This window comes from Pleurodeles waltl, chromosome 10 (assembly GCF_031143425.1).
Source record: "Pleurodeles waltl isolate 20211129_DDA chromosome 10, aPleWal1.hap1.20221129, whole genome shotgun sequence".
NCBI lineage: Eukaryota > Metazoa > Chordata > Amphibia > Caudata > Salamandridae > Pleurodeles > Pleurodeles waltl.
This window is the reverse complement of record NC_090449.1, coordinates 238,339,821-238,628,178: the sequence shown is the minus strand read 5'-3', so window position 1 is coordinate 238,628,178 and position 288,358 is coordinate 238,339,821. Positions and strand designations below refer to the sequence as shown.

Here is a 288,358-nt window from a genome sequence, read left to right as displayed (position 1 = left end):
ATTGAGAACATGGTTGTTGTTCAATAATAAAATTAATCCTCAAAAATACAACTTGCCTAATAATTCTGCACTCCCTGTATATGCAGATGAATGTATAAGTGTGAATGGATGTATGTGTTAGTCAGTGGAAGGGTAAATGCAAGCATACATGTATTGTGGAATATTGGATAGACTAATCAATGTACTGATTTGTGTGCTCATGGGGGAACTTAGGCATGGTTTGAGAAGACTCTGGATAGATTGGTAACAGGTAGCTGTGAGAAACTGGATGAATGGATGGGTGATGACTGATAAATACATGTGGAGATGCATGTGTGCCTGTGGTTGTATGCATCAATGAACCGGTATGGATAGATAATGGTGCATATGTAGACTTTTATAGATAACAGTATGTTAGAACTGCAGTTGTAGTCGAGAGTTGTCATTGAAGGATGAGTGTTAAGATATGTTTGAGGCAAGGAGAACAGAAGGCACAAAGTCATATGGCAATCTAGATGCAATTTGTAACCAAGAGGTTAACAGTAATGAGTTGTTGCATTAAAAGTATGATTTTGACTCCCTGTTGGCGCTCCTCTTTAAGTACCAAACTGCTACAAGGCAGTGCTTCCAAAGCTTGCATAGAAGTCATGTAGGATGAGAGGCAACATTACATTTATATGTGACCTGAAAAGCTTGGTCAACCGTTTGATGCTAAATTCATACAGCATTATGGTTGAAAAACAAACCTGTAGTATTCCATCGGGGTGCTTTCACTTTATCTCATTATGGGGTTCGTTTGCAGTGGCTTTCTTATTTTTTTTCTGAAATGACATATATTTAGTTAGGTTGTGGTAATTTGCTAGGTTATCAAGATCTAGGGTCAGTTTTCAGGTCACGCTTGTTGTCAAAGACCCGGTTGGACTTTGGGTCAGTCTTTCTTACCATTGGTTTCCTTTCTTGTCACTCATTTGCTTCTTAGTCAGTGGATTTTCATTCCTTTTAATGTGTGTCCTTCCGTCCCTGGAGCATAACTTATTTACCATTCTTTTGAATGGAAGACTTGTATCCTTCGACTGCTTACGTTCAGAGAACAGCTTTTTTTTCTTTTTATTCCAGCACTTTATAGGAGTGCATATGTTTGCTTCCTTGTATGCTATCACTCCTCAAATTTCCAGCCCTTGTACTTTGCATATTGCTCTTTCCCAGTGGTGGCTGGTGACATTTGAAAGTGGTGGGGCTTAAAAGTTGGGTATAACATATGTGCAGCAAGCAACGCGAGAAAGCTTAATGGGCAAACGTGGGGGTCCAGGGTGGGTCCTCCTCCTGAGTAGAATTGAAACAAACTTAGCAGAGGGAGCATTTTAAAGCAAAATAATTTAGTGACTACACAGGGTTTATAAAGAGGGGAATGTATAGTCTTAAAATATTAAACACATTAAATACTGCCACATATCTTTCTGCATTAATATATTCAACAGTTACTGTAATGTGCAAAGTGTACAACACAAATACTTCAGCCCTTTGAAGTGTGTGCTTGCTCAGTGTCTTGCATGGCTTGCAGCATCAACTTTGGAAGAAAATGCTCTAACCTGGCTTCAGGAAGCACCTACAGCTGCTGGCTGCAAACAGCTATGTGGAACAAATTGGAGAGAGTTCTTTAAATAGGATTTAAAAATGGAGTGCTCTTTAAAAGGGAACATAAAAAAAAGTCTGTGATTCCCATTGTGTGCCACCCAACAAGTGTTTTGGTTTTTCTCTGAGATGTAATTGCATCTAGTTATATAACACAACAATTGACGCACACCTAAAACCTGTCAGTACGATTGGCTTTGTCAGTGGTTGTTAGCTGTTTAAGATAAATGAGTAACAACAATGATTTGTCATAAATAATTAAAATTGGAAATGTTTCAATCCTAAGATTGTGAGTCTGTGAATTAAATAGGCTTGCCACCTGTGGAGGACATTTTGGCCTTCAGCTACGTGCATCTTGTTAGATGTGTATGCCTTTTTTCTCTGCATACCTTGTTATCTGCACATCTTCAACTGCCTCTTTTTCCTCCTCCGCACGTTTGTTTCACTCTTCCCCAACGGTGCTTCATTGCATCTCCTTACTTCACCACTTCCAAACAAACATACACTGCACTCACTCACATTTAAGCAGTTTGTTTCCTTTTGCTTTTGCCTCGTAAATCTTTTGACATCTTTGTACCCCCTTCACACACATTTCCACATCATTTGAATTGCAGCTGGAAGACATGACAATAGTTCTGTGTGCTCTGCAGAGAGGCCAACCCACTGAGAGGCACTTTGTTTTGGCTTCAGCCTCCGCATCAGAGCTCTCAGTCAAAGTCCCTATTAAACACCTGGCACAGCTCAAAATCTGCACTATGCATGAGTAATAAGACATGCAAGAAAAATACAGAAACACAACATGATAAAATAGCTAACACTCTTGGGGAATGCCAGGTTAAGTAAAACATGTGAAATAAGAAAGGAACTAAATTGCTGACATCCAGTGCCTTAACGTTTTTTACGTTCATTGTTCGTAAAGCAATTCATGTTTTTGGCATTAATGTTAAGGACAAGAAGGTAGAGGCCGTTTTATCGCCAAACAGTAGATAACTGTTTTTACTATAGACACATATTTCTTCCTTTGCCCTTGACTCAGAAATTTGGATCAACTTTGTAAGGGAACAAAATGCTGCTTGTTTGTTTTAAACAAGTACAGCAGTTCTACTTCTAATGGAGCCAGCAACCACTGAAGAGGAGATGAGTGTGACCTGGGGTCTCAGCACAATATACGTAATACATGATTAGCATTATAACACTTACCATTACTGAGGACACGCCACCAAGTTGCACATGCTTGCATCCACTTGTACATGTGACGAATGGGAAAGGATGGGATCTATGCCAATGAATGACACACGCCTGCCCTCGTGCCGTGATGGAGATGCTGAAGCCCAAAACCGTGACAGTAATAGTGTCACTGGCCTAGAGTAGATACCACCATAGATTAAAATGGCAATGAAGGGCTTTACAACGGTAAGCCCTGCGTCGAACAGCACATTGTCTACTGCTTCAGAACTAGGTGAGGCAGACAGCCCAGGTTTAAATACATCGATTTAGATATATAATTGTATTTCTAAATACATTTATTTAATTAATATTTGTGCAAGAATGTATAGATGTATAGGAGTTTCAGTGGGGCGCAGCCCCTGAGTCCTAATGGTGAAACTGCCCCACTGTTGACTTCTCCTTCCTTACTTGCTCCAGCATCCATGTCTGCCCTCTTTTCCCACCTTTGTCTCCTTTGCTACCTACCCTGTACTCGCTCTGGTGTTATTGTTTTTATTTTTGTTTTTTAAAAAATGCATATATACTGTTTTGCAGGGACTGGCAGCTCCAGTTTAATACCAGACATTCCTTTTGTTTTCTTCAGGTCAATCCACAGAAGACACAAGCTGTCTGGTTGCAAAAGACATTGTGGGCTTACCAAGAACATACAGGGGCTTGCAGTATATGCCAATTGCTTATCATTGGTTGGTTTAACTGGCACTCTAATTTGCCTGCTTATTATTTGTGACCTAGCTTGTAAATCTAGGATTTGTCTCTGCCATGGAGCATAACCTTTTTACCATTTCTTTGATTGACTAGCTTCTATGCTTTCCCCTGCTTGCTTTTAGGGAACTACTTTTTTATTTTTGTGTAAGTACTCATTAAGAGTGCATGTGTTTTCAGCTGTCTCCCTACAGCTTATTTTTTTTCTTTCTTCCAGTTGCACTCACACCCATGTGCTTGTCTCCCACCAGCCGCACTCGTGTTGCACATCTCAGATCGGTAACTTATTATTATTTTTTTTTAATTACCACCTTACTTAATTGGTGCGCACATGCATGTTGATTGCGTGCGTGTGCCTCCACAATTATTTGTGGCTCCGTCATCTTGCGCTTTTTTTTTTTTTCCTTTTAATAGTCATGCTGCATATCAGCTGCAGTGGTGTTCTGGATGGCTAAAAAAAGATTGCCTAATCAATAGGTGAGATCTATTAGCTTTGCAAATGATTGTTCTTTAGTGTGCCTTTGTGCATATTCTTTAACGTATGTCTTGGAAGAGTAACTTAAAAGTTGTTTTAATGTTTTCTCCTCCACAGAATCACTCTGCCTGTCATTGCCTATAAACAGGTGCATTTTTGTGAAGTCGGGTATAGTATATGCTACTTGTATCGAATCAAACTCGATACCTAACATGACTTGCTACAGATTGACCAGGCACTCAGAGGAGTACAGTCCAGTAAGATCAATGGGAGAATGTGTCCCTGGTAATGTAGATCCAGAAGCGGAGAAGAAAGCACTGATTCCAAGTTGGTGTTGATCAAAGTCTTTAATCCTTAAGACAGCGTTTGTCATAGGTGAGTTTTCATGTTTGCAGAAGAACAGCCAACACGTGTTTCGTCACACAAGTGACTTTATCAAGGCTGGGCCAGTCCTGGCCAAGGAAAGTACGACCGTAGTTGGTATGTAGGTAGGTTGAAAGAGTGTACTGGATCAGGCAAGTTGAGTATATGTTCATCCAGTAGTCGAAGAAGAAGGCAAGGAAGCCCTGATAAGCCTCCAAACGAGTACCTGAACATGACTTGTTGAACTGAGAATGGTACAGCCTTGTCCACGATGTCTCTTAAAAATACTCCTAGTCACGTCCACAGGAGTCTTACGTTATGACCAACGGCAAACATGAATTAAACATTTGAATTGTTATATACTAGAAATGACACTTTCATTTAGACCCCCAGCTAGCCAAAAGTGCCTCGCTCTGTTTCAGTCTGTGAAGCTGCAGGTTAGCTGGTGAACGAAAACCACGCATTAATGTAAGAGACCACAACTACAGATAATCAGTATAGCACCCCAAGTGGCATTGCCACCTGGCTGCAGTCTTTTTTGAATTAATAATTCTTCAGCCTATAAACCAGCCAATGGTCATCTATTATAAGCAAGTCTTATGTATGGTGGGTGCAATTATTAATTAGTGTAGTGCTCTCCACTTGCCAGGCAGCTGGTCAAAAGTGTGGCTGTCTTGGGGAATACATGAAACAGCCATGAATGAAATTATTATGGCTAACTTTCATTTGCAGTTATAAGGCAATATTGCCTTAGCTAATCCTCAGGGCTAAATAGTGTATGTGTAGAGATACGTGAGAAGAAACAATATTGTCAGAGAGGGGTGTGACCAGGAAAAAGTGGGAGCAAGAAGAGTTGCAGGCTGGGTGGGGTGCAGACAGAGAAATACAGGCAAGAAGTGGTAAAGAAGGGAGGCGTGTGGGTAAGAAAAGTTGGATAAGTGCGGATGATGGGTGCTGTCCTGCGGAGGGGAGGACAGTGAGTTGCAGCTGCCAAAAAAAAAAAATGGACTGGAAGAGTAGCAGTAGTTGAGAACACACCGGATGCTGTTTAGATGGGGTGAGGAGTGAAAGGAAATATCTGAACAGCCAAAGGCAGGGAATTGGGGGTGGGCTGGTTCGCAAAGCGGACCAGTTGGAGCCCACCTGCAACGCCTCCCTTGGGCAGACGGGAGAGACAGCCCATGAAAATGGTGCGCCCGAATTGGTAGGTGACCTCTGAAGCTGCCACTCGGGCACACCAGGTATGGGTAAAAGGTGGGCTATGGAAGCCCCCCGCACAAACTTCAGCAGTACCTTGAATGTTGAGTGTCGCCATCGTCCTCGTGGGACACCATTGTTGTTCGCCTAGGCCTGGAAGACTGCCGCTACCAGTCGGAGACTTCAGGCGAGTGATCGCGTTGTCACACCAGCTGCAGTCGGATCGGCTGCGGGACATCGCCAAAAGAGGAAGAAGAGGACGAAGAATAAGGATTGCTGGGTGTGCCTGTGGCTAACTAAGACCAAAGAGTGCCGCATGCAGAAAGGTGAGTGGCCCGAAGTGACCCAGGGAGTGACTCTTTGGAAGTAGCCTGCGCACTGGAGCGCAGTTGTGTCCCGTCGCGAAGGAATCTGCAGGTGGCGCTGGACCATTCGTAGGAATGAGACAATATTGGCTGATTGAACTGTGCAGCAGCAGCCAAAGCCCGCCCTCCTGCGGGAGGAGCAATTTACACTGAGAGGCGAGGGTTCTATTTGGGTCTGTCGGAAATCATTTCCTCCTTTAAACTATGCTAATCTCTACCAGCGGCGCGTAGTCAAATTAAAAGAACGAGTAATGAGCAGTCACCTGTGGCATAAGGTTCACGGTCTCAGACCTGAACACTGAAGGTCAAGGATTCTTGTCCTGGCATGTCTCGTCATTTGGCAGGATTGGAGTGGCTAACCAGCAGTAATTTTAATTAAGGTAATCTTAGCAAGGACTGCTCCACAGTGGACAAACTGCTTCTAAAACCACCTCGGGCATAAAGGTCAAACTTTCAGCCTTGCACTGAACGTGTCTTGGGTTAATGACCTACTTTAATAGAAACACACTGAACGTTTTGGGTCTCATGGCACCACAGCTTCCATTGGGGACACTCACTGGGGAAAGGGCCGAAACTCATGGAAGGGAATAAGTGCCGGAGCACAGGCAGGGAGAGGATTGACTCAGATCAGGACATGGCAGCCACATCAATGCCAGAGGAAGCACGAGGAATAATGCGCCGGGGTTGGATGCTGACCTGGAGGACCTTTTGGATAAGGCGTGAGTTTACTGGTGCAATAGAAGAGGGCGCAGGGGAGCAATCAGTTCCGGGGGGCAACCGTGGATGGGGCAGCACAGGCTGGATTTAAAGTCAGCAGCAACAGACCGGGCCCAGTGCCCAAGGGTCCGGGAAAAAAGGGTGCTTGTGGCCAGAACTGCAGCATCCACCAGGGCTAAAAAGAGTCTATGGCAACACACAAAAAAGGACAACGCCATGGCGCCAATGCAGTACAGTAGAGCCCCTAAAGGCACGAAGGCAAGGGGCGATTGTAGCGCAGCCACACCCAGAGGTGGAGCTTGGTCAGACAACACAGAGCAGGAGTGAGGAGGAATGTGATGAGGGGCCTGGAGCCAACACGGCAGCCCCACCAAGATCCACAGCGGTCAAGCAACGACTGGCGCAGTGTAATGGGCTGAGTGCGCAAAGCAAGAGTACACACCCAGGTACCATCAAAAACTTTGGGGCCCAAGTTGGGATAGTAAATGTGATACAGCAGGACATGACGATTGGGGCAGGCCCTCCCAGCGCAGCAACATCAAGGGCCACGCTGGTACGGCGCATGGGCACATCACCCATCAATGCACCCGTTAGGAGCTGCCCCTTGGTGGCTGCGGGCAGGAGCAGGCCATCAGGCACACTGGGTTATCCAGCTTTCTCCTGGCCTACAGCAACGGCAGGGCGAGAGACAATAGCTCAAGGGGGACGACACCTAGAAGGAAAATGGGGGTCAGCCAAGGACGCCGGCGAGAAGGCATGGCAAGTAGGCACTAGCCGGTAAGAAGCACCCCCATGGAAGGGGCCCCACGATAGATGTCAGGGGTACAGCAGAAGGTGGGACAGACCCCACACAAGCATGGGCAGGCAGTGGGATACAAAAGGGTGGGATGGGCAAGTTGGCGAGTGAGTACATTAGACCATTGCCCAGCAGCCCCCACTGATAATGGCAAGAAAGACAGGCCTGGCCAGCATGATCCCACTACCAGTTAAAGAGCGAATTTGGTGCAAGGAATGAATTGACATTTTTTTCCTTGCTGGAGGTACGGCATGCAGACCTAGATTTGACAGCACAGGATAAAAAAGGGGACAGGTGCAGGACGAGGGTTGGAAGATCCATAGAAAACTTGCTTAAGGCCTTTTGAACATGAGCCAGTATATTTGTGGAGAAAATCCCAGAGAGTGCAGTGGCTTTGTTCATAAATAAACAGCGGGTGAACACTGCCCAGCAAAAATACCAGAGTGATTCCTGCCTGTGGTACATCAAGGGCATTGGGGAGAAAATGCAGATTTGGCCAGTCATTGAGTGGGACCAACAAGGTGTAGAAGGGTTCACTGATCTTATGGTGGTGGCCAGAGAAGGGGTGGAAGACCGGAAGCATTATTTTTGCCAAGCTTCGGGAACAAGTAGACCAGAAGGCTTTCAACGTCACACCAAGAGTAAGGTGCAGGCTGAGGGCAGACAAGCACACATAAGGCACCCACTTGTTAGAAATACCACAAGGATGACTGCAAGTAAGCTCAGTCTTGCAAAATCAATCCAGAGGAGAAGGACCACAGTAAGAGGAAGTAGAGAACAAGGGGAAGAGAAGGGACCCCAAAAGGCGAACAACCCTCATCCAACATCCATTCAGGTGGTTTGGCTAATAAATATGTTGTGTTCATATCATAAAGATGAAGACAAGTGCATATTAAGTGACGGTTTCAGTTACGTCTTTCCTATCCCCTATGAAGGCCCCCGGGATTTCCGGCTGCAAAAATTTGAAGTCTATGTTTGATAATTCAACTGTAGAGAGGCAAAAGATAGCAAAAGAGCTCACGCTGGGCAGAGTGGCAGGTCCCTATTACCAACCCCAAATGGCAACATTCATAGTGTCACCACTAGGGGTGGTCCCCAAAAAGGAGGAGGGCAAATTTAGGCTAATACATCACTTACCATACCCACCAGGCACGTCAGTAAATGAAGTCCTGGGACAGGACAGCTGCTCGGTGTCTTATGCCACAGTGAATGACGCACTAGATAGCATCAGGGCATCCTTGTTAGCTAAAACTGACATAGTATCTGCCTTCTGCTTATTACTGGTACTCCCAGACAGCTACCACCTGCTGGGGTTTCAAATGGACAGAACATTCTACTACAACAAATATATGCCAATGGGTTGCACTATCTCCTGTGCTTACTTTGAGACATTTAGTACATGCTTGGATTGGGCAGTGAGTAAGAAATGCAGAAAAGGCTGGGTCACCCATTACCTAGACAACTTCTTTTTTATCAGAGCACAAGGCTCAGCAGATTGCCAGGAGCTCCTAAAATGTTTTCAGGACCTGGTGGGGCACCTAGGGGTGCCTCTGGCAAGGGAAAAAACAGGGGGCCCAACAACACACCTTGCTAGGGATGGAACTAGACACTGTGGATGGGGTTTTCAGATTGACACAAACCAAGGTACAGGAGCTGAGCGAAGCAATAGAAGTGCTGTCCCTGAAGAATAAAGCAAAGCTGGATGAGGTACAACAACTCATTGGGTGGCTCAACTTTGGAGGTTAGCTTGGTTGTGAAGCAGTCTCCTGGAGAAGCATCACAGAGTGAGGATTGTGTGAGGAGGTAAGGAGCACCTTAAGCAGTGGCTCACCTTCCACATCGACTTCAACGGAACTGTCATTTGGCGCAACCCATGGGTACCAGCTGAGCAATTCGAGCTATTTACTGATGCAGCCGGGGGAGGAAGGCTTCGGCCGATTTTGGGCATGCCATGGACCCCAGCCCGCTGGCCAGCAACGTGGGTAGAGCAGGGCTACACAACTAATATGGCCCTTTTAAAGCTGTTTCCATTATAGTGGCCTTCTCCATACGAGGGAACAGACTAAACAACAAACAGATTATGCTCTGGTTGGACAACTATGGGGTGGTGCAGGTGGTGAACGGGGGCACAGCATTTTTCCCAGTGGTAGTATGCCTTCTACGTCACCTGGTAGGGTGTCAACTTTAGAGCAACATAGCAGTGAGGGCAAGGCACATACTGGGATGTGAGAAAGCTGTGGCTGACGCACTGTCTCGTTTTCAGTGGCGACGTTTCAAGGAACTGACACCACATGTGGACCCCGTCGGGACCCCGATACCCCAATCACTGTGGAAGCTGGTAAATCCGTCCAGACCGAATTGGTGGACAATGCCCTAACCAGCAAAACAGCGGAGCGTTATTGTAAGTATTGAGGGACCTTTCAAAAGGTTACTGGTGCAGCTTTGGGGAGAGGGTGTGTGGGGGGGGGGGCAAGTAATCTCTGAGACAGACATACAGAATTTAATTGAGTGGGCATTTAAGAGTGGCAGAATCCACACGTGGACCCAGACGCCTCTCTCTGACGTAGCATATTACACAGATTTGTCAACAGCGATAGACCCCACCAAATCATTTTACTGCAGGGTGTCCATGAAGGGTTGGGGTAGATTAAAGCCGAGACAGGAGGACCAGTGCAGGCACCTAGATTTTGAGGTACTGAAAAGAGTGATGGTGGCATTAGCAACAATTTGTGCCTGTAGCCACAAACTGATCTTGTTCAAGGTGGCCTTTACAATGGCATTTTTTGGTGCCTACCACATAAGCAAGATTGTTGCCCCTCCAAAGCTGAGCCTAGGATCAGGTGCCTACAGGGGAGCGATCTGTACCTGGACAGCACACACATGATAATCCATTTGCAATGGTCCAAGACAGACCAAATTGGTAAGGGGACATACTCCACATTGGATTGCATAGCAGAGACAGCGTGCTGCAGGCAGGCATATGCGGTGGCAGGGCTGCCCAGTGGGTCCCCCTTTCCGCCACAAGGAAGTGCCCTTTCTCGGCCGGTTCCAGTTTATAGCAATCTTAAAGATGGCCTTGGCCAAGGCGGGGCTTTCTCCAGACAGGTGTGGATTTCACTTGTTTGGTACGGGCGCCGCCACAACAGCAGCTATGGGAGTGCCTGGGGCTGATCACATAAAAAGGATAGGGAGATGGTTCTCAGCTGCCTATGAACGCTACATAAGGCCCACAAGCCCTTAAAAAGTTATTGTTTTTCCAAACAGGCTCATCCAACGGCAAGGGCAGGGTCTGGTTCGTTGTACACTCCTAGGTCATGTGGGCACACCAATGGGGTGCGGCACGGAAGGACTATGGTGGAATCTGATTCAAGAACATGGATGTGACCTGGCTAGGTAGGCCAAGGATGAAATGCTCCCAGGTTATCCCTGATGTGGAACGGGCTCTGCAACATGGAGGAAGGCCGGACGCGGTGGTGGTTCATGTGGAAGGCAATGACCTGGTGTACCATGGTCAGAAGGATCTCTCAGCAGCCTTGATAACGGAATTGACAGCAATTTCGTACCTGCTGCACCCGGCAGATATTTTGTGGTTAGAAATAACAGCAAGGTGGCGCTGGAGGGCCTTGCGATCAGGGGGCCTTGGAAAGGTCCAGACTGAAATTGAACATATCCATGTTAAAAAGTTTGCAGGGCGAATTCATGGTGTCTGGTGAGGCATGGTTTCATTAATCTCAAAACACCAGGCTACTACGGGCCGGATGGGATGCACTTGTTTGCTGTGGGTATAGATATGTTTCTGTTAAACGTTGTAGGAGCCCTGGAACTATATGGTTTTAATTAGCCCAAACAGGGGGAGCTGCTCCCAGTCGGGAAACCATTCTCTGTTTGCTCTGAAGCATAAAAGCCTAAATGATGCCTGCCCCAACCGGGGAACTTACTGGGCAAACATGTTGGTTTTGGGGCGGGCCGGTTCGCAAAGCAGACCAGTTGGGGCCCGTTTGCAACACCACACTTGGGCAGACGCGAGCCGTAGATGGGTGAAAAAGCCTGCGAAAATGGTGCACCCGGATTGGCGCATGACTTTTGAATTGGCCAATTCGGGCACACCAGGTATGGGTAAAAGTGGGGTCCATAGAAGCCCCCCACACAAATCGCAGCAGTACCTGGAGCGTTTAAACACCTAGAAAGCAGGGCATCGCAGCTACTGGACTATCGGATGAGACTGGCGGAGATAAATCTCGGTTTGCTCTTAAGCACAAAAGCCTAAATGATGCCTATCCCAACCTGGTCCTTGGGATGCCTTACAGCAGGGACAGGGGGGTGAAGGTAAGGTCCTTGGGATGCCTCACGGCAGGGACAGGAGGGAGCAGGCAAAGGGGCCACAAAGGTTCAGCAACGGGCAGCCACAGCACTTGCAGCCCGGGAGGTCGGAGGTACCACACTCTGGTAGCAAGGTGGGGGAGCCAAGTAGCCGCCAAACGCTGTGTAGCACACCACAGACAGAGTAGCACAAGTGGTTCTTGATGGTAAAAGGGTTGGATGGGGCATTTGACGACCATTAGATGTGATATTGATGTACCATGTATTGCCTGTTTAATGTGTGCAATAAACTGGTCAATTTAATCCCAGCAGTGGCTCACTGTTGCTTTGTGGACAAAGGTACAGGAAACTTGCTGGGTAAACATGTTCGTCGCTCGTTGGGCAGGAGTCCTTGCACAAATGGGAGGGGTTAACGCAGTTGAGAGGCTCTGTGAGAAGTCAGGCAGCAGAAATGCAGGCAACTAGACCTGTGAGCAGGTGCACTGGGCACGCTACTGTCAGTTCCTTTCTCTCCATGCCTTCTGACTCTGACCCGGTGCTTTTCGAATTCTGTCAAGTTGACAGATTTTCTTCCCTTGTATGACAACAGTGTGCGGGCATCACCATCTAAAACAACATGGTTTAAACCATGTGGAAACTGTCACTGACCGATGTCGGTGACTGACACCCATGACGTATACCTGTGTTGCCTTGGATCCAAGCATGACTCATGAATGCAGTGCGAAAATTAACAAAAAGGCTTTCAGAGATTGAGAAGACAAACTTGCGATCACTGAATCTGTAAAAAGTCATAAAAGCAGCCCTGGTCAAAGATGATGACGTGGTTGCACTCCTACTTCTAAGGCTGTTCTGGTACAGGTCATCATTGAAGTCACTGGGGTCAGATAGGTCCAAATGGTTGAAGACAATGGTCTCCGTCCTCTAACCTTTCTGAGTTGCGTGATGCCCCCGACCACTTCTAGGATGCGGAGTTGTTGCCCCACATCAGAACCAATTTTGATGCTGGCCCCTATGTACCCTGGCCACCGATGATATCTCAAGCTGGCCTTCAACATCTCCGGTCCTCCCCCATGTCCATCTGAAATGCCTTTGGGCCCCAAGGGTTCGAGCGGGCCTCTAGCAAGATTATAACAGGTTTGTAAGGAAATGCCTCCTTGGCATGGTTGCCCCCTGACTTTTTGCCTTTGCTGATGCTATGTTTACAATTGAAAGTGTGCTGAGGCCTGCTAACCAGGCCCCAGCACCAGTGTTCTTTCCCTAACCTGTACTTTTGTATCCACAATTGGCAGACCCTGGCATCCAGATAAGTCCCTTGTAACTGGTACTTCTAGTACCAAGGGCCCTGATGCCAAGGAAGGTCTCTAAGGGCTGCAGCATGTCTTATGCCACCCTGGAGACCTCTCACTCAGCACAGACACACTGCTTGCCAGCTTGTGTGTGCTAGTGAGGACAAAACGAGTAAGTCGACATGGCACTCCCCTCAGGGTGCCATGCCAGCCTCTCACTGCCTATGCAGTATAGGTAAGACACCCCTCTAGCAGGCCTTACAGCCCTAAGGCAGGGTGCACTATACCATAGGTGAGGGTACCAGTGCATGAGCATGGTACCCCTGCAGTGTCTAAACAAAACCTTAGACATTGTAAGTGCAGGGTAGCCATAAGAGTATATGGTCTGGGAGTCTGTCAAACACGAACTCCACAGCACCATAATGGCTACACTGAAAACTGGGAAGTTTGGTATCAAACTTCTCAGCACAATAAATGCACACTGATGCCAGTGTACATTTTATTGTAAAATACACCACAGAGGGCACCTTAGAGGTGCCCCCTGAAACTTAACCGACTGTCTGTGTAGGCTGACTAGTTCCAGCAGCCTGCCACACCAGAGACATGTTGCTGGCCCCATGGGGAGAGTGCCTTTGTCACTCTGAGGCCAGTAACAAAGCCTGCACTGGGTGGAGATGCTAACACCTCCCCCAGGCAGGAGCTGTGACACCTGGCGGTGAGCCTCAAAGGCTCACCTCTTTGTCACAGCCCAGCAGGGCACTCCAGCTTAGTGGAGTTGCCCGCCCCCTCCGGCCACGGCCCCCACTTTTGGCGGCAAGGCTGGAGGGAACAAAGAAAGCAACAAGGAGGAGTCACTGGCCAGTCAGGACAGCCCCTAAGGTGTCCTGAGCTGAGGTGACTCTAACTTTTAGAAATCCTCCATCTTGCAGATGGAGGATTCCCCCAATAGGGTTAGGATTGTGACCCCCTCCCCTTGGGAGGAGGCACAAAGAGGGTGTACCCACCCTCAGGGCTAGTAGCCATTGGCTACTAACCCCCCAGACCTAAACACGCCCTTAAATTTAGTATTTAAGGGCTACCCTGAACCCTAGAAAATCAGATTCCTGCAACTACAAGAAGAAGGACTGCCTAGCTGACAACCCCTGCAGAGGAAGACCAGAAGACGACAACTGCCTTGGCTCCAGAAACTCACCGGCCTGTCTCCTGCCTTCCAAAGATCCTGCTCCAGCGACGCCTTCCAAAGGGACCAGCGACCTCGACATCCTCTGAGGACTGCCCCTGCTTCGAAAAGACAAGAAACTCCTGAGGACAGCGGACCTGCTCCAAGAAAGGCTGCAACTTTGTTTCCAGCAGCTTTGAAAGAACCCTGCAAGCTCCCCGCAAGAAGCGTGAGACTTGCAACACTGCACCCGGCGACCCCGACTCGGCTGGTGGCGATCCAACACCTCAGGAGGGACCCCAGGACTACTCTAAGACTGTGAGTACAAAAACCTGTCCCCCCTGAGCCCCCACAGTGCCGCTTGCAGAGGGAATCCCGAGGCTTCCCCTGACCGCGACTCTTTGAATCCTAAGTCCCGACACCTGGGAGAGACCCTGCACCCGCAGCCCCCAGGACCGGAAGGACCGGACTTTCACTGGAGGAGTGACCCCCAGGAGTCCCTCTCCCTTGACCAAGTGGAGGTTTCCCCGAGGAACCCCCCCCTTGCCTGCCTGCAGCGCTGAAGAGATCCCTAGATCTCCCATTGACTTCCATTACAAACCCGACGCTTGTTTCTGCACTGCACCCGGCCGCCCCCGCGCTGCTGAGGGTGAAATTTCTGTGTGGGCTTGTGTCCCCCCCGGTGCCCTACAAAACCCCCCTGGTCTACCCTCCGAAGACGCGGGTACTTACCTGCAAGCAGACCAGAACCGGGGCACCCCCTTCTCTCCATTCTAGCCTATGTGTTTTGGGCACCACTTTGAACTCTGCACCTGACCGGCCCTGAGCTGCTGGTGTGGTGACTTTGGGGTTGCTCTGAACCCCCAACGGTGGGCTACCTTGGACCAAGAACTGAACCCTGTAAGTGTCTTACTTACCTGGTAAAACTAACCAAAACTTACCTCCCCTAGGAACTGTGAAAATTGCACTGTGTCCACTTTTGAAACAGCTATTTGTCAATAACTTGAAAAGTATACATGCAATTTTTATGATTTAAAGTTCCTAAAGTACTTACCTGCAATACCTTTCAAATGAGATATTACATGTAGAATTTGAACCTGTGGTTCTTAAAATAAACTAAGAAAAGATATTTTTCTATACAAAAACCTATTGGCTGGATTTGTCTCTGAGTGTGTGTACCTCATTTATTGTCTATGTGTATGTACAACAAATGCTTAACACTACTCCTTGGATAAGCCTACTGCTCGACCACACTACCACAAAATAGAGCATTAGTATTATCTCTTTTTGCCACTATCTTACCTCTAAGGGGAACCCTTGGACTCTGTGCATACTATTCCTCACTTTGAAATAGTGCATACAGAGCCAACTTCCTACATTGGTGGATCAGCGGTGGGGTACAAGACTTTGCATTTGCTGGACTACTCAGCCAATACCTGATCACACGACAAATTCCAAAATTGTCATTAGAAATTCATTTTTGCAATTTGAAAGTTTTCTAAATTCTTAAAAGTCCTGCTAGGGCCTTGTGTGTTAAGTCCCTGTTTAGCATTGTCTTTTTAGAGTTTAAAAGTTTGTTAAAAGTTTGAATTAGATTCTAGAAACAGTTTTAGATTCTTAAAAAAGTATTCCAACTCTTAGCAGAATAATGTCTGATACAGAGATGCAGGTGGTGGAACTCGACACCACACCTTACCTCCATCTTAAGATGAGGGAGCTAAGGTCTCTCTGTAATATCAAAAAAATAACCATTGGCTCCAGACCTACCAAAATTCAGCTCCAGGAGCTGTTGGCAGAGTTTGAAAAAGCCAACCCCTCTGATGATGACCTCACAGAGGAAGAAATTAGTGACTTGGAGGCCAATGTCCCTCCTCCAGTCCTAAATAGGGAGAACAGGACCCCTCAAGTCCTGTCTCCAACTGTATTAGTCAGAAATAGTGAGTCCCTCACAGGAGGGTCCCACATTTCTGAAATCACTGAGGATGCTCTCAGTGAAGATGACCTCCTGTTAGCCAGGATGGCCAAAAGATTGGCTTTAGAGAGACAGCTCCTAGCCATAGAAAGGGAAAGACAAGAGATGGGCCTAGGACCCATCAATGGTGGCAGCAATATAAATAGGGTCAGAGATTCTCCTGACATGTTAAAAATCCCCAAAGGGATTGTGACAAAATATGAAGATGGTGATGACATCACCAAATGGTTCACAGCTTTTGAGAGGGCTTGTGTAACCAGAAAAGGGAACAGGTCTCACTGGGGTGCTCTCCTTTGGGAAATGTTCACTGGAAAGTGTAGGGATAGACTCCTCACACTCTCTGGAAAAGATGCAGAATCTTATGACCTCATGAAGGGTACCCTGATTGAGGGCTTTGGATTCTCCACTGAGGAGTACAGGATTAGGTTCAGGGGGGCTCAAAAATCCTCGAGCCAGACCTGGGTTGACTTTGTTGACTACTCAGTGAAAACACTAGATGGTTGGATTCAAGGCAGTGGTGTAAGTAATTATGATGGGCTGTACAATTTATTTGTGAAAGAACACTTGTTAAGTAATTGTTTCAATGATAAACTGCATCAGCATCTGGTAGACCTAGGACCAATTTCTCCCCAAGAATTGGGAAAGAAGGCGGACCATTGGGTCAAGACAAGGGTGTCCAAGACTTCGACAGGGGGTGACCAAAAGAAAGGGGTCACAAAGACTCCCCAGGGGAAGGGTGATGAGACAACCAAAACTAAAAATAGTAAAGAGTCTTCTACAGGCCCCCAAAAACCTGCACAGGAGGGTGGGCCCAGAGCCTCCTCACAAAACAATGGGTACAAGGGTAAAAACTTTGATCCCAAAAAGGCCTGGTGTCATAGCTGTAAACAGCATGGACACCAAACTGGAGACAAGGCCTGTCCCAAGAAAGGTTCCACTCCAAACTCCCATCCAGGTAACACTGGTATGGCTAGTCTCCAAGTGGGATCAACAGTGTGCCCAGAGCAAATCAGGGTCCACACTGAAGCTACTCTAGTTTCTGAGGGTGGGGTGGATTTAGCCACACTAGCTGTCTGGCCGCCTAACATGCAAAAATACAGACAGCAACTCTTAATTAATGGGACTAGAATAGAGGGCCTGAGGGATACAGGTGCCAGTGTCACCATGGTGACAGAGAAACTGGTTTCCCCTGGCCAATACCTGACTGGAAAAACTTACACAGTCACCAACGCTGACAATCAGAGAAAAGTACATCCCATGGCAATGGTTACTTTAGAATGGGGAGGGGTCAATGGCCTGAAACAGGTGGTGGTCTCCTCAAATATCCCAGTGGACTGTCTGCTTGGAAATGACCTGGAGTCCTCAGCATGGGCTGAGGTAGAACTAAAAACCCATGCAGCAATGCTGGGTATCCCTGAACTGGTGTGTGTGAAAACAAGAGCACAGTGCAAGGCACAGGGTGAACAAGTAGAGCTGGAGTCTGGAAGAATGGCCCAGCCTACCAAGAGAACAGGAAAGTCAGTTGGGAAACCAACTACAACACAGCAAAAGAAAGGGAACCTCTCTTCTCAGGAAGAAGTTCTGCCCTCTGAGGGAACTGAGCCTTTGGAGCTTGAACCTTATCAGGTTGAGCTCTTAGGCCCAGGGGGACCCTCAAGGGAGGAGCTGTGTAAGGGACAAGAAACCTGTCCCTCTCTTGAAGGCCTTAGGCAGCAAGCTGCTGAAGAGTCCAAAGGCAAGAAAAATGGAACACATAGGGTCTATTGGGAAGATGGGCTCCTGTACACTGAGGCCAGAGACCCCAAACCTGGTGCCACTAGGAGAGTGGTAGTGCCTCAGCTGTTCAGGAAGTTCATCCTAACATTGGCCCATGACATTCCCCTTGCTGGACATTTGGGACAAACCAAGACGTGGGAGAGGTTAGTCAACCACTTCTACTGGCCCAATATGTCCAACATGGTTAAGGAGTTTTGCCTCTCCTGCCCCACCTGTCAAGCCAGTGGTAAGACAGGTGGGCATCCAAAGGCCCCCCTCATTCCACTTCCAGTGGTGGGGGTTCCCTTTGAAAGAGTGGGTGTGGACATAGTTGGTCCACTAGAACCTCCCACAGCCTCAGGAAATATGTATATCCTGGTAGTAGTGGATCATGCTACCAGGTATCCTGAAGCTATTCCCCTTAGGTCGACTACTGCCCCTGCCGTAGCCAAGGCCCTCATTGGTATCTTTACCAGAGTGGGTTTCCCTAAGGAGGTGGTGTCTGACAGAGGTACCAACTTCATGTCAGCATACCTAAAACACATGTGGAATGAGTGTGGAGTGACTTATAAATTCACTACACCATACCATCCACAAACTAATGGCTTGGTTGAGAGATTCAACAAGACATTAAAAGGCATGATCATGGGGCTCCCAGAAAAACTCAAAAGGAGATGGGATGTCCTCTTGCCATGTCTGCTTTTCGCTTACAGAGAGGTGCCACAGAAGGGAGTAGGATTCTCACCCTTTGAACTTCTGTTTGGACATCCTGTAAGGGGACCACTTGCCCTTGTTAAAGAAGGCTGGGAGAGACCTCTCCATGAGCCTAAACAGGACATAGTGGACTATGTACTTGGCCTTCGCTCTAGGATGGCAGAGTACATGGAAAAGGCAACCAAAAACCTTGAGGCCAGCCAACAGCTCCAGAAGTTTTGGTATGACCAAAAGGCTGCACTGGTTGAGTTCCAACCAGGGCAGAAAGTCTGGGTTCTGGAGCCTGTGGCTCCCAGGGCACTCCAGGACAAATGGAGTGGCCCTTACCCAGTGCTAGAAAGGAAGAGTCAGGTCACCTACCTGGTGGACCTGGGCACAAGCAGGAGCCCCAAGAGGGTGATCCATGTGAACCGCCTTAAGCTCTTCCATGACAGGGCTGATGTGAATCTGTTGATGGTAACAGATGAGGATCAGGAGGCAGAGAGTGAACCTCTCCCTGATCTTCTGTCATCAGACCCAAAAGATGGCACAGTAGATGGAGTGATCTACTCAGACACCCTCTCTGGCCAACAGCAAGCTGATTGTAGGAGAGTCCTACAACAGTTTCCTGAACTCTTCTCCTTAACCCCTGGTCAGACACACCTGTGTACCCATGATGTGGACACAGGAGACAGCATGCCTGTCAAAAACAAAATCTTTAGACAGTCTGACCATGTTAAGGAAAGCATCAAGGTGGAAGTCCACAAGATGCTGGAATTGGGAGTAATTGAGCGCTCTGACAGCCCCTGGGCTAGCCCAGTGGTCTTAGTCCCCAAACCTCACACCAAAGATGGAAAGAAAGAGATGAGGTTTTGTGTGGACTACAGAGGGCTCAATTCTGTCACCAAGACAGATGCTCATCCAATTCCAAGAGCTGATGAGCTCATAGATAAATTAGGTGCTGCCAAATTCTTAAGTACCTTTGACTTGACAGCAGGGTACTGGCAAATAAAAATGGCACCTGGAGCAAAAGAGAAAACAGCATTCTCCACACCTGATGGGCATTATCAGTTTACTGTTATGCCCTTTGGTTTAAAGAATGCCCCTGCCACCTTCCAAAGGTTGGTGAATCAAGTCCTTGCTGGCTTGGAGTCCTTTAGCACAGCTTATCTTGATGATATTGCTGTCTTTAGCTCCACCTGGCAGGATCACCTGGTCCACCTGAAAAAGGTTTTGAAGGCTCTGCAATCTGCAGGCCTCTCTATCAAGGCATCCAAATGCCAGATAGGGCAGGGAACTGTGGTTTACTTGGGCCACCTTGTAGGTGGAGGCCAAGTTCAGCCACTCCAACCCAAGATCCAGACTATTCTGGACTGGGTAGCTCCAAAAACCCAGACTCAAGTCAGGGCATTCCTTGGCTTGACTGGGTATTACAGGAGGTTTGTGAAGGGATATGGATCCATTGTGACAGCCCTCACTGAACTCACCTCCAAGAAAATGCCCAAGAAAGTGAACTGGACTGTGGAATGCCAACAGGCCTTTGACACCCTGAAACAAGCAATGTGCTCAGCACCAGTTCTAAAAGCTCCAGATTATTCTAAGCAGTTCATTGTGCAGACTGATGCCTCTGAACATGGGATAGGGGCAGTTTTGTCCCAAACAAATGATGATGGCCTTGACCAGCCTGTTGCTTTCATTAGCAGGAGGTTACTCCCCAGGGAGCAGCGTTGGAGTGCCATTGAGAGGGAGGCCTTTGCTGTGGTTTGGTCCCTGAAGAAGCTGAGACCATACCTATTTGGGACTCACTTCCTCGTTCAAACTGACCACAGACCTCTCAAATGGCTGATGCAAATGAAAGGTGAAAATCCTAAACTGTTGAGGTGGTCCATCTCCCTACAGGGAATGGACTTTATAGTGGAACACAGACCTGGGACTGCCCATGCCAATGCAGATGGCCTTTCCAGGTTCTTCCACTTAGAAAATGAAGACTCTCTGGGGAAAGGTTAGTCTCATCCTCTTTCGTTTGGGGGGGGGGGTTGTGTAAGGAAATGCCTCCTTGGCATGGTTGCCCCCTGACTTTTTGCCTTTGCTGATGCTATGTTTACAATTGAAAGTGTGCTGAGGCCTGCTAACCAGGCCCCAGCACCAGTGTTCTTTCCCTAACCTGTACTTTTGTATCCACAATTGGCAGACCCTGGCATCCAGATAAGTCCCTTGTAACTGGTACTTCTAGTACCAAGGGCCCTGATGCCAAGGAAGGTCTCTAAGGGCTGCAGCATGTCTTATGCCACCCTGGAGACCTCTCACTCAGCACAGACACACTGCTTGCCAGCTTGTGTGTGCTAGTGAGGACAAAACGAGTAAGTCGACATGGCATTCCCCTCAGGGTGCCATGCCAGCCTCTCACTGCCTATGCAGTATAGGTAAGACACCCCTCTAGCAGGCCTTACAGCCCTAAGGCAGGGTGCACTATACCATAGGTGAGGGTACCAGTGCATGAGCATGGTACCCCTGCAGTGTCTAAACAAAACCTTAGACATTGTAAGTGCAGGGTAGCCATAAGAGTATATGGTCTGGGAGTCTGTCAAACACGAACTCCACAGCACCATAATGGCTACACTGAAAACTGGGAAGTTTGGTATCAAACTTCTCAGCACAATAAATGCACACTGATGCCAGTGTACATTTTATTGTAAAATACACCACAGAGGGCACCTTAGAGGTGCCCCCTGAAACTTAACCGACTGTCTGTGTAGGCTGACTAGTTCCAGCAGCTTGCCACACCAGAGACATGTTGCTGGCCCCATGGGGAGAGTGCCTTTGTCACTCTGAGGCCAGTAACAAAGCCTGCACTGGGTGGAGATGCTAACACCTCCCCCAGGCAGGAGCTGTGACACCTGGCGGTGAGCCTCAAAGGCTCACCCCTTTGTCACAGCCCAGCAGGGCACTCCAGCTTAGTGGAGTTGCCCGCCCCCTCCGGCCACGGCCCCCACTTTTGGCGGCAAGGCTGGAGGGAACAAAGAAAGCAACAAGGAGGAGTCACTGGCCAGTCAGGACAGCCCCTAAGGTGTCCTGAGCTGAGGTGACTCTAACTTTTAGAAATCCTCCATCTTGCAGATGGAGGATTCCCCCAATAGGGTTAGGATTGTGACCCCCTCCCCTTGGGAGGAGGCACAAAGAGGGTGTACCCACCCTCAGGGCTAGTAGCCATTGGCTACTAACCCCCCAGACCTAAACACGCCCTTAAATTTAGTATTTAAGGGCTACCCTGAACCCTAGAAAATCAGATTCCTGCAACTACAAGAAGAAGGACTGCCTAGCTGACAACCCCTGCAGAGGAAGACCAGAAGACGACAACTGCCTTGGCTCCAGAAACTCACCGGCCTGTCTCCTGCCTTCCAAAGATCCTGCTCCAGCGACGCCTTCCAAAGGGACCAGCGACCTCGACATCCTCTGAGGACTGCCCCTGCTTCGAAAAGACAAGAAACTCCCGAGGACAGCGGACCTGCTCCAAGAAAGGCTGCAACTTTGTTTCCAGCAGCTTTGAAAGAACCCTGCAAGCTCCCCGCAAGAAGCGTGAGACTTGCAACACTGCACCCGGCGACCCCGACTCGGCTGGTGGCGATCCAACACCTCAGGAGGGACCCCAGGACTACTCTAAGACTGTGAGTACAAAAACCTGTCCCCCCTGAGCCCCCACAGCGCCGCTTGCAGAGGGAATCCCGAGGCTTCCCCTGACCGCGACTCTTTGAATCCTAAGTCCCGACACCTGGGAGAGACCCTGCACCCGCAGCCCCCAGGACCGGAAGGACCGGACTTTCACTGGAGGAGTGACCCCCAGGAGTCCCTCTCCCTTGACCAAGTGGAGGTTTCCCCGAGGAACCCCCCCCTTGCCTGCCTGCAGCGCTGAAGAGATCCCTAGATCTCCCATTGACTTCCATTACAAACCCGACGCTTGTTTCTGCACTGCACCCGGCCGCCCCCGCGCTGCTGAGGGTGAAATTTCTGTGTGGGCTTGTGTCCCCCCCGGTGCCCTACAAAACCCCCCTGGTCTACCCTCCGAAGACGCGGGTACTTACCTGCAAGCAGACCGGAACCGGGGCACCCCCTTCTCTCCATTCTAGCCTATGTGTTTTGGGCACCACTTTGAACTCTGCACCTGACCGGCCCTGAGCTGCTGGTGTGGTGACTTTGGGGTTGCTCTGAACCCCCAACGGTGGGCTACCTTGGACCAAGAACTGAACCCTGTAAGTGTCTTACTTACCTGGTAAAACTAACCAAAACTTACCTCCCCTAGGAACTGTGAAAATTGCACTAAGTGTCCACTTTTGAAACAGCTATTTGTCAATAACTTGAAAAGTATACATGCAATTTTTATGATTTAAAGTTCCTAAAGTACTTACCTGCAATACCTTTCAAATGAGATATTACATGTAGAATTTGAACCTGTGGTTCTTAAAATAAACTAAGAAAATATATTTTTCTATACAAAAACCTATTGGCTGGATTTGTCTCTGAGTGTGTGTACCTCATTTATTGTCTATGTGTATGTACAACAAATGCTTAACACTACTCCTTGGATAAGCCTACTGCTCGACCACACTACCACAAAATAGAGCATTAGTATTATCTCTTTTTGCCACTATCTTACCTCTAAGGGGAACCCTTGGACTCTGTGCATACTATTCCTCACTTTGAAATAGTGCATACAGAGCCAACTTCCTACAAGGTTGGTTTCTCCCCGATGTAGGTTGACCTTGATTCGAGGCCAGCCGCCCCTTGACTTCCTCCATTTTCCCATAGGAGTTTTGAACACGACTACAGCCTGAACAGCTGGATGGAAATACACCAAATTTGGCAGAAAGCTCTTGGTCCAGAAAGTGTGCTTTATGTGATTTGGTGTAGATCCGTTAAGTAGTTTATGAGATATTAGTTTAAAAAGTGTTGATAACTAGGGACGCAGATCCTCTGCGGATCCCACTGTCCATGTACTGATATCTGATTGGCTGCCAACACTTCAACAAGGACGTGTTGGCAGCCATTTTGGAACTCGGCTTCAGTGAACTGCCACCTCCCAGGGGGCCACCAATTCAACAGGGCTAAGTTTCTATTATATGCAGAGGGTCTGCGCAGCCGCCCTCGGGACCAACCTCTCCCCAGGGCAATTCATTCCAATTAAAGAGGGGGGGGGAGTGTGCCCCCCACCACAGCCCTGTGGCCTGCCACCTCCCTGGGGCTGAAATGAAATAATGAAGGGGGTCCTTTGCGGAACCCCAGCCCTGGAACCACCACCTACTCAGGGCTAAATTAAAGGTTTGAGGGGGCCTCATGGAGCAATACATGGCCCTAGGGACTGCTACCCCACAGAGCTAAGTCCCGGGGTGCCAACTCCCTGGTCAGAGCAAACACTCCGCTTTCAGCGGGGGTGAGAGCTGTCAAAGTGCCTTACCCACTGGAAGCATAGGTTTTATCTCTTTCCCTGCACGCACACATGTGGGCAGGAAACGAGATGAAACAATTGACCTTGCACAAAGAGAGCTGCCTTTCCAGCAGCTCCCTGTGTGCAACAGTAATGCCGGCTGCCGAAGGAGGCGGGGAGACAGATGAGACCACAGCGGCATTCAGGCTCCCATCTGTGGCCCCCAACGCTGCTGAGGGGCACCCAGGAGACATGGACTAATGGACTAGCCTCAAGGGATGTGGTCCCCAGGGTGAAATCGGCCCACGGAGGGGGCTGCGTGCCCTTTTCCTCTACTGAATGAAGGCCAGGCCCCAGGTATGGGGTTCCAAGGGGCCGAGATCAGCCCGGTGGGGAGGGTTGCGGCCCTCTTCTCCTATGCCCTCCTCCCCTATTAACTTTGTTTACTGCCTAAGTGATTACATATCAAAAAACAATCTGAAAACCTTTGTGGCGGTGATTGCATTGCTGATCAATTGGAACTCAAACTATGTGAGACTCTGAGTGGGTTCTTTCTGGTCCTCTCCTGGTAAGAGCAGAATCCATGGTTATTCCTTTAAATTGCTACGAGTATGCAAATGTGCAAATCACCTGTAAGCTCCGCCCACCTAGTCCCACCCCATCCACCTTAGAAGAATGTAAAGGGCTTCCTGCATTTTGCCAGGATGGTGGACAGCTTACCAACGGGCCCCCCAGTGCGTTTTCCACCGATTTGGGTGGTGCTTCCTTGATGCCGAGGAATATGAGGACATCTCCACAAAACAAAGAAGCACTTACCTCATATAGATAAAAGGAAGGACCCTGGTTTGGTGGAGATTCACACCTTTGTAGTCTTGTTGGCCTCTATAGAAGGATTCATGTTATCACAGAATTCCAGAAAGATGCACAAGGAACAGTCATGTTGCCAAAACGCACATAAGGTCACTGGTGACGTTTCCTTGTGCTCCATTACACAGCTGTAGTGTAGAAAACCTACTGGACATTTCCCCAAAGAGGCAGAAAGAATTCCACTTAGGTAGATATTTTGTGCAAAGCTGTGGAATCTTGTTGGATAATAGAGCAGGTGAGGTTCCTTTCTGGCCGAGTCACTCACACAGCTATTGATACACCCACACAGACACTCACACACCCACTCACAGACGCAGTCAGACATTCATGCACCCATTCACAGACCCACTTAGAGACTTATGTACTCACTCAGACCCACTCAGACACTCATGTGCCCACTCACAGACCAACTTAGACACTCATGCAACCACTCACAGACCCTCTCAGACATTCATGCACCCACTCGCATAACCACTCAGGCTCATGCACCCCCTCATGGACCCACTCTGAGACTCACACACTCACAGACCCACTTAGAAACTCATGCACTCACTCACAGATGCACTCATAGACTTACGCACCCACTCACAGACCTACTCAGACACCCACCTACTCACAGACCTACTCAGACGTTCATGCCCCACTCAGAGACCCAATTAGACACACACACCCACTCACAGACCCACTCAGATACTCATGCATGCAATCATAAACACACTCAATCATGTACCTATCCAGAGACCCACTCAGACAGTCCAGCATTCTCTCACAGACCTACTCAAAGAGTAATGCATCCACTCACAACTACTCCGACTCATGCACCCCCTCACATACCCATTCACCCACTGACAAACCCACTGAGGTACTTATGCACACACTCACAGCCCCACTCAGAGACTTATGCATGTGGGGTTGGGTGATTATAGGGGACCAGCCGAAGGCCATGAGGCAAACCACCGCCATGCATGGCCAAAGGCTGTGCTTGGCATGGGGTTGGGTGGTCATAGGGGTTTGGCAGCAGGGCCCGGCCAGGCCTTGCAGCCAACCATCGCTGTACACGGCAGAAGGCTGTATGCAGCAGTGGTTGAATTAATGTATAGTAATTAAAATGACTTTACGTTAAAAAAAACCCCATAAATTTACAGAAAAAACAAAGGTTACAGGGATGTTATAGTTAGGAAATAGAATTTAAAAAAACAAACATATAGATTCACTTAAAAAACCAAAGGTTACAGGGACGTTATAGTTAGGATCTGAATTTACTTGCACAGATTTAGAAATTTAGCAGTTATAGTTAGCTCAAGTAACTATAACTCATGCCCTAAGGTAACACTAACTCGCGCCCTCGCCATGCCTTGCTAATTACCCCACATATTACATCACTCATGATATCTTTGATATCCTCATTAATATCAATGTAACATTTGCAGTAAAAAAACTGTGCATAGCGACCCCCCTCCTGGGCTTATATATGCCCCAAGGAATGCCACCTCCCCTGCGCTTTGTTTCAATTGTATTTACGTAGGGGGGCCGCTTCACCCCCAGACACCTGGGACCACCACCTTCTTGGGGTAAAATAACTAAATTATATGAGGCGTGGTCCTACGGACCTCCCCCCACAGCCCCGGGGACCGCCACCTCCCCAGGGCAAAGTTTAAGGTTTGGGGTGCCCAATAATGGCCCTGGAGACTGCCACCCCACAGGACTGGCTCCTGCTATATCTCGGGGTGACCACCCCCGGGACATAGCTGTTTGCTCTGACTTGGGGGGGAGCTTTGACAGCTCCTGCCAAGGCAGAGCAAATACTCTAGTTCCAGTAAGCAAGAGCTGTCAAACAGCTCCTGCTTGCTGGGAGAGTAGGCTTCCTCCGTTTCCCTGCCCACTGAGATGCGGGCAGGAAAACAGGAAACAATTACTCTCTCAGACAGGGAGCTGCATGTTTAGCAGCTCCCGGTCTGTGACAGCATTGCCGGCTCCTGCAGGAGGTGGGAAGCCTGCTAGGACTGTGGGGGCCCTGAACCCCCCCCACCCCCCTCCCCACAGTCACATTGCACACTGGGTGTTCTTTGGGAGACACAGATGGCCGGCCCCCAGGGGATGGGGTTTCCAGGGCTGAAATCAGCCCAGGGAGGGCGGCCATGTGGCCCCCTCCCAAAAAAAACATATTTAGGCCAGGCACTGGGGAATAGGGTACCCAGGGCTGAAATCAGCCAGGGGAGGAGTAGCATGCAGCCTCCAATGTAAATAGCCCCGGGGAAGTAGTGGTCCTCTGGGCCCAGGGATCCGCAACGGGGAACTGGTAGTGCTCATATCCCAGCCAAGCAAACCAGAGATTTGAAGACCTAAACACAAAACCACATACCCACCTAATTAGTGTACAAAAGCAACCCCTGCTCAATCAATGGCATGAAAGGCGGCATTGCTTTCTGTGGGCAGGAGTAAATGCCATGGGGAGATGCAGAGCGGGGTTCGCCTGCCAGCCCCCACAGTATTTCGTTGCTCAAGTGGGTGTAATTTCTGATATTTATATGTTTCCCTCGTCTTCATTACTTGATTTTGCTCGCCAGAAAGTGTCACTCATAATTACTTTGAAATGATGAAAATGTCACACATTGTGATCTTAAATCTTGGCAGCTATGGAGTTGTGAGGACTGTTTGGCGTGATATATGCATGAACATGTAGTTAATTACAATGCTTAAAGGTGGACGAACGTTTGTGCACATAGAAGTTATTTAGGACTGCAAATGATGAATGCACGGTATCGTCTTAGTAAATACAAAGTACAAATTGTTTTTAGCGTTAAATTTGGGCTTTTCAAGTTACCTCATGGCTAGTGAAGAGGGATATACTGTGTAAACCTCTCAGATAGTTTTCGATTGTTAAGCTCTGGTGGTCGAGACAGTGCGCAGAGAAGGAACTGACACAGCTTCCCCGTTAAACGCTTCTCTAAACTGCGCTCTTTCTAAAATGAATTTCCATGCATTACCCCATTCAGGATTATTGATCTGTCAGGCCTGTGGAACACAGTTTGGCCTAAATGCATTACTCCTTGTTATTGTGAGGCTTAACCTGCCGCTAATAAACAGAGTAACTCGATTTCCTTTTCCGGTTGGGCCTCCTGTTCCGGAGATGTGCCAAAAAAACGCTAATGATCTTTTTGACTCGTGACCTAAATTTGAAGTCATCCTAGGAACTGAACATCTGTTAATCTTATAATTTTCCTTTACCTGCAGGCTTTCATGGTGATTTGTGACGTATTTATGTTTATCGTAAAATAAGTGCCAGAATGCCCTTATGAAGTAAAAAGCAGATTGTGCAGCTGTGTGGTACATTTGAAATTCAATTACTCATAGCATCCGCTGACTTTGTTTCACTGAAAAGTGAAAACACAAATTTATCTCTGCAGCTCCAGCTGTGTGCTACAGGCAGAATTGTATGCAATAGTCTATAGAGTCAACTCTTGTTCATGATTAGATGGCTTTCTTGGCAATCTCAGTTACCTGCTTTATTAGGTCAAAGCCTACCCAACAGGGTTGCAAAGTCTTCTTGGTGACATTCAGAGAGCTTCCCTGGGAATACATTCCACCAATTGATTACCATTTGCTTTGTGTTTTTGTAACTCACAGTTGCTTGCTTTCAGTTTTCTGGCTTTATTTGTTTTAGGCCGCTGAGTATGTGTTTGTTCCTCCCATTGAGCATAGCCTGTTTATTGTATTCTTCCTCCAGTGCTCACTTTCTGTAAACAGGCCAATAAATGTTGTTCTTATTTTGACAAATCTGCTGTGCATTCAAAGACAGAGGTCAAATATTGGACTCTTTCATCCAAGGGAGCCTGGTGTTGTTTTCTTTCTCTGACTTCAAAGTGAAAAGATTTATGTGACAATCATGCTGTATACTGGGGATGTGAAGGAGGAAGGCTTTCTTTGTTATTTATTTATAGCACACAAAAAATGTAAATGTCTGTAAATGAATTGTGCAAATATTTAAGAGTATATCAGAATAAGGATAGCACTATTGAAGCACATATTTTGTAATTCTGAAGAGTGGTGAAAGCAAATATTTTAATACGATCAAAACAAATCAATAGACTAGGTGATGCCATTTCCACACTTTATTGTTTGTGCGCTATATAATTGTATCAGTAAAACTGTCTGTCTTTGCAAATATAGTGGTCATTTCAATTCAAAATGTGTTGTCTGTAATGGCAGTATGCTACCACACCCTCTACCCCATGACACACTACTCCCATCTATGCTGCACTACTCCGCTCTATACCACTCCACCCTACTCTACACCACTCTGCTCTATGGCACTCTACTCCACTGTGCGCAACTGCACTCAATGCCAGACCACTCTGACACCCTACTCCACTCTACAAAACTCTACTCAACGCCACTCCACTCTGCATCACTCTATGCCACTTCACTGTAGCCACTCTACTTCACTCTACGACTCTCCACTCTACAACACGACACTCTACTCTACAACACGACACTCCACTCTATGGCACTCTGCTCTACTACTCTCTACTCCACTCTATGCCACTCCATCCTATGACACTACGCTACTCCATTCTACAGCACTCTATGCCTCTCTGTGCCACTCTACTCTGCGCCACTTTATTGCACTCTACGGTACTACACGCCATTCCACATTACAGCACTACATTCTTCTCCACTCTACGGCACTTTACTGCACTCTACACTACGCTATTGTACGCCACTTCACTGCATGTCCCTTAACTCTACATCACTCCACTCTGACACTCTACGACTCTTTACTCCATCCTATGCAACTCTCCCACTCCACTCTATTCCACCACACAAAACTCTATGGTCCTCGCCTGTATGCCACTTTACGCCACTCCAGTCTGCGAGACTCCACTCTATGCCACTCTACTCCGCACTATGCTACTCTATGCTTAGCTATTCCACTCTACTCCATGACCCTCCACTCCACAATCTGACACTCTATGATACTTTAGGCCACTCTTCTCTATGCCATGCCACTCTACGCCACACCACTCTGACACCCTACTCTACAACACTTTACTCCACTCTATGCCAATCTACTCTAGGCCAATCCACACTGTGCCACTCTACTCCGCTCTATACCATTGCACTCTACTTCAAAGGACTCTACTCCACGCTATGCCACTCCACTCTACTCCACTGTACAACACTATAGGCTTCTCAAATCTACATCCCTCCACTTTCTACTCCCCTCTACTCTGCAACACACTCTAATTCACTCTTTGCCACAATACTATATGTCCACTCTATGTCTCTCCAATCGATGTCACTCTACATCACTCCACTCTACACCACTCCACTCCACTACATTCTACCCCACTCCACAACACTCTATGCTGCTCAAGTCCATTCCACTCTCCTCAATGCCACTAATGTTTAGCCACGCTGAACAGCAACCACTCTGGTGTACAACATGCTTAAACCACATGGGCAAAGAACATAGTTCTTACATAGGCAAGACCTATTGGTTTTGCCAATGGTTGTTTATTGGTGGATTTCTACCCGGTCCTTGTGTTGTCCTACCCATGGGGTATAGCTCTTTTACAATGGCTTTTGTGTGGCTGAAATGGCTCCTTCCACTTCTGACATCACAGACCTACTTTTCCTTAAGCTTTTTTCTTGTGGCATTTCACTTTGCACTTATCTTCTTTTACTATTTCTGAGTCTTGGTTTCTACTTTCCCCTCCTCCTTTTTTGTTGTTCTTGAAGAATCACATTTTTATTCTTTCAGCTTCTTTCAAGGTGAGAGGGTAGCGAGGAGCAGTGCCACTTCATATCAACAGTTAGCTGGCTATGAGCCATTCTGGTTAGTCACTGAAACAGCAAGGAACAGCAGGAAATGTGGCCTAACAGAACTGATGTCCATGGAAATGGGGAGCAAGGCTTGAAATGTGGCCGTGGCTCATTATCATCTGGCTTGACAGTGCAGCTGTCCCCAGGCAATTGTGTGAGAATCAACAGGAGAAGGGGCTTTGGCTCTACCCACATGTTGGGGACCAGGGGTACATGTTTTGATTGGGCAGAAGTTGTGCACTTCTACAAAAAAACAAAGTACTTGTCCTCCCATAACTATGATCATCTTGTTTATTTCTCCAGCTATCTGAGCATAAACTTTCGGGGGCACATAAACTTTTCCCACCGCTACCTCATCCCTCTATGCAGTGTCCCAGCATTCACTGGGACTCCAGCACAGGCTGCCCAGAAATCCTGGTGCTGCTTTCATGCTAAACCTAGCATGAAAGCAGCATCAGGATTGGTCTGTGGCTTAGACTGCCGCTCAGACACAACCCTGGGGTTTGTGCGGTTTCTCCAGGTTGGAGAAATCTAAGTGCGCATGTGTTTGGCCAGCCTGAGATCGCCGGCCAAACATACATGTGCACTTAGGTACACACTCTCCTTCTCCCACCTCTGGTGGCACAGCCCTGCCACTCCCTTTGCATGATGCAGGCTGAGCCAGCAGCTGAAGATCAAACAATAATGAAATATTGTTTTATCTTTCAGCTCCTGGCTTAGCCAGGGGAGGCAGTGCTCCTTCTCCATGGCGAAGGGGCCACCTCTGGGCATTACGTTCTTAAGCTTTTGGTTTCTTTTGAGGCAAGAGGGTCAGTGGGGTATGGATGGTACTTCATTTGAACAGCCTATGAGCCATCCCAGTATGTCACTGAAACAGCACAAAGCTCCAGGACACATGGTTTAGTGGATAGATCGGCTGTCCTTGCACTTGGCAAGCAGGGTTCAAATCCTATCTGTTGGACTTTTGGCCTTACGCAGGGTCATCCCCAGTCTTTTTGCCTCCTTCCTCCTGGTTTTTCTGACCTCTTGCTGTTGGCTCTAGGACTCTGAGCACTTTATCACTGCTGACCAGTGCTAAAGTGCAAGTTATCTCCCATCTAAAGTTGGTATGATTGGCTTATACCTAATTGGCATATTTAATTTACCTATAAGTCCCTTGTACAGTGGTATCTCTATACCCAGGGCCTGTAAATTAAATACTACTAGTGGGCCTGCAGCACTGCTTGCGCCACCCACTGAAGTAGACTTTCAAAACCTGTCTCAGGCCTGCTAGCGCAGGGCCTGTGTGCGCAGTTTTCTGCCACAGGGACCTGGCATCTAAACTTACTTGCCAGGCCCAGAACTCCCCTCTTACTACATGTAAGTCACCCCTAAGGTACGCCCTAGCTAGCCCTATGTGCCATGTATGTAGACAGGCAGGACATGTGCCATATTGCATGGCCTGTCCTAGTAGTGACAAACAGCCTAACTTGGTGTCTCACTGCTGTGAGTGCTGCCTTCCCATAGGATTGCATTAGAAATGCACTGCCTTATGTGTAAAGGGTATTGTCTGATTTATGAGGGGTAGTGTAGGCGTGTTTGTTATGGTTGTGATGGTGATAATAAATACTGCTTACTGGTGTGGGTGTATTTTTTATTACTATCACAGAAATGGCACTTCTAGAAAGTGCGCATTTATCTGTGCTTATGACTGGTGTTTTGCAGCTTGACTCCTATCCACGTCTGGGCAGAATGACAGCTGGGGCTTTGTGCATACTTTTCAGACAGCCTGTACACAGGGAGGGTGGAGGTGTCACAGAGGTGCATCTGCATACTGAATAGTCTTCCTGGGCTGAGGGAAGGGAGAGGCGGGGCACACCTGCATTTGTAAAGACTGTGCCCTGGCCTCACACAATAGGGTTGTTAACCCCCCACTGATGTTTGGAGCCTGTGCTGAAAGGAGAGAGGGGGCACTCCCAGAACCAGTTGTAACTGTCTGGAACCTCCTCTCCCTACCATTGTAAAACACTGTAAGAACTGACTATAAGTACAGGGGAATTTTCCACACAATTTGGAGACTCTTGGAATCATCTTGGAACTGGGCACCAAAGGATGAAAGGACTCACCAGGAACCGCCATGGACTGCTGCTGCTGTGCTGACCTGACCTGTGGACTGCCTGGTCACTGTGAAGGACTTGCCACTTGCTACCTTTCCCTTGTGCTGGCCTGTAGCTGGGCCCTCCACCTGAGGACCTTGTCTTAAGATTCTGCTCCCCAGGGGCAGGGTGCTGTGGCCCCTGACCCCTGCATCCATTTCTTCACGAGGGGTGCTTTTCTGTGGTTGCGGCTGCCATAGCGCTGATTGCAGCGCGCTTATGGAGCCTTGGGAGCTTGTAGGCTCCTCGCTGCATTGTGCCCCTTTAAATAAGATCACCGCAGCGGCCCGGGAAGCTGGAAGAACACTCGCGCACCGCATCGGGTGCAGGCGAGTGTCTGCTCGGGCCCCAGGAGGGGTCCGATCTTCTTGTGGCTTCACGGCAGGACCAGGGGAAGGCGCGGGGAGTGCCCCCTTCCCCCTGGCCTCTGCGTTAGGAGCAGGGCGCTCCTTTTCTGCTGTTAGGTAAAACGGGCATTATCGTGCCCTCCCCCCCCCTTGGTGGAAGGGCCAGTGGAGGCCCGGGGGGGCCCCCAGAGATCGCGGGTCACCGGGAGGGGCCTGTCATTAAACCGGAGGGGGTGCGTGGTGCCCCCCTCCTGCCCTAAGTTGTTTTTGCTGGCTTTGGCCCCCCTCGTGAGGGCCGGTAGAGGCCCTGGGGGCCCCCCAGTAATCACGGTCCCCAGAGGGGCCTGTCTATAAAAGAGAGGAGGTGCATGTCGCCCTCCTCTGACCCCAGAGTATAAGGGAGGCCCCCGTTTTGCACATAGGAGCGCCGGGGGCCCCATTGTTCGCCTTCTAGGCACTGGAGGTGCCTTCATCCAACCAGGTACTGTTTAAAGGACCAATATAGTTGCAATCCAAAGTTTTTTCTTCAGACTTTTGTTTGATTCATATATTACCTACCTGCGTTTGATGTTTTTACACATGTATGCAAATGTTCCTTTTATGGACATGCTTGCTAATATGTTTTTCTAACTTGCCATATGTTTTCTAATGTTCCTACTATGGGCATTTTATGATATTCTTATGACAAGTGCTGTTATGTAATAACGTGTTTTCCTGACTACTGCTTATGTTGCAGAATACTGAGTAACCTGTGTGTTATGTGTGACTACTGCTAGGTTGCAGAGTAACTAATGTGTAACGTTCTGACAACTGCTTAGGTAGCAGGATAGTACTGATATGTGATGTTTGGTCTAATAATTATGTTGTGTACAATACAGTATATTTTCATATAATCTGGTGTTGTGTTTCCTTTGTGGTGGGGATATTGTGTAACGTGTGTGTGTGTTGTGCAAGCGCTTTACACATTGCCTCCGGGTTAAGCCTGACTGCTTGTGCCAAGCTACCAAGGGGGTGAGCAGGGGTTATCTTGGACGTGTAACTCCCTTGCCCTGACTAGAGTGGGTAAGTTCTGCCTGGCTGAGGTGCATATCCTAGCCAACCAGAAACCCCATTTCTAACACTATCCTCAATGTAACAGTATGTAGTTCTGAAAAAGCAAACCATCCAACCAGATATGTAACTTAACCTTGCCTGCCTAAGACTGAGTGCGTTTCAGGCCAAATAACGTTTATTCCTGGTAAAACAGAGAAAACTAAGTCCAAGTTAGTGTCATAAAGTTTGACCCACTGCAAGCCAAGGTGCAGATTATTTTGTGGTGAAGGAGCAAACATGCAACTGGTGTGTATACATTCCTTTTTCTTATTTGTATATCTGTGTAACAGGAAACATTTCAAATGGCTAAACACATGAAACATTTGGAATTAATTTCAAAATCAAAGTTGAGTACTCACCCCTGAGAGAATTTTTATTTCCTTAGAAAGCAGCTCCATACCGCTATGTCACAGCTGAGTGTGCATGTAGGTTCGCTGTGTACAATGCACACTTTGATATCTATGTTGATTTTCTTTCCTATTCAAGCATTAGTGCACTCACAACATGCAAGTCGCTGCCTCCACTGAACCGCCTCCCAAGGGGATGCCTGTACTTACAGAAAATGATTAGTGCATCTGTACTCTATAGCGTCAACCTAATGTTTGCTAAATAGATGGGTTGGCGGGACATGGGATACCTAAAATTCAGACGGCAGTGCAGTTCAGATAATTTTTCCTTACGGTAGCAGATCACAATTATAGAATTAGCAAAACAAAATATATATCTTCGGTCCCATGTCTGCTTAGGACTGGCGTTAGGCAAGACCTTTTGATTTTGCTAACATTACATATGTAATATTCTTAATTGGTGGGGCTTTCTGACAGTCTTCACTTATTTTTCTGTTAGTGTGGCTCATATTTTTCTTCTGTCCACTCCAGCATTGGTCGGCTCAGTTAAGTCACTGACTAACGTCTCCTTGAAAGTGATGGCATTCTTCCCCATTACCCCTGTATTGTGAGATCAGTCGCATTGACAGATAAAGGAATCCTTCCTTAGTTTCTACCACAGGGCACTATGCATTTGTGCTCTGCTGAGTTGTCGCGTATCACGCTGCATATTCATAAACATAATTCCTGGCGTTTGGTGCAGAGTAGCATCGGAAGCTTGCTCTTGCCAGTCGGGCATTGGCAAAGCCAATGGTGTCACTCACTCACTCTTGACACTTTAGGCTGAGCTTCTGCAGGTATCATTATGGGTGCTGCCAGGATTCCATGGGAAAGAAAAGAAGCATCTGGGACTAGAATTGGAGGGGCATGCATCAGCTCAGAAAATAAAATGTGGTTATAGAATGTATAGAATGTGAATGTTGATGAAGGTCCTGGGCTGGTGACTAGCGAAGGGGTAGAAGGACATCGGTTGGAACAGAGAGAGATGCGAGGAGTGGAGCGGGCATGTATTTGGTTTTCCTGTCACGGTGTAGGTACTCCTCAGACTCGGTGTGATGCAAACAAGGTCCACCTCCTGACACCACCAAGTCACCGATAAAAAACCACAGTGCATTGGAGTAATCAAGCGAGGGAAGGAAGGGGAAGGATCAGCAGGGACGGGATAACTGCAAAGAAAAATACACAGTGTTAATTATCACATTGTCTGTCTATTCTCATTAGGTCTCACTAAAACCAAAACGACCTGGCCTGCCCATAACTCATAAGGGCAGAACTAGTCCAAAGCCTGACTACGTTCCATCAGAATCACCAATGGATGCCCCAAGCCAACTACGGCCACTAATAATCACTTAAGGGTCTCACCGCCCCTCCTCCTAAACAATACTACAGTACGTATAAAGAAACAAACATGAGGAGAAAGAATAAGGTGAAGAAAATCTATTTTGCACTTCTTCCTATGATTCAGTTAACCCACTGAGCCTTTTGTTAATGTCACGTATATTTGAAGAAGTAACTCGTTCATCTCTCAGTGAATGTTGACAAGAATCATTTGTCCCGGCTGTTTGGAATCCTGCAAACAGTAAATCTCATTCTGAATTGCCGCCAACAAAAAGCCAAAAGATTATGTCTCATAAGATCGCCGTTCCTTTATTATGGTACCTCAAAAAGTAAAGTGCTCCAATATATAACAGTCACTCACAACCTGGCCGTAAGGAATGCAGAAATAAAGAAAGGCGATAGCCTCCGGCAAGTAGCACAGCTTGCCGCTTACCACCTCCTTAGTACTTGGATCTAGAACGGAGGAGCAGCTAGGAATTCCTTCTGCCGGTAAAAGGTCAGATTCCAGGAGGGGGCCCTGATGAATCTCATTCCTCTTTTCCGGCCGCCGATGATTTCCCCCCTGGGGAACGCCGTCCGCTCCGACTTCGTTGAGGCTCCGACCTGCCTCATTAGCACAGAATAACGCACACCCTTTCCAGGGTGCGCTGACTTTTACGCGATCTCTACCGCGCTGGGCTTCATGGGAGGTGTAGTCCTTAATGACTACAATCTCCCGATCGGCCCTGTAGGCGCCGGCTAGCACCTGACAGTACGCCCACCTCCAAAGCGCCTCCTAGGGCCAGGTTTAGTGGGATGACAAGCATGAAACCGTTGCACCGCCCTAGGGGCATGGACATTGCCTTCCGGCTCCCATGAATCCTCCTCGGCCTCATACCCCTTCCACGAAACCAAGTACCATAACTTACCCCCCCGTAGTTTGGAATCCAACACCTTGCGCACCTCATACTCCAGCTGCCCGTCTCTAACCACCGGAGGCACCGCCCGCCGGGTCGCTGACAGAGCTGGCTTCAAAAGGCTGCAATGAAACACCGGATGGATTCTTAAGGAAGCAGGTAAGTTGAGACGGTAAGCCACAGGGTTTATCTTGCGTACCACCTCATAAGGACCAATGTAACGAGGATGAAAGATGCTACGCATCTTAAAGCGTATATACTTGGTGGAAAGCCACACTCGATCCCCTGGCTGATACACCGGCCCCTCACGCCGATGTACATCACCCCATTTCTTATACTGTTCCTTGGCTTTATCCAAATTAAGTCGTATTTTTTTTTGCATGGATTGTAGGTTCTTAACCATAGCATGGACAGTAGGTTGATCCGTGACATCCCGAGGTATGATTATGGGCAACATCTCCGCGTGGAACCCTGTGTTAGCACGAAAAGGAGACTCCCTTATCGAGCTATGCCAAGCATTGTTGTACGATAGTTCGGCCAGCCATAGCAATGACACCCACGATTCCTGGGCGTCCTTTGCATAGCACCTCAGATATTTCTTCAGGGTTTGGTTGAGGCGCTCCGTCTGGCCATCGGTTTGTGGGTGGAAACTGGTGGATAGGGCGGATTCAATGCGCAGAACCTTGCACCACATGCGCCAAAACCTAGCAACGAACTGGGGGCCTCTGTCTGAAATAATGGTTCTTGGTAAACCATGTAACCGCACCACTTGAGACAGAATTAGATGGGCGGTCTGACTTGCTGTAGGTAGGTTTCTACAAGGGAGAAAGTGACCCATCTTGGTAAGACTATCGATTACCACCATGATAGCATTGTACCCCTGATCCATTGGCAATCCTACCACAAAATCCACGCTGATGGTTTGCCATGGTTTTTCCGGAGTGGGCAAAGGCATCAGCTTGCCCTGGCTCTTCGCGTTTTCTCCCTTGGATCGAGCACATATCTCACACCGAGCTACCCATGTCGCAACGTCCTTAGCCCAACCTTTCCACCTGAAATGTCGTTGAACTATTTGCGCAGTCTTGGTGTACCCCGGATGACCAGCTGTTACCGCATCATGACACCAATTGAAGGCTTGCATTCGAAGTTCAGGTGTTGGTAAATACAAACGATTACCTTGCAACGGTATTCCATGCTTAAGAGTACGGTCCTGACTTACTTCGGCCCACTCCTTCCACTGAGCAGCAGACTTATGCTTAGAGACCTTTTCTAGGAAGTGAGAGATATGAAGGGCACAAAGCACTTTTTCCGGTTGGATGATTGCTTCATCAGGTCTTGAAGTGATGTTCCTCGCGTCCCTTTGTCTAGACAGTGAATCTGCCTTGCGATTGTCGACTCCAGGACGGAAGGTTACTACAAACTCATATTCTGAAAAGAACAGCATCCATCTCATTTGCCGCTGGGTAAACTGTCTAGCCTCCTTCATATACTGCAGGTTTCGGTGATCAGTATATACCGTGACCGGGTGTTGGGCCCCCCAGAGATAGTGTCTCCATTCCTGAAATGCCTTCTTGATGGCTAGTAGTTCTTTTTCTGCCACCGTATAGTTGAGTTCCGCCGCAGATAGCTTCTTAGATAAAAACGCAACCGGATGAAGCTGTCCCGAGGTCTTGTTTCTTTGGGATAACACAGCCCCAATGGCTATATCCGAGGCATCTGCTTCGACTATAAAAGGTACTTCTGGCTGTGGATGCTGAAGTATAGGCGCTGAGCAGAAGGCCTGTTTTAAGAAGCAGAAGGCCTCCTCTGCCTCCTCTGACCAAACAAAAGACACACCCTTTCTTAGCAACCTTGTTATAGGTGACACAATGTGGGAAAAATGACAGATGAATCTTCTATAGTAATTGGAAAACCCCAGGAAGCATTGCACGTCTCTCACACTAGTGGGCACTGGCCACGCTTGAACCGCCTGTATTTTTCTTGTCGACATGCAGAACCCTTCCGGGCTTAAATCCACCCCCAAGAACTCAACCTTCTGTACATGGAACTCGCATTTGCTCAGTTTGCAATAAAGATGGTGCTGTTGCAATGCTTGGAGTACTAGGGAAACATTTTCCATGTGCTGCTCTAGGGAGGTAGAATACACCAATATGTCATCTATATAAACGATCACAAAGTGGTCTACGTATTCTTTGAGAACATCGTTCAGAAAGTACTGGAAAGCCGCCGGGGCGTTACACAACCCGAACGGCATTACCAAGTATTCAAACAGGCCATAACGGGTCTTGAACGCCGTCTTCCATTCATCCCCTTCACGGATTCTGACCAGATGGTAAGCCCCCTTCAGATCCAACCTTGTATAGATAGTTGCCTCTTTCACCTGTTCCAATAACACAGGAATGAGGGGAAGAGGGTATCTATTCCTTATCGTGTTCTTGTTCAGCATTCGATAATCGATGCAGGTTCTCAACTCTTTATTCGCTTTAGCTATGAAAAAGAGTGGAGAAGCTGCCGGAGAACAAGATGGTCTAATGAACCCGATTTCCAGGAAGCGGTCCAGATATCTTCGCAAATGTTTGGTTTCTGGGTCTGATAGAGCATATACCCTACAAGAAGGAAGGAGTGCTCCCGGAATCAGATCGATCTTGCAATCGTATATACGATGGGGTGGCAATGTCTCCGCCTGACCTTCGTCGAACAAATCCTTGAACTTGGCGTAAACAGAGGGCAATATCACCGCTTTCTCCACCACTGTGGCCAACTGTAACCCTTGAGCCAACGCTAACGCGGGGGGGTTATCATATAAGGAACAGACTTTCTCACTCCTCAAGGACTGAAAACTAACCGTCTTGGTTTGCCAATCGATAACAGGATTGCTTTTTCTTAGCCAGGGCATTCCCAAAATTATTTCATACTGAGGAGCCTCTATTATATCTAGCCTGATTATTTCTCTGCGTGCCGGGGATACTCCACTGAAAACTAACCCCACATCCTCAGTTTGTTCAGTAAGGGGTCCAGACTTCAGTGGTGTACCGTCAACTGCCAACACTATTTCGGGGTTCTTTCTTGGAATTCTCAGAAGTCCCAGTCTCTTAACCACCCCTTCATCTATGAAATTTCCCGTGGCTCCTGAGTCTATCATTGCCCACACAGGATGGATTCGATCTTGGGACACCAGCTCTACAGATAACAAAAGGTGTGACGCCTTTTCTTCTTGTGGCAAGAGGGTTAAAGAAGTCAACCGGAACCCCGATAGGGGTTCTATAAAGGGCAAATCCTCTTTCTCTGATATCTTCCCTGACGTCACCGCGGCCTTTTGAGTGGGGGAGTAGGAGAACTTTTTTCTTGGTTTTTGGGGACACTCTCTCACATAATGACCCTTCCTGCCGCAATACATGCACAACCCCTGTACCCTCCTACTCTCTTTTTCGGCCCTTGACAGAGGTGCCCTAACGGCTCCCACTTCCATAGGTTCCCCGCATAAATCATGGGAATTAGGAACTGGTCGCCCCTCCCTTTCTGGAATGACTGGCCGCCTATCACCCGCTCTACGCTCTCCCCTTCTCTCTGCTAGCCGATGATTCAATCTCAAGGTAAGATTCACAAGTTCAGTACACGTGGAAGGCTGTGGATCTATTTGGGCTAGGATATCCTTCATGTCGTCTCTTAATCCTTGATAATAGAGAGACATTCTCTTCTCCTCTGGCCACTCTGATTCCGCCACCAGTCTATTGAAGGTCGTAAGATAAGTAACCAGGTCAGACCTCCCCTGTCTCAGTTCCAGCAATTCTCTATCAGCACTAAAGGTGGTTGTTCTGTGATCAAACACCTTCTCAAAGGCCGACCGAAAGGCATTCCAATCCGATAATAATGGGTCATCGTTTCTAACTAACGGCACTGCCCAGTTAGCTGCATCTCCCGAGAGATAAGAAATAGCGAACATTACCCTGGAAAGGTTAGAGGGAAAAGACGCCGGTCTACATGAGAATTGAAGAGACAACTGCGTTAAAAAAGCCTGAACTTTCCTGGGGTCCCCTGAAAACCGTTCCGGACTGGCCAAAGGGATTGGAGGGGAGACGTTCACGGTTACCTGCGGTGTAGATGCTGAGGCATCGAAGGGATTCCTAGTAAGCCTTTCTACCTTGTCCTTTAGGGCCGCTGCCTCCACCCTAGAATTTGCCAACTCTTGCTGCACTACCACTAACGCCTGTAATACATCATCCATAGATGCCATCTTTGCATTACACCGAGCAGGAGGAGTATTATTCGTGGGTGCGTTATTCTGTCACGGTGTAGGTACTCCTCAGACTCGGTGTGATGCAAACAAGGTCCACCTCCTGACACCACCAAGTCACCGATAAAAAACCACAGTGCATTGGAGTAATCAAGCGAGGGAAGGAAGGGGAAGGATCAGCAGGGACGGGATAACTGCAAAGAAAAATACACAGTGTTAATTATCACATTGTCTGTCTATTCTCATTAGGTCTCACTAAAACCAAAACGACCTGGCCTGCCCATAACTCATAAGGGCAGAACTAGTCCAAAGCCTGACTACGTTCCATCAGAATCACCAATGGATGCCCCAAGCCAACTACGGCCACTAATAATCACTTAAGGGTCTCACCGCCCCTCCTCCTAAACAATACTACAGTACGTATAAAGAAACAAACATGAGGAGAAAGAATAAGGTGAAGAAAATCTATTTTGCACTTCTTCCTATGATTCAGTTAACCCACTGAGCCTTTTGTTAATGTCACGTATATTTGAAGAAGTAACTCGTTCATCTCTCAGTGAATGTTGACAAGAATCATTTGTCCCGGCTGTTTGGAATCCTGCAAACAGTAAATCTCATTCTGAATTGCCGCCAACAAAAAGCCAAAAGATTATGTCTCATAAGATCGCCGTTCCTTTATTATGGTACCTCAAAAAGTAAAGTGCTCCAATATATAACAGTCACTCACAACCTGGCCGTAAGGAATGCAGAAATAAAGAAAGGCGATAGCCTCCGGCAAGTAGCACAGCTTGCCGCTTACCACCTCCTTAGTACTTGGATCTAGAACGGAGGAGCAGCTAGGAATTCCTTCTGCCGGTAAAAGGTCAGATTCCAGGAGGGGGCCCTGATGAATCTCATTCCTCTTTTCCGGCCGCCGATGATTTCCCCCCTGGGGAACGCCGTCCGCTCCGACTTCGTTGAGGCTCCGACCTGCCTCATTAGCACAGAATAACGCACACCCTTTCCAGGGTGCGCTGACTTTTACGCGATCTCTACCGCGCTGGGCTTCATGGGAGGTGTAGTCCTTAATGACTACAATCTCCCGATCGGCCCTGTAGGCGCCGGCTAGCACCTGACATTTCCTGTGTATTTGCAGATGCTGGGGTTGAATAAAGAATAATCTTATTCAAGAAATTGTGGACTATTCATTGCAACATAAACGTTCATGCATCTCGCAGGCTGCACTACCTAGCAGCCAGTTCTTGGATTGCAAAATCCTGGAGTAGACCAATGACTAGTTTGTCACCTCTCTGTACCCACCTTCAGGCTTTTAAAAACGGATGCTTGCTGGTAAATGTATTATTGTTCCAAGCTCTTAACTATAAGTGCTAAACAGATGGGATCCTCGCCTGGTGTTTCCTTTCTAGAAGATCAAAAGCAATCAAAAAATATATGTGTGATGTTATGTTATCAAGCTTGTGAAGCACATGGTTACTCCCCTCTGAGTGTCCCCACGCTAGAATTGCCTATCTCGTTGTGCTCCTACTCACTCTAAGCTCTAAAAAGATTGTCTTAAAAGCCATGTTTTCATTTTTTTGCAAAAAAGTAAGTTCTGAATGTTCTTACCTGAGATTGACAGACAGGGAATCCCACAGTTTAGCGGCCAAAAAGTTGAAGGTGCGACTCGTATTCGTGCTCTCTCTACTCTGTGAGAGCCGAGCCTGAAGATTTAAGACATCTGTTGGGCTGGTAAGGTTTGAGCAGACCGTGAAGATAACAAGGTCATTTTTGAATCAGGATCTTTTGACAGAAGCATAGGGCCTTGAATGAGACTGTTTTCTTAATAGGGAGCCAATGTAGTTTTGTCAAGGTAGTCCCTGTAGGCGAGTATGTGGGAATGTTCAGCAGCAATTGAACTGCTGCATTGTGGACCCTTTGGAGCCTTCGTATGCTGCCTTGAGTGGAGCCTAGATAAAGCATGTCACTGTAATCCAGCCTAGGTACCAATAGAGCTTGGACTACCGTTTTCCTGACCGCATCCGAAAGAAAGGCAAAAATCTTGCGAAGCGTTTTTAAAATGCTGACACAGACCCCTGCGAAGTTGTCAATCTGTCTATCAACAGAAGGTGTCTTTTCAAACCAGATGCCGATATTTTTCACTTTCTGTTCAGGGGTGGGAGTTGGCCCAGGGCGTCTGGCCACCAGGAAGACAACCAAATAGATGGTTGTTTTTCTATGACCAGAACCTCCGTTTTTTCGGTGTTAAGTTTAAGACAACTATGATCCATCCACTCGGATAACCAGAGCAGACAGGATCTAAAATTGGAAGTTGAGAGTCCCTCCTCTTGTGTTAGGATAATGATCAACTGGGTATCATCCGCTTATGATACAATTTTAACGCCAAAGTGTTCAATAACGTCGGCAAGAGGACGCATGTAAAGATTGAAAAAAGTCGTGCTTAAGGCAGAGGCCTATGGGTCCCCCTGATGCAAGGGTAGAATCTCTGAGGAGCAAGGTTGTTGGGTCACCTGAAAGGTCCGATCCTGCCGAAGACATGCTAGCCACTTCAAGGCCAGACCCCCGATCCACAGTCCAGAGGCGTTCCAGAAGGAAGCTGTGGGATACGGTATCAAAGGCCGCACTCAAATCAAGCATGATCAAAGCAGCCATCTTCCCCTCATCCCTAATGCATCTTATAGACTCAGATGCGAGTAGCAGAGCAGATTCTGTACTATATTGCGGACGAAACCCCGATTAGGCCTCATGCAAGAGCTGTTTGTTTTCAACAAAATGCTTCAGCTGTAGATCGACATGCTTTTCTGCAATTGTATCAAAGGAGAGAAAAAGGGAGATCGGTCTGAAATTTTCCGGTTCACTAGGATCTAATGTGGGCTTTTTCAGCAGAGCTTGGATAGTGCCATGTTTCCATTTAACGGGAAACTGACCAGAACTAAAGGACTGATTCATTAGTTCACACTAAACAGGTAAAATGGCCTCCTTGCCATGATCCAGTATGCCCTTTGGGTCTGGGTCCAGGGGTGACCCAGATTTTACTTTAGGCCAGAGGGTGCAAAGGTCATCCAGAGATAGATTATTTATACAGTATAAGCCATCTATGGACTTAGATGGCAAGGTCCAAATGGCCGTACTATGAGTCTCCTTCACAGCCTTCGAGACAGATGCATAGATCTTTGAGATTTTATCTGAGAAAAAAATGTGCAATTGAATCGCACTTGTCAATTGAGGGACTAATAGACTGGGAGACCTGCTCTAGGGAAGATAGGGATTTCACTATCTTGAATAGCTCTCTTGAGGAATTCTTAGTTCGTTCGATCTTTTGCGAGTAGAATAGGCTATGAGTGCACACCTTATGTGATATTCTTTTAAGGCCTTGAGGTAAATTGTTTTGTCAGAGATGTTGTAGTTCCTACGCCATATCCATTCCAGGCATTTACAAGACTTTTTTCATTGGCTACAATTCCGCATTGAACCATCCTGCTGATGGTTTGAAGCATCCGGCCTTGCAGTTCTTCAGGGGCGCAATGTTATCAAGTGACTCAGTAATTCATGTCTCTACTTGTGCACTGGCAAGTTTCACACAATTCTTAAGAGCTCAGAGCTGCTGTAAAGGTCGCTGGAGTGACCTTGGACCATTTCCTGTTGTTATCTGTCTAGTTTATTGAGGTGTAGGGGCTAGCATGCCTAAAGGCACTCGAAAAGGCAAGACGAAATTATCTGACCAAACACGGGGCATGTGGGGAGCCACACCTTTACTGGTGAAATTATCAAAAATGTAATCTAAAGTATGAACCTGCTGATGTGTAGATCCGTTGACCATTTGAGTAAATTGAAGGATGATCGGATCTTCTATGAGAGACATTGCGATCGGCAAGTGGTAACTTCAAGATGTAAATTGAGATCACCCAAAATCAGGAAGCTAGTATATTGGAGTGCATACTCAGGAAGAGTGTCAGTCATTTCCTTTCTGAACCTCTTTAAAGCTCAATCCTTCCACTCAACACTATATTCATCCTCTATGCTGATTTCCTCAGCTCTCTACTCAGCCACACGGACCTTTCCAATCACAAATTTGTCAATGACACACAGCTTTAGCTAAACGTTTCCTCCCTGCAACATCTCATCCTTAACTATGATTCTTGCTGATATTGAGACCTAGATAGCTAATCAGCAACTCAAGCTGAACCCTTGCAAAACAGAATTTCTTCTTGTCTCATCACATATGGATCCATTCCAGGTCCGTCCTGGATGATTCTCTGAAAACTCTGAGACCGCAAATGCTCACTCATTGACTGCCTAAATTCCCAAGGTGTTACTCTACATAAAACATCTTTAGCAATATTTCATGCACCGCAACAAGCCACCCTGCTGATCTGTGCTGCGTGAAAGGGAGAATGCAGGAAAGCACCGTATTTAACATTATACTGTGCATTCCTGCTCTCTGCCTACGCTTGCACACAAACTACTGCTTAGTTCCGACGAAAGCACCCATCCGCGATAGTGCAAGGGTGTCTGCATTGTAGGCACCCTTAGAAAGAGGAAACAATGACAAAAAACAATATTTCTCCATGTTGCGCCTCTGGTGGGGAGGCAGACAATTATGACACATTCTTAGCTCTATCAGTATTGGTAAATCTGGGAATGTTGGAATGTATGGCTGGGTGCATGGGAACATCCACTCTCCACCCATGAAACGCCTCTCTACCACAGAGTAACGCACAGCAATGTTTTGCGCTGTCTTGCGTTTCTCTAGATTTGTCAAACCACGCAGGGCCACTCAAGGTGGCCTTGCGTGGCTTGATAAATCTCATTTAAGGTTTGAGTCACCCATTTGTCCCCGTGTGTGGCACAAGGGTGATGCAAAACCTTGATAAATATGCGCCCTAACGTGCAGACCAACATATACACACAGGCAAGAGCACCCAACATCAGCTTGGACTCCTGGGAGATATCAACCCCTACATCCCGGAATCCATATTCAAACAGGTAGTTCAAACCCACTTCTTTCTGGACTTGATTATGGGGGGGTGTCTTCATGTTATGCAGGATTCCGAAGACTCACATTGCCCTATTAAAAGTTGCCCTCCACTCTACAACTTAACCAGTCTCAGGAATCAAGCTTTTTGACAACTTCACTTTACAATGGCTACCCATTGAAGCAAGAAGCACCTTCAAGTTTAGCTTTATTGTACACAAAGCCCTTCCGATGGCACATCCAAGAACCTAGAAAAAAAAAACCAATATCATCTGGAGCTTACCAATAACCCTGAAGAATAAATTTAAAAAAAAAAAACTGAAACTGTATTCCCAGTCCTTCAAAGGAAATGCTGTGAAGATCTAGAATTCCATCCCACCCGAGATCCCAGCCAACGACTCATTTAAGAAATATCTGAAAGAACTCATACCATGGCGACACTGGCCATGGGGAATGACCAAACTCCTTGGCCCAGAGTTACTAAGAGCTTACATTGCCTTTGCATCATACAAAGTGATGCAAGGCAACGCAAGCCATTATGTCAGATTTACTAAGCTACACAAAGGCATCTTGTGAGGCTCTGCGTGGCTTAGTAAATCTAGGGTACCATAAGGCAACACATATCGCTGCCTTGCATTGCTCTGCATTGGGATGGCGTTCCATGGTTGGTGCGTGGCTGTTCCCCCTCACCGACCCATGGTTTTTTGGTGCCTCCCAGATTTACTAAATCTAGTAGTCTTGGGAATGTGTCAAAATGGTACGTCATCCCAACAGGAGCATAGCGAGGAGAAATTTCTTAATTTCTCCTTGTTATTTCCTCTTTCTAAATGCACTGCATTCTTCAGCACACATTGAAAGAGAAACATGCCTCTGAGGATTGTATTTGTGTGGGAGTGTCTCTTTCTGTACAAAAACAATTTTGCCTGAAACACTGGCACCCATACACCATGGTGCAAGGATGCCTTCTTCAGCATTAGGTAGCACTCAGTGCATCAACGCAGTGAGAGAGCAGATTTACGTCATATGTTTGCAAATATGGTGCATTCCTGCTGTCTACATATTACACAGTAGAGCAAGCAAGGTGAAATTTTAGTAAATCTAGGCCCCTGTGTTAAACTTCTACCAGATTACTTAACCTTTTAAGTGTCCTCCATCAAAATGACATTTGTAAATACTCTTGACCAACCTTCTTGTCTTCTCATTGTTCGTGTGTTTTCAGATCTTTGGTCGTGTACGTTACTATGTGCCTGCCTTTGTACAACGGAATCCTATTTGACCATGTAATGTGCTCTGACAGACTACTGGTAAGGAACGCATTTCATGAATTTGCTATTAAATAAATACAAGTATATTGGTTACGAGCAGCCATTTGTGTATTGAATCCAGTAGCCGGCCACTCTAAGGGATGGACATACAGTGGAGCAAAGGCGAGATGATTAAGGACGCGATTTTCAATTAAAAAAATATATATAAAAAGCAATAGAAAAAAGAACTGAAAACTAATGCACTCATGTGTAAGACTGTACCAGACGCAGATTGTTAATTGCAAAAGTAAAGGTTATTCGGCTCCATCGGGCAGCATTGCTTGGTCGCCTGCGTGTACTTTATTTGCTAGAATTCTTATCAGTCTTGATTACGTGAGAAAAGGGCAGTTGGTTTGTCGATAAGGTAGCGGACATTTTAGCGGTGAGAAGAAAACGTTCTTTCCCTCCTTCTCGTGCTTGCGAGCGTCAGCCCGGGAACTCTCCTCAAGCCACCATGAGGGCATCGCTGCTTTTCTTCCTCGTTTCTGCAGGGTTTTCTCTTTTTTTGGCCGAAGCAGAAATTGGCCCAAAAACATCAAAAGACAAGAAAAATAAAGCACCCAAAATCAAAGAGGAAGACAATGTCCTCGTGCTCACCAACGAGAACTTTGGAAGGGCCTTGAAAGAATACAAGTATCTGCTGGTGAAGTTCTGTAAGTATTTTTGATTTCTACCACACAGCGTTAGCGACAATGCCCTGTTATTTACTAAGAACTTCGAGCCATATGTATGAACACATTTTCCCATAGACATAGAATGGGTAAAAACCTTTGATACATCTAGCCCTAAGTCATTCATTTATGGTGATTTAGGACCATATGTACGAACACATTTTCCCATAGACACAGAATATGTAAAACCCTTTGCTACATCTGGCCCTTAATGCCTTGCTGACAAGCAGCCTTGTGCCCACTTTAGTGCGCTATATTACTTAACAGCTTGTGAGAGAGTTCACTATTTTATATTCAAGCAATGGGTTAAAATATATATGTTCGTGTGATATTTGGATGATATAGTTTCTCGGATGGATTTTGAAAGGGATTTAAATGGTGAGGGAGGGAATGGAGAGATAATTAACAGGGGGATTCAATGCTGCCAATTCTGCGAAAGGAACTGCTAGCAAATTATTCACAGATTACGACGAAGTCATCGGGAGGTTGTGAGAGTAAGTGCCAGCGAGTGGTGGCCATCGACAGTGGGCCTGCCCTTGAAGCGGAAGTGAAGGAGGGCTACACGTGCAAGAGAAAAATAACGGTTACCCATTTGACTTTCTCCTTACCCCGATTGAAGGGTGCACCCGTGACACTTTAGGTATTCTTGTAAAGCTTAAACGTTACATCTATTTTATTGGAATCAATCAACTCAAAGTGACGTGGTTTTGAAAGTTGTGGGTTTATTTTTGCTCCCGCTCCTTTGGAGAAACCGTATGTGTGTTTGGGTGTGCGCGTGCACACACGAGGGTGAGTGGATATCTGGTGAGGGGCAGTGTGGTGCCTCGTTCGTGCCTACGAGGTCTGGTTTAACACACGACAGCAGGACCCTTGAGGTTCCCATAGTAGTGCTGGTTTGTCTAACTATCCTGGACAAACGCCATGTGAGGACCGCCCCCAGAATGTTTAAGCACTTTTATAGCACTTTAAAGAGAGGATTTATTAAATGTTTCAGTGCAGAGTCATTTATTTGGGCTCTGTGTATAACTTTCAAGACTATGCACATGGTTTTCGAGTTCACAACAGCAAATATAACCTTCCCAGTAGTCAAGAGCTGACCCTCACTGTGCAAGCATGCTTCTGGGTTTTAAGTGCGTATGAGTGTGGGTGTTTGTGTGCGTTAGTATGAGAATGAATATTTGTGCGCGAGTGTGAGTGAGCATGTGCGTCTGACGTGGTGAATGAGGGTGTTTGTGTGTGTGTATAAAGTATTGTCTGGGCCACTAGGGAATTATGTGGCATGGGAGGACTAAATTATGCGACAAGGTTGACTCAATTATGCTTCAAGAAAAGACAATTATGCGGTGTAATGCGACACATTTTACGATAGCACTACTTCAGTATTCTATTATTTCTACACTTATTAACACTGTCTGGGTATAGTTACCACATCATTAGTGCCAACCTTTGTGAAGGGCCTTCCTCTGCACAGAAAATGACCTTGCCACGTTTTTAGTAACTTTTCATCCTTTTTATCTGAAAATCTGACGAATATACTTCAAATTATGGATTATGTGGCGCATGCGGCAAGCCATAATTATGCGAAACTTACCTCAGCCGCAAAATTTGATAGTTTCATTGTCCCGGAGCATATTTTACCCTTAGTCCTCTTGCAATCATTATAAAATGAGATAACCTAATGTAGATCTTAGGCACAATAACCGAAACACAGTAAGAACAAAGAGATTGAAGGGCGCATATGAAGTTAAGACTACGGGCAGCGCCGTGTTCACCCACCGATGGCCTGGCTCATGACGTGGCTCGGCTGTTTGACCCCTGTTCCCGCTCTAAAGTGATGTGGCTGAGACAGGGGCTCCCGAGTGGCTCACAAGCACTGCTAATCATTAAGAAGGAACAGATGGTAGAGGCTGAGCCACGTGAACACGTGTTGGCACCATTCCTTGGTCTGAAAACATGGCTCAGCCATACGAACAGGAAAGATGTGAGTTGAATGCATTGATGAATGTACTTGGCAAATAGATAAGCTTAGGCAAAGCCAGTAGGTCTGTGGTTCATGTGCTCACACAGGCAGTCTGAGCATATTAGAGTCAGACACGTGGGAAGGTGTCAGCAAAAAAGAACAGCGAAGACTATAATTTAACCCCTTCGCTGCCAGGCCTTTTCCCCCTCCTGTGCCAAGCCTTTTTTTGGCTATTTGGGGCAGTTCGCGCTTAGGCCCTCATAACTTTTTGTCCACATAAGCTAGCCAAGCCAAATTTGCGTCCTTTTTTTCCCAACATCCTAGGGATTCTAGAGGTACCCAGACTTTGTGGGTTCCCTTGAAGGAGGCCAAGAAATTAGCCAAAATACAGTGAAAATTTAGTTTTTTTAAAAAAAATCGGAAAAAGTGGCTGCAGAAGAAGGCTTGTGTTTTTTCCCCTGAAAATGGCATCAACAAAGGGTTTGTGGTGCTAAAATCACCAGCTTCCCAGCTTTTAGGAACAGGCAGACATGAATCAGAAAACCCGATTTTTCAACATAAATTTGGCATTTTACTGGGACATACCCCATTTTTACTATAATTTGTGCGTTCAGCCTCCTTCCAGTCAGTGACATAAATGGGTGCGAAACCAATGCTGGATCCCAGACACCTAAACATTTCTGAAAAGTAGACAAAATTCTGATTTCAGCAAGGGGTCATTTGTGTAGATCCTACAAGGGTTTCCTACAGAAAATAACAACTGAAAAAGAAAAATATTGAAATTGAGGTGAAAAAAAAAAACTTTTCTCTACGTTTTACTCTGTTACTTTTTCCTGCAATGTCAGATTTTCGAAAGCAATATACCGTTACGTCTGCTGGACTCCTCTGGTTGCGGGGATATATAGGGCTTGTAGGTTCATCAAGAACCCTAGGTACCCAGAGCCAATAAATGAGCTGCACCCTGCAGTGCGTTTTCACTCTATACCGGGTATACAGCAATTCATTTGCTGAAATATAAAGAGTCAAAAATAGCTATCAAGAAAACCTTTGTATTTCCAAAGAGGGCACAAGATAAGGTGTTGAGGAGCAGTGGTTATTTGCACATCTCTGAATTCCGGGGTGACCATACCAGCATGTGAATTACAGGGCATTTCTCAAATAGATGTCTTTTTTACACACTCTCTTATATTTGGAAGGGAAAAATGTAGAGAAAGACAAGGGGCAATAACACTTGTTTTGCTAATCTATGTTCCCCCAAGTCTCCCGATAAAAATGATACCTCACTTGTGTGGGTAGGCCTAGCGCCCGCGACAGGAAATGCCCCAAAACGCAACATGGACACATCACATTTTTGGAAAGAAAACAGGTGTTTTTTGCGAAGTGCCTACCTGTAGATTTTGGCCTCTAGCTCAGCCGGCACCTAGGGAAACCTACAAAACCTGTGCATTTTTGAAAACTAGAGACCTAGGGGAATCCAAGATGGGGTGACTTGTGGGGCTCTGACCAGGTTCTGTTACCCAGAATCCTTTGCAAACCTAAAAATTTGGCTAAAAAAACACGTTTTCCTCACATTTTGGTGACAGAAAGTTCTGGAAACAGAGAGGAGCCACAAATTTCCTTCCACCCTGCGTTCCCCCAAGTCTCCCGATAAAAATGATACCTCACTTGTGTGGGTAGGCCTAGCGCCCGCGACAGGAAATGCCCAAAACGCAACGTGGACACATCACATTTTTTGAAAGAAAACAGAGGTGTTTTTTGCAACGTGCCTACCTGTAGATTTTTGCCTCTAGCTCAGCCGGCACCTAGGGAAACCTACCAAACCTGTGCATTTTTGAAAACTAGAAACCCAGGGGAATCCAAGATGGTGTGACTTGTGAGGCTCTGACCAGGTTCTGTTACCCAGAATCCTTTGCAAACCTCAAAATTTGGCTAAAAAAACACGTTTTCCTCACCTTTCGGTGACAGAAAGTTCTGGAATCTGAGAGGAGCCACAAATTTCCTTCCACCCAGCGTTCCCCCAAGTCTCCCGATAAAAATGATACCTCACTTGTGTGGGTAGGCCTAGCGCCCGCGTCAGGAAATGGCCCAAAACACAACGTGGACACATCACATTTTTTCATAGAAAACAGTGCCTACCTGTTGATTTTGGCCTCTAGCTCAGCCGGCCACAGGGTGGGCAGAAATGGCCTAAAATAAATTTGGCCCACCCAAACCCCCCCGGGAGTGACCCTGGCCTATGGGGTCGCTCCCACTGTGTGACAATGGCGCCCAAAAAAAAAATCCCCGGTGCTAGTGGTTTTTGCCCCCTTGGGGGCAGATTGGCATAGCAAAAATCGGCCGATCTGCCCCCAAAGGGGGTAGAAATGGCCTAAATACAATTTCCCCCTCCAGGGGAGCGACCCCTGTCCAAGGGGTCGCTCCCCATCTGTAAAACAAAAAAAAACAAAAAATCCTTGGTGCCTAGTGGTTTCTGCCCCCCTTGGGGGCAGATCATCCTAATCAAAATAGGCTGATCTACCCCCCCAGGGGGGCAGAAATGGCCTAAAATAATTCCCCCCCCAGGGAGCGACCCTTGCCTAAGGGGCCGCTCCCCTTGCGTGAAATTCACGTAAAAAAAACAAACTCCCTGGTGTCTAGTGGTTTCTGTCCCCCTTGGGGGCAGATTGGTCTCATAAAAATAGGCCGATCTGGCCTAAATATAATTTGCCCCCTAGGGGAGTGACCCTTGCCTAAGGGGTCACTCCCCACAGCTAAATCAAAAACATAAATGAAAACAAAAGAAAAAAATATATATCCCTGGGGCCCCTCTGGGGGCCCCCCTTTCTGCCCCCCCTAACAATAGGCCGATCTGCCCCCAGGGGGGGCAGAAAAGGCCATCCCAAAAAATGCCCTCCCTGGGAGCGACCCTTGCCCAAGGGGTCGCTCCCTCATGTCCAGTAACCACTACGTCCTCGGCACAGAACCGGTTAAAGTAGTTTTACTGAAGCGCTCTAGTGGAGGCGGGTGGATACAGTAAACCATCCAAGAGCATTAGTTGTGAGATGAATACTCTTGGTTGAGGCAAGACGTGATTGACAGTCTCAAGCTGAAAGATGGTGGTTGAAGAAAGGCAACATTTGAAAGGGGCAAACCTAAAGCACACTCTGTGTATTTTGTTAGCAATAGGCCTATATGAAAGTTGTGATGTGAAAAATGTTAGAAATTGGGTTGTTAGTTGACTGGGGTATGAGCCCTGGTCAAGTAGCAACCACAATCCAAGTCAGGTTAAGGTACAGGCAAACCCTAGTTAATCTTTGCTCACCGCCTGGTAACTTGGCTCAGGGCAGTCAGGCTTAACTTAAAGGCAGTGTGTAAAGTATTTGTGCAACACTTCAAACAGTACAACAGGGACAACACCACACAAAAAGATTCCATACAATGTTAGAAAAATAGATCAAAAATAGAACAAGATTTAAAAAATAAAACAACCAAAGTTACAAAAATCCAATCAGTAGAACTGGAGATATCGAATTTCAAAGTTTTAGGTAAAAATAGCGACAAGAAGCACAAAGCGCTATTGGGGATATCTGGTTGTGTCGGACCAGTACAAAGTAAAAAGTTCAGGCTGACCATGTTAGAGCGTGATCTGGCTACAGGGACCCAGTTAGGCCCACTGATCCTAAGTACCTTTAATCCTAAACTATGGAGTGTTGAGTGGGTCTGTGTTGAAGATGCATTGCGCAGCTGAGGCGATGTGTCGGTTTCAAGATGCAGCGAGGCTGTGATGGAAGGTCCTGTTCCTTCACCATCAAGGATCCTGTTAAGGTGGCTTGTGATACAAAGGCCGGTGTCAAGAATGTGTTGCGCAGTCGAGCCGATGCATCAGTTCCGATGAATGGTGAAACTGCAATGCGCAGTTTCGTCGTCATGGTCAAGGCTGCTATTGATGTGAAAAGCGACAAACAGTGGCGGTTCTAAGGCGATGCGTCGAATCTAAGATGCAGGATGCGGGATGCGGTGGCTATGCAAGTCTTTTGCGACAGGTCCAATCCATGCAGCCGCAGCAATGTGTCTGTTCTGCTTGAGAATGGGTCACTCAGCTGAAGAGGTTCATCAGTTCTGCTAGGAGATGCATTGCTCAGCAGAGAGGCTGCGTCGGTTCCATTGGTAAGCACCTTAGGCCCACTTCCAAGGGCCCAGGACTAACAGCACCACTTGGCAAGGTAGACTCACAGATGGCAGAGTCCAGGTGCAGAAGCAGGGTGGTCGGAAGTCTTTTATGCCCCTGAGACTTTAGATCAGGATGCTAGCCAACTAGCCGTTGGAGCCACTCTGGGTTCTGGGTTCAAGTGATGCAGGTCCAGTCCTTCTGACTCAGACAGAGGGCAGCAGGTAGCAGGTCAGCACAACAAAGCAGGAGTTTAGCAGAGTGCAGTCCAGCAGAGTGGCTATCCTTCAGTAGCACAAAAGTCCTTCTTCCTGGCAGAGTATGAACAGGTCTAGAAGAATACTGAAGTGGTGGTGCCCGAGGTCCAGTTCTTATACCCATTGGTGCCTTTGAAGTTGGGGAAACTTCAAAGACAGACTTTTGAATTGAATAGACACCCTGTCCTTCCTACCCTGGCTCCAGATTCACTACAGGGGTGTATGCAACCCTTTGTGTGGGGATAGGACACAGACTATTTAGGTGTAAGTGAGGCTGGGTCCAGCTCCTTCCTCCTATCCTGTCAGGATGGCCCATCAAGTCACACCTTATCTCCCATTGAGTGTGGCTGTCTAGGGAAATACACACAGCCCAGCTGTTACCCACCCCAGGCATGTCATCTGAGTCAGGCAGCAGGTACCTAAAGGGTAAAGTAAGAAAATGACAACTTTCTAAAAGTGGGATTTTCAGAATTGCAATTTAAAATCTGACTTCACCATAAGTTGCAATTTTAAATTATGATAACAGAGACACCTAGCTTGGGAAGTCTTTTTCTTCCCAATTGGGAATAACATTTATAAAATGTAATAATGCAACTCCAATGTCATCCTATGGGAGAGATAGGCCTTGTAGTGGTGAAATATGAATTTAAGAGTTTTTCACTACCAGGACAAGTAATAATTAAAAATACATGTCCTGCTTTTTAAATACATTGCATCCTGCCCTCTGGGCTGTCCAAGGTCTAGCCTAGAGTGACATATACGTTAAAAAGGAAGGTTTGGGCCCGAAAAAAGGGTCTCTGTGCCAGGTCAAAATGGCAGCTCAAAACTGCACACTCAGACTCAGCAATGGAAGGACCAAGGCATGGTTAAAGAGCTACTTAAGTGGGTGGCACAATCAGTGCTGCATTCCCACAAGTATCATTTAATTTACAGGCTCTAGCACAAGTAGATCACTTTACTAGGGACTTATTAGTAAATTAAATATGTCAATCGAAATTAAGCCAATACTATCATGTTTAGAGCAGAGAGCACTTTAGCACTGGTCAGCTGTGGTAAAGTGCACAGAATAGTAAGGCCAACAAAAACAAATTCAGCAAAAATAGGAGGAGAAAGGCAAATAGTTTGATGACCCTGCAGAAAGGGCCAAGTCTTTCAAAAACCTAGATCTAAATAAAAGCATCTACGTTTTAGGTCTTGTTATGCACAGCTTTATCCTGGCTGAAGACTTTTTGCTTTTCACTCTTTCATCACTTGTCTTTATCATGGTTTTTGTTAGAAATGGGGTTTCTGCTTGGCTAGGGTAAGCACCTCAGCCAGGCAGAACCCACCCACTCTAGTCAGGGCAAGGGAGTTACAAGTCCAAGATAAGCCCTACTCACCCCCTTGGTAGCTTGGCACGAGCAGTCAGGCCTATCCCAGAGGCAATGTGTAAAGCATTTGTACAACACACACAACACACGTGACGCACTATTCCCACCACAAAGGAAACACAACACACAGTTATATGAAAAGAAACTGTATTGTACACAACACATTTATTAGACCAAACATCCCATATCAGTAGTATCATGCTACCTTAGCAGTTGTCAGAACGCTACACACTAGTTACTCTGCAAACTAGCAGTAGTCACATATAACACACAGGTTACTCAGTATTATGCAACATAAGCAGTAGTCAGGAAACACATTATTACACCAAAGCACTTGTCATAAGAATATGATAAATGCACATATTAGGAACATTAGAAAACGTATGGCAAGCTATAAAAACATATTAGCATGGTATGCCCATATTAGGAACATTTGCATACATATATGAAGGCATCATAAACAGGAAGGCAATATATGCATAAACAAAGTCTGTAGAAAGAACCTATGATATATTGTCCCTTTAAAAGTACCTGGTTTGATGACGAAGGCACCTGCAGTGCCTGGAGAACAAAAACATGGGGCTCCCTGTGCTCCTCTGCGCCAAACGGGGGCCTCCGATAAACTCTGAGGCAGAGGAGGGCGGCATGCATCCCCTCTGTATTACTGATGGGCCCCTCTGGGGGCCTGCGATCGCTGGGGGCCCCCGGGCCTCAACTGACCCTCACCAGGGGGGGGGGGGGGCAAAGTCTTCAAAGGAGTTTTGGGGGAGGGGGGGTGCCATGCACCCCCGCCGATTTGTAACAGGCCCCTCTAGTGCGGGGGGAACAACAGAAATGGCACTGGCCCACAGGGGGCCAAACAAGGGACCTGCGGCACAGGGGAGCCTCTGGCTAGGCTGCCTCCCTGCCCGCAGTCCGACAAAGAGCCCTTCTGGGCTTGGCAGGGCAAGGAGAGGCTTCCTCCTCTCCAGCCTGCCTCCAGCGGTGTCCAGGCCCGAATCAGGGCCTTCTGGTTCCACGGGGGCGCTCCACGGAGCGAACCTCACCCCAGGGGCACCAATAGGAGCACGCTTGCTCCGGTCTCCAACCAAAAGGATTTCCTTCATGCCCCAGGGGAGCACTTTGAAGCGCACTTCACTCGTGCTTCGGTCCTACAGCCTCCCTGGGCTGCGGCGGTGAACACTGGCACAGCGATTCGCTTTTTCCAAAAGCGCCTAGGGCATCAGACTAAGCCCAGGTCGCAGCGGTGAATCTCCTATGGCACAAGAGCGCTCGCCATGCGCTCAAAGTAATCCTAATTAAGCGCCCTCCAGGCGCTATATAATCAGATGAAGCACTCCTCATGCTTTATGCAAGTTCAGGGGTCAGGGGCCACAGCACCCTGCTCCTAGGAGACAGAGTTTCAGAAAAAGGCCAAAATGTTTCTGGGCCCAGCAACAGGCCGGCACAAAGAGGATGCAGCAAGTGGCAAGTCCTTTACAGTGACCAAGCAGGTCACAGGTCAGCACAGCAGCAGCAGCAGTCCATGGCGGTCCCTGGTGAGTCCAACATTTCTATGCCCAGTTCCAAGATGTTTCAAAGTCTCCCAATTGTGGGGAATATTCCCCTGTACTTATACTCAGTCTTTACAGTGTTTTACAATGATGGGGAGAGGAGGTTCCAACAAGTTACAACTGGTTCTGGGAGTGCCCCCTCTCTCTCCTCCAGCACAGGCTCCAAACATCAGTGGGGAGTAAACAACCCTATTGTGTGAGGCCAGGGCACAGCCTATACACATGTAGGTGTGCCCCACCTCTCCCTTCTCTCAGCCCAGGAAGACTATTCAGTATGCAGATGCACCTCTGTGACACCTCCACCCTCCCTGTGTACAGGCCGTCTGAAAGGTATGCACAAAGCCCCAACTATCACTCTGCCCAGACGTGGATTGGAGTCAAGCTGCAAAACACCAGTCATAAGCACAGAAAAATGCGCACTTTCTAGAAGTGTAATTTCTGTCTTAGTAATAAAAAATACACCTACACCAGTAAGCAGCATTTATTATCACCATCACAACCATACCAAACACCCCTACGCTACCCCTCATAAATCAGACAATACCCCTTACATATAAGGCAGGCCATTTCTAATGCAATCCTATGAGAAGGCAGCACTCACAGCCGTGAGACTCCAAGGTAGGCTGTTTGTCACTACTAGGACAGGCCATGCAACCTGGCACATGTCCTGCCTTCTACATACATGGCACCATGCCCACAGGGCTAGCTAGGGCGTACCTTAGGGGGTGACCTACATGTAGTAAAAGGGGAGTTCTGGGCCTGGCAAGTAAATTTAGATGCCAGGTCCCTGTGGCAGAAAACAGCGCACACAGGCCCTGTGCTAGCAGGCCTGAGTCACGTTTAAAAGTCTACTTCAGTGGGTGGCGCAAACAGCGCTGCAGGCCCACTAGTAGTATTTAATTTACAGACCCTGGGTATAGAGCTACCACTGTACAAGGGAATTACAGGTAAATTCAATATGCCAATTAGGTATGAGCCAATCATACCAACTTTAGATGGGAGAGCACCTGCACTTTAGCACTGGTCAGCAGTGATAAAGTGCTCAGAGTCCTAGAGCCAACAGCAACAGGTCAGAAAAAATAGGAGGCAAAAAGACTGGGGATGACACTGCATAAGGAAAAAGTCCAACGGTTTTCCATTGTATAGATGGGGAGTTTATCAAGGGCCAGGCATTTTGTAGATAATTACACTATCCCATTTGCACTCCTACTGGTTTGGTGATGGGTTCAAGTATTACTTTTGGTATCTTGCAGAAGTGTGAGAAATTGGATTGTTGGTTGACTGGGGTGTGAGCCACGGTCAAGCTGCAACCACAAAACTTGTTAGGGTAAGACACAAGCAAATCCCAAATTAACCTGTGCTCATCCTTTGGTAGCTTGGCATAGAACAGTCAGGCATGACTTGAAGGCAATGTGTAAAGTATTTCTGCAACACTTCAAGCAGTAAGACAGTTAGAAAAATATAACTTAATTTGATAAATACAACACGGCCCAAACAACAAAAATTCAATGCGTAGAACTTGAATTATGAGTTTTTAAAGAATGAACTGGAAAACATTTTTTAAAGCCAAAAGCACCAACCAGGCATATCTGGTAGTGCCAGACAGGGACAAAGCCAAAAGTTCAAGCTGACCGGTATGGAGCACAGGCTGGCTACAAGGACCCAGCTAGGCCAGCTGAGCCAAAGTACCTTAAATTCTGGTTGCGGAGTGATGTGTGAATCTGAAACTAAGATGCATCAGTTTTGAGATGTGGCGAGGTTGTGGTGCATGATCCTGATGCGTCAACGGGGCTTGCAATGTGAAGGCCAGCGTTGTGGATACATGGTGCAGTTGAGGTGAGGCACCGGTTCAGATCCATGCAGTAGCAACAACATGGAGGTTTGGCGTCATCGTCAAGGACGCCGTTGATGAGAGATGCTAGAACCTTGTGCTGGGGTAAGCGTTGTGCAGTGGTGGTTCCGAAGGTGATGTGAGTCTGTTGCAATGGTTCCAACCAATGCAGTAGAGAATGTGTAGGTTCTGCTTCACGCAACCGTGGCGATGAATTGGTTCTGCCCCTGCAGAAGCAGATGTGTTAGTTCCGCTGAACATCTTAGGCCCACTTCTAAGGGTCCAGACTGTGGTGTCACCACGTAGCAGGGCAGACTCACAGATGACAGTTCTGGTGCAGAAGCAGGGTAGTTGGAAGTCCCAGTCCTTCCTGCCTTGGCTCCAGACTCACTACAGGGGATTATGCAACCCTTTGTGTGGACACAGCCTAATTAGGTGTAAGTAAGGCTGCGCCCATCTCCTCCCTCCCATCCGGCCACGGATGGCCCATCAAGGCCTATCAGGTCACACCTATGCTCCCATTGTGTGTGGCTGCATAGTAGGAATACACAAAGCCCAGCTGTCACCTCACCCCAGACATGTGAGCAGAGATAGACATCAGGCATCAATTGGCTAAAGAAAATGCCAACTTTCTAAAAGTGGCATTTTCAGAATTGCAATTTAAAATCTGACTTCACCATAAGTTAAGATTTTAAATTGTGATTCCAGAGATACCAAATTTGGGAAATATATTGCTTCCCAATTGGAAGTTATACTCATAAATGGTTATAAGTCAACTTCAATGTTATCTTATGGGAGAAATAGACTTTGCAGTAGTGAAAAACAAATTAAAGGGTTTTTCACTACCAGGACACATAAAATGTAAAAGTACACGACCAACCTTTTAAATACACTGCACCCTGCCCTTGGGGCAGCCTAGGGCCTAACTTAGGAATGGCTTATATGTATTGAAAAGGAAGGTTTGGGCCTGGCAAAGGTTTGTTTGGCCAGGTCAACATGGTAGTTTAAAACTGCACCCACAGACTCTGCAATGACAGGCCTGAGACATGTTTAAATGGCTACTTAAGTGTGTGGCACAATTAGTGCTGCTGGCCCACTAGTAGCATTTAATTTACCACCCCTGAGCACAAGTACTGCACATTACTAGGGAGATATAAGTAGATTAAATATTCCAGTTGGGGATAAGCCAATGTTGCCACATTTTACGAAAAGAGCACAAGCACCTCAGCACTGGTTGGCAGTTGTAGTGTGCAGAATCTCAAGGCAAAAAAATGAAATCAGCAAAAACAGGAAACCACACCAAGGATGCCAGGTCTAACATGAAGCAACATGACATTTAGGGGGTCATTCTAAGTCTGGCGGGCGGCGGAGGCCGCCCGCCAGACTTCCCCCACCAAAATACCGCTCCGCGGTCGAAAGACCGCTGAGGGTATTTTGGGATTTGCCCTGGGCTGGCGGGCGACCGCCAAAAGGCCGCCCGCCAGCCCAGGGCAAATCATCCTTCCCACGAGGATGGCGGCTCAGAATTGAGCCGGCGGAGTGGGAAGGTGCGACGGGTGCAGTGGCACCCGTCGCGTATTTCAGTGTCTGCAAAGCAGACACTGAAATACAAAGTGGGCCCTCTTACGGGGGCCCCTGCAGTGCTCATGCCATTGGCATGGGCACTGCAGGGGCCCCCAGGGGCCCCGCGGCACCCCCTACCGCCATCCTGTTCCTGGCGGGAGACCCGCCAGGAACAGGATGGCAGTAGGGGGTGTCAGAATCCCCATGGCGGCGGAGCGCGCTCCGCCGCCATGGAGGATTCTAATGGGCAGCGGAAAACCGGCGGGAGACCGCCGGTTTTCCGCATCTGACCGCGGCCGAACCGCCGCGGTCAGAATGCCCTGCGGGGCACCGCCGGCCTGTCGGCGGTGCTCCCGCCGCAGAATGACCCCCTTAGTTTGTATTTCAATGTCAGTGCCTGTTCCTTGATGTATTTACTTTACTGACATAATTACACTTTTATTGCTGTTTTTATGATTCTTTGTGTAGGATGTGCATCTTGTATGTCTTTACAACAGGCTAAGGCTATTTACTAATCACTCTTTCACATCTTTTTAGGTCTTACCTGAGACAGAGCATGTTCGAAAACATTTTGTTAGCTTAACAGGGGTTTAGAGACTGAATTGATTGACACTGGTTGGCTTCATTGTCACTCTTAGTTGCTGGTTTCCATTTGGTTTTTGGGCGCTGGATTTACTTTTTCTTAATACATTTCTCCATTGCTTGGAATATGGACCAAACACTGCTTACTTTATTTCCGAGTGTTCTAAAAACCGTCTGCTCTTTTTGCCCTAGCCTACTTTTTTCCTGTACTTGTGGCATTCTTTAGGAGTCTGTATGTTTGTAGCTCTTCTTTCTTTTCTTGGTCGTGTTCTATGCTTTTGCTTTCACTCACTCCACTTCCTCATTGTCTGCTATTCTGAATTAGAAAAACTTCACTTTGCCAGTAAGCCGCTTTTCTCCAGACATTCGTTTTTAGAGCTGTACATGAACTACATCTTAGAAATGGAAAGTAGGTTACATGTGGCAACATTCACTAAGAGCGCATATGTTTGTAGCTTGTGTTCATCTTGGTTTCGTTCCATGCTTTGTCTTTCATCCACTCCCCTTGTTTGTTGTTTGCTTTCCAGTACTTTAACTCTTTAAACACTTAACTCTCTAATAATCTGCATTGCTCTGTTCTCTGATCCGCTTAAACCATTAAAAAAATGTAACTTAGGTTACATGTTACATCAGTTACTAAGACTGCGCATGTTTGTAGCTTGTCTTCACATTGATTCTATTCCTTGCTTTTGCTTTCACCCACTCCCATATCATGCAACAGGCCACACCAAACCATACCACACCACACCACACCACACCAAAGCCATGCCATGCATTGCCATACCATACCATACCATACCATACCATACCATACCATACCATACCATACCATACCATACCATACCATATATACTTATATATAACACTTCAATTATCTTTGTAAGACAATGACTTATTGTTTTAGAAAAAATAGTTAAGACTTAGAAAAGGCATAAAAAATGGCTCATTTTTAGCTGTCTGTTCGCGTAAAATCTCCTGTGGCCCATACAAAAAACACACCCATTACTTACAGTTGGTTTGCTTTATTGTCATTATTAGATCTCAACAGAGATAGCACAGGAACTGCAGCTTACAAAAAAATGTATTCGCCTAAAGGGGGCTTAGAGCCTGACCATTGCTTACCATTGGTTTGCTTCACTTTCATTCTTATTTGCTGGGTCCTGTTTGGCCAGGGCATGCCGGTTTCATCTTCCTCTTTGTGTACTTCTACCTCACCTAAGAGCATGGCCCAAGTACTGCTTCCTTCTGCTGCTCAAGCTTTCTCGCCTAGGCTATTTTTTATTCCAATTACTGCACTGCGCTCATTAGGAGTGCATGTGTTTGCAGGCCATCTCCCCATGTCCTGCCTTGTTGCTTGTTCCATCCCCTTTACCCCACCTGCATTGTTGCTTTGTCATTGTTTATTGCCCCATCCCCGTCCTGCCTTCTCCAGTGTAGCTTGACCCGTTACCTACCACCATCTCCCTTATTATTTCCTCCCCAGCCCCTAACCCTCCCCATACTTTTGCTTGCTCAGTCCCCTTCTTTGTTGTTGCCCCGTTGTCAGTGCGTGCCCTGCCCCCTTTCCCCTCCCCGCCTTTGCTTGTCCTATGCCCTGAACCGCACCGCTGTTGTTGCTTGCCCCTTGTCCTAGCCCCCCTCCTCCCAGAAAAATAAAACATTGGCAAAGCCAATACTTCTTGCCTATGCAAAATCAATTGGCTTTGTCTATGTTTTTTCAAGCCATACTGTAATGCAGCATGGCTAGTATGCAGCATGGTTGAAAGTGAAAAAAAGCACTATGATGTGGCTAGTTTTGGCCATGTCATAGCATTTTTTTTACTTTAACCCATGATGTTGAGCAGCCACGCTGCTGTACAACATAGTTTAAAAAAATTAACAAATCCAATACATTTTGCATAGGCGATATCTATCGACTTTGCCGTTGCTTGTTTGATTATAAAGTAAAGAGGTTTATGCGTATAGGATTTATTTCAGATGCAGAGAAAATAGTGGCCCTTTGTCAAAAGAGGTTACTATGCAATAGTTTGCTGTACAGGACTTTTAAGTCACTACTTCCGACACAAACGTCAAACACTTTTCTTTAAGTGTATGTAAGAATTCTGTCAATGCTGTCTCTTCAGCAAAGGGAATCTATGCCCATCTTCCAAATTGTTATAGCCTAGCTGGTGGCTTCTTTATGGTACTTTTTTTCTAGGGCAGCTGAGAACAACACAGCCAGTGTATCCTACTATTTTTAGACACAGCCCTAACAAAAAGCCAGAGCTATTGGCTTTGCTATTACATATTTAAAACAAGAATTGGAAAAGCCAATAGGTCTCGCCTATGCTAGAGCTACTGGCTTTTTAATGTGTTTTAGACATGTTGTACACAGGAAACACCCGGAACAACGACTCCAAAACCACAAAGTTGTGGAAAGCGAAAGTGAAACAACGGTTTCGTTTTCCACCACTTCCTGGTTTTAGGGCCTTAACCACACATGTGTGAACCACGTACATGCGTGGTTAAGGCACAGAACAAGGGAGTCGACACGGTGATGGAGGAGGTAAGTTGGGCTGGGACTGGGGCTGTTTTTTTGGGGGTGGGGGCTTGGGGTGATTAGGGTTTAGGGGGAGGGGGGTCAGGGTTTAGGTTTCAGGGGTGGGTTGGGGTGCTTTAGGTTTTAGGGGCAGGGGTGGGGACTCAGGGTATTTTTAGTTTTTGGGGGTGGGGTGGAGGGCTCGGGTGATTACGGCTTAGGGGGGAGGGGGTCAGGGTTTAGATTTTAGGGGTGGGTTGGGGTGCTTTAGGTTTTAGGAGCGGGGTGGGTACTCGGGGTATTTTTAGTTTTTGGGGGTGGGGTGAGGGGCTCGGGGTGATTAGGGTTTAAGGGTGGGGGAGGGGGGTCAGGGTTTAGGTTTTAGGGGTGGGTTGGGGTTGGTGTGCTTTAGGTTTTAGGGGAGGGGGTTGGGGTAGTGGTAATTTTGGGGGAGGGGGGTCACGGTAATTTTTAGGGGTGGGGGGATAGGGGAGACGCATGCTTGAACCCTGCATGCTGATCACTAATGTCTTTACCAGGAATGCCTTTACAACGAAAAATCGTTGTAAGGGCATTCGTGGTAAAGGCATTAGTGATACCAACGAGGTTGTTGTTCCGAACTAGTTGTTGAGCCATGGGTGCTTGAAGCACTCGTGGTTTCAACATATAATCGTTGTACACTAGTGAAGCTGCAGTTCATCATGGCTAAATGTCAATCGTGTGGTGTAGGGTGGGGTCGGGTAGATTGGAGTGGGGTAGATAGGGGTAGAGTGAAATGGGGTAGATTGGGTTAGAGTGGAGAAGGGATAGAGTGGGGTAGAATGGAGTGGGGTAGATTGGAGTGACGGAGTTGATTAGATTGGTGTGGTAGATTGGAGTGGAGTAGATTGAATTGAGGTAGATTGAGGTGAGGTGGGTAGATTTGGATGGGGTAGATTGGGTTGGAGTAGATTGGAGTGGATTAGAGTGGGGTAGATTTGAGTGGAGTAGATAGGAGTAGCGTAAATTTGGGTAGAGTGGAATGGGATATATTGGGGTAAATTAGAGTGGAGTGCGGTAGGTTGGCCAAGAGTGAACCTGGGTGGATTGGGTAGATTGGAGGTGAGTTGGGGAGACTGGAGTGAAGTGGGGTACATTGGATTGGAGTGGTGGAGTGGGGGAGATTGAAGTGGAGTGGGGTAGATTGGAGTGGGGTGGATTAGGTGAATTATAGTAGGGTAGCTGGAAATAGAATGGTGGTAGATTGGGGTAGTTGGAATGGGCTAGATTAGGGTACATTGGAGTGGAGTGGGGTAGTTGGGGGTTTGGGTTAGATTTGAGTGGTGTGAGATAGACTGGGATGAGGTGGGGTAGATTCGAGTGGGGTTGAGTAGGGTAGAGTGGGGTAGACTGAGTTAGAGTGGAGCAGCTTAGAGTGGAGTAGTTTCAAGTAGATTGGGGCAGATCAAGGTGGGGTAGATCGTGGTAGATCAGAGTGGGATAAATTTTGGTACAACAGAGTGGGGCATATTGTAGTATGTGGGGTAGAGTGGAGTGGGGTAAATTGGATGGAGTGGGGTGAATTGGACTGGGTAGATTGGAGTTGAATAGATTGGAATGGGGTAGATTGGGGTAGAGTGGAATGGGATATAATGGGTAGATTTGAGAGGAGTGGGGTAAATTGAAGTGCAGTGGGGTAGAATTGGTTAGATTGGAGTGGAGTAAGGTAGAACAGGATAGAGTGGAGTTTGATATACTGGGATATATTTAAGTTGAGTGGGGTAGTATGAGGAAGAGTGTGTAGTGGATTGAAGTGGAATGGGGTAGATTGGAATGGGGTAGATTGGAGGGAGTGTGGTAGATTGGAGTGGAGAGGAGTCGATTGGAGTGTACTGGAGTAGATGAGGGTGGACTGGGGTAGACTGAAGTGAGGTAGATTGGCGTTGAGTAGATTGGAGTGGGATAGATAGGCATGGGGTAGTCTGGAGTGAGGTAGATTAATGTTGAGTAGGGTAGTTTGGAGCAGAGTAGATTGATGTGGAGTTGATAGAATGGTGTGAGGTAGATTGGGATGGGGTTAGGGTAGATTGGATTGGTAGGTTGGAGTGGGGTAGATTGGGAAATAGTGGGGTAAATTGGAATGGAGTAGATTAGAGTGGGGTAGATTGGAATGGGGCGAATTGAGATGGAGTATATTGGCGTAGGGTAGTTTGGGGTGGAGTGGAGTGGGGTGGAGTAGACTAGAGTGGGGTGGGTTGGGGTGGAATGGGTTAGATTGGGCTGGAGTGGAGGTAGATTTGAGTGGCAGGTGGTAGATTGGAGTGAAACTGGGTGCATTAGATTGGGTAGAGTGGAATGAAGTGGTACATTGAGGTAGAGTGGAGTGGGGTAGATTGGGTGGATTGGAGTGGGATAGATTGGGGTAGAGTGGCATGGCATAGGTTGGAGTGGAGTGGGTTGGAGTGGAGTGGAATAGATTGGAGTGGAGTCAAGACTGGAGTGGAATGGGATTGATTGGGGAAAAGTGAAGTAGAATAGAATGAAATGGGGTTGAGTGGAGTGGTGTAGATTGGGTGGATAAGAGTAAGGTAGAATGGAATAGATCGGGGTAGATTAGAGTGGAGTGGGGTAGATTGCAATAGGGTAGGTTGTAGTACAGTGCAGTACAGTGGAGTAGATTGGAATGCAGTAGATGGGTAGATTTCACTGGGGTAAATTTGAGTGAGTTAGATTGGGGTCGAGTGAGATGGGGTAGATTGAAGTGGGGTGGATTGGGTGGAATGGGTTAGATGGGAGTTAAGTGGGGTTGACGAGTGGAATGTGGTTTATTGGAGAGGAGTAGATTGAAGTGAAGTGGAGTATCATAGATTTGGGTCGAATGGAGTGTGGTAGAGTGGGATGGGGTAGATTGGAGTGAAGTGGGAAGATTGGGTGTATTGGAGTTTGGTGGATTGGTGTGGAGTGGGATAGATTGTGGCAGATCAGAGTGGGGTAGATCGTGGTAGATTGGAGTGGGATAGGGTTTGGTACATCGGAGTGGGGCATATTGAGGTTAGTGGGGCAGAGTGGAGTGGGGTAAATTGGACTGGGGTAGATTGGAGTGGAGTAGATTGGAGTGGGGTAGATCGGGGTAGAGTGGAGTGGGACATAATGGGGTAGATTTGAGAGGAGTGGAGCAGATAGGACTAGAGTAAATGGGGTAGGTTGGAGTGGGATGGAGTTGGGTAGATTGGAGTGGGTTGGCTGTGGGTACAATGGAGAGGGGTAGATTAGAGTACATTAGAGTTGGGTAGATTGGAGTGGAGTGGGGTAGACTGCGGTAGATTGGAGCAGAGTGGGGTTGATTTGAGTGGAGTGCAGTAGATTGGGGTGGAGCACGGTAGATTGGAGTGGGTTGGGGTTGATTGGGATAGATTGAGTGGAGTAGGGTAGAGAGGAGTGTAGTGGGCTAGGTTTGAGTGGAATGAGGTGGATTGGGGTAGATTGGAGTGAAGTTGGGTAGATTGGAGTGGACTAGGGAAGATTGGATCGTAGTGGAGTGGCCTGGGGTAGAATGGAGTGGGAAAGATTGGAGTGGAGTGGGGTAGTTTGGAGTAGAGTGGGATAAGTAGTTTGGAGTGGGGGAGCATAGAGTGAAGCGGTGGGCTGTGTTGTGGAGTTAGTGGTATAGAGTGCAGTGTTATGGCATAGAGTGTTATCGAGTGTTATCGAGTGGGGGAGTAGAGTGGAGTGATGTGGCATGTCAGAGAGTGGAGTGGATTGTATTAGAATAGAGTGGCGAGGCACAGAGTGCGTGGAGTGGCATAGTGTGGAGTATGCATGGTGTAGTAGTGCACTGCCATTACAGACAGCACTTTTTCAATTGAAATGACCATTACATGGACACTAAAGTACGGTTTTATTGCACACAAACGATAATGTGTGAAAATATCATCATGTAGTGTGTTGACATATTTTGATAGAAGTTAAATATTTGTTTCCACCACAGTTCAGAATTAGAAAAAAATGTGCTTCATTTGTGCTCATTCTGATATATTCTGAAACATCAGCACAGTATATTTGTTTTTGTTGTGCGCAAGGAAAAAACATTCCAGACCCTTTCCTTTCATATGGGTACTCAGCAGGATTGAAACATACATTATCTCATTTTGAAGTCAGAGAAAGAAAAGTAAGCACCGAGCTCCCTTGGAAGAAAGAGCTTGACTTTTGATGTTTCCTTGAATGCACAGCAAATGTGACAGGAAAAGAATAAGACTGAATGGCCTGTTTGTAGAAAGTGATTTTGTGGAAGAACACAGTAAATAAAGTTAATGCAATGGGGGGGCTGCTGGGGGTGGAGGGTGGGGGTAACTCTAGCTTGACAGCCAGCTAAGTGAAAGTAAAGCCAACAAATAGAAAGGCAATAATGTGAGTTACAACCCACACAGCTAATGGTCAGCAAAGGACAGAATGCATTCCCACAGAAGCTTTCAGAATGCCCACAAGAAGTTGTAACCAAACCAGACAGATGCGACATAAAAGGTGCTCTTTCTAATGTTTCTTTCAAAGTACTGTATCACAGCCCACAGCTATGTTTCATTTTTATGGCATTGACAGTGCCCCTTCATGCTCTTTGCATCACCATTATTTTGTTGCCCCTGATACGCATAAAGGAGAAGGGCTGTGTAGATACTTGTTCCTCCTAGTAGCAGGATGATTGTCTAATAAATTTCCTGGACATCCCTTAGTTGTTAATATTCATGTCGCACATATGCGATTACCCTGGTAGATGGTGCAGTGTGTCCGTAGTGTGCACTAGATGGCACCAGAAGATTATAAAGTAGAAGGTGCCCACTGTCCCTGAGAACTTTTTTTTTTACCAATGAGAGATACAGGTAATCTCTTATTAAAAGTATTGCACTCTGGCGAGAAACACAGGTCCTGTTTCTAAATAAACAGGCACTGGCAATGCCAATAGTAGTGGCTTATACCAACTTTGGTGTGCATAAGCACTATATAATTCATCATTCATGCACTCTGTCACTCATTCTTCCACTCATATATATTCATTTATCCACCATCCACCCATTGATTCATTTTTGCATTCACCCACTTACCTATTCACAATGAAGCAGACACACAAACTCAACAATCATATCATTGACAAACGTTGCAGGCATATGCTTGCAATACAAAAATAAAATTAAACATACCAGCGGATGGCTGTCTAGCACCTACATTGTGCATAGTGTATCATTGTTTCATAGTTCCAACACAGGTGTCATGTTTAGAAGCAATTTGTTGGCCATTCTGGAGCAATATAACAAAGCAACACTATGCCCAATATCATTCCAGTACGGCTGCTTAATACACTTTGACCTGGGTGGCTATCTGTGAATGCAAAAGTGTATAGTATATTACTGTTGGACAAAGTAGTAAACGTGATAGCCCCATTGGACTGGTAAAGCAATGATACACTATGAACAATACTATTCCAAGATGGCCGTGCAGTTCAGAAATAATGGTATCATGGGCTGCGGCACACTGCAGATGAAATGAGCCACAAGTGAGTGTCTTGGCTGGACTATCAAGTGAGTGGAAGGGCGGTGTTAGAAAACATACATAAGGAGAAGGAAAGACAATTAATGGGGACCTATAAGGAAAAAGTGAAAAACTCAAGCACTGGTCAGCACTCATTTTCTGTGAAATGTTCCCTTGTGATACTCACAGGGCAGTAGAGCCAACGGCAGCAATGGCCTACCCCATTGCCCCATGCCCAGTGCTGCCATGGAGGAAGGATACCGTGAATGACACTCGAACAGACGGAAGAGGGTTGACCTTAAGACCATTTATGTACGTAGTTTTTTGTTGTTTTACTAAAAGGACCCGGCAGACAAACACACCTGAGGGTCTAGCAACAGGTTCTAGAAATGATTATCACAAATCAAATCCTCTACCCACAGGTTTGTCAAGGGAACTAACCAATACCAAACTCACTGCTTACTGCAGTAACCTTAGTGATTCAATGTAACAAAATGACAGTTGACAGGCATCAGTACAGTGTAATATTATTTCACCCTTAAAGGCATAGGGGCGTAACTTATGATTTTCATAATAAATATGTCAGCGTACTGCATTTGATGTTTTTTTTTTTTTAGTAGAAACAGGTTAGAACTATAAAATCTGACTTTACATTCTCTTAATGAGCCGAACTCTGGCTTAAGAGCTTAATATATTAAGCATGAACTTTCTTACAGGATAACGATCAAGAATAGAGTGCTAAAATTAGAAATACTAGAAAAAAGTACTACATTTGAGTTGGCAAAACAGTATACAACCCCTCCGAAGAGGACCTAACACGAAGTCTCTTAGTGCAAATGTCCGACTGACAGAGTTTGATCAGAAAGGGAACTGACGTCTGACTCCTTGCCTATTATAGTAATCTATGAGTACCCAAGTAACACTATACTAGTCTATGGGCTTTGACAACGTGTAATGATAATGAAAAAGACTACAGAGCATCAATGGTGATGAACCTCACTCCGTTTTTTTAAAGGGAATGCTTTCTTTGTCATTACATACATATCTTTCTTTTTATTTTTTCTATCTCTCTTTCCTTGTTGTTTTCACTTCCTTTTCTTTAATTTTATCTTTTTCTTTTTTCTATATCTTTATTTTTCTTTTATTTCATTGAGGTCGGAGACACAAGGTAGAATTATTCCTTGACTCTGAGGATCCCGTGCTATTTTTCAGAAATTCAGACACATGCTAACTATCCTGGAAGCATTCAGCAAATTCTCTGGGCTAATTGTAAAATGGTCAAAATCATTTGCTCCCTGTGGGAACACTGCGCAGTCGGCGCAATGACTCATTGATGGAACTGGAATAGGTGTGCCAGCCTTGGGTATTGAATTATTGCAGGATCAGGTATACCCATAATAGAGGGAACTCTGTAATTCTGAAAGTGAACCAGGAGATGGACAATGTGGCCCAATCGACTTTTTTTCTGGAAGAACTTCCACTTCCAATGATGGGCCGTGCAGCACTGATAAAAATACTGATGTTGCTTAGATTTCTCCACATCTTTCAAGGAGTGATGTATGTGCACCCTAGGATAACATGTCAGAGAGTGGAGAGGATGGAGAATGATTTTCTGTGAATGGGGTTGAACACACTCAAGTTCCCTTATGATGGACTTGTGCTACCAGACTTTGAGCACTAGTACCTGGCGTCACAACTCCAGCAGGTACTCCAGTGACTGGGACAGATGGCTATCTGGGAGGGTTTGAGACTAGTGGGCTGTGACACAAAGAACACACCTTATTGACCATTTTTGTCCCCGTGTAGGACTGGACTCGCGGGTTCCACATCTGGGCTCCTTGATGTCTCAGATCTGAAACTAGGTAACTAGAAAGATTATGAAACAAAGTCCTCTGTTAGCTTATTTTGACATCTGTGACTACTCGACTTTCCATAACAAAACAGGAGGCTGAATGAACGGGAGGGCTAGTGAAGGTTGCAGCACTCTGGGAGACGTATACCCCAGCAGCACCATCATAACCTTCAACAATGCCAGTAAAGTATGCTATAGTGAATGGGCAAATCTAATTTTGTGCTAAACTGACAAAAACCACACAAAACACTTATGAGGTCTTCCCTGGCAGACCACCTGGCTTGCTGACGCTGGCTACCATCTTTGGGTTGACCCAAGGGGGCAGGTCAGTGTCAGCTCTGCACATGGCCTTCGTAAGGCAAAAAGCACTAGTATCTGTGCCCGAAAGACCTTTTATTCCACTGGGCGTTTCCAGGCGTGCTGGAACCCTTGCCAATAGACCTGATTGAGGGGGCAGACTGCCAATTTTTAAAGCCAAAAATGGCTCCCACCTGAAATTCCCTCTGTTTCAACAGAAGTCAATCGGGCAAATACATTCTCCTGATTATTTTTTTTAAATCTCCCACTTTCCACTTCTATAATGCTGGCATGTGGGCCCTTGGAAGACAGTCTTGAAGAAACAGGTCCTGGGGCCTCAGTCACTTTTCCCAGCTCCAGGAGGTCAACTGAAGCAGGCACAGGCAGCCTTCAAGCAGAGAGAAAGAGAGGGAGGAGTAGTAAGGTAGAGAGAAAGTGATCAGAGAGGGAGGAGAGGAGAGAAAGAGAGAGGGAGAATGGATGGATGAAAAGAGAACAGTAGCACTAGGAGACAAAGGGAGTGGGGATAATTTGAGCATTTTTGCCATCCCTGATTTTGGTGGCCCTGTACAGCCCTGGTCTTTGTGCATTCGAGGGAGAGGTCCAAAGGTACTATGTTTTCTAACTCAGATTGTGCTGTGAAAGAAAATTGACATATGAGAAGTGTGGTGTTTGAGAAATTGTTATAGCAGTTTCCCATTACCGCTACTTTCACCAGCACGCTGATATGAAGAAAATTGACTGCAAGACTTTGTTATGAACAGAGAATGGGCCTGTAAAACATAATCCCGACTACATCTACACCAATAACCAGTGCCACAAGCCTAAGCCTAACTACTACTTTTAGCCTCATTTCAACCCTTTACTGCTTGGATGCGGTTGATGAGTCATTCACGCCCTCCACCCTGTTAGCGCGTCAGAGCCTTAATAAGTAAACTTACAAGGAGACGCGTTTAGGTCGACAAACGTTTGGACCACGTTTATGGACTTCCCACCACGAGATATATTTTTGGCATCACCAATCAATAGATCCATAAACAATCAATAATGACAATTACCCAACCAACAGATCAGCAAACAGCTTCAGTCTTCGTCCTCAGGACACCAGTTTGTCAGCATCAGCAGAGATAGGACGGGGCAAAGTCTCAAGATAACATAGCTCAGAAAACAGATGTCTTCCCTCAAATGGAGGCAAAGTAAGTATCAGACAAGAATGGGATAGAGGATGGTTTTAAGTAGCAGGACAATCTAACTATATATGGCACCTAGCAAAAGTCCCCTAGCTAAGGTCTCTTAGGAAAAAATACTGGCAAAATGGCAAGGGTGAGAGTCCCCGTTAAAGTGGAAAAATAAGTGTCTCTCGTTTTCTTCGGGTTACGTTGTTAAATCAAAACTGTCCAGCTATTCCCTAATTTTTCATTGGGTAAAGTTTGGTGCATTGTTATCTTTGTCCAATAGTTTGGTAAGCACCTTGATAGAATTTTTTCCCGTTCACAGTTCCCATGTCGCGGATTGGTCCATGTTATTGACGTCTTCAACAGTTGGAATGTCAGGTAGAAAATGTTACACTCCGAGATCCAGTCAGTGTCTTCATTGTCTTCTCCTAGTATGGTTAACCTTGCACCTGTTACGAATTACACTGTTGCAGCTAACAAGAACATCGCCTTGAGCAAGTCGTTTCTCATGAGAAAGAATTTACTACGGCTACACACATATAGCTCCTGGAAAAGTACAGCTTTGTGTCCTTCAGAAAAGCAGCACATTACACGTTAGAAACACAATTCAATATGAGGCCAGGCAGCTAGGCCCAAACCCTCGCTAAGCTAAGGCCCTCTAAGTTAATAAAGCAAAACTCTTAACATATAACTCTAAGTATGCTATACTAATACAGTTCAAAACAATATTGCAAAATTAAACTCAGAATTAATAAGCTTTCATTAGTTTTCATATACATTGGTAGCCACTCCCCGTGGGCACATTTCAAACGTGTGCATTATTTTCTAAGTTAACACTTTTCTATGCAGCTTCATCACACAATATATTTCAAGCTTTTTCGTATTAATGTTGCTTTTAAAAGTCACGCTCCAACAACCCTCCTGCATTGGCGAAGAGAACATGAATGTTTCTTCGATTCACCAAGCAGAGAAAAGCCTTCTGCTGCTCGCACCAGAATATTTTTTTTTAAATGAACAAGCTATATGGAAGAACGTCCCTCTCCTCCTGAGAATTTTTATTTTTTACTCTGTGTGGTGATCAGCATGCAAAGAGCACTGATGTCACACGGAGTGACAGTGAAAGTTGTCATGATATTAGGCACTGTATACTTTTAATATGGTGCTCAGGGAGAATATGCCAGCCCCGACCAGTGATCAAGATGAAAGGCACTGTTGGTACCTCTCCATAGTGGATCTCTGCTTGTGGGTAGCCGCAGGCTACCCACTAGCCTCCACGGATGGCTTTTGGGATGGAAGAATCGCCCCAAGACATGGACAAGTGCTGCCTTTTCTAAAAATATAAATACAGTCTTTCTTCCCCAGTGGGGAGGGTAATTGAGGCGGTTTATCTTCAATCTGTCCTTCCAGAGGGGCAGAAAGCTTATTAGAATCAGGGATCCAAAAAGAATGAGGAGGTGGGCCACCATGGCACTGGGCCTGCCCCCACCCCTAGAGGCCCAAATGTTTTCTTTCCCCCGTGAGGCAATTTGGGAGACCTTACACCTTCTTTGCCTTCTGTCTCCCTGTCCCCCACCCCCCCAGAAGAGCCTCGCATTCCACCACAATCTCAGGAAGGACAGTTGCTCACCAGGTGTGTGTTTAACACCTGGACTCATAGAGTTTTTTTGTCTTTAGCCCTTATGTTTTTCCTCTGAGAAGAACTTGAGTTTGAGTTACCAAAAGCCCTGAAGGAAAAGACATTGTTTACTCGCTGACACCAGATCATTCTCCAACAGGTACATTAACGGTTCAATTACAATAATTGTTTTACTTATGGTCAGGGCCACTGGAATTATGTGTCAGGTGATGGCCAAATTATGCAGCAGGGTTGACTAAATTATGCTGCAAGAAGAGGCAAAAAATATTGCATAATGCAGCACATTTTCTGATGGTATTACCTCATTATTTTGTCATTTTCACACGTTAACACTATCTAGGCCAAGGTTGCACCTCATTAGTACTAGCTTGACACCCATATACAGAATAAGCAACAGAATGGTGACAAGCCAAACTTTGCAAATGGCCTTCCACTGTGCAGGAAAACGTGTTACTACGATTTTAGTAAAGTTTAAGTGTTTGAGCTAGAAACATTTTTTTTTTTAAAATCTTCAATTTATGTAGCAGATGATGGATTATGTGGCAAATGCGACAGATCCATAATTATATGAAAAACACAGCCGCAGCACAATCGCATAATACCAGTGGCTTTGCTTTTTCAGGATACTAAGGATGCCTGATGGAATAAAGTTAAAAGAAATGGGAAATGGATGCTCAAAGAAGTATAGTTATGAAGCAGATTCCAGAAGAAAGAAAACATATGAAAAGAAGGAATATTAAAAGAAGAGAGAAGGAAAAAAGAAGAAGTCTAATGATAGAAAAGAAATAATAGAATCAGGGAATCCCTGATTTAGTAAAGCAAGAACAACAAAAAGATAATAGTTATTTTTTTTAATTATTTTGCCTTCACTACTACTTACATGGTTATTTTATGATGGACGCCTGATGGTGTAGATACGAATGGTTTGGGGGGAACTACTGAAAGGCAAATCAGCTAATGTGAGAAGAAGAAAGTCTGTTTGTGGGAGAGTTGTTTCTAATGCTGTTGAGAAAACATTTGAAGAGGCTTTTGCGTTTATCAAAAATAAACTCTATTAACTTTGTTCTGGTATATCTTCCTGCTGTTGCATTAATTCACATTATAACAGGTGGTGTCAGAAGTGTTATCAACTGTCTTACCAAAAATGGATGCCTACTGGCTTGCCAAAACTGGAGACCCTAGTCCAACAGGTTGTAAAGGGACAGGAAAATCTGAGTGGGCATTGAAAGGATACATTTGTACATCCCAACAGGTGACTCTCTACATCAAACTTTGCAGGTGAATTCAAAGCAGTTTAATCAAGTTAGCTTTGCAGGTAAATTAGTTGATGTACTATCAAAACAAAGAGGTAATCCAAATGTGCCTTTGGCTATCCCGGAGAGGTTCCCCTGATTTTTCCACAAGCTTTGAAAGGATTGCACAGAATTCTGGGTGAGGGAATGACCAGTGGGGACAATATTTAGCAACCTTAAGGCAGCATACTAAGCTGCAAATCTTAGGGGAGACTTTCGATATAGCAATATTATCAAAACATATTATAGACATTAGGGGTTGACTCCAAAATTTACTGTCTTCATTTTTTAGAAGAGAGAGGAGTTGTCAGAGAAACCCCAAGAGCCTCAAATTATAGATTCTTAAACCTTTTAGAACAACGACCCATTTTTTTTAATGTCAACCTTTTACTTTTACAACCCACCTACCTTTAATGGACATGAGGCTGAGGAATTCTTCATGTAACTAAAGCATTGTGTGGTAGTGAATTGTCATTTATGCACAGCACATTTTTCATTGAAATGACCAGTACATTTGCACAGACATACAGTTTTAATGATAGAACTATAGCAAGTCAGAGAAAGAAAAGTAAACACCAATCGCCCTGTTAAAACAATCATCAGAACATTTTCAGAATGCATAGCCTGACATTTATTCTCTGTTTCTGAAGTACTAGCGTACATAGCAAGATAAACAGAATTTAAAGGTATCTTTATTTATTGCTCAAACTTTCACGACTGGCCAAAATTCGGTTTGTGACCTACCAGTGGGCCACGGCCCACAGTTTGGGAAATGCTGCCCCAGGTAATAAATGACTCAAGCCTGAGGTTTCAGCTAAAGAAGAATCCCCAAGAGTAAGTCTACTTGGAAAAGTTTCTGGATTTATTTTCACCCTAGTATCCAAAAGTGGGTCTGACAACACATTGATCTAACCCTAACCTCTGCCATAGAAATCGCTTGTGCATTTTCAAGAGTACAAGATTGCAAGGGACTTCTAGGGGAGATATTTCACTGTAAAAAGATTATGCCATTACCCAAAGTAGGAAAAAAAACCTCTACCTCGGAAGCCAAAGACTGGTATTGCAAAGTCATTGAAAAACCATGGCCTTCAGTGTAATGTGAATGGGGTTGTATTACACATTTTATGGGGGGACACTTTGAGAGAGACAAAACATAGAACACAGTATTTTCGGTTATTAGATCTGGTATTTTCTCTCAATTTAAACAATATTGCAAGCAGTGTCAATATATATATGTATATGTGTTATATATTGGTCCTTGTAACCTATGCTACGAGACAACCAGTTGTCTCCCTAAAACAAATCACTACCGTTGTAGTATCTGCTAGAACTAGCATGCCAAAAGAGATACTAACAGATCAAGAAACCTCTTTTGTATCAAGACTAATGCCTCAAATTTGTGAGCATCAGAGTCTCAAAAAGTTATCCAGTTCTGCTTTTCATGTGTAAAATAATGAGTTTGTTGAGTGCCAAAACTTTACTTTAAAATGTACCCCAAAATACTTAGGCTCAAAGCTAGGAATTCAGACAAAATATTACTCATTGCGGTCTTTGCTATTAGGTGTCAAAAACTACTGTTTTTCACCTTTTGAACTTTTAATTGATAGAAAACTTCACATTTTATTAGAGATGACATTAGAAGTGTGGGAAGAGCAACCGAGCAGAGGGAAGCCCCTAGTGGAAATTGTCACCTATTTATTGTCCCCTTTAGTTAAACTAAGGGCAGTGGTTAAGGAGAGCTTGAGAAAGCCCAACATAGACTACGGGCAAGGTACCAGCCTTAAAGAATTCTATTCTGGAGATTGTGTCCTGCTGTTACTTCCAACTAGAGAGAGTGACATGCTTGCCAAATGGCTAATTTTGGAAGGGTCCTTACAGAGTACTTGAAAAGATTGGCAATGTCACTTATCGGTAAAAACTCATAAAAGAAGAAAGAATTTCAAATATTTCATACCTACGTTTTTAAAAATTGGACGGTCCTTTACGCAGCCAGTTGGTACAATTATTCAACATAATCATTAGTGAAACAGAATAGTTGGAAATGAATTCTTGCCTAAAAATGTTTAAAAGGAAATAATAAAAAAACGTTAAACCTTATCCAGGGCTCTCTCTCTAATAGGTTCTGGAAGAAGTCATTTAGCACAAAGTTCCATAAAGACTTAACCTGGGAAAATAGTCAACCACAGGCCATGTAGAATACCAGAAGGGTTAAGGGAGGAAATAAAAAGTATATTAGACCTGGGTGTAATAGAGCCCTCTGATAACAGATGGAACTCCCTTGATTGTATTAGTATCCTAACCAGATGGTTCCCATCGTAGTTTTCAGAAACATTAACCAGATTTTAAATATTTTGGATAGCCACTGCTTCATATGAACAAGATGCTGGAACAGCTAGGAAATGATAATTGTGTAACTACTTTAGATCACAGTAAAGGATAGTGGCAGATTACCTTAAATCATCAAGAAAAAGAGAACAACACGTTTCCATCCCTGAGGAATAATGCCAGTTTATGGTTCTTCCTTTTGGGCTACATGGAGCCCTGGATACATTTGAAAGGTTGATTGATTCCTTATTACAGCCTCATCCTAAAAGTGCTGTGTTCATTCTTGATATTATCATGCAGGTTAGCATATTATCTGGAATCAGCATTTAAAAGACTTACATATATTCTTGTCCATGCTTAAAGAAGCTGGACTACATATTAACTTAAAAAAGTATATTAGTAGAAAATTGGAGTGGGTATCTAGGATACATACTACAACAAGGTCTAATCAAACCCCAAAACAAAAAAGACAGCTATAAAAGAAATTCCTTCCCCAGAATATAAGGGTGAAAAAAATAAAAAAGAAATGCAGTAGGGTACTGGACAATCTTCGCATGAGTTCACAACCCCCCGGCACCAGAAATTGTTTGTGCCTCTGAGGGTAGGCAGAATAGAAGGTTTGCCAGCCCATATGTCCACATTTCCACCGCACCGACCCCCACAGACCACGCCCGCAACCTCGGCTTCATCTTGGACCCTCTTCTCACCATGACCAAGCAAGTCAACGCCGTGTCTTCCGCCTGCTTCCTCACCCTCCGCATGCTCCACAAGATCTTCCGCTGGATCCCCGCCGACACTAGAAAAACCGTGACCCACGCCCTCGTCACGAGCCGCCTGGACTACGGCAACACCCTCTACGCCGGGACCACAGCCAAACTCCAAAATCGCCTGCAACGCATTCAAAACGCATCGGCACGCCTCATCCTCGACGTACCCCGCAACAGCCACATCTCCGCACACCTGAGACACCTGCATTGGCTCCCAGTCAGCAAAAGGATCACCTTTCGACTTCTCACCCACTCACACAAAGCCCTCCACAACAAGGGACCGGAATACCTCAACCGACGCCTCAGCTTCTACGTCCCCACCCGCCTCCTCCGTTCCTCTGGTCTCGCACTCGCTGCCGTCCCTCGCATCCGCCGCTCCACGGTGGGTGAGAGATCTTTTTCCTTCCTGCCGGCCAAGACCTGGAACTCCCTCCCCACCAGCCTCAGGACCACTCCGCTTTCCGGAGACTCCTAAAAACCTGGCTATTCGAGCAGCAGTAACCCCCCCCTTTCCCCTAGCGCCTTGAGACTCGCACGGGTGAGTAGCGCGCTTTATAAATGTTAATGATTTGATTTGATTTGATTCCTCTGGCCTGCCTCAGGGAAGGGATGCATTGTTCAGGCTCTGGGTCCACTGGCAACCAGGGAACCCTACCAACCCCGGGCATTTCTGAAACTCCGAGACCCAGGGGGAATCCAGGGTGGTATGGCTTATGTGGGTCCATTTATTACCTAGAATGCCCAGGCTATGACAAAGTATGGGTCAAAAGGTATATTTGTGTTATATTTGTGTGAGAAAACGTGAATGACTTCCAGCCAAATGCCAAATTCTTACTAACCTTAATTCTCACACACCTAACTGTTAAAGCACTGCCTCCCATATGTGGAAGCACCTAATGCATTTAACAGTAGCAGACCAAATATGTAACCATGTGAAGGCGTCAATAAATCCACATTTACTTCACACGTTCAAGTTTTGACTGGTTACTGTTTTAGGCAATAGGCCTAGCCACACAAGTGGGTTAGTGTTTATCTAGGGAAAAGTGTGGTAAAGCTAAGGGTTAGGAATTTGGAGGATCCCCACATATTCTGTAGCTTTACCTCACAGAAATGTAAGGAAAATCTATTATTTTAACCAAAGTTTGATATTTTCAGGGGATGCTATGTAAGAAATAGCATGACCACACAAGTCAGACCCCCCTGTGCTCCTGATGTGTGTCTAGTTTTCAGGAATGTCTGGGTTTGTTAGTTTCCACTGTTTGGCAACCGAGTCTGGGCCCATATACCTCACCTGCTCATGTCTTGATAATGGTTCATCTTGTAAGGTAAATTCTAGCGGTTCCCTTGTTGGGTTTTGGGGCCTTTTCTGTTGCGGTTGATAGGCACAGCCACACAGGCCAAGTAGCGTTTTCATTTGGCGAAGTCTCGAAATACAGAGTAGTTGAACGTTTGTCATTATCAATTGCATTTCTCTCCTTCTCTGGCTTTCAAATATAACCAAGCGGGGAAGAAAGAAAATATTTTACAAAATGCCCTCGATATCACATGAGAGTATGTTTAACTCCAAATTTAGGGTAAGAATTAAGAAAAATGGTGCTGCACCCAGCGCAGCGCCACTTTTCTTGCGCCTGCTAGTGCCCAACTACTGCTACCATGTGTGAGCCGTATTTAAAATAAGGAGCACCATGGCGCAGGATACGGGGCAATAACATCAACATTTTTTACGCTATTGATGTACTGTTCAGGGTTAGTGCCAAAATTGTGGTGCAAACCCTGAACAGCACATGGGAGCCCATTGTAACCAATGGTGTGCCCCCTTTTACTGCCTGCTCCGAGCAGGCATTAAAAGTAGCCACAAAAAAACTACACAGTGGAATCTCTAAGATTCCGCTGTGCCATTTGTGTGGTCCCCCTAACTAGGGAACACCCTCTTTGCATACATTATGCATGGTGCATGCATAATGTGGCGCAAAGAGTTACAAAGTTGCGCAATGCATGCATGTGGCGTTAGTGCTTCTTAAATCTGGGCCTTAGATTTGCACATGTAACCACTATTCTTAAACTACTTTATGCCCATTTTTCATTTATTAGATTTTATCACATGAATTCATGCTTTGTTAGTGCACATGCTGCAGCTCAGTTTTTGGCTGTTTGTATTGTGTGTTTTTGGGCAACCACCTAACACTATATTTCCTTGCAACCAGAACAGTCTGATGGTTGTAATTTGACATTACATTTGTTAATCAGCCCTCTAGGCAAAACTTCACTGATGAAAAGATCACCTATTTTTATTTTTTCCTACTTATTTTCACTTTTTTCTTTTACAACAATTAATTTCTTTGGAAAAACCACCAGCAATGTACACAAATGAGCCCTTACTATATTCAGAATTGGGTGGGTTTGACACCTGTTTTCACCACAAACCACAAGTAGGCAGAAACCAAAACAAATAGGAAAAAATGACCACTACTTAGAAAATTGCAAAAGCTGCGGAAAAAATATTTTCCTGAAAGCTGGGAGAGGGTGATCTTTTTACAACAAACCATTTGGTAATAGCATTTGTTGAAAAAAGAAATTTTTTGAACATCACTTTTTCCCAATTGTTTCCATAAAGCCCACAGGATTTTACTTTATTGTGGCTAATTTTCAGCTGCCCCAAGGGCAATCCACAAACCCTGGGAAGCTTTAGAATCCCTTAAATGTGGGAAAAGGAGTATGCAAATTTAGCCTGGATACCTTCAGTGGAAAGAAAGGTTATGAAGCCTTAAGTGCGGACTGACCTGGGGCTCCGGAATGAGGGATATAAGCCTCTGTACTTGAGGGTTAAACAAGACATTACATTACCCCTAGTCACAGACATAGGCGGTCATTCCGACCCTGGCGGTCATGGACCGCCAGGGCCGGGGACCGCGGGAGCACCGCCAACAGGCTGGCGGTGCTCCCAAGGGAATTCTGACCGCGGCGGTACAGCCGCGGTCAGAAACGGAAAACCGGCGGTATACCGCCGGTTTTCCGCTGCCCTGGGGATTCCGACCCCCATACTGCCATCCTGTTCCTGGCGGCTTTGGCCGCCAGGAACAGGATGGCGGTATGGGGTGTCGTGGGGCCCCTGGGGGTCCCTGCAGTGCCCATGCCAATGGCATGGGCACTGCAGGGGCCCCCATAACAGGGCCCCACTGAGAATTTCAGTGTCTGCATAGCAGACACTGAAATTCGCGACGGGTGCAACTGCACCCGTCGCACCCTTTCCACTCCGCCGGCTCCATTCGGAGCCGGCATCCTCGTGGAAAGGGGTTTCCCGCTGGGCGGGCGGGCGGCCTTCTGGCGGTCGCCCGCCCGCCCAGCGGGAAACGCAGAATAACCGCGGCGGTCTTCTGACCGCGCAGCGGTATTCTGGCGGCTCCCGCCGGCACCGCGGTTACCGCGGCCGGCGGGAGTCAGAATGACCCCCATAGTCCTAACATTAACCCCAACTCTAAATACACACTAATGACATCATTACGTTGTTTAGCACTTTCTTCATTGATACTCAGATATTATTTCCTCATTATAGCTAAGAACAAAAAATGTGTCCAGTTACATGTTTAGCAATAAATGCTCACTAAAGCGTATCGCCAATTTTGGTTATGATAGTAACCATCAAATGGTTAAAGTCTCCAATAGCAAGCACTATGTGAAAAAACACATTAGCAGCTTTTTATAATGCAATTAAAGATTCATAGGAGGACGACAGAACCACATGGAACAAGTCTTGAATAGATTATGTCCTACATAAAGAAGCAACAGTAAAATAGTCCTACAGTAATATAACATAGTGGTAGCGGTTTGCAAAGTAACAAAGTGAAAACAGAAAAGGGGCCTTAACTGTGACTTATTTCTTGTAATCCACAGTGCTGAATTAATTTGCAGGATATCTAGCTTCCCTAACCAGATTCAATCAATATAAAGTTAAGTGGATGGTTAACGCAGCATTTCATCTTTCTTTCTGTCAGTGAGGTATTCACAGACCTCAATCAATCAATCAATCAAGCAAACAGTTATAAAGTGCTGCTGTTCACCCCTGAGAGTATCCTGGCGCTGAGGATTCACTGGTCTCAGACGAAAAGCCGGGTCTTGAGTCCCCTTCTGAATTCTGCCAGGGAGGGCAATGTTTGTAGGTGGATGGATAAGGCGTTCTAGGCCTTGGCAATGAGGTAGGAAAAGGAACGACCTGTGGTGTGGCTTTGGTGAATGTGAGGGGTGTGTGCGAGGGCCAAGGAGGCGGAGTGCCAATATCTGGCCGGTTGGTGGAAGTTCAGGCGGTGGTTGATGTATGTTGGTTCCTGGTCGTGTAAGGCCTTTTATGCGTGTGCCAGTATTTTGAACTGGCATCTCTTCTGGACGGGGAGCCAATGGAGGTTCCTGAGGTGGGGTGATGCAGGTTAATTTGGGGAGGCTGAGGATTAGACAGGCTGCTGTGTTCTGTCTGAAGTCTCTTGAGGAGTTAGATGGTAATGCCTGTGTAGAGCGCGTTTCCAAAGTCTAGCTGTCTGGTGACAAGGGCCCCGGTGACTGTCTTTCTGATGTTGACTGGGATCCATCTGAAGATTTTTAGAAGCATGTACAGGGTGTGGAAACTGGAGGAGGTGACTGCGTTGATTTGGTGCTTCATGTTGACTTTTCTGTCAAGGATGATGCAGAAGTTGCAAGCATGGGCTGTTGGTTTGGGTGTGGGTCCGAGCTCGTGGGGCCGCCATTGTTGTCCCATGGGGAGGTGCTCTTCCTGAAGATCCGCATTTCCACCTTGTCCGTATTGAGTTTCAGAAAGTTAGTCCTCATCCAGTCAGAAACACTGGTCATGGTGTTGTGGAAATTTGTTCTAGAGGCAGAGGTGTTTTCGGTGAGAGAGAAAATTAGTTGGGTGTCATCTGCATAGGATATGATATTGAGTTTGTGGGTCCTGATGATGTTGGCAAGGGGTGTCATGGAGGTGTTGAACAGGGTGGGACGATCCTTGGGGTACGCCATAGATGATGCTCCTGGGTTCCAAGGTGAAGGGTGGTAGGAGGAATCTCTCTGCTCGTTCGGTGAGGAAGGATGCAATCCAGTTGAGACCATTCCCCCTGACGTTGATGCAGTTGAGTCTGTTGATGAGGGTGTGGTGGGATACCGCATTGAATGCCGCTGAGAGGTTGAGGATGATCAGGGCCACTGTTCCCCCCTGTCATGGAGGGGGTCTGATGTAGTCAGTGCTGGCTATTAGGGTAGTCTTTGTGGCTTGAAAGCCAGATTGGGAGTCGTCAAGCAGGTTGTTTTTTTCTAGGAGTTCAGTGAGCTGGTGGTTGATGGCCTTCTGAAGTACTTTGGCTGGAATGGAAGCAGCAAGATGGGGAGGTAATTTTTGAGTTTGCTGGGATCGGCAGAGGGTTTCTGCAGGAGGGGTCTGACCTTGGCGTGTTTTCATCTGTAGGGAAAAGTCACTGCGGTGATGGGGGCATAGAGGATGTTGGTGAGTTCTGCTCTGATTTCTTTACTTCCAAGGTTGGAGAAATTGTGGGGGCAGGGGTGCCTGCGTGCTCCAGAGTAAATAGAGGACATGATGTCTGGGGTGATCAGGGTGTGGTGAGGGGGTTTCATGTAGAGATTAAGTGGCTTGTGTCCATAGGTGGGCGAATGTTGATGAGGTTGAGGTCGTTGGGTTGGGCGTCAAAGTTGTTGTAGATTGTGGCTATTTTGCTGTGAAAGTATTCTGACAGGGTGTCACAGAGTTCTCAGGAAAGGCGAATCTTGTTCTCGGTGGCTGACGGGCAGGAGAACTCTCTAATGATTTTGAAGAGTTCCTTAGTGTGGATTGCGCTTGTTTCGATGCGGACTGTGATGGCGTCTCATTTTGTGTCCTTGATGTGTTATTGGTTCATGTTGAGGGATGATTTGAAGGCGATTCGGTCGGTGGGGTCTTTGGTGGTGCAGCATTATTTTCCCAGTTGTTTGCACTTCATGGTTCTGACATCTGCTGTGCACCAGCTAGCTTGTCTTTATAATCTGCAGGTTTTGGCTGGCTTCATGGAGGGACTCTGTCGGTGCATTTGGTGATTCAGTCAGAGAAATTCTGGACAGCCTGGACCAGGTTAGGTGCAGCCTAGGACTGGCTGGTGTTGCGGGCCTCCGTCCACTCTGTCACAGTCACTTTGTTCCAGCTGTGGTGGGAGGAGGGGACTTGGTGGCGGTGCACGGGAAACGTGATGGTGAATGAGACAATGTTGTGGAGACTGGGTCCAGTGTGTGTCCTGCACTGTGTGTGAGGTTGGTGACCAGTTAGGTGAGGCTGATGATGCTCAAGCTTTCGAGGACGTTGATGCAGTTGGCATTATTGAGGTCATCAAGGTGGAAGTTGAGCTTGTCGAGTAGGATGTAGTGCCTGGAGTCGATAGCTAGATTTGGAGATGGCGTTGCAGAAAACAGGCTACGGTACGGGGGGAGGGGTCTGTAGGCGAGGGTGCCTCTGATGGTTGTCTGGATGTCATTTGGAGTTTGAAGGTGAGGTGTTCCATGAATTATGTGGTGTCTTTGTGGTGGTGCATCTGATGGCTTCCTTGTGGATGATGGCGAGGCCTCCTCCATGTTTGTTGGCGAGGTCTCAGTGTATCATCTTGTAGCCGTCGGGCATTGCAGTGGTGATGTGGGGACTTGAGGTGGGGTTGATCCAGGTCTCGGTGATGGAGATCACTTCGAGGGTGAGGGTGGTGATTGTGTTGTTGGACTCCTTTAACCTAGGTGGGGCACCCTTATTTTAGCAATAGGCTCGTAACCTGTACCTTTTACATTGAGACATATTTTATTGTTTTCATATTTTTGAGCACAGCTAGTGTTTAGCTTGTTGTTTTTATATTTCAATCAATTGCTTCTTTCCAAAAAGACTTAGGGGGTCATTACGACCCTGGCGGCCGGCGGTATGTTGGCGGTAACACCGCCAACAGGCTGGCGGTGTTCCGCCAGCAATTATGACCGTGGCGGAATTGCCACGGCCATACCGCCGGCCCCTCCATTATACCGCCAGGATTCCGCCTGGCGGTCATAATCCCCAGGGCAGCGGTGCTTGGATTATGATTCCCCGACCGCCGGCCTGTCCGTGGCGGTACACACTGCCATTGAAAGGCCGGCGGTAAGGGGACTTGGGTTGCCCCTGGGGGCCCCTGCACTGCCCATGCACTTGGCATGGGCAGTGCAGGGGCCCCCAGGCATAGCCCCGTCGCGCATTTCACTTCCCGAATTTCGGGCAGTAAAATGCGTGACGGGTGCTACTGCACCCGCTGCACATCAGCATTGCCGCCGGCTCTATTACGAGCCGGCTGCAATGTTGATGTGACATTTCCGCTGGGCCAGCGGACGGTAACACTGTTACTGTCCGCTGGCCCAGCGGAAATGTCATAATAGGGAGACATGAATACCGCCGGCAATGGCGGTATTCTGTCTCCCGCGGCCTCGGTGGTCTTTTGAAAAGACCGCCGAAGGTCGTAATGACCCCCATAGTTGTTTGCGCTGCACATTTTATCAGCCATTTGTACGCAATGCGCTTTGTAAACTGTTCAAGGCTGTAATGTTCGGTACATGATATTCTAATTTGTATTTCCACTCCAGGAACTCAGGAGTCAGCCCCCATTTTCTAGACATATCAGTACATCAGGCCTGTCCTTAGAACTCTGTATGAGTTATTATATAAACAACACATAGGCCTACGGGAGGATGGGCAGAGGGCATTCCAGTCATGGCCGTCCTGGGACGCACATCATTCCACAGAGGGCTTTGCTGATCCGGGCGCTGACTCTCAGCTTCCCAAGAGGATTTTCATCCAGACTACAGGCAGACCCTTGATATCACATTCAGGTACGGGGCTGAGGTTACTTCCTTAGACCGCGACAGACGAAGGGTTACCACCGCTATGCTCTCAGACCTAGACATAGGGTGTAGGAAGGAATCTCCATGCTCTCTAGAATCATACAAAATGGTTGGGTTGTTTATCTACTTTACACTGATTGGAATGATGATTACCATACTATCTTTCACCTGCCTTATTATTTCAGTTCATGCTTTTTATACTAGGATGCAATTGCTTCAATAAAAACATTGAAATCCAGTTTGTATTTCTCGTCCTGTCTTGGCATGTGTGAGTCTCTGAGTAACTAAGCGAAAGGAGTATGATCTGTTGCCAAGACTTCCATAAGGAGTCAGAGTGTCAGGTTTACATTGCCATAGATCACCTTCCTTTTCTAGGGTTGGGCGAGGCACTACAGGCTAGCCATGAGTGAGGCTGATAGCTTCCAAATGGTGTGGAGTTGACTCAGTTTCCCACACATGGTGATGCTGCCACCCTAAACATGCAGTCTTATTACTGTAATAGAAACTGCACGACAGTAGTATCCCAGACCTTTGTGGTGTGTTTGCAGAGGGACTGGGCTTTGAGCACAATGCACTGGAGCAGTTCCGGGGTGCTCTTGGTCTCTTGGGTGAGTGTGACCAGGGCTCGTGTGTGGACGGACAATGGCAGGTGAAGGGTCCTTCTGTATATTGGGAAGATGTGATGCAGCAATCATTGTTGTGATGTCTGGTTCCAGGGTTCAGAGCCTGGCAGAGTAGTGTGCGTGGGTGGGTAGTTGGAGGGCCACGCTTCCTGGTGCTGAGTGCGATCCAGGCGTGACTGTGCTTGCCTCTGGTGTGCCTTCCCTCTGCTGTGGCTTCCATTGAGTAGGTCCTGGGGGAGGGAGGGGCACTAGGCAACTGGAAGCGGGAGACGGGAGGATAGAAAAATGGCAGTAAGGACCTGGCAAGGCAGTGGGAATGATCAGCAATGAACAAGCTAGAGAGGTATAAAAGGCTAAACTGGTCACACAAAATCAGGCAAAGCACACAGGACTAACTGGTCAAAAAGGGGCAAGCTGGAAAAAAAGACTAACAGGGCGCAGAGGACTAATTCACACACCTGTTTAGCTAATCTTTGTAGACTCCTACTTCATGCAAGCATCAACTAGTGAAGCCTCACAATGTGTGAAAGTAGATACTGTGAATGTAGAACACTGCCAGCTAAATGTTATACTGTCACACATTGCATCTTAGTTTCTTTCTTTATAAGTGACTTGATAAACCTACTCAAAAGAATCATTGTACTACATACCAAAAGCAATTTAAGAATGGCCTTTCTAATTTTCTTACAATGTGCTTTGTAGTGAAAATGTAACTTTAACACATTTTAAATATTAGTACATTTCCCACCAAAAAAAATCCTCAAACCATGGCAGACATATCTGCAGTCTCAGGAAAACAAACGAACACCAAACAGCTGCAAAACATTCTAAACAGCACTAAAATCAATTAATTATTTGAGTAAAATAATGAGTAAAATGTGTAATAAGATCCTATATTGCACGTCTAAAAACTGCTTGTGTATGTGTGTGTGTGTGTGTGTAAAAGCACTGAATGAATAACAAAAGTTGGATAAAAGGAGTTGCTTTCAGACCTTGTCATTTAAAGAAAAAAAAAAACTTTTCAGTTTTCTTGAATGGTGCATAAGAGGCAATTGTCAATTGTTTTGGTGTTATTGCTTTCCTCACAATCATACTTTCTTAGAATGATTGTTTAAGGATTTTTCTTCTTAAAGTTGGTGTTTCCCAGAGGAAGTGGAGTTAACTCTGAAGGGGACCCTGGCATCAATATCAGTATATGTGCAAGTGGTTTCTTCAAACGTTGCTTTATTCAGCTTATTTGAAGATTTATCCATTTATTTACACAAAGTTTTTTTAAAGTGCTCACCAGCCCCCAGGATGTTGGCGTGCAATAAATAGCAAGCATTTGCAATGCAATGGGTCTCGCATTTGCACGGGTTAGAGCTATTAGCGTTGTAAAGTCCTAACCGGACTTTTGTTGCCACATAAAATGAAAATGAAAAGTAAAACAGTTTCACAAAAAAGAGCTAACGGCCACCATGGGCGTGAAGGAGACACACAAAAGGAAACAGAAGTTCCCTCGCAGTCAAACATATTGGCAAAAGTGCAATTATCCATGCAACAGGGTCGATGTCATGGAAAGTGCTCGACTACTGCCCAACGAGATCGCTCTGCATAGGAAATAAAAAGAAGAATTAGTCCAGAAACTATGCGTAAAACATGGAGCCTCGTATGTTTTCAGTAGTTTACCAGTGCTCTCGAGGAGGGCTAAACATCTGAAAAGGCATGACGTATGCATGCCTTACTCTAATGAAACCAAGTGAATTTTAAAAGGCAAGCCCACAAACCAACGAAACTGTTGGGCATGACATGGGCGTGATTAAAAGCCCACAGAGAGATTACAACAGTGGCCAGAGCGCTTGAGTACTCAACCCTAAAAAGTGGATTCCGACACGAAAGGGACTCGGCAACTACATAATCTCAAAGGGTCAGGAGGCACCTGCTAAAAGACCAGGACATTATTGTGAGTGTCTGCAAATTGTAATTTTAACCCGGTAAATGTATCACCTGGGTGTAGAATTACAATCCAGGAATGCATGGGACTCAGAACAATCCCTTCACACAAGAGTCAGAACTTATGCAGTGGTAAAAAAACATTAAAACTACTGCTCGGTCTAACCAGTAGATGGCACAGTTATCCTTAGCATGTAAAGCTATTTATTACACATTTATGCTTCAGACGTTTAATTAAGTTGCTCGAAAACACATATAAGGTACAGTATATTTGTTAAAAGTAGGAATCTCAAAGACCAGTACTTCTGCTCTAGACGTTATTTGCAGTTTTAAATTCTCAGAATAGATGTCTTGTTGTGCCCCGGTAGGCCTGGCCATTGGATTATCCAAAGCTGGGAGAATGGACGGGGTTGGCATACTATGGCCACATGAACAAAATAAGTTGTGACTGAAACGTCGCGATTGCTCTGCGTGGAAATAAAAAGATAAAGTAGTACAGAAACCAGGCTGAAAACATGGGGCCATGTATGTTTTTAGTAGTTGGCCGGTGCACTCAAGGAGGGCTAAACACCGTAAAAGGCATGACGCATGCATGCCTTTCACTTATAAAACCAATTTTAAAAGGCAAGCCCATAAACCAATGAAAGTGTTATCGCATCAGACCTTAAAAAGTAAACTTACAAGGGAGACGCAAATAGGCCAATGAACCTTTTGACTCACTTCAAGGTTTTCCCACCATACATCCCATACATGCACCGATCAATAACCAATAACAATCAATAACATTAGCAATCAATAGAAGTCAGTAATTCCACACACCATGACCTTGCAGTCATGAATAACCACACCTACATGTAAAAGTTAGAGCGTTTATTTCCCTATATTAACACTGCTAATGTAACATAGGTTCATATCAAAATCAATTAATAAACATACAGAAACAATACTGGCTGTCCAAAGTGGCGAAAGAAATGCAATCTAAGTTAAGGCCTACAACTAATAAAGCTAATACATAATGCATAACCCTTAATATGACATATTACTACATTAATCAAACATAAGCGTAACATTTCACATTAATAAGCCATTAATAAGTACACGTTGTGAACATTGGCGGCTACTCAGCTGGGCGCACCTTCTAATGAGTGCATTATTTTTCTCTAAGTGAATAAATTTTCTACGCAAATTCAACACTCAGAATACACAAATGCTCATTAATAAACTCATTAATAAATTCAGCGTTAACAAAAGTGATAAGTGTGACATGGGCATAGTTAAAAGCTCAGAGAGAGATTACAACAGGAACGGAGCACTTGTGCACTCGACCCTAAAAATTAGTAAGTAAACATATTTGTAACAGCGGAGAAAGCAGTTAGCCCGAGGAACAGATCAAACATATACAGATTATTTTTTAAGAGATTATAAAAATTCCAGGATGATAACATGACCAGTGCTTTAAATGGGCCGGTACTGTCCGGCACTGAGTACCGGCACTTTTTTATTTTGAGAGGGAGAGTGCCTGCACCTCGAAAGATAAACGTGATAGGAGAGTACCGGCACTTCTCAGAAACAAGCAGGTACTCTGATACAGAGTACCTGCAGTTCTGTTTTTTTTCCATTTCAACCACTGAACATGATTGAGTTTGCTTAAAGGCGGCAACAATAAGCATGGGAAGCAAAGACTCTAGAGAAGAGGGCTCCTGTGACAGAACAAAGGCTACCTGTTGATCAGTGTTGAGAAGTGGTCAGTCCTCAGTTTAGGGGCTCCGTTACAGATTCAAACATCTCACCTAGCAGGAAAATCTGTTGTCTTCATAGAAAGAGGCGGTGTTCGGACAGTGGGTTTTTCCAGTATTGATTTAAATAGAATGCATGAGGTTATTGTCCGGATCTCTGGGAACATGGAATTCCAAAACTGGGAGTGTTGCCATCTCTAATAGTTCTGGATTTTTTAATTCTGTAATTTCATTTTTTTTTTTTTTAAATTAACTCCAGAGATATCAAAACGGGTGAGATGTGGTTGAACTTTCCTGTACCTCCGGTTAGCCTGGCAGGGGAATGAAAGGTTGTTTTACGGGGTATACCCGCTAGTATGGAGTCGCCAGAATGCTGTCAAGACAGAGCAAATTTGGATACTTAAAGTGTGGTTCTGAAATAGAGTGTTTGATTTAATTGAAGAATAAAATCTATAAATTAATGCACATACTTCCCAGGGAAATGGAAATGCAAAAAGAAAAGTCTGCTTATTCTCCATCTATGAAATATGTAGATTTCAATAGTGTAGCTGCATCACCCCGTTTGCTTGTTGGCAGTGTTTGATTTATAAAAGAATGAAGCCTGGGGGTCTGACTGTACTATAAAAAATCACCACCCACCTACCAAGGCTGCCTAGTACTGCATTCACCTCAGGCTCTTTAATCCACGACCAGACACTGGAACCCCTTTATCTCACTCTTGCCGGTCCCTGCTTTCTCTCTCTGTGTCCGTTTTTTCAGTCTTTCTCATCCTCCTTCTCCCCGTTTGTGTGTTTTCTCTCTCTTTCTCCCCGTCTGATGAGGAAAAATAGGAGCTTTTCCCCAAAAATGAGTGAAAAGGGGCCACAACCAGCAGCCATAGGCTAATATTGATCACTGCTTTTTGGGATTCAAAGTGCATTTCTGGGCTTTGTCCTACCAAATGACCTTGTTGAAAGATTAATCATTAACACTGCTGATCTTGTGGTCTCTTATGGACTGTTGGAAGCCATGTGTACTTTCAAGTATTGCTTTGTTTGCAAGGTTTTGTGATAATATTAAAATACATTTGGCATGTGATAAAAGTAATCTATATTAAGTCCTCCCATGTTTTCTCTTAAGCAGGTTTGACTATAAAGTAAACTAACTAACTTAAGGAGATAAGCAGATTATTAAAAGGTATTTATAGCATTAGATATTGAGTTTTGAAACTAAACTCAAAGAAGCAAATACAGAGGTTTTTTTCCGAGTGGACAATAGGACCAGGTTTTATGGAGGGTAGTTGCAGAATCAGATACAGACACTTACAAGCTTATGAAAAATAGCATTTAAAAAAGAAAAGAAATTCTACATAAATGTCAAGTCATTATGTTCAAGTCATAATTGGCACGAAGAATGTGTGCACATGCATAATGCTGCTCACATGCAAAATACATTTGCACAAACACTTCTCCACTACCTGCTTTTGATCAGGGCATCGGAAGAGTTAGGACTCCAGTAGAGAACAGTGCAAATCCAGACAAATATATGCCTCGCTGCATTGTTGCCTTGTGCACATGCATGCACAGCATGAGTACTAAAAAGAAATTAAATGAAAAAGGGTTTTGTAAAGCGCTCGTATGCCCGTGGGTGTATTGGCACTGCCAATCAAAACGGAAAGAAAACACGATCTGAAGAGGAATGCAAAGTCAGACCTAAAGATTACAAAGCCAAGTCTTGAGCTTTTTCCTGAAAGAAGACAAAGTGGTGTTTTTCTTTAGTTGAAAATGCAGAGAGTTCCAACACATTGCAGTGCCATAAGTGAAACGTCTTCCACCCCAGTGTGCTCTTTTACATTTTGGAATGACTTGTTTGAGGCCTGCAGAAGATCGTAAAGGTCTGGTGGGACATCCTTCTCTAAAATAGTCCAGGCCTAACCCGTGTAAGGCTCTGAAAGCAATACACAAAGCCTTAAACTCTAAGGGGCATATTTAAGAGCACCTTGCGCCACTGGAGAGTCACTTTTTGTGATGCTTCGGTGGTGCTATGCCCTGCACTGTATTTACAAGATGGCGTTATAGGGCCCCTTCACATGCAGCACTTTCTTTGGAAGGGGCCTGCAATGGGTGTTGCTGCGGGCGTGCCACAGCAACACCCATTTCATTTTGACGCTTCCCCAGATTTACGAGTTTTCGTAAACCTGAGGCAGCGCCAAAATCTAACGCCACCCCAGGGTTGGGGTTAGCAGGGCGAAACGAGGAGAAACACTTTTATTTCTCCTCATTTTTTGCTTTTTCTATGTGTGCTGCATTTTGCAGCACACATAGGAAGAACAAATCGCCATTTAAGATTGTTTTTGTGTAGGAAGGTGTCCCTTAAACAATCTCCCCCTCAATGCAGCCATCCTTGCACCATGGCACAAGAGTGGCTGCGTTGGTGCTCAACTGCAAATTTAGCGCAGGGAACAACACATGGGTACGCCGTATTCAATTAAATACGGCGCATCTCTGGGTTGTGAAAATGACTGAGTGCGGCGCTGCCAGTTTTGGAGTGGCATCAAGCTCCGTCATTTTCTATTAAATATGGATCTATCAGTTTAAGCACCGGAAGCCAATGATGTTGGATCAAGGCCTGATTAGCAGATTTGTGCTTGGGGGTCCCCATCGACATGCGAGCTGTCACATGTTTTAAGACCTGTAACTTGTTCAAAAGCCTCTTCTGCATATTAATGCAGAGGGTGTTACTTTAGTCCAACTTAGAGAGAATGAGGACAGTTACCACCAGTTTCCTCAGATCGAAAGGTATGAACAGGAGGACTTTTCTTAAGATTTTAAGAATAAGAAAGGATGAAGAAATCATTGATTTTACTTGTTTGTCAAAAGTCAGTTTTCCATCAAACATTATTCCTAGATTTTTGACTTTAGGAACAGGAACTGGTAGATCTCCTAATTCTGATGGCCACCAATTGGGAGGCCAAAAAGACGTGTGTTTGGCAAGTAAAAGAAACCCCGTTTTACTGGAATTCAATTTTTGGGAAAGTCTTTGCCATCCAATGGCTAATGTGCTGCATACAGTTCTGGTGTGCACAATTTGATTTCTAATCCTAATTTGAGTTGGAAATCAAAACCTATACATTCCTCTCAACATACCCTTGTAAGCAGCGGACTATGTGGAAAAATGTATTAGAAATTAACGGAGTTAAAGCTGGCTGTGAAGTAAAAAATACAAATTACAATAGACAGAATGCAAAGATCTGTTAAGAATAAATGTAAAAAAAGAGTAACATATCACACATTGCTTGGGACTTTTGGCAAATTACCTTGATTTTCATGTGAAAGGAGTAGTCAGTTTTCGAAATGGAGATACTTCATTCTTGGAGGCAATCATATGTGATTCAGAGTAGTGAGGGAGATGGTAAAGATTGCCTTTCAAGTGCATTTGCACGTATCAAAATGTTAATAGTCACATATTTACACTCATCAGGAACAAAATGGGCTGCTTGTGAGCAGCATTGCTCAACACAATGAGAGCCCCAAGGGGCTTGCAACTAGGGGTGTGCAAAATGTGTATAATTTGGATTCCTGTATTTATACAAAACTTTGACAAATTTATGCAAAATGACATGTAATTGCATGAAATGCAAATTCTTTACTTAGCAGTATATTTTAGCATGAAATGTTACGTGTAAAGTACACTATCATCCATGAGGGTATCCTGGTGCTGAGTAGGTACAGCTCGAGTCCTTGCCTCAATGTTTGATACAAAAATATATATTTGCACAAAAAAGGGCAAAATACAAAAATACTGTGAACAACAGCTATTTGTAAACTGTTGATCTTGTGTGTATGTGGATTTTTTTTACTTTGAATGGCACAATTGTAATATTTTTAGTGCAAATATCATGTCATTACGGAAAGTGTTGTAATTGTGTAATTTTGGGACTTTTACATAACAAAATACTTCAATTATACTGGAGTAACTTAACTTTTGACCAGGCCAACTTGGAACCTCCTCCAATAATGTCTGTGGCCAAAGCATATTTTGTCTGAAAAGTATCCACTGTGCTACAGCCTGTTTTCCTAGTGGAGCACGGACTTTGTATACAATTCATGTGCTACATCTGCTGGTCTGCTGCCACTCAGGAAACTTTAGAAAGAGCTAGCAAAAAAGTGGAATCCCAGAGGAGAGAGGACCTGATTTTTAAAAATAGTCCAAGAAAAGAAATAAGACAACACAACACAGGTTTATAACAATGTATAACACTGCCCAATCTATAACAAGAGCTATTTTAACCAAACCACTGGCAGCTCCCTAGGATTGTGGTATGGAGTGATGTAAGAAACATTAGGGAAGATCATTGGCAAGGAAAAGGCAATGGGTTTCATAGAAGTATGAAGTGCAAGGCCTGCAGATATGGGAAAAATCTGAAAAAAGTAGTGATTAATGGAAAGGTTATGCATAGAATTTGTGGCTTTTTCAATGGTAAGAGCAATCATGTAATTTATATTCTGAGATTTACATGCCCAAAATTATACGTAGGAATCATGACGCCCTAAGTAGATAATAGAATTTTGCAGCACTTGCGTGCAATTAAGAAGAAATATAATACATATCCCGTAGCAAGGCATATAAATGAAGTACATGGATGTAACTTGGAAGATCTTAATACTCCATTATTGATGGTGTAAAAAAGAATGTGAGAGGAGGAACTAGAGAAAGAAATTTGACAATTATAGACTCTAACTATATCATCATGTTTTCAGCAAAGAACTGGGGGATGAATGCTGGGGAAGAAATGCAAGTCCATATTTAGCTGGTTTAAAGTAATTTAAAGAATGTCCTTTAAGAAATTGTGAGTGGGAGTTCAATGAGGCTAAAAAGCAAATAAGACATGTTTGATAAATAGGATGGTGAGCTATAGTAGAGAGTAAATTATTAAAGAGTAAATCATGTTTTTAACAGAGATTATAAGAAAGGTAATAGTGGAGAAAAAATGTACACTGAGAGTTTTTAATATTTTGTTTGTTTACTTCTTTATTTCCTTGCTGATCTGAAGAAAAAGGGTTTTTTCAGCTGTGTGTGTGTACAGCATAAAAAAAGTCATATTGTCCACTGGGGCTGAACAAAAAAAGATATTAGAATTATCATGAGAGTATGTTTGAGGGATATGGATTTATTTTTGGAATTTTTAGCTTGTGCTCTAAATACAATGATTTTCTGCCCACGTGGGCTATATCAAACAAAACAAGTTTATTCTCTGTAGTAGTGTATAATGACATAGAGTAAGATGTTTAAATGAAACATGGTAATACATTTAATAGAGTGTTGTATTATTGCATGCACAACGTTTAGATCATATAAGCGGCGGCTTGGTGAATTTGTGCAATGGTAAATATCTCTATGAGGATACTGTGTATATGCAAGGTTGCGTTTTAGTTTGACATGGAGTTTTGACTTGCACATCATGATTGGATGTAAAAATTATCCATTAAGAAAGAGTAAAATGACGTATGATAGTACAAGACCAGGAAATTAATTGAAAACAGTGTTGAATCTATGCACGTGGAATACACAGATTATATAAGCAACGGCTTGATTAGTTTTTGTAATATTGAATATTGCAACCAGGATATTATGAATGAGAACAGTTGCGTTCCAGCTCTGAATGGAGTTTAGAATTTGCACATGCTGTAAAAGATGTCACTTAAGGGTTTAAAGGTAGAAGTGAAGATGGCGTCACAAGTAGGTAATTATAGTTAGGGCCATTTTTGCGTGTAAAGTTATTTTTTGACTCAGCTATATCTTTGGCATCGTTTGTCGGATCTTCATGAAATCTTCCCAAAAATGTGTGTTGTTGATTTTTGTTGCGGGGGGTGAGAAAAAGGGTGGGCCAAAAAATGTGTGTTTCATATGTTAATTCACATAGGAGTTTTGAACACGACTACACCCCGGACCGCTGGACAGAATTACATCAAATTTGGCAGAAAGCTAGATTTTGTTCCGCACATTGTGCATTTGGTTATTTGGTGTAAATATGTTCAGTAGTTTATGAGAAATTAAAGAAAATCCAAATTTGTATATCTGAGGTCACAAATAATTTGTGAATATTCGTGAATTTTCACGAATGCGCATCCAAATAGAAGTGCTGTAATTGGCTGGCCACAATCTAAACAGAAAGTGCAGCCACCATTTTAAATGGTCTCAGGACGCGGTCTCCGGGACTGAAAAACAAAATGAAAAGTATCATAAGGGGTCAGGGTAGAGGTACCCTGAATACAAGAGAGTTATATGTTGGGCCATGGTATACTGTGATAACTTTGCATATGCCGTGGTACATGGCAATGACAAGCCACTATTTTATTGTGTAATAGCCATTTTTAGAGGAGGAAAAGACAGCCAGTTGTTTTTACTACAGTTTAGCTGTATTCAGTGTTAGGGCCTTAGATATAGGTTAATAGTTGGTTTCCCTACCTTTTGCCACTTTATTTAAGTGGTAATAGGTAGGGAAATGTCTTTATATTTTTTGTATATTTTTAAATAGGCTTACGTCCAAGTACCACTGTAGTTTCACAAAAGTATGTGAAATTCCTCAAAAGTACAACGGTGACAGATATCACTAAGTTTCAATGCTTAATAACTTAGAAAATACTTGTCCTACATAACTGCAGTACCCCAAAAAAATCATCTCTGCACCATAAAGTATAATCTTGCCAATCTGCATGCAAATCCATTCAGCCCTTTTCGTGCTACGTCAAATGCAATAGTCTATTGAGAATGCATTGGTGAAAAAACACAATTTGGGACCCCTTTATTTATCTTTGCTGCTCCAGAAGGATTCACCACAAAAATGTCAAAATCTCAAAATGTAGAAAAAGCTAAAGGGCTGGAAAACTTTGTGGTGACTCGTCAAACGGGTGGAACGTTATTGGGGAGCTAATATCTGAAAAATTCCTATGTCTGGGAATACTAACTATAACTACAGAGTGGCAATCAGATTTAATTTGATTTCTTTCTTTTTATCTATTGTATTTGGTATGCATTTCCTTATTTGTTTACATAATTATGTGGCTATAAATGTGTCTTTTAGGTATACGCAGTCTAGATTATTTTTGGGGCTTCCTTTCTACTTTTAGTAGGATTATAGTACAAATGAAGCAAAAAGTGAATGAAAGCCACTCGTTGTTATAAAAATTAAGATCATTATTTTTTTTTCTAATGGTCAATTATCATGTCCACTGTGAGACCTGGCAGCCTTAGGGTGGTCACCCCTAACATTTTGCCTGCCTCCCTCCACTTTTTGGACACTGATTTTGCTGGTTTGCTAACCAGTGCTAAAGTGCATATGCGCTCTCCCTCAAATCATGGTGACATTGGTTCATACCCAACTGGCTTATTTAATCTACTTGTAAGACCCCAGTACAGTGCACTACATGTGCCCACGGCCTGTAGATTAAATGCTACTAGTCGGCCTGCAGCACTGATTGTGCCACCCACATAAGTAACCCCTTAACCTTGTCTCAGGCCTGCCATTGCAAGCCCTGTGTGTGCAGTTTCACTGCCACTACGACTTGGCATTTAATAGTACTTGCCAAGCCTTAAACTCCCCTTTTTCCACATATAAGTCACCCCTAAGGGAGTCCCTAGGTAACCAATAGGGCAGGGTGCTATGTAGATAAAAGGCAGGGCATGTACCTATGCAGTTTATATGTCCTGGTAATGTAAAACTCCAACATTTGTTTTTACACTGCTGTGAGGTCTGCTCCTTTCATAGGATAACATTAGGGCTACCCTCATATACTGTTTGAGTGGTAGATTCTGATCTGAAAGGAGTAACAAGGTCATATTTAGTATGGCCGGAATGGTAATACAAAATCCTGCTGACTGGCGAAGTTGGATTTAATATTAATATTTTAGAAATGCCACTTTTAGAAAGTGAGCATTTCTCTACACTTAAATCCTTCTGTGCCTTACAATCAACGTCTGGGTAGGTTACTTGATAGCTCCCTGGTGCATTTCACTCAGAGAACCACAAACACAGGATGTTTAGTCACACCTGCACACATCTTCATACTGAATGGGTCTTCCTGGGCTGGGAGGGTGGAGGGCCCGACACTTACATTTGAAAGGACAGTGGCCTGCCCTCACACAATGGACTGCCAAACTCCCTACTGGGACCCTGGCAGACAGGATGGAACTGAAAGAGGACCTGGTGCACTGCTAAGCCACTCTTTGAAGTCTCCCCCACTTCAAAGGCACATTTGGGTATTTAAACAGGGCCTCTGACCCTACCAACTCAGGCACTTCTGAAGCAGACTCTTCTGCTTGACAAACACTTCTGGACAAGATACCACTGTTGAAGAAACTCTGAACCAGACCCTGGAACCTGCCAAGAGGAACTGTTTGACTGCCCAAAAGACCCACCTGACTGCTTTTCTGCAAAGGACTGCTGCCCTGCTGTTGCCCTGCTGCCTTGCTGCGCTCTGGCTCTGCTGAGAAGTGCTCTCTAAGGGCTTGGATAGAGCTTGCCTTGAAGTCTCAGGACCAAAAAGACTTCCTCCTGCAAAGAACTCCTTGTGCTGTGAAAATTTGAAGCACAGTCTGCCAGAAACGATGCACAGAATGCATCGTAGTGAGAAAATCACTGCACGCCGAACCGGAACGACGCAGCCCGGCTTACCGAGAGGAGATCTACACAGCTCCAGTGTTGCAACCAGAACTTCGATATACGGCCCACTGGATCTACGCACAGCCGAGCCGGAATGATGCAGCCTGAATTCCTGTGAGAAGAATCGACGCAGCACCTGCCGTGTGACAGAAATTTCCCTGCATCGCCCACCGGATCGACGCAGCTCCTATGACTTCGTCCTGCATGACCAGGATTTCTCAGCATCGTCCCTGGGGCTTCCAAAAACCCCGCAACCCGAAGAGGGTCCAAGTCCGCGCACCAGAAATCAATGCAAAGCCTTCCCTGCATGGGAAATTACTGATGCATCGTCTGTGTGCACCAGGAGAAACCGACGCACACCTCCTTGTTTTCCATGCATCTCCTTGTCTGCGGTCCCTTGCAGAGAATTTGAACGTAAACCAGGTACTTTGTGCTTACAAGAGACACTTGTTGCTTTTTAATGACTAAAGACTCTTTTTATCACTCTCTGAAGTGATATTTCAACGTGTACTTATTGAATCTTGATCGTTTTGACCTGCATTTATCAGATAGAATATTTTTCTAAACACTGTGTGGTGTATTTTTGTGGTGCTATAGTGTGTTATTGCATGATTTATTGCACAAATACTTTACACATTGCCTTCTAAGTTAAGCCTGACTGCTCAGTGCCAAGCTACCAGAGAGTGGGCACAAGATAATTTGGATTGTGTGTGACATACCATAACTAATAAGGAAGTTGGTTTTTGTTTGGCTTGTTGGGCATAGTTTTATTGTATGAACCAGAGAGCATGGAAATGTATTATATTCTGAATGTATTTATTAATAGATTTCCATTAGCATGTGACCGTACATTTTGGTTGATCATGTAGTAAATCTGAAACTTTATGTTTGCAGCCTAGATTATTCTTTGGGCTTCCTTGCTACATGTGGCCGAATTGTGAAATATAAATGCCAAAGTGAATAAAAGGAAATCATTGTTAAGAAAATTGACCATGCAACTTGTGCAGGCTGAGCACAGCGTGAGGTTGCCTGCATAGTGGGGAGGTTGGCTGCAGGGCCTGGCAGTGCATGGCAGGGGGTTGCATTCATGTATGGTAATTACTTCTTACTTTACATTCAGAGCTCGACACACCCCGTCCCCCCTCAGACCATGCCTGCAACCTCAGCATCAGCCTGGATAGCAAGCTATTCATGAAGAAATAACTTGTCGCAGTCTCATCTGCCTTCTTCCACACCCTTTGCATGCTCCGCAAGATCTTCAGGTGGCTCCCAGCAGATACCAGAATGACTGTCATGCAGGCTCTCATCACTAGCAGACTGGGCTATGGAAACACACTCTACGTAGGAATCACAGAATGCCTCCTGAAGAGACTCCTGACAACACAGAACTCAGCAGCAAGACTCGTACTCAACCTCTTCAGAAGGCACATCATCACATCTAAAATAATGACACTGGCTCCTGATTCAGAAGAGATGTCAGTTCAAGGTGCTGACCAAGGCCTACAAGGCCCTGCAGAACGAAGGCCCAGCATACATAAAAAAAAACCTTACCTTCCACCAATCTACCAGACACCTCCTATCAGCTTCCATCTCCCTCGCAGACACCCCACGGATCATTTCAAGATGCTGACCCACGCCTACACGGCCTTGCACACGAAGGACCAGCATACATCAACAAAGGCCTGACCTTCCACCGATCTATCAGACACCTTTGATCAGCTTCCATCTTCCTCGCAGACCCCTCATGGATCCGTCGAGCCAACAGGGGAGGAAGCTCCTTCTCGCACCTGGCAGCCAAACCTTGGAACAATCTCCATCTGCATCTCAGGACTTCACCAGCAATTCAGAAGAGAACTGAAGACCTAGATGTTCGAATTATCATTCCTCTACACAGCAACATAGAGATCCAGTGCCTTGAGACCCGCACAGGTGATTTGCCACCCTCTATAAATGTTTGATTGATAGGTTGATGGGAGTACCCACCTGGAGCCTGGATCACAGTCATTGGATAAAGTCAGAATTCAGCCAGTGCACCTACAGGTGAAGGACTAGTGCCATGGAACAATGTTTTCCGTTGTTTTGTTAAGGGTGAACACAACCAATATTTTTTCCACCTGATTTACATTGGATGATAATGAATTTTCCTCAGATATCTGGAGGGAGTGCTCAATCTGGAGAAGGATCCACCAGTGCAATTTTATCCACCATAGGGTGGAATAGCAGAGGAAAGTCCAGTAGTAGAATTGCACCTAGATTCAGCACTTACTCCAGAAATTAGATGATTTTTCATTGCGACAGCCTTTAATTATCGCCTATGTCTGCTGCTTGCCCCATCTGTAACTTATATAATCAATTTGGTTACTTTTTCAGTCTATTAAATACTTTATGTGATGTGGACCTGAGAACTCTCTCTCAAGAAGCTGTACACACAAGTGTTCTCAGAGGTCCCGAGAAAACCGTGTCACTCCCAGCTTTTGAAGGCACTCTAGCTTTATCAAATATCAAAAAATTAACAAATATCTAAAAGTGAAGCTTCTTTAGAATGTGAAATCCATTGCCAGCCTGGCACAACCTGTGGGTGTCATGTGCCAAGTAGACCCAGACTATCAATGGACAGAATACTTACATAGACTAGAAGTGTTGTGAGGGTGCTAAAAGATATTTCTGGAATTCCTGGAATATATTGTTTTGTTTAATATTATTTTTATATCAGCATGGGAAAGGGGGTGTCTTACTGTTTAAAGATTTCTTTGAAAAAGTGACTACAATAGCATCCATCTGATAAAGCCATGGAATTGTTGTCCCTATTCAAGTTATTTCATAGATCAGCAGTTCTTATGTAATCCAACAAAAGAGGGCGAGGTAGTGAGTGATTGGCGCTCCTACTTCCACAGTTTATAGCTTAAAGTCACTAAATTAACACGGTGCACAGAACTCAGGTATCCACCCTCCAAAAATTACCTCCACGATATACCCCAAGGCGATATCTAACAGTGAAATAAAGAGTAATGGCACACATGCGGTATTTCACTCTAAGTAGATCAAAAATTATTCTTACATCAGTCAAAGTAATCTACACACTGTATAAATCTGGAAAAAACACCAAACATTTATCCTTATACAGATTTATTGACCCTATTTTTCATATTGAAATCCACAAAATTATATGAACTGTATACAATCATAGATAACACTCTATTTCAAGGCCTATATGTAGTCATTAACACAAAAGAGAAATAATACATTTCAGTATCGACTTCATTGTTCATATTCACAATCCCATAGTTGATCTAATTGACACCACTGTCTAAACCAAAAAATTCCCAAATTGCTTGTCCGTCGTCAACACGTGTTCCATCCGGGGGAGTACCCCTAGGATTTCCTCAGGACTTTCTTGTCAAATAAAGATCCATCAAAAACGTCCTTACTAGCTCCGTTATGCCTAATTTCTTTTAATGCTCCAATGCATCTCTTGATTTCCGAAGTATATAATCAATTAGCTTATTTGTTTGATTAGATTCTGGATCCTGTCTCCACGTATTTCTTATCGATTTTCTCTGTTGTAGTGTTTAGATGTCCGCGAGTACGCTCCCGATTACCTGACTAGAAGTGTTGTGAGGGTGCTAAAACATATTTCTGGAATTCCTGGAACATATTGTTTTGTTTAATATTATTTTTATATCAGCATGGGAAAGTGGGTGTCTTACTGTTTAAAGATTTCTTTGAAAAAGTGACTACAATAGCATCCATCTGATAAAGCCATGGAATTGTTGTCCCTATTCAAGTTATTTCATAGATCAGCAGTTCTTAACCTGTGGTCCAGAGACCCCTAGGGATCTGGAAGACCTACCCAGGATGGCCTGCTACTGATTAGAAAATGTAATAATAATAATAGATTAATAAAGTGAATATAAATAAAGAAGAAAACTGTAAAACTGAAAATTTCAAAATGTACTGTAAATGTAAAGGAATGTGAAATTGGAGGCTAAAAATTAATTGGTATCTTCAAACAGAATAAAGGGGTATATTTATCAAGCTTTCACGCAGCTCAGCAAGCCACCTTGCTGTGCTGTGATGTGTGAAAGGGAAAGGGCAGGAATGCACCACATTTAACATTATGCAACGCATTTCTGTCCTTTTCTTGCACTGGTGCACTATTGGTTGCCTGCGATGTAGTCAGGACTGTTTTTGTGCATGAAGGGAGATCTTCCTGCACACAAACAATCCTCAAAGGTATGTTCCTCTTTCCTAGGGTGATGCAAAATGCAGCACACTTAGAAAGAGGAAACAACAAGGAGAAATAAAGATATTTGTCCTTGTTGTGCCTCACCTGGGAAGGTGCAGCATTTGATGCATTCCCAGGTTTACAATGCTGGTATATCTGGGATTGATGTGAACACCCACGTTCTGCCCATGGAACACCTCCCTGGGGCAGAGTAACACAACATAGTTGTTTCCCCTGTGTTAATCCAGATTTTTCAAGCCACTTGGGCCACATAAGGTGGCCTTGCATGACATGATATATCTGACTTAGGTTTTGCATCACCCTTACAACCCTTGCGTGGCACAAGGATGAGGCAAAACTCTTGATAAAAATGCCCCTCAGTATGAATGGTGGGTTTCCTTAACTGAATTTGGAAAAGCTCAAACATTCCCTTTAAAATTATTATTTTTTATATTTGTTTGTGAATTAAATCCAATATGTATTTGTTTGTGCATTGTTTTGTTGTTCAGATCATTTCAACTGCTTAGGCAGGGGACCCCGACATTTAGTAATGACTTTCCAATAATTATTCAGTAGGGTTCCTGGGTTCCAGTAGTGATTAAGTGGGGGTTCACAGAAGTCGAAAGGTTAAGAACCACTGTCTTAGATGCACAAGAATGATATAGCATTATAATCCATTGCTGAAGGCCATACTGGTCACTAAAAGTCCACTATTTGAGATATAGGTATGAGGGTCTCATAACAGGGAAGAGGGCTATTAACATCCGGTATGGCCTATGGCAGAAGAGTTATAATGCTCACAGAGCAGTTCCCCCACTGAGGGTAGTATATTCTACATTTGAAAAGGAGAAACAAAAAAACAAAAATGTAAATGCTTGCTTTAGTGGGGCTTGCAACATTGCAGTCATCTTATTAATAATAAGTAAAAATGTTACTTATAAAGATTTTACTTCTTTTGTTTCAGACATCGCTTTATCAGGACCATCGCAAACAGTAGGTGAAGAATTATCTAAGGCAGCGGGACTACTTAAGAAATCATCACCCGAAGTCAGGTTTGGTAAAGTAGATATCACAGCAGAAAAGGCTCTCGGTAAAGAATTTGAAATTAAGGAGTTTCCAACTTTAAAACTCTTTGTCAACGGAGATAGGAAAACGCCCACAGATTGTAAAGGTGAGTGTTTTCTTTTTTACATATTATTTTATCCATGAAGGCTACATTTGTTTTTCACGAGATTAAAAGTTTGCGTTTCTTCAGGTAGTCTTTAGAAAAGTATCACAATGTGGTAGTGATCAAAAGTCGTTTACTGATTGTTGAATTGATTGAATACACATTGTGACTATGAGTGTGAGAAATGTGTTTTCTAAAGGTGGTACACTTTGCAGCTTCTCAAAGTTACAACGTTTCACGTCCTTGAAGAAATTTGCCAAAGGCTGAAATTTCGGACAAAAAGATTTGTTTCATTCAAATACTTTTCAAGATGATTTTTCTGCAAAAAGCACAGATTTCAAGTTTTTTTTCCCTACAGCCAACTTATTCCTGGCTTTTTATTTTCTATTTATGTTAAAACACTTTGGCCCTCAATACGACTTCAGCTGTCTTTTTGCAAGACCGCCAAAGCCACTGCCGCCAACGTACTTCCAGTGTTGGCGGTCCGAAGACCGCAATATTTGGAGTTGCTTTGGATTTATGCCCGTTTACGGGCAGAAGTCCGACCCCATTGGCCTGGCCAATGGAGGAAGAGAGGCAGATCCATCACCTGCACCGCCACCCCAACAGGACTGTGCCTGTTGTATTATGATGCGTAATACCACACAGTAGTGTCCTGTACAACGGTGCAGTGCTGGCGGTTGAAGACGCCAGGACTGATCTCCTCCCGGGTGACCACCTTGCTGAAGCAGGTAAATGGACCATCCAAAAGGGGGGGGTGTTTGGGTGCATGTGTGTGTGTGTGTGTGTATGTGTAGCAGAATGGGTGTGCGTGAGTGCGTGTGTAGGCATGTGCGCGTGGAGGTTGTGTGTGTCCGAATGGAAGGGAGAGGAGGGGTGTCTGTTGGGGTGTGAGTGTGTGTGTGTTTGCATGCAGAGGGGTGCGTGTATCTGTCTGAGTGCGTGTATATGTCGAATGGAGATGTCTGAGTGCATATATGTGTGTGTGAATGGGGGTGTCTGAGTGCATGTATGTGTGCGAATGGGGGTGTCTGAGTGCGTGTTTGTTAGTGAGCGAGTGGGGGTGTCATGATATCTGCGTGCAGTTGGGGGTTGTGTCTGCATGATTGTGGATGAGGGGGGAGTGTGCAAGTGCACGGATGAGGAGGGATGTGTGCATGTATGCGTGTGTGCATGCATGTGTATGCGGAGGGGGGAGTGTGTGAATGTATGAGTGCATGTAGGGGTGGGCATGAATGTGGAGGTGGTGGGGTGTGAATGATTGCGGAGGGGTTACGTATGTGTGAGTGCGAGTGGGGGTGTGTGTATGTCAGTGTGAGAGCATGTGGGGGTGTTTATAATGATATGTGCGGTTGGGTGGGGGGTGTTTGCAATTGGTGGACGAGTGGGGGGGGTGCATGGAGGTGTGTGGACATGTGGGGGGATGTGTGCTGGTGATGGGAATGGGGATTCCTGTCGCTGGGTGCGTTACCGCCAGGCTTTTCATGCGACTGCACTGGGGGGCCGGGCTGCATTGTGGCGGTTTGGCTTCGGCCAAACCGGCCAACTTGTAATGTGGCGGTCTTTACCGCTGGGTCCTCAGTGGGAAGACTGCCACCGAAGGTGTGGCGGTCTTAAGACTGCCACACTCGTATTGAGGGCCTTTGTGTCTGATATAGATGTCGGCGAAGGAGAATACTCTGTCACAAACATGATGGATATCCCGCCTGCCTTATTATGATCCGATAATATCCTATGGAGATCGTAATACGGCGGATGGGATATCCATTATTTTTGTGATGGGGTATTTCATCCACCGACATCTAAATCAGGCCCTTTGTCTTATTCCTAATGCTGGAGAAACTATCAAAGTTTAAAAAATAATTAAATACCTCACATGGCGGGTAACCACCATCTTTTCAAATTCTGCATACACTTAATTGTAATTTGCCACTGGTCGATATGCAATAATGATGTTTTATTTCCCAAAAAATTGTTTGCTTCTGGTGGACTTCAGTTTAGACGCTCTGCCAAAACTTTCTTATTTGCACCTTGGAGATCTGTGTGCAAAGGGATCTGCAGCAAGAAATCACTGAAGGAGAAAAACAGTTGAGGAACTCTCTGCATTCCTATGGACAGCCACTTTTTAGAAATTAACAGCATTCTAGCGAACCTGCTCCGCTTTAACATTCAAAGGAGGGAATGATTTGAAAATCTAATTTTGAAAGAAAATATTTGTCTCCAAAATCAAACGGTGTATGTAAATACAATCAATAGACATTAAAACCATAAAATACAATTGTCAGAAGCAGGGCTAAAAATAAGAAAAAGAATCAGACCCACTAGAGTTTCTTCTCCTTCCCTTGGCAGATAAAGTCACATTAGCCTCATGTTGGCTTGCTTGGTAGGTTAGCATAAAGGTGATGTAGAAACACATGAAAGATTCCTACCATCTGGTTTCCGGTTTGTACATGGAGGGATTGTAAATTGAACTCAGCTTGTGGTGGAAAAGAAACAAGTTTGGTTAAAAATAAATATCACCTTTGTTATATATGTTGTTCACATGGGCAGGACTGTGCCTAAAGGCTAAGGCCACTTTAAAGACAGGACAAGAATGCCCTATGAGGCATAAAAACGTTCCAACTATAGAAATTAGGAAAGTAGAATATAGGGATACCTTTCCTCATCAAACTAAAAAAGTGACAGTTGTCCTGCCCCCCGGAACTGACGTCACATCCGTTACTGGGACTTCCGGTGCCCGAGAGAGCCCGCCCTGGAACTGACATAGGAGTAGGTGGCTCACGTGTGTTGTGACATCATAGGATCACGTGTTAGTCACATGCCTGGGTCATAGTTCAAATGATGCAAAAGGTCATGACACGTGGTTAACGTTACGTGTAACCCCTCATCGGGTCAGAGCCATCAAGGAGAGCATGTGAGTGATATGTATTGTAGAGGAGTATGCCCCTTTTTGAACCATAGAATACATATAAGAAGTAGGCTAGAGACGCATGTCAAACCGTGAGCAACAGCTGAAATAGATTGTCTGGGCATTATGAAGAAATATAACCCTGTAACCAGAAAAGACGTCACCTCAGGGGCCTTGAACACTATCAATAGATATTATCATACCCTAACACCTTCGGTGATGGATGAGAATGCACAGCCGGCTTCCCCTAAAGATGGGGGTTCAGACGTTACCATCTTTCAAGAGGAACTCTGCCATCGGCTTGAAAACCTCAGCTTCAAGGATTTGCCGCAAAAGATACCCCATATTAAGTTTGACAGCAGTGGCAGCGAAGCCTCGAAATGTTGGAATCAACTTCATCGACATTGAAGATGATGAAGACGGCATAGCACTGCCGAATTTGCCTGTCTGTGAAGATATGGGGTTTCAGGACAACCCTGATCGTGAGACAGTCATCGTACAGATGGCGAGTGTAAAGTCCGACACTGCTTTTGCACCAATGGACCTATGTGACTCGAACGATTTCAGAGCAGCCGCTGAGTGAAGCGAAAATGATGAAGTTAGTAAAAAACAAAATTCTATAGACACTCGGCCATGGTCAATGAGATTTGATACACGGACGAACCGTGCTCAAAACTCGAACCTATGCAAGGGATGTGTACCTATTTTGATAGAAGATTGATAGAAAGGGTCATAGAAAGAAGAATGTGTGATATTTATTATAAAAATAGAAGAATTGGGTCTTTAGCCCCACAAAGGTTGTTTTAAAAAATACAACGGTCAAGGGTAGCGGGCTATACCTGTGTTTTTTAACGCTACATACTTACTCACTTTTAGAACGAGAATAAGAATGTTTCGGTGCAAGATGTCTATGAGTTACACCCTGGATACATATGCATTGCCAGAATGGTACATGTGCTTTTTAAAGAAAGAATAACTGAAATACACCCTGTAACTCTGCAGTATCTGAACATTTCTGAGCCATCAACTACGGGGCTGTGCGACATTCCTGAATTTATAAACAGATGGTCTATCTACGTGTGGATGCCTACAGCAGATAAATACTGGAGCGTGTACAAAGGATGTATGTGTGAGTTAAGACTTTTGCCGATGACTGCATTACGCACAGCTTTGGAGCTTCTGACTGATGAATATTTCACAAACAAGGGTTTTGTATTGTCAGGCCTAGAACTGTACGAGCTTATGAATGCTGTCAGTATCCTGAATGTACAAAGTTAAAGGTGGGGTGAGAGGGAAGTCATGTCTAGAGCTATCAAGTGTATATCTATAAAAATAGCAAAACAGGTGACACTGAGACCTGAGTAGTGGTGGGGGTCCTAGTAATATGTAACATGTGTCATACTATGTACGCATAGTGAAAAGTCAACATATTTTACGGCAATGCCGCCCATAAGAGCAATAGCTAGAAACTGTAAAGAATGTTGTGTTTCTGTTGTGCTAATATTCTTTATTTTTAATAAAATGGCCTCATACAAAACATTTGTCTTTCATTTCATGGATTGTAGCAGCTGATAACATGTCCAGTGGCGGCGGGTTAAGGAAGCTTTATTACGATACAAGTGGTGTCAGTAGCTTTGGAGGCACTGAAGCACTGTTTAGAAGGGCTCTAGTTGAAAATGAGCAGGTAAACAGAGCCCAGGTAAAGACGTGGTTCTCAGGGGAAGAAGCGTATTCGCTCCATGAGCCCGCCTAAAAGCGGTTTAAGAGAAGACCTACAATCGTTAATGCTTAAGTAGATTATCAATGGCATGCGGACTGTGACGCCGCGGAGACCAGCGGCAGCCCCCTTGCGGGCCACGATCTGATTGGCGATCCGTGTTTCGGGCATCCGGTTCTGTTGCGGGCCTCTTTTTGAACCGCAACCTGCTTTTTGGGCCGCGGCGTGTCTGGTAGTCCTCTCTTGAGTTCTGGGTCACGCTGTGCTCATTTGCGGCCCCCATAGTTTGCTCACCTGCTTTCTGGATTTCTTTTTCTTCTTTCTTCTTTCTTTTTCTTTTCCTTCTTTCTCCTTTCTTGGACATATTTTCTTCTTCTTCCCAGGAGTCTGTGTTTCCTTACCTGCTTACATTGCTTACCACCGTTTCTACTATGGCTATTTTTTAATTCACCTGTACGTGGCTTTCCCAATCCAAGATGGTGTCTTTAGCTCTTCCTACATGTCACTTCCTGTTTGTCTGTATAAAAGTACAGAAAGCTTCTGTTCTTTGCGTTGCAAACACTTTTGTCTTCAAATTTAGCAAAATACAATGACGGTGCTCAATATATATTAACGGTCATAGATGTCTTATCTAACTACGCATACGCAGACGCCTTATTTGATAAAAGTGGGAGCAGGGTGACCGATACCTTTAAAGCCATCTTCAGGAAAGGAAAACTCCTCAGAAGCTACAAACAGTTGCTGGAAAAGAGTTTTTAAATAAAACGTTTCAGAAATTACTGAAACAGCACAATGTTAAACATTTTGTAACACCCACTGAGGTAAAAGCTGCCGTTATAGAGTGTTTTAAAAGAACCTTAAAGTCTAAGATGTGGAGATATTTCACGGCCTATAACACTTACCTCTACGTGGATGTTCTACAGGCTTTTATAGATGTTTATAACGCCACTAACCACAGAACCATCAAAACGTCACCAGTAAATGTAACATCATATAACTCAATAAAGGTGGTGTGAACTGTGTAGGGGAGTCGGATCGCTGCAGATGTAAAGAAGCCACTTTTAAAAGAAGGTGACCATCTTAGGGTTTCAAAACTGAAAGGGGTCTTTAGGAAGGGCTACCAACAGACTTTTAATGATGAGATATTCATAGTGGAAAGTGTGGAGCTTAAAGAGGATGTCTATATTTACAGGCTAAAGGACTATGACGGGGAAAGGGTGTTGGGTGTCTTTTACAAGGAGGAGCTATAGATGGAACCTAATGATCCGCACAGGGTGCACAGGGTTGAAAAGATTCTGAAAAGGAAAGGTATTGGCGCTAACCGCCAGGTTTTTGTCAAATGGCGGGGGTGGCCCAAGAAATTTAACAGTTGGGTACTGGCCAGTTCCGTGCAGGTTGTGTGAGTATGACGAGTGATCGTTGTAACACTAAGATGGAGACAGTGCCATTTTTTATCACTTTCCCGTCCAACGCCTCAATGGACATTTTCCCTAACAATAGAATTTCTAATTATACAGTGAAATTGGCTAAACCCGTAGACCTGAAAGATGATTGGGAGGTAGCCCTAACAGAAATCCAATACCCCCAAATTTGGAATACGTTTTCAATGTATGACGCTGTATTTATATAAAGCATGCTCTATTTCAAAGTAAGAGATAGTGTACACAGAGTCCAAGGGTCCCCCCTAGAGGTAAGATAGTGGCAAAATTAGATAATTCTAATGCTCTATTTTGTGGTAGTGTGGTCGAGCAGTAGGCTTATCAGATGGTAGTGTTAAGCATTTGTTGTACACACAGGCATTAAATGAGGAACAAACACTCAAAGACTTACTCCAGGCTAATAGGTTTTTATATAGAAAAATATATTTTCTTAGTTTATTTTAAGAACCGCAGGTTCAAGATTTGAAGTAAACACAGAAAATGCAAGGTACTTCACTCAGGTAAGTTAGGAACTTTGAATAAAAGCAATATCATATACAGAGTGTGTTGAAATGGCAATAAGCTATTTTAAAAGTGGACAGTGCCAAAATCAACAGTTCCTGGGGGAGGTAAGTAAAGGTTAGATTGTGAGGTAGGTAAAACACTTACAAGTCTCTGTCCTGGAGCATATGCAGCCCACAGTTGGGGGTTCAAGGCAACCCCAAAGTTACCAGCAGCTCAGGGCCGGTCAGGTGCAGAGGTCAAAGAGGTGCCCAAAACACATAGGCGCCTATGGAGAACAGGGGTGCTCCGGTTCCAGTCTGCAGTCTGCCAGTAGGTACGTACCCGCGTCCTGGGGGGCAGACCTGGGGGGTTTTGTAGAGCACTTGGGGGGACACAAGTAGGCACACAAAACACACCCTCAGCGGCACAGGGGCGGCCGGGTGCAGTGTGCTAACCAGGTGTCAGGTTTTGTATTGGTTTCAATGGAGGGACCTGGGGGTCACTCTAGCGGTGCAGGCAGGAACAGGAGGGGCTTCTCGGGACAGCCACCACCTAGGCTAGGCAGAGGGTCACCTGGAGGTCACTCCTGCGCTGAGGTTCGGTTCCTTCAGGTCCTGGGGGCTGCGGGTGCAGTGCTGGTTCCAGGCGTCAAGTCCCTTGTTACAGGCAGTCGCGGTCAGGGGGAGCCTCTGCATTCTCTCTGCAGGCGTCGCTGTGGGAGTTCAGGGGGGTTGTCTCTAGCTACTCACGGGCTCGCAGTCGCCGGGGAGTCCTCCCTGTGGTGTTTGCTCTCTAGATCTTGAGCTGGGGCGTCGGGTGCAGAGTGTGAAGTCTCATGCTTCCGGCGGGAAACGTGAAGTCTTTTGAAGCTGCTTCTTTGTTGCAAGGAAGTTGTTGTTGTTGAGCAGAGCCGCTGCTCACGGGAGTTTCTTGGTCCTTTAATCTAGGGCAGTCCTCTGAGGCTTCAGAGGTCGCTGGTCACTGTCGGACACGTCGCTGGTTGCAGGTTTTCGAGTCAGGAGACAGGCCGGTAGGGCTGGGGCCAAAGCAGTTGTCGTCTTCTCTGCAGGCTTGTAGGTCAGCAGTCCTTGTTTCTTCAGGTTGCAGGAATCTGATTTCCTGGGTTCTGGGGTTCCCCCTAAATACTAGATTTAGGGGTGTGTTTAGGTCTGGGAGGGCAGTAGCCAATTGCTACTGTCCTGGAGGGTGGCTACACCCTCTTTGTGCCTCCTCCCTGTGGGGAGGTGAGCACATCCCTAATCCTATTGGGGGAATCCTTAAAAACTAAGATGGAGGATTTCTAAAGGCAATCTCTAAAGGCTATGAGAAGAGGATATGAAATTGCAAAACCACAAGTCAAAGCGACTGCTGCGAACATTGAGCAGGACATAGTGGGTTCCGTGACATCTGCGGTTGTTGAACGTATGAATAAACAACCACAAGAAGGAGTGGTGTTGTTGTACAAGTCTGGCAGAAGTGTTAAAAGGAAGCACAGGGGTCCACCTGCCCTATGAAAAAAGACGCTGATCTTCAAAAAGCACTCACAAACGAAGGCCCATAAGTAGCGAGAGAGTTACGAAGAAGAGGAAGAGAAGGGGCGCTAACGTAAATATTTTTTAAAAATCTGAACACTATGCAAACATTGTCTTCGTGCATTGGGAGAATGTGCTAAATCAGAGTTAGACCTGTTTTCTCTAAAACTCACGCAGGCTAGCATCGAAAACAGTTTTTTTATGGTGGTATCTCCACTAGCAGCTTTAACTCCTTTGGCGCCGATAGAGTTTTCTGTGTCAGGGTCCACGGATATGTATCTGGATCTCAACAATACACTGCTGCACCTCATCTGTAAAATTGTAAAAGCGGATGGTTCCAACATAGAGAACAACGCTAAAGTGGCGACGACCACTTATCCTGTAGCAAATATGTTTAATCAGGTGGACATCACCCTCGGGGATTGGCTTATCACGCAGAGTACTTGTACGTGTATAGGGCATACATTGAGAGTATTATGAATTTCAGCCGTGATGCCCTGGACACTCAGCTTTCAGCCGGACTCTTCTACAAAGATACTTATGGGCATTTCGAAGCTACGGCATTGGATGGTCATAACCAGGGTTTTATAAAAAGAGCAAACTTTGCCACTGGCAGTAGACATTTTGACCTCCTAGGCCTCATACATTCAGACCTTTTCTACCAAGATAAACTGCTTGTCAATGGTATCAATCTTAAGATCAAACTAAACCGCAACACAGACTCATTCTGTCTCATCAGTGGGGATGCGGAACAGTATAAACTTGTTATACTGTTCGCCAGATTGTTTGTAAAGAGAGTGAAAGTGTCACCAAGCATCAGACTGGCTCATGCAGAGCCCCTACAGCTATCAAACGACAAGTATGCCATGGAAAGAGTAGCTCTGAAGATATTCAGCATACCCACCGGTACCCGATTAACCCAACAGCAAAATTTATTTCTGGGTCAATTACCGAAACCTATTGTCATAGGGTTTGTGGACAACACTGCTTTTAGCGGACTGTATAACTCAAACCCTTTCAATTTCAAACACTACGACATAAACTATGGGGCACTGGTACATGAGGTGCTGTGATTCCTGCAAAGCTGTACACGCCTAGTTTTGGAACATATAATTTTATCAGGGAATATCTCGGCCTGGTGTCTATAACAGGAAAACATCTGAGGGACTCAGGAGTCGTCGTATCAAGAGAAGGATATGGGGCAGGCTACACCCTTTTCGCTTTTGATCGCCCAACATGGAAAATGGAGAACACTATAATCTGATAAAAAACGGAAATCTAAAAGCTGAAATACGTTTTAGTCAACCCTTGGCTATCAATGTGAACATGGTTGTATTTGCAGTGTTTGACAGCGTTATTCAGGTCAACCACGCCCTCCAGATTATGTTTGACTATCTTTATAACATTGTACAATGGACACTGTACAGATACGTGTGTTCTTAAGACGGCATAAATATGCAAAGAAATACTTTTTAGATGTTTTCCCAAGCGACGGGCTACCCTTGGAAATGGGTGTAGAAAGACCTCGATCGCTAGTTTTAACACAGATCCACATTACAAGGATGGAACACACTGGGTAGGAATCTTTTTGAATAACGATAAGGTTACAGTGTTTGACAGTTCAGCAGCTTTCCCAGAGCATTCAAGTATCTGAAGAAAGCGGCTGTTAGGGTTGAGTATAACAAGATGCGGGTGCAGGATCCTCTAGCCATCACATGTGATGAGCACTGTATATATTTTATTAGTAAAATGTCTGCTAGTATGATGTTTAGAAATTTTCTGAATCTGCATTCGAGCGATCTAGTAAACACTGATAGTATAGTTGTGAAATATGTAAAAGAAAACACAAGGTCTACGTCAAACTCTGTTCAATCAGAATACTCCATTTGTCAAAAGTGTACGGCCTTGTAATGCATATGTACATGCAACTTTAAATGTCTACAATAAAAGAATTTAAGCTCAAAATCAGACTATACATTTTCATTCAGCCGCCAAGAGACACATTAAAAATGAAAAAGAAAATGTTAAAAATATGACATAAGAGTAATGAAACGGTTAAAAAACTGTTTAATACACATAATTTTAGTACAAGCAATAAATATCCAAACCTACTAAAGAAAAGAAAATGATGAAAAGAAAAGCAATCAATATATTAACTATTGTAAAACTATACACACAAACATTGTAAAACTAAATACATAGGATCACAAGTATCACACATTTAACCATGGTTTCCTTTTTGACAATTACTTTTTAGGCGCTGAAGATAGAGGGGCCGTGCTTCAAGAGGGGGATAGTTGGTGGGTAGACGGCAGATAAAAAAAAAACGCTGATGGTGTACTTGGCGGGCTGTAAGAAGGATCTTTCAAACTTTCAAGCAGCCTACGGTGTTCGGCATTACCAACAGCCGTAGAAGGAATGTTGAGTTCTGCAGCAGCCTGTAGAAACTGATCACATCCTCTTTTCCTTTGTAGAGGAATTCACCCCGATCTTTAGAAGCAGCCATGGTACCTAGTAACTTTTGCACTGCACCTCTGTATCTCTGACTTACATTTTTTTAATGTTCTTCCACCAAGACGTCTGTGGGCGGTGGTGATGGGACCACTGGATGTGGGGACTGTTGAGTTTGAGGTGTGGCGAGGGCTGGTGGTGGTGGATCAGAGTCGGAGGTCTATAGAGTCAGCATGTTTTTTTCTTACTGACATTGCTTGTAATAATGAAGAACGTTTTGAAGAACTCTGGAGTAAAGATCGGCTTTGCCATAAGGGTTTTAAATCAGGCCGGTTTAAAATGTTTTTAATTTCGGCATCTAGGCGTAGTGTTTAATTTTTTTCGTATATCCCACGCGTCGCTCATAGAAGGGTCAACTATTCCAGGTGTTGGCGCGGTACCAAGTACATCTTTTGGGTGTGATCCATTAGTTCCCGGTTAGGAGGTTTGTAATTAAAGGAATCGCAATGTCCAAAAGCGCTCCTATAAAGCCGCCCAACTGTTTTACAAGTTTTTCTTAGAAACGAGGGAGGCCCTTTTATTACTAAGCTTTTTGATAAGGCTACGCTTCTTCTTCAGCACACTGAACTGCCTCTTTGATATAGGGACATTGCCTTTTAGGGTGTTTAGGGCAATTTCTAAAATAGCAGTCACTAAGTCGTCTGAAGTCGAGCAAAGGATGGCCTTTCTTTGTTGGGTGTTAGCTGTGACCAGCATTTTTAGAAGTGCTAAATTACGGCGTACACGTGCAGACATGGTCAACACCTTATATGATAAGGTTTAGAAAGTAAATGTTGCAAAAGTCTTCTTAGCAATTCTTTTTATACACCTGGGGTCTGGTTTTAGGGGTGTAAGCTACATGGAGATCTGGTGGGAAAATATCAACACATAGCCTGTAGTCTTCTAGAGTCTTTGGTTTTAAGTCTACCAACAGGTACCTGTGAGGTTTAGCGGTGGCGCCATTAAAGGCTTCTAAGAAAAACTGAGGCCCTCATTACAACCCTGGCGGTAAATACTGCCTACCGCCGTGCTGACAGCCGCCAACATACCGTGACCGAGGTAGTATTCTGCTACTGGTATTATGACCGACACTGAGAAATCTGCCACTATACAGACACCCACACAAGTTCGCCACACCAAAGGTCATTGATAAACTGGTGATAGCAAAACCCACACTGTTACATCCACAGGAATACGCCCACAGTATCACGACCCACAAATCACCTCAGCGGTCTTTCAACCGCTGTAAACCATTGGCGGTACACACCGCCGCTCTCAAAATACATACACATTTACAAAACACCACCACATTGGACAATTCAAACTACACACACCTGACACACATACACACCCACACTCCACTATAAAACACCCACCCACAATACCCACAACCCTTTCAATGAAAAAAAAGATTGCCAACAGAGAGAGACACAAGCCAAGAGCACCCACTCAATCTGAGCCACAGAACACCATCACCCATATACCATCCACGCACCTCACACCACACACCCCAACACAGCACCCCACACATCACCCCACACATCACCCCACACATCCTCACACATATCACTCACACCACATCCATGGCACCCTAAAGACACCCCAGGTTCTCAGAGGAGGAGCTAAGGGTCATGGTGGAGGAAATCATCCGGGTAGAGTCACAGCTATTCGGATCACAGGTGCAGCAGACGTCCATTGCTAGGAAAATGGATTTATGGCTGAGGATCGTGGATAGGATCAATGCCGTGGGACAGCATCCAAGAACATGGGGTTGACATCAGGAAGAGGTGGAACGACCTACGGGGGAAGGTGCATTCTGTGGTTGCAGACATCAAGTAGCCGTAGAAAGCACAGGCGGTGGACCCCCACCTCCTCCCCCACAACTAACAACATGGGAGGAGCAAGTCTTGGCAATAATGCAGCCTGAGGGCCTTGCAGGAGTAGCACGAGGACTGGACCCTGGTAAGTCAAATCTTTACTACTTTATCCCCCACAACCTACCTGCATGCCATCCCAAACTCCTACCCTCACCCCCATCACTCCACCACCTCACACATACACCACCATCACAACCCACCCATCCCAATACCAAGCCCTGCATGCAACACCAATGCATGAACCCCCATCACAGACCTGCATGGACACCCATCACCACAGCATGCCCAATAGAGAGACTCACCCAGCCCACAAAATCACCACTCACACAAGGCCAAGCTGACAGGGAAATCACAATCATACAGGGAAACACACACATGCACAAGATGGCACATGCAGATACACTAACACTGCATTTGCATTCCCACAGGACCCCTATTCAACGTCACCGGAGAGGAGGAGCCAGCTACATCCAGTCCCCCCCTGAAGAGGCCTACAGTGATGACAGCAGCTCAGCACGCCTAGATCAGTATGACCAACCTGGCCCATCCGGGACCTCTGGACAGTCGGTTCCCCTGCCACAGTCCCAACCCACCACAGAGCCTCCCCCCCCTCAGGAAACACCAGCACACCACTCACCCAGCGAGCCCATGCCACTGTCCCCAGGACACATCAATCAGCAGTGTGTCTACCACTACAGGGACCCAAGGCAACCCCAGAAACCCAGGATGATCAGGGACCTGGGATTAGTGGCAGTGGGCACACGGTTCATGGGACAGAGGCACAGGACAACAGGGAAGCTGGGGGGACTGCTGTGTGACTGGGGGAGGACAGGCCCAGGGAACCCACTCTCCAGGAGGCACTCACAAACATCCTGGGAGCATACCACCATTCCCAGGAGACCATGGGCCAGATACTGGCCAAGTTGCAGGAGACCCAGCGGCTGCAGGAGGGACAGTACCTGGGGATCAGGGAGGACCTCAAACACATCTACACCATCCTGGTCACCATTGCAGGGGTGCTGGCTGACACGGCCAACACCATGAGGGAAGCAGTGGCACACCAACAGGCCCCTGACACTAGCCAATCCGATGAACAGCCTTCCACCTCCGCTAGGCGCTAGTGGACAGGATGCCTCGCCACAGGACCAACAGGCCACCAGCACCCCACCCCCTGCAGAAGGAGAACCACCCTGTAAACGGTCCCTGCGATCCAGGCAGAAGTCAGAGAAAATTGCCAAGACCCCGCCAGAAAATAAGACTCTCCTGATTGTCACTCTTCTGTCCCACTCTGTCACCCTGTCTACCTTGAACTGCCATTACTCCCTTCCTATGCCCCATTGGACAATGCACCTGTGATACCAAGAGACTGGACTCTACCCTGGACTTTACTCCACCATCAGCCCAGCCCCTTGCACCACCCCCTCTACTTATGAGCACCTAAATAAATACCCTTGGAACAAATACCAATCTGGAATCCTTCAAATGATTCAAATATGTATTAGTTCAGTTCAACATTATCAAAGCATTGCAAGTCAAATGTACAGTGAAATATACTTTGGAATGACCTTTGGTGGGCAGCAGTACACATTACAGGAGCCAGAGTGGTTCACAGAGATCTGAAAATAGAGATGCCAAAGGGTACAGTCAGTGGCCATAGACATAGAGAAACAAGCTGCCATGTAGAAGGTCCAACAGAAAACTGAAAAGTAAAGTGAAGTTACAGTGTCTTACCTGCATGTCACTGGAATTACTGCTGAATTAAATCGCTTCTGTTGTCAACATCTTCTTCCTCTGCCTCCTCTTCCTCACTGTCCACAGGCTCCACCGCTGCCACAAGACCATCTCCAGGCACATCCTCCTGCAGAAAAGGCACCTGGCGTCTCAAGGCCAGGTTGTGCAACATGCAACATGCAACGTGCAACGATGATCTGGCACACCTTCTTGGGTGAGTAGTACAGGGATCCACCTGTCAGATGGAGGCACCGCAACCTGGCCTTCAGGAGGCCGAAGGTCCTTTTAATAATCCTCCTTGTACGCCCATGGGCCTCATTGTAACGTTCCTCTACCCTTGTCCTGGCATTCCTCACTGGGGTCAGTAGCCATGAGAGGTTGGGGTAACCAGAGTTACCTGCAAATATTGAGGGACAACTGTTAGCCACACACTAACCCTTAGGGACAACCCCATACCCAGACACCTACTTCTATTGTGTGGGGACCTTGGGCTCACCTATTAGCCACACCCGGTACCTCTGGAGTTGGCCCATCGCATATGGGATGCTGCTATTCCTCAAGATAAAGGCATCATGCACAGAGCCAGGATATTTGGCATTCACATGGGAGATGTACTGGTCCGCAAAACACACCATCTGGACATTCATAGAGTGATAGCTTTTTCTATTCCTGAAAACCTGTTCATTTCTCCAGGGGGGGGGAACAAATGCCACATGTGTATGGCACCAATGATGTTGGGGATATGTCCCAGGGCATAAAAGTCAGCTTTCACTGTGGCCAAATCCTCCACCTGGGGGAATACGATGTAGCTGCGCATGTGTTTCAGCAGGGCTGACAACACTCTGGTCAACACATTGGAAAACATTGACTGAGACATCCCTGATGGCATGGCCACTGTTGTTTGGAAGGAACCACTTGCCAGGAAATGGAGCACTGACAGGACCTGTATGAGTGGGGGGATAACTGTGGGCTGGCAGATAGCTAACATCAGGTCTGGCTCCAATTGGGCACACAGTTCCAGGATTGTGGCACGATCAAGTCTGTATGTTATGATAATGTGTCTGTCCTCCATTGTCGCCAGGTCCACCAGGGGTCTGTACACTGGAGGATGCCGCCATCTCATATTCAGCCTCAGCGGTGGAAGCCTATGGAAGAAAATGGTGAGCAGAGAGTCATATTCACACACTATTGCACTAATGATGATTATTTTGCTTTACAGACCCAGTATGTGAATCCGACAATGTGTTGCTGTGCCAATGCCTGCTGTGACGCACTTAGGTGCCAGTGCCCCCCTGAAATGGCGGCTGCCTGACCTGTGAGGAGGGACAAGTGGAAATGAGGTAATTCTGGTGACGTTGTGCTCCATCGCGGTAGGCAGTCGAAGACCGCTGCGCATCTTTGCAGTGGTTATCATTGGGCCCTATGGTACACGTTACTCTACGGTCCTCCAGACAAACAGGTGAGTGCACTGTGAGCATGATGCGTGGGCCATGAATGTATGGAGTGCTGTGTGTGTAAGCCACATGTAGGGGGGGCAGAAGTGTCCTGGCCAGAGTGCTGCATGTAAGGTGTTTAGTGTATGTGCATCAGGGGTTGGGAGGAATCTGGTGGGCCATGAGTATGACGGTCCGGACGGTTGACTAATTCACTTTTCTGCTGTCTTTTCCCTGCAGGTCAGCACCCACCAGAAAAAGGGTATTTGGCGTGCCATCGCCAAGGAGGTGTGGACCCTGGGGGTCTTTGACAGGCGGAGCACCCACTGCCGCAAAAGGTGGGAGGATCTGAGTCGCTGGGCAAAGAAGACAGCGGAGGCCCAGATGGGGCTGGCCTTCCAATGAGGAAGGGTTGCCCATCGCACCATGACCCCCCCCTGATGTTCCGCATTCTGGCGGTGGCCTATCCGGAGTTGGATGGGCGCTTGAAGGCATCACAGCATCCACAAGGGGGTAAGTCCATATTCTGAATCCTGACTTTGCGCGCGTTAAGAGTTACCTGGGCGGGGGATGTGGGCTATGGGTGCCCCTAAGCCAAGGCGAAGATGGAAGGGTAGGTCTCTTGTTGGGTAGGCTCTGAAGCACTCCAACCCCAATAGTGTTAGTGGCCATCTACTACTGGGCAGGGTCCTGTGGGTTTTAGGTGTGCAGCTAATGGCGGTAGGCATTGTACCCCATGGGCTGGTGACTATCAGTAGTGTTGTTGCTGGCATTGACCAAGTGTATCCTCTGTCTCCCCCCCTTTTTGTTTTGTCACCCTGTCCTTTTGTGCATTAACATCATCTGGTGGAGGAGCAGAGGCACCGACGACGGAGGGAGCTGCATCCCAAATGGGCCTAGAGGCCAAAACCACCGAGGGTGAGGGCACCAGTGGAACGGAGGGGAGCACCACGACGGGGACAGGAGGGGAGACCACAGACAGCGACTCCTCCGATGGAAGCTCCCTGGCAGTGGCGGACACCTCTGTGCCCAACCCAACAACAGGTACAGCCGCCACCCCCCCTACCAGCACCGCCCTCCCAGCAGCCCCTCAGCGTGTTTCCCGTGACCGCTCACCCAGGAGGGTGGGCATCTCCTTTGTCCCAGGCACCTCAGGCACCACCCCAGTCAGCCCTGCTGCCCTCAGTGAGGAGGCTATTGACCTCCTGAGATCCCTCACTGTTGGGCAGCCAGCCATACTGAATGCCATCCAGGGTGTCGAGAGGCTTTTGCAACAAACAAATGCATACCTGGAGGGCATTCACTCCGGCGTGGCGGCCCAACAGAAAGCATTTCAGGCTCTGGCCTCATGTCAGTCTCCAGATCCTCGGGGTCTGTGCACGTTCCCAACATGTCCACCACAAGACAGCTCCAATACTCTGATTAGAATGTCACAGAGTCTAACACTCCAAGTGGGGGAAAGGGGATTAGGTAGGGAACAGCTGGGAAGGAGACCTGTAGGAAGCAAAAGGTTAAACAACACAACATCAGAATAAAATCACATTTAGGTTCATAAAAACTGTCTGTTGAATCTAGGGTTCAATGATACTCAGAACATGAAATAACACTCCGCTGAATCTAGGATTCAATGATACTCAGAAAATGAAATAACACTCTGTTGAGTCTAGAGTTCAATGGTACTCGGAACATGAAGTAACACTCTGTTGAATCTAGAGTTCTATGATACTCGGAACATGAAATAACAGTCTGTTGAATCTAGAGTTCTGTGATATTCGGAACATGAAATAACACTTACACTGAAAGAACATGAATGGCCTAGCACTAGACTTTAACTAGGCCTCAAGAAATCTAGGTACCTGGAAAGGAATCAAGAATGGTTAATGTAATGTTTCATATGAGCTTTTCATAACATGTCACATAATGTCTTGAAATACAAGATACTTCTAGAATACTGTTTCGGAACAAAACACTGCAGTTTTTAACATGAGGTCTAAAGGCTGACTGAAAACCATCCCTGGGAAACAATTGTAATTGTAATTGGAACTTAATATGCACAAAGAAAGTCACATTTAGGATTTGTCATCTTCATAGAATAAATATGTGCACTTTAAATAACATTACACTCCAAAGTTTTTTTGTATGACCTTGAAATGATTGCACACACTGTTACCGATCTGGGCATCAAGTTTTACATGAGGGAAATGAATCGTGCACTCTGCCGATTCCAACAGGAATATGTAAATGTCTTGAAATGATCGTGCAAGCCTTTGCCGATCTGAACTCCAAGTCTAACATGTGGGAAATGAATCGCGCACACTTTCAATTCCAACAGGAATATGTAAATGCCATGAAATGATCGCGCAAGCCTTTGCCGATCTGAACACCAAGATTGTCATGCAGGAAATGAAACGTGCACACAGCCGATTCCAACAGGAATATGTAAATGCCATGAAATGATTGCGCAAACCTTTGCCGATACGAACACCAAGTTTGTCATGCAGTAAATGAATTGCGCACACAGCCGATTCTAACAAGAGCATGCAAATGCCATGAAACGATTGCGCAAACCTTTGCCGATCCGAACACCAAGATTAACATCAGAGCAATGCTTCGCGTACTCTGAAAGTTTCAAGAATAGGCCCCAAAAATTCAAGAGTCTTTTTAGAGCGGGGTCGGGGGCCCAGCCCGACCACCGTCTTACCACCCTGCTCTAGGATCACCAAGATAGTGCTGTGCAGGCCTGGAACTTCAAGGTAGGTCTCCGGAACAGGAGCTCAGGAAATTGCTGCTGCTCTGTACCGGACCTCTGAATAGTGAGCAGGTGGAGCTGGGCTGGCTCCCTTATACAGAGTCTGGCCCAGTCATGCTGCAGAGAAAACGTCTAGAAGGTCCTAGAAAGGGACCACACCCTAACACACTCAATAAGTCTGTAGTAGTACCTTGCAATTTAACAGTTATTGCAAACATCATTAATAGAGTTTTTCAAGGTTAAAGTCTGCAATGCAAAAGGTTAACAAACTGCATATAAACACAATGCATGAATTGTGCTCTTGCATAAAGACTGGATTTTTGCATTTTCGTCGCCCGTAGAGCACGCACTGTCCTGATGTTGACACCTCAACACTGATGGCAGCCCTTTTACCTGTCTCTAGCCTCCCCCCTCCAACTTCCTCTACTCAGTCCCAATCCCCTCAACCCCAGCCTATCCCAAACACACCTTCAGACCAGCATTCACCCAAATTAACACACAGAAGTGGCTCAGGCAAACACAAGCACCACACTTCATCTCACAGGCACTCACACAAGCACCATCCCCATTCAGACACACCAACATCCAACTGCCTCCACTGTGTCCCCCTCCTCCTAATCGTCCACTTCCCTCCCAGTAGTGTCTTCACTCACACCTGCATGCACTACATCCTCATCCAGTACCTCCATCACCAGCACACCGATCACAACACACCCCTACCGAGCAGTCACCAACCCCACATCCATTCACACGTCCCATGTGTCCTCTCCCAGTGTGTCTGTGAGCCCTTCTCCCAAAGTACACAAACACAAGCACCCACCCATCCAACAGCCATCCACCTCACAACAGCATCCAGCTCATGCACCTGCACCCAAAGTCAGCAGACAGACACCTCCTACAACCACTCCCTCTTTCTCCACTCCCAAACCCTCTTCCTGACCCAGTGTGTCTAAGAAGCTTTTTCTGGCAAACATTGACCTCTTCTCTACCCCTCACCCCGTTCTTCCCCTTGGGCCAGGGCGTCCAGAACCCAGGCCAGCACCTCAGCCACCAAGTCAACATCCGATGTGGTACCTACAACTCACAGAGGCACAAAGGGAGCACCTGTCAGGCCAGGCAGTGTGCCAGCAACCCCTGCAAAGGGCAAAACCATTCCACCACCTGCCAAGGTGAAGAAGGGGAGAGCATGCACCAAGGCCAAGGAGCATGAACCATTCAGCGATTCCTCCTCAAAAACTCCAGCAACCAGACCCAAGGTCACACCACCATCTGCCAAGGTGAGGGAGGGGCAGAAAACACCAGGCAAGGCACTTCAGCAGTCGGATCCTGCAGGTGAAGGCCTGGTGGCTACCAGCACAACTGCCAGCACCGCCACCTGCACCGCGGCCAGCACCGGCAGCTGCCCCGCCGCAGGCACCACCGCAAGCACTACCACCTTCACCCCCGCTAGCACCACTACTGTCAGAAGCAGCAGCCCTAGTGGGCAGCCATCCGAGGCTTCAAGAAAAGGGCTGGAGCCTCCCTCCGCCACTGGCAGCACCGGCACCTGCACCACGGCCAGCACCACCACCTGCACCGCTGCTACCACCGCCGCAACCACCGCCACTTGCACCGCTGACAGTAGGACCACTACCAGCAGCAGCAGCCCCAGTGGGCAGCCATCCCAGGCTGCAGGAGCAAGGCTGGAGCCTCCCACCACCACTGGCAGCACCCCCACCAGCACCGGCACTACCATCAGTTTGCAGCTTTAGCTGCTGCAGGAAGGAGTCTAGCCCTGCCTCCATGGATGGTCATGCAACCTGTTCCCTGCAACTCTCGTGCCTCAGACACCCAGGTGCGGGAATGTGAACTGCCACACCCCTAGTGTTGCATCACTGGGCACCGAGCACCCTCCAGAACCAGTGGAGAAAGGCATCCACTCACCCTATCCTTGGCAGTATGAAGCAGACTGGGCACCAAGCCCCCTACAGAACCTGTGGAGAAAGGCATCCACTCACCCTATCCTTGACAGGATGAAGCAGACTGGGCCCCAAGCCCCCTACAGAACCTGTGGAGAAAGGCATCCACTCACCCTATCCTTGACAGGATGAAGCAGACTGGGCACCAAGCCCCCTCCAGAACCAGTGGAGAAAGGCATCCACTCATCCTATCCTTGGTAGGAAGAAGCAGACTGGGCACAAAGCCCCCTCCAGAACCCGTGGAAGAAAACATCCACTTGAGAGACTGTGGCTTTGCACTCCCAGGACCAAGCAGTGGGCAAACCACCCACTTGAGAGACTGTGGCTTTGCACTCCCAGGACCAAGCAGTGGGCAAACTACCCACTTGAGAGACTGTGGCTTTGCACTCCCCAGGACCAAGCATTGGGCAAACCACACACTTGAGAGACTGTGGCTTTGCACTCCCCAGGACCAAGCAGTGGGCAACCCACCCTCTTGAGAGACTGTGGCCTTGCACTCCCCAGGACTTTGCTGTGGGCATGGAGCCACCTCGAGGAGCAATGGCGTTATCCCATCTTCTGGCTGAGGTGCCCCCCCTCCCCCTGCCCCCTGAGGTGCCTGTGTGTTTTCGACCTGATGCCCCTGCAGTGTTCTCTCCGTATTGAGACAGGAGTCAAGTGTGGGCTTGGCCAATGATTTTTTGCCCAGTGGCCCACAGACATTTTGAAGGGACAATGTACGGCCTTGTGTACATATTGTATATTTTTGTAATTACTGTTTTTTATTCATTACGTATATCTGCCTATTTCTAATATATCATGATTTAACTTAATTCCTTTTGTCCTTGCGTTCTTCCAGGGGGTTACAGGGTGTAAATGTAATGTTGCTGCATGTGTTTGTGTGTATGGTGTTGTGGGTGAGGGCGTTGCGTGTGTGTGTGTGTGTGTCACTCTCTTTTTCCTCCCCCCTCCCCTGTGTACCAGGTGCAGTACTCACCGTAGTCGTCGCCGCCGCCTCTCGTATTCCTGGTAGATGAGGAGCAGCATGGGCAGGACCTGTAACTGGGGCTCAATGGTGTCCTGGTTCTTCATTGAGTATCTAAAGGTGAGTGGTTTCCCTTCTCTGTTCTGTTTCTGCTGTGCTTTTGATGGCGTTGGTACCGCCCCAGAAAAGCTAGCAGATAGGCCAGTCATAATAGAGTGGGTGGTCCATTGTCTTCCACCTGTCTGTTGGCGGTGACCGCTGCGGTGTTTGTTGCTACCGCCGTGGTGGTTGGAGTGTTAAAGTGGCTGTATGTTAGCGGTTTCCGCCGTGGTCGTGATCCCATTTTTTTTACCGCCACCCTGTTGGCGGTATTACCACCACTTTAACACTAACCGCCAGGGTTGTAATGAGGGCCTGAGTGTTTCCAGGGTACATATGCTTAGGGATGATCGATATGTGTTGATTGTCCCTGGGGTTTTTAAACAAGTTTGTATGCTGTGTGAATTTACCCCATGAGGAGTTTAGACAGAGTTTGGCTAACTGGCGGCGGGCAGGGTTGACCTCGATCAATTCGGGTCTCAAGCATATACCCTTGTGAGTGTAGCAGTCATCTATGTACTTTTGCTTAGAGGCCTCATCAACACACCGCTCTGGAAACCCCGAAGCCTCCAGTTTGTCTCTTAGAAACAGGTTCATATAGCGTGTTGTCGTCCTTTCAAAGTGCCATATTTCCACAATTTTACCAAGTCTGTATCCTTTCTCTAAAGCCTTTTGTACCCCAATGCTACACCACGTACCGGTTAGCATCCTTTGCGCTTCACTGTGTCTCCACATGTTAGTCTCTTTACTTTCAGGGCATGTACAGCATAGTGGGAATATTAGCTGACCGTTGACTCTGTACGGTAGTACAGGGAAATAAAGATGGCGGGGTGGTAGAGTTGGCACTTAATGAGCCCAAAGTATTCCCCAATGGGCTTAAAGTCCCTGTATATGATGGCTGGGTGACCTACAGGGTATAAATTCTGCTTGTTCACAATCAGATACAGACTTGTGAAGTCGTAATAGTGTATTTTTTCACCATCTCCCATAGCCCTGTAGAGCTGTATAGCGTTTGTACGCTCACCAAATAAGACGTCAAGGGACTTCACAGGCTCTGGCAACTAGCGACTCTTAATGAAAGACACAAGCTCAACATTTGTTGTTAACATATCTAACCATTCATGCTCCCAAAGGTTTCTCATGACAAAGCCGTAGTTTTTAACATATTGCGCCTTCATTAGAGTACGACGGTCTAAGTGCTCAAACTTGGTGCCCAACAGTCTGTTAAACTCATAGGGTTCGTAACAACGAGGACAACCATAGTAAAAACACCCGTTGCATTCAAAGGCAGTTGGCACACCATTAATTATGGCATAACCGTCAAGATAATAAAGCCCAAAGCGGTATTCACCACTCTGTAACACGTGTTGAATGGCTATGTTTTCTATGTCCAAGATATACATGAGCCATTGGATCGAGGGGGTTGAATAACGCTTCTGTTTACCTTTATACAGGTCTGGTGGTACTAGGGCGATGCTGTAAGGTTTCACAAGCTTGTGTTTGTAGATAGACATATACATGGAAGCCAGCGTGATATTCTGGAAAGGGTCTATGTACTCTGCAGTCTTTGTCATCTGGGGCCTGTTGGGCTTCAAAATCTTTACCTTTTTGGTAATCTCCAACACTACATCTCTATAAAGGTTGCAGGCTTTTCAAAAGATCATTACATCAGCCTGACAGTACGCTTTCAACTCAGTTTGAAAATGAAAGTTATTTTCACGGTTTTCACTGTACCATTGTAGAAAGCTCTCTTTCTCAGCAGGTATCATATACTCGACACCATAGCTGGAGTGTGGAGGCATGGGACCCTCATAATTCTGGTTGGCCCATGTGTTGAAAAAGTGGGGGGAATAACCTTTACAGCATGGAAAACCAAAGGCTTTAGGTAATTTACTCAATTTCATAGGTAGAAAATTTAGGGTATCAATGAATCTTATTTGAAAAGGCACTGCCGTTAACAGCATCAATTTGGAGCCCTGGGTTATGAGTTCTACAGCCATCTTTTCACCAATCATGGTCTGTAACATAAAGAAGGAGTTGTACGCTTTAGAGTTGTGAGCCAGCATAGTATACCCTTTGAATTTAGGCTGCATGAAAGTGGTGAGGAAGTCACTCACGGACGTGCGCCCTTCAAATTCCCAGTTGTCTTGGAATTAGATCATGAGCGTAAATATAATTAGGCTGGTGTACGTCGGTCTCCTGTGAGAACTCTATATCAAACACTATGTAGTCTTTATCTGAGGTTGCCTTTAACCATGTAACACTTGTGCTCTGTCCCAGCCTGAAAATACACCTTAAACCTGGGACATTTCATGCCTTTATATTTATGCTGATAGAGGACGTAACGCCCGCAAGCCCCAACAGTCTATTTTAGGGAAGCAACACGCAAGTCTGGTGTATATGCTCAAGTAGTTTTGCGAGCGACAAACAGATTACACGTGACACTGGACCTTCTGCTCAGTGGCCTCAATCCAACCATCCCTCTGACACATTTTACAGTGCATTTCATACTGATGAGTTGTCTGTGTGTTGTAGATATGGTCGCAGTGAGGGCATATGTACTTGGCTCCTAGAAAACCCTTCAGGTTCAAAATATTATAAAATTGGTGTTCATGATGGAGAACATAAATGGGCTTGTTGTTTGCACGCTCCCCTGTTGTGAAGTACTTCCAGGAACCATTGTGTTAAAGAACTTTCACCGTAACGGCAAAATAGTTCTCAAAAAGCCCTAGGTCCCTGAAACCCACCATTCTGTTGTGTGGTATTTCAAAAGCCCTTTGGGCTTCAACAGCTCTTGACATAATATGAGCATCGGGCATAGTGCTATCCAACAGTAACCCCGCTATGCTGGCAGCCAGACAGGTTTTGGTTGCTCCTATGTTAAAATTGAGCAACCATCGTTGTTTCTTACCAATGATCTGACTATACAAGATATTCTTTAAAGGTCTGGAAACACCACCCTTGCAGCCCTTGACAATGAGGGCTATAACTCTAAAGGTCCCGTATGCTACTATTTCTGCCTTTTTCTGCAACAGGTTACAGAGATTCTTTAGAAATTCCACAGTGTCTAACACATCCCTGGGTGTTCTATGTGTCAACAAAGGACTGTCAATACCCTGCCCCTGGAAACACAGTTGGAAGTGATCATTAGGACCCATATCCAGTAACAACCTTTCTATTAGTGTTTGTACAGCTTGGTGGATGGCTAAAACACCGTGATCAGAAGAATTTATACGGTCTAGATTAACAAACTGGAATTCCTCGTAGTGTTCTGTAGTGTATAGTGTTCTGTAGCGTTAAACCATTCGATAGTACGACTGTACTTCTAACACTTTCTGAAAACACAGGTTCTGAATCCTCAGCTTGAGGATCACAATTGGCTGGTGGGATATCTTGAGTGTCATTCTGGGGTAGCGGACTAAGGATCTGTGCTGGTTTGTTTTTAAGCCTCCTTATAACACACAGTCTGGCTTTCTTTAATTTCCTTACTAGGCACCTATGCTGTCTAGTGCTACTAGCCCACTTCTGCTTGTTACCACCAGTTTTTAGGTAAGCGCCCATAGCCTATTTGAACAGCAGGTGTTGTATTTATGGTCTGTGTGCCTACAACTTTACCTACGGCAGCCACGGCTAAGGAACCTTCACGGTGTTGGGGGACTACTGGACTCTGAACACCGGCTGTTGAGGTCCTAAAGCACCCAATGTTTGTGCTGTTCCCTCCGGACTTTATGTCTTGAGGCCTAGCAGTGATCGTTTTATATGTCAAGGTATTGGATTTTGGGGCTTTTAAGGATTTGTTGGGTGGTTCCATTGGCCTTTTGCTTTTGAGTGCACGTGAGAGCCGCAGAGCCTTAGTGAGTATGTCTAGGGTTTTGTTTTTATATTTAGACCTCTGGACACCCTTATTACAAAAGCGGATCTTACACTCCTTAGGGGGGCACAGTTGCCTAGTCACGCTGGTATATTGTCTATGTCTACCGCAGCAGATTCACAAGCTAGGACCACCTACCTTCTACACCTTGCTAGCCGCAGGATTAACGCTCTCTGGGAGAGTCTGGAGGACCTGGTATCGCACCCCACCCTCCCCGGTTTTGAGGTCTTGATGTTTAGGAATGATTTTAGTTTGTTGACGGCCTGCTGTATTTCTTTCAGATATGTTTCCAAAACCCTGTTTGGGGGAATTGCACCATATTTTGATCTCATTAGCTGTGTGGTGCATATTACCCCTGGCCACCCCTATGGCATGATCACTGTTAACCTTAATAAGTCCTTTTTAAATGAGGGGGTCGGGACGGGTCAAAAAAACAGGGCCCCAATGTGAACACCCTGGTGCTTCGGAGGCCTGATCCTCGCCAGACGGGGTTCCAATACTCTGATTTTGTGAACTGCTACTGCCTGTACTGCTGTCTGGGTATGTTGAGGAGGAGGGGGAAGATCAAAGCACATGTGCACTTCATGTCGGTCTGGTTGGGTCGTACGCCCCTGGGGGTGTAATTGGTGACATCAGATATGGGATGTTAAATGTTGGTCATAATAACTCAAGGCCTCCGAGGTGTAGGAATTGCTGTGGCTGGGTGCTGGGGATTGAGGGCCGGTTGACTGCAGCCCTTCACGGGTTGCGTTAGAAGTGTCACTGGGCGTTGCTACGGCTGCTGGTTCAGAACTCTCTACCAAACCCGCTAGTGCCATACACATAGGTAGTTCCTGTAGAAGTGTTCACGGTTCTGGGCATAGCATTTATTACTGATGTGTGGTGTAGTTAAGGGCTGTACCTGGTCTATGACAGCTGTCTGTAGAGCCGCTGCACGGTTTGTCCTGGTGCCCTGTGTTGATCACAGATGCTGCTGAAGTCTTTGTGTTTTGAAGGGTCCTCATGTTGTCCTTTAAAGGCGCTGCAGTCTGCTTAGCCTTACAGCTGACTCCTCCAGAGCTATTTTGTGCTGAGTCTATGATGTAAAGATAACAAAATACATATTAGGTATTGCTATAGCAGTGATATCGTAGAGGCGAACCAGGTTTGAGAGACAATAAGGATTGAATTAATCTGGCTCTACAGTTTCTAAAATGCATCTGCTGTGTTGCGCTGTGAGGGGCCTTTCTTTATCAGTGGGCCGCCCTTAGACTATGGGGACTTCCTTTTGTGGACTGCCTTTTTATCGACCCCTACCACATTCTGCATCATGGGCATATGGTCCACTTGTACCACCTAGGGGTCTGGAGAAAAAAAAATAATGAAGTATCACATTTACAATATCATACACTGACTATACATGCTTTCTGAGGGGTGCCTTCTACAGGGTTTTTATGGAGTTTTTTTTTCTTTAGGTTTTCACAGCCTTTACAAAAGGACTCATTTTATTTACTCGCTAGAGCTGCATCCTGAGACAGTGTGCCTGGGCCATCTTGAGCAAGGAGTATTTGTTGTACAGCACCAACTGCCAGCCGTAGTTCAGCTGTAGTTCAGCATCATAGCCTGCAAAAGCACACAAACATAGGAAACCATTAATGGTAAAAATTAAAAAAAAATAACAATCAAGACAGCTTTGTTTAGGATGGATGCTGACAATTTTCTCTGAACTATAAATCTCTAGATACATATACCTTGTTGCATGGCATCCATTTCCTCTGTGGACAGCTTTAGCTCTTGGGGATCTCACATACAGAAGAGACACAGATGACTTTTAGACCCTAATGCTTTTTACGTTACATTCATAATTACAGACCAGACATTCATTTTAAATTAAGTACTAGGCGTGCATAATATACTGATGAAACCATAACTCAACATACTATAAACAATCAATCCTAGAGACACTGCTAGTGAGTAAAATACATAAAATAAACGTAAAGGTCTAATTACAAATGTCTTTTACACTATTCGCTCAGAACTACAATCGCATAGTTTGAATACATGTTCCACATACTTTCAGAGCTATATACTAATACATGTTGTATTTCAAAATAAGTTTTATATACACAATTAAAATAAAATTAATTTTACCCAAGCTGTCTCTTGTTGCTAATTGTTAAGTATCCTATCAAGCCATACATAGGTTCTGAAAGTACATTACAGAAAAATACCTATTGTTCACATTTCTCAAACACCTCAGCTTTTTATCAAAAAGGCCACATGGTGGCACTGATGCATAACATAAGATCTAGGAAACTCTCAATATGACCTTATTTGAATGGTTCCAGAACGTTCACAGCAATATTTAAAAACATTACTATATAATTTACAGTCCTTGTAATATCACACAATTACAATAATTATAAACAATATAACACATAGCACACAACTATTTGAAGGAAGCATTAAGCTAAATATATATATATATATTATATATCTATACACACAATGGCATTGGTGCCTGATCCTAGGATCCGTCCTATGTTTTTGCTCTCACTCCTCATGCAGCCATATGGGGGCAGTGCTGTAGGCCTGCCTTGCTAGGAAGAAAGGAGGGGGGAACAGCTGAGGCACAGCCCTTGCTCCTCCACACACGTGGAGTTCCTGCTGGTCTCCTCAAGCCCATGGAGACCACTAGGACCCACACGGCTGAAGGATCCCATTTACCATCAAATTTCCCACCACAGCCCAGGTATGTAGTACTTAAACACCACTCCTGGAGGTACAATTAAAGACCTATGTGAGCTCCTACTGGGATCAAATTATATATTTAGACCCCTACTGTGGGCTCGGCGGGGGCTCTGTGGTTTATTGGTGGGGTGGGGTTGTGGCAGGGACCCGATGATTGCTGTCGAGGTCCCCGTCCACCATTACAAACGATCTGTTAGGGAAGGTCGGAGTCTCCGACCTGCCCTAACAATTCATATATAATGGAGGGCAGGGACCCAGACAACGCTCGCCCCAAATCCTCACCCCAGCCCTGACAGGGCTCTATGTAAGGGCTGCCACGGGCCCGGGCTGCGGCCGCCCTTACATACAGGCCTGTTAGGGCCGTGGTCGGGTCGGGTCTCCAGCCCCATCCCTAACAACACTTTTGTAGTGGCGGCCGGGGACCCGGTCTCCATTACAAATGTACAGTTAGGGCAGGGGATGGGGACCCGGCCCTAACAACACTTTTGTAATGGAGGCCGGGCCTCTGTTACAGATGTACTGTTAGGGCCGGACCTCGACACCGGCACTAACAACACTTTTGTAACGGTGGCTGGGGGACCAGGACAGCGTGAGGTCCGGGTCCCCTGCCTCCGTTCCAGATGCATTGTTAGGGCAGGACCTCGGACCCTGCCCTAACAACAGTTTTGTAATGGAGGCTGGGGACCCAGACCGCGCGCGGCCCAGGTCCCCAGGCCTCCATTACATATGTTTTACTGCGCTTGTCAGGGCTTGCTTTACTAATCCATGCAGCTAACCATATAAACATATAGTTCTGTTCTTTGCAGCTTACATATTAACCCTCTACGCTACTTTATGGTGAGTCAAAGCTGCCTCTAGACAAAACACCCATCTCTCTCTGTAGCATAAACGTTAATTACAAGTGGTATCACAACATTATAAATTCTTCCTGAAGGCTATACGACCATGGAAGTTTTCAGTATGTGTTTTTACATTGTTAGTTTCATGTTATTGCTAAACATAACTATCCAGTGCAGCCAGCGATGTCCAATCCAGACCATCACCCGGTGCTTCAGCACCACTCGCACCGCCCTAAAGACAGCCCTGCTAACACCCTTTTAAAACATACAGGGTTTGATAAACCTATTTTATAAAACATCATCATAATTGTGCGGGCCTAAACTACATAGCTTGGAATTACAATATTAAAAAACATTTAATTATCATGTATACTGTACTATAAGGTTAGACCTTCTATTTATACCACCCTCTTGTTTTTACTTTTAAAATACTGTACAGCTCTACAAATTAAACACAGGTTTCAACACAATATAAATGTATATCTCTGATAACCCTGTGCAAAACATAGGTGTTACGCTCTCATGGGGCATAGTTGGAAAGGCTGAGGGTAACGTCAAGGTGAAACTACAATAGAACATATACTTGCAACACATAGGGGCATATTTATACTCTCTTTGCGCCGAATGTGCGTCAAAATTTTTGACGCACAATCAGCGCAAACCTTGCCCCATATTTATACTTTGACGTCCGAACCCACGGGCGTCAAAGTTCCACCATGTGCGTCATTTTTTGGAAGGGGGAACCAGCCTTGCGTTAATTATATGCAAGGTAGGCTTTCCCTTCCAAAAAATGACTTTAAGGCCTGTGCGCCTTATTTATACTGTGACGTCATTTTGATGCACAGGAGGGGGCAGGCCTTAAAAAACGGCACCCAGCCTGATGGGTGCTGTTTTTTAACGCCTGGGTCAGGGCAGGCGTTAAGGGACCTGTGGGCTCAGAAGGAGCCCAGAGGTGCCCTCCCATGCCCCCAGGGACAACCCCTGCCACCCTTGCCCACCCCAGGAGGACAACCAAGGATGGAGGGACCAATCCCAGGGAAGAAAAGGTAAGTTCAGGTAAGTTTTTTTTCCCGTTTTTTTTTGTGGCATAGGGGGGCCTGATTTGTGCCCCCCTACATGCCACTATGCACAATGACCATGCCCAGGGGACATAAGTCCCCTGGGCATGGCCATTGGGCAAGGGGGCATGACTCCTGTCTTTGCTAAGACAGGAGTCATTTCAATGGGGGTTGGGCGTCAACAAAAATGGCGCAAATCGGGTTGAGGCCTGAATTTTGCCTCAGACCTGACTTGCCCCATTTTTTGACGCCCAACCTCCATTTTCCCCTACGCCGGCGCTGCCTGGTGTGAGTCATTTTTTTTTACGCACACCAGTCCGCAGCGCCGGCTAACGTCATTCAATAAATAAGGCGCCCGCATGGCGCTTTGGAATGGCGTTAGCCGGCGGTAAAATTTTTGACGCACAACTGCGTTGGCGCAGTTGTGCGTCAAAAAGTATAAATATGGGCCATAGTTACTTACCTTAAGTAGAAGAGGGTTAGCATCAACAGTCTGTGCTCTGCCCTTCATGTTGTCGGCCTTGACGGCCCTGATGGTACCTGCTCTCCGCAAACTTCAAATATGTAGTTTAGAAAAAAAGAGGTCTGTGAATGTGGGGGGCATTTATACCAGCCTCATTGGGCTAATTATGCCTAGGCTTTGTGGGGGATGGGGCCAAGAAATAGACATCTGTTTAGGTGTGCATTGTATGTCATCTGCTTGTTTCAAATGTTTTTTTATTTTTTATTGCATGGTCAGTTTATACTTTGACATCTGCTGATCACCTTTGAACCCAGGTCTGGGAACTCTTAAGGGGCTACATATGTTTTAGATTTTCATTACATAACATCTGTCTATTTCAAAACTTTTTTAAATTGCCTGGTCACTTTATACTTTGACAGCTGCTGAACCCCTTTGAAACCATGCCTGGGAACTCTTGGGGCTACATCTGTTTTAGGTCTGCATTGCTTGTCTTCTGTCTATTTCAAAACTTTTTTTTTAATTGCCTGGTCATTTTATACTATGACATCTACTGACCACCTTTAAACCCGGCCCGGGAACTCTCGGGGCTACATCTGTTTTAGGTTTGTATTGCTTGTCTTTTGTCTATTTCAAAACTTTTTTTTTTGTAATTGCCTGGTCACTTGATACTATGACATCTGCTGACCACCATTGAACCATGTCCTGGAAACTCTCGGGGGCTTGCATATTTACTTTAGTTTTTTTCATTTCACAGTCTCTGTTTCAATCAATAATTGTATGGTCCCTTTGTACTTTGACCTTTGCTAACCACCTTTAAGTACTGTCCCTGGGAATATTGGAGCAAGCATCTGTTTTAGGTTTACATTTCTAAAATGACTGGCTGGCTCTAACAAAAGCAACATTTGACCATTCCCTCTTTTAGGATTAGCCAACAGTGTGGAGGTTTGGCCTTACAATTGCAATGCTCCTCCATGTGAGGAGAAACCCAGCAGCCACATTGTCCTGACTGTCTGACATGTCCAGACTAGTACTCTTCGCTGCAGAAACAGGGTGCACACCAGCAGGGCCCCCCCATTTTACACATCCCCTAGACTCAAGGGTTAGGACCCAGGCACATGACTAACACATGATCACATGACGTTACAACCCACGTTACCCACCTACACCTATGTCAGTTCTGGGGCCGGGCTCTCTGGGCCACCGGGAGTCCCGGTAAAAGATGTGATGTCAGTTCCAGGGGTGGGACAACTGTCACTTTCTAGTTTGACGAGGAAAGGTATCCCTGTATTCTACTTCGAAAAATGTATCTAATTCAGGCATGTCTTTAATGGTGGGCACCAATCTAAATATCCATTATTGCCAGTTAGTTTGAATATGTTCTTGTCAATTGAAATCGCCATATTGTCAGCACCAGAGGATCTTTCCATGCATGACAGTTTGGAAACTCTTGTAAACTAATGTAAATCACCATGTATGTCGCTCCTTGAATTTGGATTCATTATTTTCTGCTCATGCCATCTTTGACATGGCCATAGTCATGGCATTCCCTATCAAGCAAACACTGTGGGAAGGTTAGGGATGCTAGATTGAAGGGTCAAAATTCTGCACAATGCGCAGAAATGTGACATCCTGCTCTTTTTCCGGCCTCGCTGCAGACATCTTTTTTTCTGTCTGCTGCAAAAGCTTTGTTATTACTATTTCCACTTTTCTTCATTTTGTCTTAATGTTTCCTCCCCATTATTATTTTGTCTATTTCACCATGCTCCTCCTTGTCTGGATGCTTGTGTTTTCCACAAGAGTATTTAAGTGTCTCCTTTGTTTTTGATTCATTGATTGTATCCTTCCCCTGCTGATGTCAGGCAATTATTTTTCTGTTATTTTTGGATATCATTTGTGATTTAGCATTACACTAGAGTGCAATTCCTTCTCTTTTCTCTCTGTCTCTCTGTCTCTCTATCGCTCGCTTTCTCTCTCCACTTCTCTCCATAATCAAACATGCACTATAGCTCTTTTTCTTCTCTTCACACCTCTTCATCTCTCTCTTTTTATTCCCACTTCCAAAACATAATTTCTTCCCTATCCTTTAAACACTGAGCAATGTTGTGGAAAAGTTGTGTGCTCTCTCTTGCTTCCACACAGCTTCCACTAACGTTCCTACTAGCTCTTTCCACGACATGTCACAATTAGGTTTGTCAATGCACATGGTTTTAAAACTGTGCTGGCAATAGCAATGCCAACACCGGCCAGTTGGCCATTACAGAAGTTTGTTTATACTTCCACGATGGCCACCATGATCTGTGATGCAAAAGTCATAGGGCCTGATTTATGAAAAGTTAGAGTCACCATTGCATCATTTTTTGATGCAAAATCGACACAAACTTACAAAATATAGTTATATTTTGTAAGTTTGTGCCGCTTTTGCGTCAAATAATGATGCAAAGGCGGCGCTAACTTTTCATAAATCAGGCCCATAATGCGGTGGCCATCTTAGAAGGGTATGTTTTATACATCCAAGATGATCACTGGTGTCATATGCAGATGATACCCAACTTATTGTATCCTTCTCCAATAATCAATCGGACCTAAGGATTGCTCTTGGTCCTTGTCTACAAGCAGTTTCCATCTGGATGGCGGAAAGCAAACTAAAACTTAATGACGGAAAAACGGAAGTGATGTTCTTTGGGCATCCAAAAATTCCCGTGGTGAATCCAGCTATTATAGAAGGAGTAGGTGTACTCCCACCTCCCAAAGACCTTATAAAAAGTCTGGGAGTATGGCTGGACCCCCAACTTTCAATGTCACAACACGCTAACAGAATAGCTGGCACTTCCTTTGCTCTTCTCAGGACTCTGAGGAAGGTCCCTGGCGATACTGCCTTTTGTCGCCAAAAGATTGATCATTCAGGACCTGATAGGATCACGTATTGACTACGGCAATGCCTTTTTTGTAGGATCACCGAGATATGTCATAGAAAGATTACAGAGGGTACAAAATGCGGCAGCACGACTGCTTCTAAAAGTTCCAAAGCAACAATCTATATGCAAGGGGATTTAATCGCTACATTGGCTCCCAGTAGCCAAGAGGATTCAATTCAAGGCACTATGCCACGTCCATAGAGCATTATATAATCAAGGTCCTGATTTGCTTAGAACAGTAGCCTCTTTTTATGTACCGAGCAGACCGCTGAGATCTTCCTCAGCTATGTTAGCTATAGTTCCAGAAGTGAAAAAAGCAAGGTGGGGAGGAAGGTCGTTGGCCTATCAAGGAGCCAAACTCTGGAATAGATTGCTTTATAACATCAGATCAAGATCTCAAGAAATCTCTTTCCGGAAAGCCTTAAAAACTTGGCTATTTAGAGTCTGAATTCATGTGCTATTGTGTACTATTGCGATTCTGTGTTGCAGGGTGAGCGCTACGAGGCCTATGGGCAGTTTAAGCGCTATATAAGCAATTATAACATAACATCACATTGCATGACACAACATGGTGTGATGCCACATGGTCGTTATCCTGATAGATATTGCAAAATGGCTGAACATTATTTTCCAGACTTTCAAGTTGGCAGCCACTTTTTGTCTTCACGCAATGGACAGCCTTTTTCTAAGTTTTGAAAATACACTTTTAAGGTGGCTGGCCACTGGTACTCACTTTGCCACAACAGGCTCGATTTAACACGTATTTGCAAAGCAAACAACATGCAATGACAAAGCAGAACAGGCTGTTTTTGTCAATGCGTGTTTTTCTTTCCTGTCTCACCTTGCATTTTTTTCCACTAGTGGATAAACCTGTCATCCCAATGTAGGAGTTCTACAATGTTTTTATTCTTCCCTAGCAGAACCCCATGTTTTACTGCAGTGGGTGTGCCCCAAAGTGCCACCAATTATAAACAGTGGGTAGTGTACCTACAAGGGGGAGACTTACAATTAGCAGTGGCTTAACTGTGAAGCATTAGCACAGCCCTACTACATTTACTTGTATGTTTGCAAGAGTGTAATGCTGCCCCAGAACTTACTTTGTAGACAACTGTGCAAGGACCCAGGTTTTCTCATAGAAGACCATGACTACTGCTACAACAGTACTATTGCATTCAGCCACAGCTGGGCATAGTCACAATTTCTAGCAATTTTCAGAGTACAGATGGGTCAAACATGTTGCAATCTTGCTGGTAGGTAGGTACGATTTGATTGTGTAACTGATATTAAAGATCAATAAAATCTTGCTGCTTCTTTGTGCCCTTAGCTGGTAATGCCCTTAGCCGCCACAGGATTATCTGGCTCTCCACCTGCCACTGGGGATCAGAGGTGCTCCATCTTTTGTTGGGTCTGACTAAACAGTCATTGACAATGTTGGTGCAAACACATCCTAACTGATCATACCCCCAAAAGCGTACCAACCGCAAAGACCGAGAACGGTTTAGCCCAAATACGAATTTTGGTGCTCCCCGATTTGATCCACCACTAATACTTCATTTGGTGAAGTTCAATAAGCAATGATGCATCATTCTTATAAGAATGACAGACATAGGTTATGTAAATAATTAGTAGGTAACTACATGAAATAAGCCATCAATACCTTTAGTAGCAAAGCATAAAAATCATAAGTACAAGTGACCTCAGTACATTTCCATTTTAAATCTGGCATAGATTCAGTTTCTAAATTTGGGAAATAGGGGCTTCCAGTGTATTGAAAAGTACACATCGTTTCCTAGGGATTTAGAGAAAGACTTTCATTCACAAGTACATGGTTCTCAGAACATTCATCAATAAGGAAAAAACAAGAAGAACCATTTTATTACATAATACATTTGGAGATTCTCTCATGATGGTATTAAATTGGATTTAAGCCATTCTCACAGTTTATTTGAGCATGCTAGTTGAGCTTGGGAAAGTTGGGATGTCCTTGGTTAGGACGTCTGGGATAAGTCTCTGGGAACACTCTCTGTTTATTAGTATAAAACGTGCAATTCTTTATTTGGAACAAGAATCAACAGTAGTAGCTGTCAGTAGTAGCCGGTACTTGATGTATTGTGATATTGATTGCAAGATGTATCATCAAAGGTGAGCCCCTGAAAAAGCTGCAAACAGGCTGTAACCACATTTTTCAGTAAATCACTGGATGCCAGACAGCTTTGGTAAATCACAATCCGACTGTGGTTAAAGGTGAGAATTTATTTGTTTGGGACAGATGGGGCCTCTCTCTCCTCCCCCCCACACAAATCCTTCATCCCCAACACATCCCTCTCCCCTTTTTTTCAGGTTGGTAAGCATGTGTAACGAGAGGATGCAGCAGATGAGCCAGTACCCACAATCCCCACCACTAAAAAGTGAAGCCCAGGCTGGGATGTGTCAAGTGTCAGGGGAGTCATGGAACCAGTGCTAAAGATGTATTGACTCTAAGTTGGGCCCATAGTGCTACAGAACCTAGGATGTAACAATATTAAAAGAAACATATGTTAAAAACATTATAGAATTTGATAACCACTTTCACCTTCCTTGTCAGCAACACCTGCAGGGAGTAAGTGATTATAAGGCGAGAGAACCCTCTTGTGAGAGGATGTGGTATTTGCACTGGAAACAGTTTTGAACATGATTTACTTATCAGCGCAGCTGTCCCAGTAGTTAAGAAAGGGAGTTTAACAAAGGTATATTGTTTTTGACAAACAAATACTAGTTCTCTCGCTTCAGTCTCCCCCACCCTTTTTCAGGTTGGTAAGCATGTGTAACAAGAGGGTGCAGTAGATGAGTCGGTGCCCACAATCACCACCACCAAAAAGTGAAGCCCAGGTTGGGATGCAGCAGCTGTCAATAGAGTCACAGAGCCAGTGTTAAAGGTGCATTGACTAAATCGGGCTCATAGTGCTACATAGCGTAGGATGTAACAATAATAAAAGAAACAAATGTTTAAAGATTTTTAGTATTTGATAACGACTTTCACCTTCCATGTCAGCAACACCTGCAGGGAGTAAGTGATTATAAGGAGGGAGAGCCGTCTTGTGGCAGGTTGTGGTACTTCCACTGGAAACAGGTTTGAACACATTGGAGCATATTTAAGAGCCCCTAGCCCCAACGGAGCGTCACTTTTTTTGACGCTCCGGAGGCGCTAAGCACTGCTCCATATTTACAAGGAGGTGTAACACCACTTTTTTGTGGCGTTACGCCTCATTGTAAATATGGGCCCCTCCGACGCAGTATTCTGCAAAGTATGATGCTGTGGGTGTTCCACCGCAACAATCATTGCTTTTGACGCTGCCTCAGATTTACGAGTTGTCGTAAACCTGAGGCAGCACCAAAAACTAACGCCACCCTGAGGGTGGCGTCAGTATGGCAAAACGAGGAGGAATGCTTTTATTTCTCCTCGTTTTTGCTTTTTCTATGTGTGCTGCATTTTGCAGCACACATAGAAGTGCCAAATCGCTATTATAGATTGTTTATATGCAGTAAGGGACACCTTCCTGCACATAAACAATCTATCCTCTCAACGCAGACACCCTTGCACTATGGTACAAGGATGCCTGCGTTGGCGCTAGGCAGTTCAATTCAGTGCCAGTGCAGGGGAAAACGCAGGTATGCGTCACATTCCTCTAAATACGGCGCACCCCTGTGTTTCAAAAGTGGCGCAGCACTGCGCTCCTTTTTTTGGCGCAGCACTGCGCTGTGCCACTTTAGAATAAATCTGGGCTGATATATTTAACATTGCAGCAGTCCAGGAGTTAAGGAAGGGATTTTAACTGAGGTGTAATGTTTTTTACAAAGAAATACTAGTTCTCTCATTTCAGTCATGTGCCATTCTGATAATTTACTTTGTATAACTATTTTAGTGAAGGAAGAAACAAATGGTAGAGGAAGAAGATATGATGTGACTTCCAGAGCTGCTGACTAAGGAGCTGGGGAGCCAGACTCGAGTCACAGCAGTTGTCTCAACATCCTGTCATTCTGGGCAAATCACTTAATTCCCCCCTTGCCTACCAAAAAATGAATGTGACCTTCTGTAATGTAACTGGTGCCCATATAAAACGCTCTAATAAATTTGGGCCGTGTTAGCTGTATGAAAAAAATAAAAAACGATGTCCCTAGGAACCTGCTCTTGCCACCCAGACAAGTGCCATGCATGTTGTATTTGTTAGAATAACACATTTGAATAATTTTCCCTCAAAGCCTGAAATTGTCACGCAAAAGAATCACGCTTGGCAGAGCTTGCACAGCTAATCAGATTAAGCTGTGCATTGAACTGTGTCCTGAAGTGCGATAAAACTGTATAGTTCCAGTTTCTCACTTTGCTGGATTCTTAAAAGCTACGCTCCGAGTCGTGCTTATCAAAAGCCACACGATGGCGCTGATGTACAATGGGAGGTATAGGATTCTCGATATATTATCACAACTAACTATCGCACTAGCAGAGAAACTCGTATCCAAGCCAATGGAACTACAGAGATTTGAAGACCAAGACACAAAAGCACATTGTGAAAACTACAAAAAATGCATGACAATTAATATGTCTGAACAAAACTATGAGTTACCACAGTATTTTGAAATCTTTTGGGGGTGGCAACTGCAGGCAAATTGATAAACGAATGGGACACGTCATAATTAACAAATGTGCTTCATTAATATGATGGGGAGATGTCTGGAAAGCCCCAGCAGGAGTCTGAGGGCCACTCTGACGTTTGTCATGGAACTTCTTAGCATGGCAGAATGCTGGACACAACAAACAAACGTTGGCAAAGCAATCAAGTTTGTTTATTATGTTCTTTGCACAGACCAACAACTCTACAGACAGTATACGTGCACAGAGAACATACACACAGAGGCAGAATTTGCACTCGGAGACAACATGTGATATGTACCACACAGACAATGAATTCACGTGTGCTTGTCAGTGTGCACATGGGCACCTGTATGCTCTGCTGCTGCATGGCACCGCCAGAGCTTTTATAATGAACAATGAACGAAAGTTACACAAGAGGGGCATGTAGACATGTTTGTTATATTATACAATAAGGCGCGCTCACATTTGTGCATGCTTGTATTTACACGACTTAGCGCCTTGCAGCCATACATATTGGCTTTCTCAATGCCTGTTTAATATTAAATTGGATTTTACATTTAACGGAGGGTCAAAATCACCTCAAACCGTGACAGCATGTTAAACAAATTATACAAGAATCAAAGTCGATCAACCTTATTCATTAAAATGCTTTTTTGTAACACCCAAGGGGTCAGAAGTGCCTCAGCATTCGTCACGTGGCTGAAGAGAAGAATTGGACCTAGCACCATCCACCTCAACAGCACAGAGCAGGTCGAGGCCTTCATCGAATCTGAAGATGTCGTGGTCATTGGCTTTTTTAAGGTGAATATTCTGGAACATTTTGCTTTGTCACTGGTTAACAGAGCACTCAGATTTCCAAAGTTCACGTGTGACTAGCTCATCTGTTCCTGGATTTTATGTAACCTACTGGTATTTGTAGTTCTAAGTTTAGAATGGCTAACTGGGACTACAAGTACCAAAGTGGGGATCCAAAGTCCTGGCCTGGGTGACCTACTTTTGCAAGGACTTTGGAAACCATTAAATGATGCATGTACTTAACTAAACATCAAGCTTACCATTTGGATCTGTTAACGTGAAGGATCTTTTCAGTCAGGTTACATACATTTTCAACTATTGCATATTGGGCGAATTACACTTAGCACCATTTTGCTACTCGCATAATAGAGAATAGAGCAAGCAGAATTTGTTCAAGTTCTGGTCACAGTAAACTATTTGCACCAGAGCACAAATGGGAAAAACAGACTGTAAAGCGTTGGACAATGTATTTGACGTCAGTTAATTCCAAAACAAGCTTTGAAGATGAAAATACCGAATCCATGGTCTTTGTTAGCACGCTGATTTGGCACTATTTTTGCTGCGTTCGTAAATACTGTTGGGGCAAACTAACACTTCCTCGAACTTAAAGCCTGACTTATGAAAAGTTAGCACCGCCTTTGCGTCACTTTTTTGATGCAAAAGCGGAGCAAACTTACAAAATATAATTATATTTTGTAAGTTTACACCGCTTTTGCGTAAAAAAAAGATGCAAAGGCGGCGCTAACTTTTCATAAATCAGGCCCTAAGTTATATGCTTCACATTTTTCAAAGTGGACATAATTTTTTTGTCCATATGAAAAGAAGCAAAAATAGAATTATTGCAAATGTCCCCATGTACCCTTTCCTGCAAACATTTTTATATAACCTGGACAGTGCGCAGGGGTGACAACGGCGTGCAGAATGGGGCCTAAGCAGGTATGCCGCGCCCAGCGCAACCTCAATGACCAAACATACATTGCTATTCGGGAATCAGCCCAGAGCGGCCAGTCCCCTTTTATTTATCAGCTCAGCCATGCCCGGCCAATCTGGTACATTCCTACGTCATACTCCATTGAGGTGAACCCGGGTGGCTCACTACATCCCATTGACCATTAGTTACTTGGAGTCAGCCTCACCTGCTCACATGCAAAGTCATGGAGCCTCTGGCTGGGCGCTGGAATCGGTCTCAGTTCGTACCTGCACCACATCCCACGCTGGAAGGTCATGGCTCCTATTCTCTCTCTACCCTGGGCCTGGCATCGCTGGTGACCAGGGGTAGACTCTGCTGGAGGGTTTATTCGCACACTTCCGAAGTGGCCACCTCGTGTTGGCCAGCTGGCATCATCGTGACCTGGGTGTTCATCTCCTATCCCTCTATGGTTTCTCTTCGGTCCTCACCTGGGTGCGTCTGAACCATGATACATTTCTTGTGATGACCTCACGACCCCTTTGAGCAGTGATCATGGCTTCATTCATTGCTGTCATGGCCCACGATCCCCTCTTATTTGGGGGGTGGGATTTCCACACTCACGATCCCTTACCTGAACGCAGTCTCCTACTGTCAGGTGCCTGAACAAATGCTATATTGGGTTGGTCTTTGGAGAAGTAAGTGCATTGGGGTGCACTTTGGTGTACAGTGGGATTTTCTGCAGTATGCTCTGAGAAAACGGTGGAGCTCCGACTCACAGTCATGATTTTAATCGACTGCGAAATGGAGTGCCTTGTTCAAGGTCCGCATGAACCTTTCAACTGTGCTGTTGGCTTGAGGCCATTATGGGGTAATCTTCTGATGCTTGATCCCAAGAATCAACAGATAGTCTCCAAATTCTGCTCCCTGAAAGGGGGACCCATTAGCTGTCTTAATGGAGCCACGGATTCCATCCGCTGCAAAGGTTTTTTTCTAGTAGTGGATTGATGTGTGTGAATGCAGCGGTGGCCAGCAGCTCTACCACTGGGTACTTGGTTCAGTCATCGACCAGCTCCATGGTCAGCTTCCCATTCAGGAAGCTTCCAAAGTCCATGCTCACCCTTTCCCATGGCGTTGTGGGCACCCTTTCAGTCACCATGGGAACAACTGCAGAAGGGGTTCTGTACTAGCTGACAGGCCTGGCAGAACTGCATGGTTTCTTTCACCTTCCCATCCATCACTGGTAAGCACATTTTACTCCTCATTCTAGCCATCGTTTTCTCGATGTCCTGGAGCTGAAAGAAGGAACATTTGTCCTTGTGTAGTGTCAGGCCACTTTCTCTCAGTCACTGCAGGGTGGCCTTTAGGCATCTGTTATGATCTATCTAAGTGGATGAAAAGATTAAAATATTGTTTACATTTAGTACCTCTTCCAGCCCTGTCAAAGTCTTTCTTATTGCGTTTTAGAAGACTTCCACCACTGCTGATATCCCAAAGTTGAGTTTCTTGTAGCCACGCAGCGTATGAGCATAGAAAATGTAATAATGTACCTGTTGTCGCGATGTAGCACCAACTGATGGTATCCAGCATTCAGATATAATTTAGAAAACGAATTTGCCCCATTGAGGTCAGTGATTATGTTTCTATTGTTGGTGTTAGGTGGCGCTCCCTTTTGGTTGCCTTGTCTGGTAGTTTCATGTTGATACAAAGCCTGATGGCTCTTGGTTGCTTAGGTGTTTCAGTAATTACAAGTGGTGACACGCATGGGGTGGGGTTGGACACTTTTTCAATCACATCCATTTGTTCTAAATTCTCCACTCTGCCGCCACCTGCTGACATGGGTGGATTTGTACTTGTCTGTGCCTCAGTGCATTGTCTTTTGTGTTTATGCAATTTGACTTGGCCCCTTTTCTGCAGCTAAGACCCTTGAGCAGTTCTGGGAGCATGAACTTCTTTGGCAAAGAAGACAAGGCCCAGGTCTTTCGAATGTGTGGCACCAGAGCAGTGTGTCTTCCCCTTCTTCAGTCACATGGAAACGTGCCCTTACTTCGCAATTTCATGTTGGAAATTAGTTTCCATAGTTTGCACGAGGGCCAACAGTTCTGGACCTCGATACGCGTATATTGTGGTACAAGACATGCTGAGTGATGGGTGTGGTTCTAGCATCAGGTATTGCTGGTGGGTCATTACATTCACTGAGGCCCCCTGTGTCAATGGGGGTGGTACCATCATGCTTATGATGGTCACCTGGCAGCAGGCTTGGGATTTACAGCTTTGCTGTTGGCAGCTGTGTATGAGATGAGGAAGATAGCTTCTTCTTCTGGGTCTTCCTATGCCAATTTCTCTTCTGGCCACCAGTCACCACTTCTGTATGTGGCAGGCCTCTCACTGTCCGATAATTGTTGGAGCACTCTGGTTGGTGCTCTGTGACCATAATCTCTGAGCCCTCGATTACAACCTCTGCATTATTGATTATTACATGCCTAGCATGCGTCGCGCGCTGCTGGGCACCTCTCCACCAGGTGGTGTTCTAGGCCGCAGTTCCGGCAGGATGCCTCAGCACTTGTGCTCGTTATCCCTCTCCGGGATGGGTGCCTTCTGGGGATTGCATCCACCACTTCCCTTTTTATCACTTGTGGCCTCTGCATGATCCCACTCCTGGCTCCTTTGTTGAGTGCTACCTCCATTTCCTAAGTCATTGCATTGTGTAGTGGTTATATGTTAAGGCGAGGATCAGCATGTCTTCTAGCATTATCCCCAAACCTTTTGCCTGTCTCCGCCTATTTTTCTGACCCTCTTTTTGTTGGCTTTAGGATTCTGGGCACTTTACCACTGCTAAAGAGTACTAAAGTGCATGTGCTCTCTCACCTAAAACTTGGTATAATTGGTTTACACCCATTTACTTTATTTAATTTAACTGTAAGACCCTTGTATAGTGGTATACCATATACCCAGGGCCTGTAAATGAAAGGCTGCTAGTGGGCCTTCAGCTCAGATGGCGCCACCTACTGAAGTAGCCTTTCAAACGTGTCTCAGGCTGCAGGGCCTGCATGGACAGTTTACTGCTACACTGACTTGGCAAGTCAAACTACTTGCCAAGGACTGAACTTCCTTTTTACTACACCTAAGTCAGCCCTAAGGTAGGCCCTAGATAGCCATATGGGCAGGGTGATGTGTATGTAAAAGGTAGGACATAGAGGCCCTCATTACAACCCTGGCGGTCTTGGACCACCAGGGTTGTTGTGGCGGATTTCACCACCAGCAGGCTGGCAGTGAAATCCAGGGTATTATGACCGCACCGCCAGGACCGGCGTTTTCCTGCCACATTGGTCCCGGCGGTTTCAATCCCCCAGGGCAGCGCTGCCCAGTGGATTACGAGTCCCCCTACCGCCGGTTGAACCGCCAGGAAAAGGCTGGCGGTACGGGGAGTCATGGGGCCACTGTCATGAGCAGTGCAGGGGCCCCCTGCCACGGCCCGTGCAGCTTTTTACTGTCTGCTATGCAGACAGTGAAAAGCGTGATGGGTGCAACTGCACCCGTCGCACGGCCGCAACACCACCGGCTCCATTTGGAGCCGGCTCCTGTGTTGCAGCCGAGATCCCCGCTGGGCCGGCGGGGATCTCTTGATGGCCGCAGTGGGAGTGCGGCTGCATTGGCGGCCATCCGGCAGTCAGATCAAGGTCGTAATGAGGGCCATATTCTTGAGTGTTACATGTCCTAGTAGTGACAAACAGCCTATTTTGTTTTTACTGCTGTGAGTGCTGCTCCTCTCTTAGGTTTGCATTGGGAATTCCCTTGTATATATATAAGTGGTAATTTCTGATCTATAAGGATTATGTGGGCATGCTTGGTATGTTTGGAATGGTAGTGAGAAATCCTGTTTATAGGTATAGGTGGATTTTACATTACTATTTTAGAAATGCCACTTTTAGAGAGTGGGCATTTCTCTGTGCTTATACCTCTAGTGCTTTACAGCCGGACCCCAATCCATGTCTAGGGCAGGGTGACAGCTCCCCTTTGTGCATACTGTTCAGCCAGCCATCCATCAGGGAGGGATAGGTGTGACAGGGTTACATCTGCATTCAACTATGTACTTCTGGTCTTTCACACATAACACTTGAATAGGCTGTGTTCTGCCCTCTCACAAAGGGCTTGTACACCCCCTACTGATGTCTGGAGCCATAGTAGGGGAGAAGAGAAATTCCTGGAACAAGTCAGATCTGGCTGGAACCTTGTCCCAACTTCTAGAACCTGGACACCTGGCATATAAGTACAGGGGCTCTCGATTTTTAAAGCACTTTTGGGCCAAGGACACCCTGTCAGGAAGGAGGACCACTGAGCTGCCAGAGGGGACTGCCACTCTGCACTGCATTTCTGTGTTCGCCTATTGCTGCTGTGTGCTGGACTGTAGGAGGGACTGCCACTTTACTGCTGCTCTGTTGTGTTGCCTGCTGCCAGCTGCTCTCTGCTCCTGACTACATTGGCACTCCAAGGACTGCAAGAAGGGAATGCTACTCTAGCCCCTTTCTTGTGTGTGCTGGCCTGCCTGCTCCTGTTGTGCCCCCCTCGAGTGCCTCTCAAGGAGCTAGTGTGGGAGGAGCACTATTTTCCTGCTCCTTGCCCACTTACAAAGAATAGTGCATGAGGAGCGCTTTTACAGGCTCAGTTCCCCAGTTCCCTCTAAGTGCATGGTGAGCGCTGTGACTTCTCCCAGCACGTGGAAAGCACTAGGCATCGCTCCGTCCCATCATCAGCATGCCAGAGAAACCTGAAGGCTCTGATGTTCACATCTGTACTGAAGACAAGGAGCTATGGAAACACGCGGTCCGTGCTGTGTTGTCACCAGGCTGTGAGGGGGAAGACGTCAGCTCTAACCTGGAAAATTGATGTATCTCATTACCCCGAGGGCAGGGAGTAGCATGCTCAGCAAGAAAAGCCACCAGGCTGCCCTTTCAACCAGGAAGTGCTTCTCAGAAAGTACTTCACACCCCCAGGCAGGGTGTGCCACGACACCGCACCACGCAATACAGAAAGCTGAGGACAACTCAGTGCGGCCCCATGAACAGCTGGTCAAGCCCCAGGTCAGGGCAGGGGAAGCGGACCCATGCAGCCCTGTGTTCCCGGCACCTGCCCAGGCCTCCCCAGTGCCCCAGGGAGTCTCAGTACCTTTCTCCCATCTTCCCTTCAACAAGGAGAGTGCCCTGCGTGCCGTGGAGAACTACAACCATTTTTCTGATGTGCCAGTGCTTGCTGGCACTGCCTCTCATGGAAGCTTACACGCGGGGACCCAATGAGGGTTTCCTCGCCCTTCTAAGCCTAATCCTCCACCCACCCCCGATGTTCTTCTTTTGCTCCAAGGACAAACCGGGGGGGAGGCCCGTGTTCTGCTGTACCCTGCATTCTTAAGTCCCAAGTATGGAGCGATTCCTTGGCCAAGGCCCCAGGGACGTGTTATATTGAGGAAATCCCTCATATTACCATATTATTTGTAGTAGGCATCATGTACACCTGCCACCTACGTCTCTAAGCCTCCATCTAATCAGTCCATTGTGATGGCCTACCTGCTGTGCCATTATGAACTGATGTTGTGATGTCTGACATGTTATTCTTACCTAACCAAAATAATGAGTACTGACCCATGATTGGCATAGTGACCGCAATGGTTTATGAATATGGTCACTTTGTCTACGTTTTATGCACAAGATACATTTATTTTTATATGTTTCAGTGTGAAGTCTCCTTTGTGGTGTATTTATTGTGCCACTGATGTGAGTGTGTTGCGCAGATGCTTTACACATGACCTCTGGGATAAGCCTGACTGCTTTGGCCAAGCTACCAAGTGGGTGAGCAGGGGTTATCTTGGGTGTGTAGCTCCCTTACCCTCACTAGAGTAGTGGGTTCTGCCTGGTTTAGGTGTATACGTTACCCAACCAGAAACCCAATTTCTAACACCTCTGGGTGGCTATACATTATCCCTCTGTTCCTTGTCCTTCCATTATGCCCAATTGAGGTATTTATTATCTTCTTTTTGTTGTTTGTTTTGTTTGTATCACTTTCCATCTGCCTTTATTGTTTAACATTTCCTCCTCTCATATATCAGCTCGCTATTATTCAATTATGCCCTGGGGCTCATCTCGACACACGCCAGTAGTAGGAAGGGATACCTTTAATCACCATATTAAAAGTGACAGTTGTCCCGCCCCGGAAATGACGTCATATCCGGTGGCTGGGACTTCCGGTGTCCCAGAAAGCCCTCCCCGGAAGTGACGTGCATGGGGGTGTCACGTGGTTTGTGAACACGTGTTGTTGGCTGGTAGAGCCACCCTTTTTTTTTTTTTTTTTTTTTTTTTTTTGAAATGTTGCATATAAGGAGCTGGTTAGAACCGGCTGTCAAACCGCAAACCAGGGCTGAATCAGTTTGCCAAGGCGCTATGAAGAGATACAATCCGATCGCCAGAAAAGCCGTCTCCTCAGGGGCCCTGAACACTATTGGTAGATATTACCGGACCCTCGCCCCGCGTACGATGGATGAGAATGCACAACAGGGTGTCCCAGACACCCGGGATACCGATGTTACAGGTTTTCAAGAGGAACTTTGCCATCGGCTTGAAAAGCTTGACCTCAAGGATGTGTCGCCCTTGATATCCCCTATTAAGGGGGCCGGCAGTGACAGCGATGTCTCGAAAGATGGATTAAGCGGGGCATCTAACGTCGTAGACATTGAAGTTGAAGAATGTGTACCACCCCCGAATTCGCCCATCTATGAAGACATGGGCTTCCAGGAGGACCCCGAGGCAGAGGCCTTTATTTTACAACCATCAGGTGTAAGTTCAGGCGCTGTTTCTGCCCCAATGGACCTCTGCGACTCCCAAGATTTCAGAGGAGCCTCTGAGTGTGAAGCGAATGCTGAGGTTAGTAAAGACATTTTTTATTTTATTTTTTTATGCCTGTATACTCTAATGTCATACTTTTAACTAATAATGTGTCTTGTGCTTTCTGTTTGAACCCTAGAACATAACAGAAGAAAGAGAGCCTCTAGAAGGGTCAGCTCCAAAGGTTAACACCGTAAATTTTTTCTGCTTATGCTGTTCCAGACAGTCTGAAAGTATTACAAGCCAGAACAAAGAGCCTCGTAAGAAATGTGTTTGCACCTACACTAGCCACGATCTTGAAAAGGAAGCTCCGGGCGTACCCTGTGACACCATATGGCCGGTTAAAGGCTTTGCAGCTGCCGTTGTGAACGCTTGTGTTAAAAGGGATTATTATGACCTTTGCTACGGGCATAAAATTAATGACCCTCAACAGGAGGCTCACGAATGTCTATACGATGCATACACTGCAAGAACAATTCGTCACGTTTGTAACCGGATAGACACTTATCGGGTATATAAGCTGTTAAGGGTTGTGTATGGGCTGTCTGCTGTGAAGAAAAGTGTCCACTGTGACATGATGAAGGTCTTGGCTGCGGCTGTCCTTGAGATCCGATACGCTGCAGAGCCATGCTCAAAACTCGACCGCATGCACGGGATGTGTCCCCCCTTTGACAAACGTATGGTAGAACGGGTTATAGAAAGACGAATGTGTGACATTTATTATAAAAACAGAAGAATGTTGTCTTTAGCCCCTCGAAAACTGTTTTAAATAAATAAATAAAGAAATAAATAAAAAATAAATTAAAAAAAAAAAAAAAAAGTAGACCATAAATATGTTACTTAACGCTCCATACTTACTCACTTTTAGGAGGGGATTCCGGGTATCGAGGTGCAAGATGTCTATGAGTTACAACCGGGCTACATCTGTATCGGGAGATTGATTTTTGTGCTGGTTAAAGAAAGAATAGCTGAAATACAGCCTGTGACTCTGCGATGTCTGAACATTTCGGAACCTTCTGCCTTGTTGCAATGTAACTGCCATGAGTGTATCGCCAAGTGGTGTATCAATGGCCGGCTAAACGCATCTGTTAAATGCTGGGCCTTGGACAAAGACCACAAGCGCAAGTTAAGACTTTCACCTGAGACGGGGGTGCATGAGGCTTTGGAGAACATGACTGTAGATTATCTCACAAATAAAGGTTCTGCATTGTCCTATCTAGAACTGTATGAACTGTTGAATTATATCAGTATCCTGAGCGTTCAGAGTTATAGACGTGGGGAACGGGAAGTCATGTCTAGAGCTATTGAGAGTATAGCTATAAAAATATCAATGTTTGTGTCGCTTAGGGTTTGTAAAGGAACGTGCTCTGAGTAACATGTGTAGTGGATGTTGTACTATGTATACGTTTGTAAAAAAGGCCACATTGGATCCGGGTTTTGACATTTATAAGCTATGTAGCACAAAATGTCAAATACACGCTGGTTGTATACCCCAGCCGCACATGTATGTTTTTTATGTTTAATAAAATGACCTTACACAAAACAGGTGTCTTTCATTTCGGGGTGTTGATGTGAGACAGCATGACGGATGCTGATTTAAGGAAGCTTTATTACGATAAACAGGGGGTTGGAAGTTTCGGAGGCTCCGAAGCTCTATTTAGAAGGGCTCGAGCTGAAAATGAATCTGTAAAACGTGCCAGTGTGAAGACTTGGTTAGCTGGGGAAGAGGCTTATTCGCTACACAAACCTGTCAGGAGACGCTTTAAGAGGCGGTCCACAGTTGTTAACGCACAGCTCGATTATCAGTGGCAGGCCGACATAATTAGTCTTCAAGATCTGGCACAACATAACGATGGTGCCATGTATATATTAACCGTCATAGACGTCTTGTCCAAATACGCATATGCAGAGGCGTTAAACGATAAAAGTGGTACCAGCGTTACAGCTGCTTTTAAAGACATCTTCGCTAGCGGGCGCGTGCCCCAGAAACTACAAACAGACGCCGGAAAGGAATTTTTAAACAAACATTTCCAAAAATTATTAGACCAGAACGCTGTTCAACATTTTGTAACGCACACCGAGGTAAAGGCCGCTGTTGTAGAGCGTTTTAACCGTACTTTAAAGTCGAAGATGTGGCGATACTTCACCGCCAACAACACCTACAGATACGTGGATGTTCTAAAGGCTTTTATAGATGTTTATAACGCCACCTACCATCGGACAATCAAAATGGCCCCTGTTAAGGTTACAAGGGATAATTCGTTAACGGTGTGGAGAACGGTGTACGGTGGGCGTCTCACACAGAAGGTCAAGAAACCGGATTTAAAAGAAGGGGCTCATGTCAGGGTTTCAAAGTTGAAGGGTGTCTTCACCAAAGGCTACCAGCAAACATTCAGCGATGAGATATTCATAGTGGAAAGTGTGCAGTTTAAAGAAGGGGTATATATTTACAGGTTAAAGGACTACGCTGGGGAAGAGGTATCGGGTGTCTTTTACACAGAAGAGTTACAAGAGGTGCCCTACGACCCGAACAGGGTGTACAGGGTTGAAAAGGTTCTGAAAAGAAAAGGGAGCGGAGCCCGGCGACAGGCGTTGGTCAAATGGCGCGGGTGGCCCGAGAAATTTAACAGTTGGGTTCTGGCCAGCTCGTTGCACGGTGTGTGAGGTATAGCTGTAAACGCTATGATGGAGAACTCCCCTTTTTATATCACGCTGCCATCCAACGCTTCGAAGGACATGTTCCCAGACAATCAGATTTCGAGTTATACAGTGAAACTTGCAAAGCCAGTGGATTTGAAAGGCCCGTGGGAGGTGGCACTAACGGAAATACAGTACCCTAGAACTTGGAATACCTTTACAAAGGCCGATGTTAAATTTCATATAAAGCGACCTCAGGATGCACTGACCTATAACTTGTCTTTCCCGCATGGCTATTACCCTACCGTCGCAACGGTGGTCGATGCCATCAACAAGTCTATAGCCAGCACTGAAGCGTATGCGAATATATATCTGGTATTGGATCACGTTAGAAGAAAGGTGGTTCTTAAAGCCCCAGAGTTCAGTACAGTGTTTAAATGTAGTGGTAAATTACAAAGGGTTTTAGGGACCGTACAGCATCACCAAAGGCAGATGGATCCAGACCCTACATGCCCCGATATTAAAGGCGGTTTTTATACACTCTACGTTTATAGCGACATTGTAGAGCCGCAGAGGGTCGGGGATAGTTATTCCCCTTTGTTGAGGTGGGTCCCGGTGCAGGGTGAAAATAACGCAATGGTTAATATACAACATCACAAACTCGACTATGTTGCAATTTCTAAAAACCATTTTGACACTATAACCATCATGGTGTACAACGATCAGTCGGAGCCGGTCGCCTTTAAATACGGGAAAGTTATTGTTAAGCTTCATTTAAGGCCACGGCACGAAGGTGACTATTAGACAGCTGCAATGGTCACCATGAAAACCTACGGGGATCCCTCGATGTACAGGGACTATTATAGAGTTCAGGCCGGGTATGGCGGTCCCCAACCCTACTTTCAAGGGGCTCCGGTTATGTATGGGGCGGGATTGGGGGGTTTCTTCCGGAGCATGTTTAGACGTGCCATGCCCTTTTTGAGAAGAGGGTTCGAAATTGCAAAACCTCATGTTAAAGCGGCAGCTACAAACATAGCCCAGGACGTTGTGGGCAGTGTAACGTCTGCGGTAGCAGAGCGCATGAATAGACAGCCCCAAGAAGGAGCGGGGTTGCTGTATAAAGCGCATGGTTTTGTTAAAAGGAAGCGAAGGGCATCGCTGCGTAGGGGGCCGCCAAGGCCCTATAAGAAGCGCCGGACTACTTCAAAAGGCCCTCACAAAAGAAGAGTCATAAGACGGAAGAGATCAACCAAGAAGAAGAGAACTCGTTCTAGTGCGAATATTTTTTAAAACATCGACCATGGCCTTCGTACACTGTGCATCGGGTGAATGCGCCAAATCTGAGTTAGATCTGTTTTCTCTCAAACCCACACAGACAAGCATTGAAAACAGTTTTTTCATGGAAGTGTCGCCGATGGCCGCTCTGACACCCCTTGCACCGATAGAGTTTTATGTGTCGGGGTCCACGGATATGTACCTTGATCTCAACAACACTCTCCTGCACCTCGTCTGTAAAATAACCAAAGCGAACGGTGACAACATCGAGGATGATGCTAGAGTGGCCCCTATAGCCTATCCCATCGCAACAATGTTTAATCAAGTGGACATTAACCTAGGCGATCGCCTCGTCACACAGAGTGATAACATGTATGCCTACAGGGCCTACATAGAGAGTATTCTAAATTATAGTCGTGATGCGCTGGACACACATCTTTCAGCAGGGCTCTTCTACCGAGATACCGAAGCGCATTTGGAGAACACAGCTTTGGACGGAGACAACGAGGGTTTTAAAAAAAGAGCCAGCTTCGTCGCCGGCAGTAGGCAGTTTGACCTCCTGGGGCGCGTACATTCAGACCTTTTCTTCCAAGACAAACTGTTAGTCAACGGTATTGATCTTAAGATCAAACTCAATCGTAACAAGGACTCTTTCTGTCTCATCAGCGGTGATGCAGAGCAGTATAAACTGGTTATATTGTCAGCGAGCCTGTTTGTAAAGAGAGTGAAAGTGTCCCCAAGTGTCAGACTGGCCCATGCTGAAGCTTTACAATTATCGAACGCCAAGTATGCCATTGAAAGAGTTGCTCTGAAGATATTCAGCATCCCCGCCCGAACCCGATTAACGCAGCAGCAGAATCTATTTCTGGGGCAGTTACCGAAACTCATCATCATAGGGTTTGTGGACAACACTGCTTTTAGTGGCGCCTACAACTCAAACCCTTTCAACTTCAAACACTATGATATCAACTATGCCGCTCTGGTTCACGAGGGTGCTGTGATCCCCGCAAAACCTTTCACGCCGAATTTTGGAACATCAAATTTTGTCCGGGAATATCTAGGACTGGTCTCGATAACGGGGAAACAGCTGCGGGACTCAGGAGTAGTTGTTTCAAGGGAAGGGTATGCTGCAGGCTACACGCTGTTTGCGTTCGACCTGACGCCGGACATGGAAGATGGCGACCATTACAACCTGATCAAAAACGGAAATCTAAAAGCGGAAATACGTTTTACACAGGCACTGGCGGCCAATGTGAACATGGTTGTGTTCTCTGTATTCGACAGTGTTATTCAGATCAACCACGCCCGTCAGCTTATGTTTGACTACCATTGAAAAAGTGTAAAATAAAAATTAAAAAATTTTTTTTTTTATTTTTTAAAAAAATATATAAAATGGACACTACTGAGATACGTGACTTCTTAAGTAGACATAAATATGCTAAGAAATACTTTCTAGGGGTATACCCTAGCGATGGACTACCTGAAAAGATAGGTCCGGAAAGGCCACGTACCCTCGTCTTTAACACCGATCCCCATTACAAGGGTGGGGCACATTGGGCGGCACTGTTTCTGGATGTGGACAAGGTTATAGTGTTTGATAGTTTAGCTGAATTCCCTAAGCATAGTATTTATACAAAGCCGATATTCAAATATGTAAAAAAAGCATCACCCACTGTTGTGTATAATAAACTACGGGTACAGGATCCTATGGCCATCACATGTGGGGAACATTGTATATACTTTATTAGTAAAATGTCTGAAGGTATAACGTTTAGAAATTTTTTAAATCTATACTCAGATGATTTAGTAAACAACGATGATGTTGTTATGAAATATGTGAATGAAAACTACAGGACAATGTCACACGTTGTTAAAACAGACTCGGGTCTCTGTCAAAAGTGTAAGGTCTTGTAAAGCTGTTATTTGTACTTGTGAGTGTCTAAAATAAAAAAGCATCTTAAACAAGCTTTCATCCTAGGCATTTTTTTTTTAATCCGTACTGTGTACATTTTCAAACCATTCATAAATAAAAAGATGGCATACTCCGGCTGAAAATTTAAAAGTGTTTATTACAAGCATGTTTCAACACGAACATTTACATGGTTAAACATATAAAATGAAGCACATTTTTTCGAACCGTAAAAACTTTTAACAAAAAAACTGTACATGTGTGCAAAATTAGATCGGTAGCCATGTGTTCATTTTGAATAGTCTCTTTTTAGGCCCCATAGGAAGATCAGCACGGTCCCGAGCGGGTGTTAGTTGTGGAAAGAAAGGCGATGTCGATATAGCGGGGCTCCTTGTAAAAATAGCGGGGGCCGGGTCTTTTAAACTTTCAAGCTTACGGCGATTCTCGGCATTTCCGATGATCGTGGAGGGAATGTTGAGTTCCGCAGCTGCATTTAGGAACTGTTCCCAGCCTCTAGGAGCTTCTCGTGTTGTTAGGGTTTTACCGTGTGTGAGACCCCGGACCAGATCATACATATGGGAACCAGCAACCGGCTGCCCTTTGTAAACGAATTCACCCCGGGCGTTCCAAGTGGTCAAATCTTTAGTAGTACTCATTTTACTGAGTAACATTTGCGCAGCCCCTCTATATTTCTGACTGATATTTTTTAAAAGGTCTAAGACAAAGGCATCAGTTGTGGGTGTGGGACCTATGTCATGAGCCTGCGTAGAGGGTCCAGGCGGCTGTTCAGCATCTGGGGTGTACAGCGTCAGTTTGGTTTTTTCAGAGGTGAGTTGCTTGTAGTATTGTAGAAAGTTTTGAAGGGCTCCTGAGTAAAGCCCTGCCTTGTCGTGGGGTTTTAAATCAGTCCGGTTCAAAATGGCTTTGATTTCCGCATCGAGACGATGTGTTTCGTTTTTGCGTATGTCCCAGACGTCCGTGTTAGAAGGGGACAGATGTTCCACCTGTTGCCGGGGCATGAGGTACATTTTGTGGGCGTGCTCCATCAGGATCGCGACAGTAGCCCTGTGATTAGGGGTATAGCTATACCTAACAACGACCCTATAAAGCCTCCTGACTGTTTGAACAGTTTTCTTTTGGAAAGGAGTGAAGCCCTCTTATTGCTGAGCTTCTTAATAATGTGGCGTTTCTTCTTCAGAACCCGGAACTGGCGCGTTGATATAGGGACATTACCTTTTAGGGTGTTTAGGGCTATTTCTGAAATGGCGGCCACTAAATCATCCGTGGCAGCGCAGAGGATGGCTTTTCTTCTCGCGGGGCTGGCCGTGATCAACATTTTTAGAAGTCCTAAATTACGTCGTAACCGCGCAGACATTGTGGGGACCTTATATTACAAGGTTTAGAGTGTAAATGTTATAAGCAGCTTTTTACTTGTTCTTTTTATAGTTTTTGGACACTGTTTTAGGTGTGTAGGCGACTGGGAAGTCCGGGGGTATTATGCCGGATCGTAGTCTGTAGTCTTCAAAAGTGTTGGGTTTCAAATCCACCAGTAAGTAGCCGTGGGGTTTTGCTGTAGCATCGTTAAAGGCATCCATGAAAAACTGGGTGTTGCCGGGGTACATTTGTTTAGCTATAATTGAGATTTGAAGTTTGTCTCTAGGGTTTTTAAATAAGACCAGGTATGAGGCGTTGAGAGTTATGGACCGGCTGCTCTTGCCCTTGTAAAACAGGTTCTGCACTATATAGCATATGCTCAGATTGCGGTGGTGTGAATATTGCGTAAAAGCCCGCTCAAGCTCGGGGTGGTCCCCTCCTTCACGCATGAGGTCATCCACCACGACCATGTTTACAAGGTGTTTTGGTAGCAAGTCATCGTCGTTGAGATTATCGGGGATACCCTCTATAAATCGAATGTGGGGAAATTTTAGGGTGAGCTCAGTGTAAAGATCCTGCCAGCATGAATAAAGCCACACGATGTTGTTAGGGGTCTGAGATAAAACACCGGGAGCGTTTTCTAACAGTTTCTTTATAAATAAACTTTTACCGCTATTGGAGGGCCCCGCTAAAACGCAGGAGAATGGGTGCTGCAGTCTGGTGTCCATATCTGGGCGATGTTCAAACCTCTAATGGCTTTTAGTAACCGTAAGGCAGTGTTTTGTAGTCCGTTGTGAGGACCCGTTTGTCAAACACTACTCTTAAGGTTTTAAACATAGGCTGTGTTGTAATTTCCCATTTTTTCTTGGACCTGACTATGCTCGGATGGTTTACAACAATGGCTTTGCTATTTTTGTGATCGCTCGATGCAGAGTATTCGTGCACCAGGCCCTTCAGACTGTCAAAGTTTATTTTAATCGTATTGTTGACGTTTAAAGTGATACCTTTGACTTTCATGCAAACCTTGTTGCTTGAGGTCTTATAACTGTACGTCTTAGGGCCTGATGAGGTAAATTCCTGTATATACTCCCCCTTTTCGAGCTCGCTGGTCAAATCCCCTAGATAATCACCCAGCGGAGGATCTTCATCACCCTCTTTACTCACAAAGATAACAGAGTCAGTGTCATGGTACAAACACCGTTCCTGAAGCTGGTCCAACAACCTGTAAAGCTCTAACCTGGCGTGAGCGGTTGTGAAGCATGCTATAAAGATGTTTATATTGTTACACGTTGTGGGGTACTCTTTGGCGTATTTCCAGCATAGAACGGCCGTCTCGTCGTCAATAAATTCACAACTGGATACGTCATAAACAGGTGTGAATATGTACTTAAAAAGCTCATCCGGATCTGTGACGATGGATGTGTTTGACAAATTGGTCCGCTGTGCGAACTTTCCCCACAAGGAGTTGAGACAGAGCTTAGCTAACTGCCGGCGGGCGGGGTTAACCTTAATGAACGCAGGTCTCAGTTTAATACCCTCGCGAGCTTTGTAATCAGCGATATACTTTTTCTTTGAGGGCTCATCGACACACCATTCTGGATACCCCGAGGCCTCCTGCTTGTCTCTAAGAAACAAGTTTATGTACTCAGAAAAGAGCTGTGTTGTTGTATTTGGAAAGTGCCAGACTTCCAGGATTTTACCAAGCCGATACCCTTTCTCTAGGGCCGCCTGCACCTCAATGGTACACCACGTCCCTTCCAGCAGCCTCTGCTCATCACTATGCCGACATTCGCTAAGCTGTTTACTTTCAGCGCAGGTACGGCATAGGGGGAACATTAGCTTACCGTCGACTCTATAAGGGAGCACCGGAAAGTAAAGTTTCCGCGGAGGGTGAATCTGACACTTAATGATTCCAAAGTACTCTTTGAGAGGTTTAAAGTTCCTGTATACAATTGTAGGGTGGCCCACAGGGTACAACTTCACCTTGTTCACAAATGGATACAGACTAGTGAAGTCGTAGTAATGTATTTTCTCACCAGGGCCAGCTACACGGTACAATTGAATGGCGTTTGTACGGCCGCCGAATAAGGCGTCACGGGGCTCCAGCGGTGAAGGTAGCTGCTGGCTCTTAATAAAAGTGCTCAGTGCGCCATCTTTCGATAGCTCAGTTACCCAATCATGTTCCCAGAGAGTTCTCAGAACAAACCCACAACTCTCAATATACTGCGCCTTTGCCAGAGTCCGGCGGTACAGATGTTCAAACGTGGTGCCCTGCAGTCTATTAAATTCATGGGGTTTGTAACACTGAGGGCAACCATGGTAAAAACACCCGTTGAACTCAAAGGCCGTTGGAACACCGTTAATTAATGCATACCCGTCTAGATAGTAGCGGCCTAGACGGTATTCGCCGCCCTGCAAAGCGTGCTGAATGAAGATGCTCTCATTCGCAGAGACGTACATGAGCCACTGAATAGAAGGTGTGGAGTAACGTTTCTGCTTGCCGTTATAGAGGTCAGGTGGTATTAAGGCGATAGTTTCAGACCTTAAAAACATGTGTTTATAAATAGACATGCACATTGAAGCCAGAGTAATGTTTTGAAATGGGTCCAGGTATACAGTTATTTTTTTTTCACGCTCGCACGGATCTGTTTCAATAAACACGACCCGCTTCGTCATCGCCACCACAACATCTCTGAATAGGTTGCATGCTTTTCGCAATATCATAACGTCCGCCTGACAGTATGCTCTCAATTCAGTTTGGAAATGAAACCGTTTTTCACGGTTTTCATCGTACCACTGTAGAAAACTCTCTTTTTCAGAGGGCATCATATAATCGCAACCATAACTGTCGGGCGGAGGCATAGGCCCGAAGTAATTCTGATTAGCCCATGTGTTAAAAAAGTGTGGGAAATAACCTTTACAGCCTTCAAACCCAAAGGCTTTTGGCAGTTTGCTCAACTTCATGGGCAGAAAATTCAAGGTGTCTATGAACCTAATGTCAAAAGGCACAACCTTAAGCAGCATTAGTTTGGAACCTTGGGTTATGAGACTAACGGGAAGCTTTTCATGTATCAGGTCCCTGATAATGAAAAAAGAATCATATGCTTTGGAGTTGTGAGCCAGAAATGTATAATCCTGGTATCGGGGTTGCATAAATGTGAGGAGGAAATCATTCACGCAAGCCCGACCTTCAAACTCCCAGCTCCCATCACCGGTTAGATGGTGGGCGTAAATATAGTTTGGTTGGTGCACCCCCGTCTCTTGCGTACACTCTATGTCAAATACGATATAGTCTTCTGTTTTTTTCTGGTAGTGACTTCTGAGCATGTAACACTCATGGGTTGTTCCGGCTATAAAAGGAGCTGTACACCTAGGGCACTGCATACCTTCACATTTGTGATCGACAGGTTTATAACGGCCGCAAGTCCCACAGTCGGCTTTAAGAACACATTGGGCGAGGCCTATGTGCGTGTTTAAGCAGTCTTGCGACCGACAAAACAGCTTGCACGTTGGACAGTTCACTTTCAGAGCATTGTCATTGACACAACCGTCCCTCTGACACATTTTACAGTGTAATTCACACTGGTGTTTGGTCCGGTTGTTGTATATGTGATCGCAATGCTCACACACATACTTGGCGCCTAGAAAACCCTTCAGGTTCAAGACACCGTAAAAGTGGTTTTCATGGTGTAGCACATACACGGTCTTGTTTTTCACACCTTCATTGGTAGTGAAGTACTTCCAAGAACCTGCATGGTATAGAACTTTAACCGTCACGGCGAAGTGATTCTCAAAAAGTCCCAGATCCCCAAAACCGACCATTTTGTCAGTCGGTATCTGAAGCGCCTCATGTGCTGCTACAGCCATCGCCATAATGACGGCGTCTGGGGTAGAGCGGTCCATCAATAAGCCTGCAATGCTTGCGGCCAGACACATGTTGGTAGCTCCGGTATTAAAATCGAGCAACCATCGTGATTTCTTGTCAATGATTTTACTGTACATAACGCTCTTTAAGGCTCTGGAAGCACCCCCCTCGCGCCCCCTAACAACGAGGGAGATGATTCTAAAGGACCCGTACGCCAGTAATTCAGCCTTGCTCTGTAAAAGTTTAGATAGGTTTTCTAAAAACGTTACAGCGTCAAACACATCCCGAGATGACCGTCTGGTGAACAGGGGACTATTGAGACCCTGTCCCTGAAAACGCATCTGAAAGAAATCATTAGGACCCACATCGTGTAACAATCGTTCGATCAGCGTTTGCACAGCCTGATGTATAGCTATGATGCCATGATCTGAGGAGTGTAGGCGATCTAGGTTAACGAACCTAAACTCCTCATAGTGTTCTGTAGCGTTAAACCGCTCTACAACACGACTATACCGTCTCACACTTTCCATAAAAACTGGTTCTGAAGCCTCAGTTTGAGAATTACTGGTTGTTGGAGAGCTCCCAGGGGTGTGGTTAGATGTAGGTGTGTTTTTAGACCTTCTGGTAACGCAGAGTCTGGCTTTCTTTAACTTTTTTATTACCAGCTTGCGTTTTCTAGAGCTACCAAGCCACTCTGGCTTCTTATGGGCCCATCTGGTTTTTGGTAAACGACCCCCGCCGATCTGAACAATGTCTGGCTTGTTTACAAATGGTGACACTGACACTACACCGACTTCGGACGGGGCTCCTCCAGACTGCTTAAGGCTGAGACGGCTCGGACCGCCACCCCCAGACGGCCTGTAAAGACCAACAGCACCTCCTAACTCTATATTTTGAGGTCTTATGGGTGCAGGGCTTGGGGGTTGACATGACCTCTGACTATTGAGCGCTCGTAAAACTCTTAGAGCTCTACTAAGCAGGTGCTGGGGCTTCTTTTCATATTTAGACCTATGGCCCCCTGTACTGGTAAATGTAGTTCTAACATTCCCCGGGTATGTACGCTCACCTAGTCATGACGGGATGTTACCCATGGCCACAATTGTTGAAGCGCAAGTTTGGGCCATTGTGTTTCTACACCGAGCCATCAGCTGTTTTAAAGCCTTTATGCTAGCTCTGGATGCCCCTCTATTACCGTCGTTCTTACATAGTTTTAAAGTTTTTAGACGGAGTTGGCATTTTAACTGTCTGAACGAATGATGGATTTCTTTAACGTAGTTGTCTAGAACTCTAGCCCGGCTTGAAAGGTTTGTTTCAAGGCCAGTACTTGTGACACTAGAGGGGTGATTGCCAACTCCCTGAGCATCCCCAGTTATAGGACAGCGGCCGTTGTTATCACCCCCAATCACAGCTGAGGGATCAGAGCGGGACGTAAAAACAGGATTCCAGTGTGAACATCCAGGAGTTTGAGAGCCCTGATCATCGCTCGAGGGTGTTCCAAAACTCTGATTTTGCGTTCCGCTACACCCTATACTGCTGTCGGGGTATATTGATGATGATGGTGAAGACCATTGCGCACGGGCACTTGGCGCAGGACTGGTGGGGTCGTATGCCCCCGGGGGTGTATCGGGGGACATCAGACATGGGGATGCCGGGGCTTCAGAACTTTGGGTAGTACCAGCTAGAGCCTTAAGAAGCTCTATACAGTGGGAATAGGGATCCTCTGCAGGGTGATCATTTTCCATGGAGGGGTCACATAACACAGCGGGGATAGTTGTACACCCTGGAGAGGTTAGGTCGAGGCCAGACACGCCGGTATTAGAACTCTGGGCCCTAGGGGGAGCCGGTTGTACCTTAACAAAATTTTTAAAAGACAGGTCTAGAGGCCCAGATTGTTGCTCAGGGTTCTGGAACTTCTTCCTACGATTCTTTAAGGACAGCCGATTTATTTTAGGGTTGCTGCACTGTTTTGGGGACCCTCCAGAGGCTTCACAAGGTGCAATCAGTTGGGCGCTTGGTGTTGTAAGAACGATAATGTCCGGATGGTCACACCCCAAACCCGGGATAGTTGTTGCAGAAGTGCCCGCTGTACTAGGTATTCCCTTTATGATGGATGATGTGGTGTCGTTATGAGTTGTACCTGGTCCAGGAGCGACGGATGTGGAGATGTTGCAAGGTGGGTCTCGGTGCTCGGGTTGGCTCACGAGTACCGATGACTTTGTGGGGTTTTGAACCGTCCCAGTGTAGACCTTTAAAGATGACATCCGCGGCTTAGGCTGAGGGCAGGCGTCTCCGGAGCTCTGGTGTGATGATTCTAGGACGTAAAGATAGCAAAATATAGATTAGGGCTAGTTAGAGCGGCTATACCTATGGGTCGGAAAGACGTTTAGACACACGCTGCACTGTATACACCAAACTCTACATTTTCTTAAACTCACCATGGTTTTTCCGGTTTGAGGGGCCCTTCTTAATGGGCGGGCCGTCCTTAGAACCAGGGGACTTCCTTTTGCGGGGCTGGCTTTTAAGCTTTGCATCCAAATTCCGGATCGCTTCATCCACAGGGACCCCTCGGGATAAAAAACATAAAAAATAATGTTACACATACAAGATAATACATAGACTATACGAACTCACTATGATGACCAAATATAGGTCTGATTGTAGGGCTTGTTAGGTTTTCAGAGAGGGTTACAAAAAGAACCCTAATATTTACCTGCAGTAACGTTAGCCTGTGACAAGGTGTTTGACCCATCTTGAACATGAAGGATTTGTTGGAGAGAGGCAAGCGCGCACCTGAGTTCAGCATCATAACCTATGCAAGCACATGGGTTCCCATTAGCAGTAAAATAAAAATAACATTCCTGACAACGTCGTTCAGAACGACCAAGGGCCTGTAACTCACCTTGCTGCACGGTCTCCATTTGCACAGGGGGTTCCCCAGACTCTTGACAGTCCTGTGTACAAGAGAGACAGATTTGCCTTTAAACATACCACAATTCATCTTCTACGTCCGAACCCTTCATAAAAGCACAACATGGGTTGGACTAAAAAAAAAAAAATAATAATAATAATTAAAACAAATAAATTAAAAAAAAAAAATAAAAAAAAAAAAAAAATTACAAAATATATATATGTCAAGATTCAAATTGTTGAATCCCTATGTTCTGTAAGTATAAATACATATTGACAACTGTAAAACTTTTCTCAAAAACTATACACGGTTTAATAAACAAATTCCACATGGTGGCGCTCTTGCATAATACTACCTCTAGGACTGTCTCTATAAGACATAGACTGGAAAGTGGATCCTAGGATCCAGGCCTGGTTTTCACCTTAGCTGAACAAGGCTGTGAACCATGTGTGGGGGCGGAGCTCAGTCTAAACTCCTAGCTGAGCCAATTCCAACACCACACAGTCTTTGTTTTAAAAGAAAAAGAAAATGGCCGGATGTGGATGCAACATGTGTGAGGTCCTGGGTTTTTTCAAGGCAACAAAATCAGATCCAATGCCATCCTGAACTAAGGTGAGTGGGCTGGGGTACTTGAGGGGTCTGAAAAGCTTTTAGCAGGGATAGTTATTTTTTAATCATTATTATTTTAATTTATTTCAATATTTTTTTTTATTTATATGCTTTTAAAAAAAACGACCTTGTAGGCCCCTAAACCCCTGTCCACACGTGCCACACAAACACACACATATATATATATATATATATAAATAAATAAATATATATATATATATATATATATTTTTTTTTTTTTAAAAGGCTGCCACATGGCGGCCTGGGGGTCTCTGAGCCCTGTGCTCAGGGCCCTCATTACCCCCAAGGCCTTATTTTTTTTTTTTTTTTTTTTTTTTAAATGCTGCCCTATGGGGCCTTGGGGGCCCCAATCCCAAGGCCCCCAAAACGCTATTTATTTTTTATATGTGTATGGGCCCTAGGGCCCTAGCGCGCGAGGTCAGGGCCCCACAAGCCCTGGCCACGCGCCATTACTCCTTTTGTTTTTATTATTTTTTAAAAAAAACAAACGCCGCACTACGGCGGCTAGCACCGACTCAACAAGGCCACGGGAGCTCCCCGTGGCCTCGGTGAGCCGGTCGGAAGAAGGTTTAATTAAAGAGAATGCCGCTGAAACACATGCGGCATTCTCAGTAATTAAACCTTCAAGGCGATTCTCAGAAGCCGCTGGGGTATTCCCCAGCGACTTCTGAGAACCGCCTCAAAAACTCCCAAAACACGCGGGCACCGGGCGGCTACAGCCGTCCGGAGCCCTACTATCGACTTTTCAGATCGGTTTTCAGAGCCCCTGAGGGACTCTGAAAACCGCGCTGAAAAGTTGATCGTGGGGCTCCCCAGAGCATTCCCGCGCTCTGGGGAGACCTATTTTCAGCATTTCAGAGCGGTTTTCAGAGCCCCTGCGGGGCTCTGAAAACAGCGCTGTAAAATTGATAATAGGTCTCCCCAGAGCATTCCCGAGCTCTGGGGAGACCTATTATTAGCATCGCAACGCGGTTTTCAGAGCCCCCCGGGGGACTCTGAAAACCACGCTGTAAAGTTGATAATAGGTCTCCCCAGAGCATTCCCGCGCTCTGGTTAGACCTATTATCAGCATTTCAGAGCGGTTTTCAGAGTCCCCCCGGGGCTCTGAAAACAGCGCTGTAAAATTGATAATAGGTCTCCCCAGAGCATTCCCGAGCTCTGGGGAGACCTATTATTAGCATCGCAGCGCGGTTTTCAGAGCCCCCCGGGGGACTCTGAAAACCACGCTGTAAAGTTGATAATAGGTCTCCCCAGAGCATTCCCGCGCTCTGGTTAGACCTATTATCAGCATTTCAGAGCGGTTTTCAGAGTCCCCCCGGGGGCTCTGAAAACCGCGCTGAAATGTTAATAATGGGGCTCCCCAGAGCATTCCCGAGCTCTGGGGTGCCCATTTACTAATTTTAGAACGCCGCTCTCCACATCATGGTGAGCGGCGCTCTAAAATTAATATCAGGGCACCCTAGAGCAGGCCATTTAAACAAACGCCTGCCAGAATTAAATGTGTGGCCCCATATTACTATGGCCTTAAAATAAAATGCACTTAAGGAAAAAAATATACATACTACTCCCCACAGCAGACCTTTACAAATTAAACACAGCCCCACCATATACATAGCACATGACCCCACAAGTAAACACTTAAACAAGACCATCACACATAATAAGTGCAGACTTTAAAAATACATGTCCCTACATAGTCCCAGAACCAACATGTACATATCAAACAGTCCAAAAACGCCCCACATCGCAAGTGCGCTTGCGCTGGAATACATGCCTATACAACGCACATTACCCCCAATAGTACCAATTAAACACCCCAGCCCCACATAACATGTGCAGACTTTAAAAAATACCTACAGATACACAGCCCCTGAAACTTCAAGTACAATTTAAACCATGGCACCACTCCACAAAACAAGTGCCGCCCTTCAAAACTACATACAAATGCATAACCCCAGAACCCATAAGTACAAATTAAGCATGGCCATCAGCCCCCAAAATAAGTGCATACCCTCAAAAATACATGTCCATACATAGCCCCAGAACCACCATGTACATATTAAGCAGTCCCAATACACCCCACACTGCAAGTGCGCTCGCGCTGAAATACATGCCTATGCATAGCACATAACCCCCACAAGTACACATTAAAAGAACACCATCCCACAAAACAAGTGCAGACTTTAAAAAATACCTACAGATACACAACCCCAGAACCAGCAGGTACAAATCAAGCAGTACCAATACAATCCCCAAAATAATTGCGCCCCCATAAAAATACAGACAAATACATAGCACAAGACCCTACTAGTACCATTTAAACAAAATCACCCCACAAAGTAATTACAGTATCTCAAAAATACACTAATAGCTTTTACATTTTTATTTTTTATTTATTTTTTAAAAGCAGGCATTTTACATCTCTATGTATAGTTAAACAGGTTGGTGCTAATGTCATTGTTAAACTTTAGTAAAACACATACACACACCACACTGTTACAGACCTTAAGTAGAAGATGTTCAGCATCACCAGTCTGAGCTCTGCCCTTCATGTTTCCAGCCATGATGTCCTGATACAGCCCTGCGTGCCACAAATGTCAGTATGTAGTTCAGAAAAAAAGAGGCCTGTGAAGTTGGGGGGGTTCTTATACTAGGATCACAGTGGTAATTATGCCTGGGCTCTGTGATTGGTGGGACTTGAAAATAGGTATCTGTTATAGGTTAGCAATACTTGTCCTTTGTTGTGTTTCAACTTTTAATTACTGGGTCTGTTTTCTAATTTAACCCCACCTCTGTCACCCCTGGAAAGAATGTAAGCCCATCTCTGTTTTAGATTAGCCATGCCACAACAACCTCTGTTGTGTTTCAAACTTTTAATTACAGGGTCAGTTCTGGGACCCCCTGAAAGAATGCAGGCACATATCTGTTTTAGATTAGCCATGCCACAACAACCTCTGTTGTGTTTCAAACTTTTAATTACAGGGTCAGTTTCTAATTTAACCCCACCTCTGTCACCCCTGGAAAGAATGTAGGCCCATCTCTGTTTTAGATCAGCCATGCCCCTCAACCTCTGTTGTGTTTCAAACTTTTAATTACTGGGTCAGTTCTGGGACCCCCTGAAAGAATGCAGGCACATATCTGTTTTAGATTAGCCATGTCACAACAAACTCTGGGGTGTTTCAAACTTTTAATTACATGGTCAGTTTTCTAATTTAAACCATCTGTGACCCCCTGAAAGAATGCAGGCACATCTCTGTTTTAGATTAGCCATGCCACAACAACCTCTGGGGTGTTTCAAACTTTTAATTACAGGGTCAGTTTCTAATTTAAACCATCTGGGAACCCATGAAAGAATGCAGGCCCACCTCTGTTTTAGATTTACCTCTCTACATTGATAGGCTGGCTCTAACATAAGCAGCATTTGACCATTCCCACTTTATTTATTTTTTGGATTAGCCAACAGTGTGGAGGTTTGACCAGACCGCCCACTTTGCAGCCCTGTGCAGAGGCCCCCTAACTGGCACTTGGGCATGAATGTCTGACATGTCCAGACCTGTCCCTCTCAGGCTCTGAAACCACTTGCACAACACTAAGTCATACTTTTTTACACAGCTCATAGGCCAAAACCCAGGAGCTAGGACCCAGACACAGGGCTAACACGTGACACCACGTGTTCACAAACCACGTGACACCCCCATGCACGACACTTCCGGGGAGGGCTTTCTGGGACACCGGAAGTCCCAGCCACCGGATATGACGTCATTTCTGGGGCGGGACAACTGTCACTTTTAATATGGTGATTAAAGGTATCCCTTCCTACTACTCACGCCGGTGATGTTTGCAGATGGGGTCGTGTCCTTGCCTGGCCTCCTGAGCAGGGCGCCACTGTTTGAGGCACACACTGTGCAAAACGCCTGTCGATGGGCATGGTGATCACCAGACACCACTAGCGTGCCCTGCTTCTCTGCACAGCGCTTCGTCGGAGCAGGAACTTGCGGCCAGCGAGTTCCTTGCATGACTGCTGATGCTTTATGGACACAGGGTGGTACACACCCTGACTGTTAGCCCTGCAGCATGTTCCAGGCTAGCTGCAGCACATCACACTGGCCGCAAGCAATTTCCTTTTCATTGACAGTGTGCTGGGGGTGACAACGGCGCACACCCGGGCCCTACTCAGGTATGCTGCACCCAGCACATCGCCTATAACCACAGATACACAGTGGATTGCTATTCAGTACATTCGGGAATCAGCATTAGCGGCTGGTTCCCCTTTTATTTATCAGTTTGGTTGAGCTGGCCGAGCTGATGCGTGCTTACGTCATCCTTCATTGCGGTGAGCCCGGGTGACTCACTAAAAATAGGATTAACCCCTGTTTGCTCCATTTTCTATCACATAAGGTGCAAAACAAATGAGACCTTCGCCCATGTTTACCCAAGTAGAAAGTTTATGCAATCTGGCCCTCGAAAAAGGAGTGGTTTACAAAAACCATATACAGTGTTAAAGGCAACTTTGGGACGCCCCCCATTTTTCTTCTCTTTTATTTACTTGTATTGTTTATACAAATGAATATCTGAAAGAGGACATTTTGAAAAGAATTGTATCTAACAAGGACACTGTTTGAAGTAATCAATCTTTATTAAGAGTAATAAAAAATATCTCAAGTGTACAAAGAACTTCATCTGTATTACGTTAGACACATGAATTACAGTCTGCTTTGTGAAAAAAACCTCATTAAAAATACCCTAATATATATATATATATATGTGTAGAGAGAGAGAGAGAGATGTATGTATATTCACAATCTTAATATAAACTTCTTAAAAATATTATTTTTCATTACCTTAAATGTTGAGCTTCTCTTGTTTTTTTGTGCAGACTTTAACAACTATTTAGTTAACATTGCAGTTTGTATTATGCTTAGTTGTGTTTTTCTGCTGTGATTAAAGTATTATGAAGTCAATGAATTTGGCTAGACAAGAAACCAATTGTATCAGACCTGCCACACAAACTCTAAATACCACTGTGTGAAGAAGGGGTGTGGCCTTGGAGGGTGAGACCTTCTGCTGAGAGCATCTTAAAGGGCACTGTGCCCTCCAGAAATCCCCCTCATCCTCTGCAAAAAAAATACAAAGGGTGGCAGAGGCTACTGCCAATGTCCCAGGGTGTTTTCATACCCCTTAATTGACATTGGCTTTTTACAGCCTGCAAAGATGAGCTGAAAAGCCACTTTGTAAAGGGGTTTCCAGCTCGCCTTGCCTGCCACCATGTGATTTCTGTTCCTCACCAACTGATTGTGTGAAAGGAGCTGAAAATGTGTGATATACAGTGGCATTGTGTGAGTTGGCAGATCTGTTGTAGGTTGTCACCCTCAAAGCTCTTAATGAAGGCTTCTTTAATTGACTAAATACCCAAGTGATTAAAAGCAAAACTCAATAGCCTTTTGCTTTACGAATGAAAATTATGGCCCTGATTTACAAACAAATGCTTTACATCAGGTTTTCATTACTTTTGCCACACACACCTGATACAAAGTGTTCAGGTGGGATCGACTAACCAACACAAATTGGGATTTCCGTTGAAAGTAACCCAAAGTAAAAACAAAAATGCACTATGAGCTGCTTTGAGTTACTTTGCTCCAAGTCGGCTTTCCATGGGTGGTGCATTGGTGTTCCCATGCAGGCACCCATGGGTTTTGATATAAATCCGCTATCTACAAAGAATTGTAGACAGGAAATTGTACCAAAGTCCTACACCTCTTGGAGGCATGAACAACGAGGAGAAATGTTTTTGTTTCTCTTCGTTCATCCCACTTTGCATGTTTGCTGCATTGTACAGCACACACAGGAGTAGCCAGAAAATAGGCAGAAAATGAAATAACCGCCAGTTCGAACTATATAGCTGCCGTTGAGGACGTAAGCTAAACTGGCAATCCTCATCCTTTCAAGGAAGATCTGCAGCCATCTTCTTTCTTTCCTTCTTTCTTTTCTTCTCTTTTCCATTGTGCTTTCTATCTTTCATTTGTTCCCTACAATCCTTTCTCTCTCCTTTTTTTCTTCAATTCTTCTTTGCATTCTTCTTTCCTCCCTTCTGTCATGCTCCCACACCATTTGCCTTTCACATACATTTTCTTTATGATTTTCATATTTTCTCTCTCGCTCTGTTTGGTTTCTTTGCCACCCTTTAGCCCGCCCATCCACACACAACCTGGCCGAGGTATCTCTTTCTTGAACTGTTATTTATGAGCTTCTGCTTATTTTTGTATCCTGCAAGTCACAGTTCAAAGCGACCTCTGACCTGATTTCGGTCAAGAGCTCGCTCCCCCACGTCCGCAGCACCACCTTGCTGTGTCCGTGTCCCTGACCCCCGCCCACGCTGCTGCTAGCGTGTTCGAGGCCCTCCTCCACCCGCAGGCATCCACCTGCGCCTCCATCCCTGGTGTCTAGTGGGCTTCTGGTAAGCGTCGCTAGATTCGTGTGCATTGTGCCGTTTTCACCATATTTGTGACTGTATTCTGTGCCTTGCTTTATTGTGCCTTTCTGCTCCATTTGCTTCCATTTGTGCTTTTTTGACTTTTTTGTGACTGCTTTTGCCCCTTGTGCGCTCCCCTTAGCTGCGTTTCCCCGCCGCTGCCTCCCTGCGGCCCCGCCCCCCTCGCACCCCCATTTGCCGCTCCCTCCCGCCTCCCAGCTGCTCCTCCCTCACCCCTCCCTTCTTAATGGCTGGCCAGAGGCAAGCCCGTCTGTGCCCATCCGCGCCTGGAGCGCGCCCAGCGCCACACCCCTGGTCCGCACGACCCCCGCACCACCAGACGCCGCTACTCGGCCAACCAGCTCATCGCCCTCAACCCCGGCTGCTCCACAACATGCTTCCAGGCCTCACTAAAGAACACCAAAGGACCCTTCTCCTGCCGCGCCTGCAATTTCACCTGCAACAGAACAAGGAAACCTGCAACAACCGGCACTAACCACCTCCACTGCATACTCCTCAACACATGCTCCGCACGCAAGCACGCCATCGAGCTCTGGGACCTGCTCGACACCACCGCCCCAGACGTAGCCTTCCTGACCGAAACCTGGTGGAACGACTCCTCAGCACCTGACATCGCCATAGCCATCCCGGACGGCTACAAGATCACCAGAAGGGATCGCCCCAACGGAATCGGAGGAGGAATAGCCATCGCCCACAAATCCACACTCAAAATCCACACCCACACGAACGACACCCTCAAGACCGCCGAACACCTACACTTCCGGATCCACACTGACCCCAACACCACTCTCAGGGGAATGCTCATCTACAGACCCCCAGGACCATGAGCACCCTTCAGCGACTCCATCGCCGACCTCACAAGCACCCACGCGCTCCCTTCTACGGACTACATCCTCCTTGGAGACCTCAATTTCCACTTGGAGAACAACAACGACGCCAACACCGCATCTCTGATTGACAACCTCTCCAACCTCGGCCTCAGACAACTGGTCAACACACCCACCCACATCGCCGGCCACACGCTTGACCCGATTTTCTCCGCAAGCAACCACGTCACCTTTAACCACACCACCGAACTTCACTGGTCCGACCACCACTGCATCCACTTCACATTCAAGAAGCACATTGAGCACCACCGCACCCAACAACCACCACACCGCCGCTGGAGCAAAGTCACCGATGACCAGCTGACCAGCACCCTCACCCAGAACCCACCCACCGACTCCACCGACCCAGACACCGCCGCACTCAACCTACGACGGTGGATCAACGACTGCGCCACCACCCTTGCACCACTCAAGAGGTCCACCGACAACCAAGAAAGAAAAAAAGCCGCCTGGTTCACCGATGAACTCCTAACCTCCAAACGCGTCTGCCAGAAACTAAAGAAGAAATGGCTCCTCGAACACACACCCGACAGCCTTTCAGCCCACAAGGAGGCCACCCGCAAGCACCACCAGCTAATCAGACTCGCCAAACCATCCCACTTCACAGAACGCCTAAACAACAACGCACATGACAGCAAAGAACTCTTCTGCATCGTGAAAGAGCTCTCCAACCCCAGCGACCAACGTCAACGACATCCCTCCATCCCAAGAACTCTGTCCACCTTTTTCTATCAGAAGATTGCCGACATCCACGACAGCCTCAACACCACGCCCCCGTCAGACCCCACTCCCGAAAACTCCACCTGCACCAACCGCTTGACCGCCTGGACCTACGTAGACGACACTGAAACACGCAAGATCATGAACTCCATCCACTCAGGATCCCCTTCAGACCCATGCCCCCACCACGTTTACAACAAAGCCGACTCTACCATCGCCCCCAACTTCGAAAGGTCATCAACTTATCCTTCGAAACCGCAACTTTCCCGGAAAGCTGGAAGCACGCCGAAATCCACGCCTTCCTTAAGAAGCCCAAGGCAGACCCCAACGACCTCAAAAACTTCCGACCGATCTCCCTGCTCCCCTTCCCGGCGAAGGTCACTGAGAAGATCGTCAACGCTCAGCTTACCCTCCACCTCGAGGACAACTCCATCCTGGACCCCTCCCAGTCCGGTTTCAGGCGCAACCACAGCATAGAGACAGCACTCCTCGCCACCACAGATGACATCAGACAGCAAATGGACAACGGCGAAACATCAGCCCTCATCCTCCTGGACCTATCCGCAGCCTTCGACACGGTCTGCCATCGCACCCTGTTAACACGCCTCCACGAAGCCGGAATACAAGAAAAAGCCCTCAACTGGATCTCCTCATTCCTCTCTGGCAGAACCCAGAGAGTCCGCCTCCCACCCTTCCGCTCCGAAGCCACCAACATCATCTGCGGCGTACCCCAAGGCTCCTCACTGAGCCCGACGCTGTTCAACATCTACATGGCCCCCCTCGCACAACTGGCCCGTCAGCACCACCTCAACATTCTCTCTTATGCCGGCGACACCCAGCTCATCCTCTCCCTCACCAAAGACTCACACACCGCCAAAGCCAACCTCCACGAGGGAATGAAGTCCATCGCCGAGTGGATGGGATACAGCCGCCTGAAGTTGAACTCTGACAAGACGGAGGTCCTCATCCTCGGACGCACCCCCTCCGCCTGGGACGACTCCTGGTGGCCCACCTCGCTGGGAGCCCCGCCAACGCCAGCCAACCACGCACGCAACCTAGGTTTCGTCCTCGACTCCGCCCTCACCATGTCCAAGCAGGTCAACGCAGTTTCCTCCTCCTGCTACAACACCCTCCGCATGCTCTGTAGAATCTACAAATGGATTCCGACAGAAACCAGAAGAACGGTGACCCAGGCCCTCGTCAGCAGCAGACTAGACTACGGCAACGCACTCTACACAGGCATCCCAGCAAAAGACATCCAACGCCTCCAACGCATCCAAAACGCCTCTGCCCGGCTGGTCCTCGACGTACCCCGCCGCTGCCACATCTCCCACCACCTGAGAGACCTCCACTGGCTCCTCGTGGACAAGAGGATCACCTTCAACCTCCTCAACCACACTCACAAGGCACTCCAGAACGCCGGACCAGCCTACCTGAACAACAGAATCAACTTCTACGCCCCCACCCGCCAACTCCGCTCTGCCAACCACGCCCTCGCCATCGTTCCTCGCATCCAGCGCAAGACCTCCGGTGGCAGATCCTTCTCCTACCTTGCCGCCAAGACCTGGAACACCCTCCCGACCTCCCTGCGACAGACCCAGGACCTCCTCACCTTCAGGAGACTTCTTAAGACCTGGCTCTTCGACCAGTAGCAGCACCCCCCCCCCCTTTCAGCGCCTTGAAACCCTAACGGGTACGTAGTGCGCTCTACAAATGTTGTGATTGATTGATTGATTTAGTAAAGCTTAGCCATAAAAATATTTAATTCTGTCCAGTAATACCCCCTGCTTAAGCTGGAATAGCAGGTGCTTCACTATGCCTTGAGCACACATACAAAGTGGGAAAAGCCTTACAGCAAAGGTGTTGTACTGGAAGGCCCCCCATCCAGTACAAAACCTATGCTTCAAACAATGCAGACACCCTTGCACTAAGGCTCAAGGGTGTCTGTGTTAGCGCATGACTGCCTAAGGTGTACCAGTGCAGGAAATGAGCAGAAGAGCTACAGATCTTAGTATATATAGCACTGTTCTGCTCTCTCCCTTTCATGCAACACAGTGCAGCAACTTTACTTGCTACTCTGTGCTGCATCATTCCTGACAAACCTGGGACTAAAAGTTATATGAATTCAAACCAGTACCCACAGAGTCTGCAGTAAGTGCAGGGAGGAGCATTTTGATGTTTTCAGTTTACTGTGGTAACTATGGGCCTGATTCTAACTTTGGAGGACGGTGTTAAACCGTCCCAAAAGTGGCGGATATACCACCTACCGTATTACGAGTTCCATAGGATATAATGGACTCGTAATACAGTAGGTGGTATATCCGCCACTTTTGGGATGGTTTAACACCGTCCTCCAAAGTTAGAATCAGGCCCTATGAGTCTTCTTGTGACTACTAACTTCTACACTCTGTGTTCTGCTATTGGGAGAAACTGAAAACGAAACTTTAGAAATGTACTTGTTACAGAAGATTTTAAATGATTTACTAGGTAAGGTTTTGGAGTTAAACTGGGGACATTGGGAAGAGGTGTTTTCACATTTTAACCTTATCAATTGTTCAATATTGTCTCTAAAGAAAATAATTGTGTTGTCTCTCTTGTAACAAGTCTTGCATTCTAGGTTTAGCTTCCAATAATTTTCTGTCCTCTTCTATTCTTTGAAGAGATCGATAGAGGGTATTGATGATGTTGAAATGTACACGCTGGAATTGTTTACTATTTCTTTCCAAACTATAGCTTTAGGGGATCCAACTACAGAGGAACGCAAGCCTTCACAGTAACTTATGGACTGCAAATTAAAAATTGGTCCATATTTAAGAGCAAAAAATTCGAGTGTGAGCTGAATAACTGGATAGGAATTTGGAGGGCTGAGTATTAAATGTATTTTGGCACTTAAGCCCTCATTGCAATGTTACCAGAATAAGGTGGGGTATTCATCCCATTTACCATGCTTGGAAAATACAATTATGTGAGGATTTGGGTGTACAATATGATATGGATGTGGAGCCTTATCCTGAAGTACACTCTCAAATACCATCTTGGGTCCAGACAGGCATGTTTACTTAACCTTAAGCTCAACCCTGGGTATCTGTGGGTGCAAGCAGTAAGGCTTGGCAAAGGAACTTAATGTAAAGAATTTAACAGCACCAAACAATGAAATAAGAAAGCCACACAAGAAAGAAATTGGACACCATTTTAGAAAAATAGATTATTTTTTAATAAATTGTTAGAGACTCTATTGAACAAAACCCAACAGAGTTTCCAGGAGATTCAGATTTTAGGATATATTATCACTTTTGAATGCATCCGTCAAAGAAGCATTGGTCAACAAAAAGTTTGTAAACTTTGGAAAAGTGTGGAAAAGTTAGTTTGACTACTCTGGCATATGTTGGGTGACCAATTCTGACTGGACAGAGGTCTGGGGGGCCAGAGTGGACACTTTATACAGTAATTTGGCCACCAGAGTGTTTTTAGGGCGACTTCCAAACTTTACAGGATTACCCCAAAAGACATCAATAGAGTGGTTCTGATGCTGAGGATGCAGGCAAAAGATGCTCAATGAGGCTCTGGTTGTAGTTAGGTTGACGGGAGTGTCATTGTGGTTGCTTCTTGGTCCTCGTGAAGTGGGGTGACTTTGGCCACAGAGATCGAGGCCTCTCGAAGTCCTCAACGTTGCAGTAGCAGGCCAGCCAACGCTGTTCTACTGGTGTCTCTGCATTGCGGTTTGGGCAAAATCCTTAGGTGGGGGCTAGTGTCCCTTGGGTGCAATAAATCCAGACTTGGATAGCACTCCTGGGTCAGACAGACTTGGGTGCAACTTTTAGCTATTTCAGATTTGCCCTTGGGTGTCCAGCGACTGGAAGTGGCAACACTTCTGCAGTGGCTAACAACTTGTTGGTTTGGGCTTCTTCAGCTCTTGTATCCCTGGATCTGGTTTCAAGAGATCAGCCAACTAACCCTTGGAGTCACTGCTTTGATCTGGGAATCAACTTTTCCCTGAGACAGGAGCTGAAGCACAGTCCAATCTTCACTAGCCCAAAATATAGCAATGCAGTCCTTCTGACTGTGTAGCCTCTCTTTGTACTATTCTAAGGTCAGCTTGTCAGTCCTTCTTTGGTCCCCTCACCAAATCCAATGTGAAATGTATCACAGGAAAGTACCCTGAGGGAACCACATGGTTACTAGCCAATAGGCTACTTAGCCCCCTCCTACCAAGTGATGAAGTTCCTGTAATGAGTGGTGCCTGCCTATCCCAAAGTGCAACATTCCTTCCCCTTTCAAGATGGCACAACTTTTCTTGGATTGTCAGGAGATTTGCAGCCCACCCTAGAGGTGTGCCTACTGGCAGTGCCTACCTGAGCAGGCCTCCTTCAAAATACATGGAGGGGAACCCCCTACTCTTCGGACCCAGTCAGGAGCTCTTAGGCCAAGGGTCTGCTGCGCTTGCACAGTGTGGAGGAGGCCCTCTGAAGCTCGAGGGCCCCCTCCACTGTGGAGACTGCAGGGGCTATTGCTACACCTCTGGCTACCAGAGGGCTAAACACCAATGGAAATTCCGGTTTAGGGTGAGCTTTTCCTCTCTGGCCCTGTCTCCATTTTGTCTTCAGGAACAAAAGGCATCCTGCTCAGGGGTGTTATTGCTACTTTCCTCCCAAAGAAGGCTTCCTATTTGAAGCTTGCCTTTTGGGTTAGCACCCTGAGTGGCCATCCTGGGAGAGGAGGTAACACCTCACACTGTGGCAACTGCCTTTGTTTCTGAGCCTAGGAGTCGTTCACATGTCTCCTCAGGCAGGCAGAAAGATGTCCATTTGTCAGGACCTTTGTGAGACTGCTGGGACAGTTGAAGTACAGAGTGGCAACGTTCTAAAAGTTGCTAAACCTCAATTGTGGTATCAAATTCGATGCCATGATTAATTTGATACCTTACATGACCCAGTTAGATAGTCCCATTCAGGAGTTAGCCGGGTTAGGGTGCCAACCTGTGACCTTATGTCACCCAACAGGTCTACTAACGTTTCCACAGCAAAACAACAGTTTGGAAGTGTTGCTATAAAGATATATGAAAAATATAAGTTCTACTTAACAATACACTGCTTCATGCCATAGGGCTCTATAGCTCTTCCTTAGAGGAGACTTACTTATATTGTTAATGGTAAAGGTGGATTTGCCTTCGGTTTGAATGTGAAAGTTGAACTCGCAGTGTAAACACTGTCCTTCCAGTCTGCAGTGGCAGGCTGGTAGCCATTTTGTACTTTTCTACACACAGGGTGGCACGAACAGTGCTGCAGCCCTGAGTAGACACTCTTTCTTACATGCCCAGGGTGCCCTATGTACCACATTCTAGGGACTTATAAGTAAGCCAGTCATTCCCAATCGGGTCTATCCAATTCGACATACAATTTATGTAGGATCAGAACACAGACATTGAGGTCTGGTTAGGAGCCATAAGTGCACTCTCAGAGTAGAAAAACCAGCAGCAACAGACCAAAGATGAGGGGGTGAACGTGCAAAAAGAGGGATTTCTTACATATTACCACAGGGTGAGGTATTTACCACATGTGGTAAATACCTCCTATTCCAAGTTTTAAACAGGAACCCAACAAGCAGAATCAGAGGAGAACTGTGAGGTTGCAAAAAGATCACACAACTTGTCATTCCCAATCCTGTAGGAAGAGGTGTTGGTACACTGATTTAAATTTGTCACTTGACTCATTATCGGTGCCTCTGTATTTTTTCTAGATCAACATGCAGGGAAACATCCTTTTTTCCGACTTTTTTTTTCCGAAAGTCATGGTTAACGAAAGCGCAACAACGCTTTTTTTAATCACGACTCCGGTTTTTTGTGCCTTAACTACGTATGTTCTGAACAACGAACATGCGTGGTTAAGGTACAAAGAAGGGAGTTGGCGATGGTAAGTGGTGGGTTTAGGTTTTGGGGAGGGGGTGGGGGGTCAGGGGGTTTTAGGTTTTGGGATGTGGTTGGGGGGTGGGGTGTTTTTGGTTTTGGGGAGTGGGTGGGGGGTCAGGGGGTTTTAGGTTTTAGGGTGGGGTTGGGGGGGTGGGGCGTTTTTGGTTTTGGGGAGTGGGTGGGGGGTCAGGGGGTTTTAGGTTTTGGGTGAGGTTGGGGGGGTGGGGCGTTTTTGGTTTTGGGGAGTGGGTTAGGGGGTTTTAGGTTTTGGGGTGGGGTTGGGGGGTGGGGCGTTTTTGGTTTTGGGGAGTGGGTGGGGGGTCAGGGGGTTTTAGGTTTTGGGGTGGGGTTGGGGTGTGGGGCGTTTTTGGTTTTGGAGAGTGGGTGGGGGGTCAGGGGGTTTTAGGTTTTGGGGTGGGGTTGGGGGGGTGGGGAGTTTTTGGTTTTGGGGAGTGGGTGGGGGTCAGGGGGTTTTAGGTTTTGGGGTGGGGTTGGGGGGGTGGGGTGAGGTATGTAGGGTTAATGGTGCCTATTGCTAATGCTTTTATCAGGAATGCCTTTACAACGAAATATCGTTGTTAAGGCATTCGTGGTAAAATCATTAGTAGTAGCAACGAGGTCGGTGTTCCGACCTCGTTGTTAAGGCAGTAGTTGTTTTTGAAGTCGTTGTTTCGTCGTACAATCCAACATGCAGCTTATACCTGAAAGTGAGTGCGCCATATGTCACTGCTGGAATGAACCAGGGATTGAAATTTTGTAAAATAGTACATGCTGTTGGGCTTTAGTGTATGATACTGGCGCCTTATTTAAAATTAGAGGTGCCTCGCTCACCTTATTTGTAGGTGTTTGAACAAAAATACTAAACATTTTCCAAGTTCCTAGAAATTGTTTTACAACCATACAAGGGAAAGTCCATTCGTTATGTATAACTTGTCAATCATTCTGCAAACACTGTACGTCAATAGCAAAAAGCCATTACAAATACACCATTAAATCTGCCAAGCAATAATGGGATACCTTTAAGTGAGAGTCCATGTATAGTGCCATTAAGAATAAAGATTTCAGAACATTCTGGAGCATTGTAGCGAAGGGGTGCCCAGGGTCCAGTGTTACTATAGAGAACAACATTTCAGCTGAGCAATGGAATGAGCACTTTAAACCCCTGTATGGCATGGAGATTAGTGGGAATGGAAGTGGGGGTGTAACTAGTATTAGTGGGATGCCTTCCTCCCAAAATGTCATGGAATATCCGTTGACTACCCTTGATAGATTAGTCCCTGGTAAGACCCCCGGTTTAGATAAAATCCCTGGGGATTTGTATTGTTCAGCTACAGACATATGGGGTCCCTATTTTTGGGTCATTTTTAATGCCATTATGGATGTGATGCCCATTCCATGTACGTGGACGGGGGCAGAAATAATTCCTATTTATAAAAAGGGCTCTCCTTTGCTCCCTGTCAATTATAGGCCCATAAGCCTTATCAACACAATGCAAAACGTTTTTGCGAGGTTTATCTTAGAAAGACTTCAGGACTGGATCGATGAGAAGGAAATACTTAATCCTTTGCAGACGAGCTTTCACCAATCCACCTCTACTATTGAGCAGGTTTTTAGACTGCATCTTTTGTCTTGGAAATCGGTTGTTTCAGAGGGTGCCAGTCTGTATCTGGTATTTGGCGATCTGCGGACAGCATTCAGCCTGGTTCCCAGAGATGCTCTATGGCAGGTCTTGGCTGAGATTGGGGTCCCGCTGTATCTGTGCAACATGGTTCAAAGATTGCACATGGGATATTTTACCCAAATACTTATGGCAAATTGTGGGAACTCTCTGCGCCCTTTCCTGTTTGAAGGGGTGTTAGACAGGGTTGTGTGCTGGCTCCTACACTATTTATTTTGTACATTAATGGTCTCATTGACTCTCTGAATAGTATTAGTAGTGATGCTCCCACACTGGCCTCAAATGAGGTGCCCGTGTTGATATTTGCTGATGACACCCTTCTCTTATCCAAGACTACCATGGGCATCCAAAGAGTATTGGATAGTTTTAATCATTTTGTAAGGCTAGGGGCCTCGAAATGAATGACAATAAAACTAAATTTATGGTATTAGACCCTGCACCCTGTACCCGACACAGTCCTAGATTGAATGGGATTCTGCTTGAGAGGGTTCACTTTTTGAGTACCTCAAGAGTACACTAAGCGAACATATGGATTGGGCGTTCCATGTAGACAAGCAGCAATTAAGGATGGCCCAATTCATAGGAGGGTTAGTGAAAGCTTCCGGGGGAGGTCCTCCTTCAGTTCTATTAGTCCAGTGGTTGAAATTTATAGAACACAAGTGTTAGGAGCGGTAATGTACGGGGTGGAGCTATGGGGCCACAAAGTAGCTGCCAACATTACGCACCTAAAGAATGCCTTTCTAAGGCAGGTAGTGAATCTCCCCTCTAATACGCCATTAATACCACTAAGGCTTGATGTGGACACTATGCCCATCTCGAAGGTCATTGGCCGTAGGCCCCTCCTGTTTTGGAGACGGTTATAGGTTACTCCTGGCTGTGTATAGATGAGATTTGGAGAAGATCCGAGGGCTTCAGGGCGAAGGGAGTCTGCCCTGGTTTCGGTATGTTAGAGATACCCTCAGAATCATAGGAAAAGGTAGTATGTGAGAACACCCAGCAGAGACCTGTGTGGAGTGCTCTAAGAGGGATCTTGTTAAGTGCTTTGAAACTTACAAGCATTCCTCCTTTCTAACAAAATCATCACCAGGTCGAATAACTTCCATCTTTTTAGAATTTAAGGATATTTATAAATTGAAACCCTATTTAGATGATGTCCATCCTATGCTTGGCGGACGTTCTTTACCGAGTTTAGGCATGGTTCTTTGCCCCTGTGTTCGCTCATCAACCACTGAAGGAGTGGTGGTGACATGCTGGGTTCGGTATGCCCCGCTTGTGGTTGGTCTGAAGAAACCGAGGCACACCTTCTTTTTTTTGCCAAGCGTACAAGAAGCAGAAGTCCAAATGGCTGGTCGCGCTTTGTAGAAACATAGGAACATTGCAGCACCAAGAAGCACTTAGGATTTTGAAAACTGACACGCAACTTTGAATTGTTTTTTGCTGTCTCAAAACACTTGTTTTCGTTTGGTGCTTAAAAAAAAAGTACACGTGACTGCCCAGAGGGCCAGTTGGCAATAGGTTTTATTTATCCTGTTTTAACATTTTTTATGTGGTTTTATTTATTTTTTAATTTGGTGAGTTGCTTCTACTAATTTTCAGATGTTCTTGATGTGATAATAGATGTGTTTTGTATATTGATTTCATTCTTGTACTATTCTGGCTTTTAGCCGCAATAAAGTTATTGAAATGAATGAAATAATTATTATAATACAATAAGTGTAGTATGAAAACATACTGTAGACATTATTGTACTTCTGAGAGGTGAATTGAATACGTAACTATAACTATGTACCCTTCATGTGAAAGTTTTGAAAATTTGATGGGACTAAACATGTCTTCTTTTTTGGGACAGGAACTTCATGGTGGGATGGTGGAAATTTTCTATGAAGCAGCAAAGGATGTCCCTGAGCTTGCTTTTGGAGTGGTAAACAATGAGGATATATTTGCCTACTATGGCGTTACCAAAAACGCAGTCACTGTATTCAGAAAGGTAAGTATAACTTTTGTCATAAGTGTATGAGGGTTTCATCGTCATACCAGCAGATGGCGTTGTTTGGGGACACTCTGAAAGCCTATTTCTGCACTGGTTGATACTCTTGAACCTGTAGGATGCCCCTGTGCTCTGGCACATACTTTCAGTCACATTTTGTAACCAAACACATCTATCAACTGTGTTAGTTGGGAGCTTTTGCCGAATGTTGTCCACAATGTCTACCCAGTTCCAGCAGGTGCTACCCTAGGATTACACTTTGGTTCCCCTGACACTCATCTTGCTACCTCTAGCCTTGCTACCCTTAGCCTTAGGGGTCATGAAGCCACAACAGAAACAAAAAGTGAACAGGCTTTAAAGTGCCCTTGGAGCCATGACTACTTCCTGTAGTTACTAAGCAGCAAATAGAAAGCTCTTGAGGAAGCAACTGTAAGATAAGTGGTCAAACTTATGATGACCTTGAGAAAGTGTTTTATTACACCTGACATCCCTCCATTTTGGTTGAATCCTTATGGTGTCCTTTGAGGAATGTTGTGTGACATCCGATTTCCCTCCATTTTGGGTCAACCTTATGATAGCCTTGGAGGACAGTTGTGCCTTTTCTAGTATCCCTTCATTTGGTAAATATACGTCTTATCTTCGGCCTCTTGCTCAGGTGTATTTCTTTGATGACCGATCTTCAGTTTGTCTGTGTCCTGTCTTTCACTTCACTTTTGTGGATCCCAACTTGCCTGTTTCTAGTCTTGTGCCTCAACCTGTGCATTACTCTCACTTGCTTGCTTTCCTGTTTTCACTGCAGCCCTTGCATTCACTCGCCTGGTTTCCCAATTAACACTGTACCCTCCCTTCCTATTTTTTCATTTTAGTGTTTGTAGTCATGGGTTTCCCTTTCATCTAGTATTCTATAAGTACTCCAGGCAGTGCTCAATTTAAGCTAGTGGTTGCTGGTGGGGGCCACCAGCACTCATTTTTAGGGACTGGAACTAATTTTGCCTCATCATATATTAACGGAGAGAAAGAGAGATACAAATACACGGGAAATAAGGGGGGAAATGACGGAAAACCCGTCACAAAGGGAGAAAGGAGGCATGCTAAAGAGTGATATAAATGGGCAGGCACTGTCTGGTAGTAGATCAAAGAGGCCTGAGGTGAATTGGAGACTGCAGCATTGGTGCTCGGCGCGCCAATGTTAATAGCTCAGGCCGCGGGCTTCTGCGCAGAGCTTTGAGCACAGCACTCTTTCTTATTCAAATTAAGCACAGACTCCAAGTAACCCCACTCCTGTCTGAGCATTCCCTTGTTCCACATAGTTCTTTTCCATGATGTCTTAATGTATTGTAATTTTCTGCTGCCCCATACATGCATGTACTTTATTTTGGCACCTCCTCCTTGTCTCTGTGGATGGGGAACCTCCCTGGTGGTCCCAGCATGCTGTGTTTCCCTGTGCCAAGGCCACGGTCCTCACTGTTACAGTTCATGCTTGCTTCGAAGACCTCCTGTGGTAGCAGAGGGGAGCTATCCAAGGGCCTTTGGGGTTCAATCTGCACTTGCACTTTTTATGAATCTCTGTTCTAGCACCGTCTCTCTGGATCCTACGAGGCCAATTATTCTTTCTCATCTGACTTTCTGTACTAGTAATGACTTACCTAGTGATAGTTTGATTTCGGACTGTAGCCTCTCAGGTCTGGCCTTCTTGGCACATTGGCAGTAGTAGAGATGTGAAAACATCTCCTTAATAATAGAACTGCTATCATGTTATGTGCATCAAGAGTTTTTGAAACTACAGCTGCACCCTACCAGTTGCGAGGGATGGTTTCAGTAATCTGTGTGAAATAATATTGTATTCATAGGCACATTCGCTCCCATTTCAAGTTGGCAGGTAGCCCTGCTTCAAGACATGCATAAAGCAATCTACTGAAACACTATCTTCAGAAAGGAGCTTTGTCGTGCCCTTATCCTTTAAGTCCTGTATTGTTTCTTCACACTTCAGTAATTTGGTGGTTCAGCATGGTATGTGAGAGATTGACTTCATTTTTCACATACGAGAATCTAATAATAGGCCAATAGATTTACAGGGCCATTATCCAGCCTGAGTGGCTAGCCGATCTGTTTACAAATGAAGAACGCTTTCCGGCAGAACATTATCACATATAGTGTCACAATATTCACTCATAGAACCACTGCACCAGTTGGAGGTTGTCATGTCTCAGAGGCTCTAAAAGCAATCCATATACAGTCAGGGGATCAGGTTCACGGTGTCTCTAGGCTACAGCTCCAAGGGCACCCACAATATAGGGAAGTTGGCCCTAACCCTGATATATGAAACCACAATTCATACTGAAGGCAACGTTACTTTACAGAGAACCCCGTTGACATTACAGATGGTCTCCATACACACCACACAGCAAACGTTCACGGGTATGGGAGGGAATCCAGTTATGGGATAAAGTATGGATTCCACAGGAAGATCTGTTGATATTTTTCCAGGTGCATAGGGAAAAAATACCTGTGCCCACACACTCTTTTTTGCAGACACCTCTGACTGTCTGTCTTCCCCTAGACTATTTATGACACAGTAGTCACCCTTGACTGTGGGTGGGATACACTTTGCAGTTGTCCCTAGTGCAGTAGAGTCTAGGCTAGGACTCTGCTGGGAGAAGCACCAAAACCATTAAAAACATCCTCAGTGGTCATCAGACGTCAGGTCAATGAGCAGAAAAACCTCCATGAGCAGATTTCATTGCAACCTTTAACCTATCAGTGGTCCAACTGCAGGAAAAGGAAGACAGCGTTTGTTGCCTCAGGTTGATTCATGCTGTCTTGAGTGTTTTTGATGTTCTGGAACATGAGTCAAGGAACTTGGTCTAGAAAGCAGCTTCATATTTGTGAAACTGGCGGTGCTAGGTGTGTGAGTAAAAATCTGTTTGTTATTTGCTTTTCCAGGGTAAACCTGTTCGCTATGAAATATCCGAACATGACATTGAAAGCAGATTGGATCTAGTACGATTAATCAGGACATATAACATGGACTTGGTCACAGAGTATAATCTTGAGGTATGTCTGCTTCGTGGTCCAATAAAATGGACTTGTAAAGTAATGGGTTTTTATTACAGGTGAAAGATTGCATCCCGGATTGTATGTCAAGGTAGTTCCCACAGCATGGATAGTGGGATTCAAGGTCATATTTTAATTATTGGATCAATGTGGGGTGTGTCAATACCTTCACATCCATAACAGTGATAGAGCAATACCTCAACTTTCCCTACTTTCAGTTATGTAGATTTGCTATTCTAACTCTGGTTCCAATCAATTTTGGTGCTAGGGACATGTAAAATAATAAATTAAGGAAATGGTTCATAAATCTGTACCAGTCGTGTTGGGATTATGAGCATCAAAGTAAATTGGTTGAAAAAATAATCTATGTACGTACCTGAAATACGGTAATTTTTACTTGGAAGAGAAGGTTACATGTTATGATTGACATTTTGAGGTTCACTAAACTTGAAGACCAACATTGTGAGCAAGTCTAAAATGGCTGCAGGGGATACAAAGTGGCGCCACTGCTGCAGACAATCTTGTAGCGGGAAAGCTTGATCATAGCACATGCACAGACCTGTTTTTCTACTTCGTAATACTTGTCCTACCAGCTGCACTGCCCTTATGGCAGCAGCATGCTTCATGGAATTTGTCAATATCGTTGGCGATGAATGACATGCTATTTTTAAAGTTCTTGGAAATTCTAGAACACGGAAGTGGGATTTCCAAACAGGATCCAATATCCATAATTGAAAGGGAGCTTTAAATTCCTAACCTGACAGGTCATTACTTCTACACCTGATATGGGGGTGCCAGATCTATTCATTGGTATTGCTTTCTGACAAGTAGGCGTAGCAACCGTCTCAGAAAGATGTCCACATTGTTTCTGTTTCATCTAGACCACATATGTTGCTTTACGGCCTTACATAAAATTATATTGCATAGAAAATTACCTTTTCCATTATTCTTGTTCATGACAAGTCGTGATTGATTGAAAGCATTGCCTGCTATTCTGTCGCTCTGGCATTATCCTGGTGGGCTGCAGGCGAAAGGGCTGCTTTTAGAGCATGGTGGGCTGTCGTGGCACACAGGGCTCCATTTTAACTTTGGCCTCCTGCAGTGTGGGGCTGTTTTTGAACATTTTTGCTTTTTGTTGCCACTTTAGTCCGCCTCTTATGTACAATGCTGAATGGAAAATGCCAATGAGTGCTCAGAAGAACCTGACTCCATTCACAATACAACCCAGAGATGTTAATGGATTGTCTTGTGAAACAGAGTGTTGCTGTTCACAGACCCAAGCGTGTATTTTCAATATTGAGACCAGAGAGTTGGAAGCCGGAAAAGAGTCCTAAAAAGTGGTTGCCTTAAGCTTGAGTAAATTTGAATGTAAGTACTTCTGAGCTTAGAGTTCTGTTTCTTACTGCTATCTGTGCATCGGAAATGATGAGCAGATTAACGCAGATTTTGTGATGTGCTGGGCCTTGTAGGTTTGGCATCTTTTTAAATTTGACTCTTGCTTCAGTCAGTAACCAGTGCAGGCTAGAAACAAATGGGTGATATCGTCGAACGTTTTATTTGAAGCTATACGGCTCGAGTGGATTAAATGAGACTTGTGATCCTCAACGAAGGATACCATGAAAGTCCAGGCATGAAATCACTGGAGTATGTTGGCAACATTCATAGATGGATTGATGCCACAAGATGTGAACTGTTTTAGTGAATGGAGGTGGTACTTAATTGCTTCTGCGAATTCTTTAAGTGAGGCAGGACTCCAGAGTGTTTACTTAATTTTTTTTTTATTACTTTGCCGTGCAGATCTAAGGACAAACAAGCATTTGCACTGCAATGGGTCTCGCGTTTGCTCGAGTTAAAGCTATTAGCGTTGTAAACTTCTAACCGGACTTTTCTTGCCGCATATATTGAAAATGAAAAGTAAAACAGTTTCACATAAGCGAGCCGACGGCCACCATGAGTGCAAAGCAGACACACAAAAGGAAACAGAAGTTCACTCGCAGTGAAATGCATCGGCAAAAGTGCAACTATCCATGTAACCGGCAAAAGAGCAAATATCCATGCAACAAGGTTGATGTCATGCAAAGCGCTCAACTACTGCCCAGCGAGATTGCGCTGTCTACGAAATAAAGAGAAAATGTAGCCCAGAAACCATACCGAAAACATGGAGCCTCGTATTTTTTCAGTAGTTGGCCGGTACGCTTGAGGAGGGCTAAACAACGGAGAAGGCATGGCTTATGTATGCCTTTCACTAATTAATTCAATGGAATTTTAAAAGGCAAGCCCACGAACCAACAAAACTGATGAGTGTGACAAGGGCGTGGTTAAAAGCCCACAAGGAGATTACACCTGGGACAGAGCGCTTTGCGTACTCGACCTTAAAAAGGAAAATGATTACAACAAGGCAGACCCTCATACATCACAGGCCTTACTAAGGTGGTGCAGTCCACCATAGGACCGCTCCATGAAGGTCAGTATATAATGATAACACGTCACTCCATGCAATATTATTGCTTTATGGTCATATCCCTGGGCTCTTACTAACATTGTAAATATCATCTAGATAACATTCTGCAGAAAATAGCAAGATAAAGAGTGTACAGTTTATTAAGCTATCACAATTGACCCCAGTAGCTGGCGCGGCGGGTCTTAGGACAGGAGTTCAAATATCTTTCAACAGAAATCTCGGAGTCTGTAGGCCAGCATATATTTCAGCACCTTAATGACAAAATACAGCATATCGAAGCCATCAGTGTGGACCACTCATCCAGGCTCTAGCCACGCTACAGCCAGTACCAATAGGAGCGTGACCATGTGTCATCTGCTACACATGATATCCGCAGCAACCGCAATAGCAGAGTATGTGATGATCAGGTTTAACAGGTGTCTGCAATCTTGTTAAGGACCCGAACAATCTCAGTTCAAAAGGCCTGAATCAGGGGGCAGCACCAAAATAGGAGCACACATTTTGAACAGCAAGTGCATCTGAGGTGCGAGTGCTATCCATGGGGTGCAGTCGTTTGGAAGTGTAATTGACTCTATTAAGAGAAGTAAAGTGTCTGAGCCTGTGTCTCTGGTTGATTGAAACCCACATAGAATACTCATAGCAGCATCATCATGTTTTTAAAGGGAGCCCTGTACCCAGATCCCTACCTCACCTTCCCCTGAGTTAGGAGTTAAGATTTCCCTGTCCAGGTGAGGGAAAGAAGCAAGTCTGTCACTTTAAATTTGTCAAGCAGCTTTGGGTCAAATGTACTTTTATGTTTCGAGATGGAGAGACGGAACTGAGCAAAAGAAACCATCTACCATCAATGCTTAGGATCTGGTGGGGACACCACATAGAATAACAATGACATTAACAGATAAACCTTTCAAAACATTTGGCTGTCACCCATATTCTGGTGAATGGGGTCACTCATCCCTTGAACAGCAAGCTCTGTGTCTCAAGATACACATTGAACAAAGTGGGAACTAAGAAAGAGCAGCGAGGGATGCCAGATGGCATGTCAGCACTCTCTGAGGAATGGATTCCAGTCTTTACCAATGGAGACTGATTAATTGGAAAATAGGAGAACCAGCTTTGTTTATGTCTATGAAAGTGCATGGAGTGTTACAAAACTGGAATTAGTCAGTTTTTATCCACTATATCGGAATAATCTCCCCCATATAACATACAGTACACATCATCCAAGATTTTCTGGTGTCTAGGCGTTACATTCAAAACAGGAGCTAAACCGATGATCAGCCAGGAGCTGCTGTTTGTTGATGTAGGCTCAGGATTTTTAGAGTGCTCATTTCTCGATGACTTTACTAAGACAAATGAAAATAAAGAAAGGCCTTTATATAGCCAGGAAATTGGAATTTAGTTTTTTTTCTGGATGGGCTGGTTTGTCTAGTCTTTAACATAACAGTGAAGATACAATGTGACTGAGAAACATTGATAAAAGTACACCATGCTGAAGCAGACAGATTCACTTGTAAGAGGTCTGAATGATAGAAGGTTCGAGATATGTGAGATCAGGAAATAGTGGTAAAGGCCTCCAAAGTGTTTTTGGTTTTGATGGGAGGTGTTGTGACTGAGGACAAGGTGGGATGGAATTTTTCTCTATTGGATGAGATTCCTTCAATGAAGAAGGACGAATATTTGCTGCATTTGTCGGGTGAAGGCAGGAATCTGGTGAGAGGAGTAATAGTACAGTGGATAATGTGAAAAGGAGATTCAGCCTGATTGGCAGACAAGTCAACTTGTTGTTAGAGTACCTTTGCTTTAGCAACAGTGATGGAATGCTTGTAACTTCTCAATGCCTTCATTTTCTTGAGAGGCATTGGGTGCTTGAAGGGGGCATAATTAATATTGATTACTATGTCTAGATAAATAGTCATAAGAAATAGGGCCATAGAATCAATATTGCTTAGTGTTTCTCCCTCCACAATTATTGGAGATTCAATCACAGGATCATATTTGATCTGTGCTTGGTAATCTGTAGTCATTGCCCGCCTACTTATTTTCAACTTAAACATTTGCTTCCTGGAACCTTCCCAAAATAAACCAGCACCAAGAAAATAGCTTTTATCTTGCCCAGTCTTATATGCCTCTGAAGATCAGATTGGTTTGACTGTTCCTTCCAATTCAAAATGGGTGTCTGTTTCTTATATTTTTAGGCATAGTGGGATGGCACAAACCTAGCTGGAAGGAACAGCTAGGCATTTGTTCAAGATTTCTTTTATTGCTGCAGGTGCATCTCAAACATGGGGTACTGTACAAAGAACAGACATGTGTTAGGGATGTTGATTACTAAATCTAGAGTCATTGTAATTGTATGTATAGATGACACATATTTACATTTTAAATCACTTGTTGATTAATTATTTTGGAAAGAACCTTGATCTCATTCACAACGAAGTGAAATGCTTTAGCCAAGCCAAGAACCCTAGGAACAATTGATGAACATCCAATAAAATTAAAGGCTCCTCACATTTTGCAACCATGCAAGACATTCCCTCCAGTCAAACTGGTGATTATACCAAGTCCCTTAAACGGGTAATTTGTGTCGGAATTAGTTTAACATGATGGATGAAAGGTGACATTCTTCTTTAACTACCTCAGAGGAGTAGTGTTTCTGCTGTCCTTTACCCCTTGTGCCACAATACAGGTGTAAGTGTTCAAATGCCAAAAGTATTTGACAAATGTTTGAAAATATACTTGGGTGCGTTCATTTGGTAACCGTATGGCAACCAAGTTTGGGCACAATAGAGATTTTGTGAGCACTGGTAACATTCCACGAAAACCTTGGACAAAACTTATGACATGATAGTGCATGATCTAACTGATGAAATGATGGTTGGCCCAACTAATTTGTAGCGCACTATAAAAAAAGTATTTAATTTGCAATAGGGAACAACTTGGAATGGAATGGCATCATTTATTTTCATGCAATAAAATGTTGTATCTGTGACAATACCCTGGCCGTGTGAACCTCTGATTTGTTAATGATGGCACGGAACATAGTCCAGGCTCCTACCAATCAGTCCAAGATTCAATTGCTCTGTATTGGTGTTTTTGTGTATCGCCATTTGAAAGAGACCCATTTCTCCTAAATCTTGAGTTATGCTGCCATTTTAATTGACCTTCAAAGCTGTTTCAGAGCCTTGTGATTTGTGGACTCCCTTCAACACATTAACTTTTGTTCGTTCTCTGCACTTAATTGTACTGTCAAACCTCCAGATCGTTTGAATCTTATATATTGTTTTTTATTTTCTTGCCCTCGTTCCCATATGCCCTATATCCCTGACTGATAACTTCCAGTTGTAGGTTATCTCATGAGCATCATTGTGGTGAAGACAATTGTCTTCAGACTTACCGCAAACAGTGTAGCATCTAGAGATGTGACTCTTAAGACTGTGCTGACTTCTAATGTGTCCACAGTAAATTCAGTACACTATTGAAAATTCTGTATTCTCAGTCCTATTGAAATGAATAGGAACATAACTTTAAATTCTTGATGTCTAGATGATCATAGATGTTCAATAAGATAAACACAAGGAGATCACATGACATCTATCCAAATACAAGAAGTGTTCACTTTCTCCAATTCCTTATTAAAAAAAGAAGAGTAGATCTGCATAGTGTGCATACCAGTGTTATATAATTTGGGAAAGAATGCTAGTAGTCCCTTCAAAAACATCAAAAAATGACTTTGAGGTCTTTGATTACCCAAATCAATTGCCCTATGTAATGATTAGTTTCAGCATCTTAAAAGTTTGCATTTGTAGCTCAGGGTGGCAGAAAAGAGGGCACACCTAGACAATGTTGTGAAATCAGAGGAAATGTATTTCTGAGTGTTAAATAATCTCTACAACATATATAGCTGGACTGCCCTCTTTTCTTTCTACTCATATCATTTATTAATGACAATTGTTAATAAAGCATATTGTTGTAAGTCGAGGTGAAATATTAGATTTTTTGATTAATATTGAATTTGTTGTTGTGACAGATGTAGTAGGTTATGTTATTATCATCTTTTCTAACTTAATGTATAAAATGATGTTAATATAAAAATGTGTAATTTTAATTTATGTTTTAGGGAAGTTTCCTAAATAAAGTACTTTGGAAAAAACAGAAATATATTCACTTTATAATACAATTAAATAAAACAAAATAAATACATGTCAAATTTGTAAGCATACAATGATATTCCCTACATAGATTAACACATTGTCTTAACTCACGCACACATTGTGTTAGTTCTTTAAATATTCAGACACTGGTAATATTCTTTGTTTTACAGACATCTGTGACCATTTTTGATGTTCCTGTTGAAAGTCACATTCTGCTGTTTACATCGAAGACATCAGATACTTTTAGTAAGATCTATGAAAATTATGAATCTGCTGCAGTGGGGTTTAGAGGAAAGGTATGTAAGCAATGTTAAATATAGTAATGTAGTACAGATTTTTGTGCAAAATGGTCATATTATAACATTTGGATCTCTAATATGCCTCCAATTCCACAAATCACTTTCTATATGGTATTCCATATGTATATTGATAGGTTAATTGCTGGTTTTCTTGGAGAGTCTTACATGTCAGTTTTTCAGTATCACCAGTCCTCCATATGAAAATGAACACTCTTCATAATCATTGTATGTCAATTATCTTTTGACTATTTATGGTACATATTCTGAATTCCCAAAAGGATCAGTCACTGAAAGTCAGCAAGTGCCCAAGGAATTCAATGAAAGATTCTTTGAAGACACACAGAATGTGAGGTGTGTATTAGAGTCTCTCAGATAGTGACTATTACTAACGCTAAGTAGGTGTGTCTGGCCTTTGAGACAGCTTTAGCTGTCTCCTCAGACTAATATTTTTGTTTTAATACATATTTAATATACAAACATAGAGTAGCTTTGGCCCATAGACTTTTGCTTCTGCCCACAATATATAGCACTGGGCAATGGCTTCAGACTTTTTTTCTTCTCTTTGTGAGCGACCACACCTGCCTGTGCGAAATGTGCACCTACTTCTAAGACAAAGGGCCTGATTACAACTTTGGCGGAGGGGATTAATCCGTCCCAAATGTGACGGATATCCCGGCCACCGTATTACGAGTTCCATAGGATATAATGGACTCGTAATACGGCGGGCGGGATATCCGTCACATTTGGGACGGATTAACTCTCTCTACCAAAGTTGTAATCAGGCCCAAAGTCTCCTTCAGTGCAAGGGATGGTGAGCCAATATCTTGTTTTAAAAAATATATATATCAGTTTTTTCAAATATATTTTTGTTTACTTTTATGAGGGCCCGCAGCTCCTCACACATTGCTACCAATCCGTAAAAGATTTTTGCAATAAAGTGTGACAAAAAGCATTAAAAAAGGACCTTGTACCCCCACATGTGTGCACAGACATCGTAGACAATGTTTTGCAAAAATTAAAGTATTACAAACACATTTCTGAGATGGCCACCTATGTATCTCCTTGTGTGCACATGCACTGGTAGCCATATTAGAACGTTATTTGTTATACTTTATCATTAGTTTACCTTTCTAGATTTGGTAACGTGAGGCTGTCTTTTAACGGTAACCTAATAATAAGCTCCAGGAAAGCAAACAAGTGCTGAAAAAGCCAATTGTTGCTTTTTCTGATACCTATGGCGATTCCCAGGGCTTTTATTTCACATTCTAGACAGATTGATGAAGGTGGCACGCTAATGTTTCGGTGACAATAGAAATAATGAGTCATTTTATGTCCTGCTACAATAAAAATTGCTGATAGGAATTACACCACACTTATTACAAAGATTGAAATCTTCTCATAATATATCATATTTGAGGTTTTGTGTACATTTAATCAGTCGATTTTGACATATAGGCATTATGAACATGTGTTAATAGAATTCGAAAGATTGTTACATGTATATCTGGGTTTTCCAAAAATAATTAATCCATATGAAATGTGGCAGAAGCATTGTCCTTACATCTCTGGTTATGAGTTTAAACATTTGTGCAGATCTGTAAGGTGTGGAAGGAAGTAATATTGGGCAAAATTTCAGAAGAGCATTTTTTATATGAAGTCCTTCAGAAAAGAGCTGAAAGGAATTACACCAAACCTGACCTGCATCTGAACCAATCTGTTTTGTTATTCATTTGAATTTGCTGTTCTTGAACCAGTTCAACCCGGTTTGCAAACTTAGTGATCAAGACACAAAAAACGTTAACCTTTTACAGCCCTCAGTAACTTTGCGACCTATCTGCAACATCCACGACAACACAATAACTCAATACAAAAAAACACAACACAGCTCCACAGCACCAACACAACACAGCAAAACAGAGCAACAACACCGCAGCACAAGAAAACACAACATGTTAATTAGTTCAATAACAGAACACCCACTATACAGCAACCGAACCGAATAATGCAACAACTTAGTAAACTTGGAAGTTTTAGAGAAGAAATATGGACAATCCTTAATAGGAGCAGTATGCACATCAGTGGGCTCCCCTAAAAAGGCCACAGACTAGTGTTCATAGCCTGTCCTACTTAGCTTCAAACTTCAAACTAAGAAGGAACGAGGCTAAAGAATTCAAAGAGCGCAGCACTCTTAGTTAGAGTAATACATTTATTAAGCCTCTTCCCAGGTCTCAAACGAGGGCATACAAAAATATTAACATGAGCATTTAGCTTGAATGCAGCAAAACACATAGAGGTATTCAAATAATCACAGAAGTTGAATAATAATAATAAGCAGAAAAAGTGCAATATATCAACAATGAATATGTATGCAGTGAATATATATATTCATGCATGCACCCAACAAAGCTAGATAATTAAGAATGAGAAATCCATTGGCATGGGGATCGAATCTAACATCATCCTTGTGCTTGTCAATGTCAAGCTGTGGAACCCTGAACAGGTGATACAGGAGAAATATTCCCCAATGGGACTTTGATTTATTGAGCAGTGCATCCACGCTCAAAAATGAGTTCCTTCTGCCTCAGTACCAAGTATCCCCACCTTATATACCTTAAACAAACCCTAACAGGAAGGTTCTGGTAACCTTTCCCCTACTTTCAAGTAAGTTGTGAAATTCAAGCCCTGGCTGTACTTGGTCTGTGCTGAAAACAAACAAAAGAATTAGCCAGATCCCAGTGTGCATTTCCAAGACAGAGCCATACCGTTCTCTGCTATAAATATTCTCATCATGGTACACTCTTATCACCTTTGCATCCCAAATGATATGTTCCCTTTTCTGGCCAGAAGAGAGAAAACACGTTCTATGTAGAAAACAAGCTGTGCGTGGAAAAATACCTGCACCACTGATGTGACAGCATTTGAAGCTAAGCACAAAATGGTGCCAGTGTTCAAGATGGAATCAGTGGTTAAATACTGATAGCATTACATAGCCCTATCAGTCGGAGGTTTGATGTTATATTAATCCTTTGACCCTTAAGGTCTATGAATGTATACTGTAAACCTCACTTAGGCCCTGAGTAACAGTTGCACAGAACTGTAGTGACAGTAAAATTGCATGCATTTTAAAGGAGGAACAATTTTTCTGGTCATAAAGCCACATGAATTGTCCATCCCATGTGGTTTTACTACTTACCTTTACCATGGGCTCTGAGCAGGTGGTAAATGTATGAAGGACCATATGGGTGGGGTGCAGGGTGAGAGAGGAGGAGGGGCAGGGGAGAGGTAGTAGCACAGGGAAGAGAAAAGTATTACTAGTGGGCACGTAATGTGCCCCTATAAAAAAAAAAACATCAGACTAAGATGTGGTTGCTGCTACAGCCAAAGTCTTATGCATTTTTTAGGCCAGAAAGAGAAAGCCATATTCTTCCACAGCCGGAAAAAACAGGTGTAGAAATGCCCAGCTATTCAGAATCAGGTAGAACAGAATTCCACGAGGTAAATCTGCTCTGCCTGACTCGTATTCAGGCCTTTGTGTTCACATTTCCCATAGATGTGTTGTGTAATTTATTTTCAATAACTTAGGTGCTGTTTGACAAACTGCATACAACTCTCCTACTGTCTGTTCTATCAACAATGTCTCAAGTCTAAAGAGTTTTGTCAAGATCCATCAAGGGGACAACATTAATAGGGAGGATCCCAAAATGCTGAACTCCATGTGAACTTCCATAATGAAGATTCTATCACTCGTAGAGCAAAAACTGCGGGACATACTTTAACCGAACTAGGATATGAGGTGAAGCAGCTAGGTTCAACTCATAATCTAAAATGCCATAGGGTGGAAATCCTTAACATTAAGGAGGTACCTGAGAGGCTCAGAGAGACATACTCTACCCCAAAATTATGAAAACGCCAGTTTTGTTGTGGGGTGCACAGAGCCAGATCTGGATCTTTGGAAAATGTACAGTGTTTTGGACATTAATCATATAGAAAATAAAAATCCACAGTACAATTGCACATGGCCAAAGGATGTGCACAGCGACCACACTGGTAATGTTGTCTTACTGCAGGGCATGGTTGAAGTGGGTAGGAGAGGCCAGGGTCTGGTAGTATGACCTGCTCCCAGAGGTCACTGCATACAGCTGTAGTGCTTACGCAGCTGTGGCTAGAGTGCAGGACCTTGCAATTGGCCATGTCCTGGACCCGTGTTTGCCGCCTATGGTAAAATGCTGTGGGCAGTTAGGTTAGGGAGGCTGTGGGCTGGGGCATGACCTGTCTGGCCCTGTGCTCAAAGGTTGCTGCACACAGCTGAAGGCCATGCACATATGGTTTACTGGAACAAGACCTGGGTGCAGGTCCTTGGCCAGTGCCCACTGATTACAACAGAAGTCAATTCACAACTTGTATGGTGGTTTGGGCCTGGGTTCAGAGCCTGGCAACAGGCGAGGTCCTACACCCTCAGCCTTCTGCACGTGTTCAAAGGCTGTGCCCCAAGGTTTGACGGAATGACTATTTAAGGGTTTGGTACGATAGGGGCTTAGTCCTATAAGCAATGCTGAGCATAACCAAACTACTGTATTTCCTGTCTTTTTAGGTTTGCTTTGTTAGCATTATTCACTTCCCATAAACCTCAGCTAACCTTAACTACAGATTGTTCTAGTTGATTTCATTGCTTTGTGGCGGTTTCAAACTCAGTTCCATGGTGTTATTGGACCCTGTCCTCAATGAGGATGAACATTGTCCACTTGGAATTTTTGTTAATGTCCCCTAATATTAAATACATGAATGGAGCCAGGCTTTAGTGGCCAATAACAAAACTTTGCTCTGTGAAGTGGCACTGGCTGTAGGTAGTCTGTATGACTCTTGAAATTATATGCATTAATGACCACAGCAAAGGCCTGTACAGAGTTGTAATGGCAGAACACATCAAAGAGCCATAATGACCAAAAGACATTATCAGCATTAATGTCGCTTTTGAGTAATATAAATAAATGAGCAAATGAAATGCATTTCTTATTACCTTGAAATCTTGCATGTATTATATGGTGCTATCTAAAGGGAATTCTGGGGCCTGTTTTGATGTGATCTGGGTATTCAAAAAGTGCCTCAAAGTTGATTTTTGATAAAGGCGACATCAAGAGTGATTTTTTAGGGGAAAGGTATATGGTAAATCATGAGATGTATTGTAGAGTCTGACTGTTGCATCCCTTAATAAGTTGGTTCGTCTTCTTTTTAGAAGGTAGATTTGAAAGGGCGCAACACAATATCTTTAAATGAAAGAAGCAGATTATTTGCTATTGGGTTTTAATATGATGTGTGAGTCCAATACAATACCTAGGTTTTTATAGTGTTGCATATTTAGGCAGGTAAAGTTGCTAGCTGTTCATGGTAATGGATGTGGACATTGGGCGGGCTGCTAGACAGAAACACACACTCATGCACACACACCACTCACGTAGTTTTATTTAAATTGAATTAGAGGTGTTTCCTACAGTGATGGTCCCCTTTAGGCTTGAAGTGGTTGGTTCGCTCATTGATGGTGGCTTATTTATTTGGTAGATAGTGTAGGCGCCATCAACACAGCAGTGACATTTCAGACCATGCATAGGTACCCATGAGAATATTGTTATCATGCATGCATTAGAAAGTGGAAGGAACAGGGGTGAGCCTTGGTGGAATCCAGATTTTATTTTGCTTGTTATTGATTATTTTCATGTAATTTGGACAACTTGTGATCTGCCTGTGAGAAAAGATGTGATCAAGGGACCAATATTCAGCATCCTTTGGTCGCAGAGAGTAGTGTGTGGTGGGTAAATATTGTAGAAGATAGTAGACAGTCCGAGGATGATGAATAGTCTAATGTTGACTCTGTTGCTAATTGTTTTAAGGGCATTTTGTCTAGACACTAGGAGTTCTGTTCCCTGCAGTGAACAGAAGGGCTCTTGTAGGGGGATCAAGCAAACAGTTTCTTTTGAGGTGATGTGTGAGCTGGATGTAGGTAAAGAGTTCAAGTAATTTTGATTGGGAAGGTAGGTTGGAGATAGGCTGGTGAGATTATGTGGAGTTGGAGATGGTTTTAAAGAAGTGGCTTTCGATGGAATTAATTAATTTCTTCAGGGACTGTCACAGTGTACAGTGGTGTTTTGAATAGGTGAAGACGAGGTCATGTGTGGTAGGCTTGGTATAGATTTGTGTGAACATGTGTGAGATATGTGTCTAGAGAATATATTGCCATTATGGTAGTTGGGCATTAGTGGGCAGCTGGGCAGAGCTGTTCAATAAATAAAACAGAGGTATTTTCCAAGTAACAGCTTATAGCTATTCCTATGAATATTAGGGTAGCTTCATTTGGAATGTCCAGAATATACTGATAGCAAAAATCATGGGCTAGTTTACATTAATTTTTTGGTCTAAAATCTCATTACCTTAGTACTCCCTAGCACTGAGAAAGAAAGAAAGGTTTCCCATTAGCTTCCCTTTTCCTCTTCTTTTCCCTCTCTGGAAGCCTCCCTGTACCTGCTGCAAATAACTTCGAGGAGCTGGGAAAGTGTCTGAGGCACCTGAAGCGGCACAGGGCTTCCAAAACTATCCTCCAAGAGCTCCAGCCCACCGGGGAAATGCCCAGTGGAATAAAAGGTGTGTCCGCCCCTGGTGATCCTATTACCATGCTAAACACAATGCACCTTTTGTTATGCAAGATTACAAAAAGGGAGTGTGCAGATATGAGACATCATTGATTTTCCCTTCATGAAGATTTTGTTCTGAGTCTACTGATATGTATGGTACTGTAAAATATCCCCCTCCCCACTGCCAATTTAATCCTGTTCTTACGTTTGCGTTTTTCCAACAATTTCCCCACACATTTCAAGTTTTGAAGGTCAAAATGAGGAATCAAAGTTACTGCACCATTTACTGCACATTTTCATTCTTTCCACATGCACATTTTGCCAGGTAAAGTCATGATGGCATATGCATGGGTGAAAATCCACGGGGTGCGGTTTTAACACACAACTGCGAACCTTGAGATCATGGACATTACATGTTTGGACATTATCCTGATATTCGTGTGGCAAACAGAATAAGACAATATCTAAGTGAATGAGATGCTGAATGATAATAGTTTTTCTGCTCAGTTGGACCTTTCGGTTGCATGGGAAGAATGTGAGTATTCACCACCACCATCCATGTTTTTTCATGCTCCTTCTCTTAGCAACTGCCATGAGTTAGTTTCTTACTTTACGTTTCGCTCACTCAGCAGTTTCATATTCCCAACACTAATTACGACTTTGCTCAATTGGACTCAAAGATGTGAGTCTGTAACTTTAATTGTACTAACTTTTTTAATTTCTGCCCACAAATATAAATATACAATTTATTACAAGCCTACAATTTTGTCTTAACTCTCCTTAACTAATAAATGTCTACCTAATAATGTGTCACCACCCCTTCTTAGAAGCTGCCTTATTGAAAATACCCTGATAATGTACCAGACTGATCTCACTCAGACCATCTTTCCAACCTGCAGATCATGTTTATCTTGGTTGATACAAACGAAACTAGAAATGGGCGCATTTTCGAATATTTCCGCATCACTGAGGTTGATGTTCCGGCTGTTCGAATTCTGAACCTGACGAGTGACGTGAAGTATCAAATGCCAGCCGATGATGTGAACTTTGAAAACCTGAGAAGTTTCTGTCAGAGTTATCTGGATGGAAAGGCTAAGGTATGTTATTTAAACTTCCCCAAAAAAAGAATCCAGTGCAGAGTATGTACAGCTGTTTTCACGAATTGCAGTGGATCAGGGATAAATGCATGGATCTTATTGGCTATCTTGAGGGGCTGAGGATCCAACTCTGATTCTCTTCTTGGTGCCCTCCATCAGTACTGATTGCAATAAAAGCAGAAGAACATGCAAGCTTCCCTGATCCCGAAGGCTCAATAAAAATACACAACAAATAGATGGTATACTCCCTTTCATTACTGTCTTCTCCTTACTGACAATTTGGTCTGAACAAACTCTCCAATAGTTATTGTAATGAATTGGTAAATTTGATGCTCAAATAAAGATATGAATATTTATTTATTAGATTCTGTTGTTACTACCTAATTATTTTTGTGCTACTCCCCGTTCTTCAAAAATGTGATTAATCCATGAACAACATAAAGGAAAAACTAAGTTTGGGCTCCCATTATGAGTTTCTTTGGGCCGACAACGGGATTTTCTTGCCCCATGCCTATTGCAAGTTTTAATGCTTCACCCAGGAACTCCAGCTCTATAGCAGCTGAACAATTCAGGTGAAGCCCCAGGAGGGAATGAAGGATTACCAGTAGAATTGGACAGAGTCTCAGAATAGAATATCACAGTAATTTCTAATTTATCAGTGGAACCACTGGGTTCCACTTCCATTATCTCAGGTACCAGTAGATCTGGGGCGGGGTGCGGGGGGTAAGTGTTACAATGTTGTCATGGACAAATGTTGGCTGCTCCTAATGAGGTCTTTAGTACCTAATGGAATAAATAATTCAGGCAGCCGACCGCATCTTGATTTGAACAATTTCATTATATTAAAGAGTTCGTTTACACCTGAACATAAGCACCCCAGACTGAGGGGAGGATACCATCGGCTTACCTTACCCATTTTGTTTTGCACTACATACATGAACAAAACGTTTGTCTCACAGTACTGAAATACTCATTTTCTCTGGTGATTTAAGCCCCTCCTCATTGTTGTGAGTTGTAAACAATTACATACATACCAAAGGTCTGCAGTCTGCAAGATCCTGAGCACGTTACAGCAATGTTAAGAAGTCACTGGGTATAACTTCTTCACCAACAGCTGCACACCTTAATGAGGCACAATGACTATGCTGGGTCATTAGCTCTATCCTAGTTCTCCAAACTTTTCCTTTAAAAAATTACCATCTCACACTAGTTATTTTATTTACCATCTAATTGGTTTCATTTTTTCACTATCAGATCCCAGCTGCCCTTCCAGTCATTTGTAGATGTATCTTGCCTAAAACCATGTACAGCGCTCTGTTTCCTTTCTGCTAAATTCTCAATATACAAATGGCATTTTTGTATGTATGTGACTGTAATAGGCTAAACAAGCTGAATTAAAAATAATCATGTAGTTAATCAGAAACCTCAATTTCTTCTACCCAGAACAATATACTCCACCTTGTGGATTCAAAGGATATAGAAAATTCAACCCTGTTTAACCCTGATTGACCCATTACACAACTTATTGGACATTAATCTCTGTGCAGCCCACCGTCACATTTTATTCTGCATACTAGATGTTTAACCTCATCGGACAGCCATTGTGTAATGGGCCGTATTTCAAGAAATGAAATGAACCCCGGCTGCTGTTTGAATGATAAAATACAGCAATAATCAAGGTTTGGGGGGGGCTTTTTGGCTTCTGGGTCCAGGTGCCAATGCACCTGCTGCAGCAATGGAAGAGACCCCTCCCTCTGTGGGCTGTGCAAAGCAACCTGCAATGAGACAATGAGCACTTAGGGGTTCAATAGGTCTACTCTAGTGAAGTGATGTGGTAGAACTACATGAAGAATTACAGGTACTACAGGATTCACTGTGGAAAATAAAAATAAAACACTTTGGGAAGCTCAAAATTCTAACAAGTGTTTATTGCACAAATATCCAATATGCAAGTGTAATAATAAGACAATTGCGATTTCAATGGACTGGAGCATCCGTTCAAATTCCAGTTGGAGCACATAATGTTAAAATCTACTCACTTTTGATGGCTCTTTGTACAGTTTTCTCTCAATAAACGTTGATGGAAACATGAACATGTGATAGAAAATTGTTATTTTGAAAAAAAAGCCAGCCAAGGAGTATAAGGGCAGGATCTCCTCAGGGGAAGAATGCAGGCTTCGTAATGCCAAAAATCACATCGAAGTTTCACTTACTACAGGAGGCCGGGAAATGTGTTACTGTACAACACAAAACTTTCCAGACGTGTTAAGGTTAAAGGACGCTTCAGGTTAATGGGCGAGTAATATGCTAATACTGCATGGTAGTGGTGGCATGACTGGTGAGAGGCAAAACTCACAATACTGCATTTTATCTCCACACAAGTTTGAGCTGGTTGTACTTAGTGAAGTTTGTAATCCTGATTCACTTGCAAACTCCCGGACTACTGGCCAGATTGGATTAAGGGACATAATATCAATACAACGTATATACTTTGATGATTCATACTTCTTCTTCTTCCTGTTTTGAAAATACTCGATGGCAACCAAGGGTTTCATGGATGAGGAATCTGTTGAAATTCTTGCCTCTTTTGTGGCCTGACTTGCTAAGGTATCAGAAGCCATATTTATAAACACGAAGACAATCAACCGCAGGGGGATACTGTTCCTAACCAAGAAAATACTAAAGGGCTGCACATGCACGCAGGTCAAGTGGTAAGGGAAATATTCTCTTAATTCTTGGTACCTGATACCCTCACACATCCCAAGAAGAGATGTTATGCGTGCTGCTCCTCGTAGGACCGGCTCTGCAATAAATATGACAAATGACCCCTTTTTATGTTTATGTTATGGACACAAAAAATCTTCTGACATGTATGAATGTCCAGCCCCTCAAAAGTCAGGATAGTGCCCCAAAGTTCGAGTGTAGAGGGTGGCGACTCGCTCATTGAGGAATGTAGAGCATCAAATTCAGACGGCCTCCCCGACCCTCTGCTCACCTTTATAGTGTCCATAATGGTATTTTAATAATTTATTTTCTAAACATCAAAAGAGGTCATTTTCCATATTTATTGTGGTTACTATTCAACCACCTCCTAGTTGATTCTCTCAGCTCCCATTTGGGAACTGTAATTCATTTGTGGTCCTGGAGAAGCACCAGTGATTTTTCTGGACCATTAGACGTGAAACATGTTGACCTTTATCCACTTTTACCTTCTATGACTACACTGGTACATTACACCCCCAGGGTAATCCTGAATGCCTCTATTTTGGTGTCTTTTTTAAAATTCCATAGGGAATACTGTATAATTAAGTGATTTTGGTAACCCTTAGACAGATTTAACTTTACACTTTCTTTCCTTTTACTGACATTTAGCTTTGCACATGTAACCTCACACTTATAGGACACCCTCAAACTTCTAGGATTCAACATACTGCAACCAACAAAAGATCTCCTCTAAAGTAACCCTTCGTGGGGCCCATAGGACATTGCAGCGCCAGTCCTACAAGGAGAAGCCTGACGATGAAGCCTGATATCTCTTCTTGGTATGTGTGAGGATACCAAGAATTAAGGGAATATTTCCCTTACCACTTGACTTGCGTGCATGTACAGCCTGTTAGTATTTTCTTGGTTAGAAACAGTATCCCCTTGCTGTTGATTGACTATTGTATGGAGCCAGGATTCTGGACCATTTTGGCTCCTAGTCCCCCTCTCTCTCTTTTTTGAGTTTTTTTATAAACATGAAGAGCCTGATTCACAAACTGCAATTTGCAGTCAGTTTTGTAGTACTAGAAAATGTACACAAAGTCCTATTCACAAAGTGCACGTTGGCAGTAACTTACACTTTTGTAGTATGTCCCCACCTCCATTATTTTCTAACTCAGGGTGTAGCAGTAGCAGTGGTTGTCCATGTGTAGTGCTGGGCCTACTACAAATGCCCAAGTTACTACAAAAGTGCAGTTTGTGAATACTGAAAAGTAGTAAACTTACCAAAAATGTTAAACTTAATCAAAAGTGTAGGTTACCTTTGTGAATCAGGCCCAAAGAACTTTAAACAATGAAGTCTGATCCTGTTGTGGAATAACATACATCCGGGATGTATCCGCTCTATTGGTCAGATGCAGTTTGTTTCAGATTCAGGGCAGATAATTAAGAAATTATTTGGAAATAGACTTGCTTAGCGTCATCCCTACAAGTATTAAAAACATGTAAGGTCACAAACAACTAAAATACGTTCTAAATGCCATTGCTGGTCTTCACACAAGGGCCACTTGCAGCCTCGAAAACAAACTCAAGAATTGTAATTGTTGCATCTAACTAATTTGATCAACATGCCTGTCTGACCACGAATCAAGCAGGGATTTATTTCAGCTCTGTGTGCCTACACTACTATAATAAAAACTGATTTTAATGAGGATGTTCTCTATGTGTTTTACTGCCCAATCAGCCAAAACTGACCAGTGAAGAGATTCCAGAAGACTGGGATAAGAAACCTGTCAAAGAACTGGTGGGAAAAAACTTCAACAAAGTCGCCTTCAATAAGTCTAGCCATGCATTTATAATGTTTTGTAAGTATAAAAGCACATTCTTGACAAAATGCTAAAATCACAATTTTTTAAGACAGGACTACTTGCCCATATAAAGAATTATGATTTAGCTCTGTATTCTTACAATAATTGCTATCTGTGTAATGCCATTATTAGTCATTTTAATAGCAATCGTTGCTAATATTGGTTACTGACTCTAATCCTACAACACCAGATCATTTCTACGTCTACTATTACGGCTTCTACTGCTGGTCTGTCTTCTACTACTATCTACTGATAAACATAACAATATGGTTGCTTTATCCTTTGACAACATTGATTCTGACGGTTATTCTTTAAACCTGTAAATTCTTTATATTTTAAAATGCTTCAAAATGTTATTTTTAAAAATACTTTTGTACAGCAAGGGCCTCATTACGAGATCCTTCTTGCCCTTACCTTAAGCCAGCCACCCTGTTGTTACTGATAACAGGGTTATGGATAGTGTCATTGGGAATAGTTTGCAAGTGTTACAGGGGGAACTATGAGTGTCCCCTGGAAATGAGAACTGCCAATTCTAGGTCTGATTACCCAGTAACATCTCATTTCCTTGTATACTTTCTTTTTTTTAAACATATTTTATTGCAGATTCTTAGAGTAGTACAACAAAACATGTTAAATGCTATAAAACACAAAGGAACTATGACAACCTTTCAGAGTGGTACCCATGTCTGGGCAATCATGAAAACGCATTAGCATTCACAATATATAAGTTCTTTCTGAGTAGCAGTAAAACGTCAGTGCTTTGTATATACGTATTTACATAAATTAGCAAGTCAGCAGGTTCTGGTGGTTTAAATAGGTTTCTAGACAATGATTCGATTCTTCCAGGTCTTCATGCAATTTCTTATTTGATCATGCAATTTTAATTCTAATTTATTTGCTAGAGTCCATTCAGCTACGTGTTGAAACCAGTGGTTTATTGATGGTCTGTTAGGAGCTAACACCAGTGAGTTGCAATACGCCTTTTAACCAGAAGTCAGTTGCACAAATGTGCACTTAATTTTAAGTTTGGCGCTAGTTGCATATATTCCAGCAAACATGACTACGAAAGCATCTGTATCCAGATCACTGTATATGTTTCATATTTTTCTATTATTTGACACCAGTATTCTGGGCTGTCACATACCATATGGAAGTACTCTCTTGTTTCAGCATCTCTGGTGTTATGTTGTTCTTTGCATATAAATAAACTGTAAGAGGTGAAATATTGTATTGCTATATGCTACACATACAAGCTTGAGGGTGCCCTGACACTTCATCAGTAAACATGGTGACGCAATCAGTTTCCAAGTGCCCCCTAGCTCTCTGTGCCTTTAGGCATGTCAGCTCTGATAGGAATATAAAGCCTAGTGATACACCCTGTACCCAGATCTGCTCTCAGTAGCAGGTGCAGTGTTTGTAACTCTCTTGGAGTCTTGTGTATATATCCTCAAACCTGTCCCATCATGTAGCATGGAACATAGTAGTGGAGAAACTGCCCAGCATCTAACTGAAAGTACTCTACTGTGCTCGCTAAGATCTTCGGGCCACTCTTTCGAACGACATCCCTGTATATTGTTATCCTCTTGCACTCAATTTTATCATGCAATCGAGCAAACTCAAGCTGCTACTAATGCAGCAAATCTTTAATGTATGAGATCCATTTGCCCCAACAAACATAGAACCTCTTCCAAACCTGTACCATATCTTTCACCAGTTGGGGCACCATCAATGGTTAATTAGTTTTCTTAAAGAGGCAAGTCAACAGGCCATGTCTGAACATCGACCTCCCCATTAGTGCCATGTCTATACTTTGGTCTGGGTCAAACCAGCCTTATAAGAACTGTAATTGAGCTGCCTGTGCCCTCAACACTCTCTCTTCATAATTGCATTGTAAAGTGTCATTCTTAACTCTACTTCCTTTGTGGCTCTAAATCAATACAAGTAAAATAGATCTATTTTGGCTTAGGTACTCTTGGGGGATTCCATATATGCACCAATGAAATAAATGATCACTAAATACCAAACAAATAGACAATAATGTAGAAGGCAGGATGCCCAACAATAGTGAGTATATAGTTTGTGCATTCAGACACACACACAAACACACACACACACAAATTATTCTTTCCCTCACTCACAAAGCGCCAAAAGTCTGATTCATTGCTACAGTGTTCTTGTGTCCCCAGAAAGGTTTGCCCTACACAAATACACAAACACAAAATATAATAATTGTAACAGCCAAAATGTGGCCACCTTTACTTTGAAAAACAAATCTTTTAAAAGGGGCAAACTAAGGGCCCAGCATAGAGGCTTTGTCTACCTTTACAGATGACAATCCATATTTGTTAGCAAGCAGAGTGAGTGCGCATGCACAAGTGATAATAGAAAGTAAATTTAAGTTCATTAACAATTTGAATAAAAAGATTAGAAGAAATCAGGTGAAAAACTTTGCTAAGTCAAAAACCCAAAGTGGGCTGACGTTTCGATCGTGCATTACAATAAATATAATGGAGCATCATCAGGAAACAACCTTTTCATGAAATATTAATCGTTACCTCCATACTACTTCAGTAGCTGATGTGTCAACCTCTAATCAAATCAAATTGTGACTTCTCAAACCCAGTCCAGATGCACTGTGGCTTACAGAAAAAAATCTTACACGGGAGCACCTATACTTCTTGTCTATATGCAGTCCAAAAACCCATTTAAGCCTTCTTGAATAGGGGGTTTCCTCAAGCATAGAAATTTGTGCCAGGTAATGTAAGAAGTCATGCTTTATGATAGATGTAGAAGAACTTTCGTCATCAGCAGATTTTGTGTTGGTGAGATGCATCTGGACATGACTTAGGGGCATGTATATGATTTTTTGTCAGCTATACACACAATACACCAGAGGTAACCTCTCCAACTGGACACAATAATGCAGGTGAGGACTATGGAACTGGACATACCACATCAGAGAAGGCCTGGATTATCAGACACAATGACCCATATCAGGCCTCTACTGCTAGAGAAATCATTCCAGTTATTGCCTCCAAAACGTACCCTCTAATTCTAGATTAAACATACTATGTCATGGAAACACATAGACTTTGTATCAGAACTGCATACCTTCACTTACTTCAAATATTCAGCACCTACCAACCACATTTAACATCTGCCATCAAGAATGCTATGACATCTGGACGGGTGAGGAAACCAAGTCGAGGGCAGAGATATTTTAGAAATTACACTAATAAACAATCTGGGCACTTCTTCCACTCTAATCTGAGTTTATTGAAACATTCCTTCAAGCATGACAGACTGAGTATTGGCTCTTTGATCCGGTTCGAGGTATTATATAAGGCATTCAAGAAAAAACCCTAAATAATTTAGCACAAAATTGTCCCATAAACAACAGAGAAATTACCTAAAATATTTATGTTTTAAGATACTGATATTATTTAGAGACCAGTGGGTCACCTGCTAAGCTGCTGGGGCTGTAGAGGGCCTGCCATTGCAGTAGTCTAGTCAACAACCCACCCATTGCACCTTATGATCCCTACTGACTTGCCAATGATCTATCTGCTGACAATACTCTGGCTGACAAGCAGGAAGCTTGAGTTTTTTTAAATATTCAAACAAACCCCTTCCCCGTCAAATAAGGGGTTTTGTTTCTGAACATTAAGAAGCAAATGTGTCTGATACTCAGAAAGGTTCGTTCTTACTTATAGGGGATATGTTATCTCTTCCGTGGTTTACCTGTTTTTTGTGAACAGGGAAAAGTGTTGTAAAGAGAAGGGCGAAGAATCTCTAAATTAATTTGACGCCACCCATCGTCCACACACATTCTTTTTGATGTTCTTGCACTGCTCACAGGAATCAATCTGAGAATACCAACTTCATTTTTAGCCTCCAGCGTCAAATAACAAAACATTTTTAAAAACCTATTTTTACATTTGGCTTCTTTATCTATATTAATTCATTCTGATAATATTATTGAAATATCTAAGCAGTCTCGGAGCCCCTGCAGCCCCCAAGGTCCGAGGACCACGGGTTAAGAACCTCTGATCTACACTATATGAGCCTTTTAAAAAGTCTCTTAAACTCAGCAGGAAGTCATTTTAAATTGATAAAAATGGGCCAAACCTTGATTTTAAACTGGATGCATGCCAGCAAATAAAGCTACATCTTGTTTTACGTTATTGATGTAATTTTTCCAAATGAAATCACACAACCCAAAAGAGAAACTTTGCATGTCTGATTGTGTTACAGATGCTCCCTGGTCCCAGAAATGCAAAGAGTTATTCCCTATCTGGGATGAGCTTGGTAGCAAGTACCAACACCATGAAAACATAACCATTGCCCGCATCGACTGCACAGCAAATGAGATTCAGCTCATGGTGCTAGACCGCTATCCATATTTCAGATACTTCCCAGCTGGGTCAGACACCCAGGTGAGTAGCTTTCAATGTGTTTTTTACATTTCTAAATGTTGTACTATTTTATTTTTCTAGCTCTCTTATTAATATTCAATATTTTATCAATGAAAGATGCAATACCAAGTAAAGACTGTTTCAAGGGGCATTAGCATACATAATGATATGAAATTGTTCTCATTTAACCTTATGATGAAGTGCAAAAAGGAAAACTCTGAGAGAAAACTCTTGCCTCCAGGATCATGAAAACATTTCTCCCCATTCCTGTTTCGCAAGTGCCACTGCTCAATTCCGAAAGGATAAACAGACCTGCCTCTTCAAGCAACACCTTAATCCACAACTGATTAGAACGCTACTCTGGCCCCGGCCCAGTAATAGTAGCTAACCCCCTTATAATGTAGATGATCTTGAATTAGTCCTCCCCTCACTCACAAAGTGCCAACATCTGATTCATTGCTAAAGTGTTCTTGTGTGCTCACAGAGATTGCACAAATTATAATAATCTTAACAGCCAAAATGTGGCCCCATTTATTTTTAAAGATAAGAGGCCAGATGTATCAAAGTGTGGTGCCGTTCGCAAAAACTGCATTTTGGTATGTAACAAATCCAATTTGGGATTCGGTAACTTGGGACTACCTACCTCAATCACAGGAAGACGTCAATCACAGGAACCAATCAACTGCATGAGAACTGTTGTAGGTGAAAATTCTAGTAAGGTGTGTGACACATTATTGGACAGAAATAACGATGCACCAAATATTGCCTAATGGGAAATTAGAGACTTGTTCGATAACTTTGATATAACGGCATGACCTGAAGAGAAATCAGCCATTCTTAGCCATTCTTCCTGAAGTCATTACTGAGCTATCACTCTGCAATTCTTCGTCATTCTTCATCATCATGAATATTAATGAGGTAGGTCCATTTGCAAGCACTTGTGAATCGCAGTATGAAACTCCTGGAGTTTCATTCATTCCAATAGTGATTACTTAATTGCAATTACATAAAGGTAATCGCTATTGGTTATAATGATACATCTGGTCCTACATCTTTTAAAAGGGGCAAATCAAGAGTCCAGCCTAGAGGCTTTGTCTACCTTTACAGATGACAATCCTTATTTGTTTACAAGCAGGGTGTGTGCACATGCATGTGTGATAACAGGAAGTACATTTAAATTTATTAACCTTCTAAATACAAAGGTAAGAAGAAATCAGGTGAAAAGGTTTGCTAAGTCAAAGACCTGAAGTAGGCTGACGTTTTGATCCTGCAGTACATTTAATATAATGGCTCATCATCAGGACACAGCTTATTCATTTTTTTAACATACTTTATTAAGGTTTTTATGATAACAATCCGACAATGGAGTCCATCTTCCTATTAGCATATAGTGACACAGTTCAATAACAACTGTAGAATCATATACATTGACGCATATTGGTGTTCATAACAGAATTATCCACACGTACTTCAAAGACAAGTCTTTATCCCAATAGGGATGTAATTTATATTCAGTCCATTCACTCTCGGTCTCGCCCCAAAAAGCTATACAAACTCTACCTCCCTCCCTGTAACTGTGTAGTGTAGATGGCCTATTCATTGTGAGTACGGAGTATGCGTTTACACAGGGAATTCCCAAAAGCTTTTGGGAGACCTTCAGGGACCACATCACATCGAGGCTGTCTCTTCCTCAGGGTGGGTATTGCCTTTTACAACTCTTATCCCATTTCCGCTCCCATTTACTGCCTCCTGTATGTCAGTCATCATGGCTACCCACCCCCTTAGATCATCTTCTGATTTCTCATCTGTGCGAATGTGCCACATGCACACTTCTTCTGTCCCAGCCCATTCTATGACATCCCTCAGCCAGGCCCTGACACCCGGAGGTGTTGACCGAAGCCACCCCATAGCAAAACGTCTCTTGGCTACTACTAGTCCCAGAAGGAGAAAACTGCAACTTAAATGTTTCTTAGCAGGAGAGGGAAGCAGACCAAGCAATAGCTGATGTATTACTGGCTGCTCAAACGAACCTGTTGCTTTATTCAGACTATCAATTACTCTCTGCCAGAAAGAGGTTAAAGATGGACATGTCCAAATCATATGATTTAAGTCTGCTGAGTTAGCATTACATCATGGACAATTCCCAGACATGGTTGTATCTAGTATATGTTGTGTTTTGGGTGTGAGATATGTCTGATGGACAAAATTATATTGAATGAGCTTGAAGTGCACATTGGAGCTAAGCCTCTGCACTCCTTCATGTACCTTTTGTTAGTGAGGACACAGCTTATCCATGGTGTAGTCACAACTACTTCCATACTACTTCCTTTGCTTATGTGTCAAGGTCTAATCAAATCAAATCACTTCAAATCTTCAGTCTGGATTTGCTGTGGCCAAGAGAAAAGGCATCACACGGGCATCTTTACTTCTTTTCTATAGGTAGTCCAAAAAAGGTGACCCTTCTTGAACAAGGGTCATAGAAATTTGTGCCAGGTAATGTAAGAATAAACAGGTAAAGGTACTTACAAGGGATTTAATTCTGTTAAGAAAGAATTAATTGAGTTATAACTATTTGGTGATGCAATTCACAGGCATCTGAATTGAATTACAAAGGAAAATCACACACTTATCCGTTATTGACCAGAAGAGGCCAGGCTGGGCCACTCCGCTTGACCCACTAAAAGCTGAACTTCACAATTTTTCCAGACTTCCCCGTTTAGAGCGGGTAAGAACTTTGATTTCTCATGCCATCCATCCCTAAATGCTGCTGTAGCTGCGTTTGTGCTGCTGTGTTTTGCTGAGGATCTGCTGCAATATATAAAAGCCACTGAGCCCCATAATGATTGGGAAGTTCTTTTGGAAATAGGCAAGACAAAAGCGACACTCAACCCAAAAGAGGGGGAAAGGCTACAATAGGCCAGCAAAACACCTGAGGTAGAGCTGTGTGATCTCTGATTTAGACAAACTAATCAAGGAAGTAGAATCACTTCTGTGAAACAAACTACCACCTTCTCCAAAAGAGCCGCATGCCCAACAGAAGCTAGCAAACTTCTTCGAACACTCAGGCTGTGCCTTTGGAAAACACTCTTCCTGACTGGGGCAGCCCTAAACTCTATCCCAATCCAATGAATGCTGCTGATCCATCATTACTAAGAGTTTCAGAGATCCCATGCAGCAACAGATTTGTGTCACTTGGAGTAACAGTTTGTCTGTCTTGTTCCTCCATTAAGCTACCACCTAGAGATATGCAAACCCCAACTGATCATGTGGCAGTGTCTGATTTTGCTGCCACTCCTGGCTCCAACAATCCCTTAGTCCAGCAGCTGCAACTGGAAGTATATGATCTAAAGCCTATGGTTGCTAAGCTTTGCAATGCAGTGAAACACGTAAGCAATGGCTGCTTGCTCTCTATCTCCCGGAGATGATACAAGACCATGGTAGAGCTCTTTCCTCTAGTGTCTACTACCACTCGAGAAATATCCACCTCAAGTAGAGTGCTTTCCTTAAAGCCACTGCTCGAGCTCCCATTCATTTTGATACACTTCCCTTGCCGCTTCCCCAATCCACTGAAGTTCCTGACTTTCAACTTAACAGGCCTAGAAGACTCCCCTCAGGAGTCCTAAGCAAGCCAAGCACTAGAGATTGTAACACACTCTTGAACCCCATCCACTACTAGTGTCATTGAACCATCCCACACCCTTACGAACTTTCACTGTGAGTCACGAAGGCTGGTCTCTCTCAAAGCACTGCACCCCATTATGCATGCATCTTGCCTGTTGCTGTTATCAAAAGCAAAATATTTGTGGTGAATGTCCCCAAGCTAATGAAGGTGCATCAAACTTTTGAAAATATGGAATCACTCATCAACAAAGTAATGCACTGGATTAGAAATGTGAGACACTGCTACTCGATAATACAGGATGATGTAGTGTGTGCAGAATGTCACCATTTTACATGTACCAATTGGGATTACATCAAAATTACCATGACTAGTGCCTCTATAACAAATGTGCCCCTAGCCTTTGGCTTCAGATTTGATCCACCCCAGGGTCTGAAATGCAATTGAAATCTGCTTTTAAAACGAGCCCTTCTTTAGTGGACCCACAGGGCTTGGGAAGAGTGGATTTTTATCTGCAACCTCCATCTCTTAATGCAGTGGTCATGTCGAGCGCAAACTAATGACTTTTATCATCAGCTCCCGAAGTGGCCCAGAAGTGCTTGAACTATTGTTCATATTCTCCTGGGCCAAAAGAGCATAACCTGGAGCCTCGTCCCCCTTCGAGCGAGCCTACCATTGTTAAAACCGCTTCTCAACCTGTCAAGGTAACTTTGTAATTATTACCAACACTCCTTCTAGCACTCAGGCTGTACACCTGGAGAATTCACCTCTACTCTCAAACTCTCGCGGACTGTGTAGGTCATCCCCACAGACAACATAATGACTTTGAATTTTTAAATCCAGATACATTGAGAATTGTTTGGTGGAACGTGCCCAGTCTCAAAAGATTATCTGAGTGACTGGAGTTCTTTTTTTTTTATTTCACCATTTTTTATTAAGAGTTTTAGTACATAACAGGCACTTGGCAGTGGACATGCGTTGAAAACAATTGTCACACAATACAATGAGACAGAAATATGTGGTAGGTAGAAAAGGGGTAGTAAAATTGCCAATACAACGATCCATGATGTGTTATTTTAAATGCACAACCGTAAGGAGAGAGATTCGGATAGAGAGAAAGCAGAAAAGGAGGTGAGAAAGGAGACAACAGAAAAGAGATTAGCTAAAGAGGTGATTACCCAGAGTAGGTTGAAGGTGGGGACCCATATTTTCAAGACTAGTTTGGGGGTATCAGTAAAGAAGCATTGTAGAGTGCAGGGTATTCAAATGTAAACATTTATGTTGTTTATAAGTGGATTGAGCAGGGCGTGAATAGACAACCCTTCTCTTGGAGGTTTGATTACTTCTAGCTATCGGTAAAGAATGTGCCAAAGGGTCTTATTGGCCGAAATCCAAGGGTATTCTGTGGAAAGAATATAATGTGTGTCTCTTATATATCTCAACCATTCCCACCAAGTGTTGTTAGAGGCATTCCCAACAAGATTTCCACGTGGAGAGAATGGTTTTGTGGGCAAGGGTAAATAGTAAGTCGACAAGTAATAATTTGAGAATGCCACTTTCTGGGATCCACAACCGTATACTATGATGTTGGGATGGCCAAAGACAAATATATCATCCATAGTGGCTTAATAGCCAATAACAGATTGAGAGATTGGGATTGGTTACGAATACGAAGATTACATGTACATTAAGGACCGATAATGAACTGATTATTGTTGGAATCAAATAACAAGATGCTCCATTGGCGAGTAAAGAATTTCTAATGCCCTGAGGAAGTTCACATGGAGTGAACGAAATGCGTTGGCTGTCTCGTTTTATATTACAGTAGAAAATAAAGATGGTTTGGAATATACACAATTTGGAAATGGACTAGAATTTAAATGAATTATAACCCATCTGTACACTAACATTTGTATAAAACTTGGATTCTCTTGGCCCTCTTGGTCGCACCTTGGGATCAGCGAGCGCTTTGGTACAGTGAACGTAATAGGACTTCATTTGGATGAATATTTGCTATAGGGGTGGACGTGAAGTGTTGTCAGTGACTCACTGCTCCGGTTTGTTGATTGATCCCCTAAAGATTTCCACAAGGAGAGAATGGTTTTGTAGGCAAGGGTAAATAGTAAGTCGACAAGTAATAATTTGTCACCTTGTAGGTCCATCGCGTGTAAAGAATTAAAAGCACCACAGATTGAGAATGAAAAATTCCAGCAAGGGTGGTTTGAAAATATCGTCTATGGTGTCATGGACTTTAGTTGAAAATGTATGTTGTAAAGGGCATTAATACAACATGGGAAGGAGATCTACATGGGCAGAGTTGCAGCTTCAGCAGGAGTTGTTGTCTGCAAAACCTAACTTGATACGTTGGTGTGGGGTGTAAAAGGTTCTATGTAGGATGTGTAGTTTGGTCTGTGCAAGATTTAGAGTTATTTTCTTGGTGAAAGTGGAAGCCCATAATTTAGGCCAGTTAATATCCAATGGGTTAGATAGACCATCCTGAAACCAGTCTTTGAGCCATTTTTGAAGCTTGGTGGCACATAATGAGGTGGTTATGGGTCGGAGTTTTGCTCAGATTTTAGAAGTTAAGTGACCTCCCCTCTTAAGTACTAATAGAGTAGTTGGGAGTGAATCAGTTTTAAAAGGGAAGGATTTTTATTTTGAGATGGCAACTTTAAGTTTAAGGAAATCGTAAAAGTCAGAATGTGGCATGTTGAATATCTGTGATACATCATAAAACAATAATGGATATGGTTTGGAGCCAAGATCACCTACTTCAGAGATACTCTTTGATTTCCATTAATATCCTATACTGAGATTAGGTTCGAATTTGACATCTTTGTTAAACCAGATAGAAGCATGTAGGGACTGGTTTATTTTCACGTCTGACAGACAACGATCGAGATATAGCACTGTATGCCTAGTGTGCTTTAGAATCTGATTGTCGAGAGATGGATGATCCTAATAGACGGATGGATGCCAAAGACAAGTTTTTTTGTCACCAATCACTCTAAAGAGAGTCAAGGAGGAGTGAAGACTGGAGTATTGTCCAGGCACTTCGTTCCTTGTGTAGCTGAGAAAGCAAGCTGGTATTTCTTAAAGTCAGCAAGGTTGTCGCCGCCTTTGTGTTTAGGCAGTTGAAGTTTCTTTAGGGATATGCAATGTTTTTTTAGAGTTCCAGATGAATTCATATTGGAAGGCAGTCAATATTGTAAAAGATATCATCAGATCAAAGGATGGGAGACATGTTGAGTAGTAGTTGACAATCGGAGTGATAACCATTTTAATGGATTTCAGTTTGCCCCATTAGGTTAGAAATTTTAGTGACCATCCTTCTAAGCACTTTTGCACTTTTTGTAGTACTAGGGATTCATTGAGCCGGATCAATTCAGTGAGGTTGTCATTGAATTCAAGGCCTAAGTATTTAAGAAATTTAGATTGCCAAGTTAAACCCGAATTCCCTAGTACCTCTTTGCTGCAAATTATGTTCAATGGGCGGACCTCAGATTTATTCCTGTTAAGAGTATCGCCTGGAACTGCTGCATCATCCTCGATTTTAATCATCATTTCAGGGATGGCAATGTCCGCTTGTTCTGTTACAATAAGGTTATCGTCTGCATATGCCATGATTTTAAAAGATTTACCATTGACATTTCTACCTATAGGGTTTTGGTATTCATTAAGTGACACCAGAAGCGGCTCTATGGCTAGCAGGAAAAGGAAGGGGTCAAGGGGGTAGCCCTATCTTGTGCATTAATTTAGAGGGATAGAGTCAGACAATAAACCATTAGTCCTGATTCTGGCACTGGGATTAGAGTACAATGCCATAACCATTTTTAAGAATAGGTCGCCCAAGTTCAAGCAGGGCCTTGTAGAATTCAGGAAGGGCCATGCGACTTTGTTGAATGCTTTTACAACATTAAGTGCTATGGCAGCAGCTGGAGTTGTTTTGGATTTGGAAATCTGTATTATGTGTCCTAGGAGCCTAATGATAACATTGGAGAGTCTGCCTCTAAGAAAGCCAGCTTGGTATGGGCCAATCAGGAGTGGGAGTATTGTTTCAATAAGTTTAGTCAGAATCTTAGCATAAAGCTTAGAGTCCACATCAATAAGCGGTTAGTCTGTACGTTTTTGGATATGTGTGATTTTTGCCTTCCTTAGGGAGTAGGGCAATGGTGGCTTCAGCTGTGGCCCCACCAGTGTATGCATATTCATGAAAGAGAGATAGGAGAGGTGCTTGTAATTCTTCAGTGAATGACTTATAAAATTGAGTGATGAAGCTCTCTGGCCCAGGGTCCTTCCTTACCTTGAGGGATTTAATTGATAGTTATAATTTCGGAGTCCCTAATGGTCTGATCAAGCAAGGACTGATGGTGAGCATCAAGCATAGGTACATTTAGTTTCTCAAGGAAGGTCGAGGCTGCATAATGATTGGTATTGGAATTTTCATCATAGAGGGTTTTGTAGAAATCTAGGAAGATATTACAGATATTTTTGGGGTCTAAATGTAATTTACCTTATTTATCTCTGACCCAGGTCAGTTTTAAAGAATTGTGTTTATTTTTTAGGTAACGTTCTAAGATTTTCCCAGCAGTGTTACCCACATACATTTTTATGGAGTTGAATTTTGTCACCCATTGGCCTGCCCTGGAGCTGATAAGTCTGATATATTATATTTTTTCAGGTTCAGGGCGTCGAGATGGGATGATATTTTCTCAGAATGGAGTCTGACCTCTAGTTGTTTTATCTCCATTTCTAATTTTAACAACTGAGCATTAGCAGATTTGTTAATATGGGAGCTTTTGTATTAAGTAAAAGAATTTGTATGGAATTACATTTTGACATCTGTCATATATGAGAGGGCCAGAGAGTCACAGATATATAGTGACAACCTCATGCATCGTGGAAAATGTGTCCATCCAATGGGAGGAAAAAACAATGTGTGACTTCTGAATGAGTTGATCCTGGAAACTGATACTGTGTCCAGTGTGAGGTTGTCTTGTGTTTGGTACCAAGGTTAGGGTAATCACCAGGAAAGAGAAGAAAGAAGAGGAAAGGACAAAGAAAGGAATATTTAATAAATGTAATAAAAACCAGCCCAATCTATACCCTCTATCATATCCCTTCCTCCACCTGAAAAGGAAGTACATGGGACCCAAGAGAAGAGTCTAAACATCTTACAGGGTGCCACAGTACACATTTGTGTGTTCAAAAATTAGCCCAAACAGACGTGAAGTAGTTAGAGTAATGCGCTTCATTGTGAAGCTTCAAACAAGAAGACAAGAAAAAATACTGACGAAAAGTGAGTTAAGTGATCATTAAATATGACCTGCTGGAATAACCTTTGGCAAGTCATAACAATTGACTTTACTTATGAAGCAAACAGTATGTGTTTTAAACAGTGCAATTGTGGTTCATACCATTGAATCAACCTAAAATCATTATGTATTTGGGCAAAACGATAGGAGGAATAATATTTGGATTTCTTAATATAACATTTTGTAGTCATGGTGTGACCTCTAATGGTAATGAATTCCCTAATTGTTGAGGTCTAAGTGCATGTATGGGTAAAAGTATGTGGGTCGTTTTGATGTTGGGAGATACATCGTGGAGTAGGAACCTAGTGAAACTAGATATGTGTGAAGAGGATCAATGGAGATTATCTGTGATAAGCAAAATAATTTAGAAAATACAGGCAATTGGCTGTGTATTGCGGCAAACAATAAACACATTAAAGGGGGTATCAATACATTACAGTGTCCCTGTGTTAGTAGAGGAGGTCTCCATTACAACTTCTTGAAAGTTGTTGAGGAAAGAAATCAGGTTACAATGGTAATAAAATAGATATGGAATGCCTTTGTAGGTAATGCGAAATAAAGCAGGGCCCGAGAAAGAGAAAGGAATATTCATGTTTCGAAGCTTAGGCCTAAGTGAGAGAAAGCCTTTCCTTCTTTGTACCGTGGGTTTAGAGTAGACTTGCGAAATTGTGATCCGATGTCCTTCCCAGCCAATGTATCTGTTCTTATGTATAAATTCCAGGATTAGCTCCACATGTTGGTATTGTGGGGGTTTGCACATAATTGGTCTGGGGGAGTCCAGATTATGCCAGATGATTTTTACCCGGGTTATGATGCGGTGTGCTCGCTCAAGTTTGAATTGGTTTTTGAAGGAGATCTTAGTGTGTCTGGAGATCCACTCCTCCAGAAAGACAATACAGGAGTTATGTTGTCTATCACAATTCCCTAATGTACCCTCTTCTATTTCTGTCTTCCAGTTCTGCGATGGAGCATTGCATTGATATTGAGGTTTTGTGGAGAAAGCTAAGATCTTTTTTTACAGATTGAGGTTTGTCTTTGAGATCGCTAATGCGTTGTTTAGCTTCGGACAATTTGTAAGTTATTTGTTTGATGTTGGATCTCCTACCCGCCACATCTTGCTGCATTATGTCCATACTGACTTTTGTGGTCTGGGCAAGTTGCAAGTCATCAGAAAGTTTTTTAGAAAGGAATCCATTGTGTCTTTAAGCTCAGTTTTGGATTCCATCGGCGATTCTTTAGTCGGTGGTCCAGTTTTGTCCTTTTTGTTGCTGATTTGATGTACGTTTCAGCCATCTTGGTGGTCTGATTTTCAGCCTTTATTAGTGGTTGAGAAGAGGCTTGAGATATGGTTATGATCTGGTTGTATATGTTGGCAAGATTAGGTGTCTTCTGGATATCTTCCCTCAGTCTTTTCCATGTCTTAGTCAGTGTTGGACTTGGCCCTTTTTGCAGGGTCATCCCCGATCTTTATGCCTCCTTCCTCCTATTTTTCTGGTCTGTTTTTGTTGGCTTTAGGACTCTTGGCACTTTACCACTACTAACCAGTGCTAAAGTGCATATGCTCTCTGTGTAAATTTTATTGGTGATTGGTTTATTCCTGATTGTCATATTTGATTTACTAGTAAGTCCCTAGTAAAGTGCACTAGAGGTGCCTAGGGCCTTTAAATCAAATGCTACTAGTTGGCCTGTAGCACTGATTGTGCCACCCACATAGGTAGCCCTGTAAACCTGCCTCAGATCTCCCAGTGCAGTGTCTGTGTGTGCAGTCTTACACTGCCAATACATGTAAGGCACCCCAAAGGTATGCCCTAGGTAGCCCCATGGGCAGGGTACAGTGTATGTAAAAGGTGGGACATGTATTTATGTGTTTTACATGTCCTGACAGTGAAATACTGCCAAATTCGGTTTTCACTGTTCCACGGCCTATCTCTCTCATAGGTTAACATGAGGGCAGTCTTGAACTATTATTAAAGTGCAGCTTACATTTGGGAGCAGATAGAAATTTGGAGTTTAGGGTCTCTGAACTCACAATTTAAAAATACATCTTTTAGTAAAGTTTGTTTGAAAATGCCACTTTTAGAAAGTAGGCATTGTCTTGCTTAAACCATTCTGTGACTCTGCTTGTTTGTGCATTCCCTGTCTCGGTCAGTATGACAGTTCTGCTGTTTGCACCTCTCCTCTAGACAGTGACACAAATGGAGCTAGGGTGTAGCCTGCATATCTTGATGAGCCATCAGGGCTGAGGGAAGGAGTGGTCACTTACACCTGAAAGGGCTGTGCCTGCCCTCACACAATGCAGTCTCCATCCCCCTGGTGAGTGTCTGTGGCCTGGCCTGGGCAAGGCAGGATCTTGAAAACAACAGAGTCTTCTCTTTGAAGTACGCCTACTTCCAAGGCAGAAAGGGGTATAAGAAGGGCATCCAAAACCCCTGAAAATTAGATCACTTCTGTGGCCAAGAGGAACCTCTGCCAAGGAGAAGAGCTGAGCAGAAGTGCTGCCTCTGCCTGTGACTGTGCTTTGTTGGGCTATCCTGCAGTTGCTGCTTCTGCTAGTGAAAGGGGAAAAAGACTGGACTTTGTTGTGCATTCAGGTTTGAGAAGAATCTCCAAGGGCTTGAACTGAGCTTGCCTCCTGTTGTTGAAGTCTCAGGGCCATCAAAGACTTCCCCTGCCAGCACCTGGACTGTCTGCTGAGAATTCTGCCCTGCCAAGCTGTGCCCTATCCAGTTCCTGGGCCCTTGAAAAGTGAATTGGCAGGCAAGAACTGAAATTCCACGCACAGACCCCTATGCGGCGAAATTTTCTATGCACCTTCCGTGACGCGGCTGATAAACAACGCACCGCTGGCTTCGCAGCTGAAATCAACTCTCCACCTGCATTGCGGCTGGAAGATCGACGCAACTCGGCTGGAGAAATGACGTGCAACACCCGCTAACAGAGGCTGATAATGACGCAAACCCCACGGAGTGTGGTTTTCTGATACCATGCGACCGGATTTTCCACGCATTGTCCCTGGACATCAAAGTCCACCCGACTCTGCACGGATCCAAGATGCCCCGTCCGGAAATCAACGCATTGCTCTCTTGCAGGAAAAAACAACACATCCCCGACCAGACCGGGGACGGAAACCATGCACGGCCTCACTTGCGAGTAAGGAATCGACCCATCGCTGACTTTTCCGATGCATGCACGCCCGTGCGGCTTTATTTTTTATACTAACCAGGTACTTTGTATAACAACAGCATTCTCACTGTTTTCTAAGGATTAAGACTCTTAGGGCCTGATTTATACATTTTTAGCGCTGTATTTGTGTCATTTTTTGACACAAAAGTGGCGTAAATTTACAAAATTCAATTACATTTTGTAAGTTTGTTGTGCTTTTGCGTCAAAAAATGATGCAAATACAGCACTAAAAATGTATAAATCAGGCCCTTATTCTTTTCAAAATGCATATCTTGACTTGTGTATGTTGGATTTTTGTCATTTTGGTCTTGTTTTGTTTAGATAAATATTCCCTATTTTTCTACACCTGTGTTGTGTCATTTTGTAGTGTTTTTACTGAGTTACTGTGTGTGTTGGTACAAATACTTTACACATTGCTTCTGAAGTTGAGCATGCCTGCTTGTGCCAAGCTACCAAGGGGGTGAGTGGTGGTTAACTGAGTGTGCTTCTCCTTTACTCTGACTAGAGTGAGGGTCTTTGCTTTGACAGAGGGTAACCTGACTGCCAACCAAAGACCCCATTTCTAACAGTCAGTTTCTGTGTTTGTCTTGTTAGTTTGTTCGACTTGTTTTAGTATGATCGACTGCTTAAGTCAGCTGTCACAGTACTAGTATTGTGCAGACGACTTGAACACGTATAGGATAATTGCTGGTCATTTTTATAAGGCAGATTAAGTTGCCAATGGTTTTCAGTGTCTCTATGGTGCTATGTAGTAGCTTCAGGCCAGTCCCAGGATCTAGGTCAGAAAGAGGTACCAATAGCAGTTCAGTATCAACTTAGGCTCAGGTGGGGTTTAGGCTGTTTAGGGTGGATGGGTTGTCAGTGGCTTCCCTGACTTTGTGTAAACAAGTAGCGCTTGCTTATTGTGGTGCACTTTGGACTGACTGTGAGTAGTATAATATGTTGATATCAGAACACCACCATGTTAATCTTCATAGGTGCTGGAACATTTCACAAGTCATTTGGCATGCATCTCTTGGTAAACATGAAATGCTTCACAAACCTTTTGCTGAAAGTAATGAAAGCGCTTGGCATTCAGTATGCGACCGGCATTTTGAGCCAATGGTTTCCCAGTCTAAGAATAGTCTGGTAGTGAAAGCTGAGAGTGGCCTGTTAGTGAAAGCACCTTGTGCCAGTGGATTGCGCTATCTCTAAAGGGGATTGTAGTGTTCACTGATTAAAGTGCACCTTGGACTGATTGCGAGCACTTTAGACTAGCTGCGAGTGATATAAGATGCTGGAACCAGGACGCCGCAATTTTAATCCTCATGAGTGCAAGCATATGTGAACAGTCACTGGGCAGTCATCCCTTGGTTAGCATTGGATGCTTCACAAGTTTGTTGTTAAAAGTAATCCAGTAATGAAAGCAGTATATTTTTCAGTATGCGACCCCTGCATTTAGCAGGGCATCACAAATGTTGATTAGGAGAACATACATTATTGGGCGTAAGGGATTAGCAAGCTGCCTTGAGTTTTTAGCTGCATGAGTTAACCTGAGATCTACTAGGAGGACTTCTCCAGGAGTGCTTGAAAGAGTAGCCGCTTACTGATAAGATATGAGCCGCTTGGGGGACGGAGATGTGCCAGTTAGGTCACTGCGGGGCATGTGGCTGCCAAGGGGAGATATGAGTTATCAGAACAGCAGGTAATGGCACTGCGAAATTTGCAGTCATTCACTTTTTGAAAGTGCTATGTGTAGATAGGTAGCAGTGAAGATGTTTGCCTGTTAGGCGATTAAACTGGTTCTTTGGTTCCAGTTTAGCGGCATTGTAGGGATGGAGGCGGCCATGCTGGAAGCCATCCAGTGCACATGCGGCATTCTGGTGGAATGGTGGTATTGATGATGATATTGAGATGATACTGCATGTTCTGGTGTCTTTGCCGGTAAATTGGGGAGTTGATATCAGTTTTAGCTCATTGTTAAGGGACCAGTGTGGTGTCGGCCATGGGTGGGTTGTGTATTTGGGTTAAAACTTCTATCCAGGGCTCAGTCAAGGTAATCCCTTGTTCATGTCAGGACATCTTGATTCTGAATATAGCTTTACGTAATGGCAAAGATCTATTGCTGATAAATATATACAACAGACCTTTTAATGGTATCAGAGATGGACCCTACCTTGTGCTTTTTAGACCAATTTTTGAAGTTAAGTCAAGAAAAATAAATCTATTAAAATGGGAGGTGATTTCAGCATTCGCTTTGAACCTTCCCCACTTACTGATGACGGTAGCAGGTAGGAGGATGCTGACTGGGGTATTCTGGCAATCGACTCTTCCCCAGTTAGATACTTGACAAAGTAGCAGGTGATTGATGTAACCCTTTATTATGGCATATGAGCATGTCATGGGTGCTCGGTTTCAGATGATAGACCTACTTTAGCATTCAGGAGAGGACATTACAGCAGCCATCTAGATTATCTTTTTATTAATCTTGAATTATTGACTGTGTTGACTGACATATTTGTAATCCCAAGAATAGAAAGTGATCATGACCTACTAGCCCTCTTCATGAAGGGGCCAACATTGAACTGTTTACATACAGCCCTGGACAAGGGGAATAATAATTTAATTGTAATTAACAATTAGATACAGCTAGGTGGTCCTCACTTGAATCCAGTAACAAAGCACTGAACTTTATCAGGACCAACACTTCCATAGCTCTAGACTTCTTTCAAACCCAGTCGCCCAGGCTTAGTAGTATTCTGGAGATTCGCAGCTCTTTTTGAGAAAATCAGAGGGTCTTTCACCAGAAATAGGTGCAGCAAGACCTGTGGACCAAAATCAAACAAGCTGTTCAATGCAAACTGCCAACTCAAGAAATTAGAGTTCATAAGCACTGTCAGGCTGGGAGACAGGAGCAATAAGAGAACCTAGAAATTGTTCTAGATTAACAACAAAAGCTGCCAAGAAGGTATGGGATAAAATAACTATGGACAAAATACATGAGGCAGCCAAGGGCAAAAACTCTAAACTCCTTTGGCACCTGCTTACTCACAAGGGAAAAATGGGGCATCAAAAAACCTGAATCCCATGTGTCGCCTTGTGATTGGGACCCCCATTATGAGGCATTGTACTCTTGCAAGGCACAGTGCCCTCCTTCGCTCTTACCATCCTCCATTTGGACTGTACTGAAAAACTGTTATCTTTCTCCTCAGCTGAAACTAAAGAAGCTTTAAACTCCCAAAAAGCTGGAAAAGCCACTGACCCTGATAAAATACCAGCTGACCTTTACCACTCTAATTCTGACTTGTAGTTGCCATATATCATCATCCTAAGGAACGCAATCCTTCAGGGAGGCCTGATTCCAGAAACTTTGAGGAGTGCCGAAATGGTCCCTATCTTTAAGAAGGGATCTCACTATGATCCAGCTAATTATCACCTGTTTAGTCTAAACGACAATTTGCAAAACATTTTTTGCAAACAAGTCTTGGATAAACTTATGGTCTGGGTCTCATAAAACTCCATCTTAACTGAACTCCAGGCCGGTTTCCAACAAAAAGTAAGTACTGCCAACCAAGGCTTTCTGTTACAGCTTATTAGATGGAATGCTGCTTTGCAAGGGCAGCCTTTATTTGGTGTTTATGGATCTTTGGCCTGCGTTTGATTTGGTCACTACAACCAAGCTGTGACAAATCTTACCTGTCATAGAAATACCTCCTGACTTGCTGTCTATTTTTATTTGCTTGCACACAGACAACTAAGCTAGGGTTTATTGTGGCCTGGAAGGGGAACTCTTGGGCAAGATAGACAACAAAAGAGGGGTGCACCAGGGGTGCGTGCTGGCCCCTACATTGTTCCTACTTTTTATAATCAGGTGTATAGATTCCCTGTTGAAATCAGACAAGGACTCCCTCACTCTGGCAGGGAAGATAATTCCAGAATTACTTTTGCTGACAACACCCTCTTGATTTCTAATACGCCCAGGGGTCTGAAGACCCTAGCCGATAAGTTTGACTAGTTCTGCATGCAAAGCAGCCTTGAAATCAGTGCCTCCGAGACTAAGGCCCTCATTTTCAGGATTAATGTGGCAGTATCAACGCTGGTAGGCTGGTGGTGTATACTGCTACATTATGAGTATGGCCGGTTGGCCGCTGCCAACCCGCATCATCTCCACCCATACCTCCATGGCAGTATGAACCGCCGGGCCGGAGATGTGCATCTCTGACCCGGTGGTCCACACAAGACAGCCGGCAGCATAATGTGCCGGCCCACCGCCATAGTTTCCGCGGCGGTAGCATTGCCACGAAAACCATGGCAGTAGGGCTACCAGTGACAGGGAATTCCTTCCCTGTCACCGGTAGGTGGCTCCGAAAATCCCCCCAGCAATCACCTGACCCCCACCCCTGCACCCTTAAAGTCACAGCACCCTTACCCCCTATACTCACAGCACCCCGCACCCCCTATACACACAGCACCCCGACCCCTGTCCCCCTCCTCACATACATGCACACACACCCACCCGCACCATGCATACACCCATTCACCTTCACTTCCATACACGCATTCACTCAGACTCATCCATACACGCATTCAATCACACATACTCACATGCATTCAGGGACGCATCCACACTAACATGCTCCCATGCATATACACTGACATGCAGACCCGCATTCATGGTAACACACATTTACTCATGCACACACACATTCATACACACATGCAGACACCACACACTTAGACACGCACACACAACACCCTCCTCCCCTGTCGGATACTCAACTTACCTTGTCCCGCGTGAAGGTTGTACGGTAGGGAACGGGAAGGGGCGTTGCCAGAGCCGGCAGCGCCCCACCAGCAGGACACCGCTAGGCTGTATTAATGGTCCTAATACGGCTGGTGGCGTCCTTCTGGCAGGGTGGTGGAGGTGGTAGAACTGCCCAGGCGCCTCCGACTCCCAGCATGGATACTGTCGGATATCCGCCCAAAGTGTGGCAGAAATAAAGCACTATCCATAATATGGCGGTCGGGAGACCGCCAGAACTGGCGGTCTCCTGGCGCCCGTGGCTTTGGCAGTCTCTCTTTGAGACCCCCAAAGTCATAATGAGGGCCTAAATGTGTGACCTTTAATGTAACGAGACTAAACGAGTGTAGAATCATTGTGGACTCCAAACCCTTGAAAGAATCAAGGAGTTTGATTACAAGGGCTTCAGACTGGAAGGGAATGACAGATGGGGGAACAAGTAACCAAGAGCACGGTCTGTTTAAATTCAGATATTGGGCCAGATGTATCATCAAGGCCATTTCCGACTCGCAAAGTGCCATGTATCACATTTGCGAATCGGTAATAGCGATTTCTTAAAAATCGCAAATGCTATTACCGATTCGCAAATTGCGATACCGGCCCCATTCGCACTTATGGGCCTGTTGGCCCATATCTGCAAATTTTTAGCATTTCCAAAATAGCGATTTCTGAACCAGAAATCGCAATTTTGGAAATGCAAAAGCCCAGGGTGCTGGGGGCTTAAGGCCCCCTCTGCTGCACCCCATATCTTTTTTTGGGGACATGTAAGATGCACATATGCCAAAAGGGCATGTGTGCTTTACATGTACAATTTAAAAATGCATTTTAAATGCATTTTTAAATTTTGCCAAAAGGGCATGTGTGCTTTACAAGTACAATTTAAAAATGCATTTTTAAATTTTGCACATGGTTACCACCAAGTTCAACTTGGTGGTAATTAGCAATTCCTGAATGCCAAATTCGCATTTAGGAATTGCTTCATACATGTGCTAAGGAATCGTAAATAAGGAATCCTTATTTGCGATTTCTAATTTAGAGAGTCGCAATTTGCGACTCTCTAAACAGGGTCGCAATTTTAAGGAATCGCTATTTTAGCGATTCCTTAAAATTGCGTTCAGAATGTATTTCATACATTCTGAAATGGCATTTTGCATTCGCAAACGGGCATTCGCACCGTTTGCGAATGCAAAATGCTTTCATACATCTGGCCCCTAGTGCTATCATCACGTTTTTGGGGTCCTCAAAAACTTTCCGCTCTCCCCTGCTTTGAGGGTTTTCAGAGCACAGGCTGTTAGAGCAGCACTATATGGCGCAGAGCTGTGATGCCATAGCCAAGTTGAAGGTTTACTTCTATCCAAGAATTCCTTTATAAGATCATTGTTAAAGCTCATGCAAAGCTCCCCTTTGCTTCATTTGTACTTGGGTTTAAACCTGCATAAGTTATGTGACTGTGCCAGGCTGACGCCCATCTTGTATTGGCTAAGGCTTTGGTCAACTGAAGAACTGGCTCATTTTAGAGTTGAAATGAGAGATATAACTAGCAGGCCTCAGGCATTAAACATCCCCTGGTTAAAATACATACAGAGCTCATTAACTAAACTAGGTGTGGACAAGGTTTGGTCGGATCCCAGCATAATCACTTCCAGAGCAATGTTGCCAGTAAAAAATTATTTTAGGCAAACTGTGCAGAGGACACATTGTGGTGCACAGCTTCTTGGGACTCTAACCAATTCATTTCTGACTATTGAAATGGATTATAACTTTGAAGAATGTCCTGACTGTCTGCAAACTCTATTGACAAGAAAGCTTTACATCCAGCTAAGGCTGGACACCTTTCCTTTAGCTTGTTTAACAAGCATTTGGTCAAACCCCTCGATCAGTGAAGATACATGCCAAGCGTGTAACGTCAGTCGTGAAAAAGGCCAGCGTGTTTTTTTTTTCTGCCCCCTGTAAAACATCCCGCTAGCTAAATGGATTAAACCACTTGGCTTAAACATTTCAACCAGATATTATCAGGAGGCTTTTCAATCCCCCAGTCTGACACTAACCCCACAACAGTTCTTCCTGAAAACAGTCTGGCTCATAAGAAGCAAGTGTTTGAACAACTAAAACTAGAACCTAGAACCAGTCAAAATATAATGTTCTTGACTTAGGGAATGCTCGGGCAGATTCATTCACTTTACCTATTGTCCAAAATAACTATTTATGTTTTTTAATCACTACATTCTTTTTTTATATGTAGCATCGGCTAGTGCGTATAGTATATCTTCTACAAATAACGATTGCATGCACAGTTTTTAACGTTTTTATACTTTGTCTTAATTTTTTTAACTCTTATGTTTTTATGTTATTATGCACATTTGTACTGTTCTTGTCGAGGAATTCATGTAAATTCAAAAGGACAAATAAATTACATTTTGGTAAATTTCAATCATAATACTCAAGTGGACCAATGCATTGCTCTACAGAGTATACTGTTGAAAATGTGGAAATCAGCATAATTGCCACACCTAGATGAAGATCATATTGATAAAATATGCAAGGAGGAGACAATGACACAGAAATTGTAAAAACAAATGGAAGACTAGTTCTGGTGGCTAATGACACTTTTGAGTGACCACCCTCACACCTGTAGATGATCACACAGACCAAACAAATATAAAGTCACACTCACCTGCACTAATACCTTACTTTGTAATCCTAGGAAGTTCGTATGTACTGGGATAGTATTTAACAATGGTACCTTACAGAACATTTTCCTATGCACTCTCATACTGTTGTATAACTATTTTAGCCATATTTTTGACATGTTATTTTAGCAAACTAGGCCTGCCATTGTGCACTTTAGCCCAGGTACATTTCATTCAGCATCACTTTATTTTTCTAGCACTAGCCATATTTGCAGTGTTGTTTTATTTTCTCCATCTGTTTGTTTCTTCGCCTAGGAAAGCATCACATTCTTGGCACTGCATTCATTTCATTTTATGCTTTTTTCAAGGCTGCAGTCAGATAGGTTTGCTGGCAAAAGTGGTACGTTGTGTCTCCGACATTCACAGAAACATGCATATCCTTATGTGGGGACCCTTTCTCAGAACATCAGTTGTTTTATAATGGAACACTTCTCTGTCCCATGCACGTTAGAGGAAGATTCCAGCCAGATGACCACAACTGCATGCTGATTGCTGAACATCTTCGCTATAGCTGCTTGCTTAGACTGCTGAATACCTGGCCTATATGGGGATGGTGTCTTTCTAGACAACAGGCTTCCTTGCTCAGGTAGAGGGGGTGATCTCTTCCCAGAAGAGGAACCTGAAAGGCGGATTAGGGCTTATCACGCTGTGCTCTGACATAGCTTAGGTAGGAAATATATACATAACTCCTAGTGACAGTATGGTCAGACTGTTTTTGTGTTAACCTCTCCTTGTCACAATTTTGCTTCTAGTGTGTTTTATCGTCCTAGTTATTGCAATACATGCCATTTTATCTAAGATTCAGTTACTTCAATAAACCTTATTGAACTATACTTTGCTTCTGTGAGACTAATGTAACTGAGAGAAAGGGATGAAATCTGATCAACCACGATTCCCCTGAGGAGTCCTCTCTGTTATGCGCCGGGTTGCCACAGTCATCCCCGCTCTCGGGTGAAGATGAGGCCCTGCTAGTTGGCCGGAAAACCCAGATTAGGTCGACAGGTGTCACATGAAGTGGGATTGTACTCCGTGCCCCACATTTCAGGTGACTCTGCCACCCAAATCCAGTTGTCTCATTAGAATATTGAGAACCTATGCGACAATACAGGCTCTACATACATCTGGGTGGGATAACAGGGATCAACTATGACCTACTGCACAGATTTCCCAGGGTGAGCCAGAAGCCACTCTATCCGCTGGGGCTCAATTAATAAGACTTGCACCCTAATGCTCTAGTTCTCTGCACCCCTCAACACCCAGTAGTAGTGTCAAAGCCTGGACATGAAGGCAGCAGGAGGCTGCATTCAAAGAAGAGTCATTTTGGATACTATAAATGATAGATACAATTCATTTGACAAATGGTATATGTATGTCCACCTACCCTCTAAACGTGAGTCACTAAATTAATACAAGTGCAGAAACTTTGACCTGCAGTGTGTCACATAATCTGCTCACACACAACAAACTATCCTTTGAAGAACTGGTTGCTGACACCTCACAAAAAAGTTTTATTCTCTCTTGCTCTCGACCAAAGTCTGATGAGGAAAAATGAGGGCCAGTCCCCACAAATGAGTGCCGGTGGGCCCCACCTGCAACCACCAACTCAAATCAAACACTGCCACCATCTAAAAAAGGATATTCAAGAGTAAAATCATAAATCATTACGCAGCGTGAATCCCTGAGAGGGCCCTTGATGCACTCAAACAATTCATGGGTCTGCATCTAGGCCACATACACCCAGCAAAGACAAAAAGACAAGGGTCTTGCTGCACTTTAGCTCCTTGTTCCACAATATTACCATCAACAGGCAACTTTGTGCTTGGAAGACCACCAACACCATCCAGAAGAATAGCTGCTGCACTCACTGAGGCAAGGACCTGTCAAAACCCTGTCAGCAATGCTGACCTCGAAGTTGTGGTAACCTCAGGATGCATCACTGGCCCAGATGATGTGTCCCTGACACATATATAAATAAGAAGCCAACATCCTGCTTAGATTGCTTCATGTCAAGAATGTAGAAGTTCCCTGAGTTGTTTCCAGGCTACTGGTAGCCAATGCACAGCTATGCCCAAGTCCACATTGGTGTCCTCTCACACAGAGAATATTTTACTTCCCTGGATTGTGACTAAAGCCACGGGGTACACTACAACAGGCCTCAGGTTTGGGAGGATGGCATAATTAAAAACCATACCCAACGGAGTATACCCAACCAGCAGAAGAATTTCAATCACCATGCCAAGAAAGATGGTGGGAGGTGCTGACACTTTCTGCCTCCACCATATGTTGGTAGATGTGTCCAACTGCAAGCAAAGGCTTGCCATACACTGTGCTACTGAGAGATATCCAGTGGCAATTGCTTTATGTTATTCTCTTCCGGGGACAGCTTTTACTTTTTTATTTGGAATTTAAGAGTCTGTCCCTATATCAAGGATCTCCTGCTTTTATAGATAAATATTGTTTTACTTCCATTCAAATTGTTACCAATATTTAGCCTAAACCTTCTTATCACAAATCTTGAGAGCTTTTAAGTTACTAATCTAAAAAAACGTTTTTTATTTATGATACCCAAATAAACGGATCATAAATGTTAAAATGTTGTCAATGTTTGCACAAACCACAAACAAAAGTCTTTGAAACTATTTTTAGAGCAACACAAATACATGTTGGTATATCTTGGTTGCCCACTTGGGGTTTAATTGTTCTCTGGGAGTTTGGACCATTCTCCTTTCTTCTTTCATCACAGAACAAATTCATCAATTTTGAAGGGGACGTGTTCACCACAGAGATCTTGCCACACTTATTTACAGTGATGGCAGCCTGACCCTTGCAAGGGGGTGATGAAAGGCATTCTGCAGTTCCCACAACACCACTAGGCTTCCCTTAAACATCTTCATCCTGGACACCTTGGTCACTCTGTTGTGGACTGTCTGATCAACTGTTATTATATTTATTCTACTCAAGTGGAGGGGTGGTGGACTGGAGTTGGGGGGGGGGGGTGTTGTCAGAAATTTCCACAACTCTTGCTTGACTTTATTCACTCAATTCCAATAAACACATTTGGGGCCTCATTTACAAAGCCCTAGGGCACACTGCGCCACCAGAGTGTCTTTTTCTTTTTTACACTCCAGTGGCGCAGTGTGCCAGCCTATATTTACAAGGCCACACAAAGCCACTTTGCGTGACTTTTTATGGCCTTGTAAATACCGACCCCTTTCACTCATAACACTGTGTGAGATGTGCATTTCATGAGTGTTGCTTGGGGTGTTCCCACCCAACACCCATGTAACCGGAAGGAATCTGATGAATTCCCATGTTTACAAGTCTGGGAATGCGTCATATTCCTAAATGGCATAGGAATGACTCAACGGGGAGAAATATCTTTATTTCTTCCCGTTTGTCCTCTCTCTATGAGTGATGCATTCTGCAGCACACATAAAAAGAGGAAATCACCTCTTGTGATTATTTTTGTGCAGGATGGTATCTCTTCCTGCACAAAAAGAGTTATTACCGCAACGCAAGCATCTTCGCAGCATGGTCCAAGGGTGCCAGCATTGAAGCTAGGCAGCAATTTGTGCGACATCGCAGGGGGAGAGTACAGAAATGCACGTATCTTGTAGAAATGGTGCATTTCTGCCCTTTCCTGGTGGTGCAGGGTGACGTAGGAAGGCACATGCTGCGACGCCCTGCGCCATGGGCCTCATAAATAAGGCCCTTGGGGGCATATGTAAGAACCCTTAGCACCTCCTTGCGCCACATTAGCGTCATTTTTTATTATGTTAATGTTGCCCAATGTGGCCAAAATCCCCACTCCATATTTACAAAGTGGCGCAATGCGTGCATTGCACCACTTTGTAACCCTTTGCCCTACATTATATCTGCGCCAGGCATAATGTATGCAAAGGAGGTGTTCCCCCATTAGGTGGGGGCAGAAAAATGGCGCTAGGAAATCTAACAGATTTCCTTGCATAATTTTATTCGGCACTTTTAACGCCTGCTCAGAGCAGGCTTTAAAAGGGATCACACCATTGTTTACAATGGGCCCCTATGTACTCTGCAGGTACTCCTGCAGAGTACATCAATAGCGCCATAAAAAATGATACTACTGCCACCTACCCTGCACCATGGTGCGCCGTATTTTAAATACAGCGCACACATCTTGGCGGTAGGGGGGGCTGTAAAGTTCGCAAGAAAAGTTACTTTTCTTAACTATGCCCCTTGATTTCTAAAAAGATTTTGGCAATGTTCATTTTTGTGTGTTACACTTACACCCCTAGCATGATTACGCACTTTTCCCTTTCCAGCATTTGATTTGTCTGAAATCCATTGAGCTAGATATGTACAGACAAAGGCATAAAGACGGTGCAGTCAACATACTGAAGAAACGCGGTTCGTCAGCGAAGTCAGTGTGATCAGTAGGTAAATGTTTGCCTGGGTAAGTAGAGGCCACTCAGAGCTCTGCTATCCTCAGGTCGCCTGAGGATTACTTGTATGTCAATCTGTTTGTGAGAAGTGAGGCTGGGATTTGTGGTAGCAATTGGACTAGAAGTTTTCCATGCCATTGTTATTATTGGTGAATATTTCATGCGGGTGTGTCGAAGTATCAGCTGACATTTTTAACTTCCCTGGCATGAAGTAAGAGAGGGAGGTTACTGCTTGCATCTGGGTTCTGTCACCTCTGCTTTGCTATTTGGGAGTGCTGCAAGCACGTTATGTTGGACATTGCTATTGAGTAGTTCCCTGAATTTGAATGTCTCTGATTGTTTTGCAGGCCGTGAGATACTCTGGTGAAAAGACTTTGGAGGCGTTTACAGAATTCTTAGAACAACAAACAAAACCGAAAGTGGATCAAGAGGTAAGCTTGTATTCAGATGTTTTTGCAGGGTGACCTGGAACACTGATTTCGACAAGCAACACGAAGCTGTAATTATGTTGGCTGCCAAGTCCTGGGCCTGCTCTTGTGTTTCATCTGCTACATCTCTGTTCCAAAGACGTGGGAAGGGTTGGGCTTTTAGGGACACCACTGGCCTTGAGGGATTTCTTTTATACTGCCGAGTTTAGTATAGAGTCAAAATGGATACATGTTATAATTGACCACCATTAAGAAGCAAAACAGCACAACATTTGTGGAAAGAACATATGATTCGGGGTAAATCGGGGGTGGAGGGAGTCGAAAGGTTTATGGAATAGTTTTGGATTATTTTCCCCTTGAAATATTTAACATTTTTTAGGAAATTATTTGCATTATGTAAGTCACATTACATTGGTACGTTAACTTTTCTTCATAAGGGATACCTTGCATAAAAATGTCACATAAGATGCCAGCAGGATTTGGGTTTGAGGAGAAATCAAGAGTAAAATGTTTCTCGGCAAGATATTTTCTACTCAATGAAGTCTACCTCTGGCAAAGTTGAAATATGTTAAGTAACAAAAACTGCACATGTTGTGAAACGTAAAATTTCATAATAAAAAGAAAAGCATGTCAGGGTAACAAAAATTTAGCACAGGCCTAGTTTTTGTCTGACTCATGTTTGATTTGCAAGCAAAAATCTGCTGCCTATTTAAATGGCCAAAAGCACATATGCACTGTTTCTAATCTCCGGAAAGAAGGCAAACACGCACTATTAACAAGTTATCTTTCTTTCCAATATACATACATTTAAAATACAGATCGCCCATGAGCGTCATGCAATCTGTATTTAGTCAATGCACAATTTGCACCAGGGAGAATGACTGTAAGGACGAAAATATGTGGTGCATGATTTCCAAGCATGAACCTCTACCTTGAGCGGGCCCGCATTTAAGTTCTGTCTAGTTTTGCATATTTGTTCTATTCTCAGCTCACCTGACAATCTTCTCAGAGACTGTAGATATGTCCTATGAAGTGGTATGATGCAGAGGGTGTCTTTGGTCTAGAGAGATGCAGAAAGCATACCTTCCTTACAGAGTGGGACTACTGTTTTCTCTCTGAATTGTAAAGCACTGACAATAGTGGTAGTGTTAGTTATTACTAGTAAGGCATGACTTCTTCTTGATACCTACCAATCTAGGGGCCTACCAAGTCTTGCTGTATTAATTGTCTGCTTAGTTTATTAAAACGAGGTCCTACACAATAACTCTGTAAGAATAGTGTTTTTTTTGTGCATGTGTGCATACTTTTAATGTATGTCAAAGGTTTGCAAGGCGTTTGTCTACCATGTTAACCTAGGGACACTCTGGAATCCATTTTGTGGAATGGTAGTGGTCACCTCCCAAAAGAGCTAAGTGAAACGCAGAACCCTGCCTCAGACCTAGCCGTTTGAGAATTAAGCAAATAACATTGGTGTGCAAAGACAGGAAACACTGGTGTCTGTGAAGAAAAAGCATGTTCCGAACAAGAGTGTTCCCTCGGTATCTCCAGGCTTTTGTTCCATCAGAGGTGCTACAAAGAGCGCCTAGATGACTAGCAGGTGTGAAGATGCTTCCTTCTTTGTGTGCAAGCATTTTGGTTAGCCGTGAGTAATAGCTTCACTTACCCACCTTCCTACAATCCCCTGAAGAATAAAGACTTTGGAGCTGATTTAGACTTTGACAGATGGAGTTACTCCATCACAAACGTGGCGGATATCCCGTCCGCCATATTACGATACCATTATACCCATTATATGTTTGTGATGGAGTAGACCATCGGCCAAACTCTAAATCAGGCCCTTTGTCTGCCTTGCAAAAATCCCAGTAAATAGTGGAACTCAGTAGAAATATGTTGTAGGTAGAGACCAGGAATAAACAAAGGAATCATGAGAGCACTGTATAAATCCTGGCTGGAGCTTCTACCCGAGGTTCCAGGATTTTCCATGATTAAGAGAAACTGCAAACACTAGGGTTAGGAGGACCTCTGTGATATAGCACCGAAGACTTTCAACTTTCCAAGAGGCTGAGAGCCCATTGCTCAGAAGACTGTAATCTGCTGCTGAGTATCTGTCTACAAGTTCCAGATAATACCAAAAGTTACTTATCTTCATTTTCATAAAACCCACAGTCCAGAATTGTTCGCCGCCCATGTAATGACGTATATGACGCTTTCTGTAGGCTGCTACTACAGCCTGTCCTCCACCTGGCAGTGACAGTCAAAATGTAGTACATTCCGTCCTATTCAGGTTCACATGGGCACACAAAAACATTTAAAAAAAAAATGTTTCTTAAGCTAACACCGTGTTTCTTTGTTTCCTATAAGTGTGATAACTGACAAGCCCGACCTTTGCTGAAGTATTTGGGTGTGATTACTAGTTAACAAAATCCCCTGGGGCCATTCAGATATCGGCTCCGCCGATGTACACCAGTCCAGTCATTAGAGTCTGCTTGTGTACAGCTATGGACATTATTAGTTGCCTATTTTATTTAATCATGATTGTGTAGCTCTCGCGTCATATAATATTACATGTCAATAGTCACTAGCATTTCTTTCGATTTAGCGTGCCTCATAAAAATCACGAAAAATGTATGATTTCTAATGCACATCAGAGTGGACATAGTTTGCGATTACTGAGCTTATAATGCAGTTTGTTTGCTTACGAATTGAAAAGAGATTTATGAACTTCCTACGGAAGACTTAAAGTTACTTAAGGTTTATAAAGAAACCGGTCACCTGATGCTAGTGCGCTGTACAAGTGCACATAACATAACTTAGCATAAAACCAGACAGCTGGACCATGGAAGTTTTTCCAAACTTTGCCACTGATTTGTATCTATTGAGGGCCTTGAACTTTTAATACTGTTTGTAGAAAGGCAAAGTTTTCTATTATTCTATCTGTCTACTTTTGTGTATTAAAATTTGCCACACAGCACTTACTGCATTGTGTCTCACATCACTGCTCTAGCATGTAACAACTGCAACTGTCAGCTAAATACGTGACTCTAGGGGCCAAATGCACTAAGCCATTATGCAGCTGCAAACCCAGCCATTCATAAAATTAGAGTGTTTGCGACCTAAAAAATTTTTTTCGAATTACTAAGGGCACTTTGTGATTTTGTAAAGGTTTATGGAATATTAAAATGGGTTTAGGAACGGACAAGGAAATGCAATTTAAACGGGCTTGTTCAGGGCATCCTTTCAAAAAGCGTTTCGCCCTGGAGACCGCTAGACCTTTGTGAATGTTAAATAAAAAGATCTTTGGAGGGTAGGCAGCAGTTCTTCGGAATGATGGCAACTCTCAAACATGCTTTTTTTTTTTTTTAAACTTTTTTTTATATGAAGCACGTTTTCTTTTAAGGAAAATGGAATGCATTACAATAAAAAGTTCACTTAATTTAAAGGCGACTAGACTTGGTGGTCTTCTTACCATGGCCAGCCAGCCTCCCTCGGATCACTTTTAATCGGAGTGAGTTGTAGTTTGCGATCTACCTCATTAACTTTCAAGAGGTAGGTCGGACTGTGACCTACTCCAAATGGTTATTTTGCTAACTGACTTACATAGAACATAAATCGATTTGCAAAATCATAATTCCTTCGTAAAACCAAGTGCAGAATTTACAACTGCTTCTTGAGAATCAATTCATAGTACAACTGACCTCAAGTTCTTTAAGTTTTATAGTTGTAAGTTGAGCAACTGTTATTAACCTGTAAATGAATTCTCCAACTTTCTCTTCAAAGAATTCTAAGGACTCAGAAGACAGCGGCGATCAAGTGAAAGAAGACCTACGTAAAGAAGAACTTTAACAGAGCGTTGTTTTGGAGGGCTCCCTATGTGCAGCATATGACATCAAATGCAACACGATGCATAAAACAAACTACAGTAAAATTAAATAAAACTCAATCTCTTCATATTTTGGTACTAATATTGCTGTGACAATATGATTTTCTGTTCTTGATTTGTTTGCGAATATGCAAGTTAGGACTCTTGTTGTTTAAACATTAAATTCCTCAGTATGACTTTGTGATGAGGCCCATCATGTGTATCAATGTGGATGGTACACATTTTCTAGACACTTCTCTGTTAAACGCTAAGGATGCAGTAGTTAGATGCTCAGAATTCAATTAGTATGAAGAACCATTTGCAAGCACTGGGGCTCCACACACATTCAGGACATCATCACAATCTACTTTGTTGAAGTTAGGCACTTCCGCAGTTCAATGATGTTATTCTGAACTGCGATTGCTAATGTCATTGAAAAGTGCTGTTTTTAATAAAATATTTTATTAGCTTTCTTGTTAAACATTTCGGTAAAAAATTGAGCCACAGTTACGTGAGTGGTCAAAGTAAACAAACAATACATTTACCATTGAATAGTGTCTTGATGCCACCAGAGCATTTAACTTTAGCTGGTGGAAGAGTTGAGCACTCCGGTGCATAAAATTCCTATTCCCAGTGGCCCCTAAGCCTGTAAAATGTATTGGTTTCCAGTGAGTTAAGTGCATGTGTTTCCATACATAAATTCATGTGCAATCACCCCTCTACCATCGATTAGACAGCAGAGGAAACATGAAGCGCTTTCTCTTCATTGGTGTCCTTTCTGTGAATAGTCTTGGCTGATGAGTTCTGCTTGACTGGCATATCCAACTAAAATGTCCCATCAGTCATTAGGGAAATTCCTACAGAGCAGAATGTCTTCATAGAGTGGGTCCTGTGCCTCAGTCCTTCAATTCTCCCTCCAAATTCAGCTCCCCTGAAAGTTTAATTCAATTGTGTGCTCGCCATGCTCTCCAAACTGTGGTTTGGACATGTGCCATATTCACTGGACCACCAGGGATCCTTGTTTTTTAAAGAAAATAAAACTGGATGATAGCATTCCTTAGCACACTGCCTTTCTCTCAACTCTGCTCTTTTGAGTTGTGCAGATATGCATGACAATATTCAATGGTACTCTTCAAGTACACAAACCGGTATTATACATTTCAGAACCTATAACAATTCTTATGAGAGGAAGACCAGTGATTCTTCTCAGAGTTTCTAGAATGCCTCAGTGGCATCTCTGTATAACAATACCCACTAATTTGTTGTCTCCTAATTCGCAAGAGTGGTGCTCATAACCAGAAGTTGGCAGATTGCCACCTCAAACAATAATATGTTTTCATTTTATGACCATCCACTCCCAGTAAATGTACTTAAGCCTAGCACTAGCATTCTTTTACAACTTTTAGGCATCTCAGGTGGAGATGAGGCTGCAAATGCTTATGAGCGGTGAACTCCTAATAGGGCCAGTGGTGTTCTGGCCGCACAGGTGGTCTGATGGCGGTATGAGTTTGGTGGGCGGCCTCCACCACCCGCCAAACTCATAATGAGATGCTAAGTCTCGGAGAACAACTTAAAGTATCAAATGGCTTTATTACAGATTCAAAGTCAAACTTACATAAATGAATCTCTAAACCATAGTTTAGATGCACAAAATCACCAAAGGTGAGGTAAAGCGTACACAATATTAAACTTCACAAGTATCTCAATAGCGATAATGCTGAAAATCAGAAACAAAGATTGATTTTTAAATTAAAAAATCACATTCTCCTGCCTAACCATTGAATCTAAGTTCTTAACTATTCTAATATTAAAGGTTAGAAGGAAAGGGTCAGCAAACCGAACTTTTGTAGAGGTTTCCATTAAGGGAGGTGCAGCGACATGAAGCCACATGAGAGTCTAAGTCTAAAGGATATATCTCAGCAAGGTCCGCTATCAGGAAAGGACAAGGGGACTCTGATTCTTCCACTAGCTAAACCACACTTTAAATATTAATCCTTCAAAAGGCTTACATCATTACAAAAACATTCTCACTGAAAAACAGGTCTCTAAATTAAAATTAATTGACATTTCAAGTTTTGAAGCCGTCTGAAGCCTTCTGCTTTGACCTTGTACGCCCTTGCACTCTCAGGAATTTCAGAAAAGTTATAACCATTATCCCAGATTACTCCTTTCGTCCTTGTGGCACCTCACGCAAATCTTCTTATCTCTTGAACACAATGGGTTCCTCATTAATTCTGCCTCAGATCCTGACACGTTGAGGGTTATGCACAGAAAACTATTTGTGGCCTGCACTCCAGCCAAACTAATGAAACACAAATATACTTGTAGTTTAAATTAATTCTATTGCTTATGATGAAATAGAAAATGATTATATAAAATAATACTTCTAAAACATTATAGCATAACATGCTTCAAAACAATAACAGCAGTATGACCACGGCACACAAAATATTATAATCAAAGTTCGTGTTGAGGAAAAGTATCCCTGGTATTAAGGTTCAGGATGTGGAGAACAAATTAGGAAGGTCCACAGTCGATGATGCACAGTGTCTTTATTTGTGGGCACAGTTTGCCACAGATTTGCGTTGTCTTCGAGAAACAACCAACACGTGTTTCGTCACACAGGTGACTTCATCATGGCTGGGCCGTCCGGCCAGGGAAATGAGTACTGGGTAAAGTCGATGATGATGTAAGTGAGTACTATGTAGTAGATAAAACTTTGTAATGTGGATTGCGTGTAAAGCGTAATGACTCACAGCGGTTGGTGAGTGGAAATCCAGTGGAAGGCAGGTGAGCGAGAAAGGGCTTGATAAGCCTTGGGTCGGGACCCTGTGTACGGCGTGGAACGGTCGTCAAGTGTAGCACGAGCGCGTCAAACCAATGATTATATGTAGCTTGCTTAAAATGTTACATCCATTATTCACTTTATCTGTACTGTATGTATTGCAGTGCATCATTGAAATAAAAACGTCACTTCACATTATGTAGAAAAATTACCCCCCTTTCACATTCATATTTAAGAGGCATAGTGCCCAAAACTATGCTCTCTCCCCCTATATATGTTTAAGTCTGTTAAGTCTGTTTAAGTACTGTCAAGCACATAACGTGTACAGGAGAATCTAAATCCCTTTAGCCAATTATTTAAAAAGTTGCAAAACTAAAGTCGCAAAATATAAGCGTCCAAATAGATTTGTGAGTGAGACACTTTGGGCCATATTTATACTTTTTGACGCAAAACTGCGCCGACGCAGTTTTGCGTCAAAAAGTTTAACGCCGGCTAAAGCAATTTCCTTGCGCCATCCGGGCATCAAATTTATACTTTGACGCTCGGCGGCGTAAACCACTGGTTAGAGTAATTTTTTTTTACTCAAACCAATACGGCACGTCATAAAGAAAAATGACGTTAACGTGGCGAAAATGACGTTAATCCGGTTTACGACATCGCAAACCAGATACCTGCCATTTTTCGCCGCAGTAGCGTAAAAAATCGGCACAAACACAGCAAAATGTGCAAAGGAGTCCCAAAATGGATCCCAGAAGCCATGACAGACCCCAGGAAGATGACAACCGACCAGGAACCAGCCAGGAGGACCCACACAAGACCCAGGAGAGGGAGAAGAAGAAAAGGAAGTGTCAGTTCAGTGCAGAGTAGCATGAAATACTGGTGAAAGAGGTGACGGAACACCAGCATCAACTATTTGTCACCCCTAAATTGCCAATTGGTAGGAGAGAGGCAGTTTGGCAACAAATTGTCGATAAGTTCAACAGTGTGGGAGAAGTACGGAGAACAGTCACCGAGTGCAAGAATCGCTAGCATGACTGCAAGCGCAGGACCAAGGAAAAAATGGCAAGGAACAGGAAGGCAGCACTGCAGACTGGAGGTGGGAGTCCAGCACCGTAGGCGGCCCTGGACCACATGGAGGAGATGGTGGCAGCTGTCATCCCAGAGGACATTGCCACAGGGATTCAAGGACAGGACAGCTCAGACTACCAGGATACAACACAGATGCAGGGTAAGTGGCATGGGGAACAAAAATGCCTATTGGTTAATTGCAAGCGGGGGGCACATACCTCCTACACAATGCATGTCAGCCATGATAATCAGGTAGTGGAAAGGGCAAAGGGGCACAGCACGGGGGCATGGGCTGTGCAGAGCAAACCTGGGGCACAGCACAACACTACACCAACAACCTTTGCATGGGGGTACTCTGCCAGGCCAAGGATGTTGGAAAAGCAAAGCCAGTCCAGGAAGGTAGGGCACAATGTAAAACAGGCCTGCTGTCACAAGCCAGCTGGTATTGTTGCTACATGAACTAGGGCTCAATTTCCGGTGTCAGGCCATATCCGCAAGTGGTATTTACCAATGACAGCAGTTGCCACTACCGCCTCTGCTGTGTGTGCAGGTCAAGTAGCTAATGGCAGTTACGTGCCCATGGATCAAAAACACCCAAATTAGAGGGTTCGGGGGGACAGCTTTATCAATCCCCTGTAATTAATAAAAATGAGCAAATCCTGTCAAATGCTCATGTCTATAGGCACTAGAAACATCAGGTATTGTATGTAACATTATGAGGTACACAGCAGTAGTGTCATACCCATGCTGCAGATGTCAGGGTCTACCCTGTGCCTGTGTCACAATAGCTGCAATGCCAACATGCAACATCTCAAGTGTCATAGTGCTAAGACAACAGCATTGAGGGGGAGGACATATGTTTCCAGCTAGTGAAGCACACCCGCACAGTCATAAGAGGAAATGGAACACTGCTAGGACCATCAGTGCAATCCAATGGAGCACACATTCACCAACATTAGCAGTACACACTACCAATGCTGACAGCTGTATTGTTCCATGCCAATGCTATACTAGGTCTCAGCAACATATAGGTGGATGTGAAATATCAGAGACTGTGTCAGTTCCAGATTGTTAAGTGTGGTGCAAGTGCCATCAGAACACCCACAGCCAGTGCAAGGCCACACCATGATAATGGAAGTAGACAGAGGGTTGAGTAGGACAAGAAGGAGGCAACATTCAATTTGGGCAGAACCTACACCTAGAGGATGTGACACAGACATTTCCCCAAACTGGTCACCCTACATGTGACATGCAGGTGGGGCATAGGCCTGTGAGACTGCTAATCTTAATGACATGAACAATGAACAGGAACCAAGATCACAAAGTGCAACTAATAGGAAGTCAGGCACGTCACCTTACAAATGCCACAACACAGGCACACTAATTGTACAATATCTCATTGAAGAGGACGATGGCTCTCCTGGGGATATGTCTGTCCTGGACTTCCCTGATGACATGGATGACGAGCTGACAAACATTAGCCAGCAGACCCTTCAAGATGTCCTTGGAACCCTCCAGACCCCACCTTCAGTCATAAGGAGGAGCACAGAAGTAGCAGCCATCACAGAGGGCCCACCCACCACCCCAATTGTACCACCTGCCAGCTCCAACCCAGATGAGGACTCTGAGGACACTGGCACCAGCTTTGAGGGGACTGCAGTTGGAATACAGTGGGAGCTGGCCAAGGAGGTGCGGGTGGAGATGCAAAATATGGCAGCCAGCCTTGAGGGGGTGCATTTGTGCATGATGTCATCTGCAGAACAGGCAGCAGCCATGCAAGCGTGAACATCTATCCTGCAAGGACTTCAACAAAGTGTCAAGGAAATCAGCACTGCAGTAAGGGAGTTGCCACAACACCTCGCTCACCAAACCTTTCACTGCATGCACGAATGCAATCATGACCCCCTCAGGGCCAACCTGGCTGCCTACCACAGTGATGTAGCTGCTATACTTAAGAACCAGCAGCTCTTCTTGCTGCAGTACTGCCCTTAATAGCCCCACAGTTGGCAGCTACCGGGAGTTCTGACTCCACGTCTTCAAACACTGAAGTGTGTGTTGCCCCTTCAAACCCACCACCACCAAGGGCAAAGGAGACGACACAGACATCAGAAGATGAAGACGTGAAACAGATCACCTTTACCCGTAAGAGTACCCGGTAGCCCAAGTCCATGCCAAATGGGCACTTATATTCTAGGTCCTGTGCTTGTTAACATGTCAGTCTTGCAACAGCTGCTCACATACACTGTTCCCCAGCCCACTGTTTACCTTGACATTATGCTCTGTGATTGCTCCCACTACCTCATTGGCAATTCATGTTCCTCTGCACTGTATGATACCTCACCCCAGCATGTCCAATGACATGTCACATTGTACCTGTGTAGTATCACAATAGAATGTGTCACACTAATGGACTCACAATCCTGGACCATGTAAATATTGCACTACAGCACTTTAAAATAAATAGCACTTACACATCCACTTTGTCTCTGTGTAATGTGACACATCAACCGTGTAGGAGATTAGTGATGTATGTCACATGTCAATGGCCATAGAATGTCAATACAACTGCCTTGAAAGATTGTGGGCTGATAATTATGCACTGGGGTCTGGACAGTTTCACCATATTTCTTAAGTAAATAGAAAACTAACAGTATACTGCTGTGTTGGACTGAAAAAGTTCGCTTCAAGGGATGTTTTAGCAGAAAATCAATGTGTTCAAAATTCCCTTCTAGACAATCTTTCTGTATGTGACATCTGACTATAAAATTTCATCACACACACACACCATACAGCAGGAATGGATGTGTATGAGTGTATGGACACATATGTAACCTGGCAGAACCATGTAAGAAATGATAGGTGTGAGTTATGTATACAATACTACATAAGATTATACCATCACTCACCTTATCAGGGTTCACATGAACATCAGGCTGCAGGCAGATGTACCACAGTGCCCAAGATTCCAAATCTGGTCTCAAACTATGACAGATTGAAAACACACATCCAAACTTAACACAACATTGGGAACTGTAGTAACCTTGAGTGGTGGGTGCAGTGGATGGCAGACGCATAGAGAAGTAGCTTTGGTGTAGCTGCTAATGTGACAGCTCAATTGGAATTGGGAATAACCGTGTCAATAATGGGATTTGGATACAGGATGGAACACAGATGCTAATACTAAATTCACACTGTTCACTCATGCCAAGGCACTGAGCCCTAAGCATATGACACATACTGTAAAGGAGTACCTAAATTTTTATTAACAGTAAAAAAGGATACTAAAACCAGGGGAAACACCTTAACTAATCTAACCTATCCTAACTACACATTGCCCACAACTGGCCCTAACTACCCTAATCTAAACTTACTTATCACATTAAACTAAACACTCTAAACATCAACCCCCCACCCCCTTATATGACGGGACACATGTAGGACAACATATATTAACCTAAACACATACTATCTTATCCTAAACAAAGATATATTTTTTTGTTTTTTAAATTTTATATATACTTTTTTATTTGTTTTATTTTTATACACATAAACCCCAACATCAACCCCCCCACCCACAAAAAACACATGTTAAAATATAATACCCTCCTCCCCCAATCCACTTATACTAACTAAACTAACAGCCTATTCTAACCTAAATCTAAGCCCCCTAAACCCACTAAATATAAAAACCAGGAAAGAGGAGGGAAGGAATCATGGCTGAGGATCACAAAGTCACAAGTTTGCCCTCCGCAGGATCTTCTTTATCCCACGCAGTCTCCTGCTATTGCGGGACACCTCCTGCTGCAGCCTGTCCATCCTGCGCAACATCCGTTGCATATCACGTTCCATGTTCATAAATTCGGCATTGTCTATGACTATAGCAGGGGTTGTTTGTGTGCCACTAGTGGATGGTTGTGCTGGTGTCTGTGCCGTGCTTGGAGGGAGAGATGCAGGAGCTGCTGTCTGTGGGCCTGGAGCTGAGGAGGTAGAGGGACCTGCAACAGTGGCTGTCATCCTTGGTGTGACTGTCGTGGGTGCAGTTGTGCTGGTGGTGGTGGCTGTTGTGGGCAGGGATGGACCCCACTGGGCAAATGCCCTCCAGACCCCTGTGGCCCTCTCATGGCGATACCACCGTGCCATGTTGGGGAACACAGACTCCACATCTAGAATGTGGCGGTAACGCATCGCCCGCCTCTGGAATTCTCAGATCTGATTGGCATCCATGTTGGCAGCTGTCAAAAAAGAGAAAGCCAAACATTAGTGACATCATTGTGTGATACATCTACTGATGATATTCTAACAATTCCTCAAAATTAGCTTAAACAGTCCAAATCACAGTACAGATCATAGATTGTCCCTGAGGAATTACATGCCAACGCAGCCTACACATCTCCTATCTAACAGCACAGCAATGCTCAAAAAGGTGCGTACCTACTTAAATGATCTGTGCATTATTGTTCTGCCATTAGTAACATACTAAATGCTGCAAGTACTCCACATGTGAAAGGCCAACTAATGACTATCTTCTGGAAGACAATCAAGGCCCACAAGATCTGTGATTTGTAAATGGAATTGCCAGGACGGTATGCAGTTGCTAATCATGAAGAGGTATCCTAGTTTGGGACAAAGGAATGTTGGAATTATATGTCTGTCTTCTACACTGGGATCCTCACACCTAGGTACACATATTTCATAATCCTAATTCTGTGCCTCAGAGGGTGATGGACATGCAACTCATACTTTCAAACATCAAGGACAGCCAGGAAGCTTTGGACAGCTGCCCATGGGTTTAGTCAGTCCACCACAGGTAAGGAGGTCTGCCAATTAGGATACACTCAAACATTGGACAATCACATCCACACTTATGTTCCTAATATCGGACAATTGTCAACATCATTTGATCTCACTAATACCTTTCCAAAAACAAGCACATAGATGCAAGCAACCATCTGGGCTTGAGCTGCATGCACACCTATGACATTCTACTCAAGCGCAACATAAACATAGCACAACATGTGGAGGTAGATGCTGCTAGGAAGTCAAACATACAGTCCTACACGTTCATTAATTCACAGGGAGGCTCAAGTCTGTGGGTAATACTTTGGCACCACTGGTCTGTGTGAATCAGGGTATGACTTGCTGACTATATCATGAACATGGCTACCTCCAATTTTTTCATTGTCATAAATGTAGCAACAAATATCACCCTGTTCACCTGCCCATGCCTACAGCGCAGCACTAGGGTCCCTAAATATGACTCTCCGCCACTGATTGTCCTATTCAAAAATGGAACAAAATGTCAAAGTCCAGGTAAGTCACATATCAGATCATGTGCCAGGACATCATACCTTGCAATGTGTCCAACACACAGAAGTCAATCACACAACAGCTGCAAACACAACACAGAACTAACATATCAACACTTACTGGATATGTCTGGGTCCGCCAATCGAGACACTTCTCCAATTGTGTAGGGGGCTGGTCCACCTGTAAAACATGGAAGGGTGAAATGGGCTCAATGTCTGCTCAGTGTACCAAACCTGGAACAACAAATCACTGTGTGTGTGACATTTTATATGATAGAGCAGCACCTCAGGCATGTACACACCACATGAGACATACTACTGCAAGCATGTGTTGACCCTGTCACTCCAATGAGTGATAGACACACATATGCACACATCCACTGGTCCTAACAATCATGTGGTGACAAACATGGTTACTCAGTTTTGTGCTGTATTTTTCATAGAGCGTACTCCTTTTCTTCATTTGTTGTTATGAGAGACATGCAAAACCACATTCCTGGTGCACTGCAATACCAGTCACTCAGGTACTGTGGCTTGTGCATCAAGGGACAATCAGTTACTGTGTGGTGCTCATGTGGGTTGAGTTTAGCTCATTAATTATTGTGCTTTCTTTGGTCCATTATATGTGGGCCTGCATTGTCTGTAGGTTACATATGCCACATTGCCAGTGTACCCAGAGCAGTATATGCCCCCTATGACACCATGATGGCACGGATCCTGTGTGTTACTTGATGACAATGTTACGGTAAACATGGATTGGACAAAACCACAATATATGCTGACAGTGTCTAATTTGATCATCCGTGACAGAATGCATGGGCACAGGTGTAGTCATTGCACCTGAAATGTGTTACTCAGGACCTTGTGTACCTATATCAGGTATTGTAAATCACAGTTAGCCACATTCATCATCTTACATTTGCCAAGTTCGGTGATCTGTGGTTATACAACGAACGGACACTGCGCCCTATTTGAAACATGGTTTAGCAAATGTCCTACTGTGGCAATCTTGATGAGATAGGTCTCAATTTCTATGCACCTTGGGAATGGCAGCAGTCGCAGGAATGCTGGTCTGCTAATCTTAGCATACACCCATGTCTGTGATAGCCTTCATACTGAGAAGTTAACAATTGTACATATGCTGTACTAGATCAGCAGGGGTGTACCAAACGTAAACTAGCAAACTATTTTGTCACTTTAAATGTATGATGGAAGCAGTCAGGGGTCTCTTGCACAACATCATGCAGATAAATAATTTGCGACCATGCATTCACAAAGTTCAGGGATCCCATGATGACCCATGAACTTATGAAAATTGCTTGGCTATAAAGTGATACAGATGGCAAATGTATCAGCTCTGTGCCAGCAATTGTGGCCAAGGCAAAATAAAACACACAGGGACAATGAACATAGGGCCAGATATTCTCTTTTTTTGAGTTGTGTAGCATTTGCTTAATTTTTTCACGCTACAGCTATGGAAAGTAGCACCAAACATTTCAATATTATCCAGTGTGCATTACTTTGCGTTCCATAATTAATTTAAATGCTGCACAAACAAGTTAAAGTATCAGCCTAAGATTTTACCAGAAGTTAGGAAGAACTTTGTACGTATGGCCATGAATACAGTTCAGACATGTATTCCAAATAATTGGGGACTACATGCATTCCTTGCTTTAGCGTGTGAAATACATCTCATTCCTGGTACACTCACAGGCCACGAATAAAACATATGTTTGAGCCGCATTACCATCATCTATTGACATCAAAGCAGCACTAATTTACAAGATCAAGTTATGTTTTGTAAGTTTGTGCAGCTTTTGCATCAACAAATGATGGCAATATGTAGCAAATATTGTATAAATCAGGGCCACTGTATATTTAACTTGCATTCCACATCTTCACAAACATTTCATGCAGCATGTCAACAAATCTGCTACTGTCACTACAGAGCATTTAAATGTGCACATTAGTCTGATTTGTTCTCACCAACAGGGCCACCAATCACCACACCCAGCTGGTCCAGCAGGTCTTGCTCTCTGGCCACAAGGTCAGCCTAGCGATGTTTGATTTGGTGGTCGTTGCGCTGGGTGTTGAATATTCTCTTCAGATGGAACAGCACCTTGGACCACCTGAGCCTCCTCGCCTCGGTGTGATACCCTTGTATCACCCTGCCACCAGCCTCTAACATCAGGGGTAGGAAGTGGCACACCAGCCAAATGAAAGCCCCCAGCTCCTCCTCACCCATTCTCCCCAGACGTGGCCTTCCCAACATGACAAATATTAAAGGGATAGGAAAGGGAAAATAGGAAAATACAGGGAAAGAAGGTAGGAAAATTAAATTTAAAGAACCCACAAACAGCCCAACAATACCCCAACTAACAATACCCACCACACACTCCCAACAGTACAAAGACAAAATTAGACACCAAAAATGACAAAAAAACACTTACACTGATTTACTGAGACAATTGCAAAAACAACAGATGACAATTAGAATGGCACACAGGAGACAAAAGCACAATTTGGACAGACACAACTCTTAACACAGCCACACAGTCTAGAAGAATCACAGACTGCAAAGTGAAAGTGAAAGTACACCCACTGTACCATTTCTGTATACAGGATGTCCTATTACATCACTTCCTGTCTCAAATGCAGTGCGTTTTTATTATGATGCGTGAACATTTTATGACACTTACGAGCTTTGCGTCAATATTTTTTGACGCATATGCTTAAAAATTACCCCGCATTCAAAGATCAATACATTTTTCATGGATAACCAATTTCATGGGGTGAGGTGTTGGAATTACCACTAGGGACAAATGGATGTATAATGGCTGTGAGCGTCATTTTTCAACACATATGCAGCATATTTTGACGCATATGCATCTTTTTTGACGCATTTGCACCAAAATATCTGTCTTTAACTGTGCTTGTGTCATTTTTCTCATTATTATCACACATGAAAGCTGTAACTAAACAGAGATAGGCTGTTAGGCCCTGCTGTGTGTGTTCCAGTGTTTGGGCACATGTGGCAGACCACACTACTGTGGACCATAATACTCATGTTGTTGTGCCGGATTAGCACTCTTAACTGATGCAACAGCAACCCAAACATTTGGAATAAAAATTGATATTCCCTAGTTTGAGCAGGTGGTGCGTCAATGGAGGATAGCAAGGCTACGCAAATGAATACATTCACTCATGGCCTGTGTGTTTATGTCTGTGAATTGGCTATTTCAATTGTTGTTTTGCCTCTGTGTGAACATCACAAGACGTGTTTTGCATAATGTGCTTGTATGCATGTGTTGTAAATGTAGATAACCGCCAGATGCCATTCAGTGAGATACATCAGTCAGGATATGTGTTTGTTATACCCGTAGCATCCTACGCGGTGTGAACTCCCCTGACTTTGGGGACAAAACATCTCCCATGACAACCTATCACAGGATAGATAGAGGTCGGTGGTAATGGCAATGTTAAAAGGGTAAGCCATCACATGTACTGGAAAGTTGGATACCACTTCCCAGTCACTTGTTTGTATACTACCCATGAGTCAGGCATTTGAACATGCTAGGTAGGTACAGTGTGTGTGACACAGAGTCCCAACCCCAATCCAAAAAAGTTATGGTACACCACAGTTTGAGTCTTATAAATGACCTATGTTTCTCCTGTGGCAGTGGAGGACCAGCAGACCATGCTGCATGTGTTCACATATTTCCATTGGTTCATTGCACAAAGCTGTCCAGTTCAAGTGTGTTGACATGTGTACCCTGTGTCAGTATTGGCCTCCATGTTGTCACAGTTACGTGAAGGTCTAGTCTTGAGTCTGTGGAGCCATTCCATGCATTTACAGAGTGTCCTTCAAAGCAGATTTGACCTAAATCCAACGAAAAATTGACAACACACATTGGGATAGTCCAGCTATGGCACTGCAGAACTTTTATAAGGCTGACAACAGGGCAACATTGGTGTGCTCACAAACTTTATGGATCAGTAATAGGGAACAGGCAGGTTTCATCACAACATTTGTACAGAAGGTGGCCTCTAAAATTCCCACAGCAACAGGGAACATCAGTGCCTCTGTGCTGATTAATCTCACAGCTAATCACCACGCAAGCCCCATCAATAGGTTGGGGCCGATGTGAATCTGTGTGTGGACCGTCAGGGCACAGACATGTTTTGTCCTTTCATACATATTAGCAAACCTTGGGGCATATTTATACTCTGTTTGCGCCGAATGTGCGTCAAAAAATTTGACGGACATTCGGCGCAAACACTGCCCCATATTTAAACTTTGACGCCCGACCCCGCAGACGTCAAAATTCCACCATGTGTGTCATTTTTTGGAAGCGGGAAACTGCCTTGCGTTAATGATATGCAAGGTAGGCGTTCCCTTCCAAAAAATGACTTTAAGGCCTGTGCGCCTTATTTACACCCTGCGTCATTTTGATGCACAGGAGGGGGTGGGCCTTAAAAAACGGTGCACAGCCTGATGTGCGCTGCTTTTTAACGGCTGGGTCAGGGCAGGCGTTAAGGGATCTATGGGCTCGGAAGGAGTCCAGAGGTGCCCTCCCCTGCCTCCAGGGACACCCCCTGCCACCCTCGCCCACCCCTGGAGGACTCCCATGGATGGGGGGACCCATCCCAGGGAACTAAAGGTAAGTTCAGGTAAGTATTTTTTTCCGTTTTTTTATAGTGGCATACGGGGGCCTGATTTGGGCCCCTCTACATGCCACTATGCCCAATGACCATGCCCAGGGGACATAAGTTCCCTGGGCATGGCCATTGGGCAAGGGGGCATGACTCCTGTCTTTGCCAAGACAGGAGTCATGTCAATGGGGATTGTGCGTCAAAAAAAATGGCGCAAGTCCAGTTTGAGGCCTGATTTTTGCTTCAGACATGACTTGCACCATTTTTTGACGCACAACCCCCATTTTCCCATACGCCGGCGCTGCCTGGTGTGAGTAATTTCTTTTTTTACTCAGACCAGTCCGCAGCGGCGGCTAACGTCATTCCATAAATAAGGTGCCCGCATGGTGCGTTGGAATGGCGTTAGCCGGCGATGAACTTTGTTAACGCACAACTGCGTTGGCGCAGTTGTGCGTGAAAAAGTATAAATATGGTCCCTTGTTTTTTGTGCTGGAGGCACCGTACCAAATCCATGCATACAGCCATAGTACACTCTCACTGTTTGGCACTCATGAATACATGAAACCCAGACAAGGGATGGGGGCTGGATTAGGCAATTTGAATACATGTCCCAGACCATAATACGATGAGTAAACTGATTAAACTATACTATACATTTGAGGATTCATCGTAGACCTACCAGACACAATACCCCAGGAGGAAAGAAAGGGCATGGAAAGCAACTATGAGACAAATGTAGCGACAGGGAACCTCTATGGTAACGCAAAGACAGGAACCAGTCAGGCTAACAAGATGCAGGGTCTGTCAGGAACAAAAATGAACAAGGCAAATACACAGTGAGTAGACTCTGACTGGGAAAAGCTGGAACAAAACTGTGGGAACTAAAAACTGTACTTGTGCTGTGGGCTGCAACTTTACACAATCCCTCAAGGGCTGTGTTACACAAGTGATTTATATGGCAATGCACAACAAGGATATTCAGAAAATGGCTGCAGCAATGGCAGTGCAGGTTTAAATGGCTGGTCTGCATGGAAGTGCTCACAGGTGTGTGCAGCTTCAGTCTCTCACAATTCCTTTAGTTGAGAATCAAGTTCAAAGAGCCAACAGTACCTTTCACATGGGAGGCAATGGACCGGTGATTACAGGTCCTACCGACTACCAGGCAGCGCATTATCGGACCTGAAGTCTATGCAGACAGATGAACTATGACTATGGCATGCCATACTGAAGAGGGAAGCACACAGGAGTCAAAATGGGAGTCTGGGTGTGTGTAGATGAAGGCTATCAGGGTACAGATAGTCAATTTACAGGGCCCCCTAGAGAAGGGTAGGCAGAGACTGAAAATATGGCAGTGGTAGGGCTTATTACCTGGGATGGACTGACCAGGGCATGTCTTGTGAGCAATGCTTGTCATACCTGGGGCACGTGTGCTATCCATTTTCAGCTTAGATGGACTTCTTGTCACACATGCTCCTTGCAAAGATAGCTGATGTCACACTTACTGCTGTCAAGGGTCTGGTCATACATTCCTGTTACCATTGCAATAGCACATCCACTGACACTTGTATGAAACACTTTTTGTACCTTATGATTGATGGTGTCTTAGTTGTGTGTCATGTGCTGCAATGGCCCATGTTGGCAACATGGATGTGTCTCATAGCTGTGGTCCTCTGATTTTGCCCTTCACATGTGAAATAGACAGGACATATGTCATTTCCACTGTGTGTGAAGTTGGTTGTACATTCATACCCATCAAATGTGATGTGGCTTTTTCAGTATCCTAATCTGTATTTCTGCAATGCTCCATGAGGCTAAACTCTGATTATTATTCCTAAGGATCATGTGATTCATAAATAATTACCCAGACCATTATTGAGTGATGAAGTGAGGTGTTTAATGACATGGTAAGAAAGTGGTGATGGTGACTAGAGTTAAAAGAAGTTTTGTACAATTGTTGTCTCCGATGCAATCCTGCTGCAGTGTTTGGATGGTCCCCCTCGTGTTGACGAACAACATCCTCCTCTTCCTTCTCTTCAGGCATTTGTGGGTCTGGTTCATAGAGGGGAATGTTCCTCCTTACACAAATGTTGGGCAGGATGGCACAGGTCAAAATGATCTTGCAGACCATTTCAGGTGAATATAAGAGGCTGCCTCCGGTGATGCCAAAAGTCCTCTCTACTATGGTGCATGTCCTCCTATGTGCCTCATTATGGGCACGCTCTGTTGCTGTGCTCGGGTTGGCAAATGGGGTCATGATCCATGGCTGGATCCCATAACCCTGATCAGCTGAAAGAGAAAATGAGTGTAAATATTTGGATGTTGCTTTCACCTTCATTATCACTTTGCATGGCAGTTGTTATCTTGTGTCGTCTGTGACTCATCTGTGTTTGTGTTATTGTGTGGGATCCTAAGCTTCTAGGATGTTCTATCAGCATTGGGTTGTTTATTTACCTAAACTGGTGTTTGGCTGATTGTCCGGATATCAGCAGTATATTTGTAAACTTGCAGTTCATTGTGTATCTTCCATGCATTATGTCATGTGAAAGAATTGTCCATGTGTCTTCACTGGAGGTGACATGATACTTCCACACACAGAATCGATTCCACTGTGGTGGTAACATGGTTACACTATGTGGCCTGAACATCCCATCCAATTCAACATATGTAATAGCATGTGAAAAACAACAGTGAGGCAGTTTGGTTCGGCTAGGTGACAATGTACAACACATCTCCATAAGTTTGCAGCACTGAAGTGTTGACAATTGACAATGCACAAATATCCCATGTGTGACACGTTCTATGCAAGCCTATTTTTGTGCCCTCACCGAGATGGCTCATGTACAAATATGTACCTACACTACTGAACCTGCTCCAGGTAAGCAGGCTAACTTGGTTGTGGGGGTGAAGGTTTAAGTGTCAGAAAGTCCATATGCCTGTACATCTGTTGTGCATATGTGTAATTGTCTCAATCGGTATGTGTAGCAATGTGCATTTTGCAATATTGTCACAACAATGTGTTCCTAGCACAGTCCACTTCCTTATTGGTAGTGGGCAATGTCACCCCAGGAGTGATGTGATGTGTTGGTACTGCCTGAATGATTCCATGGCACCTTCATTAGAGTCACCATCATCATGCTATGTGTCTCATGGTGTTTGACCTGCAGCGGAAAACATTACACACCACTTAAACAGTACATATTGCTTGGAAGGGTGTTTGATTGAGTGTTCATGATGTGATATTGTAAGATTCATCTTCCAAGTCGTACTGCCAGTTAAGGCCATGTCATTGTCACTGTGTGGTTTTAAATTGGTCCCTTGTGGCTCTAGAGTAGCATCTGTTGTTATTTGCATCTGTCATTTGTCCATAGGTGTGTATCCCATTGGGTCAGGATATCAAACATGAATAGCAGTGTCACAACCTCAGTGTCTTCCTGGCCACGTGTGACTATAGTGATGTATGTGTTGTGTGTCCTAAAGGGTGGCTATAAAGTGTGTATATAACTAGGTTTCTGTACTTACCAACAAGTAGGCAATTTCCATATCATCCATCCTGGAAGTGTTGATTGATGGTGCTGTGGCGGAAGATGAATGAATCATGTACACTCCCAGGATGCTTGGACACGATGTTGGTGATCAATCCCCGATGATCCACAATGGCCTGCACATTGATGGAGTGTGTGCGATTCCTGTTGCAGTATAGATGCTCGGTTGCAGCAGATCGCACAGTCCGTACATGTGTGCAGTCAATGGCACCAAGCACGTGTGGGAAGCCATTGATTTGGTAGAAGCCTTGTTTGGTCTCCTGCTGCTTCAGCTGTGTGTTGGGGAAGCTGATGTGGCGGGTGTGAGGGAGATGATGGCATCCAGTACCTTCGGAACGTAGGTAGAGAATGAGGGCTGTGACATCCCGGCAACCAGGGCACCAGTGGTTTGAAAAGAGCCACTTGCCAACATGTGGAGGACAGCTAGCAGCTTGGTCTCTGGTGGAATGATGTGGGGTGTCTGCAAGCTGGGTGCCAACTGTGGCTCAATGTGGCGCAGCAGCTGCTGTATGGTTTGCCAGTTTAGTCTGTACCTCTGGATGATGTCATGTTCCCTGAGGCCCTGAAGGGTTGTCCTGGTCCAGAATATCCTCTCGTTGCCTTTGGTGTTGCCTTTGGGGTCCCTGCTGGTGTGGTGGAAGCTGCTGCTGTTGGTCCTGTGCTCTGCGCCTTCGTGCATTCTGGATGAATAGCACCTCCATGTCTTCCTTTTGGAGCTCTGATGTTTCTTCTGTGGGTTTTCCTTAAGTACTGGTGTGTTTGCCCCATTTTAACGCCTGCACTGACCCAGGTGTTAATTTTTTATGCAAATCAGGATGTGTGCCATTTTTTGACTCCGCCTCGACGCCGTGTGGGATTTTTGCACGGTTGGATAAATACGGCGCACAGGTGTTAAAGTCATTTTTTGGCCAGGAACGTCTACCTTGCATGTCATTAACGCAAGGCAGTTTCACGCATCCAGAAAATGACGCACACTGAGATATTTGGTCATTAGTGGGGTCTAGTGTCAAAGTATAAATATGGTGTTAGGTTTGCGGCGAATTTACATAAAAAAAAATTACGAGTGTTTATTGGGATGCATGTGAGTGGGGGTGCATGTGTGCAAGTCTGCGAGTGAGTGGGGGGTGCATGTTTGTAAATCTGCAAGTGAATGGTGGTGTATTTGTGCAAGTGTGCGGATGAGGGTGTGTGTGTACAAGTGTGCAGATAGGGGTGTGTGTGCAAGTGTGCAGATCGAGGGGTGTTTGCAAGTGTGCAGATGAGGGTGTGTGTGTCTGCAAGTGTGTGTATGCGGAGGGGGGAGTCTGTGAATGTATGCATGCATGGAGCATGTGCATGAATGTGGAGGGGGTGCGTATGTGCGAGTGGAGGTATGTCAGTGTGAGAGTAGGGGCTGTTTATATGGATATGTGCAGTTGGGTGGAGGGGTTTGCAAGTGTGTGGGTGGGTGGGGGGTGCATGGAAGTGTGGGGACATGGGTGCATGTGTGTGCCAGTGACAGGAATGGGGATTCCTGTCACTGGGTGCGTGACTGCCAGGGTTTTCATAGCAGGGTGACCGCCACGGACAGCCTGGCGGTTTGCTGCCTTGTAATCTGGCTGCCAGGCACAGGCCTGCGGCTAGCCCGGCAGAGCTCACTGCCGGGTGCGTTGGTGCGACCGCACCTGCTGGCCATGTGGCATAGTGGCGGTTTGGCTTTGGCCAAACCAGCCAACTTGTAATGCAGTGGTCTTCCCCGTCGAGTCCGCTGCAGTAAGACCACCACACCCATAATGAGGGCCTTTGCAAGTGTCTTTGGCTTCCTTCAGGAGGTTAAGAATAGAGAACATGGGGGGTGGAGTCAAGATGGTGACCAGCTCAGACGCATAAGAGAGAGCTCCATGTGGGTCCTTGGATTTGTCCTGCATTAATCCTATGAGATTGGAGCATGCATCCCTCTAACTGCAGCCCACAGTGGAGGCATTCGGATCTGGGAGGATTGGTCTGCGCCACCAGAGCGGTGTGGATCTGTGAGGCCTTGCAGTGAAGGCGGCGCGCTGTTGATATACAGCTGTGCTGTGCTACTGCTGAGGGTATGGGGGACATCAGAGCTGCAGGAGGTGCTCCCCACAGCTGCAGATGTTGGCCTTACCCAGCAATAATCAGGACACTCAGAGTGGGACCTCTAAATGAAGGGCGCGCTGATCAGAGGTGGTGCCTGCAGTCCGCACTGCTTGAGCCATTCGCTGGAGAGCAGAGACTGGAGCTGTGGACTTACGCCCTGGTCCCCCAGGCTCACATTTTGTGCTCCTGAGCGTCCAACGGGTGCTCAGATTTATGGGCCGGGGTCATCAGTTCACTTACTGGGGCTACCAATGCACTGTGAGATCGATGGAGCCCTTAGTGGGCTATAAGGCCTGCTGTGCGGGTGGTGCATGGTGTAGGAGGGACTGCTACACAGTGTTGCCACTGGGGCCGCGGCAAGACATTGCAGCTGTGAGAGAAGCTCCCCAATTGGATGATGACTGCCTTCCCCTAGTGGCATCGATGATCATTGTGGAGCACTGATGTGCCCCGGCGAGCGGAGAAGGTTCACTAGTCCAAAGTGGCCCCCTATTATCTGCTCTGACTGTGCTGACCACTGGAGGGCGAGAGTTGGGGCAGAAGGCTTGGATTCCAGTTTCCTGGCCCCCTCTCATTGATCCTGAGCCTTATCAGCCCCTCCTGTGGGGGCCTGGCTGGGCCTACCTTCCGCCCGTGGCGCTGCTGGGCCTCGGTCCCCGAGGCGTGGTGGGCGTCTGCTTTTCCAACTGCCTAAAGTGCCAGGCACAAGACTGCTGCCCAGGTAGAGGTTTACTGCGGGGCCCTAGGAGTATCTGAGCTGCCCACTGGGGACCTAGAACACTACATGGATTGAGGAGGCATGGTCATTGCCCCCGACCTCAGCTCATGGTTGGAGGACCTGCAAGAGTGGAGACCATGCACACTTGTTGGCACTTCTCCTTGCAGCATACGAACTCTGGCCCCATGGGGCAGATACCACTCTTGCTACATCCTACAGTGGTGGGCGCTACCGGGAACAAGACATCGTCTACTAAAGTGCGCTTACCGACTTCCACTGATTCGCCATGATGGGAAAGCCTGAAGTGAATAAACCCATGACCCAAGATCTGCTGTCCCTTGACTCCCTGGATCGAACTGCTGAGGCCTTAAATCATCTAGAACCCATACTTCAAGCATATTCTGCCCAGTTCGATAAGGTCCTTCAAGCCATCCCAGACACCAATACCTCCCTGGAATCCAGGATTGACGCAAAATTCATAGATGTAAATTTACTCCCTGTGGATCGCCCAGAGTGGATGGAGAGCCCTAGTGTTTAAGTGTTTGTTGAAAATTGGCTGGGAGACAATGTGCTGTCAGGCAAACCCACTAAGTTTCTTTTCTGTGGAGCGGGCCCACAGGGATCCTGGGAGGCTATCCAAATGGGCGCTCTGCCTCGTCCCATTGTTGCCCACCTTCACAACTTCTGAAATCGCGACTGAATTCTTCAATTGTTCTGCACAAAAAACCAGTGGCGCTATGAGGACACGGGCATTACAGCCTACCTTGATTTTACTGCTGAGGTGCAGAAGCAGCACAACTCGTACGGCAAGGTTAAGCAATGTCTCAGAGAGTTGAACTTTAAAAATGCACTTCTGTTCCTGGCCAAACTCTGAGTAATTGATGGTGAGGCGACCCGGATGTTCACCATACCAGCAGACGTGTGGACTATGTTGCATGAGAAAGGCTCAATGCACTCCTCTAAGGAGGCTCAAAATGAGGAGACCTGGTTGACTCCCCGCATGCGGCAATGTGTACGTAAACTGCCTAGGGCCAAACCATCTCAGGCTCAGACGGCAAAGAAGCAGACTAAGGCAGTGCTTGAAACTTCACAGTTGACTTTTAATGCATTCTCTGCCCTCCAAGAACATGATCACACTGACCCTGGCTGAGACGCGGAGACTACTGTGTGTTCCCGTACTTCACATGTGGGGGGCCCGGTGCTCACCCCACGCTCGGCTGATGACTTATGATTACATGGATACTTTCCCCTGCTTCACTTGCCCCTGTTGGCTTTTGCGGACGCAGGAAGGTTGCGCCACTAATGGTGCACCATGAGCCAGCACATGCATCCATCATAAGCTCCGGTTCAATACCCGACTTTTCCCCTTGGGTCCACAGTATGGAACTCTTACTAAAGAGATCTGCTTACCGCCCCCGAGATAGGCACACCTGCCTCCACTGCATGGACTTGATTGCACGCTAAGCGCCTTTTGCGCACTGGTTGTACTGTCTGGAGAGTTGCGGCATGACACCTATAGGTACTCAGGCCTGGGTTAGGGAGTTGCTACACATGTTTACACTGTTGTTTTGAAATGTCTGGCTGGCAACAATATAACCCAACGTTTGGAGAGAATCGTGAAGGGAGGTGGGATAGAGGTCAGCTCAGAAGTTGTACGACTTTGACATTGCTGCTGAATATGCCACCTTAACCTGGAATATCTGGGGCATGGGTACTCCTGCCAAAAGACACAAGGCATATGCCTACCTTAGGCGCAGACAGGTACACTTTGCAGGGGGGGGCTCTTATTTGGGTGGCCCCAGAAATGCCATTGTTAAACAAAAGGCCCGTGTGGATCTGGAGGGTTGCTATGTTCTTCTAGAGGGCACTCTGGATGGGTTCCCCATCATGATCGCATAGATTTATGCCCCTAACATGGCTCAATGTGCATTTCTAAACATTCTTCCCTCAACCTCATTACAAGACACTCAGGTGCCTGGACTCTGAGGGGGGGAGCTTTAACTGCATAAACAATACAGTACTAGCTCCACTCCAGAACACCCCTGGCCTGCAAGCCACTAAACATTTTCAACTTTGGACCTCCTCCTTGTTCCTGCATAATGTATGGTGAATGAGCCATCCGGGGGCCAGGGAGTATTCCTGTTATGCATGGGACACCAAATACACACGCTACTAGACTACGTCTTCTGTGCTACAGACTGCTGGTCCCTTATAAGAGTCTCTGAATACCTGGGCAGGATCCTAACTCATCATATCCCCCTTAAGATTACATTCCAGTGGGGAAGGGTTAGATCGTCCATCCCATTGTGGAGACTAAGAGCAGAGGCTCTACACAACATGGCATTTAGAGAGACGATAGGCTCACATGTCTCTACATACTTTACTGACAATACAGGTTCTGAGGGTGTCCTTGGGGTGGAATGGGATGCAATGAAAGTGTCTTGAGAGGCCACTGCATAGCCACGACCTGGGGAGTGAAGTTCTCCCTCACATGAAGTTTCTTGGCACTTGAAAACAGTATCCATACACTTGAGAAGATGGTGATCCCAGCTCCTACGGCATGTCCCGTCCTGATTGCTCAGCAGCGCCGGTGCCTTGAGGAGCTATAGCACCTCTGCAACATTGACTACAAGACATACCTAGACCTGCAACGTATGGACATAGACAAACCGGGACATACATTAGCATGGTTACGACAGTCAGAAACACCCAGAACTGTCATAGGAGCGATTTGGGATAAAGGGCCCAGGTGATGAATACTCAGGAAGCGATTAACAATACCTTCACTTACTATTACGAATAACTGTACTCCTCCCCGGCTGATCCCTCTCCCTCATGCACACAATTTTCCTACAGGGTCTTACTCTACCTGGATTAACTCCGCTCCAGTTGCAGGACCTGGAGCAGCCTCTACATATAGATGAAATCCACATGGCAATTCGTCAGATGGCCCATGGGAAAACACCGGGCACCGATGGGTTCCTAGTCAAGTATTACCCTACTTTCAGGGATGCCCGAGCACCTCGACTACTGGACATGTATAATGCTGCACACCAACTAGACGAATTGCTGTGCTCCTTACGCAAAACACTCATAGTGATTCTGCCCAAACCTGGCAGAGACCCACTTGAGGTGAGCTCATACTGTCTATTGTCAATGTTGAACTTTGATTACAAGGTAGTGAGCAAGATCCTTGTGCATAGATTACTTCCATTGATCCGCCAGCTGGTACACTCAGACCAATGTGGTTTTGTACTGCACAGGCACTGCACCACAACATTAGACGACTGTGTCATGTTATAGACGCAGCCTCTGGGGAGGCTGGCCATCCTGTGACTGTCTTCCTAGACTTCGCAAAAGCATTTTATACATTAAGTTGGACCTACTTTCTTGTGCTGGGTAAAGCTCCTATATACCACCCAAAAAGCGTGAGGTCACACCTGCACCCAAATCTCCCACACCTTCCTCATACAGAGGGGGATGCACCAGGGATGCTCCTTCTCACTGGTGCTCTTTGCACTGGATATGGAACCCCTGGCAGCACAGCTGCGCAGCAGGGGCTCCGACTGGGGTGCCCAAGTGGGACCGCTCTGGCACATGCGGATGATGTATTGGTTTACATACAGGATACGACAAGCACTCTCCCGGCCCTCTACAACCTGTTGGACTACTTTGGAGAGGTAGCTGGCCTCAAGGTGAATTGGGGTAAATCCCCGTTTGGGCAAACAAGTTTTACTCACTGGATGGATTTAAATGGAGGACGTCTCCAGTGGGCTCTTGAGACCTTCCGTTACCTTGGGGTCAATATTTACCATACAGAAGCTGACTTACTAGATGACAACCATGACAGAGCCCTAGCTTCTACATTGCAGTCATTACTCTTCTGGACATACCTACCCCTCTTGCCCATGGCAGGTTGTCAATAGCCAAGATGCGGGTCCTCCCAAGGCCCCTGTACTTTTATGTGGTGCTGCCTGTGATACCCACAAAAACTTTCTTTTGGACTCTACGGGGCCTGGTAACTGAACTCATATGGGGAACAGGACGTAAAAGAGTGTCCCTCTCTGCGCTCCAGCTCCCCTTGTTAGAAGGTGGCCTGGTGGTTCCTGATATGGAGCACTATTTTGTGGCAGCCCAGCTGCAATGGCCAATGCTTTCGACAGCTGGAGACAACACAATGGAGGGTGCCTCTGTGTGATTTGACCCTGGTGGCAGGGATATACTAGAGTGGCTTCTTTCCTCAGACTCACCTCCATCAACCTCAGACTGCTCATGCGCACCGCAAAACTAGTTTGAAACCATTCTATCCAACCTAGAAGGGCACTGACCCCGTACTCCCTACAGCTTCCCCTATGCAGCTTCCCCCAGTTGCTGAGCCTTCGACACGTACACAATTTCACACCGTGGAGAGAGGAGGGGCTTACCCTCGTAGGAGACCTAGACAATGATGGCTCCTTACTGTCTTTTCAGGACCTAACAGATTTACATGGTCTAGGACCTGGATAGTTTCTTGCACATAACACCAACAAAACAGTGATGGGGGAAGTCTGGAAGACTGGCCCTTCTCGAGTCATTGCCCCATAGAGGGCTACATGGCATATTGACTCACAGCCTCTGCAGGAAAACAGGAAAACAGTTTCAATACTCTATATTGCCTTGCAGGAGGTACATAGTACCCCCCACCCGCGCAGTAAGGCCAGGTGGGATGACTGCCTGGGCTTCACTTTAATAGATAAGCAGTGGTCGATGGCCCTGGAACGGGTGAAATATATCTCATGCAATGCCCGACTAAAATTCTTGCAGTTTAATTATATTCATCAAATGTACCTCACGTCCCATCACCTACACAGAATATTTCTGTGGCCATGATGAAGCCACCTTTATTCACATGACATGGGAGTGCCCGCCACTCTAGACCACCTGGTCCCATGTGATGGAACGTGTCTCAGAGATAATTGACACCTGCTTCCTCCGGATCCACTCCTTTGTCTGTTAGGGACCATGAGGGGAACTAAACGGACCAAACACTACTTAAACTTTGTAGACCTTGCATTATTATTGTTTAAATGGTTGCTTGCCATGTGTTGGAAGGCACCCCAGCCACCCGCGCTTGATAGCTGGTTACAAGAGACCTCAGGTAGGGCCACGGCGGAGGCCGGCATTCTGGCACATGATCATAGGCTTTGGGAAGGGGTTGGGTTGGCCATGGCCTGGGACACCTACCTGTTGAAGTTATTTGATAAACTGACCTCCCGCACCACGAGGGGTTCAGGCACCTGTAACCAACCCCTGGCTACTGAGGTGGAGGCTCCATCCCAGCCACTACTCCATCACTACTGAAGGTTTCTCACTATGTCCTCTCTACCTGACTGTGCCTGAGAGGGATCTGTCGGTGAAGACCCCTGCGACGGCGTCCGCCAACCTGGATGTACCCCCGATCTCTGCCACCACCTGCATCACACTAACTGAGACCCATCACTGACACTGGTCATCTCATGCGATACAGCATTGATATAATTTTACAGGATGAAGCCGACCGAGACACTATTAACTGTTACTTACCCCCCTTGCTCTTTCCCCTTTTCCCTTGCGTGTTTTACAGGGTTCTCCTTCTACATGATACAATACATGAAGGTATCCTGATCACATATCTGCCACTCTGGGGGGTTGTAATGTAAGTTGACAATTATTGCATTGGCGTTGTCACCACTAAATGAGGTGTTATATGTATTTGCTTTTATCAGATCCTTTGCCTATATGCTGACATGCTATTGTCTGTATGTGATTTCTGATCAATCATTTTATGTATGCTGCCATGCTGAAGTTTGTTTGCTTTCTCTTTGTCAAAAACGCTGATAAAAGAAATAAAAAAAGGGTATAGAACATAGACCCAAAGCCCTATACTGGTGCTTTAGACATCTGATATTATAGTGGAAGAAAACACACACCACCCAGATTGATATGCTGGCAGAGGATAGAAGCCAGGATGCTGGAAATCCAAGGCAAGAGGAAAGTATCTGACATGTTTACTATCTAGCATAATGAAATGATCATACCGTAAGAGGAAGTATTTGTTTATAAGGATTTTCACTACTTGGTCACAGGTGGCAAACTTCAGAAATCAAGAAAGAGGCAAGTGTCCGAAAAGGTAACATGCAGGCTCAGGTCAACACTTTTACAACATGAGGGCAACTTATCAAAAGTAGACTGATGTGAATGCAGCTCTCATAGTGGTATTCTGAACCTAGTACACTGAGGGGCATATTTATACTCTTTTTGCGCCGAATGTGCGTCAAAAATTTTGACGCACTTTCAGCGCAAACGTTGCCCCATATTTAAACCCTGACGCCCGATCCGGCGCACCAGGAAAATGGCGCTATGTGCGCCAGTTTTTGGAAGCGGCACCCCGCCCTGCGTTAATGACATGCAGGGTAGGCGTTCCCGTCCAAAAACAGACGCACATAGCGGTGCGTGGTATTTATGCTCCAGGGCAAAAATCACTCCCGTGCGGCAGGCGGCGCAAAAAAATGGCGCAAAGCACGAATAGCGTGAAATTTTAACGCCTGGGTCAGGGCAGGCGTTAAAATGGGGCAAACACACCTGTACTTAATCAGAACACACAGAACAAACAACAGAGCAGCAGAGCAGCAGAGCAGCAACAGGGAGACATGGAGGTGCTTTTTCTTCAACGTGCACGTAGACGCAGAGCCCTGCAGCAACAACAGCAGCCACAACAACAACAGCAGGGACCCCAAAGACAGCGCAGAAGGCAGGAGAGGATATTCCGCCCAAGAACAACCCTGCATGGCCTCAGGGAACGAGACATCATCCAGAGGTACCGGTTGAACTGGCAGGTCATTCAGCAGCTGCTGACAAATATTGAACAGCAATTGGCCCCCACTTTAGTGACTCCACGCACTATCCCAACCGAAACAAAGCTGCTTGCCGTACTACACCTGCTGGCAAGTGGCTCGTTTCAGACAACTGGTGCCCTGGTTGGTGGAATCTCACAACCATCTTTCTCCGCATTCCTGCCTAAAGTACTGGATGCCATCATTAGACTGACACCCCGCCACATCTGCTTCCCTAACACAGTGCAGAAGCAGCAGGAAACAAAACAGGGGTTCTACGCCATCAGTGGCTTTCCGCACGTCCTTGGTGCAATCGACTGCACACACGTACGCCTTGTGCCACCTGCTGCGAGTGAACACCTCTACCGCAACAGGAAGCACACACATTCCATCAACGTGCAGGCCATAGTCGATCACCAAGGACTTATCAGCAACATTGTGGCTAAATATCCTGGGAGTGTACATGACGCATTCATCTTCCGTCACTCCACCATCAACCAACACTTCCAGGATGGACGGTATGGCAATGGACTACTTGTTGGTAAGGACAAAAATCTACTTATATACTCACTGCACAGAAACCCTCTAGGATAAACAACACATACACCACAATAGCAACACCTAGACAGGAACACACTGAGGTACTCACATCACTAGCCATGTGTCACAAGTCACCATTGAACCTCTCACACATTTGAATTTACTCCACAGCTTAGTGTGAAGACATTCATGACTGTGGTTGCCTAAATGTCACCTTGCAAATTGGAAGTCTCACAATAACCTGTACACTAATACAATGCATAACTTTTAAGGGATGGGATGGCCTGGGTATGTTCATATGAACGTTTCTAATACCCTTTCATGTTTCAACTCTGCATGGAACTATCATCACACCCCCAGTGAGGACACACGGACACCTGTGTCACAAGTCACAATGCAAGGGAGGGCACACTGTACTTGAGAAACCAATACATCCTGCTGACAAACAGTTAGACAACAAACACTTGCTCAGCCAAGGAAAAAAAACAATGCCAAAGTTTCCACCAACAACCATAGGTTGTCACATTAGTACACAAAATAGTCACAGACAACACAACACAACTACTGCCATCAAAGATACGTACAACAGTGCCTCCTACATCTAATTGATACCATTCTGTGTTTCTCTTTCAGCTGATCAGGGGTATGGCATCCAGCCTTGGCTAATGACACCATATGGGAACCCAAATACTGCTGCTGAGCGGGCATACAATGACGCCCACAAGAGGACACGCAGCATTGTGGAGAGGACCTTTGGGATCCTAAAGTCAAGGTTCCGCTGCCTTGACATCACTGGCGGAAGCCTACTATACTCCCCAGAGATGGTCTGCAAGATCATACTCACTTGTGCCATATTACACAATATTTGTGTAAAAAGGAACATTCCCCTCCTTGAACCGGACCCAGACATGCCTGAGGATGATGATGAGGAGGATGCTGGCCTGCAACAGGAGGGGGAACAACCTAACACCGCAGCAGGAGTGCGTAGGCGCCAACAGCTTGTGAACAATTTTTTTACTTAAGTTATTATAATCACTTGTATTCCACACTTGTAAATAAACACAGATAACAAACACCACATCATGCTTTGGCCTATTCATTTCTGACCACCTTTAGTTTGAAATAGCTGAAGATGAATGTCGTCTCATTGATCAAGAATGGCATTAAAATTCATCACACCAAAAATAAACATCACAACTGTATGCACAGAGGGTAGGATGTGACATGTTACATTACCATACACAGAGCCCAACAAGAGTACAAATGTGACAATTACACATGCCGGATCCAAACAACTGAAACAGTCTCTCATCCAGCCCAAAATTGGAGATCATTTGAAAGTCACATCACACGTGTTCAGAGACAGGGTGGGACCATCCATGTGTACGTGAACATGTCATCAATGGCTTCTCTCAAGTGTATGATGTGAGCAATACACAATTGCAACAACATCAGCTGCCACTAACTCAGGAGGAGACCTTGAAGTTACAGTGACAACATACACACAGACAGGTCATACTGGATCCACATTCCCACACACATGTACACATATGTCATACAACCAACCTAATATTTGAAAGTAGACCATCACAGTTGTGTCCCAGTTTGAACCTAGCAGGAAGATTGTAACATGACACTAAACCAGTTTATGCAGAAAGGGACACAGACAAGCAAAACAATCTTCGCATTATCACATCGTGAACGCTGAGAGTCTTGCAAACTTAGTCATATGAAAATGGTATGCAACTTAGCTCCAAATCATCATTACTGCAAACGTCAAATGGGCTAATGAGATGAATGAATGGTCAACAGTCATTCATACCATATGGCCTTACATTCGCCCGCTGCTGCAGGTTTGCCATGATATGATAAAAATACTCCATGGATACAGTAGCTATTCTGGATGGTCAAATCCTAGGGTGCTGGGGGCCTAACTCCACCTCTACCACCCCCAAAACATACAAGAATCATGTACTTGTGAACTAAACACATGCATAAGGCACATGTGTGGCCTCCATGTCACAAGTCCTACACAAATATGAAACACAAAATCATAATGGGACATGGTCAGCCCCATAAAAACTGAAAGTGACTCTCCCACTCCCTGTTAGGACTACAGATAAAAGCATCCCCATCATAAAGGTGGGCACATTTTGGAGACGGAATACATAATGGTATCAAAAACATCATTTCAAAATAGCCATCAGCAATTACACCAAATATGTTGTCAAATATGGTCAATACATTAGTTAACGTATCCCAAACATCACAGTGTGAAGGCCGTCTATACATAAAAGTACGGACATTTGTCATATACAAACACAAATGTGTCTCACATCGCACCGTTTGACCATGACAAATCACCTTTCCAAAGCTAAACACATGAAGACATTTGGATAAATTTGCTCCATATTCTACGCATACAGCATGGCTGTCATAATTTGTTCATGTACATGAGTGCACACAATGCAGAGTCAGATACAAATGTATCCAAAAGTGTCTTGATCTTTCGCCTTCAAAATATTATTTACATCCACAATATTTTTGACTCTGCATCATGTGCACTACTGTACGTGTAAAAAAAAACACGCCCATGATGTATGCGTGGTGAAATTGACGCTACATGCACAATATATTGGTCATTTCATGTACAGTATTAATTATTAATATTCATATCATATTTTTTCACTCCGCATCATGTGCACCACTGTACGTGTAAAAAAAACGACGCCCATGATGTATGCGTGGTGAAATTGACGCTACATGCACAATATGTTGGTCATTTCATGTACAGTATTAATTATTAATATTCATATCATATTTTTTCACTCCGCATCATGTGCACCACTGTACGTGTAAAAAAAACGACGCCCATGATGTATGCGTGGTGAAATTGACGCTACATGCACAATATGTTGGTCATTTCATGTACAGTATTAATTATTAATATTCATATCATATTTTTTCACTCCGCATCATGTGCACCACTGTACGTGTAAAAAAAACGACACCCATGATGTATGCGTGGTGAAATTGACGCTACATGCACAATATGTTGGTCATTTCATGTACAGTATTAATTATTAATATTCATAACATATTTTTTCACTCCGCATCATGTGCACCACTGTACGTGTAAAAAAAACGACGCCCATGATGTATGCGTGGTGAAATTGACGCTACATGCACAATATATTGGTCATTTCATGTACGTATTAATTATTAATATTCATATCATATTTTTTCACTCCGCATCATGTGCACTGTAATGCGTCATAAAAAATTGACGCACAACTGTGTATGCGTGAAAATATGACGCATAACAGGAAAATAAAAACGGCGGCCATTTTATGCAGGAAGTGATGTAATAGGATATCCTGTTTACAAAATCTGTACTGGGAGGTAACTTTCACTTTCACTTTGCAGTCTCAGATTTCTCTAGACTGTGTGGTTGTGTGAAAGGTGTTGTCGTGTGTTTTACTGCTCTAGTGTCCTGTGTGCCTTGTATTTTGTCTTAGTGTCAATCTATTATTGTTGTATCACATTGTCTCAGTCTGTTTAGTGTTATTTTGTCTATACCTGTGATAGTTTGTATTGTCTGTGGGAGTCTGTTGTGGGTAGCATAGTTTGGGGGGTTAGTTGGGCTATTTTTCTACTTCTCCTTTTTCTTTCACACCTCTACCTTTCCCCATTTCCCCCTTTATATTTTATATTTTGTTGGTACATTCTTATCCCTCTCAATATGTCAGGTAGGCCTCGCCTGTCCAGGATGGGGGAAGACGAATTGGGGGGGTTCATATGGCTCGTAAGCCATTTCCTCCCACTAATGCTGGAAGCTGAGGGCCGTGTGATACAGGGGTATCACACGGAGGCCAGGAAAATCCGGTGGGAGAAGGTGCGCCATCACCTGGCCCGGGTCTATGGGAGTCTCAGGAATGTACACCAACTCAAGCACTGCTGGGCAGATCTGATCACCAGGGAACAGGACCTGCTGGACCACCTGGGACTCCAGATTGGTGGCCATGTTGGTGAGTAAAAAACAATTACATGGGAATGACAGAAATCGGTGTGTGAACATGTGATGATTGTTAGCGAATCTGCAAAATAAGTAGCTGAGTGTGTGTAATGCCAGGGAAACCTAGGCCCATGGTTATACACATTAATCCCCATTCTTGCAACACATGTACACGCAATGACAGCTTTATAAATTCAACATCTATTTGTATTATGCTAAGTCGCCCCCTCTCTGCGTCCCAAAATGTTTCAAATGCTACGCTACAAAGGTATACATATGTGTCCTAATGTGTATTTGTTGCAGAATGTGTATGAAGACCTATGCTACCAGTCCGATGGATCATTTTTGCAACACATACCAGATGCCTGTAGCTGCATGTAATGTAGTGTTGCCTTTGTGTCAGAAAAGCAACACGTGAACGGCTCCATTTGTACTCCACTGGTCATAATGGCCAGTGAGTACGTCATGTAGAAACAACATACCTACATATGCAGACGCCATAGCTAGGCAGAAAATTGGAAACACATGATGATGCTATACATGTGTGTTGCCGTCACGTCACATGAAGTTAGTCATTGCGTTCACACATATGTCACATGTGTGTCTGTTTGCTGTCTGTTGACCCTGTCCAAATAGCCTGTTTAATTGTGAGTGGTCATGCAGTCCTCATGGAACCAGTTTTGGAATGTCTCTCGGGGATGCACATGCTGAGATGTATGGATAACATTATTGTTGGGGCATACTAATGGAGGATTAACTTGGACGACACCTGACTGTCCTGACCACTGCATGAGTGTAGTAGGGTGTGACACTGGAGCAGGAGACTCATCCAATGTTAATGTTGAATACAAAGTGATCCATGCAGGATGAGCATGTGTGAAAGTCTATCATTACCATGTCATTTTCACACAGTGTCATTGTAACAGAAATCTTTTGTCCGTTCACCCAGTCTGAGTATAATCTTTGTTTCATGCTTTACAGGTGGACCAGCCCCGTACACCGTGGGAGAGGTGGCCCATTTTGACGACCCCGATACCTACAGTGAGTGTCGCCTGAGTGCTATTTACATTGTTTGGTAATGACGCATGATGGATTACTGTGTGTTCAAGAGAATTCATGATTTGATGTGCTGGCCATTCATTGGCTTTGTTCTTTTAGTGTGATATCAAATTAGAATTATGTTTCTGCAAAGCAATACGTAGTCATCTCTCAGATTGAGGGGCTGTAGCCCATTCAATTATGGCGGCAATTGGGAATGGTATGACTCATTTCGAATACACTGGTCAATGTTAGACTTGGTCAGGGACTTGCCATGAACTGAGTCTGCATATCAGACTGACAGTCTCCCAGATAGCTTAGGCACATGGCATTGATGACAAGTGCTTCTTCCTAGTTGAGGATGGACTGTGTACACTGTAGGTTGGATCTTCCATGGGCATGTACTTCCACAAGGTGAACTCGAAGTGTGTGTGACTTGAGTGCAATGCCCTAGGTGTTCAGTTGAATCATGTGAATGGGTGTATTACCTCCCCTGTGTGTGTTGTTAAACATGCCTCACTAATAGTATGTTATGTTGGGCTAAGTCATAACATTTTGACATGTGTGGACCTGGGATGTGACAAGGTTGGGCTGACTACAACGTGTTGCTAGCCCTTCATAGGTGTTGTGTGTGAAGGCACATAATTGTAGCACTTTCTGTACACTCCTGGGTGTGCATTGAACATGGGATTGTTGGTTGTTCTTCCCACACCACCCACAAAGACTGGGATGTTACTGTGAAACAGGGTACCTAGGACTGTAGCAACCAGTATGTTACACATACTTAACACCTTTTGTGACTTGAGTTAGTACCTTGGGCCAGAGTGAGAAAAATGTCTACACGTTGCAAATGGCATAAATATCTGTGTAGGATTTGCAAACGTCTGTTTCCTAATCCAAAATGTCTTTGGTGGTCATGTACATATGAGTAAAATGCTTTTCAAAATTGATATAATGAAGGGTTTTACCAGACCTACTTGCAAATCACAGTGGTAGGCAATCCCATTTGCAACCGAGTACGTGGTTGCAAAGTGAGTAGCTGTTATCATCCACTTGAAGTGGATGGTAACCACCTTGCTGACTGGAAGGGGTCCTCATTGTAAAGCTTCAGCCTTTGTGAGTGGACTAAAAAAATCCTGCGCAAAAAAGCCAGTGGTCTAAGGGACCAATAATTACCGTGAAAATTTCCAAGTACAATTGTTGTGATTTAAAAATAATTGCAGCTCATTTTTCTTTCCGGTAAACGGCCTACACTTGGGGAGAAATAACTTGCTTAATTTAAAAACAGTCACGTCTATGGAGTTCTGCTGGTCCCAGCAGGCCACCATCCCCGTGAGTGCCCATGTTGCTAAGGTGGGGCAACTTGGAACCCACATCATTGATGTTCATGAGGTGGGTTTTAGGGACCCCATAGCGACTCGCAGACGGTGTCAGAGACACCGTTCTGCTTTGCAATTTGCTAGTTGATTTTCCTAAATTCCTACATCTGACACCTAGTGTGGACACATGATTCTGGGCCAGGGGTTCAATCTTAGCACACAACTAATTAAAAATGCTATTGAGTGAGGAGTGTGAGTGTAATCACATAGAATGACACATGTACTGAAGTCAGTATGCAGAAGAGCTGGTGCCATAATGTCAAATGCCTTAGGTATGATTTGGATGAGTAGTTTAGGGTGATGTCATCCATCATGTAGAGACATGGATATGCTAGGTGTGATATGACCTTAGGGATGCATGATTCACATGTACTTCCTCTGAGCATTTCCGTGAACTATGTTGTAACAATTGCTGCATACAATATATTTCTAGTAATGGACAAATGAGCCATTGTGGGATTCAACCCACTGTAAATTCAATGCTCAATATTTCCCTTTTCTCTTCATAGCTGCAAACCTGAGTGCCGCAGAGCGCAACCATTTTGAGCACAGGGCAATGAGGTACAGGCACATCCTGCAGGTGCAGTGTGGGTATCGGAGGATGGCCCGCAGATACAATTCCGATCGGGCCTCCGGGGCGTGGTATGCCACACCACAGGCTCCACCAACGGTGCCACCTACAACCACCAGGTCTGCCCAAGGGGACCCAGCGACGGACCAGCCATCTTCCTCAAGACCTGGACCCAGCCGTGTGTTGGGAGCAGGGCTGTCCTGTGGCCACTCCACTCCAGCGACAATCTCCACCTCCACCGGCACGCAGACCAGCAGTGACCCTCCAATTGACCCTGCAGCCTTCCAGGCATTGTCTAGGAAACTGGACAGGTTAATTCAAAAGGTGGACAACCTGACGGAGGACATGGCGAAGGTTAAAAATAAGGTGCGCTCCATCCGGCGCACACTTCAGAGGGCAAATCTTTAGTTATTTTGCCCTCCTGAACTTTTACCCCTCCCCTCTCCCCTCTTTCCTCTTTTCATACTGTTAGTTGGGTTTGGGGGGTTAGTTATAGGATAAGTATAGGTAATTAGCTTAGTTAGTGCTAGGTAAGAGGGTGGGGGTCCTTATACTTTCTATCTAATATTTTTGTGTGGGTGGGTGGGGGGCAATGTTGGGATTCCTGTTTAATAAAAAAAAAAAATAATAAAAAAAAAAAAAAAAAAAAAAATACACAAAAATCTATGTTTGTTTAGGATAGTATAGTATGTGTGTAGGTTAGTAAGTGTTGTCCTGCATGTGTCTTGTCTCTTAATGGTGGGTGGGGGGTTGATGTTTAGATCGTTTCGTTACATGTGTAGAGTAAGTTTAGCTTAGGTTAGTTAGGGACAGTTGTGGGTTAGTAGTAGTCAGGTTAGATTAGTGTAGGTTTACCTTTCCCTTAGTTGCCTCTTTTATTACTACTTTTAAATAAAAAATTTGTTAACCCTTTACCTGATGCGTTAGGTGCTACCTTTTCATGGCCTTGACATCAGTGTAGCAGAAATGTTAAGTATGACATTTGTGTTCCATGCTCCCTATCCCCAGGCTTATGAGGTTTAACATGCCAGCTACCCGTGTGCTAACTTGGTAAGTATCCACCATGTTGGAGAGCCACCATTGGTAGTGAGCATTGATCATCAAGGTTTGGGGTTGGTATGTATCCTACTTCACAAAGAGTGCTTCCAGACTTGTTATTGTAGGTAAATAGATAGGTCGGACAGCATTGTGAAGTTCAGGGAGAGCTTTATAGATGATGATTTGTTCACACTCTTGTCTTGTTGCTATCATTGCTGACCTACATCATGTGTGTACTGATTCAGCATGACTTTCCTTCATGGAAGTATACGCCGTAAGGGTGATTGATGCAGTGTAATTTGTTTATCATTCCTTTCATTCTACAGCATAATTTCAAATTTTAGTATTGCATGGTGCCTACATTTCTCAGCCACCATTAGTTGTGTAGAATAGCTATAGATGGTGCATCATTCTGTCCAACACAGCATGATTGTGTGTGCTTAGTCCCTTCATCAGTTATTTTCCTCAGTATAGTAAAGCTATGATGCAATCCTGGCCACTGCACAGATGATTCAGTATACATGAAATCAGGACAGTAGTATAGAGAATCGACATGGTTTCCACACAGCCACTTTGGAGTTATCTACTGCACAGTTGAATTTTGAAATGACACAGAGACACAATAGGTGTGCAAGTGATATTTATTTATAAGTAGTGTTGTGCAAAATGTCCATTCACCATGTTTGCTGACTCCTTTCTGGTGCATTATTACATGGTGATCCTACAGAAGTTGTGTGGATGATGCTCCTGACATGCTGGGGTGATGTCACAGACAGTGCAGAGGAACATGAAATGCCAAATGGTAGGAGAGAAACATTCACTGGCAAGGTGGACAAGTCAGACAGTGGATTGCCGAACAGTCATTGAGGTTAGTTGTAGTGAGACTGGCATGTGTCAAAACGTAGGACCTTGGTCAGAGTAGGGCATGGTGCAGGGACTAGGGCTTCCGGGTACTCTTGCGTGTGAATGTTATCTGTTCCATGTCTTCTTCTTCTGATGTGTGTGTTGCCTGGTGTGTCCTTGTTGTTGTTGGTTGTGAAGGGGCAACACACACCTCAGTGTTAGAAGACATGGAGGCAGACATCCCGGGGGCTGATCCCTGTTGAGTAAGGAAGGGCAGTACTGCAGCAAGGAGGGCCTGCTGGTTTTTCAGAATGGCAGCCACATCCCGATGGTAGGCAGCCAGGTCGGCCCTGAGGGGTTCTATGTTGCATTCGTGCACACGTTGAGTGGCTTGCAGTTTGAGTTGTTGTGTCAACTGGATGACAGCTGTGCCAATTTCCTTCAGTGTTTTTGAAATGTCCTCCAAGAGAAAATTTCTGGCTTGCATTGCAGCTGCCTGATCAGCAGTTGACAACATGCACGAACGCACCCCCTCAAGGCTGGCTGCCATATTTTGCATCCCCACCCGCACCTCCTTGGCCAGCTCCCGCTGGACCCCAACGACAGTTCTTTCGAAGCTGGTGCCAGTGTCGTCAGAGTCCTCAGCTGTGTTGGAGCTGGCAGGTCTTACAATTGGGGTGGCGGGTGGTTCTACTGTGGTGGCTGCTTCTTCTGTGCTCCTCCTTGTGACTGAAGGTGGGGTTTGGAGGCTTTCAAGGACCATGTCAATGGTCTCTTGTGGGAGGTTGATGGTGTCGTCATCCATGTCATCAGGGAACTCATGGACAGGCAGATCAGCAGGAGATCCGTGTTCCTCTGCAATGAAACAGGGTACAATTAGTGTGTCTGTGTTGTGACAATTTTGCAGTAAGATACAAGCCTTTGGATGCCTTAACATTGTACTCTGTGTTTGTCTAGGTATCTGCTGTCCGTCATAGGGCATTGTTGTAGGCCTATGGCCCACCTGTGTGTCACATGTTTGATATGGATCTTTCAGACATGTCTGCCAGGTCGCCTCTAGGTGTTGCTTTGTAATTATTTAGGAATAGGTGTTTTTTTCTCCTACTCCTCACTCAGTGTTTCACTATTGTTATGGAGGGACATTTTGTAGGGTGGGCTCTCATTATCCAACATGTGATTCTTGGCTTTCTAGGCAGCAGGATAGCTAATGGTGTGGGGGACTAAGTTTGACCCACTTGAAAATAACTCTGTCACCCAGATATTCAATTTAGCTAAGACTAACTAGCAGTGCCTCTGGTCTCCCACATCAAAGGAATGTTTAGACATCCGAGCGCATTACATCTTTGGAACTTCTCAGGGAAGTGGTGGTCACTCAGGTCCTACACATTTGTATCTTTTCCGGTAGGTTCCCATACACAAATGACATAGACAGTATTAGTTTGATATGAAGTTTCATTGTACAACTGACTTGTAGGAATTTAGGTGTGAGCCCCATTTACACAAACAATACACACTGTTAGAATTGAAATAGTCCGCAGGAGAGTAATACATTAGTACACAGCTTTCATGGTGCCTAACTGTTTCTACTCTCCCCCTGCATGTTCTATGTATAGCACAGCTTGTTAAGTTTGGAGGTTGCCTGTCAGAATCACAGGGGAGACATCATCCCTCATATCAGAGGAATGGGCTAGGATCTGGTTGTGCATCAGCAGCAAGGCAGGCAGCATCTAGTTGTTATTTTCTGTTTGGAAACTCCCCCATGCGTGTCTTGGGACAAGGGAGTGAATGTAAAAGACATATGTCATGGTGATGACAAAGTTTCCCTAAGCAGGAATGCCAAACCTTGACCCCTACCACATCTATCAGCAACGTACCAGACGATATCCTTGACTGGGGCACAGAGTGAATATGTTCTGGCAAACTCCAGTGCAGAAGTAGGCAAAACAGTGTGATTTGACTAATTGACAACACCTTAGGACTGACTATTTGCTACATTAACTGATAGGAAGGGCAATGAGAATCATTTAGTGCAAATTGCTCTGAGGCACTTAGATGTGAGCAAATGAGTATAAGTACATTCAGGGTAAGATGCACAAAGGTCTCCAGCCTGAGGCTAATGCGCAAAGTATACGTTTCACTTGCCACACTACACTTTGACTGACTGTGGGTGTTGTGACTGCCCTGCCAGCACACTTGCCTCTCAGGACCTGCCCCATACACTTTTTATTCACATTGCATGATCTGTACATGTAACGTGGCATTACCTATGCATGTCAATGTTAGGATGTGGTATGGATGTAAACATTCTTGATGTTTTGAGATGATGTTGGGTGATGTGTTTTGAATTGGATTGGCCTGTTTATCGTATGAAGGTCCTATTTGTTTGTCCGACTTTGCAGGTGTGTTTCAGTGACCAGTTGCCTGTGTCCCCTCCTCAATGTTGTTGCCTGAGCAGTATGACATTAGTGATGTAGCCTTGTTAGCCAGGCACGTGAGGGACCCTGACGTATGCAGCATGTGTGTATCGTTAGTGCTGTGTGGCTCCTACTGCTGTTTACTTAGGATTATGTATGTGTCAGTTATGGACATTCGGCATTTGAGTGTACTGGTACCTTTGTCTTATTTCTAGGAGTAATTGCAGATGTCACCCTCACCCCCTAATTTAGGTATGTATGTTCCAGGGTGGGGTTTCTGCCATTTGGTACTATAGCTGCACAGAGATGAGAGGTGTTATTGTCAACTGTGTTTGCAGTTAAGTTACAGTTGTTGTATTTGCTACTGCATTACAGATAGGGACCTAGTTGATGTAGAATAGATTTTGCAATACAAGTGCCTGGATGTGGATTTGAGGTAGTGTCCTTCCCACCTGTCACTGCTTTCCCTTGGCTCTCTTGTTGTAATTACAGGATGTTCCCGTGGGACTGTTGTGGTTGCTGTATTTTGTCGTGCCCCAGCTTCGGTCAGTACTGGGCATGCCCCCCTGCCGTGCCCCTTTCCCCATGCCACTTCATATATGTGCTGACTTACATGCATTGTGTAGTAGGTATCCCCCCCCTGCTTACAGTCCCCATTATTGTATTAGGATTCCCCATGTGACTTACCCTGCATGTGCGTAGTGTCGTGGTAGTCTGCGCTGTCCAGTCCTTGAATCCCTGTGACGATCTCCTCCGGGATGACGGCTGCGACCATCTCCTCCATGTGGTCCAGGGCCTCCTGTTGTGCTGGACTCCCCCCTCCAGTCTGCATTGCTGCCTTCCTGTTCCTGGCCATTTTCTCTTTGGTCCTACGTTTGCAGTCATGCCAGCGTTTCTTACACTCGGTGACTGTCCGGCGTTCTTCAGCCACACTGTTAATCTTGTCCACAATTTGTTTCCAGATGGCCTCTCTCCTACTGAGTGGCAATTTGGAGGTGATGAAAAGTTGGTGCTGGTGTTCCGTCACCTCTTTCACCAGGATTTCCTGCTCCTCTGCACTGAAGCGACACTTTCTTTTTTTTTTTTAAATGTCCTGCTTCCTGTATGCTTCCTCCTGGCTGGTTCCTGGTCTGCTCTCATCCTCCTGGGGTCTGTTGGGGCATCTAGGATCCATTTTGGGTCTCCTCTCCTGAAAGGGCAGTTTTCGCGCAAAAATGTAACGCAATTGCGTGAAAAAAAACGGCGTTTTCACGATTGCGTTGTCGTAAATCGACCCACAGTGATGTGCGTCGCATTTACGTTGGTTTCCTTTACGACAGACCGACGCTGTCTGCGTCACGAAATAATGACTCCCACCTGTTGGTTGCGCCGCCGTACGTCAAAGTATAAATTTGACGCCTGCATGGCGCATCCAAATGGCGTTAGACGGCGCACATTTGTTTTACGCAAAATTGCGTTAGCGCAATTTTGCGTCAAAAAGTATAAATATGGCCCTGAGTTCCAATTTAACCAAACAGCATGGGGCTTGAGCTGGAAATCATTAAAAATTTCTTTTTTTGATACATTTCAACTGCATTATGTACAGCAACCGACCAACACATTTCAAGGTATATGCATCACTAACACATTTTCTGAAATGAAAACAAAGAAAGATAGGATGTATTAAACTTCAATGTAGCACAAAAGTAGCACCAACCTACAAGTCTACAAGACATACTATTTCAAGAATCCAAAACCTAACCTTGGTGTGTTCTAGCCACCATGTAGGACTATAGTACCTGGAATCTTCTTATAGCATATCAAACATTCAGAAATAAATTGGAATTTCACATTACAAATCTTCCAAGACTTCATTTTACCATGTCTCATTATCCTTTTGTTCTAGGCATTCATAATTCTAATAATATGTATATATCAAATCATAGAAAATATGCTAATCATTTTAATGAATTTTGTTAACTCTACGGAGGCCTATCTGGATTTCTCACAATATTGGTTTATTTCTTTGCAAATAAATAAACAAATCCACACAGAGCTTTCAACTCAAATCATTACATAATTCAATGGTAATTTATTTTGATCTCATTTCACTATAAAAACAACTGCAGTATTTTTGTGCAGGCATTAATGATGATAAAGTGGGTAAGCACTGTGTTAAAATGTGTTTATATCCATGGCGATCATTACTTACACTAGTGGTCCTACTTAATAGTTGATGAATGAGCCATCATATCAAAAGCCCTTTAACTCAGTTTGGTAAACCCCAGTTGCAATATGTTAATCTAATCAAGAGATATGCCAATATTTACTAAGGTCTTGAAGAGAAAACAGCTTACTATTTGAAACATTTAAACTAATTTCACTATTTGTAGAAATATGAATCAACTCATTACTTTGTGTTGTCACTGGGTATAGGCATTTATAAGTCATACTATCCAAAGTAATTTACATTTCTATACATTCTTGGCTGAAGGCTAGTGCTCCCATTGGAGGTTTCTGAAACTCTAAAGACATAAAATAATCATGAGCAATGAAGGCCCAGTTTTGTAAAACTGTTTTATAAGGAGTCACTCAAAGCCCCATACATCTTATAGGCTCACCTCCATTTCTGTAACAGGCTTTGAGTCTCTTACCAAATTGGTAGGATTTGTGATCAGAAAGTCTTGAAATCAAAATGGCTGACCTATTTATATCAGTGGGATAAAATGGCCATCACCGCATGCAAAACGTGCTACTTGTTTCTATGTTTGTTTTGGTATTACCCATGCAAAGATTTCTTTAGTCATATGATTCTTAAAATGGCTACTGCCACATTCAAACTGCTCTCGGCAACCCTATGATCAATTGTGTTGGCGTTTGGTAAGATATATTCAGTGCTCTTGAAGAAATACTTAGGCTTGAATGATTACATTCAAACCGAGTCGTATTATATTGTTTCCAGTATTGGCTGGTGTAAGAAAAATAATTGTAATTACTACTAAAGAAAATTTAAATGCTTATGAAGAAATATTTCATAAGCTGTATAATATATTATTTAAACTATCTCCTTGATTCATACTCCAGAATTTGCAATAAAGTCAACCCTATTGGCAACAATAATGGTGATAGAATTACTGAAAACGTTTAAAATTAACCCCATGCCCTTCAAAGTGTATTCTTTTTATTTATAAAACGTGATGGGAAGGAAGTTGCTCCTACAAAAAATATTTGTGGCAAACATTAAAATCAATGCCAGTGTCCCTCAAACACAAACCTTACTAAGTTAGTTCAGAGAGCAAAGGCAGGACTTTGGACAGAGAGGAGTGGGCATAGGTGTAGGAGACGTTAACAGTGAGATATATGTCACAGTGCCATAGTCCCAGCTGTGAGCAGGGCTAGTCCTGCCTTATTCCCCACCCTTATAAGTGATATCAGAGATGTTGTTATTTTCTTTTCATCACAGTACCAGTTTGAATCATGTTAAGACTATGAAACCTTGTGTAACTTGGCAACTCGGTTATTAACACAATGGCAATGTTTAAAGCAGATCTGGACCAATGCTAGTTGTCAAGATAACTTTTAAACGCATGGGTCTCACTCAGGTAATGCAGGAAGCATATGTCAACTGTTTACAACCACCTGGACATCACCCAGGTAATCCAGGAAGCACATGTCAAATGTCGTCAACTGCTGGTTCTTTAATTGATCCTCCTAATGGAAAATAGACAGTTAAGAAACATGTGCAATTACAATAATGACTAATGAGTTCTCTATTTCCCCCATGTGTTTCCATGCACCTGGTCTGGGCCAGCTATAAAAGCAATTGAAACTATAATCTGATTGCCATTGCATGTTTGCATATGAACCTTGAACTCTTTAGACTCTTGAACTACTAAAGAATTTGAAGTAGTTTTGTTGTGATTAACCAAGTTATTTTGCCTTAGTGAAATCCTTCTACTTGATAATTCCAGTTTATGATAGTTCCTGTATAATTGTTGAATCACACTGGGGAATGTTTCTAGTGTGAGTTATTGGTATGTTGATTTGACGTTACTTAATGCCAAAGATCTGTTTAGTTTTTCCTGTTTTAAAGTGTGGTTTCATTATAGGGAAATCTGAGTCCAGACCCTTGTTTCTGAATAATTCTGATTGCCAGTATCCTGAATCCAGAACCAGAATCAAGATATCCTGAGCCCAGCAGTGCCTGGAGTAGTTATTTCTTATCTGATTAGTGTGGCCGCTAATTAAGCCATTCCGTTGATAGAATCTAATGATCCTATCCTAGACAATTTCACAGACTTTAAGGCAGCGATGAGTAGCCTCTTTGCGCGACATGTTTCCATTCAGTCCAGTGACAATGAGCTATTAAATTTGCAACAGGGTTCTAAAGATCCTTTAACCTTCATTAGCCAATTTAATTGCCTTATTTCTGAAACATATTGGCCTGAGGAAAAACATACATCCCTTTTTTGTAGAGGTCTTAAAGATGATTTAAAAGACTCACTGGCACACATTGAAGAATTCATACTCACAAAAATGGGGCAGGAGCTTTATTGACTATTGTATACTTATTTGATGCCTATTGTGGTACCGTGAGTATTCCCCTTCTTTATGGGGCTTTTCTTTTATGTATGGAAAAGCCTCACCTTCTTAATTGTGGCATGCTTCATCATTGGCTATTCCAACCCACTGGGTTCAGATCATACTGACCTGGCAGTCTCAACTGTCACTCCAGTGGAGAACTAGCTCCTCCAGGGGTAGGGAGATCTAGATAAATCGTTTACTGGTCAGTAGGGTACCAGTGTGGTAAAAAAACGTAAAAGTTAAAACTAGCAGCCTGGGATGATGGGAGTTGTAGTAGTTTCTACTCATGTGGAACTGCTGTTGCCCACGGGAGCGCATTCTCTTTTATCGAAACATGAGCTTTACCTAAGCTTTTCACCAGAGGTCAGAAATGCTTTGTGACAAAAATGTGCATATATACATATATATAACTGAGTAAGAAAAACACTTTTTTAAAGTAATTCAAAAACATTATTAGCTTATCTTGGGTATATTACACCATTAATTAAGGATCCTGTCTGTGAAGGCACCGTACCCCAAGGGACCTTAATCTTCCATGCCTATTTATAACCCCTTGTATTGACGTTATGATCATTGTTGGACCCACAAGGTCCTAGACCCCTGTTTTTCTTTCATTTCTGATTCTATTCCTTATGCGCCTCTGGTGGCCCGATATTCAAATCCTTTGGTCAATCTAGATGCGTAAATCAACTTGGCGTGTGTACCTCAATGTTCATTCTGGTTCCAGTCCACCAATGTTATTATTCTTTATTCTGGATCTGCACTAGAACACCCTCCTACACATAAACAATCATTTGAAAATGACGCTTTGGCACTTCTGTGTGTGCTGCATTCTGCAGCACACACAGAAGTGCCAAAGCGTCATTCTGCAGCACACACAGAAGTGCCAAAGCGCCATTAGTGAATGTTTATGTGTAGGAAGGGACACCTTCCTTCACATAAACAATCACGCCCTTCAAAGCAGACATCCTTGCACAGTGGTACAAGGATGACTGCGTTGACGCTGTCAACTAAATTTAGCGCCAGCACAGGGGTGCGCCGTATTCAATTAAATGCGGCACATCCCTGTGCTGTGAAAATGACGGAGCGGGGCTCTGCTAATTTTGGCGCAGCATCACACTCTGTCATTTTCCCATTAATATGGGTCTAAGTTTCCTAGCAAGTACCTCTATGATGGCTGAAACATGTTGGCAGTTTGAAAAGGGTGCAGGGATCCATCATAGATCCACTAGACACCCAGGCGCCCCATCGTATAGAAGGAAGCAAACTGGTTTTAATTCCACCCAATATCATTGTGATAATCTTTAAATAGATATTGAGATAGTTTTAACTTTAACATTTTTTTTTTTACCACACTGGTACCTTACTGATGTATCTAGGGGCCATATGTATGAAAACTGGGGTCTGCGAATCGCAAAATGCGATTATTAAGAAATCGCTATTTCCGAGTCGCAATTGGCTATGTAACAAAATTGCGATTTGGAATTAGCGATTTCTTAAAAATCGGCATTTGTGGTTTGCGAGGCCCATTTACCGAATCGCAATTTGCATTCTCGCAATTTGCGATTTTTTTACGATTCGGTAAAAAATCGCGAAATGCCAGAAAGTTCGAGAATGCACACCTGGAGGAGCCTGATGACATCACCAGCAGGAAATGAGTCATCCCAGGCAGTTTCAGGTGCCACACCCAAACCAGCATCCTGAGTGAGAGCAGCCCAGCCACATAGAGCAGCACTCTGAAGGAGCAGCAACACCTGAGCCAGAATGGAGCCCCAAGGTACATCACAGGAGAAGCAGGAGAGGAAGCGCAAATTCAAGTTCAGTAAACAGGAGCTGGAGGTACTGACAGAAGAGGTTGTGAGGAGCAATGACCGCCTGTTTGGTAAATCATCACTCCAGGTTCCTGAGAGCGAGAAAAGAAGGCTATGGCTTGGCATCCAGGGTAAAATCTGCGTCATTGGAGTGGCACAGCGCTCCATTGAGGAGATTAAGAAAAGGTGATACGACCTGCGGTCCTGGGCAAAGGAGAGGGTGGCAAGGAGACCTGCAGAGGCCAGGGGCACAGGTGGCGGACCACCAACCGAACCACCTGCCACACAACTGGGGGACCTGGTGAAATCCACACTCCTCCCTGAAGCAGTGACAGGGGTCACGTATATCGACACCTCCGCTCAACCGAGTACCAGCCAAGGTAAGTGCAATGTTGTTGTGTGAACCCAATATGTGCATGCATAAAAGCCCCTTAGGAATTAGCATGTAATGTGAAGTAGTGTGTGAAGTAGTCCAGTCCACATCTGAGAAGCAGCACAACAATGCATTATGGGAGTTGCGGTCCACAAACTAGCACAGACAGTAGCATGACAATGTAAGCAAGCATAGTGACACCCAAGGTAACACAACACACACTACACCATGTAGAGCAGTACCTGTACCTTCATTGCCATTTTCGGACCGATAATGTAACATACAGAACTGACATGCTGCATATTGTTGTTGCAGGTGGGCCTGGCCCAGCAGCCACACACAGTCCTTGTGTAGGGGAGACGGACACCCAGCAGCCCTCTGACACCAATACCAGTGGGTCCCTCAACATCCCCACTGTGCGCTGCAGGCCCAGGCCACTACCACTGCGAGACCTCAGTGGCGACTCGGATGTGCAGCAGGAGGGGCCAAGCAAACCGTCTGCACCAGACAGGCGCAGCCAGATACCGGAGGACAGGGGCCATGCAGCACAATGCAGGAGTGCCACAGTGTCCCAGCAGCAACCGCATGAGGCAGATGAGGGTCCATCCTTGTTCAGGGTACTTGAGGCTGCTATGTTGCAGCAACAGCGCCTGCAAAACAGGAGAATATTGAGTTTGGACCGGAACCTGAGAGTCCACAATAGACATATGATGGGCCTGCATTGGCGACTTGACACACTGAACAGCAACATCACCCAGCTGCGTGAGGGACAGGTGCAGGCCTCTGAGGACACTAGGGAGCTTACTAGTGCAGTGCATGACCTGTGTGAGGAGCTGCGCCACGAAAGTGTGAGCCGACGCAGACATGAACACTGCTTCAGGACAATGTTTGCAAACTACTGCAGGTCCTCAAACAGGATGGCAAACTCCACAGCACTCATCGCCCGTCGCGCTGTGGCGGCCCAAGTGGAGGCTGCACACACCAGCAGGGATGTGGTCCAGGGCCTTGTACAAATCACTAATGTGATTGAACTAGTCATGGGACAGAGATCTGCCACTCCCAGTGAGGTAGCCTTGGGGGACACTGAGGACAGTTCGAGCCTTAGTAGTGTGGCAGTACCTTCATCAGACACCAGACGGCGCAGTGCCAGGTGCAGCACTGCCACTAAGGGTGACATTCAGGGTGCCAGTGAGTCAACTGGGCACCCCAGTGGTGTGCGTGGGAGGAGAAAGTGACTCTTGCCGCATTGACACTGGTGTTCCCACTATGATGTAATAGTGTGGGACTCAGTTCTTTTGTTTATTTTAGTTTTTGCCATCACATGTTTACTTACATTTTCACCATTCATTACCTGACATAAGGTAATAAATTTCTATCACTACAGGTACAGTTGTCAGTGGAGTTTTGTCATTCATACTCACGTCTGAAATGGTTGTGTGTGATGTCAGCACGCCTTTACCTTCCCTCTGCTGCACTGGTCCTGTCTGCTGGCTGTAGAGGTGGTATGGGATCGTCATCCTCATCTGATTCAGTGTCACTGATTTCTATAGGTATGCCCCTGGTTGTAGCTATATTGTGCAAGATTGCACAAGTAGCCACTATTCTACATGTGGTTTCTGGACTGTACTGTAGTGCCCCTCCACTCTTGTGGAGGCAACGGAAGCGACTCTTCAGGAGGCCAAATGTGCGCTCCACCACGTTGCGGGTTGCCCTGTGTGCTGCATTGTATCTCCGTTCTGCTGGTGTTGTGGGATTGAGGTAGGGCGTCATCATGTAGGTGCGCACAGCGTAGGCACTGTCTCCTGGAAGGGACAGAAGGTGTGATGAGTAACTCAGCCATCTGACATGGGTTTGTTATCTATGCGCCAGTGTAAAGAGTGACCGTACCTAGTAGATATCCTTCACCAAACTCCCCAGCTAGCAGTCTTGTGTGAATTCCGCTGTGACGAAAGATGTATGAATCATGTGTGCTCCCTGGGTACTTGGCCATGTGATCAGTTATGATATAGGAGGCATTGCATATCACCTGTATATTCATGGAATGTTGGTGTTTACGGTTGCGGTACACATACTCTGTCACTGATGGTGGACATATTGCCACATGTGTGCCATCTATGGCACCTAGGATGTAGGGGAACTGTGCTATCTGATAAAACTAAATTTTTGTCTGCTGTATTTCCTGTGGGGTGTGGGGGAATCTGATGTACTGTTGGAGTTTGCTTAGCATGGCGTTGATAAATGCATTGAAAAATCTGGAGAGGGTGCTCTGTGACACCCCCCCAGCCGCTGCTATGACCCCTTGATAGCTCCCTAAGGCGAGTAGGTGTAAGGAGCATAATACCTGCACATGGGTGGGTATGCTGTGGGTCCTTAGTGTTCTGCGCTGCAGTATGGGCTTGTAGCACAGCTATCAGATCAAGAATCATGGCTGAGTTCAACCTATACCTCTCAAATATTTCCTCCTCTGTCCGGTTAAAAAGTGTAATGCGCATTCTGAAAATGCGCTCCTGTCTCCTCCTCCCTCTCCTCAAACCTGCCAGGATCCTCATCCTCCTCGCCATGACGGAGAGTGCAGCCATTGTGGAACAGAGTTTGAGGCATTCTGGGCCTCTTTATATAGGTTGCACCTGGTTACCACCTGCTTTCACTTAGTGGTATTTTGCATGTGCAAAATGCCATTCTGCGAAAAATCGCTAATTGCGATTTTTTGATGCGTCTATTTGCGATTTGGATTTTGTGATTCGCATTTTGCACCTTGCAATTAACTACTGGAAATACTGAATCGCAAAATGTGACTCGCAAAACCAGGTCGCACCGCAAAAATTCGCAAATTTTGCGATTTCTTATTTTTGGTCTGCGAATGCCTTTCAGGCATCGCAGACCATGTTTTTGCACTCGCAAACGGCCGAATTTACCGATTCGCACCGTTTGCGAGTGCAAAAATATTTCATACATCTGGCCCTAGATCTCCCTACCCCTGGAGGAGCTAGTTCTCCCCTTGATTTAGTGTTGAGACCGCTGGGTAAGTATCATCTAAACCAGTGGGTTGGACTGGCCAAAGATAAAGCATGCCACAATTAAGAGGGTGAGGCTTTTCCTTCCATAAAGAAAATTACCCCTAAAGAAGGGGAATACTCATGGTAGCACAGTAGGCATCAGATACATTAGTGAGTGTGGATCCTGCTCCATTTTCGTGAGTATGTGTTATGGATTAGGAGGGAGAGGGGCAAGTTGATTCTCCTACCTCTCTGGAGTGGACCTTGGCGTGGTCTCCCCTGTCTTTTTTACCTCTGCTTCCCATGTTCTGACTGTGCGCTGTACTCTGATTTTGTTGTTTTTGGTACTCTGGGCACTTTACCATTGCTGACCAGTGCTAAAGTGCAAGTGCTTCTGTGTGAAATGTATGTGTAATTGGCTTTTGTATGATTGGCATATTTGATTTACTAGTAAGTCTCTAGTAAAGTGCACTAGAGGTGCCCAGGGCGTGTAAATCAAATGCTACTAGTGGGCCTGCAGCAATGGTTGTGCCACCCACATTATTAGCCCTTAAAACATGGCTCAGACCTCCCACTGCAGTGTCTGTGTCTGCAGTTTTAAACTGCCAATTCAACTTGGCAAGTATACCCACTTGCCAGGCCTAAATCTACCCTTTTTATAAATGTAAGGCACCCCTAAAGTAGGCCCTAGGTAGCCCCATGGGCAGGGTGCATTGTATGTTAAAGGTAGAACATGTACTTGTGTGATTTTACATGTTCGACCGGATTTCTCACTCATTGTCTCTGGGCGTCAAAGTCATCATGAACCTGTGCAGGTTCACGGGGTCCCATCTGGAAATTGACACATCGCCGACCTGACCCAGAGAAGAAAGCGACGCACGGCCTCACTTGCAGGTAAGAAATCCATGCATCGCAGACTTTTCCGACACATGCTTGCCTGTGCTGCTTTGTTTTTGACGCAAACCAGGTACTTTATGTAAAATCAACGCTACCATTGTTTTCTATAGAGTAAGAATATTAGGCCCTCATTACAACCCTGGCGGTTGGTGTTAAAGATGCGGTAATACCGCAAACAGGCTGGCGGAAAAAAAATTGGATTACAACCGTGGAAACC

General features: G+C 44.7%; 1 protein-coding gene across 1 annotated transcript; it reads left to right on the top strand.

The window, feature by feature from the left end:
- Positions 1-47,848: 47,848 nt before the first annotated feature.
- PDILT (protein disulfide isomerase like, testis expressed) lies at positions 47,849-238,953 on the top strand. The gene is made up of 11 exons (XM_069210269.1): positions 47,849-48,107; positions 104,746-104,952; positions 143,503-143,636; positions 183,537-183,674; positions 186,618-186,728; positions 193,511-193,636; positions 201,162-201,359; positions 205,804-205,924; positions 210,182-210,363; positions 234,698-234,781; positions 238,556-238,953. The coding sequence occupies exons 1-11, from the start codon at positions 47,909-47,911 to the stop codon at positions 238,619-238,621; spliced, it is 1,566 nt and encodes a 521-aa protein (XP_069066370.1). The 5' UTR covers positions 47,849-47,908; the 3' UTR covers positions 238,622-238,953.
- Positions 238,954-288,358: the final 49,405 nt, after the last annotated feature.

Excerpts from the sequence above, each read along its gene's own strand:
- PDILT (XM_069210269.1), top strand. The coding sequence starts at position 47,909 with ATGAGGGCATCGCTGCTTTTCTTCCTCGTTTCTGCAGGGTTTTCTCTT. Across the intron at positions 143,637-183,536 it reads TGGTCATTGGCTTTTTTAAG|GAACTTCATGGTGGGATGGT; the intron begins GTGAATATTCTG and ends TTTTTGGGACAG. Across the intron at positions 234,782-238,555 it reads AACCGAAAGTGGATCAAGAG|AATTCTAAGGACTCAGAAGA; the intron begins GTAAGCTTGTAT and ends TTCTCTTCAAAG.